The sequence below is a fragment of the Anomaloglossus baeobatrachus genome, chromosome 2 (genome assembly GCF_048569485.1).
Source record: "Anomaloglossus baeobatrachus isolate aAnoBae1 chromosome 2, aAnoBae1.hap1, whole genome shotgun sequence".
Lineage (NCBI taxonomy): Eukaryota > Metazoa > Chordata > Amphibia > Anura > Aromobatidae > Anomaloglossus > Anomaloglossus baeobatrachus.
The window spans coordinates 640,973,049-641,261,406 of record NC_134354.1 but is presented as its reverse complement, the minus strand read 5'-3'; the positions used below and the strand labels follow the sequence as shown (position 1 = coordinate 641,261,406).

Here is a 288,358-nt window from a genome sequence, read left to right as displayed (position 1 = left end):
ATAATCCATTTTTGGGTTTTTTTTTACTCAGCTTCTATTAATCTCTGACAGGACCATTTACAGTTTCCTGTCTTGCAGAATTGTAATGTATCTATTGTAAGAAGGCGACCAGTAATGTTATTAACGGGAGGTCTGTACCACACAAGTGTTGTGAGCCTTGGGAATGCTGGCACTTCTAGTGTCAAAGTTATTGTTGCAGTATGTAGAGGCTGAGGCTTGCAGGTGGCTGAAGAGAAGGGTTGGTCTAGCCACCTACGTACCCCCCACCCATGGGTGTGTCTCAAGTAAGTAAAATGGAGACTGTCGTTAGGCACAAGGCAGGGACACAGACAGAAGTCTGCAGAGTGTCTCTAGAGCAGCCTGTGTGAGGTGCTCTAGATCGTCAGAGTATGTGCTGCACATGGAGATGGTGTGCTGGAGGTCTCAGTCTGTGTGAAGACTGGAGAGAGACTTCTGGAAATCAGTCCAGGTGAAGACTGGGAAAAGACTGCAGCCTCACTGTAGAGGGCTGAGGCTGCAGGAAGGAACCACAGCGAGTGGTGCTCACTGGCAGGAGCCAGTGTGTGCAGGCGCCACACCTCCAATAGAGACTGTATTGGACTGGAAGTCCACGGTATGTGGATGTGCTATGTTTTGCCTTAAGCCAGGAGAGGCTTTTGTGCGTTCACTTTAAGGCGCAGTTTATGCTTGGTTTTAAATAAACTGCTGGATTTAAAAAGAGACTGTGATACTTGTGTTGCCTAAGCCACTTCTCATCGCTGCAAGCGAGTGAAACCCCCAGATTGTGGTGTGCAATCGCACACTATATACTGTATATTGGATGCCATATTGATGGTCTGTATGGCATCTCATTTTTTTTCTCACATTGTACCAATTTCCTACCCCCCTACATCTCCACCCTTATCTTTGTCTATAACCCTACCTGTTCTCTAAGCTCTGCAAATGACTTTTGACTAACATCCACACTAATCCGAACCTCCCATTCCCGGTTTCAAGACTTCTCCAGAGCTGCACCAATCCTCTGGAACTCTCTTCCCCTAGAAGCTAGGACGAATCACAACTTACTCAGCTTCAGACGCTCCCTGAAAACACCTCTTTTTAGGGTGGCCTATCACGCTACCTAATCAAATTAAATTCAGTCTCTCTACGACCTCTCAGAACATAACGCTCCATCAAACTCCACTGAATCCAAATACATCGCAAAGTTTTGGCTGACTGGTTTAGGCAGCCTTTATCTATCCCCCATTTCCTTGAGATGGCTGGATTGTCATTGTAAATAAGCACTTGTACCTTGTCCCCCCCCATCTCCTTTTGGATTGTAAGCTCTCACGAGCAGGGTTGTCTTTTTTCCATACTCTAATAATTGTATTTTCTATAACTGTTAGGGTATGTGCGCATGTTGCTTTTTACCTGCTTTTTTGCTGCTTTTTCTTCTGCGCTGTTTAATGCCAAAATGGATGTGTTCTTCTATTCAAGCAAAGTCTATGGGAATTTGGGTTTCTTGTTCACACTATGTTGTTCAAAATGCTGCCTTTTTGTGGCAGAACTTTGGTCAAAAACTCAGCTTTTCAAAGAAGCAACATGTCAATTGTTTTTGCCATTTGGGTTTTGCACTGCAAAGCTGAGTTTTTGACCAAAGTTCTGCCACAAAAAGGCAGCATTTTGAACAACATAGTGTGAACAAGGAACCCAAATTCCCATAGACTTTGCTTGAATAGAAGAACACATCCATTTTGGCATTAAACAGCGCAGAAGAAAAAGCAGCAAAAAAGCAGGTAAAAAGCAACGTGCGCACATACCCTAAGAATGAACCTCATTGCTGGCTGAGCAGAACATGTGTAAGTAATATTGCCGAAAAATAGGCTTGTTAATCTTGTAATATAAGGATATAATCACAAAATGTGTCTACAAGTCCTTTAATGATATATATAAAGGAATTTTTTGTCTATGATTATTCCAGGTTTACATTTGGATCTATTTGCTTCTCATCTGTCAAATTCTCCTCTGACAGGTCTGTTCAGAGAATTATCTATGACTGCTACATCCATGACGGATGAGTTGACTTTCCCATTTGACCAAGTACAAGCATTTGGGTACTGCACTGCTACCACCAATATACTGTACATGGTTTTCTTAAATTAAATCAGAACTCCCTGTACAATGAAATAGGCATTGGATATCAAAGATCAAATGCAATTTTTATTGTATGTCTGTATTAAAAAAAAATAAAAGATAGCTAACTAAAAATTTTTTTTTATATCTAAATAATTACAATTGGGACAGTAGTAAGTAGTAGAGTATGATAAATATATGTTTCTATTTCATCCTTTCTAGTTCAAATAAAGCTAACTTAGGTAAACGTCACTTAAGGTGGGTTCACACTGAAAGATTCCTAATAACACTCGTTTAATGACGATCTTTCAGTGTAAACAGGGTGATGATCACTCAAAGGTCATGCAAAAAGATTGATCATTGGGTAAAATAACCTAATGTACTATGCAAAAGATCATGGAATAATGGCAGCCTATACACACTGAACGATTTATTACAGATTGTTCAGTGCACAACCTTAAAGGGAATCTGTGACCAGGTTTTTGCTACCTAATCTGAAAGCAGCATGATATCAAGACAGAAACCCTGATTTCAGCGATGTCACTTACTTGGATGCTTGCGGTAGTTTTTATAACATCAGCAGGAGATTATCATTAGAGGAATAGTAATGCTGCTGCCAGGTAGTCCAACCACATCCACACCACTGATTGGGAACTTTCTGACTATGTACAGTGTATACAGAAAGTTGTCAATCAGTGGTGGGGGTGGGTTTATGCAGAGCTTAGAATTCAGAGATCTGGTAGATCTGCAGTACCCAGTAAAGTAAGTGACACATTGCTTGTTTGAGGGTCTCTTCTCTTACATTATGCTGCTCTCAGATGGAGTAGCAAGAACCTGAAGACAGATTACCTTTAAGCATCATCTGCATATCTAAGCAGGCTGTTTAAGGGGTGATTCTCACATAGCGAGATCGCTGCTGAGTCACGTTTTTTGTGACGCAGCAGTGACCTAATTAGCGATCTCGCTGTGTGTGACACTGAGCAGCGATCTGGCCCCTGCTGTGAGATCACTGCTCGATGCACACACTGCTGGTTCATTTTTTTATTGTTGCTCTCCCGCTGTTAAGCACACATCACTGTGTGTGACAGCGAGAGAGCAACAATCTGAATGTGCAGGGTGCAGGGAGCCGGCGTCTGGCAGCCTGCGGTAAGCTGTAACCAAGGTGGTTACCCGATATTTACCTTAGTTACTAGCGTCCGCCGCTCTCACGCTGCCAGTGCCGGCTCCCTGCACACGTAGCCGGATTACACATCGGGTAAATAAGCAAAGGTTTGCTTATTAACCCGATGAGTACTGTGGCTACGAGTGCAGGGAGCCAGCGCTAAGCGGTGTGCGCTGGTAACCAACGTAAATATCGGGTAACCATACCTGATGTTTACCGTGGTTACCAGTGTCCACAGATTCCAGACGCCAGCTCCCTGCAAGCGCAGCATCGCTTCCACGCCGCTGCTGGCTGGGGGCTGGTCACTGGTCGCTGGTGAGATCTGCCTGTTTGACAGCTCACCCGCGACCATGTAGCGACGCACCAGCGATCCTGACCAGGTCAGATCGCTGGTGGGATCGCTGGTGCGTCACTAAAGTGTGACGGTACCCTAAGACCAATGATCAGTAAATATTTAGTAATCAGATCAGTTTAATGCAGCAAATCAGTTAATGTAAAGCCACCTTAATAACATTATTTTTCATATCCAATAGACAGATGACAAAAAGAAGAGCGAGAACTGATAAAGTAGATCATCCATCTCAATTGTAACTAACTGTGCATATGATAATATAATATGAACTGAGGGATATCATGCACCAGCATTCTCACAATAATCTTGCAGTGTAAACAGGCTACTGATCCCAGTGATGTTTTGTGCTTTGCAAAAGATCATTTCACCCAATAAATGAGTGTTTTCCTCAGACTGCCGAGACCCCACCACCGTATCGAGTGTCCCATGCCCGAACAAAACACACCAATGTAGTAAACCAAAATTGAACTTTATTGGAGAGATAACCAAATATGTACAGACTCTCATCTTTTGTTGGGTTGGGGTCGGTCACAGCTTTTCAGATAACAGGTATAATTAACCAACCAAATATACCATGTCAACGAGGCGTAATGCCAGGCCGGACTCCCGGCGCAATCAGCCTTCGCTTAACATCCACCATTTTCGACCACTGACCGCTGTGACTTAAACAATATAACATACCACAAAAAGGGGAGGGGGGGTGGGCCAGCAGCGCAAGTGTGTCCGGGTATCCAGCAGCACAGCAGCGTCCGGGTCTCAGGCTGAGGAGAGACAGAAACCAGGAAGTAGGGGGATTATATAGGAAGAAACAGTAGGAGGGAAAAAACAGTGGGATTGGACAAACACAAGGGGGGACGGATTCGGGCATGGGAGATGGATTTAACCCTTTATATACGGGGCTCAGCAGTCAGGGTGCATTCAGTGTAGCTCCACTGACATGCCCCACAGACTGCCGAGACCCCACCACCGTATCGAGTGTCCCATGCCCGAACAAAACACACCAATGTAGTAAACCAAAATTGAACTTTATTGGAGAGATAACCAAATATGTACAGACTCTCATCTTTTGTTGGGTTGGGGTCGGTCACAGCTTTTCAGATAACAGGTATAATTAACCAACCAAATATACCATGTCAACGAGGCGTAATGCCAGGCCGGACTCCCGGCGCAATCAGCCTTCGCTTAACATCCACCATTTTCGACCACTGACCGCCACGGAGGAGCAAAAGTCGCTAGACTGCGCTCCGACCCCCACCCATGATTGATAGCACAACCCCGTCCTGAGTGCCCAATAAAATTGCATACTGGAGGCCTCGTCCGTTGCACCGCTCCCTGACCAATTCAAAATATAAGAATGGCCCAACCGCCGCACTACCAAACGGGCAAAGTATCAGCAATAGAATTACAAACCGAGAACATGACGGGTGCGAAAACAGATGCGAAAACAGATGTTAGGTCAAGCATCTAAGCGCTAATGCTTGAAATGACTGAATTACCAGGGGTGAATACATAAATGTTATGGCAATAACTACGCACATGTGGGCAAGGGTGTACATGAGTCGGCAAAACTGGGCGGTAAGAGAAAATCATCCAAAAAGGGGTTGAAAACAACTAAGAAAATGATGGCAGACAGGTGAACTTTGTAAAATATGAAAAATTGACTTGGTGTCAGGAAAAGAAAACAGGATCCCGCCAATTGCAATTCAACGTACCGCATTTGAAGGAATACGGTGAAAAATCCGAATCCGCTTATGGATTGGAGCAAACGAAGGTTCCCTAGAAAAGGATAACGGATGAAAATTAAAACAAAAGTGAAGCCAAATTACCGCTGAGCAGCTGCTCCTTTATTGGGTATCGGTCAAGCCATGTCGCCATCATAAGGCTCACTGGCATCGTTATTTGGCCTGTGAAGTGGCGTTGCTGGCAGTTTTGTAGATGGCTGGGGGCACCGGGCTGATGCGTGCGGTCCACCACAAGCAGAGCACTCGTGCTTAAATTTACAAAGGTCAAAGAAGCGGCAGTGGCCTTCATTGAATAACCGACACGTGGCAGGTCTACGACCGGCCACTGGACCAAAGCCGGAAGAGGTGCTATGAGGCACAGAATGAAAGGGGTTATAATCTGTCTGGGCCAACATTAAACGCAGCCAGGTGTCCGTGGCTTTAACTCCCCAGCCCAACTGGGGTTGAAGGGCTAAACGACGACGAAAATCCTCATCGTAGCGCCACCAGGCTGATCCCCCATGAGCTTTATAAGAATTATATATGGTGTCAAGATATATAAACATCTCGGCACAGCACTCAGGGTGCTTTTGTCCCATGACACAACCCATGACAAAAAATGCCTGAAGCCAATTGTTAATAGACTTCGCCACTTTTTGCGTCCCAACAAAAGGATGATCAGATGGACGCCGCTCCTTATCAATTGTATGCTGATCGGTCGAAACTAAAGACCATATATCAACATAATCGTTCGCCCAAATTTTCCGGACGGTCTCGTCAGTCAAGTGGGATCCCAAAGGAGAAACGCCACAAAAGAAAGCGTCCCTATGAATATCGGAGCGAGGCGGAGGGTTAGATTGTATAAGAGGTTGACCAGGAGATGAAGGGCCAACGGAAATATTCCCCCCCGCCGCAGGCTTCAAATTATCTAAAAATGTTTTAATAGCCGCTGCCATACCCGCACTATCCCCCCCGGCCCCCGAGTATCGATACTCACCAGCATCCGGGAGGGGAGCGTCAGAAGGCTCCTGTACAGGATCAACAAATGCCACAGGCTGCCGACGTGCTGAGGGAAAAACAATCTCCCCCTGAGAAGGTTGGTAACGACGGCGGTGATGCCCATGGGGCACGACTGAGGAATCCGGTGTAGTGGAAGTAGGACGCCACCCCGATGAACGAGAATGGCGGCTCCTCCAAGCGGATTGGGAACGACGGGCGGAATGGCAGCTACGTCTGCCACGTGATCCAACAGAGCGTCCGTGCCGGCGAGGGGTGCGAGGGGGTGACGGCGAGGAAAGCGAGGAGGAGCGGATACCGCGCCCACGGTGGCTACGACCGAGGGCCGGTGTTCCAGCAACCACCTGCGTTGGACCAGCAAGATATGGTGGTTGACAGACTGGGGCAAATGCACCTGGGGCAGATAGGGCTTGTGGGGTGGGGGCAGGCACTGCAGGGTGCACACCTGCAGCCTCCTGCTGTAATGGCGGCAAGGCCAGCAGTGGGGGTTGTGAAAGGGGGGTGGAAGGGCTTATTAACGCCCTGGCAGCCAGGGGTGCGTCATGTTGGGGAGACTGGGGTGGCCCGTGGGGGTGCACCATGTGTGCAGACCCCTCGATAGACGAGGGGCCGCAGACATGGCGACCCTGCATTATAAGTGGTGATGGAGGATGTAGGAATGGTGTTTCGGGTAGGCAGGGGTTAACTGCCACCGGCCGTGGCTCTACACTGACAGGAGAACAGTGCCTGCGTGCATCAGCCACGGCCGGAAGCTGAGAGGAGGTGAGGAGCTGGGAGGGGGTGAGGAGGGGGGAATCCACATGCATTGGTGTTACAGTGGGGTTAACAGCTCCCGACTGCAGATCCACGTAGCCAGGATGGTAATCCCGCCGGTGCACAGACGCTGCAGTCGGGAGCTGGGTGAAAGTGGGCTGTACTGGTCGCGAGGCGCGCGCACGAGAAGCGCGCACGCCCCGCGATACCATAGCTCCCGACCGCGGAGACACGCGGCCAGGGGGGGGGTCCCGGCTCACAGCCGCCGCGGCCGGGAGCCGGGCTGAAGTGTCAGGCACTAGGCGCGAGGCGCGCGCACGAGAAGTGCGCACGCCTCGCGATGCCATAACTCCCGACCGCGGATACACGCGGCCAGGGGGGGGAGTCCCGGCTCACAGCCGCCGCGGCCGGGAGCCGGGCTGGAATGTCAGGTAGTCGGCGCGAGGCGCGCGCACAAGAAGTGCGCACGCCCGACAACTTCCCAGCTACCGACCGCAGGTCCACGCTACCAGAGGGACAGTACTGGCGTGTAGGCCCTGCGGTCGGGAACCGAGGTGGGTTTTGGGGGGCCAGTCGCGAGGCGCGCGCACGAGAAGTGCGCACGCCCCGCGACATTATTGGTGAAGGACTCAGGCGCTCCGGCGGACGGGTACGCCGAGCGGACCGCCTACCGCCGGGAATCGCCGCCTGAGCATCAGGAGGGACGGGACCTGGCACATCTAAGAGAGTGGTAAGCCAGGCGTCACCATCCCTCCTGATTCTGTCCCTTATGGCAGCAGCCAAATTGTCGGCCATCTCTCACCAGCAGCGCAAGTGTGTCCGGGTATCCAGCAGCACAGCAGCGTCCGGGTCTCAGGCTGAGGAGAGACAGAAACCAGGAAGTAGGGGGATTATATAGGAAGAAACAGTAGGAGGGAAAAAACAGTGGGATTGGACAAACACAAGGGGGGACGGATTCGGGCATGGGAGATGGATTTAACCCTTTATATACGGGGCTCAGCAGTCAGGGTGCATTCAGTGTAGCTCCACTGACATGCCCCACAGACTGCCGAGACCCCACCACCGTATCGAGTGTCCCATGCCCGAACAAAACACACCAATGTAGTAAACCAAAATTGAACTTTATTGGAGAGATAACCAAATATGTACAGACTCTCATCTTTTGTTGGGTTGGGGTCGGTCACAGCTTTTCAGATAACAGGTATAATTAACCAACCAAATATACCATGTCAACGAGGCGTAATGCCAGGCCGGACTCCCGGCGCAATCAGCCTTCGCTTAACATCCACCATTTTCGACCACTGACCGCCACGGAGGAGCAAAAGTCGCTAGACTGCGCTCCGACCCCCACCCATGATTGATAGCACAACCCCGTCCTGAGTGCCCAATAAAATTGCATACTGGAGGCCTCGTCCGTTGCACCGCTCCCTGACCAATTCAAAATATAAGAATGGCCCAACCGCCGCACTACCAAACGGGCAAAGTATCAGCAATAGAATTACAAACCGAGAACATGACGGGTGCGAAAACAGATGCGAAAACAGATGTTAGGTCAAGCATCTAAGCGCTAATGCTTGAAATGACTGAATTACCAGGGGTGAATACATAAATGTTATGGCAATAACTACGCACATGTGGGCAAGGGTGTACATGAGTCGGCAAAACTGGGCGGTAAGAGAAAATCATCCAAAAAGGGGTTGAAAACAACTAAGAAAATGATGGCAGACAGGTGAACTTTGTAAAATATGAAAAATTGACTTGGTGTCAGGAAAAGAAAACAGGATCCCGCCAATTGCAATTCAACGTACCGCATTTGAAGGAATACGGTGAAAAATCCGAATCCGCTTATGGATTGGAGCAAACGAAGGTTCCCTAGGAAAGGATAACGGATGAAAATTAAAACAAAAGTGAAGCCAAATTACCATTTTGTTATATATATATATATATATGTATATAGATGTTGTTGTGTGTAGTTACCAAGTGTTTGTGTAGGGCGCTGTACATGTTCTGGGTGTTGTCTGGGTGTGGCGGGGGGTGAGAGCGGTGTTGTATGTGTGTTGCGTGTGTTGCGTTGTTTGTGGAGCGCTGTGTGTCTGTAGCGTTGTGTGTGTGTTGCGCGGTTTGTGTGTGTGTGTTGTGTTTTGGGGTGAGGTATGTTTTGTGCAATGTGTGTGTTGTGCGGTATGTGCGTATATTTATGTATGCCGCGGTGTTTGTGTGTTGAGTGTTGTGTGTGTGTGCGGCGTTGTCTGTGTGTGTGGGTGTCTGTGTAGGGCGGTGTTTGTGGTTCCCAGTGTGTGTGGTGTGTTGTGCAGTGCGCGCGTGTGTGTGTGTGTGTGTTGGGGGAGGTGTGCACCTCCCATCGTGCTCCATCCCCCCCATGTTGCGCACCCCCCATCGTGCTCCATCCCCCATGCTGCGCACTCCCCATCGTGCTCCATCCCCCATGCTGCGCACTCCCCATCGTGCTCCATCTCCCATGCTGCGCACTCCCAAACGTGCTCCATCCGCCATGCTGCGCACCCCCCCATCGTGCTCCATCCGCCATGCTGCGCACCCCCCCATCGTGCTCCATCCGCCATGCTGCGCACTCCCAAACGTGCTCCATCCGCCATACTGCGCACTCCCCATCGTGCTGCATCCCCCATACTGCGCACTCCCAAACGTGCTCCATCCGCCATGCTGCGCACTCCCAAACGTGCTCCATCCGCCATGCTGCGAACTCCCAAACGTGCTCCATCCGCCATGCTGCGAACTCCCAAACGTGCTCCATCCGCCATGCTGCGAACTCCCAAACGTGCTCCATCCGCCATGCTGCGCACTCCCAAACGTGCTCCATCCGCCATGCTGCGCACTCCCAAACGTGCTCCATCCGCCATGCTGCACACTCCCAAACGTGCTCCATCCGCCATGCTGCGCACTCCCAAACGTGCTCAATCCGCCATGCTGCGCACTCCCAAACGTGCTCCATCCGCCATGCTGCGCACTCCCAAACGTGCTCCATCCGCCATGCTGCGCACTCCCAAACGTGGTTCATCCGCCATGCTGCGCACTCCCAAACGTGGTTCATCCGCCATGCTGCGCACTCCCAAATGTGCTCCATCCCCCATGCTGCGCACTCCCAAACGTGATCCATCCGCCATGCTGCGCACTCCCAAATGTGCTCCATGCCCCATTCTGCGCACTCCCCAATGTGGTCCATCCCCCATGCTGCGCATCCCCCATCATGCGCCATCCCCCATGCTGCACACCTCCCATCGTGCTTCATCCCCCATGCTGTGCACCCATCGTGCTCCATCCCCCATGCTGCGCACCCCCCATCGTGCTCCATCCCCCATGCTGCACCAGCATCAGCCTCTCTGCCCGCAGCATCAGCCTCTCTGCCCGCAGCATCAGCCTCTCTCCTCCCAGCATCAGCCTCTCTCCTCCCAGCATCAGCCTCTCTCCTCCCAGCATCAGCCTCTCTCCTCCCAGCATCAGCCTCTCTCCTCCCAGCATCAGCCTCTCTCCTCCCAGCATCAGCCTTTTCTGTCCCCAGCATCAGCCTCTCTCCTTCCAGCCTCCCCCAGCCTCTCTTCTCTCAGCCTCCCCCTCCCAGCCTTCCCCAGGATCAGCCTAGCCTACCCCAGCATCAGCCTCTCTTCTCTCAGCCTCACCCCTCCCCCTCCCAGCCTTCCCAGGATCAGCCTCTCTCCTCCCAGCATCAGCCTCTTCTGTCCCCAGCATCAGCCTCTCTCCTTCCAGCCTCCCCCAGCCTCTCTTCTCTCATCCTCCCCCCTCCCAGCCTCCCCCTCCCAGCCTTCCCCAGGATCAGCCTAGCCTACCCCAGCCTCAGCCTCCCCCAGCATCAGCCTCTCTTCTCTCAGCCTCCCCCTCCCCCTCCCAGCCTTCCCCAGGATCAGCCTCTCTCCTCCCAGCCTCCTCCAGCACGCCGTGCTCCTCTGCCGACACTCACAGATCCGATCGCATACACTCACACACACACCCGATCGCATACACTCACACACACCCGATCGCATACACACCCGATCGCATACACTCACACACACCCGATCGCATACACGCACACACACGATCGCATACACTCACGCACACACACATTGACGATATTGCACATACGCGCTCACACTCACAACATCCGGAGATACCACATGCTTCTGGCCATGTGATCCTCCGGCAGGTCCTGGAAGCTCACAGCACTGTATCGGCGCCGAGAAGCAAGCGATATCCCAGGATGTTGTGAGTATGTGGATGCGATGTGATGTGTGTGTGAGGTGTGTGAGAGTGAGTGTGATCTGATGTGTGTGTGTGTGTGCTGTTATGTGTGTGTGTGCGTGTGTGTATGTTCCGCCGCTGCAGGACCTTGATGCGCTGGTAACTATGCTACCATGGTTACCAGCGTATCCCGTCCCCCGCTCGCACGGGAGCCCACACCAGCATACGCCGGCCAGCCCCAGCAATGCGAGGGTATGTGTCGGCTGGGTTTGCGGCGTACGCTGATGTGGGCTCCCGGGGGTACTGTACTCACCTGTGAGTCGTGGCTCCGTGACCGAGTCAGTTCGGGGAATGCGTGGGGGGGGCGGGGCCAGAGCTAGCGTGCATTGCGTTAGGGGGGCGGGGCGTGGCGTGGCTGAGTTGCCAATGCCTGCAGGGTGCCGGGGCGAGAGGCCAATCTGTGGGGGGGGCGGAGCCTGGGCGAGCGGCCGGCCAATCCGTGTGGGGGCGCAGCCTGGGCGAGCGGCCAATGCGTGTGGGGGGGCGGGGCCATGGCGAGCCCAGCGGCCAATCAGCTTTGTGTCACCGTAAGGACACAATTTTGGAGCCAGACAGACAGACAGACAGACAGAATAAGGCAATTATATATATAGATATACTAATAAAGCATAGAGGAGGACATATTTTGTGGCACTAACACCAATAATAGGCTCCTAGTGAAGCTTCTTTGATGTCCCCAAAAGTTCCCTCACACACAATATGATTTCCCCACAATATGACACTTTCCACACTGTAAGATGACCCCACGGTGTCCAAGAGCAGTTTGATAACCCCAGGCCGCATGCTGTTCGTGCTACTGTAAGCAGCCTGTGTGGCCTAAACATGCTACTGCAGTGTCTCCAGACTTGTCTCCCATATCTGGCATGTTATTGGTAAGCAATTGAAAAGACTCCATGAAGATTGTGTCCTTGTGGGATCTGTCATCAGCTTTTTGCCACCTAATCTGAGAGCAGTATAACATAGGGACAGAGATCCTGATTCTGGCGACAAATTGCTAATTGGGCTGCTTAGTGTAGTTTTGATAAAATCACTGATTAATCAGCAGTAGATTATCATTATAGGACTACTTAGCGTGTTGCCAGATAGTCCAGCATATTCATGAGCTCTGTATTATTGCTAGATCTGCAGTAGAAGAAAACATTGATTTTATGAAAATGACAGCAAACAGCTCAGTAAGTGACACATCGCTGGAATCAGTGTCTCTATATTATGCTGCTTTCAGATGGGGGAGCAAAAAACTGGTGACAGATTCCCTTTAAGTGACGTAAAATTCCTATTAATATCTTCCAACTTCCAAAAACACAGACAAGAAGCAGAGTAAGAAAAGTACACTGTTGAGCGGCGGTGTTGAAATGTAACGTGGTGTGGTTTTCTACTGATATAGTGAAGGAATGCAAACAGCTTTCCAATTGTTCTCTGTAAATGAAATAGGCATGTGAAGCTCGCAGACTGTGTAAGTCAATGTATATCGGGGAATGTTACATAACAGACTTTTTATACTATTCCTGTTGTTAAAGCCACTGAAAACAAGCCAACCCCGGGAATTCAGTGCTCTGGCAGTGACCTCGGAAAGCTTTGGAGAAGAGAACCTATGTGACCAACTGTTACCAACTGTGGAATGGAACAGGATAGGAAAAGTCACTTTATGATCCCCCTTATTCCCTTATCTCTTGGCCTGGCCCACATCTCTTTATTCAATGGACAATTGTTTACCAAGTTGAGATTCTTTTGAGCTCTGACCCCACAGTCTATTACCTGTCCTCCTTTAAACCACCCAAATCACCTTTGTGTTCTTGACTCTTGTTTTGGGATCTTTCTCTATTTGCTTATAGCAGGTCTAAGGATTTTTTCGGGTGTGTGTGTGTTTATTTACTGTCACTTACAGATTAATCATGGAAGGAATCTCGTGGAGACGCCTGACATGATTAATCTAGGACTTATTGGCAGCTATGGGCTGCCAATAACTCCTTATTACCCCGATTTGCCAACGCACCAGGGCAAATCGGGAAGAGCCGGGTACAGTCCCAGAACTGTCGCATCTAATGTATGCGGCAATTCTGGGCGGCTGCTGACTGATATTGTTAGGCTGGGGGGCTCCCCATCCTGAGAATACCAGCCTGCAGCCGTATGGCTTTATCTGGCTGGTATTAAAATAGGGTAACCGCACGCCGGATTTTTTAATTATTTATTTATTTATTTTACTGCACAGTATAGACACGCCCACCGGCTGCTGTGATTGGGTGCAGTGACACAGCTGTCACTCAGCGTGTGGGCGTGTCTCACTGCAACCAATCACATTTGCCGGTGGGCGGGGAAAGCAGGGAATACGAGATTGTTTAATGAGCGGCCGGCTTTTTCAAAAAAGGAAAAGCCGCCGGAGCAGTGTGAACGCCGTGCAGCGCCGGTGATCGGGGATCGGTGAGTATGAGAGAGGGGGGGGGAAATCACCAGCAAATGAGGTGAGTAACGCGATCAGCTGAACTGTCACTGAGGTTACCCGCGGCCACCGCTGCATCCACCGCTGGATCCAGGTAACCTCAGTGACAGCTCAGCCGATCACACGGCTCTCTTCATTAGCTGCGTGCAGGTGACATGAGCGGCTGTGTCTTCTGCTGTTCCCGTCACTTGCATGCAGCAGAGCTGGATGCGACGTTGGAGGACCGTGGATTACGCTGGACAAGGAGGGCTTTGTTGTGGGTAATAAATTGGTAATGAGGGAATGTGTGTGTGTTTTTTATTTCTAATAAAGGATTTTTCGGGTGTGTGTTTTTTAACTGTAATTTACAGATTAATCATGGAAGGTATCTCGGGGTGACGCCTGACATGATTAATCTTGGACTTATTGGCAGCTATGGGCTGCCAATAACTCCTTATTACCCCGATTTGCCAACGCACCAGGGCAAATCGGGAAGAGCCGGGTATAGTCCCAGATCTGTCGCATCTAATGAATGCGGCAATTCTGGGCGTCTGCTGGCTGATATTGTTAGGCTGGGGGGCTCCCCATAACGTGGGGCTCCCCATCCTGAGAATACCAGCCTGCAGCCGTATGGCTTTATCTGGCTGGTATTAAAATAGGGGGGGACCGCACGCCGGATTTTTTAATTATTTATTTATTTACACGGCACACAGACAGAGCTGCGCGGCATTAAATGAAGTCGGGTGAAGTTCACCTGCTGTCCCCAACGACCAGCTAGTCGCTCTGCAGGTCCGGATCGCTGTTGGGTCGTTGGCCAGGTCTGCCTGTTTTACAGCTCACCAGAGACTTTGTAGCGATCCCGGCTAGGTTGAGATCGCAGGTTGGATCGCTAGAAAGTCTCAGTGTGTAAACCCAGTGACTCGCCCACCCCAGGGCTATGGGACACCCGGTGCCGGGCTGGACTAGTCCGGTGATAGTCAGTGGTGGCTGGGCCCGGCTCCGTGGCCCTGGTGGGTGTCAGTTGAATATGTGGCTGATGACTTTAAGTTTGTATTCGTGACGCCACCTGTGGTCTGCGGCTATTAAGCCGCCGCTGCTGTGTGAGGCCACCGGGATGATGTTATAGCAGCAATGGTGGTACTGCTCCCCACAGGTGGAGCAATGCCCGGGGCACAGTTGGTGCTTGTGGAAGTCTATGGTGTTGTGTGACTAACACGGTGCAGGGCCGACAAGCAATGAAAGAAACAGGCACAAACAGTAGTCTCTTTACCTTCTCCTCTTTTACTCGGCAGAAACTTAGTCCAGGGAGACCGTCACAGATGGTAAAGATGGTCCGGCCGGCCTGGAAGTGCCTGGGGTGATCTTTGGCCAGTTGAGTATGAGGCCTACTCCTTAATCTTTCTCTGCTGTTTTAGGACACTGCACTTTGGGTTAGCAATTGCCCTCTTGTTGCTGGGACTTGTTGTTCGTCCCCTTTTCTGTGTGGTAGACTGCGCAGGCCCTCTCTGGTGCTTCTCTGCTGAAGTCCACACCGGGCCCTTGGAATGCAGCTGTACCTTCAGATTACTTCTGGGCCAGGGGCTTGCAGCTCTCCTGCCCTCCGGATTCAGCTACCAGGGATTGATTTTATGCCCTGGCAACTACAGACTCCGATGTCCGAGTCTCTGCTGTGCCTCACTGCTCCCCTTGCTTCACTGGGCCAAGCTATCCCAGCTCTAGGCCCCAGTTTCACAAGGCAGCACTACTCTGCGTCTGCACTCTTTCACTCCTGTGTCCAGACTAACTACTACTTCCTCCCTTCAGCCAGACTTAAGGAATGCTCCCTGAAGTTCCAGGTTCAGAGCTCCCTCTGCTGGCCGGAGGGAGAACTGTGTTGGGTGTTAACTTACTGGCCAATAGATCTCCCAATTACCTCCAGGCTCAGCATTAACCCTTTGGGAGGGCAATGCTGTTGTGGCGACCAGGTCCTGGGGCGCCACACTCCCCCTTAGTTAAATTCAGTACTCCCGGACTGTAGAAACAAACATGACATGTTAGAACATTTCATCCCATTATGGGAGGCGCAAATACTTTAACGTTACAGACTTAAACATTACTATAAGAGTCCAGTGTGGCTCCCTGCCGGGTGTCCATTACACTGCTCCATGGGGGACCCGCCGCGATCAAACCCCCAACGTAGGCTCTGGGCGTGCGTCAGAGCATTGATGACCCCACTCTATGCACGCCGGACGGGTTTTTCTTCAGGGGTGTTGAGCACACTGGTGCTAACTATGAACAATTTAGGTGTTGGCCACCCATAGTCCAGTGGCCCAATTGTCCATTTTCGCAATCAAAGAAAAAGAAAAACATTTTGTACACAACCTTACAGACATTTTGCATAACTATGTACATTCTAATAAATACTCCTTCTTTTTCCCTTATACAGTTGACTCTCTATACCTTGGAGGGGGTTGTCCCCGAGTGCTGCGTTGGGACCTGCGTAGCTCTGGTGTTTGCCCCTGACTACGTGGTGCGTCTTCTACCTCAGCACTACAGGTGGGCCTAACCCCGATAGGTAAGCGTGATGGTTGCCTATGTGGTCTAAGAGTCGCCAAGGGTATGACAGGTTCACCACTGACAGGGGGTTGATCCTCCTGTTCCACTGCTGGCGTGTCATCTCGTGTTGGAGCGGACGGTTCTTTAGGTGGATCCGGAACCTTTTCTGTTTCTGGCTCGACCAACTGCGGAAACGTCAAAACTGGTACCACTATGGCATTGTTTATTCGGGTCCAAGTTTTGGGGAATTTTCCAAGGATGGTTTGAATCATCTCCCCTTCTTTCTCTTGACTTTGGGGACTTCCTTGTACTTCTTCCATTTCTCTTTGGATTCTGCACCGTTCAGGGCACGCTTTCAGGCGGTCTCGAGAAATTGCTTGATAGGTCTTGCCTTCATCCTTGCTTATGAGGCATACCTTACTATTGTCAAAGTTGGAGGGGATAATGGTGTAGGGCTCGTTTTCCCACTGATCATCCAATTTATGCGTCCTCCGCTTCTTCTTGAGGACTTGTTCTCCAGGTGCTAAGGGAGTTGCTGGGGCTGTTTGATTGTAATGCTGCTCTTGTCTCGTTCTTGCTTGAGACAGGCTCCTCTCTACGCACTCCTGGACCTTACGGTACCGCTGCTGCCGTTCTGTATCCCAATCCTCTATTTCTTGAACCGCCTCAGGCGACACAGTCCCCATCTCAAAGTCTACAGGCAACTTGCCAGGTCTGGCTCGCATCAGGTAAGCGGGGCTGCAGTTGGTCGAATTTACTGGGATATGGTTGTACAGGTCTACCAGATCTGGCAACTTCTCTGGCCATTGGTTCCTTTCTTCCAGCGGTAGGGTCTTCAGCATATCAATAACCACATGGTTCATTTTCTCGCACAGTCCATTGGTTTGGGGGTGGTACGGTGTGGTTCGGATTTTCTTACAGCCGTACATGTTACAGAACTCTTGGAACACTTCGGCCTCGAATGCAGGACCTTGATCAGTCAGTACCCTTTCCGGATAACCGTGAGGTCGACAAAAGGATGCCTGGAATGCTCTAGCTGCTGTTCTGGCTGTCTGGTCCTTCACAGGCACTACTACCAGGAAACGAGAGTAATGGTCCACAATGGTGAGGGCGTACACATAGCCTGACCGGCTTGGTGTTAACTTCACGTGGTCCAGGGCCACCAACTCCAGGGGCTGCTTCGTGACAATTGGCTGTAGGGGAGACCTTTGGCTGGCATCATCCTTCCGCCTCAGGTTACACGGGCCACAGTCTCGGCACCACTTCTCGATCATCTTTCTCATGTGCACCCAATAGAACCGATCACGGAGTAGGGTCTCCAACTTCTTCCACCCGAAGTGTCCTGCGTTATCATGATACGCTGCTAGGACCATTGGAGCATCCCTCTGCGGAACCACTATCTGCCAGACAAGTTCATTTGTTCGCCAGTTGACATATCTCTTGCAGAGCTTGCCTTGGTAGGTGAACAGTCGTCCCCTCTCCTTCCACAGCTGCTGGGCTTCCTCTGGAGCGTCTGGGCCAAGATGGGTCTCAGCTTGCGCTAGCTTCTCTTTGACCAATCGCACGGCCGGGTCACCGTTCTGTGTCTCTTCCCAATTATGGTGGAGTAATGGGTTGACCGAGACCTCGTGCTGGCTTGAGCGCTTCACTCCCACAGCATGCTCACACTGGGAAACACCTTGGTGATGGAAAGCCGGTAACTCTATCTCTTCGAGTTCATCCAGGTCTTCTCCAGACTCGGGTAAGTGAGGCATTCTGGACAGCGCATCAGCATTGTTATTCTTCTTGCCAGCCCGATACTTGATGGTAAAGTCAAAGTTAGACAGCCGGGCCATCCATCGCTGTTCCATCGCACCTAACTTGGCTGTTGCAAGGTGTGTCAACGGATTGTTGTCCGTGAAGATGGTGAACTTGGCCGATGCCAGATAGTGCTTGAAGCGTTCAGTCACTGCCCAAACAATAGCGAGGAACTCCAGCTTGAAGGAACTGTAGTTTTCTGGATTCCTTTCTGTGGGCCGAAGCTTCCTACTGGCGTACGCTATCACCCTCTCTCTGCCTCCCTGTACCTAGGACAGAACTGCTCCCAGTCCCACGTTGCTGGCGTCTGTATGCAGTACAAACGGTTGGCTGTAGTCAGGGTAGGCCAGAATTTCTTCTCCCGTGAGAGCCCCTTTCAGCCGGACAAAGGATGTTTCTAGTTGGCTGCTCCATTCAAATGGAGGGCTCTGCTTCTTAGCCTGCTTTGGCTGGCCCACCAGGAGATCTTGAAGGGGCGCTGCTATCTTGGTGAAACCATCAATGAACCTTCGGTAGTAGCCCACCAGTCCAAGGAACTGCCGCACCTCCTTCACTGTGGTGGGTCTTGGCCAGTCCTTGATTACAGTGACTTTCTCCGGATCAGGTGCCACACCTTCTGCGCTGACCACATGACCCAGGTACTGTACCTTTGGCTTCAAGAGGTGACATTTGGACGGCTTGATCTTCAGGCCATATTTCGATAAGGACTCAAACACTTCTGCTAAGTGCTTCAGGTGGTCCTCATAAGTCTTGGAGTAGACTATGACGTCATCCAGGTACAACAGCACGGTTTCAAAGTTGTGGTGGCCCAAGCAGCACTCCATCAACCTTTGGAATGTCCCTGGGGCGTTGCAGAGCCCGAATGGCATACAATTGAACTCACAGAGGCCCATTGGTGTCGTGAATGCAGTCTTCTCCTTGTCCGCCTCTGCCACGGGAACCTGCCAATACCCACTGGTGAGATCCAAGGTGGAGAAATAGTTAGCTGACTTTAAGGCTGTTAGTGACTCCTCTATTCTGGGCAGTGGATAAGCATCTTTATGTGTAATGCGGTTAATTTGCCTGTAATCTACACACATTCTCATTGTACCATCTTTTTTCTTTACGAGCACTAGTGGAGCTGCCCATGGGCTACAACTATCTCTGATAACCCCAGCCTCCTTCATTTCTCGTAACATTTCCTTGGCACACTGATACTGTGCGGGGGGTACAGGGCGGTATCTCTCTTTAATGGGATGATGATCACCCGTGGGGATTTGATGTTTAACCCCTTTCACCTGCCCAAAATCTAGGGGGTGTTTGCTGAAGACCCGCTCGTACTCCTGTACCACCCGGTAAACCCCATGCTTTTGGTGCGAGGGGGTAGAGTCGGTGCCTACATGTAATTTTTTGCACCAGTCTTCCAGCTGCCCCTTGGAGCCATTGTCTTCCGCCTGGTCGGACGGGATCAAGGGTTCCACTGCTTTAATGGTATTGTTGCTGACAGTGTACAGTTTTGCTACAGTGGCGTACCGGGGCAATTTGGCCTCCTCCTCCCCACAATTCAGGACACGGACGGGCACTCTCCCCTTGCGGACGTCCGCTACCCCTCTGGCTATCAGGACTCCAGGCCTACTGTCTGAATACACTGGTTCTACCAAGGCATGGTAATCCTGACCCTTGAGGCCTATTGCTGCCCGACACCATATCAACATTTCACTTCTTGGGGGTATTGCAATGGGGAGGAGGTCACTTACCCTCACACTGCCAATTTCTCCTCCGGCCAGCTCTACCTGCTGCCTCCTCATCAGGGCTCTGATCTCCCTCTGTAGGGCACGCTGCTGCCCGGAGCTGGCAGTTTCAGACGCCTGTTGCAACAAAATTATCACTTCGGCAATACAATTTTCTATCACATTTGTACCAATGGTTAGCAGTGGTTCAGATTCTTTGCGATCAATATCTACAATTATCATCCCCTGACATGGCAATTCCACCCGCCCCACTTTAATGGTTACTTCTTTGTACCCAATTTGAGGTAAGGGCTGACCATTACTGGCCACAATTGTTAAATCATCATCTGGGCCATGGTCAATGTCTGAATCAGCCCAATATCTTTTGTACAGTTTGTGGGGGATGGTTGTTACCTGGGACCCCGTATCCAGGAGGGCATTCAAAGGGATCCCATCCAGCACAATGGGAAGGACCGGTCGTCCTCCCACATACTTGCTGCGGCTGGGGTTTGAGCCGGGCTTCCTTACACCTGGGGGTTGGCTCCTGGCCCCAGGCTCAGCCCATTTAAAGGACAGCGTCGTGCAATGTGGCCCGCCTGGCTGCAGCGGCGGCAGATCGGTTGTCCTGTTGAATCATACCGGTCTGTGTCTCTGCCTCGGGTCGGCGGAATCCTCCTCTGTCGCATCCATGGGACGTCATCTGGGCTGGAGGCCAACTCGATTTTTGCAGGCGAGGGGGTTATTTGTAGAGACTGCACGGTCTTGGCAAGGGCAGCCACAGTCTTGGTCAGCTCCTGGAACTGCTGTCTGAGCTCTGCAGTGGGATCCTTATCCAGGGACTGCGCCTCAGCCCCTGCAGTGGCTCGTGTTGCAGGCACCACCCCGGGGTACGTGATAGCAAGAGGCCGGAGGGGTACTGGGTCATTCGGTGTAGATTCTCTCAGTACCCTGATGGCCTGGTCCTTAAACTTTGCAAAGTCCAGAGCAGGGTTCTGCAGGACCAGGATACGCAGCTGGGTCCTGTGGGCATCTGACAGGAGCCCCTCTATGAACTGCTCAGTTAGGAGTTTGTCTTCTTCACGTACACTCTCTGGGTCCACCTGTTTAACTGCTTTCAGGGCCTCTTGCAGGTTTAAGGCATAGTCCCTTATGCTGTCTGTGGCCCGCTGCTTGCACCCAAAGAATCTCATCTTTATCTCTGCTGCGGTGCGGGTGTCAAAAGTACTCTTTAGCTTGGCCAGTATCTGGGCTGCTGTCCCTTTATCTGTATCAGGCCAGGACTTCGCTTCACGCTGGGCTGCGCCGGCTAGCTGCCCCATTAGTATGCCCACCTTCTGGCTCTCAGTCAGAGGATACACCCGGAATAAGCTGTGCAGGCTTTCTCTGAAGTCGCTCAGGGTATGTGACTCCCCGGAGTACTGCGGCAGCCATTCTGCTCCCGGTATGTACGGCATGGTGATCGGCATTACCGGCGCTACAGTGGGGGCTGGGGCGACGGCGACTGGGACTGCTTCGGCCGGTGCTGCGGCGCCTTGGGCGATGGCAGCCACCTGCTCTCCCTCTGAGTCGGACATCTTCCTCCCCCTTAGTGAACCTTACCAGGCTCCGTTCACTTTTCAAATTTTCTTCTGGGTCGCGCGGGGTTAACAGCGCTCTGCTCTGATGGCGCGCTCCCTTCGCGCTCTTTGTCAGGCACGCCCCCCTTCTTCCTGCGCTCGGCGCGGCTAATGGCGGCGGCAATTTACAACCAGTACACAGTCTTTTAAGCACAATTCCTGCAGGCGCACAGTACCCGGTTAGACCGGGCACGAAATCCTGTTCGTGACGCCAAAGTTGACTCGCCCACCCCAGGGCTATGGGACACCCGGTGCCGGGCTGGACTAGTCCGGTGATAGTCAGTGGTGGCTGGGCCCGGCTCCGTGGCCCTGGTGGGTGTCAGTTGAATATGTGGCTGATGACTTTAAGTTTGTATTCGTGACGCCACCTGTGGTCTGCGGCTATTAAGCCGCCGCTGCTGTGTGAGGCCACCGGGATGATGTTATAGCAGCAATGGTGGTACTGCTCCCCACAGGTGGAGCAATGCCCGGGGCACAGTTGGTGCTTGTGGAAGTCTATGGTGTTGTGTGACTAACACGGTGCAGGGCCGACAAGCAATGAAAGAAACAGGCACAAACAGTAGTCTCTTTACCTTCTCCTCTTTTACTCGGCAGAAACTTAGTCCAGGGAGACCGTCACAGATGGTAAAGATGGTCCGGCCGGCCTGGAAGTGCCTGGGGTGATCTTTGGCCAGTTGAGTATGAGGCCTACTCCTTAATCTTTCTCTGCTGTTTTAGGACACTGCACTTTGGGTTAGCAATTGCCCTCTTGCTGCTGGGACTTGTTGTTCGTCCCCTTTTCTGTGTGGTAGACTGCGCAGGCCCTCTCTGGTGCTTCTCTGCTGAAGTCCACACCGGGCCCTTGGAATGCAGCTGTACCTTCAGATTACTTCTGGGCCAGGGGCTTGCAGCTCTCCTGCCCTCCGGATTCAGCTACCAGGGATTGATTTTATGCCCTGGCAACTACAGACTCCGATGTCCGAGTCTCTGCTGTGCCTCACTGCTCCCCTTGCTTCACTGGGCCAAGCTATCCCAGCTCTAGGCCCCAGTTTCACAAGGCAGCACTACTCTGCGTCTGCACTCTTTCACTCCTGTGTCCAGACTAACTACTACTTCCTCCCTTCAGCCAGACTTAAGGAATGCTCCCTGAAGTTCCAGGTTCAGAGCTCCCTCTGCTGGCCGGAGGGAGAACTGTGTTGGGTGTTAACTTACTGGCCAATAGATCTCCCAATTACCTCCAGGCTCAGCATTAACCCTTTGGGAGGGCAATGCTGTTGTGGCGACCAGGTCCTGGGGCGCCACACCAGCATAAGGTACCTAAACATCAGAAACCTTCACCAAGTACCTCCATTTTGGAAACTAGACCTCTCAATAATTTTAGATAGGGGTATAGTGAGCATTTTGAACCCACAAGTACTTCACAGAATTTTGATAACATTAAGACATCATATTGAAAATTTTCATTTTTTTTTTCACAAAAATGATGCTTTAGCACCAAATTTCTCACTTTTTCAAGAGGTAACGCCAAAACGTGGACTACACAGTTTGTTGCCGATTTTCTAATGAGCGTGGTGATACCTCACATGTAGTCAGAAAGTTCTGTTTGGACAAATGGGAGGGCTCGGAACGGAAGGAGCAATATTTGAAATTTGGAAAGCAAATTTGGCTGCATTTGTAGGGCCACTAAGGTACCTAAACAACAGAAACCCCTACAAGTGACCCCATTTTGGAAACTAGACCCCCTCAATGAATTTACCATATAATTTATTGTGCAATTTCTCCTGAGTACGCCGATACCACATATGTGGTGGAAATCAACTGATTGGGCGCATGGCAGGGCTCAGAAGAGAAGGAGCGCCATTTGACTGTAAAATTGATGATAATATCTGTGAAGCACAGGAACTACGTATATATCCAAAGCATAATAAGTAAATAAAATTATTTTGCATATGTATGTGGCGCCCTGGACAAGCCAGGTCGTCACAGGTACTGCAACAACACACCCCACACCCCGAGATAGGCACATCAGTCACACACAAATCCTTGTTGCCTCCCTCCAGGGGCTGATGTCCACACCAGGTGGGGTGGAGCCAGGCAGTTGGCCCCACCCACTGAGGAGTTCACAGTCCTGGAGGCGGGAAAGGAAGGCAGTTAAGCTCAGGTAGAGCTACAGAACAGTTAGGGAGAGTGAAGGAGAAGGAAGTAGTAGGAGAGGAGCAGACTGACCGTGTACGGGTACGTGGCCCGGGCACCGAGAGCAAGGTTGGCAGACGGTGATGGCCGTCTGCAGGAGAGGCCGATTGACGCGGAACCGTAGGACCAGGGACGGGCGGTGGCCCGCCGGTACCGAACCGGGGAGCGAAGAGAAGCCAGCACAAACCGGCAGGGCCTACGGACCCCGACCAGGCTTGGAGTCGCCGTTAAACCGGTCAAATCCGTTAGCAACCGGAACCTCCGGGGTTTCCTAGCAACAAAGACCCGACTGAAGGCAACCGTCCAAACCGAGAAAGGGAAATACAACTACCGCCACAGTTAGAATTCCCAGGGCCAGAGCCTGTGGGCAAAAGGGGCTCCTCCGGCCCATATCCAAGCTGGGGAGCGGGTTACCGGTGGGAAGCCATCGGGACCGAAGATACACAACAGGTGCAGGGAAAGGCAGCCACCACCAACCTACCGGGAGTAACCACAGCAGCCGGCTGTGGGACCCGTCCATCCAGCCGTTTGTTTTACCGGAGACTCTGTATCCATCATTGGCTGAGTGAGTACCACCGTGCCGTCCGGCACCGCGCTGCCCCCGCGACCCTGCACCTCACCAACCCTGCCTCCCCTGTCACCTCACCGGGCCCCGGGACCACCAAGTCCCCCTACCCACGGAGGGGAAAGAAACATCTCGGCTGCTCCCTGTCATCGCTCCCGGGATCCCCGTCCAGAGCAGCGGTGGTGCGCCAACCTCAACACAAACCGTGGGTGGCGTCACGGACCAACTCCCCAAACCCAAACCACCCCTTTTCACTCATGGGCGAGGAGCGCCGCTCGAGTCCCTGGATCCGGCCCACCGCTCGAGCCACCGAGCAGCAGCAGCAGCAGTGCCGGACCCGAGTGTTAACGAGAGCGCAGCGGCGGCGGCCTCCTCCCCGCCCGCGACATAACTTGGCGTCACGAACAGGATCTTACCGTTCTGCCGGCTGGCAGAAGTGCGCCTTGTGTCCCGCCGGTGGTGTCCAGCCGAAAAATTTCAGAAGCCGCCATCTTGGGCGCGAAGATTTTCCCGCTCGAGCGTCTTCTCGAGCAGTGGAGGCGCGAAAGCCGAAGCTCCGACCATGAAGAGGAGGTGCTGAGAAAAGACCAAGGGGGGAAGAATGGCGGCATGTAACTAGCGCTGCGGAGTGCAGGGACGCCAGGACTTTGCCGAAACACGTTCCTGGACGCCAACGTGGAAGGATGTGTCGGAAGATCCAGGCCCAGGCTGATTCCCTGATGGAGCGGTGGATAGTCGAAGTGGAGGACCCGGCTGCGGCTGTGCGAGCACGTGAAGTGGAAGCAACCGTGGAGGAGCGGGTAAGCGACTCACGCCCCTATGTCCCCCAGGGACCGGCCGCTGCGGCTGAGGGACCCGGTCTGCCCCTGCCCTCTATAACGCCTCCCCCACCGCCCGTACCGGTTGCCACTGCTCCCCTGCTCGGTCCACTGCCACCAACACCGGCAGGGGAGTCCGTTCTACCAGCCTGCAAAGACCCGCCTGCAGAAGACGCGAGCAGTCAGCCCGTCATAGCTTCGACACCCGTACCAGCCCCACGTCGCGCCTGCGTCCAGAAAGTACCTCATCCCGACTTGGACGCACCAGCGATCCCAGAGGAAGCCGCGCTCCAGACGACAATGGCCCCGACAGTCCGCCTGGCCAAGATGGAGGTGGCCGTCGACCAGAAGCCAGCCCAGCAGGTAATGCTGGCCGCCCCCAGAATCCAGGCCTCAGCTGAGGCGTCGCGGGGTTGCCGCTACAAGGCAGCCGAGCAGGCCACGACACAGTGGGGTTCCCCAGTGCAGAATGTGCCGGTCGTAGCCGGCACAGGGGAGCTCCGGCTGGGCTCGACCCCCGCACAGAGTGAGACGGAGCAGGCAGACGCTCCATACTGGGAGCAGCAGCAGCTGGGCCGGGAGGTCGCTGCCCGAAAAAGGTGTAAAGCGGATGTGCATGCCCGCATGTACCGTATTTTTCGGACTATAAGACGCACCGGACTATAAGACGCACCCTGGTTTTAGAGGAGGAAAATGGGAAAATAAAACTTTAAGCAAAAAATGTGGTCATGACACACTATTATGGGGCGAGGATCTGCTGCTGACACTGTTATGGGGGTAATGTCCCCAAATTCTCTACTAAGGTACCCCATCCTGGTAATGATCCTCCTGCCTTGTATATGATCCTGCTATAAACCCCCATCCAGCCTGTTCACATACCCCCCCCCATCCAGCCTGTTCACATACCCCCCCCGATCCAGCCTGTTCACATACCCCCCCCCATCCAGCCTGTTCACATACCCCCCCCATCCAGCCTGTTCACATACCCCCCCCATCCAGCCTGTTCACATACCCCCCCCCATCCAGCCTGTTCACATACCCCCCCCCATCCAGCCTGTTCACATACCCCCCCCATCCAGCCTGTTCACATACCCCCCCCATCCAGCCTGTTCACATACCCCCCCCATCCAGCCTGTTCACATACCCCCCCCATCCAGCCTGTTCACATACCCCCCCCATCCAGCCTGTTCACATACCCCCCCATCCAGCCTGTTCACATACCCCCCCCATCCAGCCTGTTCACATAACCCCCATCCAGCCTGTTCACATACCCCCCCATCCAGCCTGTTCACATACCCCCCCATCCAGCCTGTTCACATACCCCCCCATCCAGCCTGTTCACATACCCCCCCATCCAGCCTGTTCACATACCCCCCCATCCAGCCTGTTCACATACCCCCCCATCCAGCCTGTTCACATACCCCCCCATCCAGCCTGTTCACATACCCCCCCATCCAGCCTGTTCACATACCCCCCCATCCAGCCTGTTCACATACCCCCCCATCCAGCCTGTTCACATACCCCCCCATCCAGCCTGTTCACATACCCCCCCATCCAGCCTGTTCACATACCCCCCCATCCAGCCTGTTCACATACCCCCCCATCCAGCCTGTTCACATACCCCCCCCATCCAGCCTGTTCACATACCCCCCCCATCCAGCCTGTTCACATACCCCCCATCCAGCCTGTTCACATACCCCCCATCCAGCCTGTTCACATACCCCCCCATCCAGCCTGTTCACATACCCCCCCATCCAGCCTGTTCACATACCCCCCCATCCAGCCTGTTCACATACCCCCCCATCCAGCCTGTTCACATACCCCCCCTCATCCAGCCTGTTCACATACCCCCCCCCCCATCCAGCCTGTTCACATACCCCCCCATCCAGCCTGTTCACATACCCCCCCATCCAGCCTGTTCACATACCCCCCCCATCCAGCCTGTTCACATACCCCCCCCCATCCAGCCTGTTCACATACCCCCCCCCCCCATCCAGCCTGTTCACATACCCCCCCCATCCAGCCTGTTCACATACCCCCCCCCATCCAGCCTGTTCACATACTCCCATCCTGCTATATGCCCCCATCGTGCTCATATACCATCCTGGTATATGGCCTGTATCCTATCGCACAGAGAAAAAAATAAACGTTTATACTCACCTTTTCCTCACTCCCTGCAGCCGATCATCTTCCTCTGTGCACCACTGACCTGTGTGTGTGGAGCCGCCTCCCTGCTGCACGCGATGTCTTCCTGTCTGTGCCGATCAGCTGACCAGCTCAGCACAGATCAGCTGACCGGCACAGATCAGCTGACCGGCACAGACAGGAAGACATCGCGTGCAGCAGGGGGGCGGCTCCACACACGGGGACGGGTGAGTGTACTGATTCACTGCACCCCGCGCTGGTAATGACGCGCGGGGGGCAGTGAATACAGCCGCACATGATCACTCCAGGCTGTAATTGCCAGGGGTGATCATGCGGCCGGCTCTTTGCTATGCGCGCGTCCCTGCTCGTCCCCGCTCGTCCTCCCGCCCACCTGTCAGTGCCGGCTTCAGCGCTGAGAGATGGGCGGGAGGATGGGCGTGCATATGTAATGAGCGGGCCCACGTGGTCACGGCAGGCGCTGCTGCTGCCTGCTCGTGCCCCCGATGACCTGCAGCACCCTCATTCCCAGCCGCAGCCCTATAGTCAGACCATAAGACGCACCCCCAACTTTCCCCCAACATTTGGGGGAAAAAAAGTGCGTCTTATGGTCCGAAAAATACGGTATGTGGAGAAAGATCACCTGCAGCGAGCTACCATCGAGGTCCAGAGCGGTGCACCATGTGAAGGTGGCACTGGAGCCCCACGGTTGAGAATGGACTGTTAAGTAGGCAGCGGTCCCTCTGTTGCACAGTTGCCCCCGTTGGGACCACCAGTACCGTTGTCAAGACAATGAAAGTAATCAACTGAGATGTAACCTGATTGTCAACTGTGATTGAACCGGCCGTTGCCGGCAAGTTTGTCCCCGTAGGGAGCCTTTGCACCGTACGTAAGGAACTACTTACTTGCAGGGCAACCACAAACTTGTGGAATGTAAATATTTGGCATAAATCCATAGCCGCCTCCGGAGAGGCAGATTGGAGGAAGGGCCCACAGCAGAGTAGGCTGTGGCCCGGTCAGCACCTGGACCGGTAGCCATCCTCCAGGGGTCAGGGGTTCCCCATGGACGTGGGTCCCCTGAAAAGACCGTAGGGTGCGAAACACCGTACCCGTACCCGCTCGGGCAGCCTGGATATGGACTGGGGTCAAGGGGTGCTGCCCACTTCTTAGGGGCAGCATCAGGGCCAGGTTGTTTGGGCAGGAGAGAGCGGAAGCCGTATGTTTTAATAAAAATGACTACCATTATGAACGTTTATGTACCGTGCCTCCCGTTAAGGGAAGATACATAAAAATGCTCTGTTTAAATGTTTTCTACCTTTTTCTACAGTTTTACAAAAATAAAACCGGTGATGGACGGGCAGCCCGCGGACGGTCTGCATTTAACCAAGGGGGAATGTGGCGCCCTGGACAAGCCAGGTCGTCACAGGTACTGCAACAACACACCCCACACCCCGAGATAGGCACATCAGTCACACACAAATCCTTGTTGCCTCCCTCCAGGGGCTGATGTCCACACCAGGTGGGGTGGAGCCAGGTGGTTGGCCCCACCCACTGAGGAGTTCACAGTCCTGGAGGCGGGAAAGGAAGGTAGTTAAGCTCAGGTAGAGCTACAGAACAGTTAGGAAGAGTGAAGGAGAAGGAAGTAGTAGGAGAGGAGCAGACTGACCGTGTCCGGGTACGTGGCCCGGGCACCGAGCGCAAGGTTGGCAGACGGTGGTGGCCGTCTGCAGGAGAGGCCGATTGACGCGGAACCGTAGGACCGGGGACGGGCGGTGGCCTGCCGGTACCGAACCGGGGAGCGAAGAGAAGCCAGCACAAACCGGCAGGGCCTACGGACCCCGACCAGGCTTGGAGTCGCCGTTAAACTGGTCAAATCCGTTAGCAACCGGAACCTCCGGGGTTTCCTAGCAACAAAGACCCGACTGAAGGCAACCGTCAAAACCGAGAAAGGGAAATACAACTACCGCCACAGTTAGAATTCCCAGGGCCAGAGCCTGCGGGCAAAAGGGGCTCCTCCGGCCCATATCCAAGCTGGGGAGCGGGTTACCGGTTGGAAGCCATCTGGACCGAAGATACACAACAGGTGCAGGGAAAGGCAGCCACCACCAACCTACCGGGAGTAACCACAGCAGCCGGCTGTGGGACCCGTCCATCCAGCCGTTTGTTTTACCGGAGACTCTGTATCCATCATTGGCTGAGTACCACCGTGCCGTCTGGCACCGCGCTGCCCCCGCGACCCTGCACCTCACCAACCCTGCCTCCCCTGTCACCTCACCGGGCCCCGGGACCACGAAATCCCCCTACCCACGGAGGGGAAAGAAACATCTCGGCTGCTCCCTGTTATCGCTCCCGGGATCCCCGTCCAGAGCAGCGGTGGTGCCCCAACCTCACCACAAACCGTGGGTGGCGTCACGGACCAATTCCCCAAACCCAAACCATCCCTTTTCACTCACGGGCGAGGAGCGCCGCTCGAGTCCCTGGATCCGACCCACCGCTCGAGCCACCGAGCAGCAGCAGCGCCGGACCCGAGCGTTAGCGAGAGCGCAGCGGCGGCGGCCTCCTCCCCGCCCGCGACATGTATGTCTTGTGAAAAGCAAAAAATGCTAAAACAGAAGAGAAAAATTATCATAATGCTGTAATTATGCATTCATTAGAAGTTCTTTGATGTACTGCTGCTCAAGCACCACAGCAAATGAGAAATATCTCAATAATAGAGTTGCCACCTACAAACTTTCACATATAAAAGGTAATAAAACCTTAAAGATACATAATTTATGACCCTTTCGTACACTACATGCTGAATCAATAAAACAAGGAGTTCCTAAATATTCACTGTTTCCAAATTCTTTATATATAAAAGAAGCAATCCAACATTGAAGAGAATCAACAAGTACCAGTGAAACTTCTGTGTTTGCTGTAAACAAACAAGACAATCTGTAAAGGAGACACAAAAGAATCAGAAAATGTGGAAGTGAGGTTGTAAGTTCCAATGCTTGCTCCCAAAAGAGACAGAATATGGGCCTTGATCCTCCCTGCACCTGTTGTACAAGGTAAAACAACCTCACCTTTCCAACCATTACTTGCATGCACTAAAAGGTGGTAGATCCCATATCTGTTGGGGTTAAAAGAACAGGATGATGTGTGGAATTTTGGGTTAATCTGCAGTAGGATTTTATTTGGGCACCACAATGCAGACTGCTTCTGTAGTCCAAAGGGGTTGGTCTCCAGACCCTCAAGACAATCAGTAGCTACAGCGATCAGATGACTGCTGGTCGTGATATCATCACTTGTGCTCCAATAAAGATTATCAGAGCAGCAACAGGTCCGATTTGGCTGGATGAGAGGCCTCTGACGAGAGTCTAAAGGATAATGTCTCTTCTTGTGGAGAATGGGAAGCCTGCATAAGGAGACTTATAGGCTATACAATGCTCCTTAGAGAAAGTAGCATTGCTATAGAAGAGCATTGCATGGCCTATATGTCTCCTAACGCCAACTTGGCACTTGTTGAGAAGTTACCCATTAGACTCCCTCAGAAGCCTCTCATTCAACCGAATCAGTTCTCTAACTTTGTACTGAGAAGATGTAAACCCTGAAACAGATGTCTGCAAAAACATTGTTTTGTTTGGCTTATATCTTAAGTCATGTGGAAAGGCTCATTTAACAGTCAATATTGAATTTTAGGATTAATACTTTCAATAACTAGCACTAGTGTTCAAATGATTTTTTTCTCTGAAGAGGTTAAATTGCATATTTAATTTCCCAGAGGAGCATCACATGGCCCATAAGTCTCCTTACACCAGTTTGGTACTTTCCACAAGGAAAGTTGTTACCTTAGACTTGAATCCTTATGTTATGACCTAAGGTTCAGCAATAATATGGTACATTTTCGAAGAGTGTTTCATTTAAAGGATTTTTAACCAATCACTTTATTAAAAGGGAGTACTGTGGAGCCCCACTGCCCTGTCCTACCTAAAAAATCTTGGTGTAAGGATCAGTAAAGCTTTTTTTATAATTTTAGGCGAACAGTGTCTTCTGGCAGAAATCTCATAATGTAGCTAGACAGTTTTCCATGTATGATAACTTTACCGGTGCTGTTCCCTTTCAGAAAATGCTAGTCCCCTGGTGCAGGTTGAAATCAACTTGGCTAATCCATATTTTTGACCAGTGGAAGACGCTCCATCTCGCTCCAAAAATATTTAAGAGAGTATTAATCTAGTGCCTATGGTTAGTCCAAAGGGTTTTACTGGGTAAATACCAATTTTGTTCTGTAATTATTAGAGATGAGCGAATCAATTCTGCAGAAATCGGGTTCAGTCCCAATTTTTCAAAATTCATCAAAGTTGCCAATTTGAATAATTCTGATTTGATTCAAACAGATCACATAAAAAGCCAGTCGCCATCTTACAAATAGGATATGAGAGAGAAGAAAGCACCACATGACAATGGGTGCAGCCTGGCAGACTCCCTCCACAATGCTTTGCAGTTACCCCACCCTACAGCACAGATTGCAGTAGGTCTATAGGTCAGGCATCCCTGATGGCTCTTAGCCACTATAAAATCGCAATCAGGAAATGTTGCGGCCACTTTGTGGGGAATGTGCAAAGGAGAGAGGATCTCAGAGTTCAGTTAGAGAGATAAAATACAATGTGAGAATTATTGTGGGAGAAGAAGAGAATAGACAGATTTAATTACAATAAATTAATAAACAGAGAGAGAGAGTGAAAAAGACAGGAGTGACTGTCACTGTGTAAGGCCCCTTCACATGTCAGTGCAAAAAACGAACGTTGTGCACGATCTGTGGTGTAGGTGCGTATATGTGTTCATGTGTGTGTTACTGGTGATGTTTGTGTGCTATCTGTGTGACAACTGGATAGCACACGGACAGCATGAACTTATATACTTACCTGTCTCTGGCACTGTTGTTGCTTCCGGGTCCTGCTCATTATGCTCATGATGAATATTCAATACACTGACTGCAGACCCGGAAGCAACAACAGAGCCAGAGACTGAAAAAACATAGCAACTATAAATGCATACAGTTGCACACTGAAAAAGTAAAAAATGTACAAGCGAAAATATGGCACTGCATTACTGCAAAAGAGAGATATTTAGTTTATGTATTGGCCAATGCATGTAAGCCCGGAAACCAACGCAAGGTATATCTCTGTAGTCCGGGAAACTAACTTAAATGCCACTATCTAGGTTAAAAACATCTGTATCTGGGCAAAATGCCACTATTTGGACTACAAACCTTGATGTATGGGCAGCTAGGCTCCTGCTACAATGGGTATGAAAACAGCCAGGTCTTAGGGCGGAGTGATCAAACAGAAAAAGACTCACTAGAAATATCAAAAAACTGACCCTCACATCCAACAAATGTGAACAGGTGCGAACTGAAAAAACATAGTAACTATAAATGCATACAGTTGCACACTGAAAAAGTCAAGGTTCCCGGATTACAGAGATATACCTTGCCGTTGGTTTCCGGGCTTACATGCATTGGCCAATACATAAACTAAATATCTCTCTTTTGCAGTAATGCAGTGCCATATTTTTGCTTGTACATTTTTTACTTTTTCAGTGTGCAACTGTATGCATTTATAGTTACCAAAGGGACCGGTGACCTGCCTCCTCAAAGGGTTTTGGGGAACCAGGACCTTTTTGGGTGGTGGGTTGATGGGGGGATTGCTTACAGTAACGTTTATGTGCATTACCTCCCCTGCGTGGGAAGAACGTTTCTGTTTAACTAACTTTTCAACTTTTCTTCTGGTTCAATAAAACTCTACTTGCTTACAGCTCGAGGACGTGCTGTGTTTAACCAAGGGGGAATGTAGCACCCCTGAGAACCTCAGGGCACTACAAGGAACTGCATCCTCTTGGGGATGCAGGACCTACCCCCTAGGACCTGGAGTATTAGTGCCGATTCCACCGACACACATCTAAATCCTAGTTGTCCTCTCCACACTGTGCATACAGGATTAACCATGTAAGGGGATGGTCACCATGGGAACGAGTGCCTGGTGGGAGGGGTCAACAGTCAGTGAGATGCAGTGAGAAGTCGGGAGCATACAGAGAGAGGTGTGCGGATGTGCCTGAGCTAGGTCCACGTAACGGTGACCCCGGGTGCACAGGAGAGAGGTTGTCAGGATGGGTGCCGAGATACCGCTTGGACCGGAGCACATACGGGGCACAGGGCCCTAGGTCAAGCACAAGTTTTAGACTGTTTGGCAAATACCTGCACGGTGAGGACACCTTCATGGACTTCATCGAACCAAATAATCCGGAAATAGCCCCTGCCATTTCTCTAAGTGTCCCCAGGGCACGGGACCGGGCAACGGCCACCCAAAGTGACATTCCCGTTTGCAACTGCCCAGGACCAAGTACCCCCTTCCCTGGGTGACACATAAACATTGTTGCCCTTTCTTGCTGTGAATTTTTTTAATGAGCGGGATTCGGAAGCAACAGCAGCGCTGGAGACAGGTAAATATAATTTTTTTTTTTTTTTTTTAAGGGACAGGTGTTTTCTCCGGTACCTATCACACGGATCACATCTGTACGCGTTTCGTGTGACACTCGTGCTGCCGGCAGAAAATAGACATGTCGCTATGTGGAGCATTGAATTTAATGGGTCTACCTGTGTCTGTCTCTGGTACACGTGGACGTGTGGAAATGAACACCACACGTACCAGAAACATGAACGTGTGAAGGAGACTGCTGTCAGTTCCGCTGCGTCACTCAATCAGTCTGCTTTTGCTCAGAACTCTTTTTTTTATTTTTGTTTGCACCTCTGTATTTTTTTCTTTTGCCGCACCCAATAATGCTGTATTCTCTGAGCAAACCTATTAGCATTTACACATCACACCACTGTAATTTTAATTTAGTGGGTGACAAGTTAGTGTGAGTTCACAGTAGGCTTCTTTTGCATTTTTTTGTGTATTTTTTTCCTTAGCTCCATTCAATATTGCTGTAATATCTGTATTAAACTGCTGACATTTAAACACCACACCACCAGTTATTTTAGTTTGGCCTATGACAAGTGTATCACAACAATTATTTTTGCATAGATACACCAAGAAGTGGGCTCATCTGTTTGCTGGCTAATATGACCAAGTGATATACCGTAAGAAAGCTCTGAACATCTTACTGGCTAGGAAGTGTAAATCTGAACACAAAAGTTGTTCTAAACAGACATTTATTTATTCTTCATATCATAAAAATACGGCATAGTAGTATTTACTGCCAGGGATTATTAGCTGCATTACATGGAGAAATGTAAACGGAAACACCTGTGCCGCATCATCTGCTAGTATGCATTTAGGAGGCTGTAGTGAAAGCAACTACTTGGCAGACAACTGCTGTAGTACTACTACAAATGCCACTACCACCAACACCTTCCACCTCCAGCTGACCATCCACCTCATGCCTGTGCACAGAATGCTGGTGGTCCAAGGGACACTGGTGTAAGGGGTAGTCGGACCCCTGGTAGTGAAGGAGCGGTTTTTCCCCCCTGAAGACGCCACAGTAGTATGGTGGCAAATTGTAAATGTTGATGGTAAAATGTTACCTGTCTTAAACTGTTTCCCCACTAGGTGCCAGTGTAGAGCAGTGGTTCCCCTGGTAACAGTGGCAGGGAAGGAGGGGCAGGGCCTACCTAGGTGGGGAAGGAAGGGTTCTGAATGCAGAGTCCAGTGTGCAGTGAGATGTGACTGGAGAAAGAAGTCTGAGGTGACGGGGCAGAGTGTGGAAGTGGTGCAGTGGCAGAAGAAGTGGCAGAGTCAAGACTAGTCCCAAAGCCGGTGGTGTGTACTACAGTGCAGTGCAGCTATCAGGGGGATAACACGTGGCCCCTGCAGGCGAAGGTTAGTGCCCTGACAAAGAAGTGGAGAGGTGAGAACTTATCCAGAGCCGGTAGTGTATGCTGGATCTGCCCTACAGTAAATCCGGGTTAGAGCGCAGCTACTAGGGGGTTAACGTATGTCCCCTGCAGGCAAAGGAAAGTGCCCGTAGAGAAAAGGAAACCGTTTTTGTAGAAAAAGGACCTGTAACTTGTAACGTACTAAAGTAAACCTGCTGCAAACAAAAAGATGGAAGCTTTGTTTAATAAATCGGTGTTTGGTTTATCTGCTGCCTGCAATTGCCTCTTTCCTGAAAGTGAAGAAGGAGCTGGAGAGCACAGAAAGAATGCTGACATGTATGTGCCCCTGCCATCAACACTCTGCCCCAACAACACACCTGTTTTGCAAGTGACGGCCGGGGTTTAGCCTGCGGCCCACAAGGCGAGGGGACCCGACTACACCCCCTGAGGCGCCCCCTGCCCCCGTTACATTCTGGCGTAGTCGGCAGGATCAAGCCCGCAGAAGAGAAACCCCGACCAGAGACTGTGAGGAAGATCAAGTGGTGCCTGACGTGCTGAACAGGCCACAAGATGGCGGCAAGATGGCGGCCGTCCTCATGGACTCAGCAGAGGCGCGAAAAGTTGGCGCCAAACGAAAAACGCTGGGCTGGCCTGGGAGGAAGAAGCCCAGAGTGCACCGCCCAAAGAGGGGAGGTACCTGCCCCAAGAAGCTGCAGAGGTCTAGAGACGTGGGCGGCGCCGCAAGAAAGAAAAGCCTTCATCAACGCTATGCAGACCTGGTGGGTGAAGCCGGGGGCGGAGTGTGTGCTAAAGCGGGAAAAGAAGAACCGCCTCCACCCTCCCCGGCGCCATTGCAATCCCAGCAGCAGAAGCAACAGTTCCAGTTACCTGCGCTAAACAGAATGGAGGCCAGGACAGACAAGCAAGCCGTAGCGGGCGCGCTGGTGCCCGTAGGACGCAGAAGAGAACGTCCGATGGAGAGCTCGGTGGGAGAGTTACTCACCATCATGTTGCCGGAAAGCATGATACCGGCCGTGACTGGAGTCTCGGAGAAACCAGCAAAGGTCACGTTTTTTACCTCATGGGATGCCGTTACCGGGGAAACGACGACGGAAGTCCGGCCCACCTACAAGTCCCGGCTGACTCTGGGGAGCGGGCCACCAGGAGCATCCGTACAGATTCCGGAGGCGCCCGCGTCTGTTAAGGTAGGCCCTCTGCCCCCCTCAGGAGTTAAGGCCCCGTACTGGCAAGATATCCGAGAACCAGAGGTAATCGTCCGGAAGAGAGTGATTTGTTTGCCGTTGAAAACCAGTACTGTTGAAAGCCGGTGAATGTTTCCAGTTACAGTAACGTTACAAGTACTGAGCCCGGGAGGAGCTTAATGCAGAACTGTGCGTGGACTCCTTCCGTGACTGTTAAGAAGGAATCTTGTTGTCCTGTTGTTTTCTGCCCACCCAAAGACCAGGAGCGCTTGGAAATAGCCTCCGGGCAGAAGGTCAGCTAAGACCGGGAGCGCCTGAGGAGGGCCTCCGGGCAGATGTGCGACTAAGACCGGGAGCTTCCCTGGAGGGACTCCGGGCTCCAAACTTGTGTGCCAGTCTGTGTGTTTTCCTACATGTGTTGTTTTGCAGGTACGAACCTCGCCAGGAGGCTGAGGTTAAAGAGGGGAGGAATGTAAGGGGTAGTCGGACCCCTGGTAGTGAAGGAGCGGTTTTTCCCCCCTGAAGACGCCACAGTAGTATGGTGGCAAATTGTAAATGTTGATGGTAAAATGTTACCTGTCTTAAACTGTTTCCCCACTAGGTGCCAGTGTAGAGCAGTGGTTCCCCTGGTAACAGTGGCAGGGAAGGAGGGGCAGGGCCTACCTAGGTGGGGAAGGAAGGGTTCTGAATGCAGAGTCCAGTGTGCAGTGAGATGTGACTGGAGAAAGAAGTCTGAGGTGACGGGGCAGAGTGTGGAAGTGGTGCAGTGGCAGAAGAAGTGGCAGAGTCAAGACTAGTCCCAAAGCCGGTGGTGTGTACTACAGTGCAGTGCAGCTATCAGGGGGATAACACGTGGCCCCTGCAGGCGAAGGTTAGTGCCCTGACAAAGAAGTGGAGAGGTGAGAACTTATCCAGAGCCGGTAGTGTATGCTGGATCTGCCCTACAGTAAATCCGGGTTAGAGCGCAGCTACTAGGGGGTTAACGTATGTCCCCTGCAGGCAAAGGAAAGTGCCCGTAGAGAAAAGGAAACCGTTTTTGTAGAAAAAGGACCTGTAACTTGTAACGTACTGCAAACAAAAAGATGGAAGCTTTGTTTAATAAATCGGTGTTTGGTTTACCTGCTGCCTGCAATTGCCTCTTTCCTGAAAGTGAAGAAGGAGCTGGAGAGCACAGAAAGAATGCTGACATGTATGTGCCCCTGCCATCCACACTCTGCCCCAACAACACACCTGTTTTGCAAGTGACGGCCGGGCCGGGGTTTAGCCTGCGGCCCACAAGGCGAGGGGATCCGACTACACCCCCTGAGGCGCCCCCTGCCCGCGTTACACTGGCACGATTGTGATGATGATAATGATGATGATGATTGTGTGCTGGACAGGACTAGGTAACTAGATAAGGGTGGCAAAGAAGTGATGATGTACTCAGATGGCGGGTGGTGGCAGCGCTGATAAAGAATGGAGAATATCAAAACCTTTCATGAGCATATATGCTTCTACTGGCATTAGTTAGGAAGCAGTTGATGCTGCAGCTGCTGTTGGAGTAGGCTCAAAAGCCATTAAACATAGGTCAAACTATAGAGATCGTATTGGAATAAATGTTGATGGTGGTGGCTTTATCTGGGCTTCCCCTGTGTGGAATTTTTTTCTCCGCATTGCCAGAGGAGAATACCATTGCAATGGACTAGTTGTGTAGGAAGAGAACAATTTATCGTGCGATCACATGAGGGATCGCATCCGCCCCCGTCGTTTGTGCGTCACGGCACCCATGGCGCACAAAGTCGTTTACCCCGTCACACGTACTTACCTCCTGAACGACCTCGCTGTGGGCGGCAAACATCCTCTTCCTGAAGGGGGAGGGACGTTCGGCGTCACAGCGAAGTCACACAGTGGCCGGCCAATAGAAGCGGAGGGGCGGAGATGAGTGGGACGTAACATCCCGCCCACCTCCTTCCTTCTGCATTGCCGGCAGGTTTGCAGGTAAGCTGTGTTCGTCGTTCCCGGGGTGTCACACGGAGCGATGTGTACTGCCTCAGGAACGACGAACAACTGGCGCGCAGAAGGAGGAACGACTTTAAGAAAATGGACGACGTGTCAACGAGCAACGATAAGGTGAGTATTTTTGCTCGATCACAGTCGTTCGTAGCTATCACACGCTACGATATCTCAAACAATGCCGGATGTGCGTCACTAACGACGTGACCCCGACGACACATCGCCCAATATATCGTAGCATGTGACGCCACCCTAAGTCGTGGCCGTCCATGACAAATGTAGGTACTAGAACACTTTATCCACATACAAGTGCTTCTCAATAAATTAGAATATCATCAAAAAGTTAATTTATTTCAGTAATTCAATACAAAAAGGGAAACACATATTACAGTTAGGTCCAGAAATATTTGGACAGTGACACAATTTTCGCGAGTTGGGCTCTGCATGCCACCACATTGGATTTGAAATGAAACAACAGAATTCAAGTGCAGATTGTAACGTTTAATTTGAAGGTTTGAACAAAAATATCTGATAGAAATTGTAGGAATTGTACACATTTCTTTACAAACACTCCACATTTTAGGAGGTCAAAAGTAATTGGACAAATAAACCAAACCCAAACAAAATATTTTTATTTTCAATATTTTGTTGCGAATCCTTTGGAGGCAATCACTGCCTTAAGTCTGGAACCCATGGACATCACCAAACGCCGGGTTTCCTCCTTCTTAATGCTTTGCCAGCCCTTTACAGCCGCAGCCTTCAGGTCTTGCTTGTTTGCGGGTCTTTCCGTCTTAAGTCTGGATTTGAGCAAGTGAAATGCATGCTCAATTGGGTTAAGATCTGGTGATTGACTTGGCCAGTGCAGAATGTTCCACTTTTTTGCACTCATGAACTCCTGGGTAGCTTTGGCTGTATGCTTGGGGTCATTGTCCATCTGTACTATGAAGCGCTGTCCGATCAACTTTGCAGCATTTGGCTGAATCTGGGCTGAAAGTATATCCCGGTACACTTCAGAATTCATCCGGCTACTCTTGTCTGCTGTTATGTCATCAATAAACACAAGTGACCCAGTGCCATTGAAAGCCATGCATGCCCATGCCATCACGTTGCCTCCACCATGTTTTACAGAGGATGTGGTGTGCCTTGGATTATGTGCCGTTCCCTTTCTTCTCCAAACTTTATTCTTCCCATCATTCTGGTACAGGTTGATCTTTGTCTCATCTGTCCATAGAATACTTTTCCAGAACTGAGCTGGCTTCATGAGGTGTTTTTCAGCAAATTTAACTCTGGCCTGTCTATTTTTGGAATTGATGAATGGTTTGCATCTAGATGTGAACCCTTTGTATTTACTTTCATGGAGTCTTCTCTTTACTGTTGACTTAGAGACAGATACACCTACTTCACTGACAGTGTTCTGGACTTCAGTTGATGTTCTGAACGGGTTCTTCTTCACCAAAGAAAGTATGCGGCGATCATCCACCGCTGTTGTCATCCGTGGATGCCCAGGCCTTTTTGAGTTCCCAAGCTCACCAGTCAATTCCTTTTTTCTCAGAATGTACCCGACTGTTGAGTTTGCTACTCCAAGCATGTATGCTATCTCTCTGCTGGATTTTTTCTTTTTTTTTAGCCTCAGGATGTTCTGCTTCACCTCAATTGAGAGTTCCTTAGACCGCATGTTGTCTGGTCACAGCAACAGCTTCCAAATGCAAAACCACACACCTGTAATCAACCCCAGACCTTTTAACTACTTCATTGATTACAGGTTAACAAGGGAGATGCCTTCAGAGTTAATTGCAGCCCTTAGAGTCCCTTGTCCAATTACTTTTGGTCCCTTGAAAAAGAGGAGGCTATGCATTACAGAGCTATGATTCCTAAACCCTTTCTCCGATTTGGATGTGAAAACTCTCATATTGCAGCTGGGAGTGTGCACTTTCAGCCCATATTATATATATAATTGTATTTCTGAACATGTTTTTGTAAACAGCTAAAATAACAAAACTTGTGTCACTGTCCAAATATTTCTGGACCTAACTGTATATAGAGTCATTACAGAGGGATCTATTGCAAATGTTTATTTCTGTTAATGTTGATGAATATGGCTTACATCCAATGAAAACTCAAAAGTCATTATCTCAGAAAATTAGAATATTTTATAAGTCCAACTTAAAAAATGATTTTTAAGTCAGAAATGTTGGCCTACTGAAAAGTCTGTATAGTAAATGCACTCAATACTTGGTCAGGGCTCCTTTTGCATGAATTACTGCATCAATGCGGCGTGGCATGGAGGTGATCAACCTGTGGCACTGCTGAGGTGTTATGGAAGCCCAAGTTGCTTTAATATCAGCCTTCAGCTCGTCTGCATTATTGGGTCTGGTGTCTCTCATCTTCCTCTTGACAATACCCCATAGATTCTTTATAGAGTTTAAGTCAGGTGAGTTTGCTGGCCAATCAAGCACAGTGATACTGTGCTTATTAAACCAGGTATTGGTACCTTTGGCAGTGTGGACAGGTGCCAAGTCCTGCTGGAAAATGAAATTCCAATCTCCAAACTTCATACTAGACTTCAAGCAGTTTGGATTGTGTGCCTCTGATTTTCAAAGAAAATGCAAAATTTACTTTCATCTGAAAACAACACCTTGGACCACTGAGTAACAGTCCAGTTCTTTTTCTCCTTGCCCCGCTAAGACGCTTCTGGCGTTTTCAATTGGTCATGAGTGGCTTGACACAAGGAATGTGACACTTGTAGCCCATGTCCTGGACGTCTGTGTGTGGTGGCTCTTGAAGCACTGAATCCAGCAGCAGTCCACTCCATGTGAATCTCCCCCAAATTTTTGAATGACCTTTTTATTAAGAATCCTTTCGAGGCTGCAGTTATCCCGGTTGCTCGTGTACCTTTTTCTAGCACACTTTTTCCTTTGCGCAACTTTCTATTAATATGTTTGGATACAGCACTCTGTGAACAGCCATCTTCTTTTACAATGAACTTTTGTGGCTTACCCTCCTTGTGGAGTGTGTCAATGACTGCCTTATGGACATCTGTCAAGTCAGCCGTCTTCCTCATGTTTGTTTAGCCTACTGAACCAGACTACGGGACCATTTTAAATGATTAGGAAGCCTTTGCAGGGTTTTGTGGTAATTATTCTAATTTACTGAGATAATGACTTTTGGTTTTCATTGGCTGTAAGCCATAATAATCAACATTACCAGAAATAAACACTTGAAATAGGTCCCTCTGTGTGTAATGACTCTATATAATATGTGTTTCACTTTTTGTATTGAATATCTGAAATAAATTTACTTTTTGATGATATTCTAAATTATTGAGAAGCACTTGTATGAAATGGCATCATATTCTTGTGTGAAGGAGTAAAGGCCACTTTACACGCTGCGACATCGCTCAAGCGATCTCGTTGGGGTCACGGAATTTGTGACGCACATCCGGTCGCTTTAGCGATGTCGTTGCGTGTGACACCTTTGAGCGATTTTGCATTGTTGCAAAAACGTGCAAAATCGCTCATCAGTGACATGGGGGTCCATTCTCAAATATCATTGCTGCAGCAGTAACGAAGTTGTTCCTCGTTCCTGCGGCAGCACACATCGGTACGTGTGACACCGCAGGAACGAGGAACCTCTCCTTACCTGCCTCCCGCCCGCAATGCGGAATTAAGGAGGTGGGGGGGATGTTCGTCCCGCTCATCTCCGCCCCTCCGCTTCTATTGGGCGGCGGTTCAGTGACGCAGCTGTGACGTCGCTGTGACGCTGCACGGACCGCCCCCTTAGAAAGGAGGCAGATCGCCGGTCACAGCGACGTCGCTAGGCAGGTAAGTAGTGTGACGGGTCTGAACGATGTTGTGTGCCACGGGCAGCGATTTGCCCATGTCGCACAACCGATGGGGGTGGGTACCCACGCTAGCGATATCGGTCACGATATCGCAGCGTGTAAAGCGGCCTTAAGGCTGCTCTCCTCCCTCTGTTGTCATTCGATTAGCAATGCCGCATCCACCAGTAGTACACTGTCAATGTCATCATCATTACCATCAACATTATCATGTACTGCTTGTCAAAAACTCCTCCTTTCCACTGTCAGTTATCTATACCTGTGTGACCACTGACCAGGCAACAACAATTAACATACAGTCATCCATCATGATGTATCAACTGACCTCCCACCTAGGCAACTTGCATGAGCTGCAGTCACTGCCATACCACTTAGTGGATACCACTGCCATTAGGCAATTGATGGCGTACCCTTAGCCTTATGAGGGGTATTCCGATCCAAGTTTCTATCCAAATATCTAGTAGGTGTGGTAATAATAAAAAAACAAATTGTTTCAAAGAACTGAGAGTCCTCAGTCTCAGTTCTTTAATCTCTACAGGCTAACACGGTACAAACATATATTATACCTGGAATAATAATAATAATATTAGCAAATACCTCCAATTATAAATGTAGTATAGTTCTCCTGATATAGCCATGTCTCTTACCTCATGTGCAGGGCATTTTGCTTAGGTGTCCATGGTTAAGACCAAGAGCAACTAACTGACAAACTAACTGTCACTATATGAGTGGATGTAATCATAGATACCTAAGTAAAACGCCCTGCAGATGAGGTAAGGGACATGGCTATATCAGGAGAACTAAACTACATTTCTAAGTGGAGGTATGCACTAATATTATTATTATTATTACACCTACTGCATATTGGGATTTTAATGGAGGGTACCCAACTACCATTATTTCTTTAAAAAAACTGGAGGAAAAACAGGTTTTATGCCGCGCTTGGAGACCACAGACATTGATGTCGGAACAGATGATTCTTTTATTGTTTCATTCCTACGCGTTTCGGAGATCCAAACTGTCTCTTTCTTCAGGGAAATTCTTTCCCTGAAGAAGGAGACAGTTTGGATCTCCGAAACGCGTAGGAATGAAACAATAAAAGAATGAGACAGTTTGGATCTCCGAAACGCGTAGGAATGAAACAATAAAAGAATCATCTGTTCCGACATCAATGTCTGTGGTCTCCAAGCGCGGCATAAAACCTGTTTTTCCTCCAGTTTTTTTCTGATGTTCCTTTTGTGTAGCAGGGCTGCTGCTGGACCGCTTGGGCGCTCATTCTTGTTATCAATGGTGTTGTGACTGGCACAACCCGATCAGGTGAGTGCATTACTTCTTTATGATTTTGCCCAATATATCGGGTAAGACCCTATTGCGCCTTTTCTCTCCCATATAATTATTTCTTTAAGAAAGCTGCCTTGTAAAGTTTGGGCATGGGGCAGTAGTCTCGGGCAAGGGATTCCCTCCGTTAGGCACCCCAGCCTAAATTCACAGGAAAAGTATTGTGGGCCTGGCTGAGTGTGTGGATACATGTTCTTCATACCTTTCAGGAGGCTGCTTCTCGCCGTTGTTTTGGGCAGGCCATGACAAGATCATAGTATCATAGTATCATAGTATCATAGTTTTTAAGGTTGAAGGGAGACTCTAAGTCCATCTAGTTCAACCCGTAGCCTAACATGTTGATCCAGAGGAAGGCAAAAAAAAAACCCCAATGTGGCAAACAAGTTCCAATGGGGAAAACATTTCCTTCCTGACTCCACATCCGGCAATCAGACTAGTTCCCTGGATCAATACCCTGTCATAAAATCTAATATACATAACTGGTAATATTAAATTTTTCAAGAAAGGCATCCAGGCTCTGCTTAAATGTTAGTAGTGAATCATTCATTACAACACCATGCGGCAGAGAGTTCCATAGTCTCACTGCTCGTACAGTAAAGAATCCTCGTCTGTGATTATGATTAAACCTTCTTTCCTCAAGACGTAGCGGATGCCCCCGTGTTCCAGTCGCAGGCCTAGGTGTAAAAAGATCTTTGGAAAGGTCTCTGTACTGTCCCCTCATATATTTATACATTGTGATTAGATCCCCTCTAAGCCTTCGTTTTTCCAGACTAAATAACCCCAAGTTTAATAACCTGTCTTGGTATTGCAGCCCACCCATTCCTCTAATAATCTTGGTCGCTCTTCTCTGCACCCTCTCCAGTTCAGCTATGTCCTTCTTATATATTGGTGACCAGAATTGTACACAGTATTCTAAGTGCGGTCGCACTAGTGACTTGTACAGAGGTAGAACTATATTTTTTTCATGAACACTTATACCTCTTTTAATACATCCCATTATTTTATTAGCCCTGGCAGCAGCTGCCTGACACTGGCCACTAAAGTGAAGTTTACCATCCACCCATACACCCAAGTCTTTTTCTGTGTCTGTTTTACCCAGTGTTCTACAATTAAGTACATAATCATAAATGTTATTTCCTCTACCTAAAGGCCCCGTCACACTAAGCAACATCGCTAGCAACATCGCTGGTAACGAACAACTTTTGTGACGTTGCTAGCGATGTTGCTGTGTGTGACATCCAGCAACAACCTGGCCCCTGCTGTGAGGTCGTTGGTTGTTGCTGAATGTCCTGGGCCATTTTTTAGTTGTTGCTGTCCTGCTGTGAAGCACAGATCGCTGTGTGTGACAGCGAGACAGCAACAACTAATGTGCAGTGAGCAGGAGCCAGCTTCTGCTGAGGCTGGTAACTAATGTAAACATCGGGTAACCAAGAAGCCCTGTCCTTGGTTACCCGATATTTACCTTTGATACCAGCCTCCTCCGCTCTCACTGCCTGTGCTGCCGGCTCCAGCTCTGTGCACATGTAGCTGCAGCACACATCAGGTAATTAACCCGATGTGTGCTGTAACTAGGAGAGCAAGGAGCCAGCGCTAAGCATTGTGCGCTGCTCCCTGCTCTGTGCACATTTAGCTGCAGCACACATCAGGCAATTAACCCGATGTGTGCTGTAACTAGGAGAGCAAGGAGCCAGCGCTAAGCATTGTGCGCTGCTCCCTGCTCTGTGCACATTTAGCTGCAGCACACATCGGGTTAATTAACCTGATGTGTGCTGTAACTAGGAGACTGGGGGCTGGTCACTGGTTGCTGGTGAGCTCACCAGCAACTCGTGTAGCCACGCTCCAGCGATCCCTGCCAGGTCAGGTTGCTGGTGGGATCGCTGGAGCGTCGCAGTGTGACAGCTCACCAGCAACCTCCTAGCAACTTACCAGCGATCCCTATCGTTGTTGGGATCGCTGGTAAGTTGCTTAGTGTGACTGGACCTTAAGTGCATGACCTTACATTTATCTACATTAAACTTCAATTGCCACTTCTCAACCCAATCCTCCAATTTACATAAATCTCCCTGTAATATAAAATTATCCTCCTCTGTATTGATTACCCTGCAGAGTTTAGTATCATCTGCAAATATTGAAATTCTACTCCGCATGCCCCCAACAAGGTCATTTATAAATATGTTGAAAAGAAGCGGGCCCAATACTGACCCCTGTGGTACCCCACTATGAACTGAGACCCAGTCCGAGTACGTACCATTAATAACCACCCTTTGTTTACTATCACTGAGCCAGTTTTTAACCCAGTTACACATATTTTCCCCTATCCCCATTATTCTCATTTTATGTACCAACCTTTTGTGTGGCACCGTATCAAAAGCTTTTGAAAAGTCCATATACACAACATCCACTGCATTTCCCTGGTCCAGGCTTGAACTTACCTCTTCATAGAAGCTGATCAAATTAGTTTGACAGGATCGATCCCTCATAAACCCATGTTGATACTCTGTCATAAGGTTATTTTTCTTGAGATACTCCAATAGATTTTCTTGAGATACTAGATCATGGAGGAAACAGAGAAGGAGGCTGACAGTACTTATTCCACAACATTTCTTTACTATACAGTCTCTGGATAGCAACTATACACAAGGAGTATCGGGCACAAATCTCATAGTACGTTTTATTAGCATCAAACACCAACAGACACATTTCCTCTAAGTTCACCTCAGCTGTTATTTGTATGAATGTTCCCAATCCTCCTGCCACAGCCCGGCCTAGCACAATGTATCTGTCCTTGAAAGTCATTCCAGTCCCCATGCGGTTCCGAGACCTTCCAGCCACAGGGAGTAGCGACGCTTTTGGATCTGCCACACTGGACTGCATACTCATCTCGCATCCAACTCCAGACTCTACCTACAAGGAGTGCTACGGCCTTAGGCCCTGTGCGCACTTACCGGATTTTGCCGCGGATTTTCCGCGGATTTGCTGCATGTTTCGTTGCAGAAAATGTTCATAACATCTCTGCAGTGAATCACCAGCAAATCCTATGGAGAAAAAAAATCCTGTGCGCACTGGGCGGAATTTGACAGCTGCATGTTTTGCTGCGGGAATCCCGCAGCAAAAACAAGTGCATGTCACTTCTTTTCCACACTTTTCGCTGCGGGATTTCACTTCATTGACTCCAATGTTAATCATGAAATCCCGCAGGGAATAACGCAGGCAGCAAATTCTGTGCGGTTCACTGCGTTTTGCTGCGTTATTCCCTGCGGTATTTCGCGGTTTACCTCCGGTAATGTGCATCGCTTGTCTGCGGTTTTGCAGGGAAGTGATGTCATTACAGGAAGAGGAAGCAAAGCAGAGAGTAAACACACACATCACAGACACAGAACACATCACAGACACATAGAACACATAGACACAGAGAGATAGAACACACATAGAAAGAAAACGGAAATATAGAAAACAAAGAACGTGGGCTCCGCTGCATATTTACCTTCCAGCCGAGGTAAGCACACAGCGGCGGCCCGGTATTCTCAGGCTGGGGAGGGAGAGGGGCAGGGATAATGGCCCCCGCCTCACTCCCCCTCCCGCAGCCGAGAATATCAGCCGCAGCTGCCCCGGCACTGTCGCATGCATTATGCGGCACTACCGGCGTGTCCTCGGCTCTTCTTGCTGCCGTGTAGCAGTGGCAGCAAGGTAATACAAGGGGTTAATGGTGGTGGATCACCGCCATTAACTCCAGGCTTGATCATGGCAGCGTCTATGTGACAGCTGACATGATCAACCCGTAAGTAAAGTGAAAAAAACACAGACACCGAAAAATCCTTTATTTTAAATAAAACCAACAAGCCTCGTTCACCATTTTATTAACCCCTCCCGCACCAAAGCTCCGGCGTAATCCACAGGTCCTGCGCTGCTTCCATCCAGCCGCGACTGTCACAGCGCTGAATGAAAGCAGCAGACAGCAGAGGTAATTACCGGTCATTTCCCACGGCCGGTAATGTGAACTCACTGCCGACCGTGGGAAATGCAGCGATCTGTCCTCTATCTATCCCTCTATCTATTCTTCTGTCTATCTACTATCAGAATTAAATGTATTTTTTTTTTTTTTTTCTTCAATGTGCTTTATTGCATTGAATGCAATAAAGCACATCCCAACCCGCACGCGGCAAAACCGCGGCAATACCGCGAACAATACCGCGGTAAAACCGCAGCAAACCGCGGCAAACCGCATGCGGTTTTCGGGTGCGGTTTCCCGCGTTTTTTTTACCGCGGGTGCGGTAATCTTTGAGAGCATGCGGAATTTACGCAAGGAAATTTCATTTCCCAGTGCGCACATAGCCTTAGACCAGTCAGATTTTTCAACTAGTTGTTTTTGTTCTGGGTTACAACCACCCTCCATGTGTTCATATTACAGCCTCCCAGAGTCACCCAAAGAATTCAACCAAAAAGACCTAACAGACCTGTACATCCGCACTCAACTCTGGTCGTTCCACAACTGAAATCTAAGATGGAGTCTGTAAGTCTGCCTCAGCACTAGCTCCTCCCCCACAGGCTAATCCCAACTGCCAACTGTCAGTTGCCCAGCAGTCGGTTGCTGGGCAACCTATCTTATCAACATCCTATGTTATAACCTTATAGCACTACCAGCACTGCTACATCTATACATTACACTACATCTTAGGCGTTCCCATACTTTACATTACTTTCCAACATAAAATTACTTTATATCTTATCACACATATATTTAAGAACACATTTGTTGTTTTTAGGGGTAGGAACTCAACCACCATCTTACAATCTTCTTCCTCTCTTGAACATGGCAGTTCCCAACCATATTTGGATCTGCAAGACACAAAAGACGAGGCATGCATAAACTCTCCATTCCGGAAACTGAAGAGGGGTCCTCCCCTCATTTGAATCGGTACGACCCTGGTCCCACTTGGTTGGGAACCCAAAACAGGTGTCCAAGTTTTTTTTAAAGAAGTAGACTGTAGGCCATAGTCCAGCTCTCCCATTTAGCACAAGATGAAGCACAGTCCACAACAGCCCAAAAGTCCAAAGGGCTCGCACGTGGCAGTCTTTCCTTAAAAACGGGGCAGAGTCTGGAATCATGAGCCTGGCAGGCACATTTGGGTCATGTGTTTCCTTCCCTCCTCTTCCTCTCAACAACAGTGCACCTGTCCTCAATTTGAGGATAGTGACAGGTTCCACCCTACCCTCCCCCAAAATTGGACCTGAGGATGGGGTAAAGTCCATGTGGGCAGAGTCCAGAGTAGACTGCAGACCCCTAATGAGACCTTATACTCCATGGGGGAAATAAGTACATATAAGGTAAAGTCCATGCAAAGGGCATACTACCCACTCGTAGCCACAGACCGTAAATCCTGCAGGGGGTGTGCAAACAGTGTGCAAAACAAACTGGGAGGGGGAGACACAAATATGTTCAGCTGTATTTTATACTGCTGCCACTCTCAGATAATACGCCACTATGCTCCATCTTCTGATGCATGTGTCGCGGCTCGGGTCCGGCTGCTGCTGCTGCTTGGTGGCTCGAGCGGTGGGACGGATCCGGGGACTCGAGTGGCGCTCCTCGCCCGTGAGTGAAAGGGGTTGGTTTGGGAATTTGGTTCGTGACGCCACCCACGGGTCGTGGTGAGGTTGGGGCACCACCGCTGCTGGTGACGGGGATCCTGGGAGCGTTGTTAGGGCGCAGCTGGGATGTTTTCCCCTCCGTGGGTAGGGGTTGGTGGTCCCGAGGCCCAGTAAGGTGAAGGGAGGAATGCAGGGTAGGTGAGGTGCAGGGTCGTGGGGGCAGCGCGGTGCCAGCGCGGTGCCAGAGGGCACGATGGTACTCACTCAGCCAAGAACAGATACAGAGTCTCCGGTAAAACAAACGGCTGGATGGACGGGTCCCGCAGCTGGCTGCTGTGACCTCTCCCGGATGGTTGGTGGTGGCTGCCTTTCCCTGCACCTGGTGTGTGTCTTCGGTCCTGATGGCTTCCCACCGGTAACCCGCTCCCCAGCTTGGATAGATGCCGGGGGAGCCCCTTTTGCCCGCAGGCTCTGGCCCTGGGAGCTCTAGCTCTGGCGGTAGCTGTCTCTCCCTGTTCGGTTTGGACAGTTGCCTTCAATCGGGTCTTGGTTGCTAGGAAACCCCGGAGGTTCCCGTTGCTAACGGATTTAACCAGTTTAACGGCGACTCCCAGCCTGGTCTGGGTCCGCAGGCCCTGCCGGTTTGTGCTGGCTTCTCTTCGCTCCCCGGTTCGGTACCGGTGGCCCACCGCCCTGCCCCGTCCCAACGGTTCCGCGTCCATAGGCCACTCCTGCAGACGGCCACCACCGTCTTCCAACCTTGCTGTATGTGCCCGGGCCACGTACCTGGACACGGTCAGTCTGCTCCTCACTTGCCACTTCACTCCTTCTACTTCACTCTCTCCAACCGTTCTCTCTTCCTTTCCCGCCTCCAGGACTGTGAACTCCTCGGTGGGTGGGGCCAACCGCCTGGCTCCACCCCACCTGGTGTGGACATCAGCCCCTGGAGGGAGGCAACAAGGATTTGTGTGTGTGGCTGATGTGCCTAACCGGGGTGTGGGGTGTGTTGCTGCAGTACCTGTGACGTCCTGGCTTGTCCAGGGTGCCACACATGCTTAGTAGCAATGGCGCCATCCTCCTCTGTTGCAAGGGTTTTCCTGCCCTGCTCCTCCTTTTCCGGGTCAGTTCCCAATCAGAGCTGCCACTTGTTCTCCATCAGCTTGATGCGATGGGTGGGGTCTCTCCTTTTGCAGTGCACTCCGGGGGCAGACACTGTTCAACATGGACTATTATTTCTAGGCATGATTCCTCTCCCTGCAGGCATAGCCTTTTGGAGGGTTGCACTGACCTTGGCGCACTTTTACTCACTTGCCCACGATGGGCGGGGTCTTCATTTAGACTTGCTCTATCGTTCGCGATTTAAATGCCTATAGTATCTTTAACTACGGATCGGTCGCAGTTTTCACTTTTGATCAAGCCTTCCCCGCTTCATTCTGGTTTTCCTGAAGGAAGGCCTGATCCTGCCGATTACACCTAATGTAAAGCATGGGCGCGGGGCGGTAGTCATGGGCAAGGGATTCCCTCTGGTGGCTAATCTGGCCCCACTTCACAGGAAAAGTGCTGTGGTCCTGGCTGGGTGTGTGGATACGTGCGGTGCTCTTCATACCTTTCAGGAGGCCACTTCTTGCCGTTGACTTAGGCAGGCCAGGACCGGATCATCAAGGAAACAAAGACGGAGACTGGTAGTTCTTATTACACAACATTTCTTTACTACACAGTTTCTGGATGGCAACTTTACACCAGAAGTACTGGGCACACATCTTGTACTGTGTTTCTCCCAAAAAAACCTTCCCCGATAATAAGCCGTAGCATGATTTTACAGGATTTTTGGAGTATGCTTGAAATATAATCCCTACTCTAAAAATAAGCCCTAGTTATAGTCAGGGCCGACATTACCGGGAGTCAAACTGCACAATTTCTCAGATCCCCATTCTCTTAGGAACCCCAGCAGTTGTATTCTGGTCGCCACAAGGTACTGCACCTCAGTTGGTGTGTGGTATCCATCTCAGGTAAGGGGGGTTAACCATCGGAGTCACCACATTTCATCTCACATACCGTAAGGTGCTTCCCACTGGGGAGCTGCCTTGGGGCAGACGGGGGGGTCGCCATATAGAGTAATGGGACTTTCCAGTCGCTAGAGCAACCGCCAGGGGGCGGGCACCATTGGGAGTATAAGTAGGCGCAACACACCCACACAAAGCAGACAAGTTGGGACCATAGTTCTGACAAGACACCTTTGGAACTCTTCGATCTACAAAAAGCCCATGGCTTAGAGTGGGAGCTCAGCTGGGGTTCCTAACTTCCACGGGGAACTCCCTAAGGAAAAGACACTCTTTCTCTTTCTCTTTAAACACCGGTGGTGGCCCCTCACTTGCTTGAGATTGACCGGAGCCCACGATGGCAAAGATCGGCACCTGGGTACAGCTTTAATTCAGTGAGTAAAAGACACCTTGAACCCACAGACACTGTGTCGGCTTGTCCTTACCGGCGTCGCCGCACGGTGCTTTGGGCGCCAACAGCCATTATCTCACTTGTCATCCACCCAGGGCCTGCTCCGCCTGTGGGGAACGACACCATCCCAGCTGCCATAGCACCTGCCCCGGGGAGGAATTCTGCAGTGGCAGCTACTCCCCGGCCGCATACCACAGGTGGCATCACGACAACATTTCCATTCACCCCACTTTCCCTTCCTTTTACTGCATGCCTCGGGGCAACGGAACCAGGCAAGGCCACCCATGACATTGCCTGACCCGACCCGCAACAGCCCAGCAACGAGTAGGTTAACCACCTATCCCGTGGGGCGCTGCATGTGTGTGTGTGTGTATGGATGGATAAGAGATAAATAGATAATAGATAGATATTAGATGGATAGGTGGAGTTGATAAGAACGCAGCCATCAATAGGTGGTACATGTACAGCAGTAATACAAAGAATTATGCAAAAATCTACAAAGGCAAGTATATGAATTGCTAGCTAACTAGTAGTGACCTTAAAATAAAAGTCACACAAAGTGGTCAGTTGTATTGGTATATGCAACAGACAACGACTTCTTTGTATATTTGTGAAAGAGGACTTTATACTGATCTAACAGCTGAGATCAATTGGTAAAGATATTAACCCCTTCACGACCGGCTTATTTTTCGCTTTCCGTTTTTTTTTTCGCCATTCTTCTTCTGAGAGACGTAACTTTTTTATTTTTCATTCAATATGGTCATGTGAGGGCTCATTTTTTGCAGAACGAACTGTACTTTTAAATGAAACCATATGTTTTACCATATAGTGTACTGGAAAACAGCAAAAAAATTACAAATGCAGAAAAATTACAAAAAAACTGTAATAGCACTATTGTTTTTGAGATATTTTATTCACTGTGTTCACTATATGGTAAAATTGATGTGTGGGTGTAATGCCTCAGGTCAGTGCGAGTTCGTAGACACCAAACATGTATAGGTTTACTTTTATATAAGGGGTCAAAAAAAATTGGAAGTTTATTCCAAAAAAGTGTCGCACGTTTTACGCCATATTCCGTGACCCGTAGCGTTCTCATTTTTCAGGATCTATAGCTCAGTGATGGCTTATTTTTTGAGTCTCAAGCTGACGTTTTTAACGGTGCCATTTTTGCGCAGATGCTATGTTTTGATCACCTGTTATTGCATTGTGCGCAAAAGTTGTGGCGACAAAAACCATCATTTTGGCATTTTGAATTTTTTTGCCGCTACGTCGTATACTGATCAGATTGATTTTATATTTTGATAGAGCGGGCGTTTCTGAATGTGGCGATACCAAATGTGTGTATATTTTTTATTTTTTTAACCCTTTCATTTTCAATGGGGCGAAAGGGGGGTGATTTGAACGTTTAGGTTTTTTTTTTTTTTTTATTTTTTAAAACTTTTTTTTTTACTTTTTTTTTTTTTTCTTTATTTTACTAGTCCCCCTAGGGGGTTATAGTGATCAACAATCCGATCGCTCTACCCTATCTGCTGGTCACAGCTACACAGCTGTAAACAGCAGATACGCTCACTTTCTGCTTCACTGGGCTGCGGGCCAAGTGAAACTGAAAGTAATTCATGGCATGTACAGGAGTCATCACATGACCCTGTGCTACCATGACAACTACCGGAAGTCCGGTATCGGGTGGTAAGTAAAAGTTTACTGCTGATGCCGTTATAATGGCGCTGTCACATATTGACAGCGCCATTCAAGGGGTTAAACGGCACGAGCAGATAACAATTCTGTTTGTGCCTAGCAGGCACACATCTTAGCTGTGAAAGTCAGCTAAGATGTGCGCCGATCGTGGTATGCTGCCGGTGACAGACCGTGGGCAGTAAGGGTATGTGCGCACGTTGCTTTTTACCTGCTTTTTACCTGCTTTTTTGCTGCTTTTTCTTCTGCGCTGTTTAATGCCAAAATGGATGTGTTCTTCTATTCAAGCAAAGTCTATGGGAATTTGGGTTTCTTGTTCACACTATGTTGTTCAAAATGCTGCCTTTTTGAGGCAGAACTTTGGTCAAAAACTCAGCTTTTCAAAGAAGCAACATGTCAATTGTTTTTGCCATTTGGGTTTTGCACTGCAAAGCTGAGTTTTTGACCAAAGTTCTGCCACAAAAAGGCAGCATTTTGAACAACATAGTGTGAACAAGAAACCCAAATTCCCATAGACTTTGCTTGAATAGAAGAACACATCCATTTTGGCATTAAACAGCGCAGAAGAAAAAGCAGCAAAAAAGCAGGTAAAAAGCAGGTAAAAAGCAACGTGCGCACATACCCTAACATTATGACCGCTAGGACGTAATATTACTGCCCGTGGTCGTTAAGGGGTTAAGGATAGCCATATAGCCACAATATTATTGTGCAGTTTACTGGATTCATACACTGCTTTCCTAAATGCACTAGAGACAATACCTGAAACAGACATTACATTAAGCCTGCTTTACACGAGACGACCGATTGTGCGATTTCACGATCGATTGTACCCGCCCCCGTCGTTTGTGCATCACGGGCAAATCGCTGCCCGTGTCGCACAAAGTCGTGAAACCCCCGTCACACGTACTTACCTGCTGAGCGACCTCGCTGTGGGCGGCGAACATCCTCTTCCTGAAGGGGGAGGGACATTCAGCGTCACAGCGACGTCACACAGCCGCCGGCCAATAGAAGCGGAGGGGCGGAGATGAGCGGGACGTAAACATCCTGCCCACCTCCTTCCCTCTGCATAGCCGGCGGGTGCCGTGGGATGCAGGTAAGTTGAGTTCATCGTTCCCGGGGTGTCACACGGAGCGATGTGATGCACCGGGTACGATGTACAACCGGCGCCATTTTAAATAAACAATATTTTGAAACTGAGCGACGAGTACACGACTCACGATTTGTGAGCGATACTGCATAGCTCGGAGGTGTTACACGAGACGACGTCGTGCACGATGCCGGATGTGCGTCACGAAAACCGTGACCCCGACGATGCATCATACGATAGCTCGTCTCGTGTAAAGTACCCTTTAGAGTTTGTGAAGACCAGACTCATAGATGAATATCAAAGAAGGAAAGAGCAAACAAATGATTCTACTAAAAAAGATGGTGGAAATGCTCTTAAAGCTACAGAATCAAAGAGACCCTATAATAAAGAGACAACAGAAAGTTTCAGATGTAAGAAAAAGAGACATTTAAAGAAAGACTGTACTATATGCAAAGCCGAATAACAGAAATTACACCATACAGAGAATACACAGAAGGTGAAAAACACAATTCATGTGTAAATAATTGGAATGGCACATTTATAAAGTAACTGATAAGAAATCATCATCAGGTTGGTTTATGGACTCAGGAGCAATAAGTCATATGACAAGTAATAAAAGTTTCTTTACTGAACTTGATTTAACCCTTCAGCCCCCAGCCTGTTTTCACCTTGAGGACCCGGCCATTTTTTGCAATTTTGACCAGTGGCACTTTATGACGTTATAACTCAGTGATTCTGAGATTGTTTTTTCATGACATATTGGGCTTCATGTTAGTGGTAAATTTAGGACAATATTTTTTGCGTTTATTTGTGATTTTTTGTTATTGTGTATTTTGCAATTTTCAAAGTTTTAATTTTTATGCTCTTAAACCAGGGAGACATATGACACAAAAAAATGAATAAATAACATTTCCCACATGTCTACTTTACATCAGCACAATTTTGGGGAAAAAAAATTATAAGGAAGTTATAGGGGTTCAAAGTTTATGAGCAATTTCTCATTTTTACAACAAAATTTACAAAACCACTTTTTTAAGGGACCACATCACATTTGAAGTAATTTTAAGAGGTCTACATGACACAAAACACCCAAAAGTGACACCATTCCAAAACCGGCACCCCTCAGGCTACTCAAAACCACATTCAAAAAGGTTATTAACCCTTCAGGTACTTCACAGGAACTAAAGTAATGTGTAAGAAAAAAATGAACATTTTACTTTTTGCAACAAAAATGTTAATTTAGCCTCAAATATTGCATTTTCACAAGGGTAGCAGGATTAAATTGACCCCAAAATTTGTTACGCATTTTTTTCTGAACACACAGATACCTCATGTGTGGCAAAACACCACTGTTTGGGCGCACGGCAGAGCTCCGAAGGGAAGGAGCATAATTTGACTTTTTGAACAGAAAATTAGCTGGAATCGTTAGCTGCACCATGTTGTGTTTGGAGAGCCCCTGATATGCCGAAACAGTGGAGCTCCCCCACATGTGACCCCATTTTGGAAACTAGACCACCATGGCATAAAAAAAAATCAGGACGCACGCATAGATGTGCTGCAAAAAGGGGGGGGCTAGGTGGGATGGAAAAAAGAAGTCATGTCCAAAGTTGAGTACGGCTGCCGGACGCTTGCTGATCAGGTACCTAATTGTTCAAGTTTTGTCTTTTTTTTTATTTGGGGTGTACAAAAAAAAGCAAAAACTCAAGCAATTACATAACTGATCAACCAATCACGTGGCTGGTCAGCGCTTGGCGGCAAGCAGGCGGGGGGGGGGGGGGTATTGGAGAGGGAGTGGGAGGTGGGATTGGGGATAGTTAGAAAAGAGCCAAGAACAATACTTACGGGATGGATCAGGGCAGCAGCAGGATCACAGGAGAGATAGAGGCAGATCGATGAGGTAGCAGATGGGGGGCAGCAGCAGATGAAGGGGAGCAGCACTGGATGTGAGAGGGCGATGACGGCTGGGAGAGGGTGTCGGTGGAAGGAGGGGCGGTGGATGGAGGGGCAACGGCGTATGGGAGAGGGCGCAGCAGGTGGAGGAGTGGCGGAGGAGGGGTGGAGGATGGGAGCGGGTGCAGCGGGTGGAGAAGCGGCGGAGGATGGGGGGAGAAGGGGGGAGGGTGGAAGGGGAGTGGGAGGTGAGATTGGAGATAGCTACCTTACAGGATGGATCTATGCAGCAGGAGCACAGCAGATGGAGGCTCACAGCAGATGGAGGATCACAACAGATGGAGGATCACAGCAGATGGAGGATCACAGCAGATGGAGGATCACAGCAGATGGAGGAGTGTGAGAAGTGGGAGAGGGGGCAGCAGATGAAGAGGATGGGAGAGAGCGGGCAGCAGATTTGGGAGGGGGGGCAGCGGCTGATGGGAGAAAGCGGTGGCGGATGGAGGAAAGGCAGCAGATGGGGTAAGTGGTGGCAGATCGGGGCAGTGACTGCTGCAGCAACGCCGCTGGCTGAAAGAGGGCAGTGGCAGCGGAGGATTGGATACAGTGACTGCCTCGGCGGCTGAAGGGGGGTCGGGGGCAGTGGCTATAACTTACCAATTGCTCTCCTCAGCTTCCACAGATGCCGAAGTGAAGCTGAGGGGAGCAGTCACTGGCCCCAGATCCACAGTGATTGCATAGATCGGCCACAAGGCCGGTCTCTCCAATCAGAGCTGGTGGAGGGTGAAACAGAGATCACCCAGCTCCAGGCAATGATCAGTGCTAGAGCTGCACTGATCATGGCTGTATTTCAATGTTTCAGCCATTTTCAATGGTTAAAACATTACAGTGGCTGCGTTCGTCAGCCAATCACAGCCTCTATAGGTCCGGGGAGGAGACACCATCCCTCCTGAGGTCAGGCAGAGGTCCCCTCCTCCCCAAATCTAAGGTATTTGTATACCGATCGCAGCCACCAGGGCTCCGGGGCCGCTTTTCTCCATGACGTACTGGGTACGTCATGGGTCCTTAAGTACCAGGGAGCCATGACATACCCAGTACGTCATAGGTCGCTAAGGGGTTAAATAAGAAGGAAGCCATTTATCTTGCAGATGGGAGCAAAATAACTGCGGAAGGTATTGGACAAGGAATGCTAAACTGTTCTAATAAGTTTGGGCTTCATTCAAAAATACTTGTACAAGATGTGTTAAATGTTCCAGGATTAGAAGGATTAGAATTGTTATCTGTAAAACATCGAACAGCTAAAGGACTTAAGGCCCAGTCACACTAAACAACTTACCAGCGATCCCAAAAACGATAAAACCTGATAGGGATCGCTGGTGAGATGTCACACTAAGCGACGCTCCAGCGATCCCACCAGCAACCTGACCTGACAGGGATCGCTGGAGCGTCACTACACGTGGAAGCATGCTGCGCTTGGTAACTAAGGTAAATATCGGGTAACCAACCCGATATTTACCTTGGTTACCAGCGCACACCGCTTAGCACTGGCTCTCTGCACACCTAGCCACAGTACACATCGGGTTAATTACCCGATGTGTACTCTGCTATGTGTGCATGCAGCAGGGAGCCGGCTTCTGCGGACACTGGTAACCACGGTAAACATCGGGTAACCAAGAAGCCCTTCCCGTGGTTACCTGAGATTTACCTTCGTTACCAGCGTCCGCCGCTCTCACACTGCCAGTGCCGGCTCCCTGTTCCCTGCACTCCTAGCCACAGTACACATCGGGTTAATTACCCGATGTGTACTCCAGCTACGTGTGCAGGGAGCAGGGAGCCGGCACTGGCAGTGTGAGAGCGGCGGACGCTGGTAACGAAGGTAAATATCGGGTAACCAAGGAAAGGGCTTCTTGGTTACCCGATATTTACATTGGTTACCAGCGTCCCTAGAAGCCGGCTCCCTGCTCACTGCACATTTAGTTGTTGCTCTGTCGCTGTCACACACAGCGATCTGTGCTTCACAGCGAGAGAGCAACAACTAAAAAGTGGTCCAGGACATTCAGCAACAACCAACGACCTCACAGCAGGGGCCAGGTTGTTGCTGGATGTCACACACAGCAACATCGCTACCAAGTTGTGCCTCAGCAGCGATGTTGCTAGCGATGTTGCTTAGTGTGACGGTACCTTTACTGTAAAATTCAAAGATGATGAATGAACAATCCTATAGGAAATAAGATAATAACCAATGTCAAGGCAGATGAACAATTATATCATCTAGACACATCAAGGGAACAGATGAAGTTGAGTACACATGATCACAAGAATTGTATTCACATGTGGCATAGACGTCTAGGACGCAGACATCCTGAAAAGTATAATGGAGCTACAAAAGAAAGAATTGACACAGGATCTATTAATATCTGATTGCTCAATTACCGTAAGATGTGAAAGTTGTATAAAATCTAAAGCTACAATAATTTCTATACATAAAGAAAGTGAGACGAAAAGCACAAGACCACTTGATTTGGTGCATACTGACGTATGTGGACCCATGAAAGTGACTACATCAGGAGGCAATAGATATATAGTGACTTTTATAGATGACTATTCAAGACACAGAGTCACATACTTGATCAAGAACAAAAGTGAAGTTTTCAATAAATTAGTAGACTACATCACAAAGTCGAATAACAAGTTTCAGAGGAAGCTAATTGTCATTAGAAATGATAATGGAGATGAATTCACAGGACACGAAATAGAAAACTACTTAAGACAAAATGGTATAGAGCATCAAAAGACTTCCATACACACCTGAACAGAATGGGGTAGCAGAAAGAAAAAACAGAACTTGATTGAAATGATAAGATGTATGCTAACAGATTCCAAACTACCAGAGAAATATTGAGGTGAAGCAGCAATGACAGCTACTTACCTACAAAACCGACTTTTTTCTAGAAAACTGAAAAAAACCCATATGAATTGTGGCAGGGTAAGAAACCAAGTGTGAATCATTTAAGAATTTTTGGATGTAAAGTTTTTGTATTTATTCCAACAGAAAAACATTCCAAACTTCAAAACAGATCCATAGAAGGAATATTTGTTGGATATAGTGAAAATTGCAAAGGATATAGAATCCTAGATCCAAAAACAGTGTTATGGTGAGTAACAGTGTGACATTCATTAAGGATCTATATGAAGACACTATGATTTCACTAGGAAAAAAATGAGAAAAACAGTAATGATATAGCTGGAAGAACATCTGATGAAAAAGAAGTTGAAATTGATGTAAAACACAGTACTGAAAATGAAGAGATATAACTACAAACAGACACAGAATCAAGATGTTCAATAAGAGAAAACAAAGGAAAACCACCAATATGTCTTCCGTACAAGGCAAGTACAAGCAAAATTTATGAACCTACCTCTTAGGAAGACATATCTCGACTCCTGAAGAAGAAGCTAATAAATGGATAAAGGCAACAGAAACAGAAATAAAATCCATGCATGACTCAAAGACATGGACACTGCCAGAATTACCAGAAGGAACAAAAGCTATAGGATATAAATGGCTTTTTAAAGTAAAATACCAAACAGATGGCAAAGCTGAACGATACTGAGCAAGACTCGTAGCTAAAGGTTATTCTCAAAAATATGGAGAAGACTATGATGAAACATTTGCTCCAGTTGTCAAACATACTACAATAAGAACTTTGTTTGCAGTTGCAGCAATGAAACAAATGGAGTTGAAGCATCTGGCTGTAAAGACAGCATTTTTGAATGGAGATTTAAAAGAAGATATTTACATGGAACAACCTCAAGGATACAAAGATAAAAGTAACCCAAACATGGTTTGTAAACTACAGAAAAGTATATATGGTTTGAAACAAGCTGCTAAAGCGTGGAATGATAAAATCACAGAAGTGCTCACAAATGAAAAATTTCAAAGAAGCAGAGCTGATCCTTGCCTATACACAAAAAGACTGATGGACAGATGGATCTATGTACTCATACATGTTGATGATATTTTAGTTTGTATTGAAAACGAAAGGGATAAAAAGGACATACTAAGAATTCTGAATCAACATTTTGAGATCAAAGACTTGGGAAATGTGAAGTATAATTTCTTGAGGGATCACCAGGAATAAGGATTCCTGAAATTAGAATATTGTCCAACTGAAGATATGACAACAGATATTTTCACAAATGCATTGAATGTTTTAAGACTTCAGAGACTAATGAAGAAATTAGGCTTAACTGAATAAGTCCTTACTGTTGAGAAAGAGTGTTGGTATATGCAACAAAGACTTCTTTGTATATATGTGAAGGAGGACTTTATACTGATCTAAAGGTAGATGGTGATGTTGTGTAAAGTTTCCTTACTCACTGTATTTGTAAAAAAGTGTTTTGTTTTCTTTCTGGTTTCACTTTCTCTTCCTGATGCAATGCTGAATGACTGTGTTTATCATTACCTCATGTTCTTTCAGAAGTAAAGAGTTTGTTATCCCATGTAATCTGCTCTTGGAACTTTCTTCAACTGGGAAGCTAGAAGTTATGCTGTGCAACAAGTAGGACGTATTATACAGCTAATAGAGTCATTGATGTCACCTGTTGGTAAGACCTAAAGATCAAAATGAAAAATGTGGCATACCTATTACAATGTAGAGCTGAAAGGGCAGTATGCCATAAATCCCACAACCGTGTGGTAATGATGGATGTGGGCTATCCTGAGAACACCATTCAAAACATGACCAACAAACGACAGAATGAATACGGCTAACGCTGCTCCTACCCTACTGTATATAAATGCAGGCATAGCCAGGGGGTACATGCCCTACGTGTATCACGGCAATCATGTGCAGATTTCTCAAGGCCAAAATGATTGATCGACACTCTTGGGTCTGCCACACTGGACTGCATACTCGTCTTGCTTACAACTGCAGACTATACTCACACGGAGTGCTATGGCCTTCGACCAGTCCTAGATTTTTGCACTGGTTTTTTTTCTGGGTTACAACTACCCTCGTTGTGTCCACCCAAAGAATGCAAGCAAAATGACCTGACAGACCCGTATGTCCGCACTCAACTCTGGCCATTCCCCAACTGAATTCTAAGATGGAGTCTGTTTCTCCCTCAGCACTAGCTCCTCCCCCATGGGCTAATCCCAACTGTCACCTGTCTGTTACCCAGCAGTCAGTTGCCGGGCAACCTATCTTATGAACATCCTATCTTATAGCCTTACATCACTACCAGCCCTGCTACACCTATACACTTTACACTACATCTTATGCATTCCTATACTTTACATTTCTTTCCTACATAACATTACTTTATATCTTATCATATATATATTTAAGAACACTATTGTTGTCTTCAGTGGTAGGAACTCAACCACCATCTTACATTTGCTGACATACCACTTAGTGGATTCCACTGCCATTAGGCAATTGATGCTGTACCCTTAGGTTTAATAGAGGGTACCCAATTTCCATTATTTCTTTAAAAAAAAGGTGCCTTGCGCTCTCACATGGTGGAGAAATTGTTGTTTTGCATGAAGGTGCCCTCCTCCATCAACAGGTTGATCAGCAATTACAGACAGGGACTGTACGTCTTTCATGATGCTGTGGGCCAATGTTTTGTGTTGCAATGTTGACAATGCACCACCACAATGAGGTCAGATACTGGTGATACCACCACAAATGGGTAGGCCTGGATCCAACACCAGGCAGCACTTACCCACCTCCTCCACATCCCCGTCAATAGGCATTTTCCTGTCCTCAACAGCAAAATGTTTCTTCCCTCTCACTCCTTCAATATGTGGAAACTGAAGCACTGCCATGCTGTCTTATATGCACAAAAATGTGATGATGCCAAATTTCAAGAAAAACACTCATCTCTAGAGGCTATGCAACCTTTTACTATACTTACCTACTGTGTGCAGGAAATTAAAAATAAAAAACCCTCATAATACTCACGTATTAAATCTCCCAGGACCCCTATTCTGGGATAGCTGCATCTTTACTGCTAAGCACACAGCAAAGACTTCCCTTTAAGTTTTCCTAGAATGAAAATCCACTTAACGAATGTGATAATGTGGAAGTGAAATTTTATTATTTACATAATTAGGCACACTGCAAAGGTGGGAAGAAAGGGGAAGGGGAAGAAAATGAGTATTCCTTAATTTATGCAAAAAATGTGCATGTCCTTTTTTGTGAAGGGGGATTGGCACCTTGTTATAAGAAGAGGACCACAGATAGAAGGGTTTGTAATGTCAGACAGGAAAACTCTGCTCAGCTGGCCTTTCCCCACAGTGACCTTATTTAAAAGGTGTTAGGGCCGTTTCACACATCCGGTATTTCTCCGGATTGATGGGGACTGCACACTCCTGTACAGTGTAATACAGTACAATGGCATCGCGGCAACCTCCGGTCACATGCTGTCATGTGACCGGAGCATGTGACCTGAGTTTGCCGCAATGCCATTGTATAGTATGAACACTGTACTGGAGTGTGCCGGATCCGTCAGTCCGGCAAAATGCCGGATGTGTGAAATGGCCCTTAGTCAGCTCTACTTTTTAATCATGGTGGAGTTTAGACTTGGATCTGGAGCTGTATCATTACTTCTCACACACGGAGAAACCTGTTCCAAGTTATTGTGGGGCGTGTTCTTTTTCTGCTGTATTGCTGCCTAAATATAATTGGTCAGCATGATGTAAGGGGCAGAAGTACACGCCCCCAGTGAAAATGATCTGATAGCACCACTTGGACTGAACAAATGTTAACTGATTAGGGGCCAAATACTTTGATTTTTAATATCTCCTTAACAGAGAAGCAAAATTAAAATAAAACAAAAAACATTTTCGTCAAATCATCAGCTCTTCAGCAATTACTACATTGTGTGTCCAACTCAACATGAAAAAAAAATGGTGAAAGGTCCTTATTAAATATACAGATTTTTTTAAATTTGTCGCTATATTTTTCCATATCACAATTTTGTGTTTAAAATAAAAAATAGGAATCAAGCAATTTTCACTTTGGCCACTGGGACTTTTTTTTAGACTTTAACTTCCTGTTGTTTCAGGAATCAACACATGTACATTGGCCACAAAGAACAGATTCTGACCCTATTTTTTGTATTGAGGTCATTGTGAAGGGGGGAGCAGGGTCAGCTGTGACATCTATTGTGATTGGTGAATCCTGTGTTTTCAGCTGTGTGTTTTCAGTATGTGGTCTCATCTAGCCATGCTAGCCAGGGACAGCTTTTCTATATCCCCTGGCCAGTTTGTGCATTGCAGTCCATGCTCGTACTATTTTGCATGAAGATCTGCATAAGCCCTTACAATTACAAGCAGCCCTTTGAAGGCAACCATAATGCTGATGTGGACCTTGGTAATAATTAGTTTGCATACCAAGTAGTATACAGTGTACAGGCCCTAGCAGGGTTGGAGACGCTACTCGATAGGCTGCAAGTTAAAATTGGGGGATCTCTGCACACCCTCTACTGGCAAGTTGCCTTCCTGATCTGAAGCACGGTCTAGGTTCCCATTCTATACCATATCCCTGTGAAGTAATCAACACCCCATGAAAATGGTCCTCTTCCACATCTGGATCGTCTCTAAGGCCTATCTTGGATTGGGTCACAGTCCTCTACTGGTGCTAATCCCAGGTCTTCCACTGCTGCTGGTCACGGTCTTCTACTGGCACAGATCATGGTCAGCTACTGACACAGGTCAAAGTCTTCCAACGGTGCAGATCATGGTTTTCCTTTCATCTCAGATCATGGGTCTTCCTCTGTGCTCAGGTCACCAATCTTCTTGGAGCAGGTTCTGGCACCAACTCCTCCTCTTATTGACCTGGCCAGGCCTTTTTATATTTAGCAACCATGACACAACTGTCACCTGACCTGGTGTCTCTTTTTATCCCTTACGTCCAGGAAACTGATAATTCGCTTTGTAGTTCTGACTGTTCTTACAATATCTGTCCACTAGATGGTGATGTTTACTTATTGAGGTTTCAAAGTTCCTCAATTCCCTTACATATGTACGTCAAAAGTGATGTCTCTGCCTTTGATGCATACTTGCACGCTGAGCCTGCATCTTTCCCTGCACATGAAGGCTGATATAATTAGCCATCATGTACCTCTAACACCCGTGTGTGGATGGGAGATTGACTGGCCCGTGGCTGATGACCAGTTAAATCCTGTTGTCAATCTCTGACAGCGAGATTTAACACGCGCCGGCAGAGGTGTGCATCAGTCGCTGCTCCCATCAGAACACACGTGATGTGATCATGGGGTGCCAGTGGGTTGTAATGATAGCCAGGGTTCAGTGGATGACCCATATGTCTGATATTATGATCCTCCTGTGAACGACGGCATTCATTGGAGATTGTGATTTCTGCTATACAGAGCAGTGCTGTTGCACTGCTCTGTATAGCGCAAGTCATCAGACAATCTCAGCTCAAGTGCCCTAAAAGGACTATTAAATACTGTAAAAACTTAAAAAAAAGTTTTTAAAGATATGAAAAGAATAACAAAAACAAAATTTCAAATCATCCCCTTTTACCCATTAAAAATAAAACAAAAACAACACAAAACACATATTTAGTATTGCTGTGTTAAGAAATGTCCAATCTATCAAAATATAAAATAGATTAATCCAATCAGTAAACGGCGTAATTAGAAAAAACATCAAAATGCCAGAATTAGTTATTTTATCTCACAACATTGTAATAAAGTGCAATAAGAGACGATCAAAAGATCACAGCTACCCAAAAATGGTATCAGTAAAAATGTCAGTTCAGGGTTCAAAAAATAAACCCACACTCAGCCCTAGATCCTAATAACTGAAAACGTTATGGGTCACAGGAGATGGCGACAAAAGCGATTTTTTATTTTTTTTTTTTATTTCACAAATTTCATTTTTTTCACTACTTAAATGACAAAAAAACCCAAACTATACATGTTCGGTATCTACAAACTTGTACTGACCTGCAGAATCATATCGATAGGTTAGGTTTACCATATAGTAAACACGGTACATAAAAAAAAAACAAAAAACAATTGTGGAATTGAACAAAAAATTACATGAAGTCATTCAAAAGTACAATTCGTTCTGCAAAAAACAAGGCCTCATATAGCTAGATTGATGGAAAAATAAAAATGTAATGGCACTTGGAAGAAGGGGAGGAAAAAATGAAAGTGCAAAAGAGGAAAATCGCCCAGGGTGAAGGGGTTAAGTAGATAGGTTGCTATGATAACTGGTGGCCCAACAATGACCACCAGTTCTCCCATCCTATAATATCTGCTAAGAAGTGCAACAGTGATAGACAATGTATTAAATTATTGGTCGCATGCACAATTAAAAAATATATATGTAAAAAATTGTCATTAAATAGTAAAAATATAAATAAATAAAATAATAAAAAAGTAAACGTAATTTGTATAATTACACGAGCAAAAAGAAAAATTTTACTGTTACGGATTTTAAATAGTTTTTCTAAAAAACAAAATGTTTTCAGTTTTCAAACGCAGAAAAACATTATATAAATTTGGCTTTACCATTAATTTGTCCTGATCTACAGGGTAACTGTCAGTTATGGATGGACTGTTGTTAAGAAAAAAAGAAAAAACAATCCTATGATAAGCTTGTGATGGGTTTTTATGTTGCGGATTTTTATCTCTTTTTGGTGTGTCATGTTTTAAATAAAGCTGCTTTGTTTTTGATGTTTTTTGTTATTTGGCTTTGGTAATAGTGATGGGCAGTCCGGCTCTTTTTGGTGATCCAGTTCCCATGGCTCCGCTCACCAAAAAGAGCCGGCTTATTCGGATTGTTCTTGGCTCCCTATTAAATATGTGTTCACCCCAGGTGAACACATATATAAGATTATAGTAATGCTGCCAAAACCCCACCCACTTACAAGGTACCTATTAGATTGTTGAGTGGGCGGGGTTTAGCCACGGGTGGGCGGGGTTTCAGTAGCGAAAAGAGCCGTTTAGAGAATTTAGTGGCTCTCACTGGGGATCCGGCTCCTGTGAGTCACAGCAGGGAGCCGGATCTTTGTGTCAGATCGTTTGCTCCCGACACATCACTGTTTGGTAAACCTTCATTGATAGTTTTAGGTGCGGATTACATGAGCTTTTAATGCTGAAAAGCACTAAACATGCAAGTTTATGAGGAAAATCTACACATAAAACTCAGCGTACTCGCAAGGAAATTGACGTGTTGAGGATTTAAAGCACGCACCGCAGGTCAGTTTACACTGAGTAAAAAAGAAGCACAGTGTGCAAGAGATTTGTATATCCCATCCAATTTGTGGAAACTGTAAGACACAACAAAAATATGCAGCATCAAAAACTCACCAAAAGCTCATTGTGGGAACAGAGCCTAAAAAATACAAAAAGGTATAACTCTCAGAATATGGTGACACAAAGAGATGTTATTAGGCTGGTTCACACAAGCTGATATTCTCTGTGAGAGAATCAGATTGGTTGTTAATTACATTGTGATCCAAGTTTGAACAGAGAGTCAGCTTTAGGTGATCTGATTCTCTCACGAGAGAATCATTAAAACAAGAAAATGTATGATAATTCTGCTCTTCTTAAATAAATCAAATGGAATGTGAAACCGGTTTAAATGCCGCGCTAGAAACCACAGATGCTGTAGATAAAAAGATTTTCTTTATTTCATAATTGTACGCGTTTCAAAGGCATCTCCGCCTCCTTCTTCAGGAACAAAAATCATTTGTCATCATCATGATTTTTGTTCCTGAAGAAGGAGGCGGAGATGCCTTTTAAACACGTAGAATTATGAAATAAAGAAAATCTTTTTATCTACAGCATCTGTGGTTTCTAGCGCGGCATTTAAACCGGTTTCACATTCCATTTGATTTATTTATTAACTGCTCCCCGGGGCCGCTGCTAAACCACTATAATCACTCACATGCGACCATAGGGTGTTGTGACTGGCACAACCCTACCAGGTGAGTGTGTCTCTTTCTGTCTCTCTACCCTCATACCGGGTAAGACCCTATTGCGCTTTTTTCCCCTACAGCTTTACAAGGAGTTCTGCTCTTCTGTGAGAAATGATCTGTGGAATAGGAATCCAGGACAAACAGGTGAAGAACATGGGGTTTAATCAATGCGTTTCGAAGCTATCCAGCTTTTTCAGGAGTTTGTTGTTACTCCTGAAGAAGCTGAATAGCTTTGAAACGCATTGAATAAACTGCATGTTCTTCACCTGTGTGTCCTGGGCTCCTATTCCATGGATTATTTCTCACAGAAGAGCAGAACTCCAATCCAATCCAGTGACTGCACCACTGTCATCTATACCATGTTTTTAATCAGTTAAGACCCTATTGCTCCCCCATTGTCTTCATGAGAGAATCGCAGCTCAGGTAACGAGAAGATAACGAACAACAATTCTTCTCCAACTACTACATTCTATGAGTCCGCGGAAATCAAACTGCACTCGGCTGTCATCTTATTGCAGTCTAGTGATTTCCATGCAGCCATAGACTTGAATGGGTAAGCGCCATCTGATATGCACTGCCAGCTGCAGCATACTGCACGAATCGGCATGTGGACAAAAGCGCTGCCTGGACCTGCCCTGCTGCCCCATAGTATCACATTGGTCCGGGGACTATCGGATAGCACCTGTTTGTGTTACATGGTGGTGTGAGCGAGTAAACCCTTAGGGCTCGTGCGCACGTTGTGTAATTGCATGCATTTACGCTGCGTATTGCACTGCAGTGTAAATGCATGCATCCTGCGTCCCCTGCACAGTCTATGTAGATTGTGCATGATACGTGCGCACGATGCTTTTATGAATGCAGCGATTTGGGTGCTAAAATTTTGACCCAAATCCATGCGTTCATAAAAGCAGCATGTCAATTTGTGTGCTATGGATGCAGCTCCCACTCTGTCTATGGTGGGGGCAGCAGCCAGAGCGCATGAAATTGGCTTTTTTTTTTAACAAAAATACTGCATCTATTACGCAGTGTTTCTGCAGCGATTTGAAGCGCACATGTGCTGTCAAATCGCTGCAGAATATTCAGCAGTTACGTGCGCATGAGCCCTTAGGGTATGTGCCCATGATCAGGACTCGCTGCGTTCAGAACGCAGCGAATCCTGACCAGGGAGGCCGCGCATCTCCTCCGCAAGAGACCGCAGCTGTCAGTACCCACTATCAAGGTTCTGTGCGCTGCGGTCTCCTGCTTGTGTTCTCCCTACGGAGGACGCATGCAATTCCGCAGCAAACAATTAACATGCTGCGGTCTGGAAAGACGCTCCGCAGGTCAGTGTTTGCTGCAATAAAAACAAGCACAGTGGGCACAGAATTTCTAGAAATCCTGTAAACTATGCTTGTACTGTACAATGCAGCGGTTTGGCCACAGCTGACATATGCTGCGTCCAAACCGCTGCAAATACTGATCGTGGGCACGCAGCCTCATTACTATGCAAAATTGCTTTGTTGTTATTTTTAAACCCCACCAAAGAAAACAAATATTTTCTGATACATTATGTAAAGCGCTATGGAATTAATAGTGCTATAGAACTGAATAAATATTATTATTATTATTATTATTAAATTATACATACCTCTCTGTGATCCTAAAAGGCGTTCTGCAAAAAAATGAGAAAAAGATAAAACAAGCCCTAATATTCTCATAAGGCTACATTAGAATAAATAACACCTAAACTGCTCGGGAGGGGGTGACTCTACCTGCTCAGCACCTTACTCTATAAGATTTCAGAGTCTAGATAACCTACGGTATTAGTCTGGAGCCTGACATTCTTGGTGACTGCTTTCCTTATTACACACATGCACATGAGACAAGGAGGGAGCTGGCACAGAGGCGTGCCCGGGGGTGGGGGCGAGGAAAGTGCCCTGTCCCTATATCAGGCAGACCATGGCTGGGGGGAGGCAGATAGCCGGTCCTGAGAGGTGGCACCGAGCACTGACACTGCCCGCATGCTGGGATGAGGACAGGCCATCCACAGGGCAGGAGCAGGGTTGTGCCCATGGATGTGGCAGGTGCTTGTGGCCAGGCATCTCGCTGGGGGATTCTATAACCTGAAGTGACTGGCATTGCACTCATTACCTGGCTCCGGCGCCGCACACCCTCAGCCCTGGCTGCACAGCCCCGTAATGAAGCTGCAGTCCTGCTATAAAGCGGCCCCGCGTCCTCCTGGACAGAACTAGCAGTCCTCCGCACCTGGACACTCACCTGGAGCGCACGGATGGTCAGCCTCCGCGGCTGCAGGCACTAGCGCCAGCCTCACCTGCTCCATGCCCGAGCTGCCGGGAAGTTTCTGAACACACTCCTGTACTGTGCCATATCTGGGATGCCCACCATGCAGTGGTGAGAGAGGAGATGCCATCAGCCCGGGTGTTGGTCCTGGTGGCCTGCTTCTGGCTCCTTCTGGTCCCGGTGAGGTGCTGTGGTCCTGGCCGGGGTCCGGTGGGCCGGCGCCGGTATCTACGGAAGCTTGTTCCCCTCCGTTATAAGCAGTTCGTGCCCAACGTGCCAGAGAAGACCCTGGGGGCGAGCGGAAAAACAGAGGGCAAAATCCGCCGAGATTCGGAGCGGTTCCGGGAGCTGGTTCTGAACTACAACCCGGACATCATCTTCAAGGATGAGGAGAACACCGGAGCTGACCGGGTGATGACTGAGGTGTGTGCCCAGCAGTGCCAGTGCCTGCCCTCACCCACACCTGTACAACAGGACACTGCAGCACATCGTACCCAGCCGTGCCACTGTCTGCCCTCACCCACACCTGTACAACAGGACACTGCAGCACATCGTACCCAGCAGTGCCACTGTCTGCCCTCACCCACACCTGTACCCCAGGACACTGCAGCACATCGTACCCAGCAGTGCCACTGCCTACCCTCACCCACACCTGTACCCCAGGACACTGCAGCACATCGTACCCAGCAGTGCCACTACCTGCCCTCCCAACACCTATGTCCCCAGGACACTGCAGCACATCATACCCAGCAATGCCAGTGCCTGCCCTCCCAACACCTATGTCCCCAGGACACTGCAGCACATCGTACCCAGCAATGCCAGTGCCTGCTCTCACCCACACCTGTACCCCAGGACACTGCAGCACATCGTACCCAGCAGTGCCACTACCTGCCCTCCCAACACCTATGTCCCCAGGACACTGCAGCACATCATACCCAGCAATGCCAGTGCCTGCCCTCCCAACACCTATGTCCCCAGGACACTGCAGCACATCGTACCCAGCAATGCCAGTGCCTGCTCTCACCCACACCTGTACACATGGCCCCGGGACACTGCAGCACATCATACCCAGCAGTGCCAGTGCCTGCCCTCACCCACACCTGTACACATGGCCCCGGGACACTGCAGCACATCATACCCAGCAGTGCCAGTGCCTGCCCTCACCCACACCTGTACACATGGCCCCAGGACACCCCCAGGACACTGCAGCACATCATACCCAGCAGTACCAGTGCCTGCCCTCACCCACACCTGTACACATGGCCCCAGGACACTGCAGCACATCATACCCAGCAGTACCAGTGCCTGCCCTCACCCACACCTGTACACATGGCCCCAGGACACTGCAGCACATCATACCCAGCAGTGCCAGTGCCTGCTCTCACCTGTGCACATGAACAGCAGCACATCACACTGCCCTCACCCCGATCTGTACACATTAGCTCCTGCACACTCCAGCACATCGGAGACTGCTCAGTCTCCTGTACGATCGTTGTTGTTCTTCTTGTGAGATGTTTATTTATTGTTTATGTAAATTGTTCCTTTTCTCTGTTTTCTATGGGATCGTTCTGCAGAACTGTCCAGCTGGTCTCATGATGTATTGTTATACTTTTATTAATGACTGGTGCCATGTGGGTGTACACTGCTGGACACACCTAGTCTGCTCCTTATAGTGCACGGTGGTGTTAACCCCTTCAGGACAGTGTTAACTAGTTCTGTAGATTGTGATTATTATAGTGTGACAGCAGTGAAGAGGTTGCAACGTTTATCATCCACAAACACTGGTTCAAACACTTTGGGCTGAAATCATGAGGGTATTTCTGGTGTAAAACACTTGCAAATGTCTTCAAATGTTTCCGCAACTCAAAGATGCACAAAAATCTTTCAGTTTTTTGGTGTTTTTACACCATTTCTGGGCAGCTTTGCCAAAGTGGGCCAAGCTGGTGGCAGGATGGGGTGAGATGAATACACTCATATGATTCATCAAAGACACCACTGTGGTGGGTACATTTCACCTGGAAGTGTACTCTAGTCACTGATTGGAGTAACGTCTGGAGGAGGCACATGGCAATTGTGTCATTCACCTTAGAGAATTCGTTTCACCTTACTACAGGAGTCCAATGCACAAAACCAGTCATTGCATTGAGCCCTATGGGTTTTTGAGTGTTTGAAGTTGAGATTATGTTCTCTTATTATGTCTGTGTTTTTACTCATTGCATGACTATAATGGGTGAATTACACCTAGAGTGGGGTGTGGGAAGAGAAGAAGGGAAACAGAGTTTGAAACTGAAGAAGACAGGCACCAGAAAGTATTTTGCTACACATAGGGAACATACATTACTGATATCTATCTGGTGGTGAAATAAAAAACAGAATGGTACTGTACAATATACTTAATCTTAACATATTCAGAACTCGGACACCTTTAACGGGAATTAGTCAGTAGGATCAACCCTCCTAAGCCGTTTATATGAGCATGTAGGTCATAGGAAGCTGAACAAAATGATACTTTGATATTTCTGATTTGATGTCTTATTTAGAAATCCGTGTTTTTGTAAATAAGCTGCTAAGATCTATGGGCCAGATGTAGCTCTCCCTGAGAATCTGCCTGAAGAGCTTATTTTAAATAAGAGGAGGAGTTAGTCGTGTGAGACATGTAGACCAGAAGAGCAGACTGTCAGTTATTACATGTCTCACTCTGCTAATGCCTACTTTCATTTACAATGAGATCTGGAAAAATTATCATGGAAAGCTATTTCCTGCCCATAGATTTTAACAGCTAATTTACATAATATTAAGAAAAATATGTATTACTCTGAAATATGATATCAAGGTATTATTTTATTCAACTTTGTATGACCTACATTCCTGCATAGATGAGCTAGTTGTAAAGATGAGATGAGCTAGTTGGACCTTTCCTGGTTGAGAATGGACTCAAAGTCAACTCCCAAACCTGCTGCCCATTTTTAGAAGACAATGTCTGCATTTTTCAAGAAAATTATCATTTTTATGCATTGCATGCATCAAAATACTTCACAGCTTAGCTAGCCATTAAAGGCAAGTGGTCATGCTAAAAAAAACGCTTTCCTCATGCAGATATGGAGGTAATCTGCAAGTTAATACTGTTTTGAACCTGCCCAGTGACGGCACTTAGAGCCCCACTGTCGGGGTGAAACGATTATGTTTTATTTTCCCGGCAGCGTTCGGCTTCCAGTCACAAGTTCAATCATTTCTCTGTATAGTGATCAGTGGCTGTAATCTCGCCGCTTGTACTGACTGACAGCCGATTGTAATGCTTAGCCAGCTGTCAGTCAGTGCGGGGGTCGCGATTACAGCCACTGATCACTATACTGAGCGGTGATTGAACCCGTGCCATCATCCTTATGGGTCCTTCTTAAATGGGAGATTTATGGTGAAGGAAACCAGTCACCTCTCTGATCAGTGTCTGGGAGGCCGTGGTTTGTGCTGCCCAAAACAGTCATCAACAGATTACAAAACTGACAGACTTCATGGATGGAAGGCTTAGGACTGTTTGTTGAAAAGAAAGGTGGCTATACTGGTCACTGATATCTTTTTTAAATTGTCCGAAATGTATTTTTTGTACATCTCCTAACCACACTATTGAATGGCTATAATATTTTTTCCCATTGCTTCATGTCTAATGATGCCTTGTTTGAGAAACTCAGTGCATGCTGGGATACGCAAACAAAGTGTCATCAGGGGGCACAGGCTGTTGTCCCTGTCAGAGTCTTTGCCCCCTTCCTGAAACGAAGCATCATCAGTGACGATCATTTCAGGGGCTGGGCTTGTCCTTGCTCTGTCCCTGAATGCTGTGTATAATGATACCGCCCACTGACAGTGCCCTCTGCTCTGTTTTACCGACTCGTTACTGAGCCGACAACACAGCACGCAGTGTCTTTGAGCACAGCATGCAGGAACAGAGCTAGTATTAGCCCAGCGCCTGAAACGAGCATCACTAATGAAGCTTCATGTCACGGAGGGGGTAGTGACCACAGCCTCAGCCCCTGATGACGCTTCATTTAAGTTCCCCATGCACTAGGATTCTCAAACAAAGCGTCATCACACAGGATGTAAGGGAAAAAAATACTATGGCACTTAGATAGTGTACTTAAGGGAGGAGAGGGAATTTTTAATGCACACATGTTAGAAATAAGTTTAGATTACGACATTAAATTGACAAAAATTAACAGGGATTAAATGAGAATTTATTTAGCCTTTGGACCACACGTTTAAGTTTCCTCTATTAAAAGTCTGAGGACTGAAGTCATACAAGAAAAACTGATGTCTGACTGAGCCCTTAGTTAATAGGTTTTCATGTTAAAATGTCATCAGACAGTCTTATAAACATGAATAGATTTTTTTGGGGGTGCAAATCTCAGTGGGTAATCTAGGTCTCTAATAGTCAATGTTGAGCTCAGATTCCTCAAATAGTGCAAATTATTAGTGATGAGCGAGTATGCTTGTTACTACTCGGTACTCGCACGAGTATCAATGTACTCGGGCTACTCGGCGGGGACCGAGTAATCTCGCGATACTCGTGCTGTACTCGTGGTCTTCATGTTGGCGCTCTTTTTACAGCCATCCCTTATGCAGGGATTGGCTGGCAGACCACTGCAATGCCACAGCCCTGTTGTGGAATTGCAGTGATTGGCCAGCCCGCACAGCGTGACCGTGCCTTTAGCCCGACACTTCCCCGCTCGGCTACGGCCCCTCCCGCACTCCACTCCGCGTGTGTATATATATATATATATGCACGCTTACACACACACGCACGTTTTTTTTTTTAATTTACAGTTTTCTGGTTTCTACATGCTGCCGGGGGTGATTTCACAAAAATACTCGGGTCTCCCATAGGATAACATTGGGCTCGGTGCTCGGGCCGAGTACACGAGTATCTTGGGATGCTCGGCCCGAGCCTCGAGCACCCGAGCTTTTTGGTACTCGCTCATCACTACAAATTATAAGAAAGTTAGAGCTCCCGACTTGCATTATGGTGACATTGTTTTGAGGGGGTTTCATTTTACTCTTTATTTCTTTGTTTTAGGGAAATTGATTGTCTACTCCAAAGGGGGCTTAATGGAAAACCTATGTAGTAGTGAGTAGATTGGTCTAAATTGTTCACATGCAAGCTATTGGTTGTGAAATCTATTCTCAGTAACTTAGAAATATATATATATATATATATATATATATATATATATATATATATATATATATATATACTCTAGCTGTACTACCCAACTTCGCCCGGGTTAATAACTGTTGTTAACAAAATAGAATGTATTAACATTCCCGGGATAGAATGTATAAATAGAATGTATTAACGCCCGGGATAGTAACTGTCTCTCTGTTTCTCTCCCATTCTCTGTCTGTCTCCCCCTCTGTATGTATGTATGTATCTCTCTGTCTCTCTCTCTACCTCTTTGTCTGTCTGTTTTCCTGTCTGTCTCTGACTGTCTCTGTCTCTTTCTCCGTTTGTCTCAATCTCTTTCCCTGTCTGTCTATCTATCTCTTTCCCTGTCTGTCTATCTATCTCTGTCACTTTCCCTGTCTGTCTCTTTCCCTCTCTTTCCCTCTTTCTCTCTGTCTCCCTGTGTCTGTCTCTTTGTCTGTCTCTTTACCTGTCTTTGTCTGTCTCTTACCCTGTCTGTCTCTTTCCCTCTCTTTCCCTGTCTGTCTTTTTCCCTGTGTCTGTCTCTGTCTCTTTGTCTGTGTCTTTCTCTTTACCTGTCTGTGTCTGTCTCTTAACCTGTTTCTCTCTTTCCCTGTCTGTCTCTTCCCCTGTCAGTCTGTCTCTTACCCTGTCTGTGTCTGCCTCTTTCCCTCTCTGTGTCTGCCTTTTTCCCTGGCTGCGTCTGTCTCTTTCCCTGGCTGCATTGTGATACGCCAACATTCCATATAAGGGCGTGGCTGCACATTCTTCTGATGGTCTGGCTGCACTGTGGCTCCCAGCTCTATTCGCTTTAATGGAGGCAGGTTTTTTGATGAATAACTGTAAAGTGCGGGTTTAAAATTTCCCCTCAAAACATAGCCTATGACGCTCTCGGGGTCCAGAAGTGTGAGTGTGCAAAATTTTGTGGCTGTAGCTGCGACGGTGCAGATGCCAATCCCGGATGTACACACACACATACATACACACATACACACATTCAGCTTTATATATATATATATATATATATATATATATATATAATATATATATATATATATACACATATATATATATACATATATAATCACTGACAAACAGTTGAAGAGGAAGAGGGCACCTGTGCATGAACAGTACGTGGGCCCTTTGAAGTCCAATAGCTCATGATGATAGTGTACAATTCCATCTGCTTTGGAGTTCACAGTGGCCCCTGACCTCTTGGGCCCCTTGGCAGCTGTACAGGCTGCCCAATAATATGTCTGCCCCTGAGATATATATATCTCAATCTATTTAGTCTGTTATTGGATTGACCTTAGTTGGCTTCAGATTTGTGTCATGAGCTCCATAAAAGATATACTAGTGTGCAAGATATTGACTTTACAGACAAAGGTTGAACTTCACATATTTTAGTTCATATAAAAATGTAGGCAACATAAAAAAAATTGTAGCTTTATAAATTCATTTCTTTCTTTATCTACTACTAAAACTATGTCACAACACCTGTACCTGAGATGTAATCAATGTATTTGCAAAGTAACTCCACTTTTTTTTTTATATGCGTCATCTCTATCTGTGAAGTGTATAATGTGTTCAAAGGTGAACATGTGCTTGAAGAGGACCTGTCACCATATCAATAGTGGCCAGATTTTTCTCTGATATTATTTTTGCTCTCTCCTTAGTGTGACGTTTTTTGTTTTGTGTTTTTGGTTTTTTTTTTAATCTGTTATATAGTTAGAGATATGGGCCTATTTATTTAGTTAAAAAATGTTGGCCTTTACCATGGGGGGGGTTGCTCACAGGATAATAATGCAGAGTAACCTAAAAACATGACAATAAACAGCTACAGCCCCCACCTGAAAGCTTTACCGTGGCTGCATATTAAAATAGAGGGGATCATACACCGTTTTTTAAAAATTATTTAAATGAATAATTTTAAAAAAGGTGTAGGGTTCCCTCCATTTTTGATAACAAGCCACAGTAGAGCAGACAGGTGGGGGCTAGTATTATTAGGATGAGAGGAGCCATGGATATTGCCCCCCCCATCCTAATAATACCAGGCTGCAGCTACCCAGAATTGGCACATCACATTAGATTTTTACCCAGCTCATCCCGATTGCCCTGGTGCAGTGGCAATCAGGGTAATAGGTAATAGGCAATAGGGGTTAATGACAGCTGTGATTTCTCATAAAATCACTGCTGCCATCAAGCCCTGGATTAGTAATGGAAGGCATCTATGAGACACCCCCATTACTAATCATGCAAGTGAAAATAAATAAAACACAAACACCTAAAAAATCCTTTATTTGAAATAAAATGCACACACCCTCATTAACCCCTTTATTAACCCCCCAAAACACCCTTGCAGATCCAACTTTGTATGGATTATACAAAGTGCCACGCCGATCCTTAGCCCTGCTACATCCAGAGACTGCAGGCAGGGAAAACATGTCCACTCTCTGCAGGCTTCGGCAATCACTGAAAGCAGAGACAAAATCTTGAGCAGGTGATGTCACTCACTTCACCAGTGGTCATACTCTTGTTCCCTCAGTGTGATCTCAGGTGGCCTGATTGTCATACTTCGGGACACGGCTATGACCTGCAGTCAGACAGTCCAGCAGTCAGGTCACCTGAGGTCACACTAGGGGCTCCCCACTGCCCTCATTGAAAGCTGAAGTCACTGCTGAAGTATCAGAGCGCGGGTAACAGCCGTGTTCTGCAGTCCGACAATTTGGCAGCACTTTCACTGAGGGCAGCCAAGGAGCCCCCAGTGTGACCTCAGATGACTGACTGTTGGACTGCGGGTCACGGCTGTGACCCACAGTCTGACAGTTAGTTCACCTGAGGTCACACCATGGAAACCCCCTTATAGTATCCCAATTTCCACAATGCAACAGGGCATTCAGAATTAGCCAGGTTAAGCACCAGGATTGGCACATCTAATGTGATGTGCCAATTCTGAGCAATTGCTGGCTGCTATTTTTAGGCTTGGGGGGGGTAATATCTATATCTTCTCCCATCCTGATAATACCAGATTATCAAACAATTATGCCCTTTTTTAAAATATCTATTTAAATAATTAAAAAAAAAACAAAAACGGCGCAGGAGCTCCTCTGTTTTGATATCCAGCCACGGTAAAGCTCGCCGGTGGGTGCTGCAGCCTGCAGCTGTTGTTTTACCCGCGCTGGCTATCGAAATATGGCTTGAGCCCACGTCATTTTTGAAAACTATTTCTTTATTTGTTTTTACACTATCATACAGCAAACTGGCTGCAACCAACCAAGGTATGGGAAAGAGGGGAGGGGGAAGCTCACAAGGTTCTCTGCAAACCCCACTGATACGGACGTGGTTGGCCACCACATATAAGCAGGAAGGAAGGAAATCCAGCATAAGATTCTTTTTTAAAAGTGGTATCCAAATTTATTAGAAGAGCATGCGTGCAAAAAAATGTGATGCTGGATTTCCTTCCTTCCATAGCAGTCTACAACTAAACACAGACACTGGCACAGAGGGTGGGTGGGGGAAGTAGCGAATATTGAGAAAAGAGTCTGACTGCAGTGTGATCCTTCGGAAAACTTGGTAGGTATAACTATCCTGCTCTTACTACAATTTAACTTCCATTTGCAGCCCCTTAGCGCTTACTACGGCCATTTTAGAGCTCAGAATTTCTCATCCCCATTGACTTGTATGCGGTTCGTTGTCTGGGGTCAAGTCGGGCTGCTTAACCCAATATTTTTTTAGTCCATACTGGTTTGGCAAACCCGAATAGCCACATGTTCCCTCATCACTACTCATGACACAAAAAAGTAAAACTGATACTATGGGACCCGTATCATTAAGGTGTTACACCTTAAGTTGCAATATTTTTGCAGAAACATTTTTCAAATTTGTCAAAAAAGGCTAAAGATGTTATAATCTCTTTAACTAATGCACTGCTGGTTCTTTATTTTTTTGTATTATTTCTTGCCTTTGACCGGTGAGCAGTATTGTTTTATGGTGGAACTACACAACAACTTTGGCCCTGACAAAGGCTGTGCAAACAAACATTGCTATTTACCGCTGCATGGCTATCCGTAGTGTGCTGTGCCGCCCCCGTGCCAGCAGCCCCCGCTGCTCGGATCCGGACCTTCTGTGGGTGGCTCGAGGGTGTCTGGAAAAAACGAAGAAAAAAAGTGTGGACTTTTATGTACGGGCTAGTTCGTGACGCCACCCACGGTGTGTGGTGAGGTGGGACACCACCGCTGCTGTTGTGGGGCACCCGGGGGAGATGTAGTGGCAGCTGGATGTTAATCCATCTGTGGGTAGGGATGGTTGCCGCGGGACCCAGTGTCTTCGTGCAGGGTATAGCATGGCAAAGGCCGGCGCACCCAGACGTGCGGGGGGGGGGGATGGTTGGTTACTCACAGTAAATTAATCACACGAGTCTTTTGGTAAACCAAGGTGCTGGTGGCCGGCCGCCTCGGCCGGTTGCATTCAGGTCCCCCACCCAGGATGGTGGTCGCTGTCTTTTCCCTCTGCACTTGCTTTGTGTGTGGTGGACTGCCTGGTCTGGAACTCAGGAATCCTCTCCGGGCTGGATGTGGCCTAAGGAGCCGTGCCCGCAGATGCTGGCCCGTGGGATCTATGGGCCCTGGCGGTGGCTTTTTCCCTATCGGTGGGCTGTTGTCTTTTTTTAGGGACTTTGAGTGGAACAGGACCTATAATCCTGCCCTAAATCGGTTAATTAGCTAGGCCGCTGGTGTCGGTCCGAATACCCCCTCTGTGGTACGGTTTTCGGGTCAGTTCTCCGTGTCGGTACCGGCAGGCTACAACCCTGTCCCGGTCCACCTCGGATCTGCCAAGCCGTCTTCCCGTCTCCTGCTGACGGAGACCACCGTCTGCCACCTAGCCAAAGGCACCAGGGCTCCGACCCTGGCACCGTTCAACTTGAACTTCCTCTGCTGGAGCTACACCTAGCTCCAGCCCACACTCCTCTCAACTTGAACTACAAACTTCATCTGCCTGTTTTCCCGCCCCAGGTTGTCTAGACCCCTAGGTGGGCATTCCCAAAGGCCTGGTCTCGCCCACTAGTATGTCTATCTTTCCCTAAGGGGGGGTGACTAGGGTTTCAGGTCGGCTGTGTGTTACCTAGGTGAGGGATGGTGTTATGCGTGGTCCTATCTGTGACTACCTGGTTTTGCCAGGGCGTCACAGTACCATAACAAGCAAGTTCTAAAAATTCCAACTTTTTGTGATTTGTTTGTCATGGCCCCATTCACCAGAATTATGCTGTTATTTAGCATGTAGCAATCTTAGGCCAGGTAACCCATATTTCTGCCAATGTCTAGCCTCATCCCAAAACTGCCTTGCTTACCTTTACTCGTTGTTGTTCGTTGTTGCACCTCATACATTAATTATAATAATGGGACAAATAAGTGACCTCCACCCCCTTGTGAACCTGAACCACTCTGCCGCCCTCCAGCCCATGCGGACAGTATCAGAGCAGGTTTAGCAGCATGATCTTGTGAGATTAAGGGATCTTTCAGACGTCCGTGATCATTGGTTCGATCTCGGATGACAATACTCGAACTGACAGTGCGTCTCCCAAACCAAACGGGACAGGCTCATAGAAAAATATGAAGCTCGGTTCTGGAGACGTGCAGCCAATCAACGCTTTCTGATCTGAGATCAGATCGATGATCATGGATGCCTGAAAGAGCCCTAAGGCTGTATAGCCACCATGAATATTTGGTGCATTTCAACCCCAATAATTAGCTAAATGAGGTTACTTGCATATTTTTAACATACATTTTTAATGTGTTTTTAATGCATTTTTTCCACTGCTGATGTTGTCTCTTTTCAGTATGACATGTGTGCCGCCCTGGACTAGCCAGGTCGTCACAGGGACTACAACACGACACCCCCACCCCGAGATAGGCACATCAGTCAGACACAAATCCTTGTTGCCCCCCTCCAGGGGCTGATGTCCACACCAGGTGGGGTGGAGCCAGGTGGTTGGCCCCACCCACTGAGGAATTCACAGTCCTTGAGGCGGGAAAGGAAGTTAGTTAAGCTCTGCAGTTCCCTGCAGTTAGGGAAGTGGTAGTTGAGGAGAAAACTGACTGTGTTCGGGTACGTGGCCCGGGCACCGAGAGCAAGGTTGGCAGACGGTGGTGGCCGTCTGCAGGAGAGGCAGATCAACGTGGAACCGTAGGACCGGGGACGGGCGGTGGCCCGCCGGTACCGAACCGGGGAGCGAAGTGAAGCCAGCACAAACCGGCAGAGCCTGCGGACCCCGACCAGGCTTGGAGTCGCCGTTAAACTGGTCAAATCTGTTAGTGACCGGAACCCCAGGGGTTTCCTAACAGCCAAGACCCGATTGAAGGCAACCGTCCAACCAGCAAAAGGGAAATACAGCTACCGCCACAGCTAGAGTTCCCAGGACCAGAGCCTGCGGGCAAAAGGGCTCCTCCGGCACATATACACGCTCGGGAGCGGGTTACCAATGGGAATCCATCGGGACTGAAGATACACAAAAGGTGCAGGGAAAGGCAGCCACCACCAACCGTCCGGGAGAAACCACAGCAGCCGGCTGCAGGACCCGTCCATCCAGCCGTTTGTTTTACCAGAGACTTTGCATATCTTTGTGGCTGAGTGAGTACTACCGTGCCATCCGGCACCGCGCTTAGCAGTCCAAGCGACCCTGCACCTTGCCAACCCTGCCTCCCCGTCACCTCACCGGGCCCCGGGACCACCAACCCCCCTACCCACGGAGGGGAGAGAAACATCCCAGCTGCTCCCTGCCTTCGCTCCCTGGATTCCCGTCAATAGCAGCGGTGGTGCCCTACCTCACCACAACCCGTAGGTGGCGTCACGGACCAAATCCCCAAACCAAACTATCCCTTTCACTCACGGGCAAGGAGCGCCGCTCGAGTCCCCGGATCCGGCCCACCGGCCACCGAGCAGCAGCAGCAGCGCCGGACCCGAGCGTGGTGAGCGCAGCGCCCCGCCGCCCGCGACACATGTATTAAATAAAACTAAAAGGTTTTGGAAACTTCCTTTTTCCTCATTCCCCTAGCTTTGATAAAACTTATTGATAAAGTCATGAGCAGATTATAATGTTTAATTCCATTTTCCACTGCGTAAATGCAATAAAAATGCATATGGTTATGTTGGCTTTACTGCAAAAAGGGAAACTGCAGCCTACAGCACAGCAACAGTAGTGGACGCAGTAAATATCTGGATGTCATTGAAGGGAAGCTGGACCCCAACCCTGCAATACTCACCTGTCTATAGGGCTAGAGCTTCTGCTTATCTTTAGCCTGGTTTTTGATGGTCTTTTGAAAAAATAAAACCAGCCTAGACAAGTCCACAGCATGCTCAGTATGCACAAATGGCCTGCACTAGTGTGACGCCCTGGACTAGTCAAGTCTTCACAGGGTTCTGCACAATCTTTCTCTCCCCGTGCAGGGCTCAACCCCCCCATGGTTCTGGGTCCCTATCTTGCGGTACTGCCTCCAACAGCATCCATAAATCCTAGTTACACCTCGCACCACACCTGTCAGGCACACCAGTGGGCTGCTTAAGCTGCAATAGGGCAGTCCACCTAGGGGTCGGGTGGTGTGATGGTAGGGGGGAAGTCAGCAAGGGAGGAAGTGGGGAACGGTGCAGAGCTGTCAGGCAGAACAGTGAGAGCTCCCAAAGAGTGAGGAGCTGGGAGTAGCAGCTCCCTGAAGAAGAGTAGTAGCTCCCAGTGAGTGAGGAGCTGGGAGTAACATCTCCCCAGAGTCTGTGGTAGCCCTCGAGCAGTGAGGAGCTCGAGGAAGCTGGGAGTTGGAGCTCCCAGGGGAAAAGGAGACTAGGTCGCAGACGGTGGTCTGGACCAGGAGGAGTCGGAGACCTGGTCGCGGGAGATTGGGACTAGGTGCTTGGCTAGTCTTGGAGGATAGCCAGCAGCCACAGTTCAATAGCCAGCCGGGCTGGGACCGAAGGCACGACGGGGTACACGGACCCTAGGTTGGGGAGAAGCTTCAAGCAACCCGGCAATTAACCTGCGGAGGACAGGGCCTATATGGACTGTCCCCACGAAGCTCAGAGATCGGGGGCACTAGCGCAACGAAGGGGATAGAGCTTTCCTAGCAAAGCATCCCACTGAAATCCTAAGCGTGAGCTCCTGAGAGCAAGCTCCTCTTGCTACCCATAGCAGGAAGCGGGGCCCGGAAAGCTCCAAGCTGACAGGCCACAAAGAACACTCTAAAGTACGGTGCCAGGAGGCAGGGCACAGACCACCAGGCAGTACTGCAAGGGACGGGACCCGGACAAGCTCCTTAAGAGGGCAGCGGCACCTAGAGACTTGGTTTACTACGCTGTCAGCGTCTGCTTTCTTGCTGAGTGAGTACCTGATTAACCCCTGCAACCAGCGAGCCTGTGCTCACCCTGCATTCCATCCCACCATCCGGGGTCCCGGGGCCTTTCCCTACCCGTGGAGGGTAACGTCATCTAGATGTTCCACTTCATCACCGCAGGTACTCCCAACAGCAGCAGCGGTACTCCCTATTACCGCACACCACGGGTGGCGTCACGAACTAGATCTCCCTTGTAAATACCCCCATTCTTCATTCGGGTGTGACCCTTAGCCCCCGGGTCCGGAGACCCTAGAGCCATGAGCAGTGACATCCGGATCTGAGCAGTTCAACCACTGCTGGGGTGGTACACTAGTGCATGCTGTGATTTTTTTTCACATCATCTGTGTGAATAATCTCTGGTGTACACAAGCACATGCATTATTATATCACTGTGCTGTCCATTAAGAATACTGATATACTAACTACCGAAAATTTGGCTGTATAGACTCGTACTAAAGGGGGCTTTACACGCTACGACATTGCTAATGCGAACTCGTTGGGGTCACGGAATTGGTGACGCACATCCGGCCGCATTAGCGATACCGTTGTGTGTGACACCTATGAGCGATTTTGCATCATTGCAAAAAAGTGCAAAATCGCTCATCGGTGACATGAGGGTCCATTCTCAAAAATCGTTACTGCAGCAGTAACGAGGTTGTTCCTCATTCCTGCGGCAGCACACATCGCTCCGTGTGACGCCGCAGGAACGAGGAACCTCTCCTTACCTGCCTCGCGGCCGCTATGCGGAAGGAAGGAGGTGGGCGGGATGTTACGTCCCGCTCATCTCTGCCCCTCCGCTTCTATTGGGCGGCGGTTCAGTGACGCAGCTGTGACGTCGCTGTGACGCTGAACGAACCGCTTCCTTAGAAAGGAGGCGGTTCGCCGGTCACAGCGACGTCGCCGGACAGGTAAGTAGTGTGACGGGTCTGGGCGATGTTGTGCGGCACGGGCAGCGATTTGCCCGTGTCGCACAACAGATGGGGGCGGGTACCCACGCTAGCGATATCGGTACCGATATCGCAGCGTGTAAAGCGGCCTTTACTCCACGTTCACACATTCAATATTTGGTCAGTTTTTTTTATCTCAGTATTTGTAAGCCAAAACCAAGAGTGTGTTTGAAAAATGCAGAAGTGTTGATGTGTTTCTATTATACTTCTCCTATGATTGCTCCACTCCTCATTTTGACTTACAAATACTGACCATATACTGAACTTGTTGCCTTTAATGGATAAGCTCAAGTTATTAAATTGTTTTCCTTACACAGCTTGACAATAAGCACGTTTGAAATGCACTTGCTTCTTGTATCTGCTATTATTCTCCTGCAATTAAAGCTTTTATCTTACATAGTGTATAGCTGATTTCCATGAAGTCCCACCACACATTCCAGTGGAGACATTAACTCCTAACATACCAGTCACCTCTCTCCAGCCCATTGATTTCTAGATAGCAGTTAGCTGGTCACCTTACTCTCCCTCCCTCCCAGCTCAAGGCTGATATCAGTCCTGTATATTCACAATCCCTGGCACCTGACCCAGCATCCCATCATCCCATTAGCAGTTTCCACAACAGTTCCAATAATGGCTCTCACTTTCCTGAGCTGTTTGCTTGTTCAAAGTCCCTCTTATGTCTATAAGTAAATAGAGTGACTCAGAACAAACAGTGACAGACCTCTAATGTGTAGAAGTTGAATAAAGCTAATCACCTGAATTGTCACCCCCAACCTCAAGCAACAGGAAGTAAGGAGACTGTATAACTCTGGAATGATCAAGAGACAATTTGGAAATACCTCAGGTGTTTGGAGTATCTCTTCTGCTTCTGCTGTAGCTAGCGTTTTGTGGCTTCCCTAGGTATGGGCTGCTGTCAAAATGCAGTATGATTTTGGATCATGTAATGCTTTGAAGCCATGAAGTGATTTTATATGTTGGCAATTTTGCAAAAAAATTGGGAAATTTTAGCTGAAAATTCAATTTTCTGCACTAAAAATATGTAATATGTCAAGGACAGAAATAAAGAGCCTGTGTGACAGTGTCTCTGCGGGTCTATATCGTGGTGCAAATATACATAAATAAATGAAAAATCAGCATAGGGTCTCCCATATTATGATACCCAGCACAGCTAAAGCAGACGGCTATAGGCTGTATCCCCCAGCCTTGAGCTTATCTTGGCTGTGTTATCAAAATACGAGGAACTGCATGTGGCTTTTTTTTTTGTACATATTTAAATAATTTTTAAAAAATGGCATGCGGTCCCCTCCAATTTTGATACCGAGCTATGATAAAGCCAACAGCTGGGAGCTGGTATTCTCAGGCTGGGAAGACCCATGCTTATTGTGCCCCCCCCCAGCCTGAAAATAGCAGACTGCAGTCACCCAGGATTGTGGCATTCATTATAGATGCAACAATCCCGGAACTTTACCCAGCTCATCCCGACTGACCTGGTGCGGTGGAAATTGAGTAATAAGGGGTTAATAACAGCTCACAGCTGCCACTAAGCCCTCGATTAGTAATGGGAGTCATCTATGAGCCCCCCCATTACTAATATGTAAGGGAAAAGAAATAAACAGAAAATCCTTTATTTGAAAGGATACAAAAGGATACAAAAAACCCACCCTCTTTCAACCCTTTATTAAACTCAAAACCACCCAGGTCCATTTAGCTTTTGTCCAGTGTACATAAACACTTCTGAACAGCAGTCCTTATTGACCATTGACCAGTCTACTCTTTAGACAGGTGTTCAAATATCGTATGCAGGTTGGACGGTTGTTTGCTTTCATCATTTATTGCAGAATTGTTTGTTTGGCTCCTACATTTGTTTACCCTACCAGAACCCTCTGTAAATCTGAAAGTGGGAACAAGAATTCTTCATATATTTTCTCGCATATGACAATGGAAATATTCACATGGTAGATTGTGGAAATTAGCATACCTCAATAAGTTATGTGCTTACAAGCCGAGCCAAGTTAGTTCAGCCACAATCAACTAAAACAGTGTGGGATGGTGAGGTATCAAAAAAAGTCAAAATTGTCTGTCTTGACATTCTTGGATTTCATATTCACACACTCATGTTTGAGTAGCTCTGCTATGCTATACCAATGCCATATAAAATTTACAGAACATGCGTGGCATAAACTGTGTCCATGCTTATATTTGCTTAAGTAAATAGAAGATATCCTAAAATGTTGCATCCTGTCTACTGCCTTCATGGATTGCATTAATAGTGGATATATTTTCTTAAAGGGAATCAACGACCAGAATTTTCCCATATAAAGTAAAGGCAGTGCCATACTGGTACCAGCATGGTGATTAAAATCATGCCTTCCCTTTTCAGATTGGATATTTGATTGCAGAAGAAAACATTCATAAAGGTCCAGAAATTGGTGCATTCTGTGATTGACGTGTGCAGCGGGGCAGTCTTTGTGGGTCAGTCCTCTGTGTAAATTCTTCCTGTTTTGGCTTTTTTCTTTATTTAAATTTTGCGCTGCACTGAAATTAACACTGTTGGCGCTGCGTGCGCATTGCTAGTGTAATGATGTTTTCATTAAAATGGAGCCGGAGTCAGCGCATGCGTGGACCACAATCTCTTGCACCATTTTATTGAAGGCACTGTAGAGAAGACTATGAGCAGCATCGGCGCATGCCCAGATGAAAAAAAATAATTACATTTTTGCGCATACACCTATGTCACTCATAGTCTTCTCCACAGTGTCTTCAAGAAATGGTGACAGAGATCGTGGTATACACATGCACTAACTCCGGCGCCATTTAATGAAGACACCATTAAACTAGCAATGCGCATGCGCCGCCAATAGGAGGATGTTGGAGGAGGAATTTACACAGAGGACCTGACTCATAAAGGCCCGCACCGCTGCACACATCAATCAAAGATTGTACCAATTTCTGGACCTTTATGAACATTTTTCTGCAATCAAAGATCCAATCTGGAAAGTGAAGGTATAATTTTACTCACCATGCTTGTGCCAGTATGGCACTGCCTGCACTTTATATGGGAAAATCCTGGTGGTTGGTTCTCTTTAAGGTATCTCTCAATCCGAACAATTCAGTTTCACTGCATTGGTATTTTCTATGACTTAAGGCCCATTTACACACAACAATATTGCTAACGAGATATCGTTGGGGTCACGGTGTTGGTGACGCACATCCGGCCTCGTTACATAGTTACATAGTTACTTAGGTTAAAAAAAGACCTAGGTCCATCTAGTTCAACCTCCACCAGTTCTACATTTGGTCACTAAAGGGTGCTTTACACGCTGTGACATCGCTAGCAATCTCGTTAGCGATGTGACACGCCAGATCGCAGATCTGCAAACTTCAAACGGAACCTAAAGACTCATCTGTTCAGAAATGCCTATAACCTTCAATGACCTCACTGCTTCACCACCGTGCGGAGCTGCCGCCCCACCACCGTGCGGAGCTGCCGCCCCACCACCGTGCGGAGCTGCCGCCCCACCACCGTGCGGAGCTGCCGCCCCACCACCGTGCGGAGCTGCCGCCCCACCACCGTGCGGAGCTGCCGCCCCACCACCGTGCGGAGCTGCCGCCCCACTACCATGCGGAGCTGCCGCCCCATCTACACCCCACCTACTGTCTCCTCCCCATAATCCTATAGAATGTAAGCCCGCAAGGGCAGGGCCCTCTTCCCTCTGTACTAGTCTGTCTACTGTAACTTGTATATGTATTTTGTATGTAACCCCCTTCTCATGTACAGCACCATGGAACTAATGGTGCTCTATAAATATATAATAATAATAATAATAATGTGATCTGCCGAGATCGCACATGTGATGGGCGCTATTAAAACGACCTATGTGCGATCTCTGTCACATCGCTAACGAGATCACTAGCGATGTCGCAGCGTGTAAAGCACCCTTAACTCATTTATAACCCAACAATGTTGTGTGTACTGAGGAAATCATCCAGCCCTTTTTAAAAAGCTGTTATAGTATCTGCCATTACTACCTCTTGTGGTAGGGCATTCCACAGTCTGACTGCTCTAACTGTAAACAACCCTTTCCTATTTAGCTGCCGGATTCGCCTTTCTTCCACTCGCGGTGTATGCTACCTGGTCCTAAAGCGGGGTTTACACACTACAATATCGTTAATGAATTATCTTTGGGGTCACGGTATTTGTGACGCACATCTGGCGTCATTAACGATATCGCAGTGTGTGACACCTATGAGCGAACTTAAACCATCGCAAAAGCGGTCAAAATCATTTGCCGCGGAGAGGTTGTTCTGAAACAAAAAATCGTTTTCTTTTTTTTAGCGATGTTGTTCGTCGTTCCTGCGGCACCACACATCGCTGTGTGTGACACCGCAGGAGCGACGAACATCTCCTTACCTCCGTACCTGCCTCCACCGGCAATGCGGAAGGAAGGAGGTGGGCGGGATGTTACGTCCCGCTCATCTCCGCCCCTCCGCTTCCATTGGACGCCTGCCGTGTGACGTCGCTGTGACGCCGCACGAACCGCCCCCTTAGAAAGGTGGCGGTTCGCCGGCCAGAGCGACGTCGCAGAGCAGGTATATGCGTGTGATGCTGCCGTAGCGATAATGTTCACTACGGCAGTGATCACACAATATCGCACGTACGACGGTGGAGGGTGCTATCGCGCTCGACATCGCTAGCCGATGCTAGCGATGTCGTAGCATGTAAATCACGCTTGTATTGTCTTTGGAAGAAATAAGTCATGTGCCAGTCCTTTATATTGACCACACATGTATTTATACATATAAATGAGATCTCCTCTGAGACGTCTTTTTTCTAAGCTAAACATATCTAACTTTTTCAACCTGTCATCATATGGGAGGCCTTCCATTCCTTGTAGTAGTCTAGTTAGCCGCCTTTGAACTGACTCTAACTTCTGAATGTCGTTAGCGATGTCTGGTGTGTGACACCTTTTTGCAATCAGTAACAATCGCAAAAATGTGTCAAATCATTCATCGTGTACACTTCGTTCATTTTTAAAAAATCGTTCCTCGTTTAGAACGCAGGTTGTTTGTCGTTCCTGCGGAAGCACACATCGCTATGTGTGACACCGCAGGAATGAGGAACAACATCGTACCTGCGGCCGCCGGCAATGAGGAAGGAAGGAGGTGGGCGGGATGTTTCGGCCGCTCATCTCCTCCCCTCCGCTTCTATTGGGCGGCCACTTAGTGACGCCGCTGTGACGCTGAACGAATCTCCACCTTAAGGCCCGTTTCACACGTCAGTGGAAAACACAGACGTTCTTCACTGACGTGTAAAACACGCACAAGTCCCTCCGTGTGCCCTGATTCACGGCACACGTGGGTTGTCTAAGTGCAATCCGGGCTCCATTCTCCGTGGTCCGTGATTGCACATAGAGATCAACTCACCTGTGCCCGCTCCCGCTCTCCATGGTGCTGAACGCTCCCGCGGTGCAGCATCCGACCGGCGCTGACCCCCACAGCAGCTGCTTCTGTGACGCCCTGGACTAGGCAGGTAGTCACATACATAACAACATACACCCCCCCCACCCTAGACAGTTACATCAGTCAACCAAAAACCCTTGTTGCCTCCCTCCAGGGTCTGATGTCCACACCAGGTGGGGCGGAGCCAGGCGGTTGGCCCCACCCACCGAGGAGTTCACAGGCCTGGAGGCGGGAAAAGCAGTAGTTAGAGTTTGGAGGTGAAAGTGAGAGGACACAAAACTGCAAGTGTCTGGGTCGGAGCCCAGGCACTAACAGCAAGGTTGGCAGACGGTGGTGGCCGTCTGCAGGAGTTAGTGGAACTCTGCAGAGCCGTAATAACCGGGGTCAGGCGTTGGCCCGCCGGTACCGAACCGGGGAGCGGAGTGAAGCTAAGCACACAGGCAGGGCCATCGGACCCCGACCAGGCTTGGAGCCGCCAACAATAGTCAAATCCGAGTGTGACAGGAACCCCAGGGGTTTCCCAACAACCAAGACCTGACAGAAGGCAACAGTCCACACTGAGAGGATATACAGCCACCGCCATAGGCTAGAGATCCAAGGACCAGCGCCTGCGGGCAAAAAGGGCTCCTACGGCACCTATATGTCGGGGAGCGGACTACCGGTGGGCAACCACAGGAGTCAGAACATTCTAACAGGTGCAGGGAAAGACAGCCACCATCAGCCGTCCGGGGAGAGCACAACAACACTGCAGCCGGCTACGGGACCCATCCATCCGGCCGTTTTGGTTTACCAGAGACTCTGTCCTTGATTGTCTGAGTGAGTACACCAGTGCCGTCCTGCACCGCGTCGCGCTGTCCCTGCAACCCTGCACCCCAGCCATCCAGCCTCCCCGTTACACCACCGGGCCCCGGGATCACCAACCCCCTACCCACGGAGGGAACAACATCCTAGCTGTTCCCTACCATCTCTCCCAGGATCCCCGTCACCAGCAGCGGTGGTGCCATCATCACCACGTCCCGTGGGTGGCGTCACGAACTCTCTCCCCAAACAAACCATCCCTTTTCACTCATGGGTGAGGAGCGCTGCTCGAGTCCCCGGGTCCGGCCCACTGCTCGAGCCACCGAGCAGCAGCAGCAGAAGCCCCGGACCCGAGCGTGGCGAGCGCGTCCCCTCCGCCCGCGACAACTTGGCATCTGCGAACAGGATAGAACCAATCTACCTACCGGTAGAAGTGCGCCTTGCAGTCCCCGCCGGCGATGTCCGGCCAAAAATTTTGAAGTTCCGCCGTCTTGGGCGCGGGGGGGTTCCCGCTCGAGCCGTCTTCCCCGAGCGGGGAAGGCGCAAAAGGTGAAGCCCCGCCCCCTGGAGAAGGAGGTGCCGGAGAGAACCAAGGGAGGGCGGGTGTAAGTCTGCCTGATGTAACCGAAGGGATAAAGAGCAGGGACGCCAGGACTCTGCAACACATCCGGTTCCTGGGAGCACAAGCGCTGACATGTCCGTCCCGTCCGGCCACGCAGAGATCCCGGAGCCCACGCCAGGAACAGCGGCGTGGGTGGAGGCCCGGACCTCGCAAATGTGCTGCCGCCTGCAAGCCCAGGTCCGATTTTTGATGGAGCGGTGGGTGGCCGAAATGGAGGAGGTGGCGGTGGCCGTGCGGAGACGCGAGGTGGAGACAGTGCTGGAGGAGCGGGTAAGCGACCCACGCTACTGTGTCCCTGAAGGACCGGCCACTGTGGCTGAGGGGCCCGGTCTGAGCCCGCTCACCCTGCTGCCTCCCCTGCCACACGCACCGGCTGTTGCTTCCTCGCCACTAGGCTCGCTGTCCCCGACACCGGCAGCGGAACCCAGTCCGTCCACCCTGGAGGACCAACCTGCAGGCGTTGTCTGTGAGCGGCCCGCATCTCTCCCGCTGCCATGGAAGATCCCGCGAGAGGTGCCTGTCCGCGACAAGAAGCCGTCAGCCCCGGAAGCAGCCGCACACGAGACCGTCCCAGCCCCGGCAGTCCGTCCGGCTACCGGAGAGGTGGAAGCTGAGAACCGGAAGGCCCAGCAGGTGAGGCCTGCTGTCCCTGCACCCCACGCCTCGGCTGAGGCTGCGCCGGGTCGTCACTGCAAAGCAGCAACCCAGGCCACGTCACCGCAGGACCCCCACAAGAGAGTACCGCTCGTGGCCGGTGTGGGCGCAGTCCAGCGGGGCCCAACCCACGCGCAGGGACATGCAAACGCCCCTTACTGGGACAGGGAGCCGAGCCAACTGGGCCGTGAAATTGCCGCCAGAGAGCAGCAGAGGGCCGAAGTGCTGGCACGAATCATAAAAGATAAGGACAGTCTCCGCAATGCCACTTTTCGGGTGCGGGGCCCGGTGTATGAAGGCCAGGTGAGGAAGTTTGATCCTTAGCGGGGGTACGGCTTCGTGTACGAACTGGGCCTGGAGGCTGAGATATTCGTGGCCCGCCGAGATGTGAACTCTCACCTGCCAACCGGTCATCCTGATCGCGACTTACAACCGGGCGACTTAGTGACTTACAGCCGGCATTGTGGGGAGAGGGGCTGGTTTGCCCTGGATGTCAAGCAGAGGGTAGGCCGTAGTGCCCAGAAACAGTCCCAGTCCCCTCCCCCACCGAGCCGTCCGGATGTTGAGTTGGAGGAGGCCTATGAGGAGGGTGACCTCAAGTAATGGCAGCGGTCCACTGTTGCAACCACGTTGTCCCCGTTGGGACCCTCAGCACTTTGTTTTTCCATTGAATGAACGTATATCAATCCGAACCCTCACCTGATCAGCAACCAATTGATTATCCCTGCTGTTCCCGGCAAGTTGTCCCCGGAGGGACTCTATGTGTTTTACCGCCCACATGAGAAACTGCTCATGAACATGGCAGAGAACTAGCAGGCCTCCCACGAACTTGTGGGTTTGTAAATAATTTGTGGGCCGGTTTTCCGTTCCGTGCCGCCTCCGGAGAGGCAGATTTTAGGAAGGGCCCGCAGCAGAGGAGGCTGGGGCCCGGCCACCACCTGGACCGGTGGCCATCCTCCGGGGGTCAGGGGTCCCCCTGGACGTGGGGTCCCCTGAAGTGACAGCCGGGTGCGAGACACCGTACCCATTCCCGCTCGGGTAACTTGGACCAGGACTGGGGTAAAGGGGTGCTGCCCGTTTCTTAGGGGCAGCATCAAGGGTCAGGTTGCTTGGGTGGGGGAGCGGATGACCATGAACTCGTCCGTTTTAATAAAAATATTTACCGTTTGCAACGTTAAAGTACCGTGCCTCCCGTAAGGGAAGAACTACAAGTATGCTTATGTTGAATGTTTACATGTTAATTTATCTTTTACAGAAACAAACATAAAACCGGTGATGGATGGGCAGCCTGCGGACGGTCTGCATTTTACCAAAGGGGAGTGTGACGCCCTGGACTAGCCAGGTAGTCACATACATAACAACATACACACCCCCCACCCTAGACAGTTACATCAGTCAACCAAAAACCCTTGTTGCCTCCCTCCAGGGTCTGATGTCCACACCAGGTGGGGCGGAGCCAGGTGGTTGACCCCACCCACCGAGGAGTTCACAGGCCTGGAGGCGGGAAAAGTAGTAGTTAGAGTTTGGAGGTGAAAGTGAGAGGACACAAAACTGCAAGTGTCTGGGTCGGAGCCCAGGCACTGACAGCAAGGTTGGCGGACAGTGGTGGCCGTCTGCAGGAGTTAGTGGAACTCTGCAGAGCCGTAAGGACCGGGGTCGGGCGTTGACCTGCCAGTACCGAACCGGGGAGCGGAGTGAAGCTAAACACACAGGCAGGGCCATCGGACCCCGACCAGGCTTGGAGCCGCCGACAATAGTCAAATCCGAGTGTGACAGGAACCCCAGGGGTTTCGCAACAACCAAGACCCGACAGAAGGCAACAGTCCACACCGAGAGGATATACAGCCACCGCCATATGCTAGAGATCCAAGGGCCAGCGCCTGCGGGCAAAACGGGCTCCTACGGCACCTATACGCCAGGGAGCGGGCTACCGGTGGGCAACCACAGGAGTCAGAACATTCTAACAGGTGCAGGGAAAGACAGCCACCATCAGCCGTCCGGGGAGAGCACAACACTGCAGCCGGCTGCGGGACCCGTCCATCCGGCTGTTTTGGTTTACCAGAGACTCTGTCCTTGATTGTCTGAGTGAGTACACCAGTGCCGTCCGGCACCGCGCCGCGCTGTCCCTGCAACCCTGCACCCCAGCCATCCAGCCTCCCCGTTACACCACCGGGCCCCAGGATCACCAACCTCCTACCCACGGAGGGGACAACATCCTAGCTGCTTTCTACCATCTTTCCCGGGATCCCCATCACCAACAGCGGTGGTGCCATCATCACCACGTCCCGTGGGTGGCGTCACGAACTCTCTCCCTAAACAAACCATCCCTTTTCACTCACAGGTGAGGAGCGCTGCTCGAGTCCCCGGGTCCGGCCCACCGCTCGAGCCACCGAGCAGCAGTAGCAAAAGCCCCGAACCCGAGCGTGGCAAGCGCGTCCCCTCCGCCCGCGACACTTCCTGGTCGGCTGTGTCGTGCATCATGAATATGCACGACAGTAATGAGCCGGCTCAGAAGCAGCAGGCAGAACAGGCTGCACAGAGCGCCGCTGGAGCCGGGTGAGTAAAAATGATTTTTATTTTATATGCACGTTTTTTTCTGGCACGTGTTTCACGGATCACACCACTGCGTGGTCCGTGGGACATCAGTGATGCCAGAAAAAAATTGACATGTTTCCGTGTGGCAATAACGGACACGCGGGTACGCCGCACGGAGACAAGGTCAGTGAAAAATCACTGATGTGTGAGCAGACCCATTGATTATAATGGGTCTGCATATGTCAGTGATTCTGGTACGTAGAAAAAAAAGCACAAACGTACCAGAATCACTGACGTGAAAAACAGGCCTAAAGAAGAGATTGTTCGGCGGCCACAGCGTCGGTGAACAGGTAATTGCGTGTGGCGCTGCTGTAGCGATATTGTTCGCTACGGCAGCGATCACCCCGTGACGCGCAACCGACGTGGGCGGGTGCTATCGCTCGTGACATCGCTAGCGATGTCGCAGCGTATAAAGCCTGCTTTAGTGTCCTGGTTAGTCTGGCTGATAATTTATCATTATGGACCAGGTGGGATCAGAAGAAGCTTAATGTCATTATCACCTTACAGTATGTGCACATTCTTAATCCTCTATAGGCCCCGTGCACATTGAGAATTTGGTGAGTTTTTTACCTCAGTATTTGTGAGCCAAAATCACGAGTGGGTAAAAAATGCAGACGTGGTGCCGTGTTTCTATTATACTTTTCCTCTGATTGTGCCTCTCCTGGTTTTGGCTACAAATATGAGGGAAAAAAACGCTCACCAAATACTCAACGTGCACACATGGCCTTATAGACAGAGCGGTTCGGGATAATAAACATTACATCGCGCAAACGTTCCTAGTTATTCCCCATTGTAAATATATACACCGATCGAATGATCAGCTATATAGTTTGCTGCAGATTGCATATTTTATGAAGACCTAAAAAGCGATCGCAATTATAATAAAAGCATTCATTCGATACAAAATATGAATGTGTTGTGATCGTTAATGACTTGATAATGTTATAGATCAGCGCACGTTTCACCATCATCTCATACAAAAGGATTCCCAATCCAATTATACCTGGAGAGATAAGTGTAGTGTAATTAGGACGACCATTCATATTGCCATTTTTTTTATCGGATGGCAAAATAAAATGGTCCTTTTTTTTTATCAGTGTCTTTGATTAGATTTTCATCAGTTCGGTCAGTACCATCAGATTTTCATCAATTTTTCTTGTATGAAACAATTGAATTTTTTCCAGCTTTGCCTTTCAGTCAGTGACAAACAAAAGGAAGGTGTACGAGTAATATTGGCGACGAAATTGGACAGGTCTCTGTGATTCTGTGCAGACCACTCAGGCCACCAAAATACATGGACACATCAGCAACCTCATAGACTAAAATAGTTATCTGGATAGAACTTCTACAAGATAAACTGATGTGTGAATCCTTATTGACTAAAGCCGGCTTTACATGATACGAGATCGCTACAGCGATCTCGTTGGGGGTCACGGATTTTGTGATCCACATCTGGCCGCTGTAGCGATGCTGTTGCGTGTGACACCTATGAGCAATTTTGCATCGTCGCAAAAACGTGCAAAATCGCTCATCGGCGACATGGGGGTCTATTCTCAAATATCGTTACTGCAGCAGTAACGAAGTTGTTCCTCGTTCCTGCGGCAGCACACATCGCTCCGTGTGACACCGCAGGAACGAGGAACCTCTCCTTACCTGCCTCCCGGCCACAATGCGGAAGGAAGGAGGTGGGCGGGATGTTACGTCCCGCTCATATCCGCCCCTCCGCTTCTATTGGGCGGCAGTTCAGTGACGCTGCTGTGACATTGCTGTGACGCTGAACGAACCGCCCCCTTAGAAAGGAGGCGGTTCACCGGTCACAGCGACGTCGCAGGGAAGGTAAGTAGTGTGACGGGTCTGGGCGATGTTGTGCGGCACGGGCAGAGATTTGCCCGTGTCGCACAACCGATGGGGACGGGTACGCACGATGGCGATATCGGTACCGATATCGCAGTGTGTAAAGCGGCCTTAATAATGTTACATAGTTACATAGTTACATAGTTACTAAGGTTGAAAAAAGACCTAGGTCCATCTAGTTCAACCTTCCTCCACCAGTTCTACATTTGGTCACAAAGTCATTTATAACCAACAATGTTTTGTGTACTGAGGAAATTATCCAGTCTTTTTTGAAAGCTGTTATAGTATCTGCCATTACTACCTCTTGTGGTAGGGCATTCCACAGTCTGACTGCTCTAACTGTAAAGAACCCTTTCCTATTTAGCTGTCGGAATTGCTTTTCTTCCACTCGCAGTGAATGCCCCCTGGTCCTTAGTATTGTCTTCGGAAGAAATAAGTCATGTGCCAGTCCTTTAAATATTGACCACACATGTATTTATACATATAACTGAGATCTCCTCTGAGACGTCTTTTTTCTAAGCTAAACATATCTAACTTTTTCAACCTGTCGTCATATGGGAGGCCTTCCATTCCTTGTAGTAGTCTAGTTGCCTGCCTTTGAACTAACTCTAACTTCTGAATGTGCATTTTAAAATGTGGAGCCCAAAACTGAATCCCATATTCCAGAAAGCCATGGAACCCATAGGGTGGAGGGGCGACATGACTAGAGGGAAGGGAAGGAGTGATGGGGTTAATGGGAACAGGAATGCTTGTTTATAAGGCAGAATAAAGGGATTGGTGGGTAGGAGGAGTTCCCTGGAGGAAGAGGTGGGACAGTTGAGGGGTGTAAGTAAAGGACTTTGACTTACCCCCTCTCTCTTGACTTCCGGATATGGAACGATCCCCGCCCACTCTCCCTTGTGTTTAATGCCGAGGGGAATTTGGTCTGGGTTGTTTCTTTGTCACAGCAGCGGGGGGTAGGTCTGGTCCAGAGGCGGTTGAAGGCAATGGTAACTGGACAGAGAGACACCATCTTGGTATGGTGGCTCCAGGTTCCGGGATGTTGCAGGCACGGGGTTCTGCAAAGTTGGGGGGTTAATCCGTAGGTGATTAATACCTCATCTCTGGGTCGGTGTGTTGCGGCCAGGGATACTGGGGTGAGAAGTGGTTCCTGGACTGGGCCTACTCAGGGTTGTATATTTACTGTATTGGTTACTGTGTTACCTATTGTTATTTGTTGGGGTCGCCCGTTGGACGGCGCCCCCTTGTGTTAGTATGTAAATAATAGGTAATAAAGGCTGCTGTGGCCAATTTTAAACCAAGTCACATGCAGTTCGTGTATTATTTACAGATGGTATTGGTGGGTAACACACATACAGCACGACTGGAGAATCCTTCCTCAATGGTCAAGATGTGGCCTTACAAGTGATTTATAGAGGGGTAACAATACGTTGGGATCACGGGATCTAATCTCTCTTTTTATACACCCTAGCATCTTGTTTGCTTTTGCAGCTGCTGCTTGACATTGAGTGCTGCTGCTCAGCTTATTTGTAATGAGAATACCCAAGTCCTTCTCCTGTTCTGTAGTCCCGAGTTTACTTCCATTTAATGTATACGCAGTTATAGGATTACTCCGTCCTAGGTGCATTACTTTACATTTATCAACATTAAATCTCATTTGCCAAGTATCTGCCCATTCTGACATCTTATCCAGATCTTTTTGTAATATTATACTATCAAGGTCAGTTTTTAATATCCTACATAGTTTGGTGTTATCAGCAAAGACTGACACTTTACTATCAATCCCATCCACAAGGTCATTAATAAAGAGATTAAAAAGAATTGGTCCTAGCACAGATCCCTGCGGCACCCCACTGCTGACTATGGCCCATTTAGAGAATATTCCATTTATGAATACTCTTTGTTTCCTATCTTTTAGCCAATTCCTTACCCAGTTGCATATAGTTTCCCCTAGTCCTTGCTTCTGGAGCTTTAGTATAAGGCTATTATGTGGTACAGTATCAAATGCGTTTGTAAAGTCCAAATAAATCACATCAGCTGCATTACCAATATCCAGGTTTGCACTTACCTCCTCATAGAACCCCAACAGGTTGGTTAGACACGATTTATCTTTCATGAATCCATGCTGTCTGTCAGTTATTATATTATTTTCTGCAACATATTTTTGCATGTCATCCCTTAAAATGCCCTCAAAAACTTTGCATACTACTGATGTCAGGCTTACTGGACGGTAGTTGCCTGGATCTACCCTGGATCTACCCTCTTACCTTTCTTAAATATCGGTACCACATCAGCAATCCTCCAATCCTGAGGCACCAACCCTGTTACAAGCAAGTCTAAAAAGATAAGATACAGCGGTCTGTCAATTACGGAGCTCAATTCCCTCAATATTCGTGGATGAATGCCATCTGGCCCTGGGGATTTGTCAATGTTTAATTTACTCAGACGTAGGCGTACTTCTTCTTGTGTTAAATTAATTATATCGGGTGGTGAACTTTCATTTTTCACTTGTTGAATGATGCCTGGTACAGTCAGTTCCTTGGTGAACACAGAAGAGAAATGCCTATTTAATATCTCAGTCTTTTGTTTGTCCTCTATAACTAACTTGTTATTATATTTTAAGGGGCCAATACTATCCTTTGTTTTCCTTTTGGCATTAATGTATTTATAAAAGATTTTGGGATTTATTTTAATGTCATTGGCGATTTTTGTTTCAGTAGCTAGTTTTGCTTGTTGGATTTCTTTTTTGCATTGCCTATTGATATCTTTATACTCCTGAAATGCTATTTCTGTATTCTCAGCCATCAAGATTTTAAACGCCCTTTGTTTTTGTTTTATTACACTTTGTACAGTCTTATTTATCCATAGTGGTTTCTTTTTATTCCGGGACATTTTATTACCAAAGGGTATAAGTTTTTTACAGGACTCTAGCAGTATATCCTTAAACTTTCCCCATTTATGTTCAGTATCCCCAGTTACCATGAATTTGTCCCAATCTACACATTTAAGCTCTTCCCTTAATTTGTTGAAATCAGCTTTCCTAAAATTCCAGGTTTTAGCATTTCCCCTTTGAAATGTTTTATTGAATATTACGTTGAAGCTTACCATATTATGATCGCTGGTGCCCAAGTGCTCCCGGACCTGTAGATCTGAAATTGAAATTGTATCCGGTCTATTTGACAGGACCAAATCTAGCAAATTATCTCCCCTCGTCGGTTCATCTACCATCTGAGAGAGGTAATTGTCTTGAATAGTAGATAAGAATTTACAGCTTTTAGCACAACCAGAAGTTTCTATGTCCCACTGTATGTCTGGATAGTTGAAATCCCCCATAATAAGAACCCGATTATTATTATTAGCTGCCTTTTGTGGTCGATTGAGTTCCATTGTGACGGCTGTAAATGCCTTTGACATGAATGCCTTATGTATAATGGCAACAGACACTTTTCCAGACGCACCAGTTTTTTTTTTCAACTACAGAAAATGTTAACTGACATTTATTAAAAAATATTAGGTAAGGCCTGGCTATATTCAGCAGGTGAAGTGTATGTTTGCCGCCCTGGCAAAATCAGGGTGTCACAGAGGTTTGCATCCATCTTTCTGGTGCAGATCTCACTCTCCCTTGGGGAGTTTCTAACACAGTGACACACAACACCAGTGGGCAGAGCTGAGAGGCCTGAAGTGTCTGGGAGGAAACTATATAGGGAGTTTCCAGTTTGCAGTGAGCAGTCAGTCTGCAGAGTCTGGAAGGAGCTCCTGTGTGGAGCTGGGGAGAGAGGCAGTAAGGGCCTCAGAAATAGGCCAGCCGCTTGTGGGACCCGAAGTGGACCGGGACAGGGTAGTGGCCCTCCGGTGCCGACTGTCGGGACCTGGTCCAGACCTGTGCACGGAGCAGACACAGAGCTCAGGCAGGAGAAGAGCACCTGTAGTACACCCCTGGGTGAGGGGCCCGTCCTCACAGCAGTCGAAGGGCACCAGTTACCAGCAATTTGGTTTACAAAAGACTCTGTGTTTACTGACCCTCCACATCAAAACAACCTCATCCACCACCAGGACAACCGAGCTGTGAGTGTACTATTCCCTGCAATCCCACCACAACTCGTAACTGGGCCCCGGGACTACAACTCACCTACCTGTGGACGGGATCCCTCCTTGCTGCCCTGCTTCATCAGCCCGGCCACCCCCATATCTAGGCAGCGGCGGTGTCACCATCAATGCAACCCACGGGTGGCGTCCTTGACAATCTCCCTTGTAAATTTCCCCTTTTTCACTTGTGGGCGGCGGACCGCTGCTCAAGCCCGGGTCCGGTTCCCACTCGAGCCGCAGAAAAGCCCCGGATCCGAGCGTCCCCGAGCAGCCCCTTAGCTGCGGTCTGGCCCCCGCCCGCAACATATGCTCAACAGGTGTATGCTGAGCTGTGAGTACAGAGCGCTCTTCTTCATAGTGGCATACTACCTCTGAAGTATGTGCCACCAACTGAGTGCCACCCACAAAATCTAAATTAACCTAATTAAACAGTTGTTTTGGTGACGTAGTCCATACAAAAATCATAATGCAATTACATATTTCATTTGTGTTTATGTACCGCCCCTGCGGCAGTCGGACTGCTCGGATCCGGGGTTGCCGTGGCTCGAGGGTCCCCGGACCCGGGGGCTTGGGGTCACCCGAAAATGAAAGGGGGGGTTATTTACAGGGTTATTAATGTTCGTGACGCCTCCCGTGGTTCGCGGTAAGGGGAGTATTGCTGCTGCCGATGGGAGTACCCGGGGGAGATGGAGTGGGGCAGCCAGATGTCGTTCCCTCCACGGGTAGGGGAGGCCCCAGGACTTTGGATTGTGGAGTGTAGGGGAGCATAGTGCAGGTTGGATGCAGGGGAAGGCAGCGTACTCACTCAAGCCGGGTTGGTGTTGATGCGACCATAAAGCAGACTCTTGACACAGTAGTAAACCAAGTCTCTGGGTGCCGCTGCTACTTCAGGGGAGCTCGTCCGGGAGTTCACTCCCATTGGTATTGCTGATGGTCTGTAACCTGCCTCCATGCACTAGAATTTAGATGTTCTGAGTGACCCCTTGGCATGAAGCCTATAATTAGAGAAGCTGTGCTCTCGATGGCTGACACTTGGGATTTCAGTGGGCCGTATAAGCTGGAAAGCCCTATCCCCCTCGTTGTGTTGATGCCTTTGATCTCTGAGCTCTTGAGGAAAGTTCATAAAGAGACTATCCTCCACAGGTTAATTATCAGGTTGCGTGAAGCTACTCCCTGATCTAGGGTCCAGTACCACGCCGTGCTCAGTAGCGGTTCGGTTACTAGATTTTCCGGTGCCGACCATTCTCCCAAACTAAGTCTGGCACCCCTTTCTAATACCCTGCGACCGAGTCTCTGACTGCTCCGGTCCCAGACCACTGTCTGCGACCTAGCCAGTGTCTCCCAGGGAGCTCCAACTCCCTCCAGCTCCTCACTCTCTGAGGTCTGCCACTGCTCTGACTCAGCCCCTCCCACCACTCTGTCTGACCCCTAGGCGGGTGGCCCTGTTCCAGCTAGACCACCCACTGGTGTGCCTGACAGGGTGTGGTGTGAGGTGTGGTTAGGATTTGAATGCTGATGGAGCATTACCAAAGGTTAGGATCCCAGAACCATGGGGGGGGGGGGGTTGAGCTCTGCACCAAAAGCGATAGGAGTGCAGTACCCTGTGACACCCTGACTAGTTCAGGGGCGTCACATTTACTTTGAAAACTCATTTTTTTCTGGATGCAGATAAGGGGTTTTCGTGCATCTATGTTGTGACCAATGGTTCAGTGCACTATTATGCCCCTTGAATTGGCATTGTGAGCAGTTCCTCTGATCCTGATCAGCTTTCCCATAGCTAGATCTGTCTGAACTCAGACCATGTCCCTTTGTCTGCACAGTAAACAGCAGTGCACACAGTAAGGCTATGTGCGCACGTTGCGTACAAGCCCTGCAGAAATTTCTGCAGCGATCTGAAGAGCACATGTGCGCTTTAGATCGCTGCAGAAATGTCCGTAGTGAGCGCCGATTCCATGCGCTCTGCCTGCAGCTCCTGCCATAGACAGAGCAGGAGCTGCCGGCAAAGCGCAGGAAAGAAGTGACATGTCACTTCTTTTTGCGCAGCGCTTCGGCAGTAGCCGAAGCGCTGCGCTCTTAAACTCCACGTGCGCACGGCCCCTGCACAGTCTCCATAGACTGTGCAGGGGACGCAGGACGCATGCAGTTACGCTGCGCTACAAAGCGCAGCGTAACTGCATGTTTTTACGCGACGTGCGCACATAGCCTAAGGGGGCATTTTAAGGTTGACGGTCTCCCTTTAAGGCAAGAGAGGAAGTAAAAGGGAGTGTAGAGAGACAGAATGGGATCGCTGCTGCTACTTTCTGTGAGGTAAAATATATATTTTTTTTTTTAAAAAAGCAGACGGGTTAATGTTTTACTTCACAGAAGTTAGCAGCTGCGATCCTATTCTGTTCTTTCTACACACTCCTTGGCCAGGAGAAATTTTCCTGCACGGTCAGATACAGCCATTACACAGTACATATCAGGAGCACATTTACAAGAATATTTCAGGACAGGAACATTTATTTTTACACATCCAATTGTGGAACTTATTTTTACTCTAAGATCTATTGATCAAAATGTACTTTGTTCATGGGAAAACTCTTTTAAACTGTAATGCAGCTAGTTAATGTACCATTCTCTGTATTATATTGGCCTTCTCCATTTTGTTGCTATCTTATTCTGCAGCATAAAATAACAAGACACCATTAACCACATCTAAGATCCTAATACAGTTTCCCTTTATAAAAATAGGTATAATAGAGCCATTTGAAAAAGAGTGTCCTGATTTTTCAAATAATGAACATCTGATAAACACCTCTATACAAGACCCAATCTCCCATTTATTATAGATTATTCGGACACACTCCCCCTTTATCACATCACTTAGCCCCCATTCCCCACCAACTCCTCTAAACTGTACTCAAGCTTCTGGTTTAAATAGGATCAACACTGTTCATGATCCTTTGGGGAATGTGTCACGTCACCAGAGAGCGGTGCTGGGTGCCGTAAGTAATCCTCAGTCCCACCGTGACCAGGAAATCCGCTCAGGGTATGAGGCATCAGGGTTTTATTCTTCTGGTATAAGGCAGTAACCTGCACTTACGTAAAACCTCTTTAGTGCTGGGAAGGTGTCTTAACCCACAGTCTTCCATTAAAATTTTCTACCCAACATAATGAATTTGTATGCTTGGAAATGCCTGCTCACTGATGGTTTATATCTACATACACCATCTTATCTCATACATCTGTAGGTAGATGTGTAGTCATTGATGGCTAACTACCCACATGTCATCCAGTAATTAGAAAGCTCTTTATCCTGTGTTCTTCTGGATTATAGAATTTTTACTTCTTATACTTTATGAATAAATCCATCATTTGTGTTGTTATGCGGGCGTCACATGGGATGATAAATCGTGCGATAGCATGAGCGATCGCACCCGCCCATGTCGTTTGTGCGTCACGGGCAATTAGTTGCTCGTGGCGCACAAAGTCGTCGCTGTGGGCGGCGAACATCCTCTTCCTGAAGGGGGAGGGACGTTCGGCGTCACATTGACGTCACACAGCAGCCGGCCAATGTAAGCGGAGGGGCGGAGATGAGCGGGACGTAAACATCCTGCCCACCTCCTTCCTTCCGCATTGCCGGCGGGAATCAGGTAAGCTGTGTTCGTCGCTCCCGGGTGTCACACGGAGCGATGTGTTCTGCCACGGGAGCGACAAACAACCAGAGCACAGAAGGAGGGACGATATTATGAAAATGAACGCCGTGTCAACGATGAACGAGAATGTGAGTATTTCTGTTCGTTCATAGGAGTCACACGGTACGATATCTCTGACGATGCCGGATGTGCGTCACTAACGACGTGACCCCGACGGCTTATCGCCAGATATATCGTACCGTGTGATGCCCGCATTAGACTAAAACTAAAGCTAAATATACTCAGACACATATATAGATGTGTAATTTAAAGGGAACCTGTCAGGTGCAATATGCACCCAGAACCACAAGCAGTTCTGCGTGTATACTTCTAATCACTGCCTAACCATCCCTATATCTTGAGCTACCCTGCCATGTCACGGCAAATCTCTTTGGGGCAGTCCTACTCTAAAACATTTTTATTTAAAGTGTGCCATACGGCCTCACATATGAAAAAGTAGAAAAGTCCATAGCAGCACCTACCTATGAACAGTTCTACTTTATCATTCGTGAGGCCGTATGGCATACTTTAAATAAAAATGTTTTAGAGTAGGACTGCCCGAAAGAGATTTGCTGTGATGTTGCGCGGTAGCTCAAGAAATTGCAATTTTTTTGCCAAAAATCTCAAATTTTTAGAGAAGTGCAGTTTGGAATTTTTAGCGCAGTGCATATTTTACAGTTATTTTTCTTGAGTTGGCTTTCTTGTTGTTTTTCTTCATTAAATTGTGGTTGTGGTTAACAGCATTCTGAACCTGACCGTTGCCTGCACATTAAACCATGGTGTCGGAAGGAAATTAACTTTAACTTTAATCCCTCTGGCAGTGTTCTGGTTTCAGTCACGGGGTGGCACCAGCGCGGGTTCAATCACCACTCTCTGTATGGAGAGCAGTCTCTGTAACCACTCCCCATCGCACTGACAGACACTCATCATTAGACCCGGCTGTCAGTCAGCATGGGGGGCGAGGTTACAGTCGCCACTCTCCTATACACAGAGCAGTGACTGAGCCCGCTCTGTTGTCGCCCCCAAGACTGAAACCAGCATGCTGCCAGGAAGATTAAAATGAATTTCCTCTCGGCAGGGGGGTTTCTTGTGCAGCTGCCAGATAGATTCAGAATGCTATTAACCTATAGATTAACCCCAAATCTGCAGGTTAATAGCAGTTTTCCACGTGACAGGTTCCCTTTAATGTCTTGGCTGATGTCTTGTGATGTTGCTTCAATATCGCCACATAATTTTCTTTCCTCATAATGTCACCTCTTTTGTGAAGTCCATCAGTCCAACCTGCAGCAAAACAACCCCCCCTCCAACAAGATGCTGACAATTTCTGCTTAGTGGTTGGGATGGTGTTGTTTACAGTAGTTTGCAATCTTCCACCTTTTTTCTCCAAACGTAATAGTCGTCATTGAAGGGAATCTATCACCACATTTATACTATCTAAACTATTAATCTGGTGTAAAGGTTATATCAGATGCCTTGTTGTGGATAAATCATCCTTTAATACTTTATGTAAATGAGCTCTTCCAGGTAGGTTATTGGCAGGACATTGCCTTGTAGATAGCGCTGCATCCTCACTTCATTATCATTTGTATCGCCTCCCACAGTGTCACTCTGTCCCTGTGATATCGGGTGCTTGTCAAGAAATCTTGCGCCTGCGCATTCCATCTTGTGTCATTGCTCTTCACTGTTCCGTCCTTCTGTGGCCATAGGTTTCATGTTGCTTCTGCTCAGATGCCAGGGAATGAATATTACTTGTGTGAGGCGAGGTTTCTAAGTGCCGGAGAACACTAGGACCGGAAGTACCAATGACTTGCTGGTGAACGTGAAGCCAATACCCGCAATGGGGTGGAAGACTGAAAAGGAAAGATGGGAGATGGAATGGGAAGGCCCAAGGTTTCCGGACAAGCACCCAAAGTCATGGGGACAAAGGTGATACATGTGATAATGACGTGAGCATTCAGCACAATCATCCAGGCAACGTCCTACCCATATCCTGGAAGAACTCATTTACATCAAGCGATAAAAGATGATTTATCCTCCACAAAGCATCTGATATGATGATATGAGGCAGACAGTTTTGACTTTTTCTCACCAGTCTATAACCTGTATGCCCCATAGTAATAGGTTAAAAACTCAAATGTGGTGACAGATTCCCTTTAAGGCTAAAAAGCTCAATCTTTTGTTTCATTATACCAAAGGAGATTTCTCCAAAAAGTAAGATCTTGGTCTCCATGTGCAGTTTCAAATTGTAATCTGGCTTTAATGGTGATTTTGGACCAGTGGCTTTTTCCTTGTTGAGCAGCCTTTCAGGTTATGTAGCCATAGTACATGTTACTGTTTCTATAAATACTTTTGTGTCTGTTCCCTCCAAAGTCCTATCAAGGTCATTTGCCGGTTTCCTTGGATTGATTTGTATTTTTCACACTAAGGTATGAACATCTCTTGACGACAATATTTAGAAAACCATGTATCATCATTTCCTTTATACTTCACAAAAACTTGCTACTTTGAATTGTTATATCATATAAAATGCAAATAAAATCTAAGTAAGGCTATGTGCACACGGTGCGTTTTTCTCGGCGTTTTTGCGCGTTTTTCGGGTGCGTTTTTGGCCTCAAAACTGCATGACTTTGCTTCCCCAGCAAAGTCTATGAGTTTTCATTTTTGCTGTCCCCACACAGCGTTTTTTTTCAGCTGCGTTTTTGTGGTGACCACAAAAACGCAGCATGTCAATTATTCCCGCGTTTTTCACTGCGCTTTTCATCCATTGAGTTCAATGGGATGTTGAAAGACGCAATGAGAAACGAAAATAGCTGCGTTTTGGTGCGTTTCTAAGACCAAAAACGCAGCTATAAGCGCAGGAGGTGGGTAGTAAAGTGACGTGTACAGGAAGAGGATTCCTTCTGTCAGTATAGACAGAAGCATGAATCCTCCCGGTACCGTCACCGCCGCGTCCACCTCCCGTCCTGGGCATGTATGCTGCCGTGCGGCGCCATGTACAGGCAGGAGGTGGAAGCGGCTGCGAAAACAAAAGTTAACAGTAGAATAAAAAAAAAAAAAGTTATACTCACCTGTCTGCAGCCTCGCGGTGCCATGCCCGCTCCCAGCTCCTGTCACGGTATCGCCGCTCCCGCTCCGGCTGTGTGCAGTCTCCCCGGGGCAGGACCTTGCTTGCAGGACCTGGCGATGGATCACCTGATGCAGTCACCTGACGCATCAGCTGATCGAGTCTCGGGCTGACGCGGGCGCCCGGCCGGTATCAGCGGATGCGTCAGGAGACTTCATCCCTGATTACCGGCAGCTGCTGCAGCGATCGGACGGGATCAGACTCCCGCCCCATCGCTCCGGGAGCTGCCGGTTATCAGCACATAAGTGAGTATTATTTTTTTTTTTTTTTTTGCACTGATGCATCTGCTGATTGTATAAACGGCTTTTATACAATCAGCTGATGTGTGATGTGATTCAGGCCCTAGAACCTGACACATCATCTGATCGCTTTGCCTTCCAGCAAACCGATCAGATGATATTGGATCCGGATTGGACGGCGCGGGACCCTGACCCAGGATTACTGCGGAGGGGGGTTTATTTCAATAAAGATGGAGTCACTAATTGTGTTGTGTTTTATTTCTAATAAAAATATTTTTCTGTGTTGTTTTTTTTTATCTTTACTAGAAATTCATGGTGGCCATGTCTAATATTGGCGTGACACCATGAATTTCGGGCTTAGGGCTAGCTGATAATATACAGCTAGCCCTAACTCCATTATTACCTGGCTAGCCACCCGGCATCAGGGCAGCCGGAAGAGTTGGATACAGCGCCAGAAGATGGCGCTTCTATGAAAGCGCCATTTTCTGGGGTGGCTGCGGGACTGCAATTCACAGCGGGGGTGCCCAGAAAGCATGGGCACCCTGCACTGTGGATTCCAATCCCCAGCTGCCTAGTTGTACCCGGCTGGACTCAAAAATGGGGCGAAGCTCACGTCATTTTTTTTTTTAAATTATTTCATGAAATTCATGAAATAATTTAAAAAAAAGGGCTTCCCTATATTTTTGGTTCCCAGCCTGGTACAAATAGGCAGCTGGGGGTTGGGGGCAGCCCGTACCTGCCTGCTGTACCCGGCTAGCATACAAAAATATGGCGAAGCCCACGTCATTTTTTTTTTTTGGGGGGGGCAAAGAAATCCTGCATACAGTCCTGGAAGGAGGATGGATGCTGAGTCTTGTAGTTCGACAGCTGCTGTCTGCTCTCCTGCATACACTATTGGATGGAGGATGCTGAGCCTTGTAGTTCGACAGCTGCTGTCTGCTGTCCTGCATACACTATTGGATCGAGGATGCTGAGCCTTGTAGTTCTGCAGCTGTCTGCTCTTCTGCATACACTAGTGGAGAATGAAGAACACATTGAAGAAGGAAATGACATCAGACCTTTTTTTTTTTTGTTCACTGATAAAAAACGCATAAGGACGCAGTGAGCAAAAACGCAGCAAAACGCAGCAAAAAAATGCACCAAATCGCCTTCTGTAGTTTGTTACCCCTAAACGAAATCCTGAGTGACTTAGTCACTCCAGAAGACACCTAATTAGTTAATTGAGTCCGTCTGTGTGTAGTTTATTTTCAGTATAACTACAACTTTTTTGAAGACCGCAGAGATTTGTATGAGAACAAATCAAACAGCATCATGCAAACCAAGGAACACACCAGACAGGTCAGAGATAAAGTTGTGGAAAACAGTAAATCAAGATTAGGTTATATAAAAAGAAGCTTAAGCTCTGAACAGTTCATGCAGCACTGCTGAATCCATTATCCAAAAATGGAAGGAGTATGGCACAACTGCAAACCTACCAAGTCATGGCTTTCACGGGCTCCTTACTCAGTATAATGTCCCCACAGTCCATCACTAATTAAAATGCTCCCACCTACCTCCCAGTCAGTATTATGGCCTCCACCAGCCCTCCACTCAGTATAATTGCTCTTGTCCTTTCTATATATTTAAGTTTACAATTTTATTCAATTGATGTTGATTAGCCCACCAGGACCATCTAAAACCATGACATCGCTTTCTGTAATTAACCAACCAATTTACAGAAAATCTGTCATCAGTTGAAGAGAGACTAGTTTTTCCTCTTATTTTGTTCCAACTGCTCCCATGTATATTCCTTTTTTATATCTACCATACCGTTTCTGAGATATTTCTATTTAGTGCATAATTTTATGGTCTTTTCTAAGGGGATGTAGCTCAAAGGATTCTCAGGGGCAGGTCTTTAGGCTGTTCTTCATCATTACCTTGTGGGCAACTCCTTTTGGAAAAGATAAACCCCATAAAATTTACCACTAAATAGAAAGACTCATACCTCTGGAACCATATGATGAATTTTTAAAAACAAAACAAAAAAATAATAATATGTAGCAGCAGGAATAAAGTAAGAGCACAAACTGGCCACTTTTAATCTAGTGACAGGTCCTTTTAAAGATAGTGAAGTTTGATATAGTGAATTTTTAAATGAAATCATATGCCTGTTCACAATTGCTGGAGAAATAGTTTGTGTAATATATTAAGTAAACATCCTAAAGAACGTGCTATAAGTACGGTCTGTCAACCTAAAATCTGTGAAGATAAATATGAGTTTTAGTGACCTTAACCGGAGTATATGCGAAGTTATGACATATCTATATCTATATCCATACACACTGCACAAGAAGAAGTGGACAGTTTGAAAAGTAAGATTTTAATCAATATCTCACTGAATACAAGAACATTTTCCAAAAATTTGACATGACTGAGTTCCATAGAATACTTTTTAACTAATGAGCGAATATACTCAGCATTATGTGTTACGCGAATACTACGACATTCGCGATATCCGTTACTCGTCGAGCATTTTTGCTCCTCGCCTCAAGTTCCCTCACAGCATGTTTGGTGTCTAATTTTCAGCCACTAAACATGCGGGGATTGTTTGCCAATCATCTGTCACTGGAATTACTTTGATTGGGAGGAGCAGTGAAAAAAAATAACGTGCGGTCATTAAAGCGGGAGAATATTATTTACTGAGTTTCCCTGCGACTGCCACACTGCATCCTGGTCCGATCATTAAAGTCCAAGAATATGCACCGCTACCCTCTGTAACAGTGTCTGTGATTGATTGCAGCCCTGCTTCCCCCACTCACCCTCTGTGCCGAGGTCTGTGATTGGTTGCCCTCACACTAGCTGTGTGGGTCCCCAGAGTGGAGTGTAAAAATAAATTAAATCGGTGGAAAAAATGTATAAGTATCTCCCGTATTTTGATAACCAGCATAGATAAAGCAGACAGCAACAGACAGTAGCCCCCAGCTGTGCTGTGTGCCAAAATGCAAGGGGCCCCATGCCTTTTTTAAATTATTTTAATAAATGTTTAAAAAATGTGAGGTCGCCCCCAATATTGATGTACAGCCAAGATTAAGCAGACAGCTGGAGGCTAGAATTCTCAGGCTGGGAAGGCCTATGATTATTGTGCCCTCCCCAGCCTAAACATAGCAGCCCACAGCCACCCCAGAATTGTCGCATCCATTGGGTGCAATAATTCTGGCGCTTTACCCAGCTCATCCCGATTGCCCTGGTGTGGAGGCAATTGTTGTAATACATGGGGTTAATGACAGCTGTGATTTGTTAAAAAATCCCAGCTATCATCAAGCCCAAGGTTAGTAATGCGGAGGTATCGGTAAATTTTTTTGCCAGGACATGCAGATTTGGTGCAGAAATGTCTGCAACCAAATACTGAACATGTGCACATACTGAACATGTGCAATGACTTCACCTAAGGTGAGGTCACTGAGTTCAGTGAGTTCACCTCAGGTCAGTTCACCTGAGATTACAGCTGAGGTACCATGGGAACCCAAGCTATGACGTCAGGTGAACTCACCGATGTCCCCACTCTCACAGCTGTTGCTCAGTGTGTCCCTGATGCCACGGTGCTCAGTGGCGTTTTCTAATTTGACCGCGCAGATGTGGCAGAGCCGGGATCATCATAGGACCTTGGGTGGATTATGTTGGACCTCCAGTGTGGTTTTGGAGGTTAATAAATTGAAGAAAGAGGTGTGGTGTTTTTTTTTTTTTTAATAAAGGATTTTTCTCTGTGTTTTGAGTTTATTTCTTTTGAGTTAATGGGTTACAAAGGGGGGAGTCTCATAGACCCCTCCCCATTACTAACCTATGGCTTGATGACAGCTGTGATTTTGTGACAATTCATTAATCTTTTATATTACCCCGATAACCACTGCACCAGGGCAATCGGGATGAGCCAGGTAAAGTGCCAGAATTTTCACATTTAATGGATGCAACAATTCTGGGACAGCTGCATGCTTCTATTTTTAGGCTGGGGAGGGCCTTGCAACATTTTTTCCAATTATTTATTTATTTTACACTCCACTTCCTGATTCACACAGCTAGTGTGAGGGCAACCAATTACAGACACGGTCACAGAGGGTGGGCAGGGAAGAAGGACTGCAACCAATCACAGACACTTTTAGGCTATGTGCGCACGTTGCGTGCAGTCACTGCAGAAATTTCTGCAGCGATCTGAAGAGCACATGTGCGCTTTAAATCGCTGCAGAAATGTCCGTAGTGAAAAAAAAAAAAGCCGATTCCATGCGCTCTGCCTGCAGCTCCTGCCATAGACAGAGCAGGACCTGCCGGCAAAGCGCACGGAAGAAGTGACATGTCACTTCTTAGAGCGCAGCACTTCGGCAGTAGCCGAAGCGCTGCGCTCTAAAACGCCACGTGCGCACGGCCCCTGCACAATCTCCATAGACTGTGCAGGGGACGCAGGACGCATGCAGTTACACTGCGCTACAAAGCGCAGCGTAACTGCATGTATTTACGCAACGTGCGCACATAGCCTTACAGAGGGTGAGTAGTACATATTCATGATCTTTAATGATCGGACCCAGAAGCAGTGTGACAGCAGCGGGAAACCAGTGCAATGACTTATAGAAGGTGAAGGTATCAGTGAAGTGGCTGAACAGAAATATGATCAACAGTCTGAACAAACTACAAGACTTCTGAAACAATGTTTTTTCTTGAGAGTCTGTTAAAATCTTACAAAAAACGATTACTTCAAGATATTGCTGCTAAAGATGGTTCTACAAGCTGTTGGTTCAGGGGGTGTACTTAAATTTTCACATACTACTTTGGAATTTTGGCCTAGTTTTTTTAAAAATAATGATGACATCATACCATTTGTCCTGTATTGTTGTTCATCTGTTTTTGTGTTTACTCGATTTTAAGACCTTCTATGAACCAGATGTTTTATCTACTGTATTATGTTCTGATACGTAAAACCATATTGTGACATATAGCTATGAGAACAACTCTATGAATTCTAAAACTCTTATCAATTCTGTTTTACATAAATTTATATCTACACCCATATATAGAAACAGTATATTATATTAGTATTGTAGTTGGTAAGGTACATGTGGCATTATTTTAGTACACTTTGATAATGTAAAGCTTAGTGAGCTTGTATCTGCAGTAAGAGATTAGATTAGCAGAGTGCCACCACCCCAAAATGTGTCCCTGTCTCTGAGATGTGTCTGACATTCTTCCCTGCCCACTGGAATGGCAGTAATTTCAAGGATTTTGAAGTGTTATTTATTTTTTTCTTTTTATGGGTGATAAACTTTTGCTGACCCTGCAGCACTCCTTGAACTCACAAAGCACCACCCCCTTTAAACAACAAAGTCCCCCCCCCATCCTTCTAATTTCCGTGTGTTGCACACCTTGATCTCTGTCTCTACCTTACACTGATACCTGCTGCTGAGGTGTAGATGGGGGCAGGGGCGTTCTCGTGCTTTAGGTCCAAATCTATATGAACACACAGTGGACTATGGACGGCATGTTCATCACTTTGTTACTTTTATAACTGCGTTCTCATGATCAGTAATGTTAAGCTCTATACAGTGCAGTGTAGTGATATGATACTGTATGGCTTGTCCTCTACATTATGCTGGACATAAACAATATTTAGCTCCATTGATTGTGATTAGTTCCCCTGGAGAGACTTTATAATTAGAGCAAAAAATATTACTAAATATATGTATTTTTTATTATTGTTTTGTTGCGGGTGGGGGCCGCTGCCGCTTCTGGGGGCCACTCGAATCCGGGTTCACTGCTGTGGCTCGAGTGGTGACTGGACTCGGGCTCGCACGGCCGTCCGTCCTCACAACCGTCAGAAGAGGGGGTATTTACAGGGGATTTGTTGTGTCAGTGACGCCACCTGTGGGTTGCGGTGAGGGATGGTGACACCGCCACTGCCTGGTGATGGGGCGTCCGGGGCTGATGGAGCGGGGCAGCAAGATGGGATCCCCTCCACGGGTAGGGGAGGTGTAGTCCCGGGGCCCGTTGTCGGGACATGGGAGTAATGGCTGCTGGAGGTGGCGTGCCAGGTTGGACCGGGGATCAATGGTGTACTGACAGTTCAGTAATATCACACAAGTCCAGTAGTAAACCAAGTTGCCAGTGACCGGTTGCCATTGGGGGGTGTATTCGGGTCCCACACCCGGGTGTAGTAAACAGGTGTCCCTTCCTCCTGCACTCTGTATTTGTCTCTTCTGTGGGACGACTCCGCATGGAACGGGGAAGTCCACTCCCGGTACTGTGTGTGTTTGGGAGCTTTTGGCCCGCGAAATCTGACCCATGGGATTTCTGTGGGTTCTGACAGACACCCTATCCCCCGCGTTGGGCTTCCGTTTCGCTCTCTGGGCTTCTGGAGAACAAGGCCTGAAACCTCGTCTTCTGCTGGTTGATTAACAAGGGGCTTGCAACCTTCCTCGTCCTGGGATCCAAGCACCCCATCTGTGTACGGCCTCCAGACCGGATTCCCGCTGTCGGCACCGGCGGGCTACAACCCTGCCCCGGTCCACTTAAGGTCTCCTGCGACCGGATCTTCATCGCCTGTGGCCCCATTTACTGTTTGCCACCTAGCCGGGTAGTCCAAGGACCCCTACCCCTGACTACACTTCTCTGTCTGCACTTGACTACTGTCAGACTTCAACTTGATTCCACTGTTTCACTTCACCTCCTCCACTAAACTGTTGTGTTCCCGCCCCTGACACCTCAGAACCCCTAGGCGGGCGTTCTCATTCATCTGATCCCACCCACTGGTGTGTCCTTATTATCATGAGGGGGTGGCTAGGCTTTTATGGCTGTGTGTTGTACGTGGGTGTGGGTTTTTGGTGGTAACAAGGAGGGTGGACACTTTTGTGACTACCTGGTTTTGCCAGGGCGTCATAGTTTTATTTTCAATGGGGCAAAAATGGGGTGATTTGAACTTTTAGTTTTTTTTGTTTTTTTTTAAACTTTCATATTTTTAAAACTTTTTTACATTTTTTATTTATCTTACTAGTTTCTTTATGGGACTTTATGACTGCACTATCCGATCTCCGTTCTCTTCTGTCGATCAGAGGCATGCTTCAGCAGAAATGGTGATCTCCTGTGAGTGGCGATGTTCTGTGCCATGGTTGCGGCGGGTAACAGCACAATCCCACCGAAGTTTGACAGTGCGATATAAGGCACAATCCACCCACACTTGTTAGCTGCACATGTCGGCTGATCAGATCAGCCGACATATGCAAGGAAAGATGTGGGCTGACCGCGTGAGCCCACTTTAAAGGGAGGGAGACCTAAGACATATATGTGGCACACTTCTTCTTAAGGCGCCACAGGGTATTACACCACTTTTCAGGGGTAATATCTATCCTGGGTCAGGAGGCTGTTAACTTCCCAGTGCCTTCACAAAAACACACACAAACAACAGCAGGTGCTTACTCACAGGGGGTTGGACTAGGGCAGACAAGGGAGCCAGCCATTACAAAGCATGGGACTTCTCCGGTCGCTAGGACAACCACTGGGGGCGGGCATCTCATGGGGTAGAAGTAGCAGCAACCAACACACTTAGACAGAACCTTCCTGGGCACAGCTTTGTATACAGAACAGACAACTGGAGTTAGTGTTTCTCTCTCTTCGTGGGCCTGTGGCTTGGAGCAGGAGGCTCGGCCCGGGTTCTGGATAGCAACCGAGGGACACTTCACTAACAGGCTTTGACAGGCAGTGGCGGTGACCGCCGACAGATCCGGGATCGGCTGGAGCCCATCGTGGCAGAGGACGGTACTCTGGGGCAGCGCCTGAACAACCTGTGAGTAAAAAGACATGGAACCGCAGCCCCTGCCTCTGCCTCTCCTTTAACCGTCGCCGTCGCCCAGCGCTGCAGTGCCAATGGGGACTAACACCACCCCCGCCATCCTCCCGGGGTAAGCCCGCCCCGCGTGTGGGGAGCGACACCATCCTGGCTGCACCCTACATCTGCCCCAGATAGAGACCACGCAGCGGCGACCCTCATCCCTGGCCATGTACCACAGGCGGCATCACGATCACCTTAAAAAAACTTTCCTAACCTCCGATTACTACCTCCATCCTCCCTGCTACCCTCCAACCCTCCTTCCTATACGCCTCGGGGCAACGGAACCAAGCCAGGCCACCCCATGATGATGCAGAGGATCTGCACCCCCAGCCCGGCAATGAGTAGGTTAAAACACCTGCCCCGTGGCGCTACATATACACTGGAGATCAAAATTAGAGAACAATGTATGATCACTTGCTTTTTTCAGAAATATCGTAATTTATATATTGATCAACATTTCAAAGTTTTTTGTAAGGGGTGCATCGTGCCACTAGAACTGTGTTTTACAAAAGATCCGACGTTTAAAAACATAAAACCTCTATTTTGCCCAAAATGTAATGATCATAATTAGAGAACAGCAATGACTGTAGCACAAAGAAAGATTATAACTACATTTTCTGAGGGTAACAACAGTCACCAATCAGTAGGAAGTGTACAGGCCTTTGCTTTGAATGACTTCAGGACATCTACGGCCACAGTGTCGCGGGCGGCGGGGCACTGCGCTCACCACGCTCGGGTCCGGCGCTGCTGCTGCTCGGTGGCTCGAGCGGTGGGCCGGATCCGGGGACTCGAGCGGCGCTCCTCGCCCGTGAGTGAAAGGGGTGATTTGTTGGTGTTTGGGGTGTCGGTTTGTGACGCCACCCACGGTGTGTGGTGAGGTTGGGGCACCACCGCTGCTCTGTATGGGGATCCCGGGAGCAATGACAGGGAGCAGCTGGGATGTTTCTCTCCCCTCCGTGGGTAGGGGGGTTTTGGTAGTCCCGGGGCCCGGAGTTGCTGTTTGTTTGGTGGATTGCGGGGCCTGGCCAGGTGCAGGGTCGCGGGGCAGCGCAGTGCCAGACGGCACGGTGGTACTTACTCAGCCAGTAACGCACACGGAGTCTCTGGTAAAACAAACGGCTGAATGGACGGGTCCCACAGACGGCTGCGACGGTCACTCCCGGTAGGTTGGCGGTAACGGTCTCTCCCTGCACCGGTGTTATGTTCTTGGCCCTGAAGGCTTCCCACCGGTAACCCGCTCCCCAGCGGTAGGTTGGCTAAGGGAGACCCTGTTTGCCCGCAGGCTCTGGCCCTGGGAGCTCTAGCTCTGGCGGTAGCTTTATCTCCCTCACGGTTTGGACGGTTGCCTTCAGTCGGGTCCTTACTGCTGGGAAACCCCGGAGGTTCCCGTCGCTGACGGATTTGACCGGTTTAACGGCGACTCCTAGCCTGGTCGGGGTCCGTAGGCCCTGCCGGATGGTGCTGGCTTCTCTTCGCTCCCCGATCCGGTACCGGCGGGCCACCGCCCGTCCCCGGTCCTTACGGTTGTGCGTCAATCAGCCTCTCCTGCAGACGGTCACCACCGTTTGCCAACCTTGCTGTTTCTGTGCCTGGGCCACGTACCCGGACACGGCCAGTCAGTTCCTCCACTACTACTTCCCTCTCTCACACTCTAAACTCGACTCTCTTCCTTTTCCCGCCTCCAGGACTATGAACTCCTCAGTGGGAGGAGCCAACCACCTGGTGTGGACATCAGTCCCTGGAGGGAGGCAACAAGGATTTGTGTCTGACTTAGGTGTTCCTAACCGGGGTGTGGGGTATGTTATTGCAGTACCTGTGACGTCCTGGCTTGTCCACGGCGCCACAACAGGACATCACTAGTCTCTCACACTGCTCTGGTGTGATTTTGGTCCACTCTTCTTCCAGTCTCTTCCACAGTTCTTTGACTGTTGTGGGTTTGTTGGCCATAACTTTCTCACCTAGGATTTTCCAGAGGTTTTCTATTGGGTATAGATAAGGTCTCATTTCATTGTTTCAGTGTTTTCTGTTTCCAGGAACTGCTATACCCATTTTGCTGTGTGACAGGGGGAATTGTCTTGCCTGAAAATTGCTGGCTGATTAAGTGATGAATGCAAGTAATGAACCACGTGTTATTAAAGAAGGTTCTGATACATACTTGCATTCACTTTGCCATGTATAAGAGGTTCAACTTCTGCTGCAGAAAACATTCCCCAAACCATGACACTTCCTCCACCACCTTTATTTGACTTTTTAACACACTTTGGGATCAGTCTTTTCCCAGTTTGTCGACGAACATAATGTTTCATATCAGACCCAAATAAATTAAACTTGCTTTCAACACTAAAATGAACTGTGGACCACTTCTCCTCTGTCTATAAAAATGCTCCTTTTGATTCTTTCAGCTAATGAGAGGTTTGGTCACTGCAGAGTGGGCTTTCACTACAAATGCTCTTAAACCTTGTGACACTGTATGATGAGGCAGATCCTTAGGGTAAGTTCACACAGTGCGTTTTTCGCGGCGTTTTTGCGCAGTTTTCGGGTGCGTTTTTGCTCAGAAAACTGCATGATTTTGCTTCCCCAGCAAAGTCTATGAGTTTTCAATTTTGCTGTCTGCACACAGCGGTTTTTTTCAGCTGCGTTTTTGTGGTGCCACAAAAACGCAGCATGTCAATTATTCCCGCGTTTTTCACTGCGCTTTTCATCCATTGAGTGCAATGGAATGTTGAAAGACACAATGAGAAACGCAAATAGCTGCGTTTTGGTGCGTTTTGGTGCGTTTTGGTGCGTTTCTAAGACCAAAAACGCAGCTATAAACGCAGGAGGTGGGTAGTAAAGTGACATGTACAGGAAGAGGATTCCTTCTGTCAGTATATACAGAAGCGTGAATCCTCCCGGTACCGTCACCGCCGCTTCCACCTCCCGTCCTGTGCATGTATGCTGCTGTGCGGCGCCATGTCTGGGCGGGAGGTGGAAGCGGCTGCGAAAACAAAACTGAATAGTAGAAAAAAAAAAAAATTCATACTCACCTGTCTGCAGACTCCCGGTGCCATGCCCGCTCCCATCTCCTCTCTCGGTATCGCCACCCCCGCTCCGGCTGTGTGCAGACGGCCGGGACACCTCCGATGGATGCAGGACCTGGCGATGGATCACCTCATGCAGTCACCTGACGCATCAGCTGATCGTAAGTATTGCGGTGACGCCAGCGCCCGGCCGGTTTAACCTATCAGCGGATGCGTCAGGAGACTTCATCCCTGATTACCGGCAGCTGCTGCAGCGATCGGACGGGGTCAGACTCCTCCAATCGCTCCAGGAGCTGCCGGTAATCAGCACATAAGTGAGTATTTATTTTTTTTTGCACCGATGCATCTGCTGATTGTATAAACGGCTTTTATACAATCAGCTGATGTGTGATGTGCTTCAGCCCCTAGAACCTGACACATCATCTGATCACTTTGCCTTCCAGCAAATCCATCAGATGATATTGGATCCAGATTGGACGGCGCGGGACCCTTGACCCAGGATTACTGCGGAGGGGGGTTCTTTATTTCAATAAAGATGGAGTCACTAATTGTGTTGTGTTTTATTTCTAATAAAAAATATTTTTCTGTGTGTTGTGTTTTTTTTTTTATCTTTACTGGAAATTCATGGTGGCCATGTCTAATATTGGCGTGACACCATGAATTTCGGGCTTAGGGCCAGCTGATTATATACAGCTAGCCCTAACCCCATTATTACCCAGCGAGCCACCCGGCATCAGGGCAGCTGGAAGAGTTGGATACAGCGCCAGAAGATGGTGCTTCTATGAAAGCGCCATTTTCTGGGGTGGCTGCGGGACTGCAATTCACAGTGGGGGTGCCCAGAAAGCATGGGCACCCTGCACTGTGGATTCCAATTCCCAGCTGCCTAGTTGTACCTGGCTGGACTCAAAAATTGAGCGAAGCCCACATCATTTTTTTTTTTTAATTATTTCATGAAATTCATGAAATAATTAAAAAAAAAAAGGGCTTCTCTATATTTTTGGTTCCCAGCCGGGTACAAATAGGCAGCTGGGGTTGGGGGCAGCCTGTACCTGCCTGCTGTACCCGGCTAGCATACAAAAATATGGTGAAGCCCACGTCATTTTTTTGGGAGCAAAAAACTCCTCCCTTCAGTCCTGGATGGAGGATGCTGAGCCTTGTAGTTCTGCAGCTGCCGTCTGCTCTCCTGCATACACTATTGGATGGAGTATGCTGAGCCTTGTAGTTCTGCTCCCTCTGCCTCTCCCTCCAGCATACAGTCCTGTATGGAGCATGCTGAGCCTTGTAGTTCTGCAGCTGTCTGCTCTATTGCATACACAAGTGGAGAACGAAGAACATATTGAAGAAGGAAATGACATCAGACCTTTTTTTTTTTTTCAACAATCTTTAATGGCATTGTTCACTGATAAAAAACGCATAAAGATGCAGTAAGCAAAAACGCAGCAAAAAAACGCACCAAATCGCGGCAAAACGCGTGCGTTTTTTGCCGCGTTTTTTTGACGCGGGTGCGTTTTTGTGCGGTTTTTGCCGCAAAAAACGCACAAAAACGCAGCGTCAAAAAAACGCAGTGTGTGAACCTAGCCTTACCCTGTTCAGTGCTGAACTGGTGAACAAATCCAACTGCAGTGTTGAACTGATTACCCATGTATATTCTCTGCATTATCCTGTCCTTTATTGCACTTGTCTTTATAGGGTGGTCAGCCTTCTTGAGGGACTTCAAAGAGTTTGTGATGTTGTAAAGATGCAATATTCTCAAAATCATAGACTTGGAATGAAGAACTTCTCTTGCTATGGTTGATAGGGTCCCCCTTTGGCTTTCAACCCCAGACAACCCGCTGATGAAGGATTTCAGTCACTTTGGAACGGCACCCCATTTTTGCAAAGTCAGTGCAAACTGGAAAATTAGGCTGCCAGTTATATAGTGTTTGTCAGATAATTAAGGAAATTAGCATCAGGTGCCAGATTAACACCAATAATTTGCAGGTATCTGAAAGTGTTCTCTAAAGCTGGTGTCACACTAAGCGACAGCGACAACGACGTCGCTGTTACGTCACCATTTTCGGTGACGTAACAGCGACCTTGTAAGTCGCTGTTATGATCGCTGCTTAGCTGTCAAACACAGCAGAAGCAGCGATCATAACGTCGCTGTGCTACATGTGCAGAGAGCAGGGAGCCGCGCTTAGCGCTGGCTCCTTGCTCTCCTAGGTACAGTACACATCGGGTTAATTAACCCGATGTGTGCTGCACCTACATGTCACAGTGCAGAGAGCAAGGAGCCGCGCGCACTGCTTAGCGCTGGCTCCTTGCTCTCCTTGCTACAGTATACATCGGGTTAATTACCCGATGCATACTGCAGCCACATGTCACAGTGCAGGAGCCGGCACTGGCAGCAAGAGCGGAGGCTGGTAAACATCGGGTAACCAGGGAACGGTCTTCCCTTGGTTACCCGATGTTTACGCTGGTTACAGCTTACCGCAGCTGCCAGTGCCGGCTCCTGATCGCTTCATTTCGTCGCTCTCTCGCTGTCACACACAGCGATGTGTGTGTCACAGCGGGAGAGTGACGACCATAAAATGAAGCTGGACATTCAGCAACGACCGGCGACCTCACAGCAGGGGCCAGGTCGTTGCTGGATGTCACACACAGCGACAGCGACGGGACGTCGCTGCAACGTCACAGAAAATGGTGACGTAGCAGCGACGTTGTTGTCGTCGTCGTGATGTGTGACACCAGCTTAAGTTTGATCAGTGGTCTTTTTTATTTATCTCATTTACATTTTTATTATGTGCTTTACAATAAATTAAATTTATGAAATAAGCTTAAAATACTGCTAGTTTACTCGTTAGGATATAATCACATAGGACTACACAATGACCTTAACATTTAGAAAATTGTGTGTTGTTGTCTAATTTTGATTTCCAGTGTATAGGTCCTATGTCATTAAGGGGTTAAACAAGCAGATAATCATTTCAACGATGATTGTGACTCACAACTATTAATCATTGTCAGACAAGTGTTTATAGAGGACAATCATGAAGGAAATGATGGAATAGCGATCGTTACATCTTAACAATGAACATCGTGCACTGCGATCACACAGATAAACATAGGTCATACCCCATAAGCGGTACAATTTATTTTCAAATACAGAAATTCATAAAGTTTTGTATAACCATTTCTGTTGATAACGTACAAAGAAAATGTAACCCCTTAGTAACCAAGACAATTTTGACCTTAATGACCAAGTTAAATTTTTCAATTCTGACCAGCGTCACTTTACGTGGTAATACCTCTGGATCACTTCAACATATCCCAGTTATTATGAGATTGATTTTTTTCCAGAAACATTGTATTTTATGTTACTCATAAATTTAGTTCAACATGTTTTCCAATTATTTATTCAAATATCCGAATTTTGATGAAAAAATATAAAAAATTGCAATTTTCAAATATTAAATTTTTATATCTTTAAACCGGTTAGTCATGCTGTAAATAATTATCGTATTTTTCGGATTATAAAACGCACCTAGGTTTTAGAGGTGTAAAATAGAGAAAAAAATATTGAAGCAAAAAATGTAGTAAAATATTTAATAACATAAAGACCATACTGTTATATTTAACCAATGTAAATGTAAACATCTAAAAAGCAGCATTAACAACTATTATTACTTTAAGCTGACTTTATGGAAACTTCTCTAATCATCAGGGAACCCCAAGGACTCCTCATCGCTACTGTCCACTTTTATGAAGCTCAGTTCTTGGGAATCTCTAGTGTCACTGTCTTCACTCTATTCATAGAGGATGTCATCTTCAGAGCCATCTAAGGCTATGTTCACATTTCCGTTGTTTAGGATCAGTCACAATCCGCCGCCCTGATAAACAACGCAATCCGTTTGGCGGATTCCGTTGTTTCCCATAGACTTGTATGAACGGTGGATTGTGACTGATGACCCTGCGTTGCATCCACCGCACGGCGCATCAGTCATTTACTGACTGACCGTCAGGCGGGAGGAACGCAGCATGCAACTTTTTTGTTGCGGCAAAAAAATACACTCCGCAGAATTCCGTTGGAATCCGTCAGGAGGCATAATGTAAGTCTATAGTGCAGGATTCCGTTTTCCTGCGTCACGAAACGGATTCCAGTGCAGAAATCCGTCACATTTACTGAGCATGCTCAGCATGTCCAGCAGAACGTCCAAAAAGGTAAAATCAGTTCCTCTCTCTCTCTCTTCCTCCCCCTCCCCTCCCCCCACGCAGGTTTTAAACTAAAATGATCGGCTTTTCAGAGAGATCAGCTGATCGGCTTTTCAGAGAGATCAGCTGATCTCCAGGCGGCCAGGGCTTTTCAGAGCGATCAGCTGATCTGCTTTTGAGAGTGATCAGCCAATCACCCGGCGGCCAGCTTTTCATTGCGACCAGCTGCTAAGAGTGATCAGCTGATCACCCGGCGGCCGGCTTTTCAGAGCGATCAGCTAATCGGCTTTTGAGAGCGATCAGCTGATCTCCCGGCGGCAGGCTTTTCAGAGCGATCAGCTGATCGTTCTCTCTCTCAATGGAATATACTTTCTTATGGCAAGAAATTCCATTTCTTGTCACCCGTTGTACAACGCATCAGTCACAAGCGTTAAGCAACGCAGGTGACTGATGCAAAACAACGGAAATGTGAACATAGCCTAAAGGCTGCTTTACATGATACGACCGATTGTGCGATTTCACAATTGATCGTACCCGCCCCCTCCTTTTTGCATCAGTGGCAAATCGCTGCCCGTGTCGCACAAAGTCAGTAACCCCCGTCACACATACTTACCTCTCGTGCGACCTCGCTGTGGGCGGCGAACGTCCACTTCCTGGAGTGGGAGGGACGTTCGGCGTCACAGCGACATCACACGGCCGCCGGCCAATGGAAGCGGAGGGGCGGAGATGAGCGGGACGTAAACATCCCGCCCACCTTCTTCCTTCACATAGCCGGCGGCGGCCGCGTGACGCAGGTGAGCTGCTGTTCATCGTTCCCGGGGTGTCACACGGAGCGACGTGTGCTACCCCGGAAATGATGAACAACTAAATTAAACGATATTATGGAACCTAGCGAGCAGTACACGACTCACGATTTGTGAGCGATACTGCGTCGCTAGGAGGTGTCACACAGGCCGGCATCGCCAGCGATGCCTGATGTGCGTCACAAAAACCGTGACCCCGACGATCTATCGCACGATAGATTGTCTGGTGTAAAGCAGCCTTAAGGCATTGCTGATGACACATTTTTTGAAGGACCTCACGAAGGTTTAACTTTACTGACTGCCATCAGGTTTTCACCCACTCACAAACTTGGGTGATAGTGGGCCTCTTCATTCGTCCAACTAGTGTCAGATCATGATTTCTAGCAGCCATCCATTTGTTCCACTCTTATCTCATGAAAACTTTAAATGGCTTGTTGATGGAAACATTCAAAGGTTGCAACTGGCTGTTAAGCCCCCCCAGGAATTACAACTTGATGGGTTTTCTCTTCTTTAAATCTCTTTTTTTTTTGTGGCTTCAGTGATATGTGTCCTACATATGGTGAAGCACTAATAGAGCATGTTTTTTCAGGATGTTTGGAGCACACTTTTTCTATCCATATCTTCATGCCATTTTCGGCTATCCATTCTTTGCCATGACCATGAACAATAGCTCCTCTTGTGAAATTGGCATCGGTGGCAGTTTGGTGCCATCTGCAAAGCAGGACGCCATAACTGTGTAATGAGTTTTTTCATACCCAGAGGTCTTCATGGTTATGGTTTTAGCACCTTTCACATCATCAGTCTTGACGTATCTAAAAGGGATAATTGGGTCTCCAATGTACAACACACCTCTTAACCACTCTACTTGAAATAAAGACATAACAACTTTTATGGGCGAATGGCCACAGCTTTTATTTAAACAGTATACATGTATCAAAAACTTGTTGCTCAACATGCCACCCTCTTTTAACATAACCGATACATGTATACTCTCCCAACCGACAAACAACCGATAGGTCCGTCCAAGAAGCCAACAATCATCCTTTTCCCCCGGCCGTAACATACAACCGGCCCAGAGGACCACCTCGGCCGTGACCAACCGACCCAAGGTGTGGGGTAATAACGTTCCATCGTTAAAATACCCCTCCCCAGAACCTGCAGGACCTACGCCCACAAGTTCCCAATCCTGTCTGAAGCCACTACCCCTGAGTGACTTCATACTCCCAACCGACTATCGGTACTCCCGGCCTCTAGGAACGGACCTATCCCCCCGCCACAGACCGGCCACGTGACCCCTTACGTGGCCCGGGCCCTCCACACCCCCATGGCTTGCTCCAGACCATCCCGCAAACCAAGCATCCACAAGTCCAAGCCGATATCTGTGAGATGCACCCCATCTCTCCGCAAATATTGACCTGCCGACTCCTCCAATTCCCTATGTCGCACCACCAAGCCCCCATTCCGCGCCACAAACCGGCCAATCGCCCTATTCAATTTAATACGTGACCTGTTAATACGGTCGACCGACCTCCCAAAACGCCAGTTCTCCCTAGCTACAATATCCGACCATACTATGATAATACCCGGAAATGCTCTCCACAGGTGAAGAAGATCCAGCTTAATATCCCTTTTCAACTCTCTCGCTGCTCTCACCCCTAGATTATTTCCACCCACATGCAAAATGAGAACATTGGGATCCTGGTCGATCCTACTATAGTAAGCCATCTCTGGCCGAACTCTCCCCCAGGTCATGCCCCGAATCCCGATCCATTTGACCCGCGCATCCATTCTCGCCACTCCAAGTTGCCGACCGTCGGGACGCACATCCGCCCGCAACACTCCCCAGTGAACAAAGGAATGCCCGAGAATCCACACCAGGCACACACCTAAAAAATATAAAACCAAGAATAAACAGAAACTGAACGAGTAAACCAGGTCTCAAAGTAAACACATATTAACCTCCGTACTTCCAAACCAGCCGAATCACTCCCCGTCACCCCTCAACAGGTGCGGCCTTATGTACAAACGGAACCTGGACGACTCCCATCTCCCAATGCGCCGGATACAATCATCGCTCAAACCCCACCTAGCCGCCTCTGTTGCTGCCCCAATCCGAAAGGAGTGTGACCCATAATCACCGGGCACCTCCCCCACTCGTGCCAGCATAGTTTTAAAAACTGGAATCTGGACAGTGCAGAGCCATCCACGTGCCTCAAGAAAACCCCAGAATAACCTCCCCTTATCTTCAAAAACTCTGTCACCTGCATAACCGGGCACAATTGGTGGCCAGGTATCCCATACAAAACCATCAGGCGCCCGCGTCCCACCTGATCCGTTTTGGAAAAACGTAATCGACACTCGATCTACTCCAAGCGTTACGTCTCCCAATAACAGCCCTCCTACTACATGCTTCGCCGGACTAACCAACTCGCCAATCCGAAAGGCCCCGAAAAAGGCCAGTACAAATGCCACTGCAAACAACCTCTGTTCGTAAAGGGACGCACACACTTCTCCCAAGCACCCCACTAAACGCACTAACAACGGAAGCGATATAGGCCACCTAGTGTCCCGCGACCGCACCCCTCTTCTAAAACCCCTCATAGCCTGCCGCACTAGAAAATCCTTCGTGGCATCCCGTACCCCTTGCAGCTTGAATAAAAAGGCCAAGGCTGACAACCGGTAACTCATTACCGATACGGACCGTCCAGCTGAAAAATCGACACTAATCACCGCCAAAACCCCCACCACTCGGCCATTGTAACCCGGCTCCATGAAGTCCGACTTGCCTAACTCTTCCCACTCGTTCCACACTGCCTGGTATCGGCACCAAGTAGCCTCAGACACCGATCTCCTAATGCCCTCCAAAGCTACACCAATGCCAGATCCCATAACCATCCCGGACATTGTGCTCCATCGTCGTCTGCTCCCGGCACCAGCCTTCTGAATCTGCGAAACTGAAACCGAGACAGCGCATCAGCCACCTCATTTTGAACCCCCGGCACATGCCTCGCCACAACACAAATGTTCAACGCCAAGCAACGGAGCACCAGATGCCTCAAATACCCCACCACCGGGGGAGATTTTGTTGACAACGAATTGATAGAATGAACCACCGCCATATTATCACAATGCATGCAAACCTTTTTTCCTGAAAATTCAGAGCCCCACAGCTCGAGCGCCACTATGATCGGGAACAGTTCGAGCAACGCCAAATTTTTTACCAGCCCCTTCTCCCTCCATGTTTGTGGCCACTGTTCCACACACCAATGGGTCTGGAAAATTGCTCCAAAACCCGTTGCCCCTGCCGCATCCGTAAACAGCTCTATCTGGCTATTGGACATTGCCTTGCTCATCCACAATGTCCTTCCATTATACCTGTCTAAAAAGGAATCCCAAACCAACAAATCTCCTTTCATCACCCTCGTCACTCTGACAAAATGATTCGGCGCTGTCACCCCAGCAGTCGCACTCGCCAATCTCCTATTAAATATTTGCCCCATCGGCATGATGCAACAGGCGAAATTCAATTTACCCAAACTGACTGCAACTCTCTCAGCCTCACCTTTTTAGCCTGGTATAATGAACGCACTGACGCTTTTAAATCCACCAACTTCCCTTCCGGCAAGCGGCATTCCATTGCCATCGTGTCAATTTCTATGCCTAAAAAACATAAGGCCGTCACTGGCCCTTCAGTTTCTCTTTTGCCAAAGGAATACCCAAACTCTGCGCTATCCGCTGTAACGTAAACAACAACAATGAACAAACCGAAGACCTTGCCGGCCCAACACAAAGGAAATCGTCCAAGTAATGGATCACGGAGTGAACCCCCGCCATGTCCCGGACTACCCATTCCACAAAAGAACTAAATGCCTCAAAATAAGCACAAGAAATAGAACATCCCATGGGCAGGCAACGATCCACATAATACTCTCCCTCCCACATACATCCCAACAGATGCAGACTGTCTGGATGCACTGGGAGCAAGCGAAAAGCTGCTTCCACATCCGCTTTTGCCATCAGGGCCCCACGCCCGGCCGCCCGCACCAAATCCAAAGCTCTGTCAAAAGAAACATAACAAACCGCTGACAGCTCAGGTGATATCAGTTATGCTGCGGCGTTTTAGAGAAAAACATATCATACTTTTGCTTCTCCTATCCGGCTGCCAGTGACTGACAGGTCTCTTTCTGTACATGAACGCAGGAAGAAAATTGTCACTCAATGAGAGCGCATGGGGAGAAACCACTGGGAACCTACCTGTCTGACTAGTCTGCAGTGTAGTTGTCGCGGGCGGGGAGGAGGCCGCCGCCGCTGCGCTCTCGCTAACGCTCGGGTCCGGCGCTGCTGCTGCGGCTGCTCGGTGGCTCGAGCGGTGGGCCGGATCCGGGGACTCGAGCGGCGCTCCTCGCCCGTGAGTGAAAAGGGGATAGTTTTTGAGGTTTGGGAAGTCGGTCCGTGACGCCACCCACAGTTTGTGGTGAGGTTGGGACACCACCGCTGCTCTGGACGGGGATCCTGGGAGCAATGACAGGGAGCAGCCGAGATGTTTCTCTCCCCCCCCGTGGGTAGGGGGGGTTTTGGTGGTCCCGGGGCCCGGTGAGGGTAACTGGAGAGTGGATGGCAGGGTTTGGTGAGGTGCAGGGTCGCGGGGGCAGCGTGGTGCCAGACGGCACGGTGGTACTCACTCAGCCAATAACGTACACGGAGTCTCTGGTAAAACAAACGGCTGGATGGACGGGTCCCGCAGCCGGCTGCGGTGGTCACTCTCGGTAGGTTGGCGGTGACTGCCTTTCCCTGCACCTGTAGTGTGTTTTCGGCCCCGATGGCTTCCCACCGGTAACCTGCTCCCCAGTGTTGATAGATGCCGAGGGAGCCCCTTTTGCCCGCAGGCTCTGGCCCTGGGAATTGTAGCCTTGGCGTTGACTGTATTTCCCTTCACGGTTGAGCGGTTGCCTTCAATCGGGTCTTTGCTGCTGGGAAACCCCGGAGGTTCCCGTCGCTAACGGATTTGACTGGTTTTACGGCAACTCCAAGCCTGGTTGGGGTCCGTAGGCCCTGCCGGATGGTGCTGGCTTCTCTTCGCTCCCCGGTTCGGTACCGACGGGCCACCGCCCGTCCCCGGTCCTACAGTTCCGTGTCGATCGGCCCCCCTGCAGACGGTCACCAACGTCTGCCAACCTAGCTCTTAGGTGCCCGGGCCACGTACCCGGACACGGTCAGACTGCTCCTCTACTACCACTTACTCCTTCCACTTCACTCTCCCTAACCATTCTCTTTTTTTTCCTAACTTTCTTTCCCGCCTCCAGGACTGTGAACTCCTCAGTGGGTGGGGCCAACTGGCTGGCTCCACCCCACCTGGTGTGGACATCAGCCCCTGGAGGGAGGAAACAAGGATTTGTGTGTGACTGATGTGCCTAACCGGGGTGTGGGGTGTGTTGTTGCAGTACCTGTGACGTCCTGGCTTGTCCAGGGCGCCACATAGCTTTGTCCTGGTGGCTTTTCTAGGATGATATCTTTTTCTCTGTAATGGCTCTGCTTTAATAACTTCAGCCACAATAGACAGGAAGAACTGGCTGGTGTCCTGTCCACATAACAAACTGCAGTGGCAGTGATGTAATGAGTAGACATGAGCAATCCTTAGGCTCGAGGCTCAGGGTTCGGGCTCAGAAAATCACATAAAAATCACCAAGGTGAGTATAGTGCTGTGCTCATGTCTGAGTGATGCCCAGCATTGTGCGTGCTGCGTTTAGTGTTTCATCGGCTCAAATTTGGCTTACATTCAGCATTCTCAGATATATTGTTCACGGAATATAAAAAAAAAAATAAACACCACCCACCCACCTTGGGAAGTATTATGCTTTTGCCCTATAGCAAAACACTTCTGGAGGTGGATGGGCTGTGCTTTTTTTTTTTTTTTTATTCTCCATGAACAATACATCTGAGAATGCTGAATAGAAGCCAAATTTGAACCCATCAAACACTAACTACAGCACACACAACGCAAGGCATCACTCACACAGCGCTATGCTCACCTTGGTGATTTTCATGTCATTTTCCAAGCCCGAACACTGAGCCTCGAGCCTAAGGATCACTCATCTCTAGTAATGAGGAGGCAGAGTCAGGGGTACTGCACGCTGTCTGTGCTGCTCCGGCCCTTCCTCTTCATTACATCACTGAAACTCGAGATCTCTACAGAAGATCACCGACTTCCTCCTGTCTATTGCGGATGCACTGATTAAAGAAGGGCCAGGCAGACATCATAAGTGTGTGCACAGAAAAGCTTAGAGAAGCTGTGAAGACTGGCAAGCAAGCCTGCGGCGGTGCTAACAAACCTGCCACCACTGTCTCCTGCCTCCTCTTAATACATAATGCATATTCACTGCTCCCCACGCCCAAAATCTCACCCATCTCTTGGCGCTTGGCTTCAGTTACTAGAGGTACACGGGATTATGGGCGTGAGGATCAGTGAATATTAATTTTCTTAAATAGTGGGCACACGTGACTGTCTGAGATGCCAGATTCCTGCTTCTGCCTCCTCTGAGCACACTCCATCGTCGCTGCCCCCCCACAGTATGTTGCATCTAGACTATAAGATGCACCCCCTATTTTCCTCCCAAACTTTGGGGTAAAAAAGTGTGTCTTATAGTTTGAAAAATACGGTAATTAATAACATTTCCAAAATGTTTAGTTGACATGTGCATCATTTTTCAACTAGCATTTTATTTTGTTAGGATGTTAGAAGGGTTAAAGTTCTGCAGCAATTATTCATTTTTTCAAGAAATTTACAAAACTTGTTTCTTTAGGGACCTTTTCAGATTTTAAAGCCTATATATTGGAAGCTCCTCAAAAGTGATACCGTTTTAAAATCTGCACCCCCAAAAACTTCAAAACTGGTATCAGGAAATATTTTAACCCTTCAGATGGTACACAGGAATTAAAGCAATGAGGAATGAAAAAACAATTTTTCTTCTAAACTGTTGCTTTATCCCCATTTTTTTTCACTTTTACAAGGCATGAGAAAATTTGTTGCCCAATTTCTCCTGAAAGCCGTGATACCCCATATGTGGTCAGAAACTGCTGTTTGGACAAAGGGCAAGTTTGGTTGAAATAGATTGCGGGCACCATGTCGCATTTGCAGAGGCTCCCAAGGGGCCTAAACAGCAGTAATCCCACACAAATTATGGTATTTTGCAAACTACACCTCGCAAGGATTTTTATCCAAGTGTATAGTGAGCATTTTGAACCCACAGTTACTATACAGAGTTTGATTACATTAGATCGTCATATTGAAAATTTTCATTTTTTTCACAAATATGTTGCTTTAGCCTCAAATTTTCAACTTTTACAAGAGGTACAAGATACAAGGTACAAGAAAGGCAATGAACACACAAAATGTTCACACAGAGACAGTGTTCAGATCCCAGACAGCATCTGAACCTGACTGTGGCTCAACGGAAAAGGGAAACGGACCACAGCACAGGAGGCTGCCGAATAAAATCTGAGGCATGATATCTAGCAGGACAGCATCCCAAAGCATATGTCAAGATTGGTGAAGAAATGGTTCAATAACAGTGAAGTAGAGGTGCTGGATTGGCCCCCACAGTCAACAGACTTCAGCCCAATTGAACACTTGTGGATAGAGTCAAAGAAAAGCTGTAAACATATCCAAGTGAGTCGACCAGTATGCACCAACATTTGGAACAAGTAAAATAGACTTCGATTGAGACATGCTTGAATCTGATAAAGAGCATACCTAGAAGGATCCAGGCAGTTTTGAAAGCCAAAGGTGGATTTACAAAATACTAACAAAATTATTAAAATTAAAATTTACATTATTAGGAGCTAAACTGTAACAAAGCAGTGACATGACAAAAAAAAATCTACATAACCAATCATATGGTAAACAGTTTGAAGTCAGATTTATGTATGAGATAGACAAGTTGATTCTATAAAATGTAGATAGCCTCATGTTCAAAGTTGTAGTGGATGGTGAGATATGGAGCCTGAAAGTTAAAAGTTCAAAACATTCTTACCCTTTTGCTAGTAGTTTTGTTCAATAACTTTTCCGTCTTGGTGTTGCAATTTCAATGTTGAGGACTGTATATTAATGCCAGGACTAATTTTTGTGCTTTTTAACCCCTTCATGTATGATGCAAGTCAGAAACAGGTGTTTAGAATGGGCTTACAGGGTGAGCCCGCCTCATTCTCGGCAGGTGATGCCTGTGTGTTACAGCTAGGACCTGCCCGGGACAATCACGGGAGCTCTGTCCGTGATTGTTAATCTGTCAAACTCTGACAGTGGCATTAAAGGGAACCAGTCACCAGTATTTTCCCTTATAAGCTGCAGCCACCACCAGTAAGCCCTTATATACAGCATTCTAGAATACAGTATATTCTACCAAGGCCACTCTGTATAACGCAAAAAAAGACCTTTTATTATACTCACCTGTGGGGTGCTCCAATCCAATGGTGTTGCTTGTCTCGCCGTCCTTCTTCATAGATCCGTGTGGATGACACATCCTACGTCATCCACATAGCGTCCTCCATTGTGCTTCTGCGCATGCGCACTTTGATTTGCCCTGCTGAGGGCAGAGCAAAGTACTGTAATGCGCAGGTGCCGGGAAAGATCAAAGACTGCAGGAGCGCAATGGAGGCTTCTGTGTGGATGATGCATCATCCACATGGAGCCTGGCGACTGTACAGGATAGAGGAGGCATCAGACAGGAGACTCCACCACCCCGCTGGTGAGTATACCTGGGCACTTACATCACTTACATACAGTATTCTAGAATGCTGTATATAAGGGTTCACTGGTGATGGCCGCAGCTTATAGGGGACAAATATGGTGACAGGTTCCCTTTAACACTAGCCAGCATGGGGGCACACCATTCTAAGGGCCACTCAGTGCCCATGATGTGATTGGAACTTTAATGGATTGTTATGAAAGCAGGGAGGTCTGTTAACAACCACCGTGCTTGTCATTACAGCATCCTTTTGAAACCCTAACTGTGGCTGTGCTTCAAAGGATACTGTGATTGTCACTATATGCAGCAATGTTGTATATAGCACAAGCGATCAGATGATTGCAAGTTGTAATCCCTTAAAACTATTAATAACAGTGAAATGTAAAAAAAAATTAATATGAAAAAAATGTAAAAAAAACAAACATAAAAGTTCAAAAACACCCACCTTTACCATATGAAAAATAAAGATGAAAATTCACATGTGCCATGTTCAGAACAATCCGATCTATCAAAATATAAAAATAATTAACGCAATTGGTAAACACTAGGGTAGAGTGGACCAGTGGAAGTTCGTGCCGGGTTCGGACGGACTTTAGTTAAAAGTTTGGTTTGAGACATGGACTTGACCCGAACTTGACACCCTACCCAATATAAGTCAACCCAAACTCCTGTCCTGTAAAATAGCTGTAAAATTATCGTAGTAAGTGCTAGGGTCTGTAAAAGGGAGCAAAATGGGGGCAGTTGCCTTGCAAACAAATGTTGATAGGGAATAAATAAAAAAAAAAAATGATGTGGGCTCTCGCCTAGTTTTGATAACCAGCACAAGTAAAGCACACAACTGAGGGCTGCAACCCTCATCTGTCAGGTTTACCTTGGCTGGTTATTAAAAATAGAGAAGATTCCATAATTTTAAAAAACTGCGTGGCTCCGCACTATTTTTGATAGGAAACGAAGGTAAAGCTGACACTTGGGGGCTAGTACCAGCAGGCTGGAATGACCTATGGTTATTTGGCCTCTCCTAGCTTAAAAATAGCAGCCCGCAGTCAACCCAATGAACAGTACTGCAACTCATACAGAGACTTATTTTAAAAAAAAATCTGTGTTCGAGATACCCGGTGTCTGGTACGAACCCCAAACTTTACAATTTGAGTTTGCTCATCCCTAGTAAATCCTGTAAACAAAAAAAAATTCAAGAATACAAAAATTATGTTTTGGTCCCTGCAATACCACAAAAAGATGCTGTAATAAACAACCAAAATGTCATATCTATCCCAAAATTGTACTAATAAAAATGCTGTCATGTCCTGCAAAACATAAGCCATCGCACAGCACCATCGACCGAAAAAAGAAAATGTTATAGGTCTTGAAAAGTTCTGACACTACCCAGAAAATATTTTTGGGGAAACTTCCGATTTTTTTCCCCACCATATTCCATCCATATCCAGGTAACTTATGTGGTAAAATGAATGATGTTAATCAAAACTACAACTCATCCCACAAAAAGCAAACCCTTATGTATGTCTATGTGGATAGAAAAATAAAAAAAAGTTATGGCTCTGGGAAGTAAGGTAGGAAAAAAAATAAAAATGGCAATTGGCCCCGTCATGAAATGAATCCCTATTCAGAATCGATTAATTTTAGTCACATGGGTAGAAATTTCCATACACTGATTTTGGTGAGACCAGTTGACTATTTACCGTATGTGAGTGGAGATGGTCTATATCACAATAAGGGCAACTGGGTCAGTTTCACTTTACACCATGTTTGATAAATCTCACCCTTCATAACCCTATTACACATACTGTCCACCTACTTTTGGACCACCCTGTATATTAGTCAAAAGACGTGTTGGAAATTTTGGTTTTCAGTTTGCTTTATTCTTTTGGCAATAAATTACTTTGAGATCATTTGACTTTACATTTACTGCAAATAGTCACCATAAAATATGACAAATTGTGTCCAAAAAGTGTATAAATACTGGAAAATATTAGGAAGAATAAAAATGCTCAGAACGATATATGAGTGTGCGTTTTAAAAATAGATTTAAATTGAAATATTTCCACACTTTTTCCCGACAAGTCGTTAAGGCCAGTTACATCAGAAGTGTTATCAAGAACCAGACCTCTAGCATGACTTTTCTGGATTTGGTTTAAATATGTAAGTTTTAAAGTTCTGTTCAATCCTGTTGGGTTGCCGTAAAAACGCCTGAACGTCTTGTACCACTCAGATTACCGTGAAACTGTTGAGTGCCACTTTATAGCACTTTGTGTAACTACAGTGGAATTCATACTATGGCATCTGAATACCAGAATTTCAATTAGTTTTTTTCTTTTTTTTGCTCTTCCTTGTTACAGAATTCATTATAGCTAACTGGGATGTGTAGCAAGTCTCAGTTCCAGGTATCTAGTTATACTGTTGTAGGGAAAAATCCTCACAAGGGTAGTCAGTGGCTATCTAATCATCTGTTTTTCCATGAATCAATGATCACATCTCTTTATGTAGCCTAATGTTGAAGAACACAAGAGAAATGACCTATACAAGGTAAAGAAAATTATGTTTATCAACAAGGACATGAATAAGCATGTGATTAAAATTCACGGGGTTGGATGGGGTTAAGTCCCAGCCTTGATTGCCCTGCTGGCTGCAAATATCTATCAATTAAAACAATGGATTTCTTTTACATAATAATAATGTATATATTTAAAGGGATCCTGTCAGGTGCAATATGCACTCAGAACCACGAGCAGTTCTGGATGCATATTGCCAATCTCTGCCTAACCGTCCCTGTATCTAGTAGCATAGATAAAGAGATCTTTAAAAAAAAAAAGTATTTCTAATATTTCTAAGGCTATATGCACATTTCCGCGGCGTTTTTGCACATTTTTCGGGTGCGTTTTTGTTCAGAAAACTGCATGACTTTGCTTCCCCAGCAAAGTCTATGAGTTTTTATTTTTGCTGTCTGCACACAGCAGTTTTTTTTAGCTCCGTTTTTGTGGTGCCCACAAAAACGCAGCATGTCATTTATTTTTGCGTTTTTCACTGCGTTTTCCACCCATTGAGTTCAATGAGATGTTCAAAAATGCAACGAAACACGCTAATTGCAAATATAGCTGCATTTTAGTGCGTTTCTATGACTAAAAACGCAGCTATAAACGCAAGGGGTGGGTAGTACAATGACGTGTACATGAAGAGGATTCCCTCTGTTGGTAAACACAGAAGCGTGAATCCTCCCATTACCGCCACCGCTGCTTGCACGGTGGAAGCAGCTGCGAAAACAAAAGTGAACAATAGAAAAAAAAAATGTCATACTCACCTGTCTGCAGACTCCCGGTACATGTCTGCTCCCAGCTCCTATCCCGGTACTGCCACCTCTGGTCCGGCTGTGTGCAGACTCCCGGGCATGTCCGATAGCTGCAGGACCTGGCGGTGATCAGCTGATGTGGTCACCTGATGGAATCAGCTAACAGTATAAGTCCAGCGGTGACGCCGGCTTTTTACCGGCCGGCTTAAACTATCAGCTGATGCCGTCAGGAGACTTCATCAGCTGATTACCGCCGGGTCCTGCAGCGATCGGACGAAGGCTTCACAGACGTGAGTAGTTTTGGTTTTTTATTTGCACTGATGCATCAGCTGATTGTATAAACGGCTTTTATACAATCAGCTGATGTGTGATGTGATTCACATCCTTGAACCTGACACATCATCTGATCGCTTTGCCTTCCAGCAAACCGATCAGATGATATTGGATCCGGATTGGACGGCGCGGGACCCTTGACCCAGGATTACTGTGGCGGGGGGGATTCTTTATTTCAATACAGATGGAGTCACTAATTGTGTTGTGTTTTATTTCTAATAAAAATATTTTTCTGTGTGTTGTGTGTTTTTTATCTTTACTAGAAATTCATGGTGGCCATGTCTAATATTGGCGTGACACCATGAATTTTGGGCTTAGGGCCAGTTGATAATACACAGCTAGCCGTAACCCCATTATTACCAAGCGAGCCACCCAGCATCGGGGCAGCTGGAAGAGTTGGATACAGCGCCAGAAGATGGCGCTTCTATGAAAACGCCATTTTCTGGGGCAGCTGCGGACTGCAATTCGCAGCGGGAGTGCCCAGAAAGCTTGGGCACCCTGCACTGCGGATTCCAGTCCCCAGCTGCCTGGTTGTACCTAGCTGGACTCAAAAATTGGGCGAAGCCCACGTCATTTTTTTTAAAAAATTATTTCATGAAATAATGTAAAAAAAAGGGCTTCCCTATATTTTTGGTTCCCAGCCGGGTACAAATAGGCAGCTGGGGGTTGGGGCAGCCCGTACCTGCCTGCTGTACCTGGCTAGCATAGAAAAATATGGCGAAGCCCACGTCATTTTTTTGAGGGGCAAAAAACTCCTGCATACAGTCCTGGATGGAGGATGCTGAGCCTTGTAGTTCTGCAGCTGCTGTCTGCTCTCCTGCATACACTAGTGGATGAAGTATGCTGAGCCTTGCAGTTCTGCTCCCCCTGCCTCTCCCTCCAGCATACAGTCCTGGATGGAGGATGCTGAGCCTTGTAGTTCTGCAGCTGTCTGTTCTCCTGCATACGTTAGTGGAGAATGAAGAACATATTGCAGAAGGAAATTACTTCAGACCTTTTTTTTCTCTTCACCAATCTTTATTGGAATTGTTCCTTGAAAAAAACGCATAAAACGCAGCAAAACGCAGCCATAAACGCACCAAAATGCTGTAAAAGCACATGTTTTGCGTTTTTTTGTGGCAAAAAATGCACAAAAACGCAGTGTGTGTACTTACCCTAAAGATCCTATATAATATGCTAATGAAGCCAGTGACTAGTCGCAAGGGTCGCAAAAGTTCAGGATCATGCGCACTGACCTGAAATCCAGGATTCGATGGCAGCAGAGGTGAGTGCGACCATCCTCTCACGCTGCACATTCATTACCATATTAGTACACCCACAGGGGCATACTTATATGCTAAGGGTGGGTGGAGAGTCAAACTGCCAATCAGTGACTTGATCCGTTCAAGTTCGAGGTTGTGGAGCTAGGCTCGTTTGCTATCAGCGAACCAAACCTCCAAGAGTTTGCTCATCTCTAGCCTGGCCCTGATGACTAAGCAGATCACTTCCATTGGAGGGTGGGAGGGCTTTTTCAAACTTTTTTTATTTGTTGCACACTACATGTGATCACGCTGTTGTTTCCCCCAGTGTGCGCCATTCAAACACTACAAGAGGCTCACACAGGACTGAGCACCAACCGTACCTGAGCACAGCTTTGCTTGCACGAGTTTTGTTCGGATGTAACGCTTCTGAACCCCGAACCTGAACCTTTATTTTTAAATTTGGTGTTTGGTTTGAAAACCGAACCTCAGGGTCGCTCTTCTCTAGTCGTGACCCGCTGACGTTAGCAGCAGTATGTAGCCTGCATGGGTTCAGAGCCCACACAAACCAAGTCCATGCACCCAGCCAGAACCAGCTCTTCCATGTAGCGTGCTTGGCATCTAGAGTCAATTCCTCACCCACAAATACCACCACGTACCACTCTACACAATGATGGAGAGAGACTGCAGCAACATCTCCCCATCTTTGGCTAGTAAGGTGGTTTAAGGCTAACATATACATTAGACTAATGTCATAAAAACACACAAAAATCTGCAGATTCATCAGACAATCTTATGTGTATCGGGCCTTCCAACTCTTCCTCGACATAAGATGATGTTTGCAGAAAGAAGGATCCAGCACATTGCATTTCTGACATCTGATTCTTTAGTTCTTTGGGTGATTTTCAACTGCTGGAGGAGTCTGGCAGCAGCTCTCTCTAATGCTAATTAACTAGGACTAGTGGTGTCTACTATCCCATCGCAGTCCCTGCTATGGGTGCTGTATTCATACTCGCTGAGCTTGAATAACATCTTCATCAATGTGCCCAGTCATCGCTTTGGTGCAATAGCTCTCCCACAGGTGCACTACATCCTGCAATGATGCTATGACTGAGCACATTGAAAAAAGATGTCAGTAACACTCTTAAGTGGACATGATAACATCTATGGCCAGGCTGGAGGCAGACACTTACATTCTGCTGAAGTTCTGAAACGATAGTACAGTTCTCCTTACAACTGTATGAGTACAAATTGTCACCTCCAAACCTTTCACTAAACTGTATTTACTGAAGACGAATTTTTACCCATCACTGGAGAATTCTGAGAATGAATGATCAGTCCTGTCTGAGAAAATGTCGCACCCAGGGATATGGGGTACTCTGGTCCCGGGCAATGTATATCTGGGGAATGTCACTTTGGTGGCCGTTGGCCGGTTCCGTGCCCTGGGCCCTTTCTATAAAGGGGATATATTTAGAGGGGATTAGATTAGTGTTCACATGTGACACCACTTGCGGTGTTGCGGCTATGTGGATGCAGCCGCCGCTGCACAATGTCCACTACTTGGGCTGTTGTTAATTGCAGCCTGGATGTTGGGTCCTCCACAAGCAGGGCTGGGCCCTAGAGGGTAGGTGTAATGATGGGTGCCGGAAGAAGGTACTCCACACAAGGGTTCAGTGCAACTGGGTTTTTACTCGCTTTTGTTGGTAATAACTGGTCACCTGAGGCCGGCTGGTTTCACCTTCAGGTCCCCTTTGTCCCAGTGCCAGTGTAGTAATCTGATACCTTCTTCCCCTGCACTTGTCTCTGGTTAGTGGGTCCCCGTGGAGTAGAGCAACTGGGGGTCCCCGTCCGGTGGTGTTTCTTTCCGCTGCTGTTCGTATGACAGTAGCGTGAACCCTGTGGAGTTGGAGTCTCTGGTCCTGTCCCCGGCTCTCTTTGCTACTGAGTCTCGGATTTTTAGGGTCAGCAAGGTCCTTGATGGTCCCTTCACTGTGCAGGTGTTAACAGGTCGGCTTGGAGCTTCTGCCTGTCCTAGGGTCCTGTACCCTGCCGATGCGTAGTTCCGGGAGTACTCCACCGACCACCGTACTCCACCGGCAACTACCCTCCTGGGTACCAGATTACTGTCAACTCCTTGAAAGTGCGTCTCCTCACGTCCACCTTCACTCCTCTCACTCCTCTGACCGACTGACTGACTCTCTGTCTCTGTCTGCCCCTCCCACCTGGTCAACTAGTGGACTGGACTGGCTCCACCTCTAGGCGGCCATCCATTGGTCCGACCCTAGCCTGGAACCATTGTATGGGGATTGTTGGGGAAAACTGGGATTACCTGGAGTTTTTGTGTGACCGGCACTGGTCTTCCGGGGTCCTAGGGGTAGGCCCTGCATCCTGGTGGGGATGCAGAACCTTGTAGCTCCCTGTTGGCTTCAGGGGCGCTACAAAAGCAGCAGATTTCTCTGATAAAATATGTTACAAACTTTAGTATTTTCATGTGTTCTATTAAGTTATGAAAATAACTTACTCTTTAAGAAATTAGGAAATACAATAATAATCTACATCGAAATGAATTTTAAGTAGATATCAATATTATGACAACTCCTGTATATATTTTATGTCTATAACACCCTAATAGTAACCTTAATAATGTGTAATATTCATGAGTATATTGTATAGGCGATACAGCAGACATGATGATTCTGCAATTCACATTGTGAAGGAGTTCAGGTTGACATGGGAGAGGTGTCTACAACGATTCATTTGTGCCTGCTAGAGGGGAAGGACACACACAGGGCACAGTGATCTCTCTTTAGTCCCACGTTGCCCTTTTCTCCGTTTGCCCCGCTTCCTGACAGCAGTGACGTATCTGAAAAGCTCTTTTGTGGGCAGGCGGCGAAGTTAGCTGGTATGTTGCTTCTGAACTCTGTGCTGGCAAATTCTCACCCTGTTAAGTCATTTGGAGAATGGAAAATGGCTATTGTTTGGGCTTGGCAAGGAGTCCAAGTACCATTCCACATGTAGACCTTTTTTCCTAGGTCAATGTGCTTAAAGGTGCAGTCACACTAATAATTAATGTATGGATTCTTTAATTAACTCTTTATCGCCTATGATATTGTACTTTGGATCACTTTCCTTATATTTAAGAATTTCGGTCAGATTATGTTCTCTACTTCGGACTTTTTATTTCTAAGATTATTTTTTAGATTTTTCGGTCTGTGCCATGGAAAGCAGAAGGTCACTGTCCTCATCTCTGCACCTCCTGTCTGTGGGAGGATAACAAGAGGATGTGTGAAATGCAGTTCAGAAACCGAAGGACAAAACCTGTGGCTGGCTCAGAAAGTCACACAGAACAAAGGCCATTGTTCAGGCACAGAATAACTCTGAACTATCAAAAAATCAACATCCATCAACATTCCGCCTGTTCTGGCCGCATGCACTGGAAGGGACTACACAGAAAGTTATGTGGTAGACAGACACTTTACGAGCTGAGTGTAGGAGGAGGTGATGCCAGTTTACAATAGGATAACAAGACAACATAAGGCTTATTCAATGGCCTGCAGCTGCATCATGTACAGTAACCCACTGAATCTCTACACCACCAGAAGTATTTAGGCACACGCCATATATTCCCACATTAACAAATTACATTGGGTTGGTTATTTTTCATGGAATAGAAACATTTTGTTATAATGCATTTCGATATATAAAACTCTCTTTATTGCATCTCAATGTGGTATATTTTTTGTTTGGGGCGATTGGAAAGTTCTGCAAGAAAACCTAAGTTGACAAAACAACTAAACTTTAATTTTTTTTTTGATAATTCTGTAGCGCCCAGAAAAGGGGGTACTCGGCCCCCATGGCGGCAACAAATGGAAATGTCACTCTGGTAGCCGTTGCCCGGTCCCATGCTCGGGGCTACTTTTGTTAATGGGGAGTATTTACAGGGGAGATAAGAGTTTTTGTCATGTGACGCCACTGTCAGGTTGCGGTTGGGGATGGAGAACCGCCGCTGCTTAATGTAGGTACTCCCAGGACTGGTGGTAGTAGCAGCTGTGATGGTGGGCCTTCCGCAGATTGGGCTGTCCCTTCGAGATGTAGTGGGACAATAATGGAGACCACACAGGTTGTCTTTAACAGTCTTTACTCACTGTGGACGCGGGTTGCTGCTTCAGGTCCCCGGAGGACCAGTGCTAATGTAGTGACCCAGGTTGCTCTGTCCCCGACACTCTCTGTAGATTGAGTCCCCGTAGTGTGGAGCCTTTGGGGACCCCGACTGTCCCTTGTGGAGTACAGTCTCCTCTGTACGACGGGCAGTGCAGACCCTGCGGGTCCTAGTTTACTGCTGATGCCCCCGGATTATTTGGTTCAGTGAAATCCGTGAAGGTGTCCTCACCGGGCAGGTATTTGCCAAACAGTCTAAAACTTGCACTTGACTTAGGGCCCTGTGCCCCGTGCGTGCTCCGGTCCCAGCGGTATCTCGGTACCCATCCTGGTGACCTTTCTCCTGTGACCCCGAGGTCACCGTTACACAGATCCAGCTCAGGCACGTCCACTCACCTCTCCTGTGTGCTACTCGACTCCCTCCTCACTACTAACTGACTGACCCTTCCCACCAGGCTGGCTATACCCAGGGACTCGTTCCCATGGCGACCATCCCCTCATGTGGTTAACCCTCTATGCCCGGTGTGGAGAGGAGAACTAGGAATTAGATTGTGTTTTGGTGGAAAAGGCACTTGTACTCCAGGTCCCTGTGGGTAGGCCCTGCTTCCCCAAGAGGATGCAGTGTCGTATAGTGCCCTGAGGGTATCAGGGGCGCTATAATTCTATCCAGCATTCAAAGTTATTTAACTTTGCAAACCACTTTATTAAGCAATTTCGCATCAGTCCTGTAAAAAAATGTGCATCTAAGTGGACTCCAAATAACAACTTAATCCTCAATCTATTTAAATGGCTTCTATATACTCAATTACTGTGCAATTACTGTGCATTGTGAGTACAAATCTCTGGCAGTGAAGGAATAGCACCTTAAGAGTGTGTTCACTCTCCTGGAAGGTATTAAGTGCAGCTATCCTCCTTGTAATGTTCAGAACGATAATGCTATCTCCTGCATAAGTACTTTTACGTGGTGTGTCTGTAGCGTGCCAAGGGGTGGTAGTCGCGGGCCACATGAAAGATGAAGTCCTGGCTGGATTTGTGAATTTGTGTCGTCGGGGCGGTACTCCCGTGCTGGCCACAGGCTGTCATTGACCTTGGCTGGCTAGGACCAGATGTTAACTGAGTCACTGAAGGAGACCACCTTTCTTTTACTCAACACCAGTATGACAACAACTATGTACACAGGATAGTAGGCACTTATCGCCTTGGGACTTTTCGTTATCAATGCAGAGCATTTTCAAACACAGTCTCTTCCATGGTTCCGAGTCTTTTACCACCACCCAGCTCAACATAACAGCACAGTCCATGAAAGTCACCATGTCCTCCCTGTGGTTCTGTCTTCCCCCTCTCAAAGGTATAATGCCAATATGGCTGGATTAGGCTTGTTGCCTACTGAAAGTTCAGGAATACCTGACCAGGACACTTATCTTAACTCAAGTCCTATTGAATTTTAGCCCATTGACCTTCAAGTAGCTGTATGATACTCGATCTGTACTGCTGAGCATCCTTATTTAAGGACCCATCTCACTTGGTCACTTGTTCTCTTCTTGACTCAGCAATTTTGGTTCACTTCGTGTTCCAGACACATCTCTCTGTCTCGGCCTCAGGATCACACTATTTCTGGCTCCAGTCTCCTCTAGCTGCACTGACATCCACATCATGCAACCTTGTCTGCTAATTAGACCTTAAGTCTATTCTAGTTGACATCTGAAGAGGAAAACAGTCCCTTTCCCTGCACTCTAGCCATTCTCACTATAGGCTAATGCCAACACTTAACTCTAACTGTCCCTGTCCTCAGTCTGTTGCTGGGTACATCTTACCTATACTGTAACACAATACACATTACATTTCCTATTACATAACATTAACACGAGTGGTGTCTTCAGGGGGAATGTGACATGTCCACCTCCTTACATTCCTCCCCTCTTTAATGATGGTCATCCTCGGCCATCCAGCAAACCTAGAAGACACTGATCTAATATGACACATACAATATGACACATACACTGATGAGCAAAAGTGTAACAGCTTAGAATGTGAGACTACCTTCATTTTATAGACAACCATCTTAGCTATCTCATACAGTATATAAATTTGACTAGCAACTATTTAGCATATGATTGGTTATGCCTGTTCTTATCATGTAACTGCATTGTTAAAACAGTATGACTACAACTACTGTATGTACATAAGATAACGAGGACTTATCTTCTTGAAAATTTTGTTATCAACACAAAGATTGTTTTCAAACACAGTCTTTTCTAGGTTCATAGTTTTTAACAACCATCCAGCTAAACATAACAGCACAGTCCATGAAAATCATGCTGTCCCCCCTGTGGTTCCGCATCTTTTCCCTTTCAAAATTATAATGCCAATATGGCCGGGCTAGGCTTGTCGCCTACTGACGCTTCAGGGAAACCTAAGGCTATATTCACACAGGGATTTTTTGGTAATTTTTTTCCTGACCAAAATCTGATCTTGTGGTAGGAAATCTCCTTTGCGTCATCTGCGTTTGTGGTGCATTTTTTGTGCGTTTTTAGTGGAGTTTTTGGAGCGCTTTTTCAACAAAATGAGTTGTATCAATGAAAAAACGTTGCAAAAACGCTGCAAAGAATTGACATGCTCATTCTTTGAAATCTGCAGGAAAAATGCAGGTATTTGACAAAACAGTCAGGAAAAATCTGCATGTGTTTGTGTGTGCGCATGCGATTTCAGAAATCAAATAGACTTTACTGGTAGTGTAAAAAGCAGCTTTTTATAAACATGGATTTGCATAAAAGCATGCCAAATCTGTAGCTAAAAAACGCAGCAAAAACTTACCAAAAAAGCCCTGTATGAACATACTCTTAGGGTACCGTCTCACTAAACGACGTACCAGCGATTCTGACCACGATATGACCTGGTCAGGATCGCTGGTGCGTCGCTACATGGTCGCTGGTGAGCTGTCAATCAGGCATATCTCACCAGTGACCAGCCACCAGCCCACAGCGACTCATGGAAATGATGCTGCGCTTGGTAACCAAGGTAATATCGGGTAACTAAGCAAAATGCTTTGCTTGGTTACCCGATATTTACCCTGGTTACCAGCGCACACCGCTTAGCGCTGACTCCCTGCACTCGTAGCCAGGGTACACATCGGGTTACTAAGCAAAGCGCTTCGCTTAGTTACCCGATGTGTACTCTGGCTACGTGTGCAGGGAGCCAGCACTGGCAGTCTGAGAGTGGCGTACGCTAGTAACCAAGGTAAATATCGGATAACCAAGCAAAGTGCTTCGCTTAGTTACCCGATCTGTACCTTGGTTACCAGTGTCCGCAGCTTCCAGATGCCGGCTCCCTCCTCCCTGCACATTCAGATCGTTGCGCTCTCGCTGTCAAACACAGCGATGTGTGCTTCACAGTGGGAGAGCAACAAGCAAAAAATTAACCAGCACTTTGTGTAACGATCAGCGATTTCACAGCAGGGGCCAGGTCGCTGCTTAGTATCACACATAGCGAGATCGCTAATGAGGTCACGGGTATGTCACAAAAAATGTGACTCAGCAGCGATCTCGCTAGCGATCTCACTATGTGAGAAGTGCCCCTTAAGGTACTGTCACACATAACGAGATCGCTAACGAGATCGCAGCTGAGGCACGGTTTCCGTGACGCGTTAGCGATCTTGTTATGTGTGACATCTACCAGCGATCAGGCCCCTGCTGTGAGATCTCTAGTCGTTGCAGAATGGTCCAGGCCATTTTCTTCAAAGGCGATGTCCTGCTGGGCAGGACGCATCGCTGTTTGACACTGTGACAGGGTCAGAGTGACTGCTGAGATCGTTATACAGGTTGCTACTGCGACCTGTATTGTTCCTGCATCGCTGGTAAGATCTTACTGTGTGACATCTCACCTGCGACCTCCCAGTGACTTACCAGCGATCCCTATCAGGTCGCATCATTTTCGGGATCGCTGTGTCATTGTGTGTGACTGGGCCTTTAGGGGTGCTTCACACACAGCGAGCTCGCTGCCGAGATCGCTGCTGAATCACGCTTTTTGTGACGCAGCAGTGACCTCATTAGCGATCTCGCTGTGTGTGACAATGAGCAGCGATCTGGCCCCTGCTGCAAGATCGCTGCTCGTTACACACAGCCCTGGTTCGTTTTCTTCAAAGGCGCTCTCCCACTGTGACACACAGATCGCTGTGTGTGACAGCGAGAGGGCGACAAATGAAGCGAGCAGGGAGCAGGAGCCGGCGTCTGACAGCTGAGGTAAGCTTGTAACCAAGATAAACATCGGGTAACCAAGGTGGTTACCCGATATTTACCTTAGTTACCAGCCTCTGCAGCTCTCACGCTGCCTGTGCTGCCGGCTCCGGCTCCCTGCACATGTAGCTGCATTACACATCGGGTTAATTAACCCGATGTGTACTGTAGCTAGGAGAGCAAGGAGCCAGCGCTCAGTGTGCGCGGCTCCCTGCTCCCTGTACACACAGCTAAGCGGTGTGCGCTGGTAACTAATGTAAACATCGGGTAACCATACCCGATGTTTACCTTAGTTACCAGTCTCCGCAGCTTCCAGACGGCGGCTCCGTGCAAGCGCAGCGTCGCTTGCACATCGCTGCTGGCTGGAGGCTGTTCACTGGTCGCTGGTGAGATCTGCCTGTTTGACAGCTCACCAGCGACCATGTAGCGATGCAGCAGCGATCCTGACCAGGTCAGATCGCTGGTCGGATCGCTGCTGCATCGCTAAGTGTGAAGGTACCCTTACTGGGACACTTATCTCATCCCATATCCTAATCAACTTTGGCCTGTTTACCTTCAAAGGAGCTGTAAGCTAGCTCAGGGTCATACTGCTGAGCTTCCTATTTAAGGACTCCTCTCACTCGATCTCTTGGTCAGTACGCTGATCCGACTGTGTTGGTTTCTTTCCATGTTTTGGCCACTTCTCTCTGTCTCAGCCTGTTCCTCAGGATCATGCTATTACTGGCTCCAGTCTATTCTAGGCTGCAGGGACACCCACGTCATGCGGCCTTGTCACTCATACGGCCCCATCTGGCAACCTAAACGGAAAACAGTCCCTTTCCTTGTACTCTAGCCACTCTCACTATGGACTAGTCCCAACACTTATCTCTTGACTGTCCCTATTCACCATCTATTGTTGAGCAGAACTCCGCTTCATCACAGTACAGTGAATTACAACACAATTCTCATTACATCTTATGAACACTGTAATGCAACACACATTACACTTCACATTTCATAACATTAACATGATTGGTGTTTTCAGGGGGGAATGTGACATGTCTACCTCCTTAAATACTTCTTTCACTGTCCCATCAGCAGTACCTCCTCCAGCACAACTGTAACCAGTTCTAGTGAGTTTAGGCAGCATTGATGTGGTGGCTCTAAGGGTTTAAAGAACCAGTACAGCAGTGCTACCTAATCTCACTAGCGCTGGTGACAACTGTGCTGGAGGAGTTAGTGCTGATGGGATAGTGCAGGAGACAAACGATGTAGTAATTTGCTTTAAAAAAAAAAATCTTTCATGACTTCCACGTTATTTATTGTGTCATTTACACTTTCTGCACCTCATCTGACAAAGGAACATGATCTCACTGAAAGGGGATATGGCCTCTTGAAAAAGAGGCATGGCTTAATGTGTGACACTGTACAAAATCGCACCATGATTTTGTAGTAAATTTCTGGGCCAAATTAAGTCAACTAATAGGCAGTGCAAATGTTGATAAATCTGGCATATTTATGATTAGCAAGTCTAAAGTCTTCATTATACATTGGACTAATGTCAGCCCTACCCGCCAAGGTTTCGCCAACACTCTAATGTTTATGGTGGTGCAGGCCAACTATTTGTCAGTGGAGTAGTCAATTGGGCATGTCAGGATTTGGACTACTTTGTTGTCCCGAACATAAGCTGGTGGTAGAGATTTATGTTCACCACTTTCTCATAGACAACACAGGATCGCTCAACTTAATTAGCACACCTGTGAAAATAATAGTTGATATTGTATAGTTACCTTATCAATCAGGTCACTGGTCACCGTTCAGAAATAAACAAGGTAAAATTAACTTCATTCCTGCAAACTTTTCAGCAAGTGTACAAGAGAGGGACAGCAAAGTGAGGAAATGTTCAACTGACTTATATGGAAATAGAGGGACATGGATGGGAGAGCATGGATAGACTAGGGATCGGTAAAAAAGAGTAAGATGACCTGTCACCATTGCTATCATATCTCTTCTAAATGTCTTCATTATCTAACATTTGGTTGTTTAATGTCTTTGTTTTTTGTTACTCTTGAATATTTTTTAATAAATTGACAAGTAGGAATTACCATTATCTTGTCAAAGGGGTGTGTCTTTATATAGTCTGGTACTGTCAGAACTGTTTGGATATTATCAGAATATAAAGGGACAAACTTCGAGATAGTATCATGCTGTTTTTAATTTATTCATACATTTCCTGGACATATATACACATTGCCTTTGCGAAGGCCATACACAATTACTTTGGGAAGGCCTAAGTTTGTTAATGACGATGAGAGGAAGGAAGATATAGAGAAGTAAAAGGAAGCTTCTGTCATCCTTCTGTTGCAGTTTGGTGAAAGTAGGAAGAAAGTTGTAGTCAGCACTGCTGGAGTTCATTCTGCGCTCTTTTGAAGAAATGGAAGGAGCAACCAATGCCTCCACTTCCTTTGCTGTAGATTGGGTATCAAACAAGAAGACACAACAGGCAATCACACTGAAAAACACACAGGCACATGGGTCTTTGAAATATATCAACAAAGGGGTTTTATCGAGAAGGAAATGGAGTGTAGGTCTTACAGGATATTTCTCTGTGAATCCATTCTAAAATAAGAGTACATGGTTGTACATTAGTTTCTTATTCAGTTGAATGAGATCATACAAAGAGCTATATATAGTAGTAACATGCATGTCGTTAAAGCCCTGATCTCAGATATACAGTATGTCCATCACTTAAAAGGTAACGGTTGCTGTACTAGACACTCTAAAGTCTAGGCCAATGATTTTGTTCTCCTCTACCCCAACTTTTAGGAACCTGGGTGTCTGAGAATTAGCAGAATCAAATTACAAAACAGTATGCATGCCACAAAGACATAGGAAACAAAGAATTTCCAAAACGTTTTCTTTTTGTGAAGATGGTAATGGTAATTTACAGTTTGGGGCTTAAACCATTTACACAGGTCTGCAAGGGTAAAATTGTTTGAAAAGTAAGTGTTGATTCCTATGTACTTTCGATAGCTGATCTCAGTAAAAATATCAAAAAAATATCACATATATCCATATGCTTTTTCTTACACCATACTTTGACCCATTTGCGTGATCTTTGGTGGATGATTTTGATGTCATTAGATTGGTTAGAAATTAATGGATGCTGTGCTGAGATTATATATGGACCTCCCGTCAGCAATTCGCCCTGTGCCTCACAGTCCAGGAATATCTGTCCCTATACCTCTGGAGAAACTTGAAAATACACCTAATTCATGAAGAGCAGGATTCTGAAAGACTTTCAGGCTAGTCCCAATGAGCCACAACCTTTTTCACAGCTTGAATTAAATAATATAGTCAGGGACTTGGACCTTCCTTAACATTCTGCAGAACGTTTAGGGTACCTTCACACTTAGCAATGCAGCAGCGATCCGACCAGCGATCTGACCTGGTCAGGATCGCTGCTGCATCGCTACATGGTCGCTGATGAGCTGTCAAACAGGCAGATCTCACCAGCGACCAGTGAACAGCCTCCAGCCAGCAGCGACGTGCAAGCGACGCTGCGCTTGCACGGAGCCGCCGTCTGGAAGCTGCGGAGACTGGTAACTAAGGTAAACATCGGGTATGGTTACCCGATGTTTACATTAGTTACCAGCGCACACCGCTTAGCTGTGTGTGCAGCGAGCAGGAGCCGCGCACACTGAGCGCTGGCTCCTTGCTCTCCTAGCTGCTGTACACATCGGGTTAATTAACCCGATGTGTAATGCAGCTACATGTGCAGAGAGCCGGAGCCGGCAGCACAGGCAGCGTGAGAGCTGCAGAGGCTGGTAACTAAGGTAAATATCGGGTAACCACCTTGGTTACCCGATGTTTATCTTGGTTACAAGCTTCCCTCAGCTGTCAGACGCCGGCTCCTGCTCCCTGCTCGCTTCATTTGTCGCTCTCTCGCTGTCACACACAGCGATCTGTGTGTCACAGCGGGAGAGCGCCTTTGAAGAAAACGAACCAGGGCTGTGTGTAACGAGCAGCGATCTCGCAGCAGGGGCCAGATCGCTGCTCATTGTCACACACAGCGAGATCGCTAATGAGGTCACTGCTGCGTCACAAAAAGCGTGACTCAGCAGCGATCTCGGCAGCGAGCTCGCTGTGTGTGAAGCACCCCTTAGTCTTTAGAGTAAAAGAAAAGAACCTGCTAGCTCCTGGTACCTCTTTGTCATGATACATACTTTTCTCAAGACGGTGCTCTAGTGTATTGCAGTGATATTCCAGGGCTGATGGAAAAATTTAACATTGAGTACAATGTGACCAAGTGGAGGCTCTTTATTGATTCATCCAAAAAAAGTCTGAAAGCTGCTACTGCACAATGGCAGCAAGTATGTTTCAGTGCCTGTAGGGCATTCTGTATATTTGAAGGAAAGTAATGAGAATTTAGACTTTATTCTCAAGCAACTTAACTACAAGGATAAAGGATAGTCAATATGTGGTTATCTGAAAATTCTCTCCTTGCTCCTTGGGCAGCAAGGAGGCTATGCGGAGTACATATGCTTTTTGTGTGAATGGGACAGCCAGGATAGGAGCTAAAAAAGCTCCTATCTGGAGCTCCTATCTGGAGCTCCTATCTGGAGCTAAAAAAATTGGCAAATGAAAACATCTTTGCCATCTGTATTCAAGAACCTAGTTGAGGAAAGTTTAGTTGATCCATGTCTGCCACCACTCCACATTAAGCTTTGACTGATGAAGCAGTTTGTGAAAGCTCTACCAAAAGAAGCAGAGACTTTTAAGTATCTGTTTACCAAGTTTCAAGGACTGTCCGATGCAAAGCTGAAGGAAGGCATTTTTTGTGGATTCGGATATTTGGAAATGCATGAAGGACCACGTGTTTCAAAACCAAATAAGAAAATTGTTGAAAAAAAAGAGCTTAGGATACTTTTAAAGAAGTTGTGAAGAAATTTCTTGCTAACAACAAACATACAAAATTTAAGTCAATAGTGGAGAACATGATGAAACGTTTCAAAGCCTTGGGTTGTCTGATAAATTTGAAGTTGCATGTTTTACATTTCTATTTTGACTACTTTCCTAATAACCTTGGTGCTATTAATGTAGAGCAAGGAGAAAGATTTCATCAGGATATCAAGCAGATGGAACAACGATACCAAGGTAGATGGACCGTGAACATGATGGGGCACTACTGTTGGATGCTTCGCAGAGTAGATCTGAAGGTCTTCTATAAGAGAAAAGGGATAAAGAGAAGCTTTGAAAAGAAAAGGCGCAATAATTAATTTCCAATAAAGTTGCAGAATTAATGTTCTATACATTTTTATATATAATATTGTGTACAGTTTTGGCTTCAATAAAGATTTTTCTTGTTCATCTTGCTTGTACGTAATTTCATGCGCGTTTTGTGCAAAATCTATACATGATGGTTAAAAATAGAAGTCTTTTTTTAAATCACATTTTTTCGTAAACCCAAATTTTGCATACCTGTGTTATAGGTGTATACAAATAGAGATACAGATATGGACATGCGCAATGTTAAGTGAGTTGTGTGGAGTTCACTACATGTCCATAATAAAAAGGACTTGGTGACTAGCTTCTGTTCCATTGTGAAAAAACTTTCTGTAACTGAACCAATGGTCAGAGAATGTGATAACATTGCAGAAATTACCTTGAAGAAAATAAAAAATGGAAGAAGAAAAAGACATCGCTATCTAAACAAAGTAGAATTAGGTGCAGAAATATTTGGCAGCGACACAATTTTAGGACATTAGCTGTTTGTCAAAACATATTCAAGATCCAGATATAGAATCAAAAGGGGGATTAAGTGCAAACTCTCAGCTTTAAGTTGGGGGTGTTCACATTCTAATTAGAGTAAGGGTTTAGGAATTACAGCTCTTTCATATGTAGCTGCCTCTTTTTCAAGGTACCAAAGGTAATTGGACAATTATCCCAACAGCTCTTGAATATGTTACATGGGCTATTCTCTCATTAAAAAAGGTCTGGAACTGATTCCGTGTGTGGTATTTGCATTTGGAAGCTGTTGTTGTAAATCCACAAAATGTGGTCAAAGGAGCTCTCAATAAAAGAGAAAGAGATCATCATTAGGCTGATAAAAAAGAAGAAATCCATCAGAAAGATAGCAGAAATGTTAGAAGTGGCCAAATCAACAGTTTAGTGCATTCTGGGGAAAAAGTACACTAGTGAGCTTGGAAACTCAAAAAGGCTTGAACATCCATGGAAGACAACAGTAGTTGATGATTGCAGAATGCTTTCCATGGTGAAGAAAAACTCCATCACAACATTCACGCAAGTGAAGAACACTCTCCAGGAAGTAGATATTTCAGTATCTAAGTCTACAATAAAAAGAATATGTCATCACAGCAAATACAGAAGTTCACCACAAGGTCCAACCCATTAATCAGCCTTAAAAATAGAAAAGCCAGATTAGACTTTGCCAAAAAGAAAACATCTCAAGAAGCCAACCCAGTTTTGGAAAAGCATTCTTTGGACAGATGACCCTAAGACCAAGCAGTATCAGAATGATAGGAAGAAGAAATTATGGAGAAGGCTTGCGACAGCTGATGATGCAAACCACACCACATCCTAGGTAAAACATTGTCGAGGAGGCAGTGTGGCTTCCAGTGGCACTGGGTCACCAGTGTTTATTGATAATGTGACCGAAGATAGAAGCAGCCGGATGAATTCTAAAGTGTACAGGGCTATACTTTCTGCTCAGATTAAACTAAATGTAGTAAGGTGCGTCACAGTACAGATGGACAGTGACCCAAAACATACTGTGAAAACAATCCAAGAGTTTTTTAAGGCCAAGAAGTGGAATATTCTGCAATGGCCAAAACATTCATAAGATTTCAACCTCATTGAGCTACATTTCACATTTTAAAGAAAAAATTCAAGACAGGAAGACCCACAAACAAGCAACCACTGATGTCAGTTGCATTAACAGCCTGGCAAAGTATCATAAAAGAGGAAACCCAGCTTTTGGTGACGTCATGGCTTCCAAACTTCAGGCAGTCATTGCCTGCAAAGAATTCTCTCCAAAATATTAAAAATGAATGTTTTATTTATGGGAAAGCTACTTTGACCAATTACTCCTAGCTCCTGAAACTGGTGTCTCCCACTTGCCTTTCTTTTTGATGGGGCCGTTCACTTTCCCCATCTTTTCCATCTTGCCCAGACTGACTTGACGACAACTTTTTTGCAGAGTTTTCAACAAAGACACAGTTCACATTTCCAGTACATTATATAATCTCAACCCACACAATCTCTCTATCCTGCTGATACCCCTATGCTGAGCCTGCTGCTATCCTATTTGCCCCTATTACTGTACCTGCTGTGCGGTAAGGCTATGTATGCACGCTGCGTTTTTTCTTGTGTTTTGGTTGTGTTTTAAACTGCACCGTGTCAATGACAAAATGCATGCGTTTTGCTTCCCCAGCAAAGTCTATTAGAAGTCAGAAGTTCCATCCGCACATTGCTTTTTTTTCGGCAGTGTTTTTGTTTGCCAAATATTTGTCAAAATCGTTGCCTAACAAAAAGCAGCATATTACTACTTCATTGCGCTTTGTGAACATTTTCCACCTATTAAAATGAATGAGGTGTGTCAAAATGCAACCAAAATGTTTAGCTGTGCCTTTGCACTGCATTTTGGTTGCATTTTGAATCTGCTCTTGTCAACAAAAAAAAAGGTCTTTCGGTCTTTCTCTCTCTCTGTTGGTCTTGGTCTCTCTCTCTGTCGGTCTCGGTCTCTCTCTGTCGGTCTCGGTCTCTCTCTCTGTTGGTCTCGGTTTCTCTCCCTTCCACATCTAGGGAGGTTAGCCACAGTGCCATGGGGTTTAAACGTCTTGATGACACTGCACACTGTAGACACAGGAACTTTCAGGTCTTTGGAGATGGACTTGCAGCTTTGAGATTCTCATGCTTCCTCACAATTTGGATTCTCAAGTCCTCAGACAGTTCTTTGGTCTTCTTTCTTTTCTCCATGCTCAATGTGGTACACACAAGGACACAGGACAGAGGTTGAGTCAACTTTAATCCATGTCAACTGGCTGCAAGTGTGATTTAGTTATTGCCAACACCTGTTAGGTGCCACAGGTAAGTTACAGGTGCTGTTAATTACACAAATTAGAGAAGCATCCCATGATTTTTCAAACAGTGCCACCATCTTCCCTCCCAAAAATAGCAATATTGTTTCAAAGAGTGGTAATCGTTCCTATAGTACCACACATAGTATCAAGGCACCCTGTACACTACCTCTGCAATTACCGATTATTCCACCAAAAGAAATATTGCACCTCAGATTTCCCTCCCCAAAACACATACACATAATACAGTACATCTAACCCAGGATCCTGAAGAGCCATTGAGCACAGTCAGCTTCCCGACAAAGGCTGAGCAAAGCGGTAATGTCATTGCACCACATGCACAAGGACGCTAATGTTTTTTATGTGCCCCTGAGATTCTGAAGGCCATGTGGTCTATAAAACGGAGAGTAGTAAAGCAGGGAGTATATGGCTCCCTGCTCTACCGCAGGGTCTAATTATATCATTTCCTATGTACATTGATGCAGTTAAGAGTGGTGGTTGCTGCGCTTGGGCCTCACCATGTCAGTGAGCCCCCCTGCCATCCCCATCAGTAGATGTGCTACTGCTCAAACCTTCCCATACATTTATATATTTTTAGGATTCATGTAATACAACAAGTAAAATACCAATTTCTATCTTAAATGAGTTAAACCTGAAGTACCGATTATGAAAGGAGCAATATTAATTAAATAAGGTGTTTGTTCTATATTAATGCATTAACCTCTTCCCCCCACTCCCCCCCACACACATACACTCCCACCCTATTATACTTTAAGAACATTTTGTTGTGCTGGAATTACTTAGAACTTTGTTCTTCTACAAAGCTAGATAAACCTGATGTCAACAAACAGTTAACCAACACCCATCTTACCTTCTTACCTCCCTCTTCAAAGGCCCCCAACCCACAGAAAATAAGAAATTGTTACCTTTCAAATAGAGGGAGCCTGCTGTTATTGTGCGGCAATATTTGCCCAAGGCAGGTAATGCCATTGTTCCAAAATGTTTGCATTCACAAAGTCACATTATTATTAACACTATACATGCTGGGGAAAACTTTCTCATGATTCATTTTCCATTTTTTTCCCCCTAAACTGTCAAAGTTAATAAACTTTCAGCACTCAGTACCAAGATATTGTGAGTTCTTTTAAAAGAGCCATGATGATGCATATTTTTTTTAATTCAATGTTAGGAATGGTAAAGGGACGGGAAGTATATAAGAAACAGTTTTTTATTTTTTTTTTAATTACACTATTTGTTTGATTTCAAAAAGGTCATGAACATAGTGATATAAAAGTAACCTAAAATCCCCATACAGATTAGATACAGACCGGCCAACAAACCATCTGGGGTGTATAAAGTTAAACACTATCATTTTTGTTGTCATTGGCGACGAGCCACTGTTTATTGCCCTTCCCCTACTGATTTTAACACTCATCTGATCTAAGGCGGTGTGTAGAAATTTTTATCGAATTTCTTTTATGAGTTTTTGAGTGCAGTTTTGCATGCAAATCCTTATGACAACAAAGTCAATGAGAATCCTGACGTTTTGAGAACATGTTGCTTTTTTTTCGCTTGCAGATCTGGTGCAGAAATAAATATGCAGCATGTCAATTATATCAGGTTTTTTTCAGCGCTTTTCCACTCCTAAATGTGTAGAAAACACATGCAAAAAAAATGCACCAAAAATGCATCAAAAACATGTTTTTTTTTTCCTGCCAGGAGATGCAGATTTGGTGCAGAAATTTCTGCAATTAAAAACTTAGTGTGCTCCAATAACCTAAGGTTAACATACACTACACTGTGTGCAGAATTATTAGGCTCTGTACCCGCGGATATATCTGCAGCTATGTCCACAGGTTTCCCGCAGCTGATCCCCGGGATCTGCAGCTCTACATAGCTGCAGGATTCCAGCAGCACCTGCGGACATTCATGCGACTTACTTGCGAAAGTCCCGGCCTCTATCTCCATAGTGGAGGGCCAGGATTTCCGCAGGTAATTCCGCAGGAATAATTGACATGCAGTTATGTGTGGCTCTGGGACATCCGCACCATGTTCCGCAGCCGCACTTTTCCGCAGCGTGGACACACACACTCCCCATGTCCCTTAGGATATCATGGGGAATGTCTGTATTTGCTTAAACCTGCAGATTTATCTAGAAAATCCAGATAAATCCGCAGGTTTTCCTCGGCAAAATCCGCAGGTGCGAGCTCCCGTGGGCAGATAGCCTTAGGCAAGTTGTATTTTAGAGGACGTTTTTTTATTATTGATCAACAACTATGTTCTCAATCAACCCAAAAGACTCATAAATATCAAAGCTTAATATTTTTGGACGTTGGAGTGGGGTTTTTTTAGATTTGGCTATTTTAGGAGGATGTCTATTTGTGCAGGTAACTATTACTGTGCAGAATTATTAGGCAACTTAAAAACCAAATATATTCCCATCTCACTTGTTTCTTTTCACCAGGTAAACCAATATAACTAAACAAAATTTAGAAATAAACATTTCTGACATGCAAAAAGAAAACCCCAAAAATTAGTGACCAATATAGCCACCTTTCTTTATGATGACACTCAACAGCCTACTATCCATAGATTGTCAGTTGCTTGATCTGTTTAATATCAACATTGCGTGCAGCAGCAACCACAGCCTCCCAGACACTGTTCCGAGAGGTGTACTGTTTTCCCTCCCTGTAGATCTTACATTTTATGACGAACCACAGGTTCTCTATGGGGTTCAGATCAGGTGAACAAGGGGGCCATGTCATTATTTTTTCATCTTTTAGACCTTTACTGGCCAGCCACACTGTGTAGTAGTTGGATGCATGCGATGGAGCATTGTCCTGCATTAAAATCATGTTTTTCTTGAACGATACTGACTTCTGGCTGTACCACTGCTTGAAGAAGTTGTCTTCCAGAAACTCACAGTAGGTCTGGGAGTTGAGCTTCACTCCATCCTCAACCCGAAAAGGTCCCACAAGTTCATCTTTGATGATACCAAGTCGTACCAGTACCCCACCTCCACCTTGCTGGCGTCTGAGTCGGAGTGGAGCTGTCTGCCCTTCACTGATCCAGCCTCTGGGCCATCCATCTGGCCCATCAAGAGTCACTCTCATTTCATCAGTCCATAAAACCTTTGAAAATTAGTCTTAAGATATTTCTTGGCCAAGTCTTGACGTTTTATCTTATGTTTCTTGCTCAAAGGTGGTTGTTTTTAAGCCTTCCTTACCTTGGCCATGTTCCTGAGTATGGCACACCTTGTGCTTTTTGATACTCCAGTAACGTTGCAGCTCTGAAATATGTCTAAACTGGTGGCAAATGGTATCTTGGCAGCTTCACGCTTGATTTTCCTCAATTCATGGTCAGTTATTTTGCGCCTTTTTTGCCCAACACACTTCTTGCGACCCTGTTGGCTATTTGCCATGAAACACTTGATTGTTCGGTGATCACGCTTCAAGAGTTTGGCAATTTCAAGACTGCTGCATCCCTCTGCAAGACATCTCACAATTTTGGATTTCTGACCCATATTGCCAAAGGAAAGGAAGTTGCCAAAAATTAAGCACACCTTATATAGGGTGTTGATGTCATTACACAACACCCCCCCTCATTACAGATATGCACATCACCTGATTTACTTAATTGGTAGTTGGCTCTCAGCCTTTACAGCTTGGAATAGGACAACATGTATAAAAATTATCATGTGATCAAAATACTATTTTGCCTAATAATTCTGCACACCATGTATGTCCATCACAGATCATTCAGTTCGCATCTGAAGAGTAGTCTCTTTGTGAAATGGGCTATTAAAGGATCAGTGACTTTTTACTGATTGGCATTAGTTTAACACCGCAAAATCAAATCGTACCTTTCGCATGTGCATAGGGGAGTGGGGAGAGAAACCTGTCAGCCAAATGATTGTTTGACCAAAAACTATCAAAGATGTGTGGGAATATTACATTTTTGGTGGTAAATAAGCCAGAATATATTTGTTTGCATAGAAAACTTAAGAAGTAAACCATTCTCAGCTTCATGATATTTGGGAACGGAAAAGTTAATAATATTTTCTGGCCTTCTATAATGAGAGGTTTGGTCACTGCAGAGTGGAATTTTAGTCCAAATGCTCTTAAACATCGTGCGTGATACTGAAGAGACAGATCCTTACCCTCTTCAGTGCTGAACTAGCAAGCAAATCCAGCTGCAATGTTGATACGATTACCCATGCAGATTCTATGCATTATCCTGTCCTCTCTTGGATTTGTCTTTCAAGGGCGACCAGCCTTCTTGGGGGACTTGGAAGAGTTTGTGATGTTGTAAAGATGCAATATTCTTGAAATCACAGACTTGGAATGACCAACTTCTCTTGCTATGGCTGATAGGCTAACCCCTTTGGCCATTATTTGGACAACCTGCTGCCGGAGGATTTCAGTCACTTTGGAATGGCACACCATTTTTGCAAACTGGAAAGTTAGGCTGACAGTTACATAGGGTTTGCCAGATAATTAAGGAAATTAGCACCAGGTGCCAGATTAACACCAATAACTTGCAGGTATCTGAAAGTGTTCTCTAATTTTGATCCGTGTTCTTTTACATTTATCTCATTTACATTTTTATTATATGCTTTACAATAAATTCAATTTATGAAATAAGCTTAAAATACTGCTGGTTTACTCATGTTAGGATATAATCACATAGGACTACACAATGACCTTAACATTTAGGAAATTGTTTGTTCTCTAATTTTGATCTCCAGTGTATGTCCATCACAGATCATTCAGTTTGCTTCTGAAGTGTAGTCTCTTTGTGAAATGGGCTATTAAAGGATCAGTGACGTTTTACTGATTGGCATTAGTTTAACGCTGCAAAATCAAATCATACCTTTAGCATGTGTATAGGGGAGTGGGGAGAGAAACATGTCAGCCAAATGATTGTTTGACCAAAAGCTGTCAAAGCTGTGTGGGAATGTTATATTTTTGGCAAACAGGTTATATACAGCTGAGATTAGTCATACCTGTATGCCTCCTGGAAAATTCATCTTTTATAGCTTTGATCTTCCAAGCTATGGGGCGTGCGCAGCCTGGAAGATAAGACTGCCCCCAGTCTTTATTACACAAGATTTCTCCTTCCCTTCTCTTCCTTAATTTCCCTGTGACATTAGATGCACACCCGGAAATACCGCTTTTACGTATTCTGCCTGCCGTCTCTCCACTAAGACAAAGCAATAAAAAAGTTTATATTTTTGTAAATAAAAGAAAAATCTCTATAAAATTGTATTCCCATTACACAAAGTGATGGCATTGTGAGAATGAAGGGGATTCAATGCTGTGATACCTCTGCATCCCCTTCCTGTATTTTCCAGTGAATGCGGCCATGCTGAAGTTTCTGCGTAGTTGGGTGATCAATTCTACAAAGATAAGAAATTATCCATCTTTGTAAGATTTTTAACTTTTTAAGAAAATGGTTGATTCTTAGTAAATATCTCCATTGAGCAATTTCACTAACATTTCAAATTTTATCCTAAACTTTGTGTATTAATGAATGAGTATATACCGTATCCCTGACATTATAGAACACCATTCATTATATACATTTTACATAGGCAATTAAAAAGGAGAAATATGACAAATCGTCATTTATGGCAATTTATGATATCTACTACACATTGAAAATGTTTTATTACATGTTTTTTACTCTTAGGCCGGAGTTCCACTTGCGTATGACTTGTGCGAGTCTCGCATCGGTATCACCCGGCACGACCGCACACTCTCCAGGCACAAGCTCCTCAGCTGCATGGAAATACATGCAGCCGACCCGCTCCTGTTAGGAGAGTGTGCGGCCGTGCCGGGTGATGCCGATGCGAGACTCGCACAAGTCATACGCAAGTGGAACTCCAGCCTTATAAAGATTTTCTTCAAATCTTTAAAACATTTATTGTTGGCAGGGAACATACCTATCATTTATCACAATGACCTTTGAGTTGTAGTTATTACTTAACGATGAATTGATTTTGGTAGTCAGGCCACAAAAATCAACTTATCTCTACTTGATATGCATGAGCTATGTGCAGATAAGAAATTTCCAAGGGCCCAATTCATTTTAAGGCTATGTGCGCACCTTGCTTTTTTTCATGCGTTTCCGCAGCGTTTTGAACTGCAGCATTTTAATGCCAAAATACATGCATTTTGATTCTCAAGCAAAGTCTATGGGAAGTAGGGCTTTCTTGTGCGCACAATGCTGTTAAAAACGCAGCGTTTCAGTTGCAGAAAATTTGTCAAAATCTCTGCAGTTAAAGAAGCAACATGCCAATTGTTTTTGCCATTTTGGCAGCGTTTTGCTAACATTAGAGTCAATGAGAAGTTTCAAAACACATACAAAATCAAAATCCCAGCGTTTAACATGCTTTTATGATGCAGAAAACATGCTTTTTTGACAAATTAAAAGCATGCGTTTTTGACATTATATTAAGGGCAGGATATGTCCCTTTACAAACACACACATAGTCCGACAATTAAATTAATGAAAATCCATAATTTATTGCTATTTTATACATAAATATTAGAACATAGTTATAATTTTAATAAAATAATCTATTTTGTGTATGATTTTAATCATGATATTTATCTTTTTTTTCCCTTTTTTTTCATAGTGTTTGGATGTTTAAACTTTATTTAGCATTGTATTTTTAGTCAAAACACATCTGACTTTAAGCAATGAAAAAGCATGTAAATCGCTGTAAAAACGCGGCTAAAATGCGGTAAACACGCACGCGTATTTATAGCGTTTTTGTGGTAAAAACCAAATTTGACAAAGACAATTTCTGCCAGAGGATGCGTTTAGAACTGCAACTACCTCAACGCAAAGTGCGCACATAGCCTAACATTTGCTTCTGTTTTTGCCACTTTTTCCTATTTGAATCCTTTAAGGAGCCCTAAATCGCTTCTTCTCCCCTTGTTAAAAGTCATAATTTTTTAAAGTTTTCTACTGACAAAGACATATGAGGGCTTGTTTTTTTTGCAGTATGAGGGTCAGTTTTGAATGTCATTGATTTACCATACAGTGTTAGGCCCGTTTCACACGTCAGTGAAAAACACTGACGTTTTTCACTGGCGTGTAAAACACGCACATGTCCCTCTGTGTGCCGTGAATCACGGCACACGTGGGTTGTCTAAGTGCAATCCGGGCTCCGTTCTCCGTGGCCCATGATTGCACTTAGAGATTAACTCACCTGTGCCCGCTCCCGCTCTCCTTGGTGCTGATCGCTCCCGCGGTGCAGCATCCGGCCAGCGCTGACCCCCGCAGCAGCTGCTTCCGGGTCGGCTGTGTCATGCATCATGAATATGCGCAACAGTAATGAGCCGGCTCAGAAGCAGACGGCAGAACGGGCTGCAGAGAGCGTCGCTGGAGCCGGGTGAGTAAAAATGATTTTTATTTTAAAAGCACGTTTTTTTCTGGCACGTGTCTCACGGATCACACCACTGCGTGGTCCGTGGGACATCAGTGATGCCAGAAAAAAATGGACATGTCTCCGTGCGGCAATCACGCACACGCGGGTACGCCGCACGGAGACACGTGCAGTGAAAAATCACTGACGTGTGAGCAGACCCATTCATTATAATGGGTCTGCGTATGTCAGTGATTCTGGTACGTTTAAAAAAAAGCACAAACGTACCAGAATCACTGACGTGTGAAAGGGGCCTTAGGCTACTTTCACACTTGTGTTGTTTTCCTTCAGTTGCAATCTGCCGTTTTGGAAAACAGCGGAATCCGTTAACGGATTCCGCTTCTTCCCATAGACTTGTATGGACGACGGATTGCGAGTGATGGACCTGCGTTGCTTCCGCTGGGCGACGCTGCGTTGCTTCCGCTGGGCGACGCTGCGTTGCTTCCGCTGGGCGGAAGGAACGCAGCATGTAACATTTTTTTGAGCAGCGCAATCTGAAGGATTTCGCTGCGCATGCTCTCTCTGGCTCCCTGCACACGTAACCAGGGTACACATCGGGTTACTAAGCAATGCGCTTTGCCTAGTTACCCGATATTTACCCTGGCTATGTGTGCAAGGAGCCAGCGCTAAGCGGTGTATGCTGGTAACAAAGGTAAATATTGGGTAACCAAGCAAAGTGCTTTGCTTAGTTACCCGATATTTACCCTGGTTACGTGTGTAGGGAGCCCGACACTTACCCGCTCGGCTCCGCCCCCTCCCGCAGTCCGCATGTACACACACACACACACACACACTCACCTGTCCTCAGCCATGCATCCCCGCAGCACTGACGTCCTCAACGCCATGGCCCCGCTCGGCTCCACCCACCCCGCACTCCGCTCCCCGCCCACATTCTCTCCTGCTTCTCTCATTGTTATAATTTTCAATTTGAGAGAAACAAGAGGAGACGTCATTCAGCAGATAACCACACATTGTAAATCGCATGTGAGCGATCAAATGACGACGACCACTCGAATCATCAAGTGAAATCCTAACAGCGCACATATTACACACCTTCAGGTCAATATTCAGAATTACATTACATTACACACTACTGTACACGTGACAGGTACAGGGCATATGTAGGGTGTATAATAAATAAATATATATATATATATATATATATATATATATATATATATATATATATATATATATATATATATATAATATATATATATATATATATATATATAATATATATATACACACACAGTATACAGTCAGGGCCAGAAATATTTGGACAGTGACACAAGTTTTGTTATTTTAGCTGTTTACAAAAACATGTTCAGAAATACAATTATATATATAATATGGGCTGAAAGTGCACACTCCCAGCTGCAATATGAGAGTTTTCACATCCAAATCGGAGAAAGGGTTTAGGAATCATAGCTCTGTAATGCATAGCCTCCTCTTTTTCAAGGGACCAAAAGTAATTGGACAAGGGACTCTAATGGCTGCAATTAACTCTGAAGGCGTCTCCCTCGTTAACCTGTAATCAATGAAGTAGTTAAAAGGTCTGGGGTTGATTACAGGTGTGTGGTTTTGCATTTGGAAGCTGTTGCTGTGACCAGACAACATGCGGTCTAAGGAACTCTCAATTGAGGTGAAGCAGAACATCCTGAGGCTGAAAAAAAAAGAAAAAATCCATCAGAGAGATAGCAGACATGCTTGGAGTAGCAAAATCAACAGTCGGGTACATTCTGAGAAAAAAGGAATTGACTGGTGAGCTTGGGAACTCAAAAAGGCCTGGGCGTCCACGGATGACAACAGTGGTGGATGATCGCCGCATACTTTCTTTGGTGAAGAAGAACCCGTTCACAACATCAACTGAAGTCCAGAACACTCTCAGTGAAGTAGGTGTATCTGTCTCTAAGTCAACAGTAAAGAGAAGACTCCATGAAAGTAAATACAAAGGGTTCACATCTAGATGCAAACCATTCATCAATTCCAAAAATAGACAGGCCAGAGTTAAATTTGCTGAAAAACACCTCATGGCATGGGCATGCATGGCTTTCAATGGCACTGGGTCACTTGTGTTTATTGATGACATAACAGCAGACAAGAGTAGCCGGATGAATTCTGAAGTGTACAGGAATATACTTTCAGCCCAGATTCAGCCAAATGCCGCAAAGTTGATCGGACGGCGCTTCATAGTACAGATGGACAATGACCCTAAGAATACAGCCAAAGCTACCCAGGAGTTCATGAGTGCAAAAAAGTGGAACATTCTACAATGGCCAAGTCAATCACCAGATCTTAACCCAATTGAGCATGCATTTCACTTGCTCAAATCCAGACTTAAGACAGAAAGACCCACAAAGAAGCAAGACCTGAAGGCTGCGGCTGTAAAGGCCTGGCAAAACATTAAGAAGGAGGAAACCCAGCGTTTGGTGATGTCCATGGGTTCCAGACTTAAGGCAGTGATTGCCTCCAAAGGATTCGCAACAAAATATTGAAAATAAAATATTTTTTTTTGGGTTTGGTTTATTTGTCCAATTACTTTTGACCTCCTAAAATGTGGAGTGTTTGAAAAGAAATGTGTACAATTCCTACAATTTCTATCAGATATTTTTGTTCAAACCTTCAAATTAAACGTTACAATCTGCACTTGAATTCTGTTTTAGAGGTTTCATTTCAAATCCAATGTGGTGGCATGCAGAGCCCAACTCGCGAAAATTGTGTCACTGTCCAAATATTTCTGGCCCTAACTGTGTGTATATATATATATATATATATATATATGTGTATTACCCCCTACTTATGCTCTGCACCCACTCTGACCGCAGCTGCAGGGCCCACTGGTATCACGTCACAGGCTCCCCCTAATGTCATTACACCTATCCGGGGCCCACAGCTGCAGAGCAAGGGCGAAACAGGGAGCCAGTGGCCAACTGATGCTCAATGGTGTTCAACCATGCATCCGAGGAAATAGCAATGGCCACCATCACCCACAGGCCCTGTCATTTTGCCACTGCGTAACTTACACCATATACATGACTCACATACAGTAGATACTATATAAAAGATAGGTGGATGCAGGGTCGGACTGGGATGTCTGGGGTCCACAGAAGTTATATCTAAAGGCCACACTACGACTATATGCAAATACCTGCCAGAGCCCCCACACAGCCTCCTACGCGCAGCAGGAGCCCCTCACACAGCCTCCTACGCGCAGCAGGAGCCCCTCACACAGCCTCCTACGTGCAGCAGGAGCCTCCCCACACAGCCTCCTACGCGCAGCAGGAGGCCCCCCCACACAGCCTCCTACACGCAGCAGGAACCCCCCACACAGCCTCCTACGCGCAGCAGGAGCCCCCCACACAGCCTCCTACGCGCAGCAAAAAAAACCCCACACAGCCTCCTACGCGCAGCAAGAGCCCCCCACACAGCCTCCTACGCGCAACAGGAGCCCCCCACACAGCCTCCTACGCACAGCAGGAACCCCCCACACAGCCTCCTACGCGCAGCAGGAGCCCCCCACACAGCCTCCTACGCGCAGCAAAAAAACCCCCACACAGCCTCCTACGCGCAGCAGGAGCCCCCCACACAGCCTCCTACGCGCAGCAGGAGCCCCCACATAGCCTCCTACGCGCAGCAGGCGCCCCCACACAGCCTCCTATGCGCTGCAGGCGCCCCCACACAGCCTCCTATGCGCTGCAGGCGCCCCCACACAGCCTCCTATGAGCAGCAGGCGCCCCCACACAGCCTCCTACGAGCAGCAGGCGCCCCCACACAGCCTCCTATGAGCAGCATGCGCCCTCACACAGCCTCCTACGAGCAGCAGGCACCCCCACACAGCCTCCTACGCGCAGCAAAAAAAAACCCACACAGCCTCCTACGCGCAGCAAGAGCCCCCCACACAGCCTCTTACGCGCAACAGGAGCCCCCCACACAGCCTCCTACGCACAGCAGGAACCCCCCACACAGCCTCCTACGCGCAGCAGGAGCCCCCCACACAGCCTCCTACGCGCAGCAAAAAAACCCCCACACAGCCTCCTACGCGCAGCAGGAGCCCCCCACACAGCCTCCTACGCGCAGCAGGAGCCCCCACATAGCCTCCTACGCGCAGCAGGCGCCCCCACACAGCCTCCTATGCGCTGCAGGCGCCCCCACACAGCCTCCTATGCGCTGCAGGCGCCCCCACACAGCCTCCTATGAGCAGCAGGCGCCCCCACACAGCCTCCTACGAGCAGCAGGCGCCCCCACACAGCCTCCTATGAGCAGCAGGCGCCCTCACACAGCCTCCTACGAGCAGCAGGCACCCCCACACAGCCTTCTACGCGCAGCAGGAGCCCCCCACACAGCCTCCTACGCGCAGCAAAAAACCCCCCACACAGCCTCCTACGCGCAGCAGGAGCCCCCCACACAGCCTCCTACGCGCAACAGGAGCACCCCACACAGCCTCCTACGCGCAGCAGGAGCCCCCACATAGCCTCCTATGCGCAGCAGGCGCCCTCACACAGCCTCCTACGATCAGCAGGCGCCCCCACACAGCCTCCTACGAGCAGCAGGCACCCCCACACAGCCTCCTACGCGCAGCAGGCGCCCCCACACAGCCTCCTATGCGCAGCAGGCGCCCCCACACAGCCTCCTATGCGCAGCAGGCGCCCCCACACAGCCTCCTACGTGCAGTAGGCGCCCCCACACAGCCTCCTACGCACAGCAGGCACCCCCACACAGCCTCCTACATGCAGCAGGAGCCCCCACACAGCAGTAAAAACAGTAAAAACGCAGTGCTGCGACCGGAGGAGACAGGAAATTTATGACTTCTTATATATATTTGTATTACCCCCTACATATGCTCTGCACCCACTCTGACCGCAGCTGCAGGGCCCACTGGTATCACGTTACATGCTCCCCCTAATGTCATTACACCTATCCGGGGCCCACAGCTGCAGAGCAAGGGCGAAACAGGGAGCCAGTGGCCAACTGATGCTCAATGGTGTTCAACCATGCATCCGAGGAAATAGCAATGGCCACCATCACCCACAGGCCCTGTCATTTTGCCACTGCGTAACTTACACCATATACATAATAATAATAATAATAATAATAATAATTTTATTCATTTATATAGCGCTATTAATTCCATAGCACTTTACATACATTGGCACACATACAGTAGATACTATATAAAAGATAGGTGGATGCAGGGTCGGACTGGGGTGTCTGGGGTCCACAGAAGTTATATCTAAAGGCCACACTACGACTATATGCAAATACCTGCCGGAGCCCCCACACAGCCTCAAACGCGCAGCAGGAGCCCCCACACAGCCTGCTACGCGCAGCATGAGCCCCCCCCAGCCTCCCACGTGCAGCAGGAGCCCCTCACACAGCCTCCTATGTGCAGCAGGAGCCCCCCCTACACAGCCTCCTATGCGCAGCAGGAGCCCCCCCACACAGCCTCCTACGCGCAGCAGGAGCTCCCTCACACAGCCTCCTACGTGCAGCAGGAACCCCCCACACAGCCTCCTACGCGCAGCAGGAGCCCCCCACACAGCCTCCTACGCGCAGCAGGAGCCCCCCACACAGCCTCCTACGCGCAGCAGGAACCCCCCACACAGCCTCCTATGCGCAGCAGGAGCCCCCCACACAGCCTCCTACGCGCATCAGGAGCCCCCCACACAGCCTCCTACGCGCAGCAGGAGCCCCCCACACAGCCTCCTACGCGCAGCAGGCGCCCCCACACAGCCTCCTATGAGCAGCAGGCGCCCCCACACAGCCTCCTACGAGCAGCAGGCGCCCCCACACAGCCTCCTACGAGCAGCAGGCGCCCCCACACAGCCTCCTACGCGCAGCAGGCGCCCCCACACAGCCTCCTACGCGCAGCAGGCGCCCCCACACAGCCTCCTACGCACAGCAGGCACCCCCACACAGCCTCCTACATGCAGCAGGAGCCCCCACACAGCAGTAAAAACAGTAAAGTTGCAGTGCTGGGACCGGAGGAGACAGGAAATTTATGACTTCTTACCTCTCTGCGGCGCCCCCCCTGAAGCATGACTGTCGGCGTCCATTGGGTGGCGGTTCAGTGACGCTGCTGTGACGTCGCTGTGACGCTGAACGAACCGCCCCCTTAGAAAGGAGGCGGTTCGCCGGTCACAGCGACATCGGTAGGCAGGTAAGTAGTGTGACGGGTCCGCGCGATGTTGTGCGCCACGGGCAGCGATTTGCCCTTGTCGCACAACCGATGGTGGCGGGTACGCACGCTAGCGATATCGGTCATGATATCGCAGCGTGTAAAGCGGCCTTAAGGCTAGTTTCACACTTGCGTTGTTTTCCTTCAGTCGCAATCCGTTAACGGATTCCGCTGCTTCCCATAGACTTGTATGGACGACGGATTGCGAGTGATGGACCTGCGTTGCTTCCACTGGCTGACGCTGCGTTGCTTCCGCCGAGCGGAAGGAATGCAGCATGTAACGTTTTTTGAGCAGCGTTTTTTGAGCAGCGGAATCCTGAGGATTTCGCTGCGCATGCTCTCTCTGGCTCCCTGCACACGTAACCAGGGTACACATCGGGTTACTAAGCAAACTTAGTTACCCGATATTTACCCTGGCTACGTGTGCAAGGAGCCAGCGCTAAGCAGTGTACGCTGGTAACCAAGGTAAATATCGGGTAACCAAGCACAGTGCTTTGCTTAGTTACCCCATATTTACCCTGGCTACATGTGCAGGGATCCCGACACTTCCGCGCTCGGCTCTGCCCCCTCTTGCACTCCGCATGTACACACACAGACACACACACACACACAGACGCACACACACAGACGCACACACACACACACACACACACACACACATACTCACCTGTGCCCAGCCATCAGTCCACACGGGGATCGGTGAGTATGAGAGAGGGCTGCTAACTTCAGTCACTCAGGAGATTAGCGGTCACCGGTGAGTCCTTCACTGGTGACCGCTAATCAGGACGCGGCACAGACAGAGCCGCAGCATGACAATGAAGTCGGGTGAAGTTCACCCGAGTTCATTCTGATCGTGCGGCTCTGTCTGTGTCTGCTGTCATCTGCCATTCAGCTCTGCTACATGGCTGTCTGTGTCTGCTGTTAGCGACCATGTAGCAGAGCTGAATGGCAGATGACATAGTAAAAAATACGCATTACACACGCATTACACACGCTAGTAAAATCATTAATTTATTCAGAAATAGCATCGCACTTGCGTTGCACTCGCACCTAACGTGAAAACCGAGTTTTTTTCAGCCCAGTCGAACCGATTTTACTCGCATAGATGTGTTTCCAGCCTTACACAGAGCTGCTCTCTTCTACTCCCGCTCTATGCCTCTACAACCATCTCCATAGATTTCAAAAGGAAGTTGTGATATGATCGTACAGTGATATTGGATTTGAGCTCTTATTCAGAATGGCTGGTGAGCTTAAAGAAGCGCACCAATTAAGTATTGTATAAATTAAATGTGTGCATGTAATGTAGTGTGAGTGTACACTTACCTGCCGCTGCTGTCTCCGGTGTCTGTTCTTGGCACTTATCAGCGCTGTTCTTCCCTTCTCAGTGACGTCACCGCAATTGCGGCTTTCTGGCTCACGCTATGCTCTATACATGACCCATAAGTCTCTATTACAATGACACCCTATATAGCCTTGTTCTGACGCTCCATAAGCTTATATTATAAAAGTCACCCAGAGCGCTGTGTGACCCGGACAATCTACAGAGAGGTGACGTAACTGGTACATGGCAAAGAACAGACACCGGAGAGCGCAGGGATAGGTGAGTATATTAACACACTTACACTACATTGCATAAATATATTCATACATTTAATAAAAATACTTAACGGGAGTGCTTTTTTAAGAAGCAGGCAATAGTAAAAAAAAGCAGCTCATAAGTGGAGAAAGAAGCATTTTTTTTGATACAAAGCATAATATAATTTTCCTTCTACAAGTGCCTTATGCAAAATTCGTTGAAATTAAATTAAAAGAAAACCTGTCACCAGAACAAAAGTGGACAGTTTTTGTTCTTATTTCACTTGCTTGAATGGGTATATTATTTATGTACAGTATTTATTTATTTTTATTTATTTTATTTTTTTACATTTTTTTTTTTAAAGTCCGCCTTACAGCTCCAGAGATATGGGCCTTTTTATGCCACCAGAGATGCTAATTTTATGGTTTGTACCAAGGGGGCATTTCTCATAGGATAATTATGCAGAGCAACCTAAGGGCAACCCCAGCGGATCCTCTCGGCAATGCTTCTTTGATAAAGAGCATAAATGTTAGTATTTTGGGAGAGCTATATAAAAAGACCTCAACCTCTGAAACTACATGGCGGATTTTAAAGGAGAAAAACCAGAATACTCAGGGGATCAATGGAAATCACATAAGAGAAGAAACTGGCCACTTGTGACATAGTGATACGTTGTCTTTAAAATGTATCTCTTATACAGAAAATGTCTATAGCTTTGTCGCCTATGTGACGCCCTGGCTGGGCCAGGCAGTCACAAATAGGGCGCGGCATTACACCTGTCCCTCATAGGTAACATACAGCCAAACATTTAAACCCTAGTCACCCCTCTCAGGGATTGATGGACACACCAGGGGGCGGGACCAGGCGGTTGGAAGACGCCCACTGAGGAGTTCAGACAGCCTGGGGTGGGAAAATAAAGAGTACAGTTTCAGAGTTCAAGTTGGAGAGGTGTGTGGGCTGGAGCTGTGTGCAGCTCCAGCAGAGGAGAAAAAACAATTTGAGCAGGTGCCAGGGTAGGAGCCCTGGTACCTTTGGCTAGGAGGCAGACGGCGGTCTCCGTCTGCAGGAGCCGGGAAGACGGCTCAGTGGAACCGAGGTGGACCGGGACAGGGTTGTAGCCCGCCGGTACCGACCCGGGGAACCGACTCGGAAACCGGAGCACAAAGGGGGGTACTCAGACCCTGAAGCTAGGTCCAGTAGCTACTGGGGGCTAGCTAATTAACTGATTGCAGCCAGGACTAGAGGTTCTGTCCCACCCAAAGTCCCGACTGAAGGCAACAGCCCAACGAGGGGGATAAACGGCCATCGCCACGGCTCAGAGATCCCACGGACCAGCGTCTGCGGGCAAAGGGCTCCTTAGGCGACCACAAGCCGGGAGCAGACTCCTGAAGTTGCAAGCACAGGCAGTCAACAATCCAACACAGGTGCGGGAGAAAGACCGAGACCAGCAGCCGAGTGGGGGACCAGACTGCAGCCGGCTGCGGGCACCGACCACCATCCCCCTGGCTTACCAGAGACTCGTGTGTTTACTAATAGTGAGTACAACAGCACCCTCCGGTCGCCCATCTCCCTGCACCGCCAAACATCCTCCCAACGGGTCCCGGGGCCACCATCCCTGCCCACGGAGGGGTTAACAACTTGCTGCGTAACATCTACCCTGGATGCCCTGTAACTGCAGCGGTGGTGTCCACCTTCACCACATCCCGTGGGTGGCGTCACGAACTTAACACGGCTCCGGCCGTACATCTACGTCCCCAAACCACAATGCCCCCTTTCAGTTGAAGTGACCACGAGACCCCCGGGCCCGGAGACCCTCGAGGCACCCACTGAAGGTCCGGATCCGAGTGGCTCGGCTGCCGAGCACGGGGCAGTACACCTAGGCTCGGCTCTTGTAGTATTGTAAGGAAGCTAGTGCCTATAGCATGGACCAAAACCAGTATGTGCTACTGTTTGTAAGCAGAATTTGTTACCTAAATGCCCCTTTTAACTGTTAACCATTTTTCTATATAGTTACTGGTACGTATGATCACGCACAGCAATTTTTGAGATAATGATCAATTCACGCATAATATTTGAACACATATTCTTACGACAGGTTACCGTATCTTCCTTTAGTTTCATTTGTAGAATGCTTTGTGACAGTTACCAAGAAAGAAAACACAAGTGAATCAATTTCTCCCCTTACTTGGGAATGACTAACTGCCCAATAGAGTGATGTTGGCCATAGACAAAGAAATGTATTCAGTATGTCTGATAAATTTTGTGACAGATCCAGAATAGTTGTAATCAGTATGATACCGTAGTTGTGCTACTGAGTAGTGGTAGGTTTCTGGCACACACCTTCTGACTTACAGGGGATCTCTCAATTGCTTTTTTCTGTTTAGCGCTTTGCCACTACATTGCAGAGATATACAGATTGTCTGTCTGCTTTTGGAGCGCAATAGGTGAAATGTTTGCATGTAGTGCAATTGGGGGTTTCTTTATAGTCTTTTCTGAGGGCATACACTTTCAGCCCTCTCTCCCTGCTGCTGCTAATAATAAGAGGAGTGTAACAGTTTCATACACTTCTGAGCGGTGTTTGACAGCATTTTAGGCCCCCTTCACACGTCCGTGATACACGTGCGTGTTTGGTCCGTTTCCGTATATACCGGAGACACGGCCAAACGTGCACCAATGTTAATCTATGATTGTGGTCACACGTGCGTTATTTCATTATGTCCGTGTGTGCGTGTCCGTGATCCGTATGTGTTTGCGTTTTGCACGGATGCATGTCCGTTATCTGCACGGAGCACGCACACGTGGATACAATGAAAGTCTATGGGTATGTGCACACACGTTAGTAAACACGTATGCATCTACCTATAGTCCGTGTCCGTTTGGTGTTTTTATTTCTAGTGATGTCGGCTATTCTTTCTATTTCTGTGTATGTCGGTCAATCTCCCTGAGTCCGTCGGTCGGTCTCTCTGTCGGTCTCTCTGTCCCTCTCTCACAGTCTGTCGGTCAGTTTCCCCTCCTCTCTCATACTCACCGTTCCTCGATCCGCGGCGCTGTACGGCGTTCACACTGCTGCGGCGGCTTTTACTATTTTGAAAAAGCCGGCCGCTCATTAAACAATCTCCTATTCCCTGCTTTCCCCGCCCACCGGCGCCTATGATTGGTTGCAGTGAGACACGCCCCCACACTGAGTGACAGGTGCCTCACTGCACCCAATCACAGCAGCCGGTGGGCGTGTCTATACTGTGCAGTAAAATAAATAAATAAATAATTAAAAAAAACGGCGTGCGGTCCCCCCCAATTTTAATGCCAGCCAGATAAAGCCATACGGCTGAAGGCTGGTATTCTCAGGATGGGTTGCGCCACGTTATGGGGAGCCCCCCACCCTAACAATATCAGTCAGCAGCCGCCCAGAATTGCCGCATACATTATATGCGACAGTTCTGGGGCTGTACCCGGCTCTTCCCGATTTGCCCTGGTGCTTTGGCAAATCGGGGTAATAAGGAGTTAATGGCAGCCCATAGCTGCCACTAAATCCTAGATTAAACATGTCAGGCGTCTCTCCGAGATTCCTTCCATGATTAATCTGTAAATTACAGTAAATAAACACACACACACCAGAAAAAATCCTTTATTAGAAATAAAAAACACACACATATACCCTGGTTCAACAATTTAATCAGCCCGAAAAAGCCCTCCATGTCCGGCGGAATCCAGGATGGTCCAGCGTCGCATCCAGCTCTGCTGCATGGAGGTGACAGAAGCTGCAGAAGACACCGCCGCTCCGGTCACCTCCATGCAGCAACTGAGGTGAGAAGCGCGATCAGCTGATCTGTCACTGAGGTTACCCGCTGTCACTGGATCCAGCGGTGGATGCAGCGGTGGCAGCGGGTAACCTCAGTGACAGCTCAGCTGATCGCGCTACTCACCGCCGCTCCGGTCACCTCCACGCAGCAACTGAGGTGAGAAGCGCGATCAGCTGAGCTGTCACTGAGGTTACCCGCTGTCACTGCATCCAGTAACAGCGGGTAACCTCAGTGACAGCTCAGCTGATCGCGCGGCTGTCTTCATTTGCCGCGTGGAGCTGTGGGGAGCGGCGGTGTCTTCTGCAGCTCCTGTCACCTCCATGCAGCAGAGCTGGATGCGACGCTGGACCATCCTGGATGACGCCGGACATGAAGGGCTTTTTCGGGCTGATTAAATTGTTGAACCAGGGTATATGTGTGTGTTTTTTATTTCTAATAAAGGATTTTTTCTGGTGTGTGTGTGTTTATTTACTGTAATTTACAGATTAATCATGGAAGGAATCTCGGGGAGACGCCTGACATGATTAATCTAGGATTTAGTGGCAGCTATGGGCTGCCATTAACTCCTTATTACCCCGATTTGCCAAAGCACCAGGGCAAATCGGGAAGAGCCGGGTACAGCCCCAGAACTGTCGCATATAATGTATGCGGCAATTCTGGGCGGCTGCTGACTGATATTGTTAGGGTGGGGGGCTCCCCATAACGTGGAGCTCCCCATCCTGAGAATACCAGCCTTCAGCCGTATGGCTTTATCTGGCTGGCATTAAAATTGGGGGGGACCGCACGCCGTTTTTTTTAATTATTTATTTATTTATTTTACTGCACAGTATAGACACGCCCACCGGCTGTTGTGATTGGGTGCAGTGAGGCACCTGTCACTCAGTGTGGGGGCGTGTCTCACTGCAACCAATCATAGGCGCCGGTGGGCGGGGAAAGCAGGGAATAGGAGATTGTTTAATGAGCGGCCGGCTTTTTCAAAATAGTAAAAGCCGCTGCAGCAGTGTGAATGCCGTGCAGCGCCGCGCCGGGGATCGAGGAACGGTGAGTATGAGAGAGGGGGGGAAACTTCAGTCACTCGGGGGATTAGCGGTCACCGGTGAATCCTTCACAGGTGACCGCTAATCAGTACTCGACACAGACAGAGCCGCGGTATGAGGATGAAGTCGGGTGAAGTTCACCCGAGTTCATTCTCATCGCGCAACTCTGTCTGCTGTCAGCCGACATTTATAAACGACATTGTGCATCACACACATGGACATTCCACACGGACATTCCACGTACACATACATGTTAATTCCACATGCACACACGGACGTTCTACACACAAACACGGCTAGCATACGCAATTCACACAGGTGCCACACGGACCATAAAAACGGACACAAAAACGGGACACGGACCCAAAAAACGGCCCGTAACACACGTGCGTGTTTTTCACGGACGTGTGAAGGGGGCCTTAGAGAGAGGGGTGAAAGTGAAAGTGTGCATCACCAGAGCAGACTCTGGAGAAACATCCAGTTGGACTACATGCAAAGATTTTCCAAAGTGCACTGAAAGAGGGTATGGATACTGGACCATGGGGGCTCTGCACTCCTTTGCCAGAGAGAATCTGTGCTTTGGGCAGAGTGTGCAACACTTACACTTCTGTTCAGTGCAACGTCCACCATCCACTGCCGGTCACCATCGTAGACGTAGCAGAGAGACACATGACACTGGGGTTCTCTTACAACAGTTTATTTTTATCTTCCACCATCATGACAGACATAGCCACACTTCTAGAGTTCTGTTGCCGCTTTCTTCTGGGATATGTCATCTCTGCCTATCCCGCTATGAGTCCACCAGCTGCTGGGCCTATGTTTCCTCTTCCCCCTCTTCTCTCTTCGGGTCCTCTCCACTGTCTCTGACGGCTTCTAGTCACACGACTTCCTCTGGCCCATCCGAGGCTCTCTGCCAGGATGGCCATCTAGTCCCTGGACTCTTCTAAGCCCATCCTGAGGTGATCCATAGGCCCCGGACCCTTGGAGAATACCTCCAAGATTTATATTGTGAAGCAAAGTTGTTTGATTTAACAAGCACTTTGCAATTTCAACCATTAGTGATGTCAAGACAATCTCTTTATGTTCCCATACATATTAGACAGTTTTCAGCAGAACAATAGCTATGTGACATCATATATCGGGGGCGAGTCATGAGGCATTAGTCTCACACATTAGTCCGATGCCGAAATCTGTATGTGGGCTTTTACATGTAAAATAAAAATAGAAGCACTAGCTACTTTAATACTATCTAATTGATTTCCTAATCTACATTTATAGAGAACTATTAATAGGGTGTGTGCCATTGAATACCGAGTTTTTGGATTTAAGTTTTTCAGGAGTTTTGAGTAATTGAGACAGATGTGGGAGTTTACACTCAACTTTTGATCCAAAAACTCAGCAGAATGATTCAGTGTGCACATACCATTTAACATTCTCAGTGAAGGTTTTTTCAGGTCTAAGATATTCAACAATATCACATCTGTCGTGTCCAATACTTGACATCCCCAACGATCAGCTGTTACCAGCTCTGATAGTGGCCCATCGCAAACAGAGAAGAGAGCGGGAACAACACAGCTCCATACACAACAATGAAATGGCCATTGGCCTGAACAGAAACTCAGCGCCCCTTAAAGTGAATAGGAGCTGACTGCAGCGCCTCAGATCAGCCTCTAGATAGTAAATAGAGCTGTGCTGTTCCTGCTACATTCACTGGCAGCCACCAGAGCAAAAAACAGATGATCACTAGGAATACCAAGCTTTGGATCCTCTCTGATTGAATTTTGATGACCAATCCTAAGGAATAAGCTTGAAAAAAAAACCATTTAAGACTTAATACATTTTTTTATTTTAGTTTTCTATAAATCGTTGAGATTTATACACTCCACAAAGTTGGATTAAATTGGTCAATTTTTGCTCAGGTATATGCTAGACACCTACATTCCCAAAATGTCTCAAATACTTTTTAAATGGTAAAAAATAAACCTTTTTGTTGCCCATAACAACCAATCACAGTGCAGCTTTCATTTTGTGTTCTGCTCCTGAAAAATGAAAGCTGCACTGTGATTGGATGCTACTGGCAACAAAGATAGTTTTTCTTAACTAAAGGCTACTTTACACGCTGCGATATCGGTCCCGATATCGCTAGCGTGGGTACCCGCCCCCATCTGTTGTGTGACACGGGCAAATCGCTGCCCGTGCCGCACAATATCGCGCAGACCTGTCACACATACTTACCTGCCCGGCGACGTCGCTGTGACCGGCGAACCGCCTCCTTTCTAAGGGGGCGGTCCGTGCGGCGTCACAGCGACGTCACTGAGCGGCCGCCCAATAGAAGCGGAGGGGCGGAGATGAGTGGCCGGAACATCCCGCCCACCTCCTTCTTTCCTCATAGCAGCCGGGAGGCAGGTAAGGAGAGGTTCCTCGTTCCTGCGGCGTCACACATAGCGATGTGTGCTGCCGCAGGAGCGACGAACTACATCGTTACTGCTGCAGTAACGATAATCGAGAATGGACCCCCATGTCACCGATGAGCGATTTTGCACGTTTTTGCAACGATGCAAAAACGCTCATCAGTGTCACACACAGCAACATCGCTAATGCGGCCGGATGTGCGTCACAAATTCCGTGACCCCAACGACTCCGTATTAGCGATGTCGCAGCGTGTAAAGCCCCCTTTAGACATATCTACTATAGCTTTTATTTGACACTCTGCTCTAATTTTAATATTAGGGTAAAACAAATTCCCTATATCTGCATTATAAGTACTAGCAACAGAAAATACAAGATTTACTGCTCAAAATTTTTCCTGAATAGAAAGAAGGGGCTAAAGCATTAAAGGCCATCCCCACAAAATCTAATGTGTATGGGCCACCTTAGGCCAGGGTCACACAAACGTAGATTCTGTTACCCAAGAGAGTTTTATCCGAGTGTCGGCATAGTGTGATCGGATTCTTTCGGATGAGGGAATCTGAGAACACTGTAGGGAGAAGATGGAGAACAACATTTCTCCATCTTCTCCATTGTGTGAGTTTTTGGAAATCTGACTGCACTTGGATGTCATCCAACTACAGTCCAATAATTTCCCCCCATCCATAGTCTTAAATTGGTGAATGGAATCCGATTTGAAAGACAAATTGCAGCATGCTGTTTTTTTTTTTCTCGCGCCAAATCGGTATGAAAAACTAAACATTAAACATTAATCAGCAGTGCCCCATTGAATATCATTGGTCTGAGTGATATCCAATAAAAAAGTCAGATAGCACTCATCTGATGAATTTGGTGGTGTCAGTGAGCCCTTAGGGGTACTTTGCACGTTGCGACATCGCTACTGCGATATCGTCGGGGTCAAATCGAAAGTGACGCACATCTGGCACCGGTAACGACGTCACAACGTGTGAAGCCTAGATGCGCCGATAAACGATCTCAAAAGCATCGTAAATCGGTGCTCTGTGTAGCGTCGGACATTTTCATAATGTCGCACCAATAGGAGATACGATGCTGTTCCTCGTTCCTGCAGCAGCACACATCGCTGTGTGTGAAGCAAGGAACATCTCCTTACCTGCCTCCACCGCCAATGCGGAAGGAAGGAGGTGGGCGGGATGTTTACGTCCCGCTCATCTCCGCCCCTCCGTTTCTATTGGCCACCTGCCGTGTGACGTCGCTGTGACGCTGCACGATCCGCCCCCTTAGGAAGAAGGCGGGTCGCCGGCCAGAGCGACGTCGCAGTGCAGGTAAGTGCGTGTGAAGCTGCCGTAGCGATAATGTTCGCTACGGTAGCTATCACAAGATATCGCATGTGCGACGGGGGCGGGTACTATCGCGCTCGGCATCCCTAGCATCGGCTAGCGATGTCGCAGCGTGCAGAGTACCCCTTAGCCAAAGGAAGGAAGATGGAAGTTTGGGATTGTTAAATTCAATATGGAGTCTGTACCCATCGATATACATCCTAATTTTATACAATACATTTATATATGGCTTCGCTCTATCAAAATCTGCAAAAGGGACTTTTCATTTATAATGGGAAATGAAGAATTTCTCAGCAACTATGATCTGGTATTGTTGTGAATTTTCTGTGTACGTTACGTGTAGGGTGTCTCATGAAGAATGCCATTAGTGGGAGCGTTACAGGAAGAAAAGTTTCAAAGTTTTTAGATTTTCAACATTCCAAATCTGAAATTTGCATGGAAACAAGTTAATTAATAACCAGCAATTAAAGTGAAGTCATTGAGCCGTGTGTTGCGAGCACTGGGAGTGATGGGACAGGGAGCTTGACTCCATTCAGCCGATCACGGCCACATTATTTTTATTAAATAAAGGCTTCAGCAGCTCATAAAATAAATTATCAAAAGTCTTGTAAGCAGCTATACCTAATGAGGGCATGTACACACTAATATAGTCCAAAGATATATAGAGGTACAAGCTTCTAGCAGTGGGTTGAATGGTTTTTGGACTGAATTATTTATGGCATGGATTCCACAATTTCTTGTAAACATTCCTGAGAGGTTCTGATCCATGTTCACATAATTCAAGTTGCTGCACATTCATTCTCTTCACTTTGAAGTTGTGTATCCCCGTTTCATCTAAATATCCCAGAAGTACTGTATGTTATTGAGATTTGGGGACTGTGCATAAGGCTCCATACAGATTAAAGGGAACCTGTCACCAGATTTGTTGACTATAAGCTACATCAACCACCAGTGGGCTCTTATATACAGCATTTTAACATGCTGTATATAAGACCCCAGGCCGGTGTGTAGAACATAAAACTTTATAATACTTACCTAAATGGTCGGTGCGGTGCAGATGGGTCAGAGGGGTGTATCTATTCTCCGGGTGCGGCGCCTCTTCTTTCAGCCATCTTTGTCCTCCTTCTGAAGCCTGTATGCATGACGTGTCTTACGTCATGCACACAGGCGGGCATTGAGGTTCTGTACAGGCGCACTTTGATCTGCCCTGAGCAGGGCAGATCAAATTATTGTAGTGTGCATGAGCAGGACTTCAAAGCCCACCTGTGTGCATGACATAGGACGCGTTATGTACACAGGCTTCAGAAGAAGGAGGACAAAGATGGCCTAAAGAGGAGGTGCCGCACCTGGAGAACAGAGACATCCATCTGATCCATCTGCACCGTACCGACCATTTAGGTAAGTATTATAAAGTTATTTTTACTCTCTACACAGCGGCCTGGGCTCTTATATACAACATGTTAGAATGCTGTATATAAGAGCCCAGTGGTGGTTGTCGCAGTTTATAGTCACCAAATCAGGTGACAGGTTCCCTTTACATTATACCCTCTGGCTAGGCTGATTATCTAATGTGTGCCACAGGGTCTTCCAACTCTCCAAGACAGATGATGTCAGGGGAAGGAAGGATAGGCATGTTGAATTTCATTGTCTGATCCTTTGGCTCCCACAGGAGATGAGTTACCCCCAGAGATTCCTGGCAGCAGCTTAGTTGAATATTCATTTGAAAAGACAGGCTAAAGTGAGTGTGCATGTATATGGGGGGCTGGAAAAAAGAGCTTTCTAAGGGCACTTCAAGTAGCCATTAGAAAAAGGGTGTATTGTGGCTATAAAGTCCAGAAAATACCCTAACTCCACCAAAAGCAGCCTATAACATTAGGCAAAAGTATAATTAAAGTTGCTGGACCCCAATCGAACTTTTGCATCTAGAAAACGACCCCCACCTAGCATCAGGAATTAGGATTATAGTGTTTTATGTGACAAGGAAAACCTATTGTGCCCGGTCCTGGGTTCAGCTGCTACATTTGTATCTCTTTAGCATTTACATTGAGCAAGATGCAATCAATATAATCCTATACATCCTTTACACCAAATTGTGATTCTACCATCTGCATATTTCATCTTTAAACTTTCTTCCAACAGTTTTGGTAACATCAAGTATTTTGCGGCTTTAACTCGTTATGGCTTGTGAAGTTCATTTGGATTTAACAAATTGTGTTATACCATGAATTTTATTAAATACAAAAATTGTGACTTAAATTCACACCAATTTAAGAGCAAGAAAAATAATGTTGCCAAACTTCATGAAAGGCCAGAGTCCTACTTGCTCGAGTCTCGCATCGCAGCACCCTGTCATGGCCGCACACTCTCCGGACAGGAGCGTCTCCGCTACATAGAGAGACATGCAGCCGACCCGCTCCTGTCCGGAGAGTGTGCGGCCGTGCCGGGTGATGCACGAGATACGCGCAAGTGTGATTACGGGCTAACATGTAGAGTAACACTGAAATAACCAATTTGCGATGAGTTCAGCTCTACAAAGCAGGCGATTATGTCAAAAGCATATGATCCAGGTGTGAAAGTCTAGTGCAAGCTACTGGAAGATTCTTGAATAATGCTACCGTAGGACCTCTCTGGTATCATAATAGTATCTATAGATGCTCTCAGCAAGAAAAACAACTGGAGAACTCTGCCATTTGTTCAATGTGCTTTCAGTTCATTGATATTCATCTTATTGCTCTTGTTGAGTTGTTTGAGCTACCTGCCATCTTTATTCAATTTTGCTATTCTGCTGTGGCTTTCAACCAAGTAATCCAAAAAAGATGCAAGAAGGGAATATTTGGAGAACATTTGAAAGAAAAAAAATGTAATACACCCACCATTGATATATTAAATACAATTCATGTGCATACAGATCTAGTAGGGCTGACATGACAAATTTTCTGTGCCAGCTATCATCTCATAGAAACACAAGATTGTCCCTGGGTACTGGCTGCAAAGCAAGCATACCAGAGATAACTGGCTGTGCCCGTGGGTGACTCGTGGAGGATGGGCACCAAACAAATGACTTGGGCATAACATTTTGTTGTTAGAGTTCATAAATGAAACCATTTATTAATCTGTAGTTATAAATGTACATATTTTTCATGGATCACAACTGCGAAATAAGTAACTAAAAACAAATAGGAAGTGGGATTACTAGGCAAAAATTACTGAATGGAAACGCTAAATCCATTCATCAAAGGTCGGAGAAGAGCAACTGTATTAAGAAGCGTAGTTGACACTTTACATGAGTATTTCATTATATTCACAACTCACTATTACTCTTGTTTAGATATTACAAAAACATAAAAAAAGAAAAAGAAAAATATATCTACAGTTGAAACCATAAATTTACATACACTATCTAAAAAGAACCATCTGCGTGTTTTTCTCACTATCTGACATGAAATCAGAAGAAACCTTTCTCATTTTAGGTCAATTAGGATTAGCAATTTTTTTTATATTTGCCAAATGCCAGAATAATGAGAGAGAGAGAATGTTTTAAGGCATTTTTATTACTTTGCAAAATCTAAAGTTTACATACACTAAGGGGTACTTTGCACGCTGCGACATCGCTAGCCGATGATAGCGATGCCGAGCGTGATAGTACCCACTCCCGTCGCACATGCAATATTTTGTGATAGCTGCCGTAGCGAACATTATCACTGCGGCAGCTACACACTTCCTAAGGGGGCGGGTCGTGCGGCGTCACAGCGACGTCACACGGCAGGCGGCCAATAGAAGCGGAGGGGCGGAGATGAGCGGGACGTAACCATCCCGCCCACCTCCTTCCTTCCGCATAGCCGGTAAACGGCAGGTAAGGAGAAGTTCCTCGCTCCTGCGGCTTCATACACAGCGATGTGTGCTGTCGCAGGAACGAGGAACAACATCGTACCTGTCGCTGCAGCGAAATTATGAAAATAACCGACACCACACAGATCCATGATTTACGACGCTTTTGCGATCGTTTATCGGTGCATCTAGGCTTTACACGTTGCGACGTCGTTATTGGCGCCGGATGTGCGTCACTTTCGATTTGACCCAGACGACATCGCAGTAGCGATGCCGCAACATGCAAAGTACCCCTAAGAGTACTATGCCTTTAAACAATATGTGACAGTCCATATAATGAAGTCATATGTTCTGTTAGGTTTATTGGCAACATCTGAGTTAATTAGAGACACACCTGTGAATGTATTTTAATGCACACCTAAAACACATCGCTTCTTTGTGTAGCATCATGGAAAAGTCAAAAGAATCAGTTAGGTCTCAGAAAGAGAATTGTGGACTGGCACAAGTGTGGTTCATTCTTGGGTACAATTTCCAGATACCTGAAGGTGCCTCATTAATCTATACAAGCAATTATAAGCAAGTACAAACAAGATGGGAATGTCCAGATATCATACCGCTCAGGAAGGAGATTGGTTTTGTGTACCAGAGATGAATGTGCTTTGGTCAGACTGTGCATATTAATCCAAGAACAAAAGCAAAAGACCTTGTGAAGATGCTGGCGGAAGATGGTAAGATTGTGGATAATGCCACAGTGTACTGTATCAACATGAAAAGGCCACTCTGCCAAGAAGTATCCATTACTCCAAAATAAACATAAAAAAGCCAGATTAATGTTTTCAAATGCACACTGAAACAAAGAACTTAATTTCTGGAAACATGTCCTATGGTCTGATGAAACTAAAATTGAACTGTTTGGCCATAATGACCATTGTTATGTTTGGAGGAAAAAGGGAGAAGTTTTGAAGCCTAACAACACCATCTCAACTGTGAAACATGGGGGTGACAGCATCATGTTGTGGGGTTGTTTTGCTGCAAGAGGGACTGGTGCACGTCACAAAATAGATGGCATCATGAGGAAGAAGACTATGTGATAATACTGAAGCAACATCTCAAGACATAAGACCGGAACTTAAAGCTTGCCCAGAAATGGGTCTTCCAAATGGAAAATGACTAGCAGCATACTGCCAAACTGGTTACAAAGTGTCTTAAGGATAACAAAGTCAATGTTTTGGAGTCGCCATCACAAAACTCTGATCTCAATCCTATTGAAAATTTATGGGCAAAGCTGAAAAGGCCGGTGTGAGCAAGGTGACCTACAAACATGGCTCAGTTACACCAGTTCTGTCAGGAGGAATGGGCCCAAAATTCTTACCAACTATTGTGAGAAGCTTGTGGAAGGATATCCAAAATATTTAACTCAAGTGATACAGTTTAAGGGCAATGGTACCAAACACTAATGAAATGTATGTAAACTTTTGATTTTTCAGAAAGCAATAAAAAATCCTTAAAACATAACTTAAAACTCTCTAATTATTTAGTTTTTTTGGCAAATATAGATAATTTTGATTTATAATTGACCCAAAACGGGAAACGTTTATTCTGATTTCATGTCAGATAGTGAGAAAAACATGCATATGTGTCTTTTTAGACAACTGTAACCAGCACCTCCTAAGGCTACTTTCACACATCCGGTTTGAGCAGTTCGGCTCAATCTGGCTGTGAAACCTATGCAACGGATGCGGCGAAAACACCGCATCCTTTGCATAAGTTTTTACATGCGGCCCGTCCGTTTTTTTCCGGTTGCGGCACGCTACTGAGCATGCGCAGTGGAAGAAACCGCATGCGGCGGCCGGATGCGTTTTTTACCACATCGCGCCGCATTCGGCGTCCATAGGCATGCATTGAAAAATGCGCCAAAAACCGGACGGAACGCAAGCCCATGAGGCACAATGCGGCGCCAAGGCAAGTCAATGCTGGAAAAAACAAAACCGGCGGCAAAAAAAACCTGTTTCGTTTTTTCAGCAGAGCACCGTATTGTGCCGCACTGCTACAGCCGGATGTGTGAAAGTAGCCTAACTGATAAATAAAATGTGAACAGGTGCAATCTGCACTCACTTCAATATATACATACCAAATAATACAGCTGGACTCTCTATGTTCCAAGGTATATGCCAACATAGAATATTTAGCTAAATAGTAACAAAGAGCGCACAATATGGCAACAATCAGGCAATAAATATTGCAGATGTATTATTGCTTACCTGGCTGGGCTGTGTCAGGCACAACTCCTATGTAAGTATAGATACCAGCTGCTGCTGCTCCGTTTGCAGGAATAAAACCAGCAGAAAATGCAATAGACGAAAATGGATATGTGGATAAATCTGCCGTGCTGATGGTCAAGAAGATACCCAATGGAGATGATGGTGTTGAACAAAGGGCAGTTTTATTTATCTATGTGTTTCAGAGTTGAACAAACTCCTTCATCATGATAAAAAATGTGTTTTTTATCCTGATAAAAGATTTAATTGCAGGTAGATTCCAGCTCTAATTCAAAACAGCTTTATATTTTATGTGAGTGTAATGGTGGACACAGACAAAAAAACATTATAGTGGCCTAATAGCTCATCATTATGCACAATTCCACCTGCTATGGAGGTGAAATAGGACCCCCTTGCTTCTTGAGCCCTTGTGCGGTTGCACAGGTTGCACCAATGATATGTCCACCGCTGTGTGAGTGACATATGAAAATGTAATTTGTCTAAAGTAATAAACATTTGTTGATCTGTTATTTTTGTTCTTTGCTTTCAGCGCTGCAAGGACAGAGTGAATGCATTGGCTATCTCTGTGATGAACATGTGGCCAGGAGTAAGGTTGCGGGTTACTGAAGGATGGGATGAGGATGGCCACCATTCCCATGATTCCCTGCACTATGAAGGACGTGCACTTGACATCACAACCTCAGACCGAGACAAGAGCAAATACGGCATGTTGGCCCGCCTTGCAGTTGAAGCTGGCTTCGACTGGGTGTACTATGAGTCCAAAGCTCACATTCATGTCTCTGTAAAAGCAGGTATGATTGCATAACATTTTAAAACTATATTTGAAATATTATTGTAAAATGTAAAATAATAGACAACTCTAACTCTGTGACCTATTCATTCTGCTAAATATTTGAGGTCCCAGGGGTTAGATCTCTATTATTAAAGTTATAGTAGTGGAAACTTCATTAAAGGTAACCTGTCAGGTTTGGATATCCTATGTAAGTAAAAGCAGAGCATGTGTTTGTAATCAATAATAGTGATGATCCAACCTGTTCGTGTTCGTCGACTTTCCCGGTGTTCGCTGAACAGCTTGACTAACATATCCGAACACCATTGAATTCAATGGGAGGCAAAACTTATGTGTTAGTAAGGGCTAGGGGGCTGGTGTTAGTAATGTAAATAGTAGTATATGTACTGAGTCTCCCGCGGGGCTGTCACATTGCTTCCGGGGCCGCTCATTAATCCTTTTACATATTCACTGCTTCCTCCGCCCACCGGCAGACCCGGTGTCTTTGATTGGTTGCCATTAGACTGTGCTCCCAACTTGTGTGACAGTATCTGTGATTGGTTGGAATCACACACGCTGTCAGGATCCCCTAATGGAGTGTAAAAACAAATAAATAAATAAAAATTGGCGTAGGGTCCCCGGTATATTGATACGCAGAGCAGATAAAGCAGATGACTACAGGCTGAAACCACCAGCTGTATGCTTATCTTGTCTGGGTATCAAAATAAAAGGGACCCCATGTGGCTTTTTTTTTTTTTAATTATTTAAATAAAAAAATGTTAAAAAAAGATGGCGTGCGGTCCCTCCTCAATTTTGATACCCAGCCAAGATAAAGCTTACAGCTGGGGTTTGGCATTCTCAAGATGGGGAGGCTCATGGTTATTGGGCCCCCAGCCTAAAGATAGCAGCCCGCAGCCACCCAGAATTGTCACATCCATTAGATGCGACAATCCCAGCTGTTTACCCAGTTCATCCTGATTGCCCTGGTGCCGTGGCAATCTGGGTAATATAAGGGGTTAATGACAGCTCACAGCTGCCAATATGCCCTAGATTAGTAATGGGCAGGGTCTATAACACCCCCAACTACTAATCTGTAAGTGAAAAGAAATAAAGGATTATTTCGGTGTTTGTGTTTATTTCTTTTTACTTACAGTATTAGTAATTGGGTGGACTCATAGGTGAATACCATTATGATGCTAGTGCTTAGGGATTATCTTTACATGGCCACCAGGCTATTCCTCAATTACTGAGAAATTAGCATTTTAATTAATATGCAAATTAGTCTGAAGAACTATTTGTACATCTGAAGTTTCTGTCAGTCCAGCTCTAGACCCCACCCAACACTACCTCCTCCTGCTTGACTGAGGCCTTCTTTGCCTGAAGTCACACAGCATAGAGGCTGTCAGTTAAGTAGGAGGATCTACAGCTTCACTGGCATATCAATTCAAATTCTGATTTCTCTAATGGAGGAATGGATAGGCTGTATAATTGATGCATTTGTCATTGAAAGAGTATGTGTAAATAACTTGGGGAATGAAAAATGCTGAGAGATTCCCTTTAAGCACATACACAACTAAAACAAGTCAGTAATACCAGAACCCTGTTAGATAGCAGCTTATACCTTTTAGCTTTCTGGGCCTATAACTTGAGTGACTAGGAGATTTGTTTCTAAGGCTCTGTGCGCACTAGGCCGTTTTGCCCGTGGATTTACCCGCGGATTTGCTGCGGAAATTTCTTGAGAAATGTCTGCAATCTTTGTGCAGACATTTCCCAGCAAATCCTATGAGAAAAAAAAATAGCTGTGCGCACTGTGCGGATTTTTCTCAAGAAATTTCCTTGAGAAAATTTTCTCGAGAAACTTTCTTGAGAAAATGAGCATGCCCATTATTTTCCGCAGGTACCTGCGGTATACCCCCGGAATTTCACTCCATTCACTGTAATGTAATCGCGAAATTCCGGGAGTATACCGCAGGTAGCAAATGATGTGCGGTATACCCCCGGTATAGCCGCGATTTACCTGCGGTAATGCTCATCGCTGCCTGCGGTTTTGCAGGAAGCGATGTCATTATGCCAGGAAGAGGAAGCGGAGCAGAGTAAACACAGACGTCACACTCCCTGGACGCCGCACAGAAGCACTTCCGTGCGACCTCCAGGTGACCGTGCAGTCTGTGTCCTGCTCCAGCCCCGCGGCTGCCTGCACTGCAGCGTGTCAGTGTGTGCCCGCAGTATCGGCAGCTTGTCACGCTGAAGCGCAGGCAGACACTGACACAGGTAGACACTGACACTGCACTGCAGGGTGTCAGTGTCTGCCCGCAGTGTCAGCAGCCTGTCACGCGGCAGCGCAGGCAGACACTGACACCCTGCAGTGCTGGGAGCCGCGGGGATGACGATTGCTGCTGTCAGGAGGTGAGATCATTACCTGCTGTGACGATCTCCTGCCTCCTGACGTCACCGCTGTCACTGCTGTCTATTCCCATCTCGCGAGCGGCCCGAGACTGTCACTAGCGGTGACGTCACGGGCTCTCGCGATACTTCTGACAACGCGGCGGGCATAGAAGTCAGTGACAGCGCTGACATCAGCAGTACAGGAGATGATCACAGAAGGTCAGGGCTGTATTTTGCCTTCATGCTGCCCTAGGCACTTTAAGTGGTCGCGCCCCTTAGTGACAACGTAAAACTGAGTTTTCGCACACGACATCTGTTTAAGGCAGATCTACTCTGTAAAACACTTGAAAAAGTATCAATAAAAAACGAACCCCCCCCCCAATGGGAATCACCACAGGCACATCAAAACATAGCATGAGTATAAAATATTCCCACCACACCGTCCCCACTTATATACTGTGACTGTGACACTGCCCCTAATAAACACCACACTGCCCTCCCTTATAAACTACTGTATATGCACCACACCTTCCTCGATTATGAAATATGATCTGTACATTGTGAGGAGGGAGCAGCATGATGTGAGGACAATGTCCCATGCATGCTGCCCCCTCCTCACAATGTCCCATGCATGCTGCCCCCTCCTCACAATGTCCCATGCATGCTGCCCCCTCCTCACAATGTCCCATGCATGCTGCTCCCTCGTCACAATGTCCCATGCATGCTTCCCCCTCCTCACAATGTCCCATGCTTGCTGCCCCCTCCTCACAATGTCCCATGCATGCTGCCCCCTCCTCACAATGTCCCATGCATGCTGCCCCCTCCTCACAATGTCCCATGCATGCTGCTCCCTCCTCACAATGTCCCATGCTTGCTGCCCCCTCCTCACAATGTCCCATGCATGCTGCCCCCTCCTCACAATGTCCCATGAATGCTGCCCCCTCCTCACAATGTCCCATGAATGCTGCCCCCTCCTCACAATGTCCCATGCATGCTGCCCCCTCCTCACAATGTCCCATGCATGCTGCTCCCTCCTCACAATGTCCCTTGCATGCTGCCCCCTCCTCACAATGTCCCTTGCATGCTGCCCCCTCCTCACAATGTCCCATGCATGCTGCCCCCTCCTCACAATGTCCCATGCATGCTGCCCCCTCCTCACAATGTCCCATGCATGCTGCCCCCTCCTCACAATGTCCCATGCATGCTTCTCTCTCCTCACAATGTCCCATGCATGCTGCCCCCTCTTCACAATGTCCCATGCATGCTGCTCCCTCCTGACAATGTCCCATGCATGCTGCCCCTCCTCACAATGTCCCATGCATGCTGCTCCCTCCTCACAATGTCCCATGAATGCTGCTCCCTCCTCACAATGTCTCATGCATGCTGCCCCCTCCTCACAATGTCTCATGTATGCTGCTCCCGCCTCACAATGTCCCATGCATGCTGCTCCCTCCTCACAATGTCCCATGCATGCTGCTCCCTCCGCACAATGTCTCATGCTTGATGCTCCCTCCTCACAATGTCCCATGCATGCTGCTCCCTCCTCACAATGTCTCATGCATGCTGCCCCCTCCTCAGTGTCCCATGCATGCTGCCCCCTTCTCACAATGTCCCATGCATGCTGCCCCCTCCTCACAATGTCTCATGCATGCTGCCCCCTCCTCAGTGTCCCATGCATGCTGCCCCCTTCTCACAATGTCTCATGCATGCTGTCCCTCTCCATGAGCTCCTAATGCTGCCTTCCTCTTTTCCATAATGAGACCTTCATGTTGCCCCACTCATGCTAAGACCACCACACTAACGCTTATGCTGAGACCCCCCCCCACACACACTACCTCACTCTTGATATTGACTCCCCTACATTGCTCCACTCCATACTGATCCCACACATGCCTCTTCTTCACAATGAGCTCCCAATGCTGCCCCCTCTTATTCTGAGTCCTTACACTCCCCCCACCCAATCGATTTTGTCATTGCACTATCCCTCATCCCTTGTCCTCTGTCTCTAGCATTAGCCCCTCTCTCCCACTCCCCCAACATCAGCCTCTCTCCCCCAGCATCAGCCTCTATCTTCCCTCAGCATCAGCCTCTCTTCCCCAGTCTCAGCCTTTGCCTCCCCCCAGCCCCAGCCTGCCCCAGTCTCCGCCTCAGCCTCCCTCCAGCCTCCCTCCAGTCTCAGCCTCAGCCTCCCTCAAGTCTCAGCCTCAGCCTCCCTCCAGTCTCAGCCTCAGCCTCCCTCCAGTCTCAGCCTCCCTCCAGCCTCCCCCCAGTCTCTGCCTCTGCCTCCCTCCAGCCTCCCCCCAGTCTCTGCCTCTGCCTCCCTCCAGCCTCCCCCCAGTCTCAGCCTCAGCCTCCCTCCAGTCTCAGCCTCAGCCTCCCTCCAGCCTCCCCCAGTCTCAGCCTCTGCCTCCCTCCAGCCTCCCCACAGTCTCAGCCTCTGCCTCCCTCCAGTCTCAGCCTCTGCCTCCCTCCAACCTCCCCCCAGTCTCAGCCTCTGCCTCCCTCCAGCCTCCCCCCAGTCTCTGCCTCTGCCTCCCTCCAGCCTCCCCCCAGTCTCTGCCTCTGCCTCCCTCCAGCCTCCCCCCAGTCTCTGCCTTTGCCTCCCTCCAGCCTCCCCCCAGTCTCAGCCTCTGCCTCCCTCCAGCCTCCCCCCAGTCTCAGCCTCCCTCCAGCCTCCCCCCAGTCTCTGCCTCTGCCTCCCTCCAGCCTCCCCCAGTCTCAGCCTCTGCCTCCCTCCAGCCTCCCCACAGTCTCAGCCTCTGCCTCCCTCCAGTCTCCCCCCAGTCTCAGCCTCTGCCTCTCTCCAGCCTCCCCCCAGTCTCAGCCTCTGCCTCCCTCCAGCCTCCCCCCAGTCTCTGCCTCCCTCCAGCCTCCCCCCAGTCTCTGCCTCTGCCTCCCTCCAGCCTCCCCCAGTCTCAGCCTCTGCCTCCCTCCAGCCTCCCCACAGTCTCAGCCTCTGCCTCCCTCCAGTCTCCCCCCAGTCTCAGCCTCTGCCTCCCTCCAGCCTCCCCACAGTCTCAGCCTCTGCCTCCCTCCAGCCTCCCCCCAGTCTCAGCCTCTGCCTCTCTCCAGCCTCCCCCCAGTCTCAGCCTCTGCCTCCCTCCAGCCTCCCCCCAGTCTCTGCCTCCCTCCAGCCTCCCCCCAGTCTCTGCCTCTGCCTCCCTCCAGCCTCCCCCAGTCTCAGCCTCTGCCTCCCTCCAGCCTCCCCACAGTCTCAGCCTCTGCCTCCCTCCAGTCTCCCCCCAGTCTCAGCCTCTGCCTCCCTCCAGTCTCAGCCTCTGCCTCCCTCCAGTCTCAGCCTCTGCCTCCCTCCAGCCTCCCCCCAGTCTCTGCCTCTGCCTCCCTCCAGCCTCCCCCCAGTCTCTGCCTCTGCCTCCCTCCAGCCTCCCCCCAGTCTCAGCCTCAGCCTCCCTCCAGTCTCAGCCTCAGCCTCCCTCCAGCCTCCCCCAGTCTCAGCCTCTGCCTCCCTCCAGCCTCCCCACAGTCTCAGCCTCTGCCTCCCTCCAGTCTCAGCCTCTGCCTCCCTCCAACCTCCCCCCAGTCTCAGCCTCTGCCTCCCTCCAGCCTCCCCCCAGTCTCTGCCTCTGCCTCCCTCCAGCCTCCCCCCAGTCTCTGCCTCTGCCTCCCTCCAGCCTCCCCCCAGTCTCTGCCTTTGCCTCCCTCCAGCCTCCCCCCAGTCTCTGCCTCTGCCTCCCTCCAGCCTCCCCCCAGTCTCTGCCTCTGCCTCCCTCCAGCCTCCCCCCGGTCTCTGCCTCTGCCTCCCTCCAGCCTCCCCCCAGTCTCAGCCTCTGCCTCTCTCCAGCCTCCCCCCAGTCTCAGCCTCTGCCTCTCTCCAGCCTCCCCCCAGTCTCAGCCTCTGCCTCCCTCCAGCCTCCCCCCAGTCTCAGCCTCCCTCCAGCCTCCCCCCAGTCTCTGCCTCTGCCTCCCTCCAGCCTCCCCCAGTCTCAGCCTCTGCCTCCCTCCAGCCTCCCCACAGTCTCAGCCTCTGCCTCCCTCCAGTCTCCCCCCAGTCTCAGCCTCTGCCTCTCTCCAGCCTCCCCCCAGTCTCAGCCTCTGCCTCCCTCCAGCCTCCCCCCAGTCTCTGCCTCCCTCCAGCCTCCCCCCAGTCTCTGCCTCTGCCTCCCTCCAGCCTCCCCCAGTCTCAGCCTCTGCCTCCCTCCAGCCTCCCCACAGTCTCAGCCTCTGCCTCCCTCCAGTCTCCCCCCAGTCTCAGCCTCTGCCTCCCTCCAGCCTCCCCACAGTCTCAGCCTCTGCCTCTCTCCAGCCTCCCCCCAGTCTCAGCCTCTGCCTCCCTCCAGCCTCCCCCCAGTCTCTGCCTCCCTCCAGCCTCCCCCCAGTCTCTGCCTCTGCCTCCCTCCAGCCTCCCCCAGTCACAGTCTCCCCCCAGTCTCAGCCTCTGCCTCCCTCCAGTCTCAGCCTCTGCCTCCCTCCAGTCTCAGCCTCTGCCTCCCTCCAGCCTCCCCCCAGTCTCTGCCTTTGCCTCCCTCCAGCCTCCCCCCAGTCTCAGCCTCTGCCTCCCTCCAGCCTCCCCCCAGTCTCTGCCTCTGCCTCCCTCCAGCCTCCCCCCAGTCTCAGCCTCTGCCTCTCTCCAGCCTCCCCCCAGTCTCAGCCTCTGCCTCCCTCCAGCCTCCCCCCAGTCTCTGCCTCTGCCTCCCTCCAGCCTCCTCCCAGTCTCTGCCTCTGCCTCCCTCCAGCCTCCCCCAGTCTCAGCCTCTGCCTCCCTCCAGCCTCCCCACAGTCTCAGCCTCTGCCTCCCTCCAGTCTCCCCCCAGTCTCAGCCTCTGCCTCCCTCCAGTCTCAGCCTCTGCCTCCCTCCAGTCTCAGCCTCTGCCTCCCTCCAGCCTCCCCCCCAGTCTCTGCCTCTGCCTCCCTCCAGCCTCCCCCCAGTCTCAGCCTCTGCCTCCCTCCAGCCTCCCGCCAGTCTCTGCCTCCCTCCAGCCTCCCCCCAGTCTCTGCCTCTGCCTCCCTCCAGCCTCCCCACAGTCTCTGCCTCTGCCTCCCTCCAGTCTCCCCCCAGTCTCAGCCTCTGCCTCCCTCCAGCCTCCCCCCAGTCTCTGCCTCTGCCTCCCTCCAGCCTCCCCCCAGTCTCAGCCTCTGCCTCTCTCCAGCCTCCCCCCAGTTTCAGCCTCTGCCTCCCTCCAGCCTCCCCCCAGTCTCTGCCTCCCTCCAGCCTCCCCCCAGTCTCTGCCTCTGCCTCCATCCAGCCTCCCCCAGTCTTAGCCTCTGCCTCCCTCCAGCCTCCCCACAGTCTCAGCCTCTGCCTCCCTCCAGTCTCAGCCTCTGCCTCCCTCCAGCCTCCCCCCAGTCTCAGCCTCTGCCTCTCTCCAGTCTCAGCCTCTGCCTCCCTCCAGCCTCCCCCCAGTCTCAGCCACTGCCTCCCTCCAGTCTCAGCCTCTGCCTCCCTCCAGCCTCCCCACAGTCTCAGCCTCTGCCTCCCTCCAGTCTCAGCCTCTGCCTCCCTCCAGCCTCCCCCCAGTCTCAGCCTCTGCCTCTCTCCAGTCTCAGCCTCTGCCTCCCTCCAGCCTCCCCCCAGTCTCAGCCACTGCCTCCCTCCAGTCTCAGCCTCTGCCTCCCTCCAGCCTCCCCCCAGTCTCAGCCTCTGCCTCCCTCCAGCCTCCCCCCAGTCTCAGCCTATGCCTCCCTCCAGCCTCCCCCCAGTCTCAGCCTCTGCCTCCCTCCAGTATCTGCCTTTGCCGCCTCCCCCCCCGCATGCGCAGATCTCCGGTCTGCATTAGAGACACTCCCACGCTCCTTATGAATCCACTTACCTGCTCCAGTGCCCGCCGCCATCTTCCTGGCTCACGTGAGTATCCTCTTCTGACACCGGCTTCCATCACGTCCTCCGCGGCGTCCTGCTGTGAGCTCTGCATGTGACGTCCACACAGCAGTGGACGCAGCACAGAGGAAGGAGCTGATTGGTGCGCGCCTGTGACCCCGGAAGTGCAGGCGCCGGCAGTTCCGGGGTCAATCAGCTCCCTGTGCTCGGCGGCCACAAAAAAAAAAAAATGTAAAAAAAAAAAAAAAAAAAAAAAAAAATTTTTTTTTTTTTTTTTTTTTTTTTTTTTTGCTGCCAGAAGGTGCCGCCCCTCACAATCTGCCGCCCTAGGCACCGGACCACGGGTGCCTAATGGTAAATACGGCCCTGCAGAAGGTAATGATCTCATCTATGCTCCTGATGGCAGCGCTCGGCATCCCCTGCAGTGACCTGGGCTGACCTATTGATGTTAGCTCAGGTCACTGCATTGCTCTCCCTGCCAATGGGGAACATTCTGTTCTTCATTGACTGGGACAGCGACTATGGTATGGATCGCCGTGCTCCCTCCCCCCCCCCTTATAGGATTACGCCGGACGTGGAATTGATTGTGCTCTTTTCAATAAATTGGTTAAAGAGGGAATGTTTTGGGGAGTGTTTTTTCAAATAAAACTTTTTTTGTTGTCTATTTCTTATTTCTTACTGACTGGGTTGGTGATGTCGGGTATCTGATAGACGCCTGACCTCACCAACCCCAGGGCTTGATGCCAGGTGACATTACACATCTGGCATCAACCCCATATATTACCTCGTTTGCCAACACACCAGGGCGCGGGATGAGCTGGGGCGAAGCGCCAGGATTGGCACGTCTAATGGATGCGCCACTTCTGGGGCGGCTGCGGCCTGCTATTTTTAGGCTGGGGAGTGTCCAATAACAGTGGACCTCCCTAGTCTAAGAATATCAGACCCCAGCTGTCCGCTTTACCTTGGCTGGTGATCCAATTTGGGGGGGATCCCACGTTTTTTGTTTTAAATTATTTATTTAATGTAAAATAACAGCGTGGGGTGCCCTCTATTTTGGATTACCAGCTAAGGTGAAGTTGCCAGCTGTGGTTTGCAGGCTGCAGCCGTCTGCTTTACCCTAGCTTGCTACAAAAGATGGGGGGACCTCACGTCGTTTTTTTTTTAATTATTTATTTATTTTATGGCTAAATACAAGGTTAAGCACCCTTTAGTGCCACATGAAAGTCACTAAAGGGTGCCAGCTTAGAAAATGCAGGGAGGTGGGACATTATATAGGTCTTTCTTATCTATCTATCTATCTATGGCCCGTTTCACACGTCAGTGAAAAACACTGACGTTTTTCACTGGCGTGTAAAACACGCACATGTCCCTCCGTGTGCCGTGAATTACGGCACACGTGGGTTGTCTAAGTGCAATCCGGGCTCCATTCTCCGTGGCCCGTGATTGCACTTAGAAATCAACTCACCTGTGCGCGCTCCCGCTCTCCATGGTGCTGATCGCTCCCGCGGTGCAGCATCCGGCCGGCGCTGACCCCCGCAGCAGCTGCTTCCGGGTCGGCTGTGTCGTGCATCATGAATATGCGCGACAGTAATGAGCCGGCTCAGAAGCAGCAAGCTGCACGGGCTGCAGAGAGCGCCGCTGAAGCCGGGTGAGTAAAAATGTTTTTTATTTTAAAAGCACGTTTTTTTCTGGCACGTGTTTCATGGACCACACCACTGCGTGGTCCGTGGGACATCAGTGATGCCAGAAAAAAATGGACATGTCTCCGTGCGGCAATCACGCACACGCGGGTACGCCGCACGGAGACACGTGCAGTGAAAAATCCCTGACGTGTGAGCAGACCCATTCATTATAATGGGTCTGCGTATGTCAGTGATTCTGGTATGTTTAAAAAAAAAGCACAAACGTACCAGAATCACTGACGTGTGAAACAGGCCTATCTATCTATTCATCTATCCATCTTTCACTCTATCCATTATCTGTCTATCGATTATCTATATTATTTATTGCAAAACCACAGGGACCAACCTGCGGTAAATCCACGGTAAATCCACGGCAAATCCACGGCAAATCCGCATACGTTTTTCCCGCGGATTTTTCCGCAGGTGCGGAAATCTTCAACTCCCAGAAGTTTCTCAACAAATTTTCTTGAGAAAAATCACTTTTCTAGTGCGCACAGAGCCTTAAGCTGTGAAATTGTAATTTCAGATTTTGTTATTGATATCATTTAAAGGAAATATGTCAATAGATCAACCCCCAAATTTCACATGTGAACATACAGATTTTTGAAAACTGAATCCATCCTGGGCTCTATCTCTTCTATCTGTTGTTGCAATTTAGAGAAAGAAACATTTTATCCAAATAGAAATGAGATGTTAAGACTTAACAGTTAAGTGCTCTGAGCAGGACAGAGTACTTTCCAACCATCTGCTTAGCACGAGCCTCTATAGTTTGATTGATAGATCACTGTATGTGAAGCGCCAGGCAAGAAAATCAGGCCGTGAGCTGTCAATCAAACTAAAGAGGCTGGTACTAGGCAGGGAATCAATCTCAGGAGGCTTAGACTCAGGAAGTGTTTTACACCCCCCCTAGGGCACTTAGTGCCTCATTTACATGGTGATTGAAATGATTTCTCAGGAATGCTGCAACAAATAGAAGATATAAAGATATCAAACAATTCATTTTTCAAAGACCAACATGCCCATATAGGCAGTTTGATAGGTTAGTCTTTATAGGAAAATCTGTCAACTTATTTATGCTGGCCTAACCAAAGGTAGCACAAATCAGATGCTAGTTGAATTATTGTAGACTAATATGTTTTACGCTGAAAACATAGTTAGAAAATACGGCTGGAGACTGTGTCACGGCTTCTCCCATCCCTTTGACAGGTCCAATAGACCAACTAGAACAATTATACCTTGACGTGGTATCTCGGCACAAATAAATTTGGCCACCTTTATTTGCTAAGTAACTCATATTTTTCAAGAAAATATTTTTCATGTTTTCTTGGCAGTGATGCGTATTTATATTCCAATGTTCACAATCTACATTCTTATTTTTTCTCCTCCCCTTTACTTGAGTGCAACTGCTATTTTGGATATTGTAGGTCCAATAGAGCTGTCAGAGTAGATGAGTACGGTGGGCAGAAGCCGATAGGGAGCAGTCTTGGATGAGTAATCCAAGTCGAATAGATCCTGTCCGGCTTTCCAAACTATGTTTTCACTGGAATGCTGTATCATTTCAGAGTAAAACACACAAAATTCAATACCGGAGACAAAGATTCAAGAGAATTTACACTGCTTGATTCCTAAAAATAAAAAGTAACAGTAGGTGGACATAAACTTGTATTTATTACTTGTTCCAGTCCAGTGGATATTGGGTGGTTTTACCTTGAGGAGATGTAACACTGTATCACTCCATTACACAACAATGAAACGTTATTACTACTACATTGTGTGTACTGACTGTAATGAGACTGCTTTACTTTATCTGTGCTCACACAGCTTTACAGATATTACCACCACCATTTCCTCACCTTTACTCCTTTTGTTGTCTTCTAAATCTCACATTTCACATTCACATGTCTTCTTATTTCTCGCTATTGTGTTCTCCTAATTACCTCTCAATTTACTTTTTACATTTACCCATTGAAATTAAAGGCCCCGTCACACTAAGCAACATCGCTAGCAACATCGCTGCTAACGAACAACTTTTGTGACGTTGCTAGCGATGTTGCTGTGTGTGACATCCAGCAACAACCTGGCCCCTGCTGTGAGGTCGTTGGTTGTTGCTGAATGTCCTGGGCCATTTTTTAGTTGTTGCTGTCCCGCTGTGAAGCACAGATCGCTGTGTGTGACAGCAAGACAGCAACAACTAAATGTGCAGGCAGCAGGAGCCGGCTTCTGCGGAGGCTGGTAGCCAATGTAAATATCGGGTAACCAAGAAGCCCTGTCCTTGGTTACCCGATATTTACCTTTGTTACCAGCCTCCGCCGCTCTCACTGTCAGTGCCGGCTCCTGCTCTGTGCACATGTAGCTGCTCTGTGCTGTAGCTAGGAGAGCAAGGAGCCAGCGCTAAGCATTGTGCGCTGCTCCCTGCTCTGTGCACATTTAGCTGCAGCACACATCGGGTAATTAACCCCATGTGTGCTGTAGCTAGGAGAGCAGGGAGCCAGCGCTAAGCGGTGTGCGCTGCTCCCTGCTCTCTGCACGTGTAGCTGCGTGCGCTGGTAACCAAGGTAAATATCGGGTTGGTTACCCGATATTTACCTTAGTTACCAAGCGCAGCATCTTCCACGCTGCGCTGGGGGCTGGTCACTGGTTGCTGGTGAGCTCACCAGCAACTTGTGTAGCCACGCTCCAGCGATCCCTGCCAGGTCAGGTTGCTGGTGGGATCGCTGGAGCGTCGCAGTGTGACATCTCACCAGCAACCTCCTAGCAACTTACCAGCGATCCCTATCGTTGTTGGGATCGCTGGTAAGTTGTTTAGTGTGACTGGACCTTTAGACATAAAAAGTAAAGACAATGACAAGTCATTTACTTAGATGTTAATTTTATTGTAACGTTAGGGTTGTTTAAAGTCATAGTAGCAGTTGAGGGACAGTAGGTATAAATGCAAAAAGAAAGTTGACTCTTCTTTGCTCTTTGTTGCTCTTGTGGTCCCATTCTTTACTTAATTCCTGCCATACATCATTCACATAACTGCTGCAGCCTATCACAGGCCTCAGTGGGGATATCTGCATGTACAAGATCTATGAGGCCAGTGATTGGCTGCAGCAGTCATGTAAATGATATATGACACACGATGACTGCAGGAAGTAAGCAGAGGCCAGCGGGGACCAGCACAGTGTTAGCAATGGAGCAGCAGGGAAATGAACAGTTTAGCATAGGTATTCATTATTTAGAGTGCTTGTACACTACTGGGCTGACATCTTTCAGACTCATTGAGTCTTTCAATAATACCTGAATCCCATTTACTTCAGTGATCTGCATTCATAGTCCTTGAAAAAGGTCAATTGGCCGAAATGTTGGGCCTTGTTGAATGCAATTGGTCTGATAAAATTCATTAAAATGTATATAGAATAGCAAGAACTTTTTGCCTACTGTGTACCAGAGTTTGATATTATTTTAACTATTTAAACACTTTAGGGCCCCATGTAAAATAAAAAAAATGGTACTCCCCTCACGCAGCAGTGAATTTCCAGCGATGTTGGCACTGCTATTCCGGCTGATCGGTTGTAACTCATCAACATTCCATGAGTGGACAACCATCATAGTATACAAACATATATACATTAACATATAGGTTAACTGGTTAATTTGTCATTCTGAAAGTGATTGCTAACTTTGGACATCACTTTCCATTGATTTTGTGATAGAATACTGGTGTACAATGTAATGTCATTACATGTAAGTACAGCTAACAGGTCCTGATTAGAGATGATCAAATCTTTTGAAATTCAAGTTCATCAGCTTCGTACTCATATTCCCAAATATTGAATTTCCACTTAATTTGCCACAAATGTCAAACCTCTAATTGTCGAAAAAGATGTATAATAGTATGAATTCTGCTAGGAATTTATTAAACCGCTTTTGAGATCTTTAGTACAAACACAACTTTAGAAGTGTCAAAGTGACCTCAACATATTTTGCTATGGATAAATGGATGATAACTGGTGATAACCAACTAAGAGGCTTTTAAACCTTTTTAAGTTGTAAAACTGTTGCAAAATGTATCCTTTTCGGAGGGCAGGTACCTACCTTGCTGGTGTATATACACAGGTTGTGGACACAGAAAAATCTATCGCTATTTGACAAATGGTGGACCAAAAATTCTAAAAAATATTAAAATATTCTATTTTCAGATCAGAAACTGGTTCATTGTTTGTAAAGAAAATGAGCAAGGAATTATTAACAAGCTGCGAAAAAAATATCCCTAAATTGACATCAGAAACAGGTTTATTGTATGCAAAAAGAAGAGACAATGGCTTTTTATCAAGCGGTGCAAAAATGATTCCTTTAATTTAAGGGAGGAACAGGTTTGCTTTTTGGAAAGTAAAGAAGCTATGGCTTCTCAACAAGTTGTACATAAATTATCTCTGTTTTGTGAGCTGGCACAGGTTCAATGTTCAGAAAGAGAAGAAACAATGTCTTCTTAAAGAAACACTCCCATCAAAATGTTTTATCCTTTTAATATATTGCAGTCATCATTTTATATAGCTCTGTATACTTCCAATTGCTCTTTTTGCTCTTCTACCCAGCTAATTATTATTTTTTCAATTAGGTCTATGACATCATGTGATTAAAAACAGACTAGCTGAATCCTTCAGAGCTCTGTGTAAAAACAAGAAGTCTCATTTCCCTGCTTAAGTCATCACTGCTAAAATCAGTGGCAGTGTATATTTCTTTTGTTTTTTTTTTTTATACTTCCTTGACAATAAAAGTTTATTACAAAATGCTACCTTCGTAGATACATGCTCAGAAAACATAATGCAGCAACAACCAATAGTATTGTGCTATTTACGGTTAGCTAATTGGACTAGTAAAACAGTTATAAAAAATGTTAAATGCATAGATTATGTTCAAATTTTTTTTTCATTTTTTTTTAACAAATTGTAATTCAACCCCCTTTACTGAAATGAAACATAACAAGAAATGCTAGACATCCCAAAAGTCAGCACCTGCAACAGGGCATGGTACTGGTGTTGTGTGTACAGATGTAACATTTGCCTAGAAGTGTGCAAAAATAGAAAAAATAATCTAAATTTATAATGCACCCCTTTTAAGGGAGACAGTTGTATTTCAAGGACTACATTGTTGGGAATTTTCTTTTGCCGTAAAAACTTACAACAATTATTCACCACCTTCATAAATATGATTGCACAAGAAATATAAAATTCAAAGCAGTCGCTTATTGCTTGTCACAAGCCAGAAAAAACTCGCTCTAACTTGCACTGATTTAAGTTTTTTTCTTCAATGAAAAAAAAATATGCTGAGAGGCTTGAGTTGGCTTCTTGCTTTTTAGAGTTTGAAGAATGAAGAAAAAATATGTAACTCATAGGTAGGAGAAGGTGCCAACCCTCATTTAGTATATCACTAGTGATGGCCAAACCCGAACTGTAAGTTTGGGGTCCGTACCGAACACATAGTGTTCGTGCACATGGTGCCGAACACGAGTTACAGTTCGGGTCAAGTTCGGGTCCATGGGCTGTAAAAAAAAAAAGCACATTATTAAAAAACATTATGATTAAACTTTACTGGTCTCGCGACGTGCTTTGCAGACCCACTCAGCTGCTGTCTCCCGGCCGCTTCTGCTTCTGGGTCCGATCATTAACTTCTGGCACTGCTCGTCACTCTGCAGTCTTCGGCTTTTTTCGGCTGTGTTCGCAGTAACGTCAGGGTTCACCCGAGTCCATGGCTTAGTCATGGACTAGATTGAACTTTGCCTGCCACTGTCAGTGTCAGCCTGCTTCTCGCTCTGTAGAGACGCTTGTCTGTATAGAGTGATGAAGCATAGCTGACATTGCTCCCCCTGATGGCGGTGGCACGCTGGGTAATAAAGGGGTTAATAACAGTTTTGTATTCTCAGCTGGTACTAAGCCCGAAATTCATGGTGTCACGCCAAATTAGACATGGCCACCATGAATTTCTAGTAAACAGTAAAAAAAAACACAACACAACCATTTTTTTAATTAGCAATAAAACAAAAAAAAATTAGAGACTCCATCTTTATTATAAAAAAAATCCTTAGTCCGATCTAGTCCACTGGGAGAGCAATGTCAGCTCTGCTTTATCACTCTGTACAGACAAGCACTATACAGAGCGAGAAGCAGGCTGAGGGTACAGTTCCACTTGCGTATGACTCCTACTGCTGCGTACCCTGCCTGTGCTTTTATAATGGCTCTGATAGCCCATCCTCCTGATATGTTGCATCATGTCATATGATTGCTCTAATGTATTATGGAGAAACCTGCTCTGCTACACTTAAAGTCATGTTAGCGGTCTCTGGGTAATACAATCTTTGGCAATGTGTAAAATATGCAGGGCATTTCTTTTTTCGATTCTTTTAAGTCAAGTTGCAAATTGTTCAACTTTGCCAATAACTGCAAATTTAATGAGATTCAACATGAAGTCAATTCACATTGAATTGATTTGCTCATCTCTCGTATTTACACATTCATACATATGTAATACTGTATGTTGCAAACTGGAACATAAATGAGAATAGGAATCTGCAGAGAGGGTATGAGGCTTAAATGCACAAAATGTAAAGAACAGTTTCTCATCATTTTTCACCTTTGCTTCCTATAATGTATACCTATCAAATATGTTCTGATATCTACCCTGTGTTCTCTTACAGACAATTCCTTAGCGGTCCGTTCAGGTGGCTGTTTTCCTGGCACTGCCTTGATTACCCTAGCTGGTGGTCAAAGAAAATATCTTTCGGAGATTCAGCTTGGTGATAAAATCCTTACTACAGATGAGTCAGGACAAGTGACAACAACAGAAGTCTTGTTATATTTGCACAAAGACCATGATAAACTGGCCACCTTTGTTGTTATTGAAGCTGAAGGACATCCCTATAGACTACGGTTGACACCGCATCATCTACTTTTTGTAAGCAAAACCCCACCAGCGGATTTTATGCCTGTTTATGCCCATCGTGTTGAGGTGGGAGAGTTTGTTCAAATTTATACCAATGGCACTCAGCTTATACCATCTAAAGTAGTGAGTGTGTCTATAGAAGAAGAAATAGGGGTTTTTGCTCCACTGACTGCTCACGGTACACTACTGGTAGATGGCATTCTAACATCCTGCTATGCAATTATTGAATGGCATGAATTAGCTCATAGATCATTTGCTCCTTTGAGATTCCTTTATAACATGTTCTCAATATTTCCAGAATTTGTAGACAGTGATGGAATTCATTGGTACTGCCACTTCCTCTATGCGCTGGCCAAGAAAATTCTTTGGTGGGAGATGCCATGAAGTGGCATTTATTAGGTTGGGTAATTTAGAAATGCTGCTTCAAGGGGGTTTCATAAACTTATAAACCTACAGTGACTTTTTACCCCTGTGCTTCCTGTATGCTGCCGAAGCATAAAATTCAACACATGCTCCACTCCATGGCTTGAAGAACCTCAGTTCCCAAAGAATCTCTCATAAAAACTGCTTATTAACAACTTGCTTGTTTAGACATAAAAAGAGAACTGTGAAGATGTCAAAAAGTTGATGTTTGATCAGAAGTGGAGGAGACCAGGTCTTATTTTACTATTATAGTCAAAGCTTTTCCATCCCGGCCGATATAACCTGTTGCAGATCACATAGATATTCCAAAGTAATCCATGGAACATGCAACTAGCATTGATTAGTATATTGATTTCAGATTAGATTTCAAAACCCGGCTTTATATAATTTACTGGTCATAAACTGCACCACTAGGGAGATGATCGTTGACGTATATTTATGTCCTCCCTCTTTGACTGGCTTGGTATAACCTTATGTATTTAGCTTTTATTCCACCAGAGATGCATACATCTCCAAATATGTTCAAGAACAAAACGAGCCAGATATAGGTCTCCATACACATAAGACAAAAGTCAGTTGAATCAGCAATGTGTGTAAGATCAGCCAAACATCTAATGTGTATGGGGGCCTTTGAGTTTGAAGGATTGGGTGCGTTTGATTTTATTTGCTATATCCTTTTTGCTCTGCAGTGGACAGTTGCATGCTTCGCTCTCCCCATAGAAAAACATTAAAGCTCAGCCGAGCTAAGCATTCATGTAGACTGAGAGGTCGGGAGAGATAGCTGTTGGCCAGACCAAGGTGAATGAACACCTTAGCAAGGGTTATTGTGCACTGATTATTTATTACATTGATTTCAGTAACTACTATGAACCTTCCAGTACATTTACTAACCAATGGAAGGTTTTCATAGAACTTCTGTAAATGCAGGATTCCAACGGGTGCTACAGGGCAATAAATCACAATGCTTTTACTTACGCGCTGTCTACAGACCGGTTGTATACAATGCTATTATTTATGTTGATTGTATTTAATGACAGAGGTAAATATGTGATTCAATCAAAATTGTTATAAGGGAACAACACCCACACATGCTATCTTTGGAATTTGAGACTTTCTCATCACTGTTAAACATTATTGGTATCAATAAATATTCCTAACCTAAAGGGGTTGCATCAAATTGACGGCCATACTCTGCTATCTTTGGCAGTCCTAAAAACATTGAATGGAGCGGGGTGTTCATCAGTGCCCCAGTCTTGGGATCAGTGAGAGTCTTAATTATGAGACCAGCAATGATCAACAAGTTGCCACCTATCCTGTGGATAGATGATGACTTGCCATGTTGAGACAACCCCTTTATGTACTGAAGGGCGGCTTATAAAAATCCTTAAAGAGATTGTCCACTACTAGGACAACTCCTTCTGATTCCACATGTTTTCCACAGGTAAAATAATAAAGCCATTCTCATCTCCTGTATTGGTGCCCTTCCAGCGGTGTTCGGGTTGATAAGGGACCATGACATTACAAGAGCCCTGTGTCCAATTAGCGTCAGCTTTCTTCTCTCCACCTTCAGACCAAACAAGCAATCAACAGGAAGTGTGCACAGTCGCAGTGCTAATTTCCTGTTGATTAACTTGTTTGGTCTGAATGTGGGGAGATAGAAGCCAGCGCTGATTGCAAAACCCCTTTAAGAAAGAAATCTGAAGAAGAAAGTGAAGAAGAAATGTAAATATATATTTCCACCCCAAATAGCTAATTCTGTTGTGTTTTCTCTGTATATTGAGTAATACTCTTCATATGTCTTGCCAATAATGCGGACGTCACACGATACGATCTATCGTGCGATCGCACGAGCGATCGTATCCACCCCCGTCGTTTGTGTGCCACAGGCAAATCGCTGCCCGTGTCGCACAAAGTCGTTAAACCCTCGTCACACGTACTTACCTGCTGAGCGACGTCGCTGTGGGCGGAGAACATCCACTTCCTGAAGGGGGTGGGATGTTCGGCGTCACTGCGACGTCACACAGCCGCCGGCCAATAGAAGCGGAGGGGCGGAGATGAGCGGGACGTAAACATCCCGCCCACCTTCTTCCTTCAGCATTGCCGGTGTCCGCAGGTAAGCTGCAGTTCATCGTTCCCGGGGTGTCACACGGAGCGATGTGTGCTACCCCAAGTACGATGAACAACCGTCGCAAAGAAAAATAAACGATTTTTTAAAAATAAACGACGTGTAAACGATACACGATTTGTAACCGATTTGCGATCGTTCTGAGACGCTTGTAGGTGTCACATGAAATGACGTCGCAAACGATGCCGGATGTGCGTCATGAAAACCGTGACCCTGACGACATATCGCACGATAGATCGTCTCGTGTGACGCCCACATTAGCGTGGCACAAGGGAAATAACTGTATGGAGGACATTGATAACTTATTAAAATGGTTTTCAGTTAACTTCAGCCATATAAACCATTTACTTTTAACATCACATTAAGATCTTATTTTTGGTGTATATATTGTATAGCACTACTCAGCATTGTATAGCATTACTCGACATATGCAGGATCCTGTCGTTTTGCAGGATCTCCTAAAATAAAAATAAAAAATAGCTGACGTCTGTTATATGTTTGACCAATCATAGTCCATGCCAATGCAAAGTGCAGTGCTCAAGGTATATACACCAAATTTACATCACAAACATGATGTAAAAAAAATAATGATATAGATTTGGATGGATATGAAAAATTTCTGTCTAATTGACATTACTTTACAATATCTTAGGGGTGACATATTGAATTTTGAAGCGTATTAGTGTGTCAGCAAATTAAGCTTATTGTATCTATAATAAAACGTTATACAATTTTCCAAATTACGTTCTGTAGTAAAGGGCTTTCAGAATTTCTGAATATGCACAGGGTGAAGTAATAAGGGGTAATAAAAAAAAATGCCACTTACTTCCTAGAGAGGTGCCACTCCTCTGCACTCACTGCAGCAGTCACCAGACATTGATGCCGGCAGATCGACAGGGAAGACTGCAGTGAATTCAATTTTGATTTATTACTTCACCCAGGGCCCATTCATAAAAATATTTAAAGCAGAGGAGACACCTTTAATTCCTCATGATGTATGGGATTACTTCCAGTTGATAAACTGTATAATGCCTGCCTCTAGGCCAATTTTTTCCTAAAGCATTTTTCAGTATATCTAAGAATTTTTAAGGTTGCCATACACATTAGTGTAAAGTTGATCAAAACAAGTGTTCATCAGGTGAAATTTAGCAATGAAAGATCCGACCAATGGCACATCATCATGTGGAAATAAAATTGGTTGTGTTAGTTGCTAATCAATGAAAATCCTTCCTGAAAAATATTCCCGGAATGCTCTCTAAATGTTCCAAGTAAGATCTAATGTCTTTTGCTCGGTGTCTTTGTACGTGTATGGCCCAACTTGAACAACTGTAACAGCATAACCTGTGGCCTGGGGGCACCATACACCCGTAATGCTGTGAGGCTCCCAACCATAGGACAAAAAATATTGTCTAACAGGTTAATTGAGGAACAGGGCTGACTGGCAAATATTAATGGTGCACTGTGTAGACATCTCTGATACTAATAGTGCACTGTTTAGATATCTCTGGATGCCTCATGCATAGGTGTCAACATCTGTTCTGCACTCCGGAAAACAGTAATTGAATTAGACAGGTAGCTTCCATGTCTGTAGCTCACTCCACTGTAGTGTATGGGAGTTTTGAAACATTAGGCAGTAAGGACACAACCCCTAATCTATTGTAGGGAGCCATGTGCATGCACAATCTCAACCTCTTTAAGACCTCTGCACACGGTATTTAATCATAAGTGGCTTCTACTGCATATCTGCATTAAAAAAATACTTAAAATACTCTTTGAATAAGCTTCCTATTAGTTGTACATGAAAATGTTTAAAATAACTTGAAAAAACAGTACAGTGTGCACTTATGGAGCTTTTCCCATTAAAATCAGTCAGAAACTTAATGAAAGACTATTTGACGTTTTTTTATGTGGACTTAGGAGCAGAATCTATTTCTAAATCCTCATCAAAAAACACTGTGAACATTCTAATAGAGTGCTGATTGGTGGAGGTACCTTTCAGATATTTATGGTATATACTTTCTATATGCCATAAATGTCACAAAAGGTATATCCCTTTAATTTTTAGTGCGGCCCCCAGATTGGTTCCGTATGACAATGTGGCCCTTGGATCAAAAAGGATTGTGCACCCTTGCACCAAATTATGGTTTATTCAACCTTTAATCATCCATCAACCTGATTTTATCTATTGTGTATGGCTACCTTATGGCCCAATATAGTGAAATAGCATGTTAACTTACTCTTGTTATACCCTTCAAGCAGTCTTGTCCCTGTATTATTCATGCCATCACATTTGCACAGACCAGCAGTGCTGACACAGTATCGTATGGGTGGAGTTCCCTTATAGCATATTTTAAGTTAATATTATCCTGGGTTTAGAGTTGAATTTAGAAAATACTGCAGATCTCACTCAAGCAACACACTATAACTAAAAATACATAAGGTGGGAGGTGTCATTTTCCAGGGAGTTGTCAATTCCCTGAATAAAAGTATATTTTTTTAGATCATGTCTTATTGTAACATTCCAAAGGAAATCTGCTTTAACCCGGCTGCTGCAAAATCATTCTTAGAGTATATTTTTCTACTTATAAATTGTAATTTAATTTGGTCATTGTAAAGTTCCAGCTTCCTGTAGATGTGAGACATTGAATGTTCAAACAGAATTTAATATCTTTTTAACAATCTTATTTAATGTGTTTACTACTGTTAATAAACCAAATTATAATGTATCAGTATTAGTTATTTTCACTCAGTAAGTGAATGGATTCTGTATGTAATGCCTGCATTAACAATATCCATGGAAAGAATCAAACGTAATATTGACAGCTCAAAAAGCTTGCAATATAGGTCCATTGTGTTGGAGAATTCATCTTCTATTCATTGTGCATGTGTAATCTAAGAAATTATTTTTAAGTCAGCATCTACTGGAAATTACATCCTCCTATTTATTTCTTTGCTTTTTTGTTGAGTTCCATTAGAGAATAGCTGTGACTACAGTTTAGCTACAGTGCCTAAAGGTTGTCTGCGGTAGTCTTAGGCAGGCTTTGCACACTTCGACATTGCAGGTGCGATGTCGGTGGGGTCAAATCGAAAGTGACGCACATCCGGCGTCACAGTCGATATTGTAGTGTGCAAATCCTTTTTGATACGATTAACAAGCGCAAAAGCGTCGTTATCGTATCATCGGTGTAGGGACCGACATTTCCATAATGCCGGTGCAGCGACAGGTACGATGTAGTTCCTCATTCCTGCGGCAGCACACATCGTTGTGTGTGAAGCCGTAGGGGCGAGGAACATCTACCTGCGTCCCGGCTGCAATGAGGAAGGAGAAGGTGGACGGGATGTTTACATCCTGCTCATCTCCGCCCCACCGCTGCTATTGGCCGCCTGCCGTGTGACGTCGCTGTGACGCCGCACGACCCGCCCCCTTAGGAAGGAGGCGGGTCGCCGGCCAGAGCGACGTCGCAGGACAGGTAAGTGCATGTGAAGCTGGCGTAGCGATAATGTTCGCTACGCCAGCAATCACAAGATATCGCATGTGCAACGGGGGCGGGTACTATCGCGCTCGACATCGCAGCATCGGCTTGCGATGTCGCAGCGTGCAAAGTACCCCTTAGACACGCCCACTGTCTTATTATTGGTTCAGACTGCTGCTCTCTTCTCCGCACTGCAGATCTTCCTCCATACATTAGCTACTGTGCACCACCAAAGTATCACACAGGCCGCTTTCACACAGCGTAATAACCTATATTCACTGGTCCCGTTGCAGATTCCTTCCGACCCACCCCCCCCACTTCCCCTGTAAAACGGGTTTTGGACGCATGCACCGATGGAGCCATTGTCTATAATGGTACAGACAGAGTCACTGTGTGCCATGTCTTGCACCATTTTCAGGCATATATGCTTCCTGCAGGCGGACACCCAAACATGTCTGCTTGCAGAAAGTGTATACACCCCAAAATGGTGCAAGAGAGAGCACATGGTGACTCCGTCTGCACCATTATAGTCAATGTCCCCGTCGGTGCATGCAACCTAAAACCCATTCTGCGGGGGTGGGGAGGGGGGCGGACGGAAGCTCCTACCGGACCAGTGAATGTAGGTTATAACGCAGTGTGAAATGGCCTTAAGGGTGCTCTTGCACTGCGTTCCTCTCCCCGTTCAGTAGTCTTGTCGGGGCTTACGTCCGAACCTCTCGCAAAATGGAATTCAGATGTATGCGCTGACGGGGCCATTGACTATAATGGTACAGATGGAGTCACCTTGTGCTCTGTTGTGTACCATTTTTGGAGGTATACGCTTACTGGAGGCAGACTTCGCCTGCACCATTAAGGTCAGTGGCCCCATCAGTGCATATACATTCAAGTCCTGTTTTGTGGGGGGTTCAGACGGAAGCCCCGTCAGGACCACTCACCGGGAAGAGGAACGCAGTATGAAATCACCCTAACTATCACTTCAAAAACATTTTGACTTGTCAGACGTTTTGATAAGTGCAGTTTTGGGTGCTAAAACCCCAACTGATTACTGAAATAAAGGGGACAAGGTGCTCGTCCAAGCACTGCTCTCCATTGACACTGCCAAAAATAATTCAACCTGTCCTCAGTTAACCCGATCCAAAGCTTCTGACCCTTCATAGCAGTGATCAGTCAGGATCTCTACACCTTGGTCCCCACTGATCCAAACTTTCGACATGTAACATTAAGGCGCCTATGTTTTTTAAAATGTACAGAAAGCATTTTATTATCATAAAGCACAAACAGCTAAGACACCAAGAAAACAGAAAGAAGATTATCTTACAAGTGCTATGGAGGAACTGGAGTTAGCTTCTTAGCTCATGACCTTCTATAATTTATTCTGCTTCCATACATTTTTTGTGTCTGTGCAATCCATTCTCAGTGCAACAAAATTCATAATAAAATGTTGAATGTAGATGATTAAAAAATGCTAAAGGATTTGTGAAAGTAGTTCATCAACCTGGTCATGCATATAATGAAAATTTCATGAGTCAAAGTTATAAAATGCTTAGTTTAAAGGGAACCTCTCACGTGGAAAAATGCTATTCACCTGCAGATATGAGGTTAATAGCATTGTGAACCTGCCCAGTGCCTACACATTAAACCTCGCTGCTGAGAAGAAATGATCTTTAATCCTCCCTGCATTGTTCCGATTTCAGTCACAGAGGCAGTGCCGTTGTGGGTTCAGTGACTGCTCTATGTAACACCCCCCCCCCCCCCCGCACTGATTGACAGCATTAGAGGAGGTTGTCAGTCCATGCAGGGGGTGATTACAGCCGCTCTCAACACACAGAGTGGTGACTGAACCCGTGGCGGCGCCGCTCTTGTGGCTGAAACCAAACGTAGCCTGGAGGATTAAAGTTCTTCTCCTCCCTGCAGCTAGGTTTAATGTAAAGCTGCCGGACAGGCTCAGAATACTATTAACCTGAAGATTAACCCCATATCTGCCGGTTAATAGCATTTTTTTCACTTCACTGGTTCACTTTAATGTTAGGTACGAAAATTTTAATATTGGATTATACACCCATTATGAATAGATATTAATATTAAGCACACCAGACTCATCAGGTCTAAGATATATTAACTTAAATACTTAATTTAATGCAAAAAGATTGAATTATGAAATTTTGGAACAGATCCGCTTTAAAATGTTCACGTTACAAACTAGTCATTCTTACCCTAATGTAGAGCTACTGGATCAATATTAATTTAAGATGGTGTGATCTAGACTGGAAGATCTGGGTGTTAAATATAGAAGAAATATAAGCCAACACAATAAGTTGTGTAATATGGCTGTCGTGATATCCAGAATAACCTTTAGTTAACCAAAAGCTTGTAGATGATAAGGATAATGAACAGATTTGTTACACACAACACACCCTCCTGGGGTCCAGTGTTGTCTCTCAGTCACAGCGCCTGTCTTTGTTGATAATTTTGCATACTTCCCAGGGGGCGTTGCTCTAGAATCACTGCGTTGAGAAACACGTGATGGTGTCTCCGCAGTGGATATGTTGATCTCCCTAAGGTCAACAATGCTTGCTTAAGTTGTCTTTGTTGATACTCTGCAGCGGTGATGTCGACTTTGCTCAGCAGCTGGTACCAACTACATGGGCAGAGTCATGGAACCCAGGGAGTGGCTGCAGTGGTCACATGTGCTGTCGATGTGATGTCACCGCTGCAGACTATCAGCACTCACCTGAAGATAATCAGAGAGGGTGAGTAACAGTTTATTATTTTATACATTTACAAGCCTTGGTAAGGCAATCGCGTCAAGCTCTTTATTTGCTCTTTTGCTGATACTTTTTATAGGTATATTAATAATTATTCTGATCCTTCTTGTGATATGTATACTAATATGGACGCATGAGAAGAACGAGAATCAATATGGGCCTTTTAGAAAATCTTGGAGCCATCACAGCTTGCTACGTACCCTAAGGTTCACTTGCCGTAGAGTCTTTACATCATGGATATGACATATGTCTTTAGATATAGTCATGCGGCTAATGTATACAGTTATGAAGCAACACCAGAGCAGTAAATGGATTTATTTCTTTTCCTCACTTATATAGCGCTATTAATTCCACAGCACTTTACAGACGTGATCATCACTGTCCTCGTTGAGGTTCACAATCTACATTCCCTATCACTATGTCTTTAGAGTGTGGGAGGAAACCGGAGACCCCAGAGGAAACCCACGCAAACATGGGGAGAAGATACAAACTCATTGCAGGTGTTTACCTTGGTGGGATTTGAACCCTGGACCCCAGTGCTGCAAGACTGCAGTGCTAACCACTGAGCCACATGGCTGCCTATTAGATTTTTTTTTTTTCTGTAAATAACCTGATGGAAATAATAATGCTTATACTCTCAGTTCATAAGTGACAATTATTAGGGAGAAGAGATTCAAATAACATGGGAAATGCAAAATTACATTGTTACTGTAGGTAGGAAATGGAGCAGGCACAAACTCAACAGTAAAGCTGATAAATCAGCAGCCATAGAGTCAGTACAAGATCACCATACATTATAACTTGTGACAAAGTTAAACCAACATTACGTGAGCAGACTCCTCATCTCTCAATACATTTCCTACCTCGTCATTGGTCATTGAGCGCTCGGATACAAATGGAAAATAACATGTAAAACAAGACCTGCATTGAGGACTCTGCGGTCACCCCCAGTAAATATTGTGTAAGCCCTGAAAGAATGTGTTTATCTGGGGGAGCGGAGAGGATTACCACGGTAAGCAGGGAAGCTAACGGTGGGTTTAATGAGTCTAATCCCAGCGTGATTAGCAGGCTCAATTCAAGGGCAGCAGTACTGCGTGCCGGGAGGAGCTTTCCTCTGCGGAACCCCTGCAGCTGCCCCCCCATTTCTAATTTCAAGCTACCCAAATTCTGTATGAATATTGGAAAAGCTGGATTTGTAGCTAGTGTGGTGTAATGATAGGAGACAATCCATACACGTACAGTAACAGGAGGTCTAGTGAATCCTGAACTCATTATTAACCACATAAACATGGCCTAAACTATTTCTGTTAATTCATTTGATTTTATTTATATGACATATATTTATTATGTTTTGCTAATATAGCACCATCACAACACTTTATAGAGATTATCATCACTGTCCCTACTGGGGCTCACAATCTAAATTCCCTATCAGTATGTCTCTGGAGTGTGGGAGGGAACTGGACAACCATGAGGAAACCCACGCAAACACGCAAATACTGAATGTAGGCCCATTATACTGTATGAAGGGTTGTGTGTGGGGGGGGGGGTCACCATACTTTGCTGGGGTAGTTGGGGAGGTACAGTAGGGTAATCATACTGTGTGTGGAGGGTACTGTGGAGAAATTCACTGTGAGGGAATCATACAGTGTTTGCGGGGCACTTTTGTTGGTATCATACTTTATGGGTGTAATAAAGGGGAATTCTAAGGGCTTCAATAGTAGAATTACTTTGAAAAGGCTGAAAAGTTGTGAAATTCTGCTATGGAGCTTGATGATTTTTAGGTACACCCCTGTTGTAAGCCCTATTTAATAGTATTTATTGGTGAAGACGTGGGTCCTAAAATCCCGACATATCACTATAACTTTACGAACAGTGGAATTGGGTCTGTACATCACTCTACTCATGTGTTAGGATAAGGCAAGGGATTCTCCCCCTTGAGCACTCAGTGGAGGTCTTAGTACTCAGGTTCATTCTGATCAACAATTCTAAGCAGAAGATTAAAACAAATCAAAAAATGTATCTGAGGACGTGCTGTGGACAGACATGGAGAGACCATATTTCATCTTCTGTGCCTGAATGCATGCTGACCGCTGGGGAGGTATTTGCATTGGAGGTTGTTCGCACAGATACAATTGTAGGATTTCTGTTTGTGTAGATAACTTTATGTGTCAGAGTGTGTAGTTGCTTTTGCGATTGTGTGCATACTGAGGGCAGTGGGGTTTGCTCCTTGGGAAGTATTTGTCAAGAGTGAATAGTTCATGATTGTTAACCAGTTAATGATCTTCTTCCTCTGCTGATACCTGGCCTTTGTTTGCCATCTTTATTAACCATTGAATCTGAGAAGTCTTTGTATTCAAACTAGTTTTATTATCTCAGTTCCTGGTCTCTCCTAGCAGAGACTGAAAAGAAAGAACCAAGGAACATTTTAAAGCCGCTTATACACACATCAATTTTATTTGTTTGTTAATTGATGATAATTACATCAGGGATAATCTGATCACCAGCAGAAACAATAAAGGCCCCTTTGCACACTGCAACATCGCTAATAACATCGCTGTAACGTCACCGGTTTTGTGACGTAGTAGCGACCTCCCCAGCGACATTGCAGTGTGTGAAGAAAAAACAAAAAAGCTAGCACTAAATGTCCACTACAGCACTAAAAAATTCCAACTGTACTTATTATAAATATGAGATTTTTGGCAAAAAATTGCAATTTCTTGAGCCACCCCGCCACTCCACAGCAATCTCTGTAGGGGCAGTCCTTACACTAAAATATTTTTATAAAATGTGCCAAACGGCCTCACATATGAATAGTAGAACTGCTCTCAGCAGCACTCACCTGGTCTATTTCAATCCCGTACCCATGACTGAATCATGGCTGTGGGCGGGACAGGTCCAGGCAAATGCTGCATGAAGTAAATAGCCTGTGGACAGGGCCTGATGACTGAATGTGAACAGTCACCAATCGCCAAAATCTAGACAGGTGGAATACATCCCAAATTGGGGTGCATAGCAAGGTGGGGGTCAGCCACCGACCAATTCAATGAAGAAAAAACAAAAAAAGCTAGCACTAAATGTGCACTACAGCACTAAAAAATTCCAACTGTACTTATTATAAATATGAGATTTTTGGCAAAAAATTGCAATTTCTTGAGCCACCCCGCCACTCCACGGCAATCTCAGCAGGGGCAGTCCTAACACTAAAATATTTTTATAAAATGTGCCAAATGGCCTGACATATGAAATAGCAGAACTGCTCTCATTGCTGCATGCAGCATTTGCCTGGACCTGTCCTGCCCACAGCCATGATTCAGTCATGGGTACGGGATTGAAATAGACCAGGTGAGTGCTGCTGAGAGCAGTTCTGCTATTTCATATGTGAGGCCGTTTGGCACATTTTATAAAAATATTTTAGTGTTAGGACTGCCCCTACTGAGATTGCCGTGGAGTGGCGGGGTGGCTCAAGAAATTGCAATTTTTTGCCAAAAATCTCATATTTATAATAAGTACAGTTGGAATTTTTAGTGCTGTAGTGCACATTTAGTGCTAGCATTTTTGTTTTTTCTTCATTGCAGTGTGTGAAACGCATCATTGACCTGGCCCCCGCTGTGAGGTCGCTGATCGCTACAAATCTTTCAGGACCATTTTTTGGTCCTTTGTTTCCTGCTGTGCAGCATGCATCGGTGTGTTTGACACCATTACAACGACTTCGTTAGTGACTTCCCTTTCAAATAGCTGCTTTGACACGTCCCCAATAACTTGGTCGTTCTGCAGGTCCGGGATCGCTAGAAAGTCTCTAAACGCTGCTGCGTCGTTGGCCAGGTATGCCTGTGTCGCGGGCGGGGAGGAGGGTGTCAGCACACCGCGCTCACCCCTTCTGCTCGGGTCCGGCAGTTGCTCCTGGTGGCTCGAGCTGCGGGCCGGATCCCGGGGTGTCTCGAGCGACGCTCCTCGCCCGTGAGTGAAAGGGGGGGGGGGGTGTTTGTTGGGATTATAGTTCGTGACGCCACCCACGGTTGTGGTGATGGCACCACCGCTGCTCAGTGTGGGGGTCCCGGGGATGGTGATGGGAGCAGCCAGGTGTTGTGTTGCCCCTCCGTGGGTAGGGGTTGGTGATCCCGGGGCCCGGTGAAGAGATGTGAAGTGTAGGGCCTGGAGGGCGCAGGGACGCGGGGGCAGCGCTATGCCTTGCGGCACTGTGGTACTCACTCAGCCTGAGACACGGACACAGTTTGTACGGTAAACCAACGGCTGGTAGGACGGTCCCACAGACGGTTGCACCTGCACTCCCGGTAGGTGACGGTGACGTCTCTCTTCCTTGCACCTGTTTGACTGATGGTAGCGGTGGATTCCCTCCGGTTACCCGCTCCACGACTGCAATCTGGGCCGGAGGAGCTCTACACTTTGCCCGCAGGCGCTGGCCCTGGGGAAACTGGTGCCTTGGCGGTGGCGGTGTCTCCCCGGTAATGGTCGGGCTGTTGCCGTCAATCGGGACTTTGTTGCTGGGGGATCTGCGTCCCCTTCACTGACGGATTCGGCAAATTGGGCGACTCCTAGCCTTGCCGGGGTCCGAGAGGCCCCTGCCCTGGTGCTGACTGTCCTTCGGAACACTGCTCCAGACCACCGGGCACACAGCCAACGGGGTCCTTCCAGGAACTTCCAAACGGTCCCCCTCCGGACGGTCACCGCCGTCGCTGACCTTGCTGTTCTATCCCTACACACAGCTGGGCTCTCAGGCTTCTCCTTCTCTCTGCTCTGTCACCACTTCTTGCTTTCCTCCTTTTCCACTTTCCTTTCCTTCACTTTCACTTCTGGTTGTTTCCTCTAGCCCCTGCCTGGGCTACTCTGCTGTTCACTCAAGCTCCTCCTGAGCTAAACTGCTTCTTTACTCAAGCTCCTCCTGAGCTCATCTGCCTGGTAACTTCCTGCCTCCAGAGTTGTGAGCTCCTTGGTGGGCGGAGCCAACCGCCTGGCCCACCCCCTGGTGTGCATCACAGACTCCTGGAGGGAGGCAACAAGGATTTCTGGTTAGCAGGTGTGCCTACCTGGAGTGTGGGGTGTAGTGGTGTTGTTATCTGTGTCCCCTGGCTTGCCCAGGGCGACACACCTGTTTGACAGCTTACCAGCGACTCACCACAGACTTTGTAGCGATCCTGGCCAGGTTGGGATCGCTGGTGGGATCGCTAGAAAGTCTCAGTGTGTAAAGGGGCCTTAAGGCAGATTTATCAGAACTGGTGCAAAGGCAATAGAGTGGGGCACATAGCAAACAGCCAGGATGCTGCTTTTACTTTCCAGTGGGTTTCCCCAAAAACATCAACAAACCCCAGTTTTCCCTTGCACACTTCTTTTAAATAAATCCTACATGACGATTTTATGGATTTTTTAGTTGCATTTAGTAAAATGTTTTAAATGGTCCAACTGAACATATGTCCAAATGTGACATAAACATAAATGATAGTGAACATACACGAAGCCAGGGCTATGAACCTAAGGACTCATTCACACATCAGTTTTTCTTGTGCGAGTGCCATATATTTTCTTTGCAGATAACACTTGTAACTATAAGTCCGGAGTCACACTTGCGAGTGACTCACGTGTAATACGCACGAGTCTAGCATCACATCACCCGGCATGGCAGCACAGTCCTGACAGGAGCAGGTCAGCTGCATGTATTTCTATGCAGCTGAGACAGTCCTGTCCCGAGAGCAGCATGCCATGCCGGGTGATTGTCTCCCATCTCTGATGGTCCAAGTTTAGTCAGACATTTGGCGTCTTTTGAAACCTTAAGTAATTAAAAGATGCTCAAAAATCTGAGCATTTTATTTCAGGTGTAATTCACCTTAAAAAGACATTGTGTGTAATGTCGCATGAGGTGGTAGCTGTGGGTGAGTGCTACATTTTCTATACCCCGAGACAGTACAGAAAATTGGGATTGCTGCGTGTCTGTGATGCTGTTACTCCTGTTGACAACTTCACCTTCAGGCCTGCCACACTCTGTCCAGCAACCAACCCCTTTGTACCCACTTTGAAGAAAACAGACGGGTTGTAAACTCAGGTACACAGGGCATCAGGCATTAAACTTCAAGGACACTTCTGTATCACTGTAAGGCTAAGTTCGCACACTGCGATTTTTTGACGCTGTGTTTTTGTGCGTTTTTGGCCTCTAAAAACGCACAAAAACGCACCCGCGTCGAAAAAACGCGTAAAAAAACTGGATCCTTTACAAATGTCAATTCAATGAATTTGCAATGGAATCGCGGCAAGATGCGGTTACATGCGGTTGAGTGCAGCACACACTGGATCCATTGTTTTGTGGTATTTTACCGTGTTTCAAAAACGCTACTTGTTGCGTTTTTGACCTTGGTCAAAATACTGCATCTCACTGAATCTGATGCATTGCTGCGGTACCTGCAATGTAGTTCAATGAGCGCCGGATCCTGCTCTGCCAGAAGTCACCGCATTCTGATAGGCAGGATCCTGTTGTCTGTACTGAGCATGCCCGGAAAGTAGTTCCTACCCCATGCTTTCTGATACAGCAGAGCTAGATTGGTGACAGAAGACCAGGATCGTAGAGGGGTGAGAGGGAGTAATAAAGATGGAGTCTCTAAGTGTGTCTGTGTATTTATTTCTAATAAAGTATTTTTTCTCTGTGTGGTGTCTTTTTTTTAACCCTTTATTGTAGATTCTTAATGGCCGGGTCAAACTTGGCCTGATATTAACAATCTCGGGCTTAATATTAGCTAGTAAAACAAAGCTGGTATTAACCCCATATTACCCAGTGTGCCACCCGCCACCAGGGCCACTGGAAGTGTTGGATACATCGCCAGAAGATGGCGCTTCTATGAAAGCGCCTTTTTCTGGGGCGGCTGCGGACTGCAATTCGCAGTGGAGGGGGCCAGAAAGCTTGGGCCACCCTGTGCTGCGCATTCCAATTCCCAGCTGCCTAGTTGCACCTGGCTGGACACAAAAATTGGGCGAAGCCCACATCGTTTTTTTTTAATTATTTAATGAAATTCATGAAATAATTAAAAAAAAGGGCTTCCCTATATTTTTGGTTCCCAGCCGGGTACAAATAGGCAGCTGTGGGTTGGGGGCAGCCCGTACCTGCCTGCTGTACCTGGCTAGCATACAAAAATATGACACAGCCCACATCATTTTTTTGGGGGGACAAAAAACTAAAAAGAAAACGGGCTTCCCTGTATTTTCCATTGCCAGTGAAGGTAACACCAAGCAGTGGGAGTTAGCAGCCAATGTATCTGCTTGGGTTACACTTAGCAATAGAACATACAGCGGGATCCCACGCATTTTTTTTACCCCTAACCCTAGGGTTAGGGTTATGTGGTTTTTTTTTTTTGTTTTGTTCTGTTTGTTTTTTATATTTTAATGAATGTAAAAAAAAAATCGACATGGGCTTGGCCCATCGAGCACCTGTGCATTTTACTGCTCACTCATCCCTACTCCTGACCACACAGCCAGCAGAACAAGTAATCAGATCAGCTGACTCCAGTGTCGGACGATTACTTGTTCTGTGTCCCACTGCATCCATCGCAGTGTGTGCGGGCTGTGAGGTCAGCTGAGTTCGGCCGGCACTGGAGTCGGCTGCTCTGAACTCAGTTGACCTCACAGACCACACACACTGCGATGGATGCAGCGGGACACAGAAAAAGTAATCGGCCGACACTGGAGTCAGCTGATCCCCAACAAACGATTTGGTGAGTATTTTACATCGTTAGCGGTTGCTCGTACGTGTCACACGCAACGACGTCGCTAACGAGGCCGGATGTGCGTCACGAATTCTGTGACCCCAACGACCTCTCGTTAGCGATGTCATTGCGTGTAACGGGGCCTTTAGGGGTACTTCTCACATAGCGAGATCGCTGCTGAGTCACAGGTTTTGTGATGTACCAGTGACCTCATCAGCGATCTTGCTGTGTGTGATACTAAGCAGCGACCTGGCCCCTGCTCTGAAATCGCTGCACACTTTTCTGGTTCATTTTTTGCTCGTTGGTCTCCTGCTGTGCAGCACACATCGGCGTGTTTGACGGCGGGAGACCAACGAGCAACGACTCTGTGTAAGCAGCGTACGCTGGTAACCAGGGTAAATATCGAGTAAATGCTTGGTTTTGCTTGGTTACCCGATATTTACCCTGGTTACCAGCGTACATGCTTACAGGCTGCCCACGCTGGCTCCCTGCACACGTAGCTAGGGTACAAATCGGGTTACTAAGCAAAGCGCTTTGCTTAGTTACCCGATATTTACCCTGGTTACCAACATACACCGCTAAGCGCTTGCTCCCTGGACACGTAAACAGGGTAAATATCGGGTAACTAAGCAAAGCGCTTTGCTTATTTACCCAATATTTACCCTGGTTACCAGCGTATACCGCTAAGCGCTGGCTCCCTGCACACGTAACCAGGGTAAATATCGGGTCACTAAGCAAAGTGCTTTGCTTAGTAACCCGATGTGTACCTTGGTTACCAAGCGCAGAGTCGCTGGTGGCTGGTCGCTGGTGAGATCTGCCTGATTGACAGCTCACCAGCGACCATGTAGCGATACACCAGCGATCCTGACCAGGTCAAATCGTGGTCGGAATCTCCGGTACATCGTTTAGTGAGATGGTACCCTTAACGTTTCACCCAGTTCTATGCAAACATTTTAATACCTTACCATGCTTTACACCTTAGCCTAATACACATACATTGCATTATCAAGCATGCTACATCTTATAAATTACTATACCTTACATTATCAGTGATAAGCGAGCACTAAAATGCTGAAGTGGTTGGTACTCAAATCGAGCAGATCAGACACTCGGAGGGGCTCAACTCGAGTACTGGGTATAATGGAAGTCAATGGGAAATTTGACCACTTTTCTGAAAGACCCTAACAGGAGGGTTGAGGGTCAGGAAAATTGCTGAAATTGATGAATACAGCACTAAAATGGAATTGGAATAGCATGGAAAAGACACCTGGACGCATCTCTGACTCCCAGGTTGTGGCTGGGTACTAAATAAATAAATAATTTAAAAAAATGACATAGAGTCCCCCTTATTTTTGATAATCAGACAAAGTAAAGCAGACAACTGGGGCTGATATTATCAGGCTGAGAAGGTAAATGATATTGGTACTTTTCAAGACTAAAATTACAAGCCCACAGCTGCCGCAGAATTGGTGCACCCATTAGACGTGCCTATTCTGGTGCTTTGCCAAATTCTTCACAATTGCCCTGGTGCGGTATCTGTGTAATGTCAGCTGGCACCAGGCCCAGGGCTTAGTAATGTAGAGGTGTCTATCAGATACCCCCATTACTAACCCAGTAATCAATAAAAAAAAAACACAGGAAAAATTTGTTGATTTGAATAAATACTCCCACACACTATCCTTTGTTAATGAATTTAGTATAAAAAATGTTTCCTCGAATTTCTGTCATTGTCCATGTTCCTCGAATGCAGCTCCGGCGACTATGAATAGTCATAAAGTATAGCTATTCACAGGCACCAGGTAGTGATAACAATGCTCATCAGCGTTGCCTGGTGTCACTGATGAGAGTTGTAGTGAACGATATAGTGTGGTGGAATCTTTATTCAAATAAACTATTTTTTCCTGTGTGTTTTTTTTTGAGGGGATTACTGAATTAGTAATGGGAGTGTCTGATAGACACCTCTCCATTACTAACCCTGGGTTTGGAGACAGCTGACATTATACAGCGAACATCAGCTACAAAAAATATTACCCCAATAACCACCGCACGAGGGCAATTGGGAAGAGCTGTGCAAAGTGCCAGAATTGGTTCTTCTACTAGATTCTCCAATTTTTGGATGCCTGCAAACTGTTTTTTTTAGGCTGGGAAGGAGCCAATACCCTTGGACCTTCCCAGTCTGATTTCAGCTGACTTGTCTGCTTTACCTTGGCTGGTTGTCAAAAATTTGGGGGACACCACACCTTATATATAAATTATTTTATTAGGGCAAAAAAGGCTAAAACACTGTTTAGTGCCACATGAAAGGCACTAAAGGATGCAAGTGTACAATATACAATGTACTGCAATACCAATTAAACCCTGCCTACATGCCTGCACTAATCTAAGCTCTCCCCCCTAGATCAACTCTCCCTGAACTGTTTCCAAAGGACAGTGTGCCGAGCATCACACAACTGGGCCTCATGTAAGACAATATGACGCAATGCGGCCGGCCAATCACAGCAATGCCAATAGCTAACATTGGAACAGCATTACCGTGTATGGCAGGCAATGCGCACACTTTTATTAGCTGTCTAACAGCTATGAAACTGTAAGATGGTGGTTGAGTTCCTACCCCTGAAGACATCAAATGTGATCTTAAATATATTTGTGTGATAAGATGTAATGTAAAGTTATGTAGGAAATTAATGTAAGGAATAGGAATGCATAAGATGTCGTGTAATGTGTATAGATGTAGCAGTGCTGGTAGTGATGTAAGGTTATAACATAGGATGTTGATAAGATAGGTTGCCCGGCAACCGACTGCAGAGCAAGTGACAGTTGGCAGTTGGCATTAGCCCATGGGGGAGGAGCTAGTGTTGAGGGAGAGAGACAACTCCACTTTAGGCCTCTTTCACACGTCCGTTAAAAACCACGCAGATTTTTCACGGACGTGTCAAAGGTACGTTTTGTCCTCTGTGAGCCGTGTTTATGGCTCACGTGTGTTCTCCGTGTGTTATCCATGATAACACACGGAGAACGGAAACTTTCTACTCACCTGTCCCTGGCGTCGCTGTCCGTGGTGCTGATCTTCGGTCTCCGGTCCTGCCGATTCCCCACTGCTGCAGTTTCCGGCCGTAGTGAAGTGAATATTCAATGAGCATAATGAGTGGCAGTCGGCAGCAAGTGACAGCAGCGGCAGAGACAGGAGGGCTGGAGAAGGTGAGTAATGTTTTGGGTTTTTTTTCTCACAGACACATGTCTTCTCTCCGGTGCGTGTCACACGGAACACATCCGTGTGGTCCGTGTGTGTTACGTGTAACATGTTTGCGTTCCATGTGACACCCGTGATGCCGGAGAGAAAACGGACATGTCGGCGTGAGAAACATAAGGACACACGTAAGTACGGAATGGACACACGTAAGTACGGAACGGACACACGTTCTGTGCGCAAATACTTACGTGTGTCCAAAACCATAGGAATACCTAGGTTTACGTGTGAACGTGTCTCCGGTACATGAGAAAACTGCCAAACATGTAACGGAGACATGTGCCTGTGAAGGGGGCCTTAGGCCTCTTTCACACGTCCCAGAAAAAAACACGCACGTTTTTCACGGACGTGTCAGAGGTGCGTTTTGCCCTCGGTGTGCAGTACTGACAGTTATAATTCACTGTAGTGATCAAGCATTGCTGTGGATTATATCACTGATCAGACACTGGAAAAAAACACAGAAAGAATTGACATGCTGCAGATTTTTTTTGAACCAAAATCTGCAACATGTGTGTCATGGGCGGGGAGGACGCCGTCGCTGCTGCGCTCTCGCTAACGCTCGGGTCCGGCGCTGCTGCGGCTGCTGCTGCTTGGTGGCTCGAGCGGTGGGCCGGATCCGGGGACTCGAGCGGCGCTCCTCGCCCATGAGTGAAAGGGGTGGTTGGTTTGGGGGATTTAGTCCGTGACGCCACCCACGGGTCGTGGTGAAGATAGGCACTACCGCTGCTGATGACGGGGATCCCGGGAGCGATGGTAAGGAGCAGCTGGGATGTTGTTTTCCCCCTCCGTGGGTAGGGGTCGGTGGTCCCGGGGCCCGATGATGTGGTGACGGGGAGGCAGGGTCGGTGAGGTGCAGGGCTGCAGGGACAGCACGGCGCGGTGCCGGATGGCACGGGTGTACTCACTCAGCAAGAAAGGTACAAAGTCCTCAGTAAACCAAACGGCTGGATGGACGTGTCCCGCAGCCGGCTGCAGTGCTTTTTCCTGGACAGGTGATGGCGGCTGTCTTTCCCTGCACCTTAATGTTCTCTTTCTGACTACTATGGATTCCAAACAGTAGTCCGCTCCCCGGTGTATGGGTACCGGAGGAGCCCGGTTGCCCGCAGACGCTGGCCCTTGGGTCTCTAACCTTAGGAGGTAGCTGTATACCCTCACGGTGTGGGCTGTTGTCTTCAATCGGGACTTTTGCTGTTGTGAAACCCCTGGGGTTCCAGTCACATTCGGATCTGACTATTGTCGGCGGCTCCAAGCCTGGTCGGGGTCCGATGGCCCTGCCTGTGTGTGCTGGCTTCACTTCGCTCCCCGGTCGGTACCGGCGGGCCGTCGCCCGTCCCCGGTCCTACGGTTCCGCATTGCTCCACCACTCCTGCAGACGGCCACCACCATCTGCGAACCTTGCTGTCAGTGCCTGGGCCACAAACCCAGACACCCAAGTGCTCACTCCTCTCACTTCAAACTCCTACACTCAACTACTGTCACTTTTCCCGCCTACAGGCCTGTGAACTCCTCGGTGGGTGGGGCCTACCGCTTGGCTCCGCCCCACCTGGTGTGGACATCAGACACTGGAGGGAGGCAACAAGGGTTTTTGTTTCACTGGTGTCCCTGTCTAATGGGGGTGCGGGGTGTTTGTATGTTATCTGTGACGACGTGGCTAGCCAGGGCGCCACATTTGCACAGCACATCAGGATTCTTATGACTTTGCTGGGATGTGTATTATCTTGCAGTATTAAAATCTGATAGAATCAAAATGCAGCAAAAACGCAGCGTGGGCACACAGCTTTAGAATTCAGTTGGGAAATGACCATAGTTGAGTGCAGACGTACGGGTTTGTTAGGTCCTTTTGGTCGCACTCCTTGGGTGACTCGTGGAGGCTGCAATGTCGAGATCGAACAAAAGTAGCATGACACAACATATGGACACATGGAGAGTGGTTTTATCCCAAAATAAAAAAAACTGTAGAAAAATCTATGATTGGTCTAAAGCCTGCTTTACACGAGACGATAGATTGTGCGATAGCACAATCGATCGTACCCGCCCCCGTCGTTTTTGCGTCACGGGCAATTAGTTGACCATGGCACACAAACTCGTTTAACCCCCGTCACACATACTTACCTTCCGGACGACCTCGCTGTGGGCGACGAACGTCCACTTCCTGGAGTGGGCGGGATGTTCGGCGTCACAGTGACGTCACACGGCAGGCGGCCAATAGAAGCGGAGGGGCGGAGATGAGCGGGATGTAAACATCCCGCCCTCCTCCTTCCTTCCATTAAGCCGGCGGGTACCGCGGGAGGCAGGTAAAGCTGTTGTTAATCGTTCCCGTGGTGTCACACGGAGCAACGTGTGATGCCACGGAAACGATGAACTACCGCCGCCATTTTAATGAAACAATTTTATGAAACCTAGCGATGAGTACACGACTCACGATTTGTGAGCGATACTGCGTCGCTAGGAGGTGTCACACGAAACCACGTCGTGCGGTATGCCGGATGTGCGTCACGAAAACAGTGACCCCAACGACATATCGCACAATCTATCGTCTCGTGTAAAGCCCGCTTAAGGCCATAGTACCCCTTGTGGGTAGGGACTGGAGTTACCGTAAACGTGAGACGAGTATGCAGTCCAGTGTGGCAGATCCAAAAGTGTCACTACTCCCTTTTGTGAGAGAACGTAGAACCGCATGGGGACTGGATTGACTCTCATAGACAGCTCCATTGTGCTAGGCCGGGCTGTGGCAGGAGGACTGGGAACATCCACAATAATGACAGCTGAGGTGAACTTAGAGGAAATATGTCTGTTGGTGTTTGATACTAATGAAACGTACTATGAGATTTGTGCCCGATACTCCTCGTGTATAGTTGCCATCCAGAGACTGTATAGTAAAGAAATGTTGTGTAATAAGATCTATCAGTCTCCATCTCCTTTTCATCCACGATCCAGTCCTGGCCTGCACAAAACAATGGCGAGAAGTGGCATCCTGAAAGGTATGAGCAGCACCGCACCTATCCACACACACAGCCGGAACCACACTTTTCCTGTGAAGTGGGGCCAGGGGACCTACCAGAGGGAATCCCTCCCCCTCGAGTACTGCCCCATGCCCCTGCTTTACAAATCATTCAGGGTGGGGCTAGAGCAGCCACTAAACTCGATCGTGCAACAAGCGTACACGAGTACCCCAAGGCGTGATCGAGTATCGAGTAGTCCCGAGTACACTTTCTCATTACTATACATTATACATTCAAATAACTGCTATACATAACTCTATTACAGTATGCATAAAACAGAAACACAATACTTGTCACATCATGGCAATGCACAATATTATGAAGGCAAATATTAACTCTAAACCTAGCAAACCCATTTAAACATTACACATCACAATTCACTTTACAACAATACAATTGATGTCTTCAAGGGAGAACACGATGGCCCGTCCCCCTCTTACATGTCTATTTACACTGACTGATTTCAAACTATTAATGAGCATCGATCAACTATATTCAACTTGATTATATTACTCTCACGGTCAGGGATAGAAGCTATACTGTCCGTATAGGCCAACACAAAGAGAAGGGGAAAGAAATGCTCTATCACTAGGTAAGGCTATGTGCGCACGTGTGCGCTCTGCACCGCACCAAAAATGTGCGCTTCAGAGCGCAGCTGAAAAGCTGCGTTCTGAAGTGCATGGTGCCGGCAGATTCGTGCGCTCTGCATGCTGCCTCTCCCTATAGACAGCATGCAGAACGCACCAAAGAAGTGACATGTCACTTCTTAGAACGCAGCGATTCGGCAAGCAGCTGAATCGCTGCGTTCTAACATGCCACGTGCGCACGGCCCCTGCACAATCTCCATAGATTGTGCAGGGGACGCAGGATGCATGCAGTTACGCTGCGGTGCAGAACGCAGCGTAACTGCATGTAATACGCACACGTGCGCACATACCCTTAAAGGGGGCGAAGTGGTGACCCCTGACAACAACCCGCAGCTCACCCTCACTGCCCTCACCAGCTCTATACAGGTTCCACACCTGTCGCTGAGCAGGAATACCTCGACCTTAGGCAAAACCTGATCTGGGGCCTAAGTAAGGATAGAAAACCAAAAGAAAAACTCGTAAAAATTGTCTTTATTAGTATTCAGTATTAAAATCTATATCATAAAAACCAAATTATTTTTACATAGTCATTATATAGACTGGTCACCTATGGTGGGTGTAAAGAGGTGATAGACACGATTAGTGAGGATAGTGTTAGTTGTTTGCTATTCTCAAGGTAGGGGCAACTTTAGTAGTTGTACTTTTTAGTCAGATAGTTTTTCAATGGATTCTAGGGGGATTAGGGACGAACTTTCTATCCCTCCCTTTCACCTACCTACCAGCGGAGGTGCACCATAAATTATTGGGTACCCCCGCTCCTTGTCGTCTCTCCCTATTTTCTCCCTGCAGCTCGTCAGTTGCAAGCGAGAGACCCACCACCAAGGAGAATAAATAGTGCAGTTAGTCACAGGTCATTACTCAGCCGTACAAAAATATGTTCCAGCATAGTTACACAGATGATATAAATCTCAGATAAAGATGATGTAAATCTCAGATAAATATAAAATTAGAGAATCCTAGCAGGGATGATTTATCTGCTGGGACCATCCGGTAGCATATCCCGACGCGTTTCCCCCCTATATTTTTCTCTTAGGGGTTCATCAGGGGAATTCTAATCTGAGGTTTCTTTCTTAAATGTCCAGGGATACCAGCAACCAGAGCGTGACATCAATAGCCCATAATAAGGCCAGTCATCCAGTGTGCAATAGCTGGTTGCACTACAAGTACTACAGGTCCCACAGTGCCAGCTACTAGGTAGTACGACCTCCCACACCAAAGGGAGGTGTGCTAGTAGCTGGCACTGTGGGACCTGTAGTACTTGTTGGGGGCTGGATGTTAGTCACATCCTTTGGGGTAGTGCATTCCAGAAAACTGGCGCAGCATGATAAAAGACTTGGAGACGAAGGTGTGAGGGTTTTTTAAGCATTTTTAAGCACACTTATGTTTTTTAAATGCAGGCTTAAAAATTGGGGACTGGATATTAGTCACATCCTTTGGGGTAGTGCATTCCAGAAAACTGGCGCAGCATGAGAAATGTCTTGGAGACGAAGGTGTGAGGTTCGGATTCTAGATAATTTTAGTCTAAGATATTTTGCGGAACGAAGGGGGCGGGTAGGATTATAAACAGAGATGAGGGATGAGATATTGGGTGGTGCAGAACTGTGCAGAGCTTTGTGGATGAGAAATATAGGTTTGTATTGTATTCTGTAGCTGATAGACAGCCAGTGTAGTGACTGGCACAAGGTGGAGGTGTGATGCCCTGGACTAGCCAGATAGTCACAGTTAGACCCCCGCACAACACCTGTCCCCTAAAAAGGAGTCATCAGCCAACCATAAAAACCCTAGTCACCTCCCTCAGTGCTTGATGAACACACCAGGGGGCGAAGCACGTCCACTGAGGAGTTCAGAGGGCCTGAGGCAGTAAAACACAGGCAGTTGAAGTCAGATCAGTTTGAGAGTTTAGCAGTGGAGGAGGTCAGGCCTGTGGGACAGGCCTGTGACAGTCTGACAGGTGTGAGGGTCGTAGCCCAAACACCTTGGCTAGGAGGCAAGCGGTGGCCTCAGCCTGCAGGAGCCGGGAAGATGGCTCGGTGGAACCGTGGTGGACCGGAACAGGGTAGTGGCCCGCCGGTACCGACCCGGGGAACCGACTCGGAAACCAGAGCACACAGGGGGGTACTCAGACTCTGAAACGAGGTCCAGAATCCACTGGACTGAGTTAATTAACTGATTGCGGTCTGGACTATAGGTCCTTTCCCACCCAAGTCCTGACTGAAGAAAACAGCCCACCGAGGGGGATAGAAAGCCACCGCACAGGCAGAGAGATCCCACGGGCCAGCGTCTGCGGGCAAACAGGCTCTCCCGACATACACAAAGCCGGGGTGCAGACTCCCGTCGCTGAAGCGCAGGCAGTCTACATCTACACAACACGGTCCAGGAGAAAGGCAGAGACCACTATCCGGGTGTGGGACCCGACTGCAGCCGGCTGCGGGCACCGACCACCATCAACTTGGTTTACCAGTAATTTGTGTGTGTCAATAACAGTGAGTACAACAGTGCCCTCCGGCCGCGCACATCGCCCTGCACCGCCCAGCTATACCCCAACGGGTCCCGGGGCCATCATCCCTGCCCACGGAGGGGTTAACATCTGGCTACACTACCATCTCCCCGGGTGCCCCGTAACTGCAGCGGTGGTGTCTAACTTCACCACATCCCGTGGGTGGCGTCACGAACTCAAGTGCGGCTCCAGCCGTGCACATACCTAACCCCCCACCGAAAGCGCCAGCATCCCCTTTCAGAGCGAAGTGACCCCGGGTTCGGAGGCGCTCAAGCCACCCACCAGCGAGCCTGGATCTGAGCGGCTCGGCTGTGGCCGAGCGCGAGGTGGTACAGAGGCATCAGTGAAGTGGCTGGACAGGAATATGACCCTGGCTGCTGCATTCAGGATGGATTGGAGAGGAGAAAGTTTAGTTAGTGGGAGACCGATCAGTACAGAGTTGCAATAGACCAGATGAGAATGAATAAGAGCGACAGTCAGGGTTTTTGCCGTTTCAAAGGTGAGAAATAGTCGGATCCAAGAGATGATTTTAAAATGCAGGTAACATGAGCGAGTGAGTATATGGGGAATGAAGGAAAGTTCTGTGTCAAATATAACCCCAAGACAGCGAGCTTGGGAGTAATGATTGCATCATCAAAGGTAATTGAGATGTCGGGTATAGGCTGTTAGTTTTTAGGCCTATGGCAATGAAAACAAAAATTAGTCTTTGATAAGTGCTTTACGGTTCATGCTCAGAACCACAGTACATGGTAGATATGGCCCCCATAGATCCATAAAAATACATGCACCAGTGATGTTTTTGAAAATGATATTTCATTGAATGTTGTATTACATTGTACAATTAAAATAAAGTTTATATTGTGGTACTGTGTTAGCCATAAAAATTAATGTAAATGCTTTAGTGTCCAAAATGAGAAAAGTATTCTAAGAGTGATAACTTTATTGGTTTTTTTTTGTCTGGTTAGCCAATAAAGGTATCACAAGGGTATGGTTCTATACAGAGACACATATGGTGGGATACAGAGTGTGGGTGTTTCCATGATGCGGCCCTCGTACACATTATTTGATTTGTCTGACAAATATCTTTTCTGATTTCCCCATACATGGGAACATTTGGCTCAGCCGAGCGCTCCTTTGTTCTCTATGAGAGAGCCGGTGCCAGAAGGAATCCTTCTCTTCTTTGCCATCATTTATCAGGGAATGGTCAGGAATAGGGATGATCGAATACCTCAAATATTCGGCTTCGCGAATATCCGACAAATAGGTTGCCGCTATGCGAATATTTGATGCGCAGTGTAAGTCTATGGGAAGCCCGAATAGTTCCGAATAGTTGTTATTCTGGTTTCCTATAGACTTACATTGCGCATCGAATATTCGCAAATAGTCGAATAGCGGCGACCTATTCGACAAATATTCGCGAAGCCGAATATTTGAAGTATTCGATCATCCCTAGTCAGGAAGCAGCCGTATATATTAAACTGTTGATTCATTATGCCGATATTAGAGGCATCAGATGACCTTAGTGTAATCTGTATGGGGTCCTATACGGAGATGTTTGTCATCCACCATCAAACCATAAACAATGATTAGACAATTAATAATAATGTATCTCTGTCATTACTCATAAATAGTCAAAAACCAAAGCCGTAGCAGATCAAAACAGGGTATAAACTGGAATATACCGTAACCCTTAAAAACAAAACCCTGCTAAAAAATAACTTTTAATAAATATAACTAAAAGATCAATCCCATAACACAAACAATTTAAAAGACTACAGAGTCCTCCAATGGATAGGTACACATATATAGGCAATTAGAAGACACAGTGTGCAGAAAAAAAAAAGTGTGCAGAAAAAACAATTACTGATATTGTTAATCAGTTCTATTGTTTTTTGTAGATAATGTAACCACATAAGGATAGATAGTAGCCTATAAAGAATGACCCTGGTAGGCCCTAGTTGTTCCTACCTAACAATGGAGGGTATGACGCCCTAATTGTTTTTGGCGCCCCCATTCACCGTCGGGAAGCCCTAGAGCAACCCTATACGGCCCTGCACAGACTAAATACCTGTCACATAGGAAGATAGTAAAATCCGGGTACTTATCTTAAAGCGACCAGTCCCATGGCGTCCCGACGCGTTTCACCCCAGTTGCAGATACATAAGGGTTCATCAGGGGACCTAAACCAATGCTCTGGGGGTCTCCAATCCAATGACCCCTTAAGGGAAAGCTGTGCTAATGTCTGAGGACAATACCTCTTTAATTACGGTATATTTATTAAAAGTTATTTTTTAGCAGGGCTTTGTTTCTAAAGGTTATATTGTATTACTGATAAATACTATGATCAGAGCAATCACAAAAAACAAGAGAAAATATTTGTGGAAATATATATAGGTGAGGAATTTATGTTTGCTACCTATGGATCAATGAGCAAAATAATTTATGTAATTTATTGTGGTGACTAAATGTATTATTTCATCCCATAAATTGCATTGGCAGAACAGACTCGGTTCACATCTGCAGTAAATCGTCCGTTAGGTGGCTTCATTATATATGCCATTATTTTTTCTAGTCCTATAAGAGAAACCTGACAGACCTTTTATAAATGAAAAGACAAATCTGTCCCTGACAGAACTCATAACGCTGATGTGAACTTTCTTCTTAATTGACTGTTGTCTATTGTATTTATCCAATTGAAAATAGCCTACATTACTTATTTTCCTTGAATTTGGGTACTCTTCAGCTTTGTTAACTTCTTCACTGGGTCCTGTCACTGCACAACATCATGACATAGAGCAGTGTCCCCAACTCTTGTCCTCAAGAGCCACCAACAGATCAAGTTTTCAGGATTTCCTTTGTATTGCTGAGGTGATTCCATCACCTGTACAATACTGCAATACTAAGGAAATCATGAAAACATGATCTGTTGAAGGCTCTTGAGGACAAGAGTTGGGAAATACTAACAGACTCTTTAGGTTCACTCAACATTACGATAGTGCCAGTGCTATGTGGGTTGTCTCAAGTTGGAAGTTATCCCCTATCCCAATTTTGTCATTACTGTGACCCACACCAATCCTGAGAACCAACATCTGAGGAGCCCCATGTGAAAAGAATGTGGTCCATACGCACTACCACTCCATTCATTCTTAATGGGACCTCCGGAGATACATGAGCACTCGGCTGGTTTTCTGCACTACCTAAAGAATGAATAGGGCAGAGGTATGTATGATCGACCATTGCTCAAATACACTGTTCTCAGGAGCAATGAGAATTTCAGTGGTCAGAACCCCCGCGAGTGTGACGTTTTTCGAAGTTTTCCCTTTTCTTGCATAAAGGGTAACTTCCAAACTTGAGACAACCACTTTAAGGATCACATTTGTGGTGGTACTAAAAGTGGGGTCAGGGGAGTAAGTATATGGGGTATTCAGTTCTGGAGACTGAATATTTTTTTGGGCTTAGTCTCGGGATGGTGTCTGGTCTGATGACTTAATTAAGAGTTTTCCCCAAAATTGCATGTTATACCCTATCCATTGGGCTAACTTAGGAGATAACTTGTTGATAGCTGGAGTCTGACTGCTGTAACCTCCAGCAATCCCAAGGTTTCCATCTTGAATGGAGATGAAGTACACATGCTCCGCCGGCACTCCATTCATTGACTATGGGAATGGGATATGGTTGAGCATTGTACTCAGCTATTCAAGGAAGTCACATTGATAATAATTAAAGTGGAGGAAGAGCATGTGCACCTTGTCTCCATTCAAGATAAAAATCTACAGCGCCGTGTTCCTTGGTTCCAGAGCCTTTTTCTTGTGGTCACTGGAGGTCCTAGCAGTCAGGTACCCAGCAATCATCAATTTCTTCCCTATTTTATGGATAGGAACTTTCCTTTAAAAGGAATAAGTCAACTTATTCTACCCCCCAAACCAATTACATGTGTCTAGGTAACAAGGACAGAAGTGAATTCCTACTTTTATTGCTCCAAAATACCATTTACACTTTAGAATCGATAAATAAATGAGGCTTGGGGTGCGCTGGATGGGTCAGGGAACTTCCACTGCCTTTGCTTCCAGCTCCATCACCTTTCGGTAGCTGACATGTGCTGTAATGTGGCACCCCTGAGGCTTCAGTCGCCACAGGGTACTGCATCTCTCTTAAGATGTAGTATTTATCCCGGGTAAGGAGAGGTTAATCGCTGGTGATTCTCATATTCACACAACACAAACAGTTAGGTGCCTCCCCACTGGGGGGATGGCCTGGGGTAGATAATGGGGTGGCCATCACAAAGCATGGGAATTTCCCGGTCACTGGGACAACCACCTGCAGGGCGGGCACCACTTGAGGAAAAGGGAAGGAGCATTTTCACACATAGTCATTTAGTCCCGGGCACAGCTTGGGGTGAGACGCACTTGGGGACCTCAGTCAACTCTCTTATACCTCACACTTCTCGTAGCACCATAGGGCCCGTGGCTTGGAGTATCTAGCTCAGCCCAGGTTCTCTACAGCTACACGGGATTCCAGGGTCTGCGATGAGTGCTGGAAACACCCACGACCTGTTCCATATTCCACATACACTGGGATTGGAGGGGCCCCGACCAGAAAAGACTCACAGTGGGAACACCAGCGGTGACCTCGAATTGCTCGGGATCGGCTGTGATCCATCACAGCGGTGGCCAATACTTCAGGAGCAGCAACCGAATTGCTTAAAGAACAGTGAGTAAAACACCTAGAACCCGCAGAGACTGTGTCCGCCTGTCATTCCCGGCGCCCGCCATTACTACTCCCCTCATCATCCTCCCTGGGGCCCGCTTGACCTGTGGGGAGCAGAAACACCTTGGCTACTACTACCATCCGCCCCGGAGGACAGAGACAGCAGCGGCGGCTAATTCCCTGGCCGCATACGTGTGTATGCGTCACGAAATCAACCTCCACCATTATCCATCACCACCCCCTCCTTTATTGTACACCTTGATGCCACGAAGCTCTCCGTGTTTGTGTCGGTTTGCTCTAGGCTCTCCAGTTGTCTGACAAACTTCAAAAATATAAAATAAGTGAAGTGACTTCTTAGAAAAAAAATGTCCTTAGTGTGTCTGCATCTCCAGCAGACAAATTGTGAACCCCATTTAAGATAGGGACTAGTGATGGACGGACCCACAGATACTGGGGATCAGCGGATCCAAGCAGGTTTAAAAAAAAAAAAAAATCTAGTACTGGCCCAGAATTGATCCCGAATGCCAGTGCTCATATAAGTCTATGGCGATCAGAATCTGCTGCTTTAAAATGGTGGTAAAAGAGATTAAAAGGGGATTAGAGCAAGCACTTTCTACTTACCAGTCTCCCAAGTGGCTGTAACGCCACTTCTAGGACCGCTAATTAACCCTCATATATATTCACTGCTTTCCCCACTCACCAGCAGTCCCAGCATCTCTAATTGATTGCAGTCAGATGTGCCCCCCACCCATGGTTATCATCCCGATTGCCCTGGTGCAGTTGCAATCAGGGTAATAAGGGGTTAATAACAGCTCACAGTTGACACTAAGCCCTAGATTAGTAGTAGGAGGTGTCTAAGACACCCTCCCCATTACTAATCTGTAAATGAAAAGAAATAAACACAAACACCAAAAAATCCTTTATTTGAAATAAAAGACAAAAAAGCACCTTCTTTCTCACCTTTATTAACTCCCAAAATATCCAGTTCTGACTTAATCCACTTGAGGTCGAACAACGATTCCAGCTCTGCTACATTACTGAAGTGACAATGTGTGGGTACAGAACATGACCGCTGTGGGTTTCAGGCAGAGAATGACTGAGCCCCAGCAATGAGCGGGCTGCTGAGAATGCCAGCCCCCAGTTGTCATCTTTATAATGGCTGGGTATCAAAATTGTGGGGGACCACATACTGTTTTTTTTAAATTATTTACGGTATTTAAATAATTTAAAAAAAAGCTGCATGAGGTCCCTCATATTTTGATACACTGTTAAGATAAGCACACAGTTGGGGGCTGCAGCCTGTAGCCGTATGTGTTATCTGTGCTGGGTATCATAATTTGGGGGGACCCTATGCTAATTTTTTAATGAGTTAATTTATTTTTGCACCAATATAGGGACATATACAACATCTGTGATTGAAAGCAGTCAGACACGATGTCACCGCTCTGCATAGACTCTCCGCACTGTGCTATGCATAACCCGGAAGTTACATTTAGAATTAAAGTCTATGAAGCATCAGAATGAGGCTGTCATTGTAAAAGAGACCTCTGGCTCATGCATAGATTACAGTATAGCATTATCCGGCTAGTTGCAACTGCGGTCACATCACTCAGAAGAGGAGATGTATGGCGCTCTGCGCCGGAGAGAGCAGAGGTGAGTATACTAACACACTCCCACTACATTACATGCACATATAAACACAATCAATGAATAAAAAATTTAATAGGAGTGCGTCTTTAACCCCTTAACATTCGCCGATACGCCTTTTAAAAGTGGTTGTCCAGAGTGCCTATTACTCAGTGCTGCCTTTTAACAACACTGAGGAATAGGTGAATACCGCCACCACACAGGCAAAATTCTCACAGCTGACAGCTGTACACGACAGCTGACACCCACGGGCATCGGTCCAGACTGATTTTGGAGCCAATCTGGCCCATTAACCCTTTAAATACTTCCGTCAATTGTGACAGCGGTATCTCCAAATAAATCTCCAACGTGTTGCACAAAAATATACAGCTCTCTTCGCCAAAAAATTAAAAAAATTACATCTCTCAGAATATTGCGACAGAAAAGCTATTTATTATAAAATTACATTATATAGCATTTTTACTGTGTGATAGAAGTAAAACATTTAAAACTATATAAATCTGATATCGCTCTAATCACACCAACCCGCATAATAAATCAGTCCTATCACTAATATCACACTGTGAATCGTGCAAAAATAAGAACTATTCCTGCACTGCTGTCTATTTCTTCATTCTGCCTCCGAAAAAAAAGAATAAAGTTCAGCTGACATTTATCCTGCGCTCTCCAGTGAAAATGTACTTCTGGGTTTCCATGTTAATCCCAAAAACCGCAATTCAGACAAAACCAACGACGGCTCCAGTCACTATAATGAGGCAGATGGAGTCACTTTGGACTGGTTTCTGTTCCGGCGGTGTCCCATCATGTTAGGTGTCTTTTTAGCGCACAAATGTGTAGTAACTACAGTTCTGTGCACGCACAAAAAGGTGAACACCAGCAAAAAGACGTAAAAGAGAGTATAAAGTGTCTCCATCTGCCTTATTAGACTGAGTGCTTCCGTTGGAGGTTTCATCTGAATCATATTTTTGGGGGATTTACATGGAAACCCCGAGGTAAGTGCTCAGTGCAGAGCACAAGAATATGATCCCAACCTTATACTGAAAGTGATCGAAAAATGTTCTGTATCCCAAAATGTTACCAATAAACCTTTAACTTTTTCTGCACAAAACCAAGCCCCCACTCAGGTCCATCATCTGTCACTGGAAATATCGGAGGTTCCTACTTTACTGCTAGAACAAAGTCTCTCAAAAAGCGACTGCTCCCATACCATAAATAAAATCCAGTGAAGTCTGCGCTCCCAAATCTAAATGCCCCCTCCTTCTGAGCCCCCCTGTGTTTAAACCGCAGTAAGAAACCATGTGTGTAGCACTATTGTAGTGGGGAGAGAGCACTTAATTTACAGGGTAGGTGCGTGTCTCCAGAAGCACAAACTGGGCACAATGTATGGGGGCACTACACTATATGGGGGCACAATGTGTGGCCCCTAAACTGGCATATTTATAATTCTACAGAAAAAGAGCGTGGCTTAGATGCTATAAAATAGTCACTGCAGCTGTAGATAAATTAATTGAAAGGGGTAATTTCTACAATGGGGTAATTTTTTGGGTTTTTTTCCTGCTGTTCTGGCAGCTAATGGGCCCTGCACATGTCACCTGCAAACTATTCTAGCAAAATCTGTATTCTAAAAGCCAAATAGCGTTCCTTCCTGCTCAGCCCTGCCGTGTGGCCAAACAGTAGATTCCTATGACATATGGCATGGAATCACCGCATTAGGGAAGAAATTGGGCAATTTATTGTAAGGTCGATTTTCACCTTTAACCTTTGTGTAACTAAAAAATTTGCACCTAATAAAAAAAAAATAATTTTTACCACAAAAACGTTATATTTCCATGTCCCAATGTTATAAATTTCTGTGAGGCACCTGTGGGCTGAAAAGACTTATTATACCCATAGATGAGTTACTTAAGCAGTGACGTTTCTAATATGGAGTCACTTGTGGGGTTTCTTTATTTTTTGCACCTCAGAGACTCTGCAAATGCAACACGTTGTCCAAATTTACGTTCCAAATACCAAACAGCGTTGTTCACTTTCCGAGTCGTACCATGTGCCCAAACATTAGTTTTTGACCATGTATAGGGTATCACTGTGTTCGGGAGAAACTGCATAACAAATTATAGGGTCCGTGTTCTCCTATCATCCATTGCCACAATCAAAAATTGTGGGCTAAAGTAACATTTTACCTATAAAAAAACCTAACTATCATTTTTACATCCACATTTTAAAAAGTTCTGTGAAGCACCTAACTGTTCAAAATGCAGTTTTGGGGCCCTACAAATGCGACATGGTGCCCACATTCTATTTCAGCCAAATTTGTGTTCAAAAATTCAAATATTGCTCCCTCTAGTCTGAACCCTCCTGTTTGTCCAAAGAAAACTTTCTGACGACATGTGGAGTATCTCTGTGCTCATATGAAAGTGGGTAACAAACTATGGGGTCCATGTTTTGGCGTTCCCTCTTATAAAAGTGAGAAATTTGGTGCTAAAGCAACATTTTTGTGCAAAAAAAATTAAATTTGGAGATCCAATATTATCAAATTCTGTGAAGTACCTGGGGGTTTAATGCTCACTATACCCCTAGGAAAAATCCATGAGGGGGGTCTAGTTTCCAAAATGGGGTCACCTTTGGGGGTGCTTCTTCTGTTTAGTACCTTAGGGGCCCTTCAAATGCAACATGGTGCAACCTATTTTAGCCAAAACTCAAATGGCGCTCCTTCCCTTCCAAGCCCTCCCATTTGTCCAAACAGAGATTTCTGACCACATGTGGGGTATGAGCGCGCTCAGAAGAAACTGGGTAACACATTTTGGGGTCCTTTTTGTCATGCTATCATTTGTAAAAGTGAATAAAATTGGGTTAAAGCAACATATTAAGGTAAAATGTAATTTATTTTTTTTCATTCCACTTTGCATTAATTCTTGTAAAGCACCTGAAGGGTTAATAAACTTCTTGGTTGTGATTCTGAGTACTTTTTTTTTATAATGGTGTCACTTTGGGGTATTTTCTGTCACCTAGACCTCTCAAAGTCACTTCAAATGTGCTGTGCTCCCTAAAAACAATGGTTTTGTAAATTTAGTTGGAAAAATGAAAAATTGCTGATAAATTTTGAACCCTTTTAATGTCTTAACAAAAAAAATATGATGTTTCAAAATGTATGCTGGTGTAAAGCAGACATGTGGGAAATGTTATTTCTTAACTATTTTGTGTGACATAGCTCTCTGGTTTAAGGGCATAAAAATTAATAGTTTGTAAATTGCAAAATTTTCAACATTTTCTCCAAATGTTTTTTTTTCACAAATAAACCCTAAAATATCATCCTAAATTTACCAATAACATGAAGCCCAATATGTTACAAAAAATACTCTCAGAATCACTGGGATCTGTGGAAGTGTTCCAGAGTTATTACATCATTCATTGACACTGGTCGGATTTCTAAAATTTGGCCTGGGCATTAAGGTCAAAATTGGCTCCATCACTAAGGGGTTAATTGAACTTCTGTGCTAATGTTATGGCTCTACTTCATTGCATTCCTACATATGTTTGCGCCACCTACTGGTTATTAACAATAACGTCACTTATGGACAGTATACATATTCTTGTCTTTCTACATCACCCACTTACTGTGTAAAGAATGTGAAAATAAGGATATGTGCCAAATAAAGCTTTATAAAATGTCCCATACAATGATGCAACTATAAGCAGTTCATATATGTGATCCAACATAATCACGTTCTGGCACATGGTGGCCAATTATACAGTCATATGAAAAAGTTTGGGCACCCCTATTAATGTTAACCTTTTTTCCTTATAACAATTTGGGTTTTTGCAACAGCTATTTCAGTTTCATACATCTAATAACTGATGGACTGAGTAATATTTCTGGATTTAAATGAGGTTTATTGTACTAACAGAAAATGTGCAATCCGCATTTAAACAAAATTTGACCGGTGCAAAAGTATGGGCACCCTTATCAATTTCTTGATTTGAACACTCCTAACTACTTTTTACTGACTTACTAAGCACTAAATTGGTTTTGTAACCTCAATGAGCTTTGAACTTCATAGGCAGGTGTATCCAATCATGAGAAAAGGTATTTAAGGTGGCCACTTGCAAGTTGTTCTCCTATTTGAATCTCCTATGAAGAGTGGCATTATGGGCTCCTCAAAACAACTTTCAAATGATCTGAAAACAAAGATTATTCAACATAGTTGCTCAGGGGAAGGATACAAAAAGTTGTCTCAGAGATTTAAACTGTCAGTTTCCACTGTGAGGAACATAGTAAGTAAATGGAAAAACACAAGTACAGTTCTTGTTAAGCCCAGAAGTGGCAGGCCAAGAAAAATATCAGAAAGGCAGAGAAGAAGAATGGTGAAAACAGTCAAGGACAATTCACAGACCACCTCCAAAGACCTGCAGCATCATCTTGCTGCAGATGGTGTCAATGTGCATCGGTCAACAATACAGCGCACGTTGCACAAGGAGAAGCTGTATGGGAGAGTGATGCGAAAGAAGCCGTTTTTGCAAGCACGCCACAAACAGAGTCGCCTGAGGTATGCAAAAGCACATTTGGACAAGCCAGTTACATTTTGGAAGAAGGTCTTGTGGACTGATGAAAGAAAGATTGAGTTGTTTGGTCATACAAAAATGCGTTATGCATGGAGGCAAAAAAACATGGCATTCCAAGAAAAGCACTTGCTACCCACAGTAAAATTTGGTGGAGGTTCCATCATGCTTTGGGGCTGTGTGGCCAATACCGGCACCGGGAATCTTGTTAAAGTTGAGGGTCGCATGGATTCAACTCAATATCAGCAGATTTTTGACAATAATGTGCAACAATCAGTGACGAAGTTGAAGTTACGCAGGGGATGGATATTTCAGCAAGACATTGATCCAAAACACCGCTCCAAATCTACTCAGGCATTCATGCAGAGGAACAATTACAATGTTCTGGAATGGCCATCCCAGTCCCCAGACCTGAATATCATTGAAAATCTGTGGGATGATTTGAAGTGTGCTGTCCATGCTCGGCGACCATCAAACTTAACTGAATTGGAATTGTTTTGTAAACAGGAATGGTCAAATATACCTTCATCCAGGATCCAGGAACTCATTAAAAGCTACAGGAAGCGACTAGAGGCTGTTATTTTTGCAAAAGGAGGATCTACAAAATATTAATGTCACTTTTATGTTGAGGTTCCCATACTTTTGCACCCGGCAAATTTTGTTTAAATGCGGATTGCACATTTTCTGTTAGTATAATAAACCTCATTTCAATCCAGAAATATTACTCAGTCCATCAGTTATTAGATATATGAAACTGAAATAGCTGTTGCAAAAACCCAAATTGTTACAAAGAAAAAAGGTTAACATTAATAGAGGTGCCCAAACTTTTTCATATGACTGTATACCCACTATGTTGCCCTGACGCTTCTTTATATCCTATAAGTATTCTGTATAGTATGTTATATAATGTCAAGAAGTCATTGGTGCTCAGGTGGATATGAGCTACACCTCTTGTGTAGGATCCCAAGCAAACTGCTCCCTACTATGTGTACCGCCCCCGTGTCAGCGGCCGAGCCGCTCGGATCCGGAACCGCGGTGGCTTGAGTGGTCTCCGGACCCGGGGAGGGGTCCCGCGGACACTCAAAATTAAAAGGAGGGAATATGTACAGGGGAGTTAGAAGTTCATGACGCCACCCACGGTGCGTGGTAAGATGAAGTACAACTGCTGCTGTTGGGGCGTCCCGGTAGTGGTGGCATGGCAGCAAGGTGTTACACCCCTCCGTGGGTAGGGGTTTTCCCCCGGGGGCCGGGTGATGGCAGTGAAGGGGTGCCATTGGGGAGAAAAGGGGTTTTCTGCGTACTCACTCAGTCCAAGATTACTGACACCAACAACTTGTAAACCAAAATTCTGAGCACCGCTGCAGCAGGGAGGGAGCATGCGTGGATCCGTGCCCCTTGGTGTTGCTTGTTAGCCTGTGACCTTTTCCATGGCACTTTCTTCACTATTTGGACCCTGTAGTGCGGAACTAGTCGGGTCCCGCTCACCCATATGGCTAACGGAGTGAGCTTGCTCTCAGGGTTCACGCTTGGGATTTTCTGGACTAGATACTGGAAAGGTCCTATACCATCGTTGCGCTAGTACCCCGATTTTGGAGCGGGTGGAGGATGAATCTTGAAGACTTCACCCTCGTTGGGTAAATTACCGGGCTGCGTGAAGCTACTTTCCGGCCTAGGGTCCACGTACCCTGTCGTGCCCTGGCTCCTGCCCGGAGATGGCTCAAGGCCGCCGGCTGCCCTCCTCGGCAGATCCGTGCCCCTTAACATGATCCCCTGCGACCGAGGTTCCAGCTCCTACCAGGCCCAGACCAACGTCTGCCACCTAGTATTCTACAAGGAGCCCAGCTCCTGACCTCCTCTCTCTTCTCCTCTCCTCACACTTCTCTCTTCCTAACACTTCTGACTTTCCCCTACCAAGCCCCCAACTGGGTGTCCCTATTCCCTTCAGGCCCCCCAATGGTGTGTCTGGTGGGTGTGGTGCAAAGTATTCCTAGGGTTTTGACTGGCTCTGCTCTTAGCAACACCGAAGGACAGGGACCCGTAACCAAGGAGGACTTGGTTACTGTGCTGAAGGGCAGATTGCACAATACCCTGTGACGACCTGATAGGCCAGGGCTTCAATTATCTATGCAAATATGGATCTCCATCAATCTATGTACTCATTTCCATCAATATCTAATATATAAAGCTGAGTGTATGTGTGTGTGTGTGTCTGTGTGTGTGTATGTATGTCCGCTAAAGGAATTCGCATTGTCGCATTTACAATCACGAAATTTTGCACAGACACCCCATGTGACTCAGGGAATATCGTAGACTATGTTTTAACAGGAAAATGTAATCCTGACAGAAAGAAACAGACAGACATAATCACAGACAGAAACTGACAGACAGGGAAAGAGACAAAGAGGCAGAGACAGTCAAAGAGAAAGACAGAGGCGGGCAGATAGGGAAAAAGATAGACAGATGGGGAAAAAGATAGACAGAGGGGGAAAAGAGACAGAGGGGGAAAAGAGACAGAGCGGGGAAAGAGACAGAGGGGGAAAGAGACAGAGGGGGGAAAGAGACAGAGGGGGGAAAGAGACAGAGGGGGAAAGAGACAGAGTATGGAAAAGAGACAGAGGAGGAAAAGAGACAGAGGGGGAAAAGAGACAGAGGGGGAAAAGAGACAGAGGGGGAAAGAGACAGAGTATGGAAAATAGACAGAGGAGGAAAAGAGACAGAGGGGGGAAAGAGACAGAGGGGGAAAGAGACAGAGTATGGAAAAGAGACAGAGGAGGAAAAGAGACAGAGGGGGAAAAGAGACAGAGGGGGAAAAGAGACAGAGGGGGAAATGAGACAGAGGGGGAAAAGAGACAGAGGGGGAAAAGAGACAGACAGACACAGATAGAGAGACAGAGAGACTGATACAGAGACAGACAGAGAGATAGACACAAACAGACAGACAGACAGACATGGTAGAAACTGACACACAGACAGGGAAAGAGTCAGACAGACAGACAGAGCCACACACAGAGACACACACAGAGACACACACACAGACAGAAAGAGATAGACAGACAGACAGAGACAGACAGACTGGGAGAGAGACAAAGAGACAGTTACTATCCCGGGCAACGCCCGGGTACTACAGCTAGTTTCTTTATAGGGGCTCTTGTCCACTTGCGAGTAAAAAATCCCTGCGATACTCGGCCAGAAAAGTGAGTCAAGTGTCCTGTGTATGATCTGCATATGGTCTGCGTATGGTGTGTTTTTTTTTTCTCACATAGCATCCGTATGACATGCGAGCGTCATGCGAGTGCTATGTGAGTGCTATGCAAGCAGCGTTGGACTGGCTACCGGAGGAATCTCCCGTAATACCAGGCCTGGCCGCGATTACCTGCACTGAACTGCAGAGGTGTGACCTGAGCTCCAGAGTTCAGCCCGGTCTGTCTGCAGCTGTCATGAACTGAACTGCAATCGCCGGGGTGAATCAATCACTTGGCGCTCGCTGTTCAGTCTAAGCTGCACTCCGGAGCTCAGGTGACAGCTCCGGAGTTCAGTGCATGTAACCGCGGCCAAGCCTGGTATTACTGGAGATTCCTCCGGTAGCCAGTCCAACGCTGTATGCAAGTGTGTAGATTGTTAACATCAAGGATCCATGTGACATGCGTATGCCATCTGTATGACATGCGTATGCCACCCGTATTCTGATTTTTTTCTCGCTACCATAGGCTAGCAAGGGGGTGCGAGAGCTGAGACTCGGTGCAAATCGCAAGCTGCGATTTCACAGAGAGCATGAGACGTGTCGTATAAAATTAAGCTAGTGGACAATGCTTCCTAGCTTAACACTGGTGCGAGTGCGATCCAATTTTTTATCGGATCGCACTTGCACATGAAAATCGCAAGTGGAGAAGAGCACCAAAGAGGATCCACTGACGTGCCGTGCACTTTTCCACTTGGATCTGCTCACTTAGGGTATGTTCACACATCAGGTTTTTGCTGTGCGGCACAATCCAAGCGATTTGTGGGAAAAACGCATCCGGTTTTCTTTGCCGCCGGGTGCAGTTTTTCCTCATAGACTTATATTAGCGCAGGATTGTGCCGCATGTACTTGCGTTTGATCCGGTATTTGCCAGATGCCCCAAAAATCGTCACACAGGTGGCCGCACAGGACGCAGAGAGGAACGTTTTTTGCCAGCGGCAAAAAAACGCATAGCGTCGGGTGCGGCGCTGTGCGGCATGGTGCATAATGAAAGTCTCTGCACGCCGAATCCGGTGGCATGCAAATGCCGGAAGCATGTACCGGATCCGGGTTTTACTTCTGAGCATGCCCAGAAGTGATATAAAGTCATTGCTTGTCAGAAAATCAATCAATCACTCACTCTCTCTCAAACTCTCTCACTCTCTCACTCGGCGCTGCACGGCTGTCACAAAGCTCTGGCGGCTTCTCCTGATTCGAAAATGCCGGCCGCCCATTATTCAATCCCATATTCACTGCTTTCCCCGCCCACCGGCGCCTATGATTGGTTGCAGTCAGACACGCCCCCACATTGAGTGACAGCTGTCTCACTGCAACCAATCACAGCCGCCGGTGGGCGGGTCTATATCGTGCAGTAAAATAAATAAATAAATAATTTAAAAAAAACGGCGTGCGATCCCCCCCAATTTTGATGCTGACGCGACGGTCCGATGTTGTTCCTCGTTACTGCGGAAGCACACATCGCTGTGTGTGAAGCCGCAGGAGCGAGGAACATCTCCTACCGGCGTCACTGCGGCTTCCGTAGGATATGCGGAAGGAAGGAGCTGGGCGGGATGTTTACATCCTGCTCATCTCCGCCCCTCCGCTCCTATTGGCCGCCTGCCGTGTGACGTCGCTGTGACGCCACATGACCCGCCCCCTTAGGAAGGAGGCGGGTCGCCGGCCAGAGCGACGGTCGCAGGGCAGGTGAGTGCGTGTGAAGCTGGCGTAGCGATAGTTTTCGCTACGCCAGCTATCACACGATATCGTACCTGCGACGGGGGCAGGCACTATCGCGTGCGACATCGCAGCATCGGCCTGCGATGTCGCAACGTGCAAAGCCCGCCTTACTTTCTGTCTGACTTTCCACTATCACTTCTCTCTTCTGTCTGACAAGATGTCCGTCGTCCATCCACTTCACTGACTAGCCACTCCTCCTCCCAGGTTTCTGACTAGTGGATTGGATGCATCCCAGCCAATAGGTGACCACCCGTCAGGTCCATCTCTAGCCTGCCACCTAGTCTGGGGAAAAGGTCATGGATTTGTGTGTGTGTTGTGATAGTTACCAGGACTGGTCTTCCAAGAATCCAAGGTTAGATGTTGTAACCTGTGGCACCTGACAGGGGCGCCACAAATCCGACTTACATTTCGCTCAGGGCTTTCTCAAAGAGTCGTATACAACTTGATACTATTCCAGCTTGATACTTCTCTTTGCAGTGAAATGCTGTTGCCGACATGTCACTGTGTAGCCCTATCCTTAATCTCAGTTCCATAAATCTATCCCTAGAGGCCGCTTTACACCCTACGACATCGCTAAAGCGATGTCGTTGGGGTCACGGATTTAGTGACGCACATCCGGCCGCGTTAGCGATGTCGTTGCGTGTGACACCTATGAGCGATTTTGAACCGTTGCAAAAACGTGCAAAATCGCTAATCGGTGACATGCCCCCCTATTCCCAATTATTGTTGCTGCTGCAGGTACGATGTTGTTCGTCGTTCCTGCAGAAGCATACATCGCTATGTGTGACACCGCAGGAACGAGGAACTTCACCTTACCTGCGGCCGCCCACAATGTGGAAGGAAGAAGGTGGGCGGGATGTTATGTCCCGCTCATCTCCGCCCCTCCGCTTTGATTGGGTGGCCACTTAGTGACGTTGCTGTGATGCCGAACGAACCGCCCTTTTAGAAAGGAGGCGGTTCGCCGGTCACAGCAACGTCGCTAGGCAGGTAAGTAGTGTGACGGGTCCGCACGATTTTGTGCGCCACGGGCAGCGATTTGCCCGTGATGCACTGATGTTGGGGGCGGGTACGCACAATAGCGATCTCTCTAGCAAGATCGCAGCGTGTAAAGCGGCCTTAACACGAATGAGCTCATTAATCAAAAAGTCTGATGCGGGCGTCACACGGTACCATATATCGGGCTATATGTCGGCGGGGTCACGTCGTTAGTGACGCACATCCGACATCGTTTGATATATCGTAGCGTGTGACAGCTACGAGCGACGGTGAACGAGCAAAAATACTCACCTTATCGTTGCTCGTTGACATGTCACTCATTTTCAAAATGTCGGTCCTCCTTCTGCGCGCCGGTTGTTCATCGTTCCCGGGGCAGCACACATCGCTCCGTGTGACACCCCGGGAACGATGAACACAGCTTACCTGTGTCTCGCCGGCAATGCGGAAGGAAGGAGGTGGGTGGGATGTTTACATCCCGCTCATCTCCGCCCCTCCTCTGCTATTGGCCGGCCGCTGTGTGACGTCGCTGTGACGCCGAACGTCCCTCGCCCTTCAGGAAGAGGATGTTCGCCGCCCACAGCGAGGTCGTCCAGGAGGTAAGTGCGTGTGACGGGGGTTACCGACTTTGTGCGACAGGGGCAACAAATTGCCCGTGACGCACAAATGACGGGGGCAGGTGCAATCGCTCATGCGATCGCACGATAGATCGTCCCATGTGATGCCCGCATGAGGGTATTGGCGAAAGGCGATTTAGCTATTTTACTGTGAATTTCCACTTGTACGTGGTTAAATCAGCAGAAAATGCAATACAATATATTAGTATATTTAAGCCTTTGTATTACCGAGCTCAATAAAATATCTGAAATAACTGAAGAGATTATACTTAACTAAATCTGTCCTGTATAGCTTGCTATGTTCCGCAGAAAGCAGAGTCTAGACTGACAAGTACCAAGCTATTTGCAGTCATTCTGAAGAATGAGAACAGTTTCAGCTATTGCAGATCCATCATAAGAATCTTGCAGTCAAAGACGTTTAGGCGGATTTACTCAGCCTGTCTAATACACAGTTCAATCTACTTAGGCTCTGAGCGCACGCTGAGTATATGGACACAAATTTTCTGCACCAAATCTGCATCTTCTGGCAGTAAAATGCACCAAAAATGCAAATACATGCACATCACAGTATAACACAAAGTAACGTAAACCTCTGGGACATTAATTGTGCAGATAGGAAACATAAGTTATTGGGAATCAATTTCACCTGTTATTGATCAAATAAAAGTGCCAACGACTATACGGCAAGGCAGACCTCAAAAAGAGAATCATTTGGCAGGCGCTGGCCACAGAAACTTAAGGCCCCATCACACACAGAGATAAATCTTTGGCATATCTGTGGTTACAGTGAAATCATGGACATATTCTTCCATTTGTACACAGCCACAAACCTTGCACTGATTGTACACAATTTCACTGCAACCACAGATCTTCCACAGATCTTCCACAGATCTTCCACAGATCTACCACAGATCTTCCACAGATCTTCCACAGATCTACCACAGATCTACCACAGATCTTCCACAGATCTTCCACAGATCTTCCACAGATCTTCCACAGATTCATCTCTGTGTGTGACAGGGCCTTTACTGTTTCCTTATTCTTCCCGACTGATTTTTCTCTAACTTTGGTTGATGATATAGTCTAATTGTCGTGGGCGGGGGACAGACCACATCCGGGGGGCCGCTCGAGGCACTCAGATCCGAGCGGTTGCTGTGGCTCGAGTGGCAGCCGGATCCGGGGCTCGCGCAGCCGTCCGTCGAGTGAAAAGGGGATATTTACAGGGGATAGAGTCTTTGTCAGTGACACCACCCGTGGGTTGCAGTGATGGATGGTGACACCACCGCTGCCTAGATATGGGGGTGCCCATGGCTGATGGAGCAGGGCAGCAAGGTGGGATCCCCTCCACGGGTAGGGGAGGTGTAGTCCCGGGGCCCAGGGTATTGTGAAGGGTTGCAGAAGGCAGTCTTTAGGAGGCAGGAAATAGGAAACTTACAGTTGGTAGTCGTGGTGCTGGATGAGGCTGTGCAGATTTGTGAGGTCAGTAAACACACAGAGTCCTATTGTAAACCAAGACCGGCTGCCGGTTGCCTCTGGAGGGGTGTGCTCGGGTCCCGCACACCGGTGACAGGACAGGGGCCCTTCCTCCTGCACTTTTGTGTTGTTTCTTTGTGTGGTGACTAGTCCGCATGAAGCAGAGTAAGTCCACTCCCTATGTCTTTGCTGTGGGAGCTGTGGCCTGCGAGAACTAACCCTTGGGATCACTGTAGGCACATGCAGACGCCCTATACCCCGCGTTGGGCTGCCGTCTCGCTCCATCCGGGCTGCTAATGGGACAAGATCTGGAATCTTGCCCCCTGCTGGTGAATTAGGAAGGTGCTTAAAGCTGTCCTTGCTCTGGAGTCCAGATGCCCAGACTGTGCACTGCCTCCGGACCGGATTCCCTCTGTTGGCACCGGCGGGCTACAACCCTGTCCCGGTCCACTTAAGGCCTCCCGCAAACAGATCTGTCGCCTGTGGCCCTGCTCTGCCGTCTGCCACCTAGTCAGCTCAGGTAGTCCGGGAGCTCCAACCCCCGACCACCACTACACTCCTCTCTCTTCCTCTCTCCAGACTTGACTGTTCCTCTGTCTGACTCAGACTGAATTGTTCCCTCCCCTGACACCTCAGGACCCCTAGGTGGGCATCACCATCTGCCTGGCCCCGCCCACTGGTGTGTCCCTATTGTCCCGGGGGGGTGACTAGGTTTTTGTGGCTGGTGTTTGTACCTGTGTGTGGGATGTTGGTAGAATTCCAAGGAGAAGGTGATTCCTGCACCTTGGAGGGGTACAGTCATCTGTGACACCCTGATTTTGTCAGGGCGTCACACTATGTGTGTGACGTCCTGGCAAAACCAGGTAGTCACAGTTAGGCCCCTGCGTAACACCTTCCCTCACTAGGAAACACACAGCCAACCAGTAAACCCTAGTCACCCCCCCTTAGGGAAAGATAGACACACCAGTGGGCGTTACCAGGTGGTTGGGACACACTCACCTAGGGGTCTAGGCAGCCCGTGGTGGGAAAATAGTGTGAGTTCAGTCTGAAGTTCAGTTTGGAGAGGAGTGTGGGCTGGAGCTAAGTGTAGCTCCAGCAGTGAAGTTCAAGTTGAACGATACCAGGGTAGGAGCCCTGGTGCCACTGGCTAAGAGGCAGACGGTGGTCTCCATCAGCAGGAGACGGGAAGATGGCTCTGTGGAACCGAGGTGGACCGGGACAGGGTTGTAGCCTGCCGGTACCGACACAGGGAACCGACCCAGAAACTGGAGCACAAAGGGGGTACTCAGACCCTGAAGCCAGGACTAGAACCTACTGGAACTAGTTAATTAACCGATTGAGGCCAGGACTAGAGGTCCTGTCCCACCCAAAGTCCCTCATAGAACACAACAGCCCACAGATTAGGGATAAGAGGTCACCGCCAGGGCCCATAGATCCCACAGGCCAGCGTCTGCAGGCACGGCTCCTTAGGCCACATCCAGCTGAGAGCGGACTCCTGAGTTTCACACTAGGAAAGTCCACCTTACTCAAAGCAGTGCAGGAAAAGGATAAAGACTACCAGCCGGGTAGGGGACCAGAACACAACTGGCCGCGGCACCGGCTACCATCACCTTGGTTTACCAGAGACTTGTGTTTTACTAACAGTGAGTACACCAGCACCCCCCTGCGGTCGCCATCCCCTGCACAAGCCACCGGGTCCCGGCGTCACCATCCCTACCCACGAAGGGGTTAACAACTTGCTGCACAACATCTCCCCCGGGTGCCCCGTAACAGCAGCGGTGGTGTCCCACCTCACCACACACCGTGGGTGGCGTCACAAACTTAATACAGCCTAGCCCATACATTTACGTCCCCCGGGTCCGGAGAACCTCGAGCCACCACCCCTGAAGGCCCGGATCCGAGCAGCGCTGGCTGCTGGCACGGGGGCGGCACATGTGTATGGAAGCCTTAAAGCAGAGACTGTTGGCAAATCCAGCTATATTGGAGAGATTTATTGACAAGCTTAAGTTCAGGGTGATCATACATATAAGATTTATGCAAGAGTTCACTAAAAATAAGGCCTCGGCTCCACTTGTGTTTTACATGGATGAGTGCAATCCGATAAAACATCGGATTGCACTTGCTCCAGTGTAAAACTATGGGGCAGTGTCCATCCACGATTCTTTTCTCACGTCATATCGGCATGAGAAAAAATGGAAGTATGCTGCCTTTGGCAGCGAGTCTCAGCTTAAACACACCCATACACGTCTATTCGTGTGTGTGAAACATCAAACTGCACTCGGATGTCATCTGAGTGCAATCCGAGATACACACAGACAGGCCGCGGAGAAGAGGGAGAAAGTGCTCCCTCTCTCTTCTCCGCGGCTGTGATCTGATCGCAAGATTGGATCACACTCGCATGACACTCGGCTCACACCCACATCACAGCCTGAGCCGAGGGTCATTAGTATATTGCTTCGGAAGTGATATGAAAGTAGATCTGAGGCCTTAGCTGGATCTACTACTGATCTTCAGACAAATGTCATGTCTATGGTGAGCTTACATTGACAGACTGGCGATACGCATTAGGTAACTGGACCAGCAGCTATTTCTCCCAATCCCGCATACACATACATGGCAGACTAGCTGAGTATCCAAGCGTTTTAAATAAGAAGAGGTGAGTATGAGGTTGCCCGGCACTTCTTGCAATGGTTTATCTCACTGAGAACAAAAGGAAGGGACAGACTTGAGCAGAATATCATCAGAAAAACATTGTATAAAGTGCTGATCAAGTTGTTTGGACACTGTAGCCAGGCAAAGTCCACAATGGTCCGGCTGCTGATGACATCCCTTTTCTTTCTGTGTTGCAGTAGCCTGGCTGGATCCAGGTGGGTGCCGGTAAGTGAGTATCACTAAGTTTGGTATTGTTCTATAACTTCAAGCCCCTGGGAAACTCTTCTTTTTCCCCAGACAACCCCTTTACGTACAGCGGAAAAAGTGTAAAGACTTTACTGCAGCAGCAGCTTGTCAGATCACTTCTTTAGGCTATGGTCACACACTGCATGTTTTATTGCGTTTTTTGTGCGTTTTTGGGGTCACAAAGATGCACCTAAATGAATGCATTTCCTTCTCCCAGCAAAGTCTATGAGATTTCTATTTTGCTGTCTACACTGTGCATCTTTGTTTTGGCTGCACCTTGGCTGCGTTTTTGAAGATACATCCAAGATGTACCATCAATTTTTTTTTGCGTTTTTCCAGCGTTTTTGAGCCCTTCCAGTCAATAGATTTGACTTAAAAAAATGCATTGGGAAAAACGCAGTAAAATCTCATGCGTTTTTTATGCATTTTTGCCGTGGGTGCATTTTTTGTGCGTTTTTTGGGGCCAAAAACTCTGAATCTTTGTGGTTGCAAAAGATGTACGGTGTGAAAGTTAGAACTTATCATAAAAAGTGAAATGCAAAATCTCATTTCGACCTCCAAAACAGGTGGGATTGTGCATTTTAATGAGCTCTTGGACTGCAAAGGGCCCTTATATTGTTCTTGCACAGGGGTCCTTTTCTGTCAGTGTCCACCAGTGCTCAGTCTGCTCTACTTTTTATACAGATGGACAGATATGACACAGCTCAATAAAGGGTCGATATTGACTTTTCGAATTCTTACATTCAATAGATGGCGCCAGAGAATAAATCCTCTTCCTTCTGATAGGGCTATTTCCGTAGAGTCACAGTTACATGACACGTAACTTGTCCACTGCTGCCATCTAGAGGAAATAAAAGGGGAATACATTCTTTGAGGAAAAATAATAGAAAAATTAAACTACAGTATCTGTATTCAACATGAACATTGCAAAAAAAAAAGAGAGATATTGGGGGACATTTATCAATTCTGCCAAATTCTTAGACAGTGTAAACTTAGTCTGAAAATGTGCAGGATTTATCATAGTGTTTCATGAGGTTTAGTAAATCTGTGGTATTTGTAGACAGACTAGTCTTCGTTTTCACCACCTACTAATTGCTTTACTTCATCTTTGATTCATTTTTTTAACACCTTTCTAGAAGTAAAATTTGGTTTAAAATTAATTGATTTTTTTTAGCCTTTTTTACGAATAATTCATCAATCCTTTGGGTTTGCTAAAAAATGTAGAAGATTATTATTATTATTATTATTATTATTATTATTATTCATTTGTTTCAAGTTTATATTATTTGTGACTTTATGAAATGATGCAACTCTTAGTAGCAGTTGAAAATCTGCCTTTTTGGAGTAGTTGAAGACGAACATTTAAAGGGAACCTGTCACCAGAATTTTCGCTATTAAACTAAAGGAATCCTCTTCTGCAGCTCCTGGGCTGCATTCTAGAAAGGTTCATCTTGCTACTGCCGCCCTCATGTTTTGCAGTGCTCCTGAAGTCTCACGCATGCGCAATGGCACTATCGCGGGACTGAGCACTGTTTTCAAATCGCGAGCGCCGGTGATGTTATTGCGTAGGCGCGAGATTATGGGTGGTGCTGTGAATGTCATCACCAGCGTCATCCAAGTACCCGCCCATAATCTCGCTCCTGCTCAATAACATCACCGGCGCTCGCGATTTGAAAACAGTGCTCAGTCCCGCGATAGTGCCATTGGGCATGCGCAAGACTTCAGGAGCACTGCGAAACATGAGGGCGGGGGCCTTATCTATGTAAATGAACACTGGGGGACGGCGAACAGCGGCAGGAGGGGGGATAACTGATGAAATACAGCCCGCCCACCGGGCCAGCAAACCTCATTACCATAGAAAAAGGTAATCTATATATATAATTGCCTTATTCTGTCTGTCTGTCTGTCTTGCTCCAAAATGACGTCATTACAGTGACAACCGTCGCATTGGCCGCTCGGCTCGGCCCCGCCCCCAGCACACATTGGGTACCTATACACCTCCCCCCGCACACATTGGGCACCTATACCCCTTCCCCCCAGGACTACTCCACCTATTAGACACCTCCCCCCAGGATTACTCCACCAATTAGACACCTCCCCCAGGACTACTCCACCTATTAGACACCTCCCCCCAGGACTACTCCACCTATTAGACACCTCCCCCCAGGACTACTCCTCCCATTTAACTCCTCTCCTCCCAGGACTACTCCTCCTATTAGACTCCTCTCTCCCCAGGACTACTCCTCCTATTAGACTCCTCTCCCCCAGGACTACTCCTCCTATTAGACTCCTCTCCTCCCAGGACTACTCCTCCTATTAGACTCCTCTCTCCCCAGGACTACTCCTCCTATTAGACTCCTCTCCCCTCAGGACTACTAATCCTATTAGACTCCTCTCCCCCCAGGACTACTCCTCCTATTATACTCCTCTCCCCCCTCCCCCCAGGACTACTCCTATTATACTCCTCACCCCACAGGACTACTCCTCCTATTATACTCCTCTCCCCCCAGGACTTCTACTCCTATTATACTCCTCTTCCCCCAGGACGACTCCTCCTATTATACTCCTCTCTCCCCAGGACTACTCCTCCTATTATACTCCTCTCCCCCCAGGACTACTCCTCCCATTATACTCCTCTCCCCCAGGACTACTCCTCCTATTATACTCCTCTCCCCCCAGGACTACTCCTCCTATTATACTCCTCTCCCCCCAGGAATACTCCTCCTATTATACTCCTCTCCCCCCAGGAATACTCCTCCTATTATACTCCTCTCCCCCCAGGACTACTACTCCTATTATACTCCTCTCTCCCCAGGACTTCGACTGCTCCTATTATACTCCTCCTATTATACTCCTCCTATTATAGTCCTCCTATTATACTCCTCCCTGAGGGGTGAACAGCATGGGGCATGGAGCACGATGGGGGGTACTCCTCTTTCCCCAGGACTACTCCTCCTATTATACTCCTCACCTCCAGGACTACTCCTCCTATTATACTCCTCACCTCCAGGGCTACTCCTCCTATTATACTCCTCTCCCCCCCAGGACTACTCTTCCTATTATACTCCTCTCTCCTCAGGACTCCTCCTCCTCCTATTATACTCCTCCTATTATAGTCCTCCTATTATACTCCTCTCTGAGGGGTGCGCAGCATGGGGGATGGAGCATGATGGGAGGTGCGCAGCATGGGGGGATGAAGCACAATAGGGGTGTGCAGCATGGGGGATGGAGCATGATGGGGTGCGCAGCATGGAGGATGAAGCACGATGGGGGTGTGCAGCATGGAGGGATGGCGCACGATGGGGGTGTGCAACATGGGGGATGGAGCACGATGGGGGTGCGCAGCATGGGGGGATGAAGCACGATATGGGTGTGCAGCATGGGGGATGGAGCATGATGGGGTGCGCAGCATGGAGGATGGAGCACGATGGGGGTGCGCAGCATGGAGGGATGGCACATGATGGTGGTGCGCAGCACGGGGGATGGAGCACGATGGGGGGTGCGCAGCATGGGGGATGGAACACGATGGGGGGTGTGCAGCATGGGGGATGGAGCACGATGGGGGTGCACACCTCCCCCCAAAACACACACACACCGAGACACACGCACCACACAACACACTACACACACACACTGGGAACCACAAACACCACCCTTCACAGACACCCACACACACAGACAACAGAAACACTGCGGCACACACAAATATACGCACACACCACGCAACACACACACACTGTACAAAACATACCTCCCCAAAACACACACACGCACCCCACACACACACACCCACACAAACCGCGCAACACACACAGCACCACACACACATAACGCTGCAGACACACAGTGCTCCACAAACAACGCAACACACACAACGCAACACACAAACAACACCGCTCTCACACACACCCCCCCACCCAGACAACACCCAGAACATTTACAGCGCCCTACACAAACACTTGGTAACTACACACAACAACATCTATATATATAACAAAAATCATACATTAACTACACAATAAATTCTAGAATACCCGATGCGTTAGAATCGGGCCACCTTCTAGTATTTTATAAAGTTGTTATTTAGGTCTGAAAGGGGGGCCAGTAGCAAGATGAACCTTTATAGAATGCAGCCCATGAGCTGCAGAAGGGGATTCTTTTAGTTTAATAGCGAAAATTCTGGTGACAAGTTCTCTTTAACTTCTTAAAGCTTATTGAAAGCAACTCAGAAAAGACGCAAAAAAGCAATAATAAAAAGCATCTTTTAATTTGTCCAAAAATATCAAACATTGTATGACCCAAAAAAGAAGACATTATACCCACAAATAGCTGCACTTCCATCACAAATTTGTCAAAGAGATCAAGTCAGGGCTACCGTATACAAGGACAATTAAAACAAACAAATAACTGAGGTAGGGCAGGAGGCTCGAGCTCTCAGTCCAAAGAATATCTGGGCCAATGGGCTTCCCAGACACAAAACAATAAATAAAATATTGGATGAAATTACAATGAAAGTGGATCCGAAAATAGCAATCAACCAAAAATCACTATAAAGAATCTGGTAAATAAATAACAATGCAGTAAAAAAAAAGTATATACCCTGTTTTTCCAAAAATAAGACCTCCCCAAAAATAATCCCTAGCGGGGATTTTCAGCATTTTCAGAACAAGGCTTAAATATAAGCCCTCCCCCGAAAATAAGCCCTAGTCGTGGTTGAATAATGAAGAATCTGTGCAGCTAAAAAAGTTAAAGATACTGCAGGACACTTCATTATAGACAGCAGGCACCCCGCAATCACACTCACCAGACACAAGGGCAGAGGACCTGCATTAATCACACCCCCCACACACATCCGATCTCACACACAAACATTGGATCGCACACACATTCAGATCGCACACACAAACAGCGGATCACACACAAACATCGAATCACACACAAGAGATCACACACACACTCACCACATCCAGCAACATTGATTTCTTCTCGCCGGCAGAATCCTGAGATGCTGTGCAGTGGAGCGCAAGAACCTGCCACAATGCTAGCTTACCGGACCTACGGACACGTGACTTCCTCCCATCATTCCCTGAGACCGGAAGCATTCTATAACGGTGGATGTGATGAATGAGTGTGTGTATGTGTGTGTGATCTGCGATCTGCTGTTTGTGAGTGTGTCAGTGATCTGCTGTGTGTGAGTTTGTCAGCCAGAAGCAGGGGAGAACGGCCTGCAGCACCCACAGGAGATCACAGGGAGGACCTGGGAGCCACACAGATGTCTGGGTTTGGTAAGTATGAGTCTCATGGGAAGTGGGGGGGTCTGGTTTTTTGGGGGCTACACTTACCCCCTAACTGTGTTTCTCCAAGAATAAGACTGCCTCCAAAAATAAGCCCTAGTGCTTTTTGGGGGGGCAAAAAAGTATAAGCCAGTGTCTTATTTTTGGAAAAACATGGTATCAGTGCATGAAAAATACCAAACTATTACCAAAAAGTCCAAAAGTATTGGCATTTTAATGTAAAGAACAACTCAAGAGAGTGATATAGGAAATGCATCATGGGAGTGACATTTGGATGCCAAATTAGGTGTAATGTATCCTACCAATCATGTGTTGCATTTGATGGCTTAAAATATCAGTTAAGGATAAAATTCTAGAAGCACATGTGCTCCAAACTAGAAGTGATCACAATGTAATCTCCTAAATTGCCACATTAAACATGGTTGAACATTATTAGCGCATGTACACATCACAATACTGGTCATCAATGCAATCTTCATGCCGGGGCAGAGATGAAAATAGGTAGCACTAATGTACGCATGCAAGAAATAATAGCTGCAGTGGAACTATTGCTATAGGGTTGCAAATGTAAGTGCGTGCAACTAGATGCAGTTAGATGCAGCTAGAATGAATGAAATGGCAAAAGATTGAGACAGCGTTCCGGCATGATACATATAGAAAAGATAAAACGTGGCAAAAGCTAAATGCATCCTCATATGGCATATAGAGAGTAATGATAAAAAGGAATGATTAAAAATAGCTATATATATATATATATATATATATATATATATATATATATATATATATATATATATATATATATATATATATATATATATAAATATATATATATATATATATATACACACAGTGCTGGCCAAAAGTATTGGCACCCCTGCAATTCTGTCAGAGAATACTCAGTTTCTTCCTGAAAATGATTGCAATCAGAAATTCTATTGTATTATTATCTTCATTTAATTTGTCTTCAATGAAAAAACACAAAAGAGAATGAAACAAAAATCAAATCATTGATCATTTCACACAAAACTCCAAAAATGGGCCAGACAAAAGTATTGGCACCCTTAGCCTAAAGGCCACGTTTCACTAAGCAACATTGCTAGCAACATCGCTGCTGAGCACGACTCTTGTGATGTAGCAGCGATGTTGCTGTGTATGACATCCAGCAACAACCTGGCCCCTGCTGTGAGGTTGTTGGTTGTTGCTGAATGTCCTGGACCATTTTTTAGTTGTTGCTGTCCCGCTGTGAAGCACAGATCGCTGTGTGTGACAGCGACAGAGCTACAACTAAATGTGCAGGCAGCAGGAGCCGGCTTCTGCGGACGCTTGTAACCAATGTAAATATCGGGTAACCAAGAAGCCCTTTCCTTGGTTACCCGATATTTACCTTCGTTACCAGCGTCTGCCGCTCTCACTCTGTCAGTGCCGGCTCCCTGCTCCCTGCACACATAGCCAGACTACACATCAGGTAATTAACTCAATGTGTACTCTGGCTAGGAGTGCAGGGAGCCAGCGCTAAGCGGTGTGTGCTGGTAACCAAGGTAAATATCGGGTTGGTTACCCGATATTTACCTTAGTTACCAAGCGCAGCATCGCTTCCACGCGTCGCTGCTGGCTGGGGGATGGTCACTGGTTGCTGGTGAGATCTGCCTGTTTGACAGCTCACCAGTAACCCGTGTAGCGACGCTCCAGCGATCCCTGCCAGGTCAGGTTGCTGGTGGGATCGCTGGACCGTCGCTTAGTGTGACGGTACCCTAATACTTGGTTGCACAACCTTTAGCCAAAATAACAACGAACAGCGAACAACCGCTTCCGGTAACCATCAATGAGTTTCTTACAATGCTCTGCTGGAATTTTAGACCATTCTTCTTTGGCAAACTGCTCCAGGTCCCTGAGATTTGAAGGGTGCCTTCTCCAAACTGCCATTTTCAGATCTCTCCACAGGTGTTTTATGGGATTCATGTTTTGATTAATTGCTTTGATCCAGTGCTTTCTCTCAAACCATTTTCTAGTTCCTTTTGAAGTGTGTTTTGGGTCATTGTCCTGCAGGAGGACCCATGACCTCTGAGGGAGACCCAGCTTTCTAACACTAGGCCCTACATTATCCTGCAAAATTTGTTGGTAGTCTTCAGACTTCATAATGCCATGCACACGGTCAAGCAGTCCAGTGCCAGAGGCAGCAACGTAACCCCAAAACATCAGGGAACCTCCGCCATGTTTGACTGTAGGGACCGTGTTCTTTTCTTTGAATGCCTCTTTTTTTTTCCTGTAAACTCTATGTTGATGGATTTTCCCAAAAAGCTCTACTTTTGTCTCATCTGACCAGAGAACATTCTTCCAAAACGTTTTAGGCTTTCAAAGGTAAGTTTTGGCAAACTCCAGCCCGCCTTTTTTATGTCTCGGGGTAAGAAGTGGGGTCTTCCTGGGTATCCTACCATACAGTCCCTTTTCATTCAGACGCCGACGGATAGTATGGGTTGACACTGTTGTACCCTCGGACTGCAGGGCAGCTTGAACTTGTTTGGATGTTAGTCGAGGTTCTTTATCCACCATCCGCACAATCTTGAGTTGAAATCTCTCGTCAATTTTTCTTTTCCTTCCACATTAGCCACAGTGCCATGGGCTTTAAACTTCTTGATGACACTGCGCACCATAGACACAGGAACTTTCAGGTCTTTGGAGATGGACTTGCAGCCTTGAGATTGCTCATGCTTCCTCACAATTTGGATTCTCAAGTCCTCAGACAGTTCTTTGGTCTTCTTTCTTTTCTCCATGCTCAATGTGGTACACACAAGGACACAGGACAGAGGTTGAGTCAACTTTAATCCATGTCAACTGGCTGCAAGTGTGATTTAGTTATTGCCAACACCTGTTAGGTGCCACAGGTATGTTACAGTTCACTCATATGTCTATTTTGAAAAGACAACATCTTGATATGAAGCTGAGCACGTGCACTCAACTTCTTTGGTTACTATGACGAGGCCTGCTCTGAGTGGAACCTGTCTTGTTAAACCTCTGTATAATCTTGGCCACCATGCAGGAACCCAGTTTCAGGGTACTCACAATCTTCTTATAGCCTAGGCCATCTTTGTAGAGCAACTGGTATATGAGCGATAACACCAGATTTAACACACCTGCTCTCCATTCACACCGGAGACCTTGTAACACTAATAATTCACATGACACCTGGAAGGGAACATGGCTAATTGGGCACAATTTGACCACTTTCACTTAGGGGCGTACTCACTTTTGTTGCCAGTGGTCTAGACATTGAGAGCTGTGTGTTGAATTAGAGGGCACAGCAAATTTACACTTATACAAGCTGTACACTGACAACAGTACATTGTATCTAAGTGTTATATCTTTAGTGTTGTCCCATGAAAAGATATGTGATGAAGAGTATTCAGAAAGAAAATGGGAGGGGACGCTTGCGGGTAAAGGAATACAGGGTAAATACCTTTACGTACAGTTGTATACTCTAAAAAATCCAATAGGTAGTAGAAGATGATAAGGCTGCTTTCAACTTTCACACTACGTTTTTTAGCATGTTTTATGAACGTTTTTTTGCTGTAAAAGCGGATCCTGCTTTTACAGCAAAAAAACGCATGCAAACGCATGTTATTTTGAAGGATCCTGTCACTTTAAGTTTATGGGCGGGCATTGGAGTCATATGATCGGGAGTGAGGGGAAGTGAACGTGAAAGACTGGGAGCCGACATCTAACAGCTGCGGAGGCTCGTAACCAAGGTAAACATCGGGTAATTTGCTTGGATACCCGATATTTACATTGGTTACGAGCGTCCGCAGCTGCTAGGAGCCGGCTCCCTGCACACGTAACCAAGATAAACATCGGGTAACTAAGCCCGCGGTTACCCAATGTTTACCTTAGTTACGAGCCTCTGCAGCTACTCAGGTGGTGGAGAGAGGGAGGGGGAGAGAGGGACTGATCACGCAAGGCTGGTTTCTGGGCATGCTCAGTAGAGCAAGCAGGATCCTGTCTATCAGCATGCCAGCGTTCACATGCGTTTGCATGCTGTTTAGTCAGTATCCAGCAATTTGCAGTATTTGGACGCAGCTCAAAAACGCTACAAGTAGCGTTTTTGAAAAAAGTAAAAAAACTGCAAGTCGCTGGATCCTTACTATAACGCACGCAAACGCAGGTGAACGCATATTGCCGCGAGTCCATTGCAAATGCATTGAAATGAAAACGCATTTGCACTGGATCAGTTTTTGCGTTAAAAAAACGTTCATAACGCATGTTAAAAAAACGTAGTGTGAAAGCAGCCTAACTGAGGTAAGTATACTTGCAGGGGTCTTTTCGGGACTTGCAGTATCTGGCGTCACTAGTGATAAGATGTGAGACAACAACTCCTTTGAGAGATACGTCTGTAACCAAGCTGTATCAGCAAAGCCCGAGTGAGGGTCAATAGTTATGAAACACCACTTGTAGGGAGGGGATCTTTAGTAGAATGGAGGTCTATGATACCTGTCCTGTAACACCTGGTGCAATCCCAAAATGGAGGATTTAATATGTCCACTAGTCAAAGAAGAAGGGAAGCCCTGGGGGGGGAAGGCAAACAGGTCGATCCCGGCATGACAGGGATATGGAGTCCTGTATCACAGTGACTGCTTCTGTCGCTGTGATACAGGACTACTTATCCCTGTCAGGCCTGGATCTACAAACCTGTTTGCCCTCCCAGGGCTTCGCTCCTTCCATGAGGGCTCAACACTAAGGAGCACTTTGCACACTACGACATCGCAGCTACGATGTCGGTGGGGTCAAATCGAAAGTGACGCACAACGTAGTGTGTAAATCCTTTTTGATACGACTAAGGAGCGCAAAAATGTCCAAATCGTATCATCAGTGTAGCGTCGGTCATTTCCATAATTTGGAAATGACCGATGTTACGATGTTGTTCCTTATTCCTGCGGCAGCACACATCGCTGTGTGTGAAGCCGCAGGAGCGAGGAACATCACCTTACCTGCGTCCTGTGGCTCACGCCGGCTATGCGGAAGGACGGAGGAGGGCGGGATGTTTATATCCCACTCAGCTTCGCCCCTCCGCTTCTATTGGCCAGCTGCCATGTGACGTCGCTATGACGCTGCACGACCCGCCCTCTTAATAAGGAGGCAGTTCACCGGCCAGAGCGACGTCGCAGGGCAGGTGGGTGCATGTGAAGCTGCCGTAGCGATAATGTACGCTACGGCAGCTATCACCATGATATCACAGCTGCGACGGGGGCGGGGACTATCGCGCTCGACATCGCAAGCATCGGCTTGCGATGTCGTAGTGTGCAATGTGCCCCTAACTCAAATACCACAATTATTTGCATTGACTAGTGGTCATATTAAATATACCATTTTGGGATTGCAGCAGGTGTTACAGGACAGATATCATAGACCTCCATTCTACAAACGAGCGGTCTTTCATAACTATTGACCCTCACTCGAGCTTTGCTGATGCAGCTTGGTTACAGACGTATCTCTCACAGGAGTTGTTGTCTCACACCCAGTGGCGTAACTAGAGTTTGATGGGCCCTGGTGCAAACTTTGGACCGGGGCCCCCCTCCATGTACACAACACTTAGGGTACGGGATAATGATGCTGACACTTGGCTTTTACCCACAGCACCCAGGTTTCCCATGATCTAAAATCCCTCTATCAGCACCCTGCTTTCCCATGCTCTGTCATACATCTTTCCCTCAGCACCCAGCTTTCCCATATCAGAGCATGGGAAAGCTGGGTGCTGAGAGATGTATAGCAGATCATGGGAAAGCTGGGTGCTGAGAGATGTATAGCAGAGCATGGGAAAGCTGGGTGCTGAGAGATGTATAGCAGAGCATGGGAAAGCTGGGTGCTGAGAAATGTACAGCAGAGCATGGGAAAGCTGGGTGCTGAGAGATGTATATCAGAGCATGGGAAAGAGCCCTTTTCCCTCAGCACAAAACATTCCCATCCCATACTTGTATCTTTTTCCTCCCTCATATATAGTTCTCCAAATACTATAATGGCCCCCAGATAGCCTTCCATATAGTATAAAGGGTCCCACATAACCCTTTATATATTAGAATGCACCCCCATAGTCCTCCATGTATTATAATGCATTTCCCATAGTTCTCCATATTTTATACTGCACCACAGTCCCCCATGCTTTATAATGCACCCCCACAGACCATGTGTAAGGTAGCCTCCATAGTCCTCCATATATTATAATGTAGCCCCCATAGTCCTATATGTATTATAATGCAGCCCCATAGACCTCCATGTATAATGCGCTGCTATAGTCTATGTATAAGGTGTCCTTCATGTTTATTATGCAGTCCCATAGACCTCCATGTATCATGCAGCCACACCCCCAGGCCTCCATGTATTATGCAGCCAGTCCCACCAGGGCCTCCATGTGTCATGCAGCCAGCCCCACCAGGTGTCATGCAGCCAGCCCCACCAGGGCCTCCATGTGTAATGCAGCCAGCTTCCCCTGGGCCTATATGTGTCATGCAGCCAGCCCCCCCAGGGCCTCTATGCGTCATGCAGACAGCCCCCCCCAGGGCCTCTATGCGTCATGCAGCCAGCCCCCCCAGGGCCTCTATGCGTCATGCAGCCAGCCCCCCCCAGGGCCTCTATGTGTCATGCAGCCAGCCCCCCCAAGGTCTCCATGTGTCATGCAGCCAGCCCCCCCCAGGGCCTCCATGTGTCATGCAGCCAGCCCCCCCAGGGCCTCCCTGTGTCATGCAGCCAGCCCCCAGGGCCTCCATGTGTCATGCAGCCAGCCCCCCCAGGGCCTCCATGTGTCATGCAGCCAGCCCCCCCAGGGCCTCCATGTGTCATGCAGCCAGCCCCCCCAGGGCCTCCATGTGTCATGCAGCCAGCCCCCAGGGCTTCTATGTGTAATGCAGCCTGCCAGCCAGCCCCACCAGGGCCTCCATGTATCATGCAGGCAGCTTCCCCGGGCCTATATGTGTCATGCAGCCAGCAAAATAAAAAAACAAGTACCTCTCAGCTCCTTCTGACCCCTGCGACTGCGGTAGTTATGCCCCTGCCCCCATATGTCACACACTCTGCTCCTTATACAGCCTGCACCCCCATATCACACACACACCCTGACCCACATATCTCACCCTGCCCGTACCCCAACTTAACCATCTCAAACACTCTGCACCCTTCACATGCTTCTGTCACAGTCTGCAGCCCTCATATCCCACTCACCCTGCAGCCCCTCCCCTCATGTCCCCTCTTTTCTCATTACCACTCATGTGTTCGAAGTATCTTCTGCTGCTTTCTCCCCGGCATCCTGTGTCTCCTCCCACACAGTCACATGGGCGTGACATCATCGCAGGTCCTGGTAGGGATGGTTTCCGTCTGCCATGCAGGAGCACATCTCCTCTGCAGCAGGTCAGGAACGCCTGGTGGCCTCTCCAGGTCAGGGGCCCCTCTGCCCCCCTGCAGACACTGGGCCCCCCTGACTCACAGGCCGGCCCCCTAACGATCTCACAGTCGGCCACTACACAACGGCACTACACATAGGGGCCCGGCAGCCGGCTCTGCAGAGCGGCTGCCGGGCCCCTATAACCCTGCGGGCCCGGTCGCAGTGGCGACCTCTGCGACCGCGATCGTTACGCCCCTGCTCACACCTTCTCACTAGAGACCCCAGGTACTGCAAGTCCTGAAAAGTCTCTGCAAGTATACTTACCTCAATTATCATTTTCTATTATCTATTGGATCTTTCCAGTCCCTTAGAGTATACAACTGTACGTAAAGGTATTTACCCTATATTCCTTTACCCGCAAGTTTCCCTTCCCCTTCTCCTTATGCATATGTGACGCCCTGGCGCCGCCAGGTGGTCACAGAAAAACATTCACCCAACATAACACCTTCCCACATCAGGTACCATCTGCCACAAAATCCTAGCCCCCCCTCAGGGTAGGAAGGACACACCAGTGGGCAGGACCAGGCGGATTGGGAGCGCCCACCTAGAGGTCTTGAGGATCCGGGGTCGGGAACAAGTCAGTGTTTCTAGTTGGAGTTCAAAGTTGGAGGTCAAGGCTTTGCCTAGTGTAGGGCAGCCAGGGTAGTGGCCCTGGTCTACTGGCTAGGTGGCAAGCAGTGGACCGTGTCCAAAGGCGACGGGAGTCCGGTCGCAGGAAATCCAAAGTGGACCGGGACAGAGTTGGAGCCTGCTGATACCGACAGCGGAGATCCGGTCTGGAAACCGTGCACAGGTGGGGTACCTGGACCCTAGTTAGAAGACGGTTGCAAGCCCCTTCTCTAATTAACCAGGCTGGGAGCAAGGTTCTAGACATTGTTCCAGAAGTGTTAGCCCAGATAGAGCAAAACGGCAGCCCACTGTGGGGGATAGGGTATCCGCAAACACCCACTGAGATTCCAAGGGTCAGTTTTCGCGGGCACATCTCCCAACCAGAACACGCCGGGAGCGAACTTCCCCATTCCATATGGAGTTGTCCAGAATTAAGGAAAATTACAGCGTGCCGGAGGAAGGGACATCGGTACACCAGCCGGGTGTGGGACCCGAGTACACCCGGACGCGGCAGCCGGCCACTGACACCTTGGTTTACCAACAGACTTGTGTGCAATTATTCCACAGTGAGTACACCAATATTCCCCGGTCTGGCCCGGCGCGCCACCTCCGGCCTTCATCACTCCCCGTGTCCTGGACTCTGAGCCCCGGGGCATCCACCCCTACCCACGGAGGGGTTAAACATCCAGCTGCCACTCCATCGCCCCCGGGTGCTTTCCAACAGCAGCGGTGGTACTCCATATTACCACACACCGTGGGTGGCGTCACGAAGTATCCACAGCAATCCCCGTTACATATACGCCCGTCTTTTATTCGAGTGTCCGGAAACCCCTCGAGCCACTTTGGATCCGGATCCGAGCAGCCCGGCTGCTGCTGACGTGGGGGCGGCACAAATACTCCTCATGACATGTCTTCCTGAAATGCTGACGCCATCCCCCGAAACGTCAGATGTATCACATGTCACATACATTTTTTTCCTGAATCACTTAATAAAAGTAACGGAAAAGGAAATCTTTTTTCTTGTTACCTCTTTTTTAATTTCAACTGCTGAAGCATTACCTCCCTATAGTGACTTTATTTTTTAGCTTCAGAGCACCAGTTTATTCTGTGAGCCAGACTTAAGGGTACTTTACACGCTGCGATCTCACTAGCGAGATCGCAAGCAATCGTACCCGCCCCAGTCGGTGGTGCGACACGAGCAAATCGTTGCCCGTGGCGCACAACCTCGCTTACACCCGTCACACGCACTTACCTGCCCTGCGACGTCGCTCTGGCCGGCGAACCGCCTCCTTTCTAAGGGGGCGGTTCGTGCAGCGTCACAGCGACGTCACACGGCAGGCGTCCAATAGAAGTGGAGGGGCGGAGATGAGCAGGACGTAACATCCCACCCACCTCCTTCCTTCCTCATTGCCGGTGGACGCAGGTAAGGAGATGTTCGTCGCTCCTGCGGTGTCACACACAGCGATGTGTGGTGCCGCAGGAACGATGAACAACATTGCTAATAAGCAGAGAACGATTTTTGGTTTCAGGACGACCTCTCCGTGGCAAACGACTTTGACCGCTTTTGCGATCGTTTAAGGTCGCTCGTACTTGTCACACACTGCGATATCGTTAATGACGCCGGATGTGCGTCACAAACACCGTGACCCCGACGATAATTCACTAACAATATTGCAGCGTGTAAAGCCCCCTTTACTCTATCATTAGCCTATAAGATGATGTCATGTCTTTGGAAGCATCTGATAGGTTTATTGGCAACATGTGTTAATTAGAGACACACCTGTGGATGTATTTTAATGCACACCTGAAACAGACTGCTTCTTTGTGTAGCACCATGGGAAAGTCAAAAGAAATCAACCAAGATCTCAGGAAGAAAATTGTGGGCTTGCACAAGTTTGGTTCAACCTTGGATTCAATTTCCTGATATCTGTAGGTACCTCGTTCATCTGTACAAACAATTATATGCAAGTACAAGATGGGAATATTCAGCTATCATACTGCTCAGGAAGAAAATGGGTTCTGTGTACCAGAGATGAACGTGCTTTGGTCAGAGATGTGCATATCAACACAAGTACAAAGGCAAAAGACCTTGTCAAGATACTGGCGGAAGCTGGTAAGATTGTGTCATTATCCACAGTAAAACGAGTAATCTATCAACATGGGCTGAAAGGTCACTCTGCCAGGAAGAAGCTATTACTCCAAAAGAAACATACAAAAAGCCAGATTAATGTTTGCAAATGCACACAGGAACAAAGAAATTTTTGGAGACTTGTCCTGTGGTCTGATGAAACTAAAATGAACTCTTTGGCCATAATGACCATTATGACGTTTGGAGGAAAAAGGGAGATTTGAAGCCTAAGAACACCATCCGAACTGTGAAACAAGGGAGTGGCAGCATCATGTTGTGGGGTTGTTTTGCTGTAGAAGTGACGTGCACTACACAAAATAGATGGCATCATGAGGAAAGATGTGGCAACATTGAAGCAACATTTGAAGAAATTAGCCAGGAACTTAGAGCCTGGGCAGAAATGGGAACTTAAAGCTTTGGCAGAAGTGGGTCTTTCAAATGGACAATGAGCAGAAGAATACTGCCAAATTGGTTATAAAGTGGATTAAGGAATACAAAGTCAATGTTTTGGAGTGGCCAAAATTCCTCCTGACATGTGCACAAACCCCATCATCAACAACAAAAAAAAAAAAAAAAGTCTGACTGCTGTGCTTGCCAACAAGGGTTTTGCCGCCAAGTATTAAGTCTTGTTTGCCAGAGGAATCAAATACTTATTTCTCTCTGAAAAATGCAAATTCATTTATATAATTTATACAATGTGATTTTCTGGATTTTATTTTGGATATTCTATCTCTCACTGTTAAAATTAACCAACCCTTAAAATTATATACTGTTCATGTCTTTGTCACTGGGCTAACTTACAAGATCAGCAAGGGATCAAATACTTATTTCCTTCACTGTAGAAGGTGACAGTATTTGACTGCACAAACCGCTCCCTGACCTTTTATCATATCTGCGTTTTTATACATTTTTCTTTAGGACCCTGTTACATTCTTCAGCCTGTCAGCTGCTGTTCATCAGTACTTCCCTTATCTTTATATACATTCACTTACTAATGTCAGAGTATTACGTGGATTAAAAGCATGATAATAACACTTACTGAGATTCCCCATGGCTGTCACACAAAAATGTGATGTAGTTTTGATGTGTTTTTGTTTGCCAGAAAATGCAGATTTGGTGCAGGAATTTGGTGTATAAATTTGAGCACCAAATCTGCATCTCTTGGCAGAAAACCGCACAAAAAAACGCGGTTTTAATACTGCTTCGGTGTGGTTTTCTGCCATGAGATGCCAATTTTGTGCAGAAATCTGGTGCAGACATTTCTGCACCAAATCTACATCTCCTGGCAAAAAAACGCTGTTTAGATGGAGCTGGGAACTCAAGGAAAGCGTTACAGGGTTAACAGCTGCTGCAAGACCCGTTGACTCTGAGCTCTGGTAATCTAAAGATTACCGGAGCTCACAGCCTCTGGTAGCTGTTGTAGCGCCCCTGAGGCTTCAGTCGCCACAGGGTACTGCATCTCTCTTAAGATGTAGTACTCATATCGGGTAAGGAGAGGTTAATCGCTGGTGTTTCTCACATTCACACACCAAACACAGTCAGATGCTTTCCCACCGGTGGATGGCCTGGGGTAGATAGGGGGTGGCCATCACGAAGCATGGGACTTTCCCGACCCGTAGGAAAACTACTTGGGGGGCGGGCACCACTTGGGGAAAAGGAAGGAGCATCAACACACATAGTCAGTTAGCCTCGGACACAGCTTAGGGTGAGGACCACAGTCGGGACTTCGGTGCAAGCACATTCCTCTACCTTCACACTTCTGGGAGCACTGCAGGACCCGTGGCTTGGCCCGGGTTTTCCCAGCTACATGGGATTCTAGGGTCTGCGGAGAGTGCAGGAAACACCTGCGGCCCATTCCACATTCACCCTACATCAGGATTGGAGAGACCCCTACCAGAAAAGACTCAAAGTGGGAAAACCGGCAGTGACTTCAAATTGCTTAGGATCGGTTGGGGCCCATCACGGCGGTGACTGGTAACTCCCGGATAAACTGTGATAAGAACTGTGAGTAAAGAAACCTGAACCCACAGAGACTGTGTCCGCCTGTCTTTGCCGTCGCCCCGCACTTCGGCGCCAGCCACCACTACAACCCTCATCACCATCCCTGGGGCCCGCTCCACCTGTGGGGAGCTAAACCATTCCAGCTACGACACCATCCACCCCAGAGGACAGCACCTGCAGTGGCGGATAATCCCCTAATCCCTGGCTGTACACCACAGACGTCACAAGACAAACTACCATCATAATCCTCTCTTTTATTCTACGCCTCGGGGCCACGAAGCTGGGCAGGGCCACTCGTGACATCCCCAGACCTGACATCACCGGTCCAGCGATGAGTAAGAATTTAACCCCTTGCCCTGTGGGTGCTACACTGTGAGGCCTTGAAGCCATAAAGGGGCCTGTAAGAGAGCCTTTACATTTTTAGGAGTTCCCAGCTCTTGGGACACTTGGAGGCTATGAACTCTAATAGCAGTTCTCAACCTCCCGATGTCCCAGCAGCTGGGAACTCAAGGAATGTTAAAGGTTCACTTAAAGTTATCTGGTTGACAACTGCCATGAGACCCGTTGGCTGTGAGCTCTGGTAACCTAAAGGAAACTTTAAAGGGAATCTGTCACCAGGTTTTTCCTACCTCAACTGAGAGCAACATAATGTAGATACAGAGAACCTGATTCCTGCAATCTGTCACTTACTGTGCTCTTTGCTGTCCTTTTGATAAAATCAATGTTTTAGTTATACAGAACTCATGAATATCCTGAACTAGCTCACAAGGCAAATGCCAAAATACCTGACAAGTAACGGATATCGTGAATACATTAGTGAGAGTAACAAATAGTGCCGAGTATAGATGAGAAGCCCACCGCTGCAGCGGTCGCCTCCGGAACACCGCTCCACCTCTAGGGACGCCGCAGGGACTTCTCTTTGGGGATCCTTCTGGCAATAGGTATGTCAGGTTATGTAGATCTGAGTCGTGACGCCACTCTCGGTTTGCGGGCAAGGTTATGGGTGACCGCCACTGCAGATTTAACGAGCGTCTGGGGCTGATGGAATCTGCAGCTGGATGGTGTTGTCTCCAGAGAGTAAGGATGGCCCCAGGGCCTCGGGTGTGTGTGTAGAACAACAGGTTCCAGAATTACTCAGTCTCAGGCCAAAGTGTCTTTCAACCTGTTTACTCACTTTCAGATGGTTTTGTGAGGTAACCCGGGCGATGCTGAGATGAACCAGGTGGAACCAGGAGTTCTTTCAGGCCGTTCTGAGGGTAGCTATTAACTCGCCTTCCTTGCACTTCTTGTTTCGGATAACCCCTGACTTAAAGTACCGTGGGGTCTATCCAGGGAAGTCGCTTCTGCCTTTTCTCCCCTTTTGGACCGTTTGCCGGCAGCGTGGACCAGGTGAGATGGCTTCTGGCTCTGTCTCCTTATGGGTCTCCCTGTTGCTGCTGAGGCTCGGACTCTAGATGGTTGGCGAGGGACCTCCAGTCCCCTCACCGACAGGTTCAGCAGATCACTAAATGGACGTCTGCTCTAGGAACCTGTTCCCTGTGCGTGCCAAGTTACCAGCAGTCCCTGTACTCGACTGCCTCTCTTCAGGTGTCTTTCTGACTGCCTTGCTGGTGACCGTTCTCCCCTGCTAACAGCTACCACACGTGCAGGGTCTCACTTGAGTGTGTGTCTGCGTCTTCCTGCAACTGCCACACTCCACCCCCAGACTGGCTCACTCCTCCTCCTTTTTTTACAGCCTCTGCAGCTTAGCTTTCAGCCTCTCCACTACACCCCTTGATAAGAATTGAATGCTAGCCTCTTCCAGAGGCTACCCAAGGGTCCCTTTTAATGGTGTGGGAGACCTGGTTGCTATGTGTCTGTGCATACACACCTCATTCTGGCCTTTGGAATTACCTGGAAGCACTGTCCCAGCATGGGTGCAGTACTCAGTGGTGCCTGACCAGGTCAGGGGCGCCACAATCCCCCTTGGTTATCAACAGCACGTTCTCGGGCTGCAAAGACAAGAAAAGATTAAATACAAACTTTTCCCATACAGGGGGGGTTATTTACATTTAAACATACCAGGTACCATTCCACCACCACCCACAACTGACAAGTCCTGGTCCCACTCAGAAACTTCCAGGAGGCAGGTCAGCGGTCCCTTTGGTAACCAGGTCTGGGCCATCTGTATCCCAGACCTTTCCTCCAATCTTCCTCTCCTGAGGAGGGTGGTGTAAGGTAGGCCCCATAAATAGGCGTACCAGCTTCCGTGTGTTGGAAAGCAGGCCCCATAAACAGGCGTGCTCCCTGGTGTCGGAGAGCAGGCCCCACAAACAGGCGTGCTCCCTGGTGGTGCAGAGCCAGGCCCCATAAACAGGCATGCTCTCTGGTGGTGCAGAGCCAGGCCCCATAAACAGGCGTGCTCTGAAATTGGTACCACTGAGCTAACTTTTTACAATGCAAGAGTTTGTGGCTTTACCCAGTTCATAACCTGTGGTCCATTTTTAAAGTGCACGTAACCAGGTGCTAAATAAAATAAATACTCAAACAGTTTGCGCAAAAGTTCTTGCAGGCACAATTTCTTTAACGTTACTCTAACTTTCAGAAAACATTCTTAAACATCCTTGTTAGACACTTTAACTAAACTGTACTTTCTCTATACCGTAATGGGGGATGACCAAAGTTGCTGCGGGTTGATCTACGCAGTACTATACTGTCATCTGTCTGAGGTTGTGTCCTCCCACCCGGTGTATGTGTCTCAATGTGAGTGATAGGTGTACTGGGTGTTGATGCCAGTGCATGGTCTTCTGATTCAGCTTCACTCGGCTCTTCTAGGTTCTTAACAGGTTCTTCTTGTCCTCTAACTTCTTCTCTGGGTTGAGGAAAGGTGATCACTGGAATTACAACAGCTCCATTGTATTGAGGACAACTTGCAGGAAAATCTCCTAGCACAGTATGGATCATCTTTTCTCTTGGTTCTTCGACTGGCGAAGGATTGGAAACTTCTTCAGGGATTCTTAGCTGTTCAGGGCACCTCTTAAGGTGGTCTCTGGAAACCATAGCTGTCGTCTTTCCTCCATCTTTGCTGATGAGGTATGTCTTCTCATGGCTAGTTGTTGATGGTAACACGGTGTAGGGTTCTGCTTCCCAGTGGTTGTCGAGTTTGTGATTCCTTCTCTTTCTCTTGAGGACTACTTCTCCAGGCATCCAAGGAACAGCAGGCGCATTTTGATTGTAGGCTTTTTCTTGTTTCTCCCGCTGCTGGGTCAAGCTTCGCTCCACACACTCTTGTACTCTCTTGTACTGGGCTTGGCAGGTGGAATCACAATTGGAACCTTGTAGAGGGTCTTAGGGGGTCTCAATTCCCATTTCCAGATCCACTGGCAGTCTTCCAGGTCTGTCCCTCATCAAATATGCCGGTGTGCAGTTCGTGGAACCCACAGGGACGTTGTTATATATGTCCACCAGGTCAGGCAGCTTCTCTGGCCACCGGCATCTTTCTTCCAGTGGTAGAGTTTTAAGGAGGTGGAGAACAATGTGATTTATCTTCTCGCACATGCCATTGGCCTGAGGATGGTAAGGTGTGGTACGGAACTTCTTGCAGTCATAAAAGTTACAAAACTTCTTGAACACCTCAGCTTCAAAGGCTGGGCCTTGGTCAGTGAGCACTTGGTCTGGATAGCCATGTGGTCTACAGAAATGAGCTTGGAAGGCTCTGGCTGCAGTCTGGCCTGTCAAGTCCTTGACTGGTACTAGCACCAGGAACCTGGAGTAATGATCAAACATGGTGAGGGCATAGGTGTAGCCCTGTCTGCTGAGCACCAACTTTACATTGTCCAGGGCCACTAATTCCAAAGGTTGTTTGGTTTGGATCGGCTGGAGCGGTGCTCTCTGACTGTGATAGTCTTTTCTTTTGAGATTGCAGGGGCCGCAATCTCTGCACCACTTCTCCAGAGCAGATCTCATACCCACCCAGTAGAATCTTTCTTTAAGGAGTGCCTCCAGTTTCTTCCAACCAAAGTGGCCTGCGCCGTTGTAATAGGCCTCTAGCACCATCCGAGCATCCTTCTGTGTCACAATCACCTGCCACAACTTCTCATGCATCTTCGGGTCAATGATGCTCCTGTAAAGTTTGCCTTGGTGGATAAATAATCGACCCCTCTCTCTCCACGAGTGCTGTGCTTCAGGCGGGGCTTTGGAATCAAGGCTGGCGCCAGGTTGAGAGATCAGCTTCTTCACCAAACCAACTGCCGGATCATATTCCTGAGTCTCCTTCCAGGTTTAGTGAGGTAACGGATTCAGGGTCACTTCTTGGTGGCTGGTGTGTGACTGCTGGCACTGTTTGACTCCATGGCGATGGAACGCTGGCAGCTCAATCTCATCAAGATCATCTACATCTTCACCCTCGTCTGCTAAGTGAGGCATCCTTGACAGAGCATCTGCATTGCCATTCTTGCGACCGGCTCGATACTTGACGGTAAAATCATAATTTGCTAGTCGGGCTACCCAACGTTGCTCCATAGCACCCAATTTAGCAGTATCCAAGTGGGTTAGGGGGTTGTTGTCTGTGAAGACGGTGAATTTGGTGGCTGCCAGGTAGTGCTTGAATCGCTCTGTGATAGCCCAGACCATGGCCAGGAACTCTAGCTTAAAGGGGCTATAATTTTCTGGGTTTCTTTCAGTAGGCCAGAGCTTCCTGCTGGCGTAAGCGATCACACGTTCCTTGCCTTTCTGTATCTGGGAAAGCACTGCCCCCAGCCCCACATTACTGGCATCTGTATACAGCACAAATGGTAGACTATAATCAGGGTAGGCTAGAACCTTTTCACCAGTCAGGGCCCCTTTCATTTGTGTGAAGGAGTGTTCTTCTCCTTCTCCCCAAGTGAACGGTGGGCCGGAAGTCTTTCCCTTCTTTGCTTGGCCCACCAGGAGCTCTTGCAGGGGCGCCGCCATCTTCGTATAGCCCTTGATGAACCTCCTGTAGTAGCCTACCAGGCCAAGGAACTGATGTACCTCCCGGGCGGTGGTGGGTGTAGGCCATTTCTGGATGACTGTGAACCTCTCTGGGTCCGGTGCTACTCCTTCCGTACTGACCACATGACCTAGGTACTGGACCTTTGGTTTTAGTAAATGGCACTTGGATGGCTTCAGTTTCATCCCATATCGGGATAGTGCTTCAAAGACTTCAGCCAGGTGTTTCAGGTGGTCCTCATAGGTCTTGGAGTACACAATGACGTCATCCAGATAGAGCAGGACGGTCTCAAAGTTGAGGTGTCCCAGGCAGCACTCCATCAACCTCTGAAAGGTCCCAGGGGCGTTGCAGAGTCCAAATGGCATTGTGGTAAACTCACAGAGGCCCATGGGGGTGGTGAAGGCTGTCTTCTCCCGATCTTCTTCTGCTACAGATACTTGCCAGTAGCCACTAGTGAGAGCTAGGGTAGAAAAATAGTTAGAGGCCTTTAAGGCAGCAAGGGATTCCTCTATCCATGGCAAAGGGTAGGCATCCTTGTGTGTTATCTGATTTATCCGTCTGTAGTCTACACACATCCTCATTGTGCCATCCTTCTTTTTCACCAGGACCAGGGGAGCTGCCTAAGGGCTGCAACTATCCCTAATGACTCCTGCCTCTTTCATGTTTTTCAGTATGTCTTTGGCGCTCTGGTAATGGGCTGGTGGTATAGGCCTATCTCTTTCCTTTCTTAATGGGAGGATGACTGCCTGTGAGTATGTGATGTTGCACCCCTTTGCTCCTACCAAAGTCTAGTGGGTTCTTACTAAAAACCTGCTCGTATTCCTGCACAACCCGGTGAACCCAATGTTTCTGATAGGTGGGGGTAGAGTCAGTTCCCACATGGAGTTTCTGGCACCAGTCCTCTAACTGCTCCTGGGAGGTCTCGTCCTCTTCTGAGTCAGCTAGCGTCAGGGGACCTACAGGTTGTATAGCGTTGTTTGGGTAAGTAAACAGTTTGGCAATGGTAGCGTATCTTGGTAGTCTAGCTTCCTCCTCCCCACAGTTCAGCACTCGTACAGGTACCCTTCCCTTGTGTATGTCAACTACCCCTCTGGCTGTTAGGATTGTGGGCCAGTGTTCTGAATGAGTGGGTTCTACTGAAGCCTAGTAATCCCGTCCTCTGAGACCTACCGCTGCTCTGCACCACAACATCATCTCACTTCGTTGGGGTATCACAATGGGGTTAGCATCTATCAATCGTACATTACCAATTTCACCGTCAATCTGGTTTACCTATTGCTTCTTCAGGATGACTCGGATCTCTTTTTGCAGGGCTCTCCGTTGTCCGCCCTCAACACCTTCAACAATCTGGTGAAGCAACAACACTTCCCCTAGGCAATTTTCTATGACATTTGTGCCTAAAATCATTTGTGGGTTCCTTTCCCTTGCATCATTATCTACAACAATCAGTCCTTGCCCCTTCATTTCCTGTCTTCCCACCTTTATGGTTAACCAGGGACCAGCTCCAGATTTTTGTGGGCCCTGTTGAAAGAGCCTCAGTGGGTCCCATGCACACACAGATATGCAGATACACAAATGCATACACATACATGCATATGTACATATACATATTTGAAGACAAATTCTCAAAAATACGTATAAACAGACACAGTCCTATGCACTGACATACATAGATACACACAGTACACATGCACACACAGACATATTAGAGATACATGTTACTGGGGGGAAACATACACATTACTGGGGTGCATACAGTTCTGAGGGGGCATACAGCTCTGGGAACGCTGGTGCTGCAGATCCTCTTCATCTGTGGGATGGGAACACATCATGTGCTAACTTTGCCAACAGATTAATGCCTTCCTACAATGCAGGTGTACGCAGCGTTCTGCAGTGAATGTTGGGTGCGCATGCTCGCACTGCAATTTCAGGTTTAAATGGCGGGCAACTAGCAAAGTGCGCCTGAGCATTATGAATTGGGGGCTGCAGAAAAAGTCACCACCCCTTCCAATGTAGAGTGGGCCCCCGTTTGTCTGGGACCAGGGCACTTGCCTGGGTGCTGACACCAGCCCTGTCTGGAACCCAAAATTTGTTTCACCTCATACACCATGTGTTCCTCCAAATCAACCTCAATAATATCCTGAAGACCTGACATCCCCTGAAACTTTTTAAGCAACGAGAAATGGAAGGAATTATCGATCCTCCATGCAACTGGGAGTTGGAGCTTGACCATAACAGGATTAGTGATTTTAATTATCTTAGGCTAGGTTCACACACTGCGTTTTTTTGACGCTGCGTTTTTGAGCGTTTTTTGCGGCAAAAACCGCACAAAAACGCACCCGCGTCAAAAAAACGCAGCAAAAACGCACACGTTTTGCCGCGATTTGGTGCGTTGTTTTCCTGCGTTTTGCTGCGTTTTTGCTCACTGCGTCTTTATGCGTTTTTTATCAGTGAACAATGCCATTAAAGATTGTTGAAAAAAAAAAAAAGGTCTGATGTCATTTCCTTCTTCAATATGTTCTTCATTCTCCACTAGTGTATGCAATAGAGCAGACAGCTGCAGAACTACAAGGCTCAGCATGCTCCATACAGGACTGTATGCTGGAGGGAGAGGCAGAGGGAGCAGAACTACAAGGCTCAGCATACTCCATCCAATAGTGTATGCAGGAGAGCAGACAGCAGCTGCAGAACTACAAGGCTCAGCATCCTCCATCCAGGACTGAATGCAGGAGTTTTTTGCCCCCCAAAAAAATGACGTGGGCTTCGCCATATTTTTGTATGCTAGCCGGGTACAGCAGGCAGGTACAGGCTGCCCCCAACCCCAGCTGCCTATTTGTACCCGACTGGGAACCAAAAATATAGGGAAGCCCTTGTTTTTATATTTCATGAATTTCATGAAATAATTAAAAAAAAAATGATGTGGGCTTCGCCCAATTTTTGAGTCCAGCCAGGTACAACTAGGCAGCTGGGGATTGGAATCCACAGTGCAGGGTGCCCATGCTTTCTGGGCACCCCCTCTGTGAATTGCAGTCCCGCAGCCACCCCAGAAAATGGCGCTTTCATAGAAGCGCCATCTTCTGGCGCTGTATCCAACGCTTCCAGCTGCCCTGATGCCGGGTGGCTCACTGGGTAATAATGGGGTTAGGGATAGCTGTATATTATCAGCTGGCCCTAAGCCCGAAATTCATGGTGTCATGCCAATATTAGACATGGCCACCATGAATTTCTAGTAAAGATAAAAAAAAAAACACAACACACAGAAAAATATTTTTATTAGAAATAAAACACAACACAATTAGTGACTCCATCTTTATTGAATTAAAGAACCCCCGTCCGCAGTAATCCTGGGTCAGGGTCCCGCGCCGTCCAATCCGGATCCAATATCATCTTGTAGTGGGTGCTCATAACCCCTACAAAGGAAACATCATCCGGAAATGTTATTAATAAAAGTGTTGTATTTTTTTATATTGTATTGTATTCTAATGTTAGGGCACCCCCTAGTGGCCGGGTGGGACGGCTGTTGCCACGGGGAAGGAGGAGTCGGCTGGATGTCTAGGGAAGGTCTGTGTGTGTGGAAGGGTAGTCGGATTCGGGACAGCAGTGTGTGACCATCGGTGGCAGTGTGTATGAGCGGAACATCAGGGGACGCCGGAGCAACGGAGGAGTACACAACCTCAAGGTCTGATTCCGCTGGTGTGGGTCCGGTGTGTGCTTGACCTAGGAGTGGGAGCCCGGAGAAGCGGAGTACCCAGGGCATATCCCCACTAGAGGGCGCGTTTGGGCAGGTTGTCCACAGCTCCACAGGAATTGCCAAAATCTGCTGACCGGATTGTATCTGTGCAAAATAAATGTTATCTTTTATTGGCATCAACTTCTGCCTGAGGACTGTTTGTGCACCTTCCGACGAAGATACTGACACCCATTGTCCCACCAAGCTAGTCCCCAACATTGAAGGAGTGATAGAGCCAGGGGTGTGCCTAGAATTCACTGCTGCCACGACTACACAGCCAGAGGCCTCCCTGGCTCATCACTTCAATCTGATGGGTTTGCTGGAAGGCAAAGCGATCAGATGATGTGTCAGGTTCTAGGGGCTGAAGCACAGCACACATCAGCTGATTGTATAAAAGCCCTTTATACAATCAGATGATGCATCAGTGCAAAAAAAAAAAAATACTCACTTATGGGATGAAGACTCCTGACGCATCCGCTGATAGGTTAAACCGGCCGGGCGCCCGCGTCACCGCGATACTTACGATCAGCTGATGCGTCAGGTGACTGCATCAGGTGATCCATCGCCAGGTCCTGCATCTATCTGAGGTGTCCCGGCCGTCTGCACACACCCGGAGTGGCGATACCGTGAGAGGACATGGGAGCAGGCATGGCACCGGGACCCTGCAGACCACTTGCCTGGGTGCTGACACCAGCCCTGTCTGGAACCCAAAATTTGTTTCACCTCATACACCATGTGTTCCTCCAAATCAACCTCAATAATATCCTGAAGACCTGACATCCCCTGAAACTTTTTAAGCAACGAGAAATGGAAGGAATTATCGATCCTCCATGCAACTGGGAGTTGGAGCTTGACCATAACAGGATTAGTGATTTTAATTATCTTAGGCTAGGTTCACACACTGCGTTTTTTTGACGCTGCGTTTTTGAGCGTTTTTTGCGGCAAAAACCGCACAAAAACGCACCCGCGTCAAAAAAACGCAGCAAAAACGCACACGTTTTGCCGCGATTTGGTGCGTTGTTTTCCTGCGTTTTGCTGCATTTTTGCTCACTGCGTCTTTATGCGTTTTTTATCAGTGAACAATGCCATTAAAGATTGTTGAAAAAAAAAAAAAAGGTCTGATGTCATTTCCTTCTTCAATATGTTCTTCATTCTCCACTAGTGTATGCAATAGAGCAGACAGCTGCAGAACTACAAGGCTCAGCATGCTCCATACAGGACTGTATGCTGGAGGGAGAGGCAGAGGGAGCAGAACTACAAGGATCAGCATACTCCATCCAATAGTGTATGCAGGAGAGCAGACAGCAGCTGCAGAACTACAAGGCTCAGCATCCTCCATCCAGGACTGAATGCAGGAGTTTTTTGCCCCCCAAAAAAATGACGTGGGCTTCGCCATATTTTTGTATGCTAGCCGGGTACAGCAGGCAGGTACAGGCTGCCCCCAACCCCAGCTGCCTATTTGTACCCGACTGGGAACCAAAAATATAGGGAAGCCCTTTTTTTTATATTTCATGAATTTCATGAAATAATTAAAAAAAAAATGATGTGGGCTTCGCCCAATTTTTGAGTCCAGCCAGGTACAACTAGGCAGCTGGGGATTGGAATCCACAGTGCAGGGTGCCCATGCTTTTTGGGCACCCCCTCTGTGAATTGCAGTCCCGCAGCCACCCCAGAAAATGGCGCTTTCATAGAAGCGCCATCTTCTGGCGCTGTATCCAACGCTTCCAGCTGCCCTGATGCCGGGTGGCTCGCTGGGTAATAATGGGGTTAGGGCTAGCTGTATATTATCAGCTGGCCCTAAGCCCGAAATTCATGGTGTCATGCCAATATTAGACATGGCCACCATGAATTTCTAGTAAAGATAAAAAAAAAAACACAACACACAGAAAAATATTTTTATTAGAAATAAAACACAACACAATTAGTGACTCCATCTTTATTGAATTAAAGAACCCCCGTCCGCAGTAATCCTGGGTCAGGGTCCCGCGCCGTCCAATCCGGATCCAATATCATCTTGTAGTGGGTGCTCATAACCCCTACAAAGGAAACATCATCCGGAAATGTTATTAATAAAAGTGTTGTATTTTTTTATATTGTATTGTATTCTAATGTTAGGGCACCCCCTAGTGGCCGGGTGGGACGGCTGTTGCCACCGGGCAAGGAGGAGTCGGCTGGATGTCTAGGGAAGGTCTGTGTGTGTGGAAGGGTAGTCGGATCCGGGACAGCAGTGTGTGACCATCGGTGGCAGTGTGTATGAGCGGAACATCAGGGGACGCCGGAGCAACGGAGGAGTACGCAACCTCAAGGTCTGATTCCGCTGGTGTGGGTCCGGTGTGTGCTTGACCTAGGAGTGGGAGCCCGGAGAAGCGGAGTACCCAGGGCATATCCCCACTAGAGGGCGCGTTTGGGCAGGTTGTCCACAGCTCCACAGGAATTGCCGAAATCTGCTGACCGGATTGTATCTGTGCAAAATAAATGTTATCTTTTATTGGCATCAACTTCTGCCTGAGGACTGTTTGTGCACCTTCCGACGAAGATACTGACACCCATTGTCCCACCAAGCTAGTCCCCAACATTGAAGGAGTGATAGAGCCAGGGGTGTGCCTAGAATTCACTGCTGCCACGACTACACAGCCAGAGGCCTCCCTGGCTCATCACTTCAATCTGATGGGTTTGCTGGAAGGCAAAGCGATCAGATGATGTGTCAGGTTCTAGGGGCTGAAGCACAGCACACATCAGCTGATTGTATAAAAGCCCTTTATACAATCAGATGATGCATCAGTGCAAAAAAAAAAAAAATACTCACTTATGGGATGAAGTCTCCTGACGCATCCGCTGATAGATTAAACCGGCCGGGCGCCCGCGTCACCGCGATACTTACGATCAGCTGATGCGTCAGGTGACTGCATCAGGTGATCCATCGCCAGGTCCTGCATCTATCTGAGGTGTCCCGGCCGTCTGCACACACCCGGAGTGGCGATACCGTGAGAGGAGATGGGAGCAGGCATGGCACCGGGACCCTGCAGACAGGTGAGTATGACTTTTTTTTTCTACTGTTCACTTTTGATTTCGCAGCCGCTTCCACCTCCCGCCCAGACATGGCGCCGCACGGCAGCAGACATGCACAGGACGGGAGGTGGACGCGGCGGTGACGGTACCTGGAGGATTCACGCTTCTGTGTTTACTGACAGAAGGAATCCTCTTCCTGTACATGTCACTTTACTACCCACCTCCTGCGTTTATAGCTGCGTTTTTGGTCTTAGAAACGCACCAAAACGCAGCTATTTGCGTTTCTCATTGCGTCTTTCAACATCCCAGTGCACTCAATGGATGAAAAGCGCAGTGAAAAACGCGGGAATAATTGACATGCTGCGTTTTTGTGGCACCACAAAAACGCAGCTGAAAAAAAACGCTGTGTGCAGACAGCAAAAATGAAAACTCATAGACTTTGCTAGGGAAGCAAAGTCATGCAGTTTTCTGAGCAAAAACGCACCTGAAAACTGCGCAAAAACGCCGCGAAAAACGCACTGTGTGAACTTACCCTTATATGGACAGTCAAATTTAAGAGCAGATTTCCTTGAATGGGATTTTTTGAGGATAGCCACACAAAATCTACCTTAAAGTTAGAAGCCCTCCTACGTCTGTGGTTTGTAGTTCTCTTGATCTGATCATGTTATTGAGTAAGTGGTTATTGAGAATGACGTCAGCGAAAGGAAGAAAATCCACCCAGTCCTCTTGATTAGAAGAAACAAAACATATTAGATATTGTTCTAACTCTTAGGCGGGCTTTGCACACTACGACATCGCAGGTGCGATGTCGGTGGGGTCAAATTGAAAGTGACGCACATCCGGCCTCGCAGGCGATATTGTAGTGTGTAAATCCTAGATGATATGATTAACGATCGCAAAAGCGTCATAATCGTATCATCGGTGTAGCGTCGGCGAATTCCATAATTATGCTGACGCGACGGTCCGATGTTGTTCCTCGCTCCTGCGGCAGCACACATCGCTGTGTGTGAAGTTGCAGGAGCGAGGAACATCTCCTACCTGCGTCACCGTGGCTCCCGTCGGCTATGCGGAAGGAAGAAGGTGGGCGGGATGTTTACATTCCGCTCATCTCCGCCCCTCCGCTCCTATTGGCCACCTGCCGTGTGACGTCGCAGTGACGCCGCACGACCCGCCCCCTTAATAAGGAGGCGGGTCGCTGGCCAGAGCGAGGTCGCAGGTCAGGTGAGTGCATGTGAAGCTGCCGTGGCGATAATGTTTGCTACGGCAGCTATCACAATGATATCGCAGCTGCGACGGGGGCGGGGACTATCACGCTCGGCATCGCAGCATCGGCTTGCGATGTCGCAGCGTGCAAAGTACCCCTTAGTTCATGCTATCCGTCTGACCATTAGTCTCAGGATGATAAACTCAGTGGAATGAAAAGTTTAATTCTTAACCTGTAGCAAAATTTACTCCAAAAGTTACCCATAAACTCAATCCCCCTTTTGTAAATAATGTTTTAGGAATACCATGTAGCTTAATGACATGACAGATAAACGAGATAAACAATGGAGCTAAACTCTTAGCTGTAGGCAATTTTGGTATCGGAACCAAGTGAACCACCAGAATTAGGCAAATGCATAATGAAATCCATGGACAAATGAGTCCAAAGTTGAGAGTGAACCTCATTAGACAAAAGAAAGTCTGCCGTGTCCTGACGAGAGGCTTTAGACCTGGTGCAAATTCTGCACTTATGGACATAGTCGTCAACATCCTTTCGAGCACTCTGCCACAAAAAGGACGTGTAAACAGCTGTCCAGGTGGCAGAGGAACCAGGGTGCACTTTGTTAAGAGACGAAGTACGAAGAGAGGATGACACAAACAGTTTATCAGGTCGCAAGTCCCAAGTTAAGCAACCTACGACTCCACAATGCGCTATCTGAGATCACTCCCCAGAGCACCCACCACCATTCTTCACTAAGAATTTTGGCTAGATTTTCATTCCTCAACTCTGGAACAAAACTACGTGACAAAGTATCAGCCTTATAATCTTAGTACCAGGGAGATATATCACAAAGAAATAAAAGCGAACAAAAAAGGGCCTACCTGTCTAGTATTCAATTCAGTTCATATCATAATTGTATTCTGCTTGTGAGCATTTCTGAGAAAAAAGTGTGGCGCCCTGGACTAGCCAGGTCGTCACAGGTACTACAAAATACACCCCCACCCTGAGACAGGCACATCAGCCAGACACAAAATCCTTGTTGCCTCCCTCCAGGGGCTGATGTCCACACCAGGTGGGGTGGAGCCAGGCAGTTGGCCCCACCCACTGAGGAGTACACAGTCCTGGAGGTGGGAAAAGGAAGTCAGATCAGTGAGTGAGGAGTAGAGTTCAGTTAGGGAAGTGGTAGGAGAGGAGCAAACTGACCGTGTCCGGGTGTGTGGCCCAGGCACCAAGAGCAAGGTTGGCAGACGGTGGTGGCCGTCTGCAGGAGAGGCAGATCAACGCGGAACTGTAGGACCGGGGATGGGCGGTGGCCCGCCGGTACCGAACCAGGGAGCGAAGTGAAGCCAGCACACACAGGCAGGGCCTACGGACCCCGACCAGGCTTGGAGTCGCCATTAGAGGTCAAATCCGTCAGTGACCGGAACCCCAGGGGTTTCCTAACAGCCAAGACCCGATTGAAGGCAACCGTCCGACCAGCAAAAGAAAATACAGCTACCGCCACAGCTAGAGTTCCAAGGGCCAGAGCCTGCGGGCAAAACGGCTCCTCCGGCACATACACACGCTGGGGAGCGGGTTACCGGTGGGAATCCATCGGGACCAAACATACACAAAGGTGCAGGGAAAGGCAGCCACCACTAACCGTCCAGGAGAAGCCACAGCAGCCGGCTGCGGGACCCGTCCATCCAGCCGTTTGTTTTACCAGAAACTTTGCGTACCTTTGTGGCCGAGTGAGTACTACCGTGCCGTCTGGCACCGCGCTGCACAGTTCAGGCGACCCTGCACCTTGCCAACCCTGCCTCCCAGTCATCTCACCGGGCCCCGGGACCACCAATCCCTACCCACGGAGGGGAAAAACAACATCCCAGCTGCTCCCTGCCATCGCTCCCGGGATCCCTGTCACCAGCAGCGGTGGTCCCCAACCTCACCACAACCCGTGGGTGGCGTCACGGACCAAATCCCCAAACCAAACTACCCCCTTTCACTCACGGGCGAGGAGCGCCGCTCGAGTCCCCGAATCCGGCCCACCGCTCGAGCCACCGAGCAGCCATCGCATCAGCGCCGGACCCGAGCGTTAGCGAGCGCAGCGCTGCGGCGTCCTTCCCCGCCCGCGACAAAAGCACAATGATGAAAGTAACCATAGAAAGTAATCTTCTACGCCAAAGTATTTCTCTACGTTGTGGTCCTTAGCTTGTGTGTGTCCTCTCATGCAGTATATATAGCCTGGGTCTCAGCTTCCCATACACGGTAAGTTTTTTAACTGCATGAGAGGACACACACAAGCTAGGGACCCCAACGTAGAGAAATACTTTGGCGTAGTGTTGGGGCTCTATTGCATTGATCAATTCAGTAGCTAAATTTCTCTTTATTCATATATTCAGGCAGTGATGCAGGTTCCATTTTTCACATTTCATGCTTACATATAGCTATTGAATTTTTCATGTCAGTATTCACACAGCAGTTTCTGCTATTCCATGTATTCCACTTGCATAGTCACTGGTGTGCATACCTTATCTCCATATAGTGATTTTTTTTTTAGGTTTTTGCACCCAGTTCAGACATAGAATGGAGTTCCAAACGTTATTCCTTATTAATTGAGGGTAACACATACCTTCTTAAAAATCAGGGGAAGGTGCAGTATAAAAAATATGGTAAACCAAAAGTAACAATCTGCCAGGAAAAGCACGTGGCAGAAAGGCTGTAATTCCAAGCAGGGGACACTTCAGAAATATCACCAGTGGAAAATAGAAGCCTGCGAAACTTTAAAGGGAACCTGTCATCAGAAATTTAGCTCTAAACCTAAAAGTTCCCCCTCTGCAGCTCCTGGGCTGCATTCTAGCAAGGTTCCTGTACTTTTTGTGGCCCCTTTTAAACCAAATTAAATACTTTATAAACTTGTACCTTTTGCTATGTAAATTTTGTAAATCTTCCATGGGGGCGGGCTCTCTGCTGACCGTTGCTGTTCCTCCAGCAGATTTACACCGCCCCCCAACGCTGAATTTCATCTCTCAGGACGCCGCCCCTGGGCGCCCGTGGTCCCGCACATGCGCTGTGCGCCTGTAGCGGTACTGTGCACTGTGTGCACGTGTGACCGCTGGTGACGTTTTGCGCAGGCACGAGGTTATGGGCGGCGCTATGAGTGTCATCAGCAAGTGCTGCCCATAAGCTCGTGACCACACTTTCCCCTCTTCCTCCAGCGTTCTGCGCAAGCGCTTGCTGGCCAGATGACCCGACGTCACCTCTTTCCCATCTTGCCCTGCTGCAGGGTAAGATGGGAAGGAGGTGACGTTGGGTCATTTGGCCGGCGAGCGCTTGCGCAGAACGCTGGAGGCAGTGGGGGAAAGCGCGTCCACGAGATTATGGGCGGGCACTTGCGATGCAATCACAGCGCTGCCCATAATCTCGTGCTTGTGACACACATCACCAGCGATCCTGGCGTGGGCGGCACCTCGGGCGCAGTGGGCGGTGTCCTGATGGATGAAATGGAGCGTGGGGGGACGGCGTCAATGTGCTGGAGGAACAGCAACGGTCAGCAGACAGCTCGCCCCCATGGACTATTTACAAAATTTACATAGCAAAAGGTACAAGTTTATAAAGTATTTAATTTGGTTTAAAAGGGGCCACAAAAAGTACAGGAACCTTGCTAGAATGCAGCCCAGGAGCTGCAGAGGGGGAAACTTTTAGGTTTCAAGCTAAATTTCTGATAACAGGTTCCCTTTAAATAGTTACCCCTACTGGGTGATAGGGCAGGCTGCATTACAGCATAGAAACTCCTTTTGCCAGAAAGGCAATGAACACAATCACAGACGATCAGAACCTGGACAGCAACTGAACCTGACTGTAGCTTACTGGAGAGAGAAACAGACCAGAGCACGGAGGATTGCTGGATAAATCCGAGGTATGACAACTAGTGATGAGCGAGCATGCTTGTCACTACTCGGTACTCGCACGAGTATCACTGTACTCGGGCTGCTCGGCGGGGAACGAGTAATCTCGCGATACTCGTGCTTTACTCGTGGTCTTCATTTCTGCATGTTGGCGCTCTTTTGAGAGCCAGCCCTCATGCAGGGATTGGCTGGCAGACCACTGCAATGCCACAGCCCTGTTAGTTGTGGAATTGCAGTGATTGGCCGGCCTGCACAGCGTCACCGAGCCTTTATATAGGCCGGCGCGCTGTGCTCTGCTCACAGCTATTCTGACAGTGAGTGTAGGGAGAGTGTCGCTGATTCAGGGAAAGGTTTGCGGCCCTTTATAGCTTTTTCAGTTGCAGGGCTGCAAACAGTGTGACCAAAAGTCCTTCTCAGGACTATTCTAGTTGTATACAGGCAGGCAGGGTATAGCCAGGTCGGCGTACAGTAGCAGAGTCCTTCTCAGGACTATTGTTGCTATATACAGGCAGGGTATAGCCAGGTCTGAATACAGGCTAGTGACCAAAAGAGTCCTTGTCAGGACTATTGTAGCAGTATACAGGCAGGCAGGCAGGCAGGGTAGTGGTGACCGTATACCAGCCTTCATATCTGGGGCTGGTGTACACAGTGTAAAACAGTCCAGATAGTGTCTGACTTGTCTGTACTGTAATTGTCGCTCCCCAAAAAAACCTGTTAGGTTATTATTGCGTCCGTGCTTGGTTTTTAAAACCGCACGTGTGTGCCTGTTGGTGGCAGCGTACAGGTGCACTGGTGTGCGTTTACCAAACTATTATATAACGCACAAGTGTAGTGTATAATACACGTCAGTCAGCAGTGGCTGATAGTGTCAGAGTTCTTAATTTTTGCTCCTAAAACCTGTGTTAGGTTATTATTGCGTCCGTGCTTGGTTTTTAAAACCGCACGTGTGTGCCTGTTGGTGGCAGCGTACAGGTGCACTGGTGTGCGTTTACCAAACTATTATATAACGCACAAGTGTAGTGTATAATACACGTCAGTCAGCAGTGGCTGATAGTGTCAGAGTTCTTAATTTTTGCTCCTAAAACCTGTGTTAGGTTATTATTGCGTCCGTGCTTGGTTTTTAAAACCGCACGTGTGTGCCTGTTGGTGGCAGCGTACAGGTGCACTGGTGTGCGTTTACCAAACTATTATATAACGCACAAGTGTAGTGTATAATACACGTCAGTCAGCAGTGGCTGATAGTGTCAGAGTTCTTAATTTTTGCTCCTAAAACCTGTGTTAGGTTATTATTGCGTCCGTGCTTGGTTTTTAAAACCGCACGTGTGTGCCTGTTGGTGGCAGCGTACAGGTGCACTGGTGTGCGTTTACCAAACTATTATATAACGCACAAGTGTAGTGTATAATACACGTCAGTCAGCAGTGGCTGATAGTGTCAGAGTTCTTAATTTTTGCTCCTAAAACCTGTGTTAGGTTATTATTGCGTCCGTGCTTGGTTTTTAAAACCGCACGTGTGTGCCTGTTGGTGGCAGCGTACAGGTGCACTGGTGTGCGTTTACCAAACTATTATATAACGCACAAGTGTAGTGTATAATACACGTCAGTCAGCAGTGGCTGATAGTGTCAGAGTTCTTAATTTTTGCTCCTAAAACCTGTGTTAGGTTATTATTGCGTCCGTGCTTGGTTTTTAAAACCGCACGTGTGTGCCTGTTGGTGGCAGCGTACAGGTGCACTGGTGTGCGTTTACCAAACTATTATATAACGCACAAGTGTAGTGTATAATACACGTCAGTCAGCAGTGGCTGATAGTGTCAGAGTTCTTAATTTTTGCTCCTAAAACCTGTGTTAGGTTATTATTGCGTCCGTGCTTGGTTTTTAAAACCGCACGTGTGTGCCTGTTGGTGGCAGCGTACAGGTGCACTGGTGTGCGTTTACCAAACTATTATATAACGCACAAGTGTAGTGTATAATACACGTCAGTCAGCAGTGGCTGATAGTGTCAGAGTTCTTAATTTTTGCTCCTAAAACCTGTGTTAGGTTATTATTGCGTCCGTGCTTGGTTTTTAAAACCGCACGTGTGTGCCTGTTGGTGGCAGCGTACAGGTGCACTGGTGTGCGTTTACCAAACTATTATATAACGCACAAGTGTAGTGTATAATACACGTCAGTCAGCAGTGGCTGATAGTGTCAGAGTTCTTAATTTTTGCTCCTAAAACCTGTGTTAGGTTATTATTGCGTCCGTGCTTGGTTTTTAAAACCGCACGTGTGTGCCTGTTGGTGGCAGCGTACAGGTGCACTGGTGTGCGTTTACCAAACTATTATATAACGCACAAGTGTAGTGTATAATACACGTCAGTCAGCAGTGGCTGATAGTGTCAGAGTTCTTAATTTTTGCTCCTAAAACCTGTGTTAGGTTATTATTGCGTCCGTGCTTGGTTTTTAAAACCGCACGTGTGTGCCTGTTGGTGGCAGCGTACAGGTGCACTGGTGTGCGTTTACCAAACTATTATATAACGCACAAGTGTAGTGTATAATACACGTCAGTCAGCAGTGGCTGATAGTGTCAGAGTTCTTAATTTTTGCTCCTAAAACCTGTGTTAGGTTATTATTGCGTCCGTGCTTGGTTTTTAAAACCGCACGTGTGTGCCTGTTGGTGGCAGCGTACAGGTGCACTGGTGTGCGTTTACCAAACTATTATATAACGCACAAGTGTAGTGTATAATACACGTCAGTCAGCAGTGGCTGATAGTGTCAGAGTTCTTAATTTTTGCTCCTAAAACCTGTGTTAGGTTATTATTGCGTCCGTGCTTGGTTTTTAAAACCGCACGTGTGTGCCTGTTGGTGGCAGCGTACAGGTGCACTGGTGTGCGTTTACCAAACTATTATATAACGCACAAGTGTAGTGTATAATACACGTCAGTCAGCAGTGGCTGATAGTGTCAGAGTTCTTAATTTTTGCTCCTAAAACCTGTGTTAGGTTATTATTGCGTCCGTGCTTGCATTTAAAAACCGCACGTGTGTGCCTGTCGGTGGCAGCGTACAGGTGCACTTGTGTGCAATTTCCAGAAACTTTGATATAACGCACAAGTAGTGAATATACACGTCAGCAGTGCACAGCATTGCAAAATGCGCAAGGGCATTGGCAAGGAACAAGGAAGTGGACGTGATGGTGGTGCAGGCAGAGGCCGAGGTCGTGGGCAAGCTCTAATTTCGCCACAACAAAGGGCCACATCTAGTCGCTCGCACGTCCTGTCCCAAATTCTTGGGGACCGCAGCAGTACACCGCTCTTGAACCAAGACCAGTGTCAACAGGTTGTTAGTTGGATAGCGGATAATGCTTCCAGTCAGATTGGCACCACCACAAACACTCTGTCTTCCACACGGTCAAGTGTCAGTAGCCGTGATACTGCACCGCACATTTCTGAACCTGATCCTCCTTCCTACCACCAGGCTGAGTACACGTCCTCCTCGGACATTAATGATCCCACACTTGGACACTCGGAAGAGCTGTTCACGTTTCCATTCACACATTCTGGCCTCTCGCCAGCTCATATTGAAGTGGGTCATGAGGAGATCGTCTGTACAGATGGCCAAATATTTGAGCAGCCACGTTCTCACGAAGTTGGCAACGTGTCTCAACAAGTGGTGGACGATGATGAGACACAATTGTCAGCAAGTCAGGAGGAGGAGCAGGGTGCGGAAGAGGAAGACGACGTGGTGGATGATCCAGTAACTGACCCAACCTGGCAGGAGGATATGCAGAGCGAGGACAGCAGTGCACAGGGGGAGGGAGGCGTAGCATCACAACAGGCAGTAAGAAGCAGGGTGGTGGCCCCAGGCAGAAGTCAGGCAACCGTTCCCCGGAACAACACGACGACACAAGGTGCCTGTACAAATGTTAGGTCTTCACGAGTCTGGCAGTTTTTTAAGTTGGATCCAGATGATTCAAAAAAGGCCATTTGCAACACCTGCCGTGCCAGCATCAGCAGGGGTACCAAAACTAGCAGCCTGACCACCACCAGCATGATCAGGCACATGTCAGCCAAGCACCCGACTTTGTGGGAAGTACAACAGAGTCGAGGAGCAGTGCTTGCTGATGTCACTGCTACGTCTTCGCTGGTTGTGCATGCGAGCCAATCCTCTGTCCATGCTGCCTGCGAACAAGCCTCCTCCACTCCTGCACCTGCAGTTGCCTACGCAGAAAGAACACCATCATCAAGCACGTCCTTGTCCCAGCGCAGCGTTCAGTTATCCATTCAGCAAACTTTTGAACGCAGGCGCAAATACACTGCCAACACCCCACATGCCACAGTTCTAAATGCTAACATTTCGCGACTGCTTGCGCTGGAAATGTTGCCTTTTAGGCTGGTGGAGACAGAAGCATTCCGTGACCTGATGGCGGCAGCTGTCCCACGTTACTCGGTCCCCAGCCGCCACTATTTCTCCCGGTGTGCCGTCCCCGCGTTGCATAACCACGTGTCACAAAACATCACACGTGCCCTGAACAACGCTGTTTCACCCAAGGTCCACCTAACCACAGACACGTGGACAAGTGCTTGTGGGCAAGGCCGCTACATCTCGTTGACGGCACACTGGGTTAATATTGTGGAAGCTGGGACCCAGTCTGAGCGAGGGACGCAACACGTCCTTCCCACACCAAGGTTTGCAGGCCCTACCTCAGTCAGTGTTTCACCCACACTCTACAGCTCCGGAATGTCATGCTCTTCAGCCTCCTCCTCCTCCTGCGCATCCTCATCCACTGTGCCCTCCACACCAGTCACAAGCTGGAAGCACTGCAGCACTGCCTCGGCGAAGCGGCAACAGGCTGTGCTGAAGCTAATCTGCATAGGTGACAAACCCCACAATGCAGAAGAGCTGTGGACAGCTCTGAAACAGCAGGCAGATCACTGGCTCACACCTCTGAACCTAAAGCCAGGAAAGGTCGTTTGTGACAATGGCCGGAACCTGGTGGCGGCTTTGAGGCGAGGCCAGCTGACACATGTTCCATGCGTGGCCCATGTGCTCAACCTCGTGGTTCAGCGGTTTATAAAGTCATACCCAGAGCTGTCTGATCTGCTGGTAAAAGTTCGCCGCCTGTCTGCACATTTTCGAAAGTCACCTACTGCTTCAGCCGGCCTTGCCGGCTTTCAGCGCCGTTTGCATCTTCCGGCTCACAGACTGGTGTGTGATGTCCCCACGCGTTGGAATTCAACTCTGCACATGTTGGTCAGGATATGTGAGCAGAAGAGGGCAGTTGTTGAGTACCTGCATCACCTAAGCCGTCGGGAAATGGGTCAAACTCCACACATAACACCTGAGGAGTGGAGATGGATGTCAGACCTATGTACCATCCTCCAAAACTTTGAGGACTCCACCAAGATGGTGAGTGGTGATGACGCCATTATTAGCGTCACCATACCGCTACTCTGCCTTCTAAAACGGTCCCTGCTGAAAAACAAACATGATGCATTGCAGGCGGAGCGCGATGAGTTGCAGCAAGAAACAGTAGTGGGTGTGGGTGATAACACACAGCCCAGCCTCGTCTCATCACAACGTGCAGTGGAGGACTATGACGAGGAGGAGGATGAAGACATGGAGCAACTCTCCGGCCAAATTGAGGATATGACATGCACACCAGTCATATCCTCGATTCAGCGTGGCTGGCCAGAGGACAGGGTAGATGAGGAGGAGGAGGAGGAGGAGGAGGAGGAGGAGGACAGCATGTTCAGTCATCTTGTTGGTCAGGCTACTGAAGTCCTGGCTGTTAAGAGTCTGGCGCACATGGCTGACTTTATGGTAAGCTGCCTGTCTCGTGACCCTCGCGTTAAGAACATCTTGGCCGACAATCATTACTGGTTGGTAACACTGTTAGACCCACGCTACAAGGAGAACTTTTTGTCTCTTATTCCCGTGGAGGAGAGGTCAACCAAAATGCAGCAGTTTCGGAAGGCCATACTCACGGAAGTAGGCAAAGCATTCCCCTCACAAAACGCTAGCGGCATAGGTCAGGAATCAGTGGACAACCGAGGCGTACAGCCGAGAGAGGCACAAGTCCAATCCGCCAGAGGTAGGGGAACAGTCTTTAAGATGTGGG

At 47.4% G+C, this 288,358-nt stretch overlaps 1 protein-coding gene across 1 annotated transcript; it reads left to right on the top strand.

Moving 5' to 3' along the window:
• Positions 1 to 69,028: 69,028 nt before the first annotated feature.
• Positions 69,029 to 205,560, top strand: DHH (desert hedgehog signaling molecule). Its single transcript, XM_075336933.1, has 3 exons — positions 69,029 to 69,760; positions 183,294 to 183,555; positions 200,053 to 205,560. Exons 1-3 carry the CDS (start codon positions 69,461 to 69,463, stop codon positions 200,679 to 200,681), a joined length of 1,191 nt encoding a protein of 396 aa, XP_075193048.1. The 5' UTR covers positions 69,029 to 69,460; the 3' UTR covers positions 200,682 to 205,560.
• The last annotated feature ends 82,798 nt before the right edge of the window (positions 205,561 to 288,358 follow it).

What these genes read in the sequence shown, in the direction of transcription:
- DHH (XM_075336933.1), top strand. Translation starts at nt 69,461, where the DNA reads ATGCCATCAGCCCGGGTGTTGGTCCTGGTGGCCTGCTTCTGGCTCCTT. An exon ending in CTGACCGGGTGATGACTGAG is followed by an intron (nt 69,761 to 183,293) that starts GTGTGTGCCCAG and finishes CTTTGCTTTCAG; the next exon opens with CGCTGCAAGGACAGAGTGAA. An exon ending in TCATGTCTCTGTAAAAGCAG is followed by an intron (nt 183,556 to 200,052) that starts GTATGATTGCAT and finishes GTTCTCTTACAG; the next exon opens with ACAATTCCTTAGCGGTCCGT.